General features: G+C 48.1%; 18 protein-coding genes, 1 long non-coding RNA gene, 1 other non-coding gene and 1 pseudogene across 44 annotated transcripts; 9 read left to right on the forward strand and 12 right to left on the reverse strand.

Annotated features, from left to right (window-relative positions):
- The first annotated feature begins 232 nt into the window (after positions 1-232).
- On the forward strand, positions 233-4695 carry MYL6B (myosin light chain 6B). The gene is made up of 8 exons (XM_028111001.2): positions 233-471; positions 1915-2137; positions 2858-2885; positions 3122-3265; positions 3496-3669; positions 4208-4285; positions 4437-4474; positions 4613-4695. Exons 2-7 carry the CDS (start codon positions 1961-1963, stop codon positions 4463-4465), a joined length of 630 nt encoding a protein of 209 aa, XP_027966802.2. The 5' UTR covers positions 233-471; positions 1915-1960; the 3' UTR covers positions 4466-4474; positions 4613-4695.
- A 313-nt stretch (positions 4696-5008) lies between these two features.
- MYL6 (myosin light chain 6) lies at positions 5009-8183 on the forward strand. Its single transcript, XM_028111003.2, has 6 exons — positions 5009-5091; positions 5341-5368; positions 6233-6376; positions 6604-6777; positions 6873-6950; positions 7993-8183. Exons 1-6 carry the CDS (start codon positions 5089-5091, stop codon positions 8019-8021), a joined length of 456 nt encoding a protein of 151 aa, XP_027966804.1. The 5' UTR covers positions 5009-5088; the 3' UTR covers positions 8022-8183.
- Positions 8184-9523: 1340 nt separating this feature from the next.
- Positions 9524-29833, reverse strand: SMARCC2 (SWI/SNF related BAF chromatin remodeling complex subunit C2). Of its 4 annotated transcripts, none has more exons than XM_028110840.2 (29): positions 29677-29833; positions 27489-27608; positions 26438-26523; positions 25904-25985; positions 25710-25802; positions 25040-25109; positions 24748-24817; positions 23951-24026; positions 23536-23667; positions 23320-23435; positions 22815-22939; positions 21524-21583; positions 21365-21402; positions 20944-21074; positions 20581-20652; positions 17838-17951; positions 17233-17386; positions 16454-16546; positions 16098-16214; positions 15943-16005; positions 15340-15598; positions 14936-15097; positions 14614-14678; positions 14306-14441; positions 14058-14224; positions 13334-13468; positions 11597-11978; positions 10874-11299; positions 9524-10328 (listed from the first exon to the last, which is right to left on the reverse strand). In XM_028110840.2, the coding sequence occupies exons 1-29, from the start codon at positions 29785-29787 to the stop codon at positions 10252-10254; spliced, it is 3732 nt and encodes a 1243-aa protein (XP_027966641.1). In that variant the 5' UTR covers positions 29788-29833; the 3' UTR covers positions 9524-10251. The 4 variants fall into 4 exon arrangements, with proteins under 4 accessions (XP_027966641.1, XP_027966640.1, XP_027966643.1 ...); XM_028110839.2 differs by having other exon boundaries at positions 16098-16217; XM_028110842.2 differs by lacking the exon at positions 16454-16546.
- Positions 29834-30721: 888 nt separating this feature from the next.
- TRNAS-CGA (transfer RNA serine (anticodon CGA)) lies at positions 30722-30803 on the forward strand. Its single transcript has one exon. It is a non-coding gene; the product is annotated as a tRNA-Ser (tRNA).
- A 9049-nt stretch (positions 30804-39852) lies between these two features.
- Positions 39853-72122, reverse strand: RNF41 (ring finger protein 41). 2 transcript variants are annotated; one of them, XM_028110948.2, is made up of 7 exons: positions 71958-72122; positions 69261-69445; positions 47567-47679; positions 43935-44206; positions 43073-43208; positions 42468-42571; positions 39853-41211 (listed from the first exon to the last, which is right to left on the reverse strand). In XM_028110948.2, exons 3-7 carry the CDS (start codon positions 47654-47656, stop codon positions 40860-40862), a joined length of 954 nt encoding a protein of 317 aa, XP_027966749.1. In that variant the 5' UTR covers positions 47657-47679; positions 69261-69445; positions 71958-72122; the 3' UTR covers positions 39853-40859. The 2 variants fall into 2 exon arrangements, with proteins under 2 accessions (XP_027966749.1, XP_027966750.1); XM_028110949.2 differs by lacking the exons at positions 69261-69445; positions 71958-72122 and adding an exon at positions 46469-46663 and having other exon boundaries at positions 47567-47654.
- Positions 72123-72234: 112 nt separating this feature from the next.
- On the forward strand, positions 72235-78116 carry NABP2 (nucleic acid binding protein 2). Of its 5 annotated transcripts, none has more exons than XM_028110972.2 (8): positions 72237-72851; positions 73968-74148; positions 74227-74328; positions 74682-74820; positions 74943-75014; positions 75190-75271; positions 75366-75429; positions 77581-78116. In XM_028110972.2, exons 3-8 carry the CDS (start codon positions 74250-74252, stop codon positions 77778-77780), a joined length of 636 nt encoding a protein of 211 aa, XP_027966773.1. In that variant the 5' UTR covers positions 72237-72851; positions 73968-74148; positions 74227-74249; the 3' UTR covers positions 77781-78116. The 5 variants fall into 5 exon arrangements, with proteins under 5 accessions (XP_027966776.1, XP_027966773.1, XP_027966774.1 ...); XM_028110973.2 differs by lacking the exon at positions 72237-72851 and adding an exon at positions 73726-73825; XM_028110975.2 differs by lacking the exon at positions 73968-74148 and having other exon boundaries at positions 72235-72851.
- Positions 78117-79512: 1396 nt separating this feature from the next.
- On the forward strand, positions 79513-84401 carry SLC39A5 (solute carrier family 39 member 5). Its single transcript, XM_028110846.2, has 10 exons — positions 79513-79814; positions 80531-80714; positions 81711-81873; positions 82045-82214; positions 82470-82613; positions 83008-83104; positions 83196-83366; positions 83503-83583; positions 83700-83890; positions 84150-84401. The coding sequence occupies exons 1-10, from the start codon at positions 79528-79530 to the stop codon at positions 84291-84293; spliced, it is 1632 nt and encodes a 543-aa protein (XP_027966647.1). The 5' UTR covers positions 79513-79527; the 3' UTR covers positions 84294-84401.
- Positions 84371-101867, reverse strand: ANKRD52 (ankyrin repeat domain 52). Of its 2 annotated transcripts, none has more exons than XM_088025231.1 (28): positions 101761-101867; positions 101353-101436; positions 100824-100866; positions 100507-100577; positions 99261-99461; positions 98624-98711; positions 98344-98486; positions 97852-98064; positions 97498-97576; positions 97081-97195; positions 96814-96896; positions 96588-96705; positions 96313-96381; positions 96032-96172; positions 95869-95949; positions 94205-94316; positions 93931-94002; positions 93442-93643; positions 93089-93176; positions 92895-93012; positions 92083-92302; positions 91791-91878; positions 91596-91679; positions 91338-91483; positions 91029-91111; positions 90738-90820; positions 90466-90557; positions 84371-89991 (listed from the first exon to the last, which is right to left on the reverse strand). In XM_088025231.1, the coding sequence occupies exons 1-28, from the start codon at positions 101785-101787 to the stop codon at positions 89741-89743; spliced, it is 3195 nt and encodes a 1064-aa protein (XP_087881357.1). In that variant the 5' UTR covers positions 101788-101867; the 3' UTR covers positions 84371-89740. The 2 variants fall into 2 exon arrangements, with proteins under 2 accessions (XP_087881357.1, XP_027966646.1); XM_028110845.2 differs by having other exon boundaries at positions 100788-100866.
- Positions 101868-107194: 5327 nt separating this feature from the next.
- On the forward strand, positions 107195-111051 carry COQ10A (coenzyme Q10A). Its single transcript, XM_028111033.2, has 5 exons — positions 107195-107550; positions 108106-108252; positions 109046-109238; positions 109855-109956; positions 110253-111051. The coding sequence occupies exons 1-5, from the start codon at positions 107417-107419 to the stop codon at positions 110418-110420; spliced, it is 744 nt and encodes a 247-aa protein (XP_027966834.1). The 5' UTR covers positions 107195-107416; the 3' UTR covers positions 110421-111051.
- Positions 111052-111798: 747 nt separating this feature from the next.
- Positions 111799-136819, reverse strand: CS (citrate synthase). The gene is made up of 11 exons (XM_028110735.2): positions 136611-136819; positions 123822-123872; positions 122520-122627; positions 121512-121577; positions 121022-121153; positions 120578-120766; positions 115042-115241; positions 114462-114591; positions 114242-114343; positions 113694-113903; positions 111799-113379 (listed from the first exon to the last, which is right to left on the reverse strand). Exons 1-11 carry the CDS (start codon positions 136650-136652, stop codon positions 113209-113211), a joined length of 1401 nt encoding a protein of 466 aa, XP_027966536.1. The 5' UTR covers positions 136653-136819; the 3' UTR covers positions 111799-113208.
- Positions 136820-142351: 5532 nt separating this feature from the next.
- On the reverse strand, positions 142352-145674 carry CNPY2 (canopy FGF signaling regulator 2). 2 transcript variants are annotated; one of them, XM_088025234.1, is made up of 6 exons: positions 145227-145674; positions 144472-144584; positions 144200-144315; positions 143137-143340; positions 142885-142981; positions 142352-142514 (listed from the first exon to the last, which is right to left on the reverse strand). In XM_088025234.1, exons 2-6 carry the CDS (start codon positions 144557-144559, stop codon positions 142471-142473), a joined length of 549 nt encoding a protein of 182 aa, XP_087881360.1. In that variant the 5' UTR covers positions 144560-144584; positions 145227-145674; the 3' UTR covers positions 142352-142470. The 2 variants fall into 2 exon arrangements, with proteins under 2 accessions (XP_087881360.1, XP_027966537.1); XM_028110736.2 differs by having other exon boundaries at positions 145170-145674.
- Positions 145675-146094: 420 nt separating this feature from the next.
- PAN2 (poly(A) specific ribonuclease subunit PAN2) lies at positions 146095-160276 on the reverse strand. 8 transcript variants are annotated; one of them, XM_028110731.2, is made up of 26 exons: positions 160132-160276; positions 159097-159492; positions 156098-156213; positions 155865-155985; positions 155625-155702; positions 154977-155244; positions 154239-154581; positions 153944-154040; positions 152785-152904; positions 152450-152569; positions 152039-152167; positions 151710-151909; positions 151466-151611; positions 151235-151341; positions 150950-151048; positions 150552-150625; positions 150299-150446; positions 149855-149998; positions 149659-149718; positions 149324-149414; positions 148371-148528; positions 148128-148271; positions 147816-147995; positions 147601-147694; positions 147122-147319; positions 146095-146801 (listed from the first exon to the last, which is right to left on the reverse strand). In XM_028110731.2, the coding sequence occupies exons 2-26, from the start codon at positions 159376-159378 to the stop codon at positions 146767-146769; spliced, it is 3552 nt and encodes a 1183-aa protein (XP_027966532.1). In that variant the 5' UTR covers positions 159379-159492; positions 160132-160276; the 3' UTR covers positions 146095-146766. The 8 variants fall into 8 exon arrangements, with proteins under 8 accessions (XP_027966532.1, XP_027966531.1, XP_027966534.1 ...); XM_028110730.2 differs by having other exon boundaries at positions 151466-151614; XM_028110733.2 differs by having other exon boundaries at positions 151710-151768; positions 156098-156267.
- Positions 160277-163635: 3359 nt separating this feature from the next.
- Positions 163636-165814, forward strand: IL23A (interleukin 23 subunit alpha). Its single transcript, XM_028110899.2, has 4 exons — positions 163636-164250; positions 164484-164585; positions 165121-165267; positions 165373-165814. The coding sequence occupies exons 1-4, from the start codon at positions 164080-164082 to the stop codon at positions 165583-165585; spliced, it is 633 nt and encodes a 210-aa protein (XP_027966700.1). The 5' UTR covers positions 163636-164079; the 3' UTR covers positions 165586-165814.
- A 1034-nt stretch (positions 165815-166848) lies between these two features.
- Positions 166849-182932, reverse strand: STAT2 (signal transducer and activator of transcription 2). Of its 3 annotated transcripts, none has more exons than XM_028110803.2 (24): positions 182734-182932; positions 180656-180870; positions 180348-180501; positions 179908-180003; positions 179635-179724; positions 179468-179543; positions 178939-179006; positions 178632-178780; positions 173663-173821; positions 173476-173568; positions 173157-173216; positions 172750-172770; positions 172470-172563; positions 172272-172319; positions 172108-172191; positions 171852-171950; positions 171614-171749; positions 171439-171491; positions 171218-171312; positions 170534-170670; positions 170188-170370; positions 169894-169951; positions 168545-168864; positions 166849-168259 (listed from the first exon to the last, which is right to left on the reverse strand). In XM_028110803.2, the coding sequence occupies exons 2-24, from the start codon at positions 180784-180786 to the stop codon at positions 168117-168119; spliced, it is 2547 nt and encodes an 848-aa protein (XP_027966604.1). In that variant the 5' UTR covers positions 180787-180870; positions 182734-182932; the 3' UTR covers positions 166849-168116. The 3 variants fall into 3 exon arrangements, with proteins under 3 accessions (XP_027966604.1, XP_027966602.1, XP_027966603.1); XM_028110801.2 differs by having other exon boundaries at positions 178939-179024; XM_028110802.2 differs by having other exon boundaries at positions 178939-179024; positions 182656-182745.
- Positions 182933-183045: 113 nt separating this feature from the next.
- Positions 183046-200877, forward strand: LOC114215034 (uncharacterized). Of its 2 annotated transcripts, none has more exons than XR_003610532.2 (7): positions 183046-183201; positions 192605-192815; positions 193402-196480; positions 196595-198200; positions 198364-198727; positions 198992-199264; positions 200595-200877. It is a non-coding gene; the product is annotated as an uncharacterized LOC114215034 (long non-coding RNA). The 2 variants fall into 2 exon arrangements; XR_015768703.1 differs by having other exon boundaries at positions 192721-192815.
- Positions 183405-192795, reverse strand: APOF (apolipoprotein F). Its single transcript, XM_028110724.2, has 2 exons — positions 192600-192795; positions 183405-184533 (listed from the first exon to the last, which is right to left on the reverse strand). The coding sequence occupies exon 2, from the start codon at positions 184514-184516 to the stop codon at positions 183719-183721; it is 798 nt and encodes a 265-aa protein (XP_027966525.2). The 5' UTR covers positions 184517-184533; positions 192600-192795; the 3' UTR covers positions 183405-183718.
- Positions 185450-192538, reverse strand: LOC148163774 (apolipoprotein F-like; annotated as a pseudogene).
- On the reverse strand, positions 193361-219128 carry TIMELESS (timeless circadian regulator). 4 transcript variants are annotated; one of them, XM_088025237.1, is made up of 29 exons: positions 219042-219128; positions 206306-206470; positions 206010-206163; positions 205772-205886; positions 205614-205676; positions 205223-205324; positions 204886-205041; positions 204511-204644; positions 204225-204312; positions 203009-203185; positions 202228-202445; positions 201890-201993; positions 201575-201744; positions 200009-200143; positions 199759-199793; positions 198938-199035; positions 198720-198846; positions 198408-198609; positions 197990-198135; positions 197303-197388; positions 197098-197212; positions 196925-197007; positions 196553-196695; positions 196165-196345; positions 196014-196082; positions 195759-195877; positions 194139-194385; positions 193931-194035; positions 193361-193794 (listed from the first exon to the last, which is right to left on the reverse strand). In XM_088025237.1, exons 2-29 carry the CDS (start codon positions 206400-206402, stop codon positions 193721-193723), a joined length of 3543 nt encoding a protein of 1180 aa, XP_087881363.1. In that variant the 5' UTR covers positions 206403-206470; positions 219042-219128; the 3' UTR covers positions 193361-193720. The 4 variants fall into 4 exon arrangements, with proteins under 4 accessions (XP_087881363.1, XP_087881362.1, XP_027966739.1 ...); XM_088025236.1 differs by having other exon boundaries at positions 194160-194385; positions 199759-199910; XM_028110938.2 differs by having other exon boundaries at positions 199759-199910.
- Positions 219129-220881: 1753 nt separating this feature from the next.
- On the reverse strand, positions 220882-224007 carry MIP (major intrinsic protein of lens fiber). The gene is made up of 4 exons (XM_028110994.2): positions 223648-224007; positions 222945-223109; positions 222427-222507; positions 220882-221067 (listed from the first exon to the last, which is right to left on the reverse strand). The coding sequence occupies exons 1-4, from the start codon at positions 224005-224007 to the stop codon at positions 220882-220884; spliced, it is 792 nt and encodes a 263-aa protein (XP_027966795.1).
- Positions 224008-236663: 12656 nt separating this feature from the next.
- SPRYD4 (SPRY domain containing 4) lies at positions 236664-238694 on the forward strand. The gene is made up of 2 exons (XM_028110995.2): positions 236664-236788; positions 237106-238694. The coding sequence occupies exons 1-2, from the start codon at positions 236704-236706 to the stop codon at positions 237642-237644; spliced, it is 624 nt and encodes a 207-aa protein (XP_027966796.1). The 5' UTR covers positions 236664-236703; the 3' UTR covers positions 237645-238694.
- A 486-nt stretch (positions 238695-239180) lies between these two features.
- Positions 239181-254283, reverse strand: GLS2 (glutaminase 2). Of its 2 annotated transcripts, none has more exons than XM_028110996.2 (18): positions 254102-254283; positions 247350-247449; positions 246805-246926; positions 246056-246185; positions 245413-245492; positions 245164-245327; positions 244887-244945; positions 243533-243565; positions 243201-243259; positions 242409-242475; positions 242206-242256; positions 241806-241982; positions 241022-241153; positions 240816-240908; positions 240561-240622; positions 239989-240065; positions 239477-239540; positions 239181-239337 (listed from the first exon to the last, which is right to left on the reverse strand). In XM_028110996.2, exons 1-18 carry the CDS (start codon positions 254281-254283, stop codon positions 239181-239183), a joined length of 1809 nt encoding a protein of 602 aa, XP_027966797.1. The 2 variants fall into 2 exon arrangements, with proteins under 2 accessions (XP_027966797.1, XP_087881748.1); XM_088025622.1 differs by having other exon boundaries at positions 240531-240622.
- Between the last annotated feature and the right edge of the window lie 19128 nt (positions 254284-273411).

Here is a 273411-nt window from a genome sequence, read left to right on the forward strand (position 1 = left end):
AGCTAAGCCGACCGCACCACTGTCTCCGGGGCAGTGAGCGCTTGCCACGGCGCCTTCCATCCGGCCGGCGGCAGCTTTGCCCTTCCCCCTGGTTCGGCGTTCTCCCACCAGCCGATCCCGGAACATACCCCAGCCCACGCTAAACGGGGAACGCACGGCTGGGCAAGGGAGACATCCGGGGGGGACCCCCCGCACGGTTTTAGGGTCAAGGGAGGGGACTGTAAATTGCTCATTGCCTTTTAGTTCCGGGACAAGAGGAGCGCCAAAACAGCCTGAGTCACCAACTACCGCCACCTGCCGGAAGCCACTGCTTGGGCGTCCTCTTCCAGCTAGAGAGCCGCGTTTCCCGTGAGCCCGCGGGCGCTCGAGGACTACGACTCCCGGCATGCTTCGAGGCCGCTGGAGTTAACCCTTCGGGGCCCGCAGCCTCCTCCCAGTGCCCCGCCTCCGCCCTTACCTGGACCCCGCAGGGTAAGTTTTTGGGAGCTGGGGAGGGACTCTTTCCTTTATTTAAGCTTGATTTAAGGTGTGCGTGCGTGCGTGCGTGTGCGCGCGCGCGTGTGTGTGTGATGTATTCTGGGAGGGTGGAATGATTCTGATTTTTCTAAAATGGGACAATGTTCAGTGATGAGATTCAGACGCATTTTTTGCAAGTGGGAGACAGATTCAGCTCTCTGAACTCCAGGGTCTAAGTGTAATCACTATTCTCTTCCTCAGAACGCTGCCTAAATCCTTTTCCTTCCTTATCCCTAGAGCAAAATAGCCAGCAACCTCTATCCTCTCCCAACCCACCTCTGACTTAGACCCTACCCTGGTGTCCCCATCAAGGTTTGGGACCTGGCACCAGTGTCAGGGTTTTTATTATTCTCTGGTTAGGGGTTAAGTACCCGGAGAGCCCATAGGACCTCGCACATCCTTTTTATTAGAGACTTTAGAATTTAGGCCCTTTGCCTCTCAGGGCCTGCCCTTCCCCTCAGGTGCCACCACAGAGTGAGTCCCTGCAAGTTCAGCAGGCATCCTGCCTTTGTCGGACTTGAATGACCGTGGGCTTGTGGAAAAGGGTTCCTTCCTTGGGAGTATGGGTGGTGGGTGTTAAACTTGATCCTTGCCCCCACCCTCACCCTTAATACAATACTGGGAACAGGAGACAATGGGGGATGTCACACTCCTCTTTCTGTTACTATTCTTTATCTGTATTGTGCACAATTCCAGCTCTGGGCTGGGAGGGAGGGAGGGCGACAGGGACTGTAAGATTTGGGGATTATTAGCCTGTGGGTCAACCACCCCTGCTTCTCAACCGTGGTCAGAGCGGAGTGGAGGACCTGCTTGTTTTTTTCACCTTTCACTGCTCCCAGACCCCACTGTTTTTTTAAGATTTTATTTTTGAGTAGTCTGCACACCCAATGTGGGGCCCGAACCCACAACCCGGAGAGATCAGGAGTTGCATGTTCTCCTGACTGAGCCAGCCAGGTGCCCCTCCCAGACCCCACTTTAACAATCCTACCTCACAAGGCCCCCCTCCCTGCCTCAGCCTTTAAGAATCTAAAGCTGCTAGGAAAGGGGCAACTCTGTGTCGGGGGTTGAGGCCTGAAGCACCTGGGTCCTCTTCTTTGCTTCACCCCCCTGTGTCAGTGTCTGTCACCAGCAAGCATCCTATCCTTACCCCGGACATTAACTCCCTCATTCTGGGCAGTCTCTGGCTTCCTTCCCCTGCCCCCAAAGGGGCCATTGTTCTGGCCAGCATTTGGGGCCGAGTGAACAGAAGAGAGAAGACCTTGGGGCAGGAGTCCTGAACCATAGGAGTCCAGGGCAGGCCAGCATATCTCTCCTCTATCTCACCCTCCCCACCGCCAACTGGCTCCCTGCCCCTGCCCCCGCCCCTTGACATCCCAGACTCCCTGGCTATTTAAACAGAGATGGGTGCCCCCATCGGCACACTGTCCTTTGGCCACCGGACATCATGCCTCCCAAGAAGGATGTTCCCATGAAGAAACCAGCAGGACCCTCTGTTGCCAAGCCTGCTGCCAAACCAGCAGCAGGGGCCCCTCCAGCCAAGACCAAGGCTGAGCCAGCTCCAGCTGCCCCCCCTGCCCCTCAGAAAACCCAGGAGCCCCCCATCGATCTCTCCAAAGTGGTGGTGAGTCCCGGGAGAGTGAGGAAAGAACTTGGAAGGGATGATACAGGGTGGGAAACAGCCTAGGGGATTTGGGGGTATCTAGAAGACAGGGAATCAGGGAGCACTGGACAGGTATTAGAGATTTCTCTTAGTCCCCCCCTTTGGAGGCATCCAGGCTTATGACTCTGCTGTTCTTTTTTGTTCTCGCCCTCTGACCTATAACGTGTGTGGGTACGTACACACATTCTCACTGACCCCCTGCTGGAGGCAGGGACCCGTGAGATGGGGAACATCTGGGTTCTGAGGACAGTTTCAAGGTGAAGAGAGGGCACTGGTGCCTGTTCCTGGCTGACAGTTCAATTCTAAAAGCCACAGCCCTGAACCCCAGGAGGGAAGGCTGAAGAGGACAGACTTGTTAGACAATCACAGCTGGGGGCCAGGGGTAAATTTAGCCTTTGTTCAGTCCCCAGTTATGTGAGGGATGCAGAGCTCAGGGCACTGGAGGGAGGGAAACAGGTGGCATGGGATTAACCCTGTTCCCAGGAAGCCCTCCCCCCCATAATTCCTCCTCTTGGGATTCTCCCAAGGTCCAGAGCTGGGAATGGGACTGAGGTAGCTGGGCTCCCCGCCTGGTCTCGTTGGGCCCCTCCCCAGAAGTGGCTGCCAGTTGGTTGGGAGGAGTGCTGGAGAGAGATTGAATGAGCCCTGTCATCCCTCCTCACCTGCTCTTTTCTTCCACAGATCGAGTTTAACAAGGACCAGCTGGAGGGTGAGGAGAAGCTGGTCCCTTAAGCTCCACCGTCTAGTCCCCAGCCCCCGGTCAGATCCTCTTTCTATTCCCCTGACCCCAGTCCCAACCTTGAAAACTTCCGTGCTAGTGGTCTCTGTGTCCCCTATTCTGCCCAGCTCTAGCACATAGTTTCTGAACCTCCATTCTGTCAGGGGTGGGGGAGGGGTGGTGATGGGAACCCCGAGTCCCAACCCTGACCTCTTCTTATACTTCAGAGTTCAAGGAGGCCTTTGAGCTGTTTGATCGAGTAGGGGATGGCAAGATCCTGTACGGTCAGTGTGGGGACGTGATGAGGGCCCTGGGCCAGAACCCCACCAACGCCGAGGTGCTCAGGGTCCTGGGGAACCCCAAGAGTGATGGTGAGGGGGACGCCTGGAACAGTGCGGGTTTTCGGGGTGGTGGTGGAACCGAGGAATGCTGGCAAGGTGACAAAGGATGCTGGGGTGGGTCTCAGGACTTCAAAAACTGTCAGACTCCGGGTAGAAAAACGAACTGAATGTTGAACAGGATGAAAGCCTTTGTGGTAGGGATGGGAGCTGGGAGCAAGGTGACTCTACAGTGACCTCTCCCTCTCCTTTCTAACCTCTAGAGCTGAAGTCCCGGCGTGTGGACTTTGAGACTTTCCTGCCCATGCTCCAGGCCGTAGCCAAAAACCGGGACCAAGGCACATATGAGGACTACCTGGAGGGGCTTCGGGTGTTTGACAAAGAGGGGAACGGCAAAGTCATGGGAGCAGAGCTCAGACATGTCCTCACCACCCTGGGTGAGGCAGGGACCAGACCTCCTGTGGGTTGGAGAGGAGGGAGTGGACCAAGAAGGTTAGCCAAGTAGGCAGAGCCAGGGAAGGATTATCGGCCCATAGGTCATGGGCAGGAGACTGAGAAAGTCAGAGCCATGGGGGGAGAATCTGAAGGGCTTCTTCCTGCAGGAGGTGAAGTGAGGGTACATGCAGATGCCTCCCGAAGGACAGAGGAAAGGGGATGAGGTGGAAAACCTGATGTTCTGTGGTGGAAGAGATGCTTGTGCTCCGTGATCTGGTAGCCCCTTAACCCTCTGGAATTCACTTTCCCTCTGTCAAAGCTTTCACCAGGTGCTAATGCAGATGAAACGGGAAGCAAGATGCAGGGACACATTCGAACTGTTACCATTACAAGGAGAGGATCCCTTTGGGGTTCTGTTGCTATGAGCAAGTTTCCAAGGGTGGGAGAAGAGAAGGTACCACCCAGAAGAGAAAGGCCTGGTTGGGGAGGAGGGAGGGAGGGAGGGAGGGCAGGGACTAAAATGCTATGTCTGGGGCTCAGGAGAGAAGATGACTGAAGAGGAGGTGGAGACTGTTCTGGCAGGACACGAGGACAGCAATGGCTGCATCAACTATGAAGGTGAGGGGCCGAGCGAGCAGAAGGGACGGGGAGGAGGGGAGGCAGAAGGCTCGCGGTGTGTGGGTGGGGACACCCCGGGGCCTGGATTGTCTAAAATCAGATGGATTATCGAAGGGCCTGCTTCTGAACCTCTCTTGCCTCCTCTCTGCAGCCTTCCTGAAGCACATCCTAAGCGTCTGAGCTCTCCAGGTAGGGCTCCCCACACCCCACCTGGAGGGGCAAGTTTCCTTTCCTTCCCGCAGCCAGGGCAGAAAAGCAGGGAAGTGCGTTTTCGTGTCCTGCTGCGCGCGAGCGACAGGCCTTGGCAGCTTTCGTCTTTTTCCACAGATGCGGCGGGGTCGGACACTGCCCCCCTTCCCCGGCAGGCGGAAGCACGTTCCTGCCACTAGGAGGCCAACTATTGTTTTAAAATAAAGAGACGGTTCCTCCCTAGGCGTCCGACTGTTGCTTTCTTCAGTCGTGGGACCGGGGGCGGCGGGAGGGCGGGCAGGGTGGGCTCTCCCCTCTCCCCAGACCGATATCGTCTGATCTTCCCGCTGCACGGAGGAGCAGCTTCCCCGCGCCCAGCTCGACCCGCTTCTGCGGTTTCCTACCCTCAAGGTAGGGCTATGCGGGAGGAAGCAGCAGCGGGCCCCGCCCACCTCATTACTAATGTAGCAATATTATCTGCATAAAGCCAGGCCTGGACTCCTATTGGCTGGATCAGCTGAGGGTGACGTCATTGGGACGTACTAAGGCTAGGGTTGGGCCGGGAACCGGAGCCATTACTGCAGGAAAAGGTCCCGCGGAGCGGAGCCGTCAAGATGGTGGGGCCCGGGACCTGGAACGATGAGCGGGATTTGGGGCGAGAGGCGGGAAATCGGGGGTAGGGGTTTGCAAAGGGAACCTGAGGGCCTGGAAGGTCGGGGGTGGGGTTGGAAAGTTTAGGAGTCCTGTCCTGTCGGGAAACGAGTCCCCAGCACGGAACAGGAGTTTGTGGTTCAGTTTGTGGGACTGGGATAGAAGCTTGGGGGATTGGGGTTCAGATGCTGACTGCTCCCCTCTTCTCTGAGCAGTGTGACTTCACCGAGGACCAGACTGCAGGTAAGTAATCTCTGACCCCTACTGAGGTCATGTTTAGGGAGAGGGACCCCCGCCTCTAGCACCCACCTCCTAACCCCAACCTGTCATCTCTTCAGCACCCCCAGGGAAGTACTTCCTGGATTCCCTTCTCCCTCTTTCTGGATCCTCCATTTTCTTTTCTCACTCTTTCTTCCTCCCTCCCCTTCCACTCTAGATCCGAGCCCCAAGCCCCGCGTGAGTTTTAGGTGGTGTGGGTATGTGAAACAACTTGGTCACCTAATGCCTGCTGTGTGTGCGGTGTGGGGAGGGTGTATTAAGTTGCCTGTGCTCCTGTCCTTTAATCAGCTTCTGCCTCTTTTCTCCTCCTGCGATAACAGCCCCCGCCCCAGCTTGGAATTGTTAAGATTGTAAAAAGCAGTGACCTGGAATTTTGAGGAAATGGGGACAGGGGGATTTGCTGAGGATACTTCATAGCTGTACCCTCTGAAGGTCTCTTTCTGTACAGGAGGGGTGGGAAGTGGCAGGCTGGGATGACCCCAGTCCCAGGCTGCTGCTCCCACTTCCTTATAAGGACAGGACCCAGACAGGGCGGTGGCAAATTCCTGCCCTGAGCCGAGTAGTGAGGAGGCTGGGCAGGCTTGCTGTAGGCAGAGGGGCCTGTGAATGGATGTGACCGTTCTGCCCAGGGGGGAGGAAGGCTGTGTCATTATGTGGGACACCTGTGTTGGGAGACAGGGACACTAGGCCCCTCTTAGTGGACTTGGGTGTACAGCGGTACAAATACCTGGTTGCCTCAGCATGATCAAAGTTGGGCAGAAGGGGTTGTGAGGGCGGGTATGGGTTAACCCCCAGCTGCTCAGTGCTGATGTGTATCTGAATCTTCAGAGTTCAAGGAGGCCTTTCAGCTGTTTGACCGGACAGGGGATGGCAAGATCCTGTACAGCCAGTGTGGGGATGTGATGAGGGCCCTGGGCCAGAACCCCACCAACGCCGAGGTGCTCAAGGTCCTGGGGAATCCCAAGAGCGATGGTGAGGGTCCTCACGAACAATTTCTCAGTGTGGTAATGGGCCTACAGTTGTTCAGCTGAGAGCTTCCCTTTATCTTCATAGACCAGAACTCAAGCAGGTTTGTCTCAACTAGCAAATCCCACAGATCTCTCCTGCTTTGAGTGGGAGCCACCTGCTCACTTGTGGTCCCTGTAATCTCCTCAGTCCTGAGAACCTGTGTGACTTTCCTTCCACCTCCTTTATGGCAGAGATGAATGTGAAGGTGCTGGACTTTGAACACTTCCTGCCCATGCTGCAGACTGTGGCCAAGAACAAGGACCAGGGCACCTACGAGGACTACGTCGAAGGCCTTCGGGTGTTTGACAAGGAAGGGAATGGCACGGTCATGGGTGCTGAAATCCGGCATGTTCTTGTCACCCTGGGTAAGGCTCTGCCCTTGCTCCTTGAGTGGAGATGCCACCTGATACACACCTGCCACCCAGTTCCCAAAATGCTTTTTTTTTCTTTCCCTCTGTAGGTGAGAAGATGACGGAGGAAGAAGTAGAGATGCTGGTGGCAGGGCACGAGGACAGCAATGGTTGTATCAACTATGAAGGTGAGGGATGAACTGGGGCTCTCCTGAAGCAAGTTGTGCAGGCAGGTCATGCCCGGCGTTTAGGCCTCTCCCTGTCCCTGGCTCCAAAAAGAGCCAGAAGGCAAGGAGCAGGGCCCAGCCCAGCCCAGGAGTGGGAGGCCATGGGAATAGGAAAGGAAGGGGTACTGTGTGTGGTGGTGGTGGTGGGGGGGAGTCAAATCAGGGAATGTCTGTTCCCCCACTGCCTGACACCTTCACCCCATGTCTGTGTCTGGTCTTCACCATGAATGTCTCTTCCTTCCTGCAGCATTTGTGAGGCATATCCTGTCGGGGTGACGGGCCCATGGGGCGGGTACGGCTCCTCCCAGCCTCCCCTTCTCTGGTTGCCCCCTCCCCAGTGTTTTTCTGCCCAAGCTCTGCCCTCTAGCCCTTGCCCTTCCCCTACTACCATCTGACTTCCTCCTGGCATGTTTCTGCATGGAGCTGACCGGGGAGGGCAGGGGAGGGGTTCCTCAAAGAGGAAGACAGCCTGGGGGTGTGGTACCTCCTTTTCTCCTAGAATGGGCTCTGAGGTTTTGCTTATAGGGCCTGGGGCGCTAGCGTCTGGGAACTCGCACCGGCCTGTCCCTGTCTTGCTTCAGGGTGCTCCTTTGGCCCTGGGGATAGGTGGTTGGCATAGGGGGGTTGGTTGCCTGCCCCATCGTGCTGCTATAGCTGATTAGTCCTTTCTTCTTCCTTCTGCTGGGCAGCTTGGAGGTACCCTAACCCAAACCTCTGTCTTCTCCTGCCAATGGCTGACAGTAGCTGTAGGTGTAGTTGAGAACTTCTCTGCCTCCTGCTGTGTTCTTGCTGCTCAGGGTGGGGTGGAGGAGCTAACAGCAGGTGGGAGGGGAGCTGGGGGCCGAGAGAACTGGGCAGACTCAAGGTGGCTCCTCTGCAAAGCCAAGGTTGGTTTCTGCGGGCACGCTCCTGTGCTACCCTTGTGGTCCTATGGTCTCCTGGCCCCTGGTGGACCCCTCCCTGCAGCCCTACTCCCTGGCTCACCCCTCTCTCTCATCCACAGAGCTCGTCCGTATGGTGCTGAATGGCTGAGGACGTTCCTGGTGCGCCTGAGCCCTGTGCCTTCCCCTGTGTGAGACTGCATGTAGCCCTGAAGGCGTCCTAGGTCCTCTTGTCACAGCACCTTTGCCAGCTCGTCTCTCTTGGATGATATTGCTGTCAGCATTCACCAAATAAACTTGCTCTTTGCCCTAAGCATGGTTCTGCTTTCCTTCGTGAGCAGGGTGAAGGGGGGGGAGGAGAGACCATCTAGGGTCAATAGACCAGGGGCTGGGAAAGCTGGGGGAAGGGCTTGTAGGATCCATCTTTGTGTCATTTAAGAAATGCTGGCCCCATTCATTGATGCTACTACAAAGGCTACCTCTTGGGGGATTAAGGAAGCCATACATCCCTGTAGGATCAGGGCTGACCGTCCTCGTTCTGTCTCTTACCCAGGAGGTCCTCCTAGCCCTCCGACTGGTTAAACCCAGCCCTCACCCTCCCAAGCACCGACACGGCCTTTGGTGGGGAAAGCCCAGGGAGTGTCTGATGGAGAGAAAGCCAGGCCGTATCAGCGCTGCCCGAGCCTGTCAGTCACTTCGGCAGGGCTAGGGGCCAATAATAACACAAGTACATGAGATGCCTGCCTTCTTCCCGCCTAATAAGGGAAGGAATGAAGCCCTTCTGCAAGGATAAATACACAAAATCTCCAGGTTGTGAGGATGTCCTTCCAAGTCTCAAACAGCTATTTCTGGAGCAGGTGAGAGCCTGTACCCGTGCACAGCCCGACATCTGTGCTGCTTGCAGCCCGTTGCGGAGAGAGGCCCAGTGTCTGCGTGCCCGTGGCAGCGAATGCCCCTGGGAAGGACTCTGGGAAGGCTGCCCCCAGCCCGAATCCCCCTGCCTGACAGCCATGGATCAGAGAACACAGAAGGCATTCACAAGATGGAACTGAAAGCAAATTAATTTATAAAAAAAAAAAAAAAAAAAGAAAGAAAGAAAAAAGGAAAAGAAAAGAAAAAAGAAAATTTACAGAAAACTTTTGAACGGAAGAAAGGTGCCAAGACGCAGAGGAAGAGAAACACGGGACGTGAGGAACAAAGGCCTGGTGGGAGGGGCCGGGAAGAACCGGTGGAGAGCCTGGAGTCCGGGCTGCCTTCACGTCAAGGACGAAGAAGGGAAAGGTGGTAGGGGAGGCAGTGGAATCCAGGAGCAGAGCCGAGCTGCAAGCTGGGGGTAGGCACTACCCTGGGTCTGGCACCCCTCCTCCACTGTCCCCAAATCCCAGGGAACCCCCAGCTACCAGTCAAGGTTCTGATGGTCTTAGTAGAAGAGGTTAGAGGGGTGACCCACCAAGTCATAAGAAGGAGGTGCTTAAGTGCTTTTTGAAAAATTCAGGTTTTTACAACTCCCCCTCCTCTCTAGCTCCCCTCTCCGTGTCTTCTAGGAGCCCAGGGACAGGGCCCAGGGAGGAGGGACAGGGCCCTTTTTTCCTCTATTACCTACCACAGGAATCCCCAAAATACGTTTCCCCACCAAATACACATACGCTGACATCAACTACGCAGGTGACTTTTAAAAACACAAAACTGACATTCAGGGGGAAAGGGGTCATTGGCTGAGCTGGGGTGGCCTAAAACAGCAACACTGAGGAGGCAGCAGGAGAGATTAGTAGGAATAAACTGGGGTTGGGGTGGCTGAGGGGGTTTGGGAGTTGATTCGGTCACTAACGAGGGACTGGAGGAGACAGATTTTGCACCCTATTCTATCCCCAGAGCTCTCCCAGAACCTTAATTCCCCTTTCCTGTCACCTCCCTCCTCCAAAAAATGTAAAAGTTGGATTTTTTTTTTTTTTTTTTTTTAGTGGGTGGAGGGAGCTCCAATGTGGCCTTCTTATATCTCTCTGCTTCCTTTAAAGGGCTTCGTTGTTTTTTTTTCCATCCATAAAAAATGCAGTAGTTTTGAGGGGGTGCACCTTTAAAAGTGGTTAATTAGAACCTTGTATAAACACCTTTCCCCAGCCCTTTCTTTGAGGGCAGCATCCCCATCCTATCCTCTCTCCCAGACATTAGAAACATCTTTTAAATGGAAGTCCTTGAATAATCCGATATAAAAATGCATGCCTCTGACAGGCATGGTGGGGGCTTTGGAGGGGCAGGAGGAGCTTTCCTTACGTAGTGATGAACTCTCCAGGCTGGGGAAGGGTCCCAGTGGTGGGGAGAGGGCTGTTCCTGGAACCTTGATCTCCATAGGGGGTGAGGGAGAGAGATGTCTGGCTGGCTCCTCACTGTGGAGGTGGCACAGGGGTGACTGTGCCTGGGCTCGGGGCCGTGGGGTCTGGAGGCAGGGGGGTACCTGGGTCTGTGGAGAAAAGGAAGAGGAATCAGCCAGGGTGAGCAGGAGAGGGATCCAGACGCAGGCCACCTCAGACAAACAGAACTGGGCATGGCATGCAATGGGTGGGTAGGTGACCGAGGTAGCCTTTCCCCAACGCCCTCTCCCACCTCACACTGGGAAAACCGAAATACCCCAAATCTTCCTGCCCCCAAGGGAACTCTAAACGGGGCATTGGAACGTGATGGGAACAAGCAAAGGGGGTGCCAATCATCATGCAAACGGGCAGCTGTTTTTCAAGTTTACAACTGAGATGCTGTGCCTTAGGACTCCTCCGTGACCCACCAGTGAAAGGCCCCAACGTCATCCCAGAGCTGGCAGCTGCCGGGTGGGGAATGGCGGAGGACAGCCAGAGAGGCCCTTCCCCCTGTGTTCTCATTTACCAGAGCGTTCAAAAAGGGTTGTGCAAGTTCTATTAGCTAAGCCCTTCCCCTACCTGCCCCCGCCCCCCGCCCGTCCCTCCGTGTGGACCCCTCTCCCTCCCCCTTCCTCCCCTCCAGGATGCTGCTCACCTGGCAGTGGGCTGGCACTGGGCAGGAGGTTGCCCTGAACAGCTGCCACAATGGCAGGGCTCTGGGCTGCGGCGGATCCGAGCCCCGGCCCGAGAGGCAAGGAAGATGGCATGGTGGTGGTCGCCGGCAGGTTAGGATGTAGAGGGTTCGCCATGGACACAGGCAGGTTAGGTGGGGGGAGAGTGCCCGGGGCAAACGGGAGATGGTGCTGATGCCCATGCAGGTTAGGAGGAGGGGGCAGGTTAATACTGATGGAGTCGGCTAGACTACCAAATGGGATGATGGATGGAGCGGGAGGAGGAGGAGGCGGCATGCCAAAAGGCAAACCCAAAGGAGCATTACCCGCCACGCCTGGGTGCCCGCTGCCTGGCACTGCCCCTGGCATCATTGCGGGAGGAGTTGGTTGGTTGGGGAACGGCGAGGGGCCTGGGAACAAAGAGCAGAGACCAAGAAGGTTAGAGGCAGAAAATCTCCCTGGCATAGTGAGGATGATGTGGCCACGCCTCAGCACCGCTTTTCCCGACCCGGGACTAAGTGGTACATCTTTGGAACAACACCTCAAAGATGTGGATGTGGGGAGGGAGCCCTGCTGACTCAGGGATGTCACAGAGGTGAGCCCATCTGTAGAAATCTCCAGTCCCGTCCTACATCCCTTTCGAGGGCAAATCGGAACGCTCACCCGGAGCCCCCTGGCCAGCAAGTGTTCCGGAAGCCATCACTTACCATGGGGTCCAGGGGGGGGTACCCCTGGTGGGACTGCCCCAGGCTGGGGGGCTCCAGCTGGTTGCTGCTGCTGTGGCCCCGCGGCTGACCCTGCCTGCCCAATCTGTTCAGAGGGGCCCAAGCTTCCGGGGGGAGCCCCACCGCCAGCGGGGGCAGGGGCGACGGAGGCTGGAGCCATAGCCAGGCTGTGAAGCGCGGGCGGCCCGGCAGTGCCCGCCGGTGGGACGGGCTGGGAGCCCGGCGGCAGGGCTGGCGGGGGCTGCTGCTGCTGCTGGTGCATCTGCTGGAAGTGCTGCTGCCGGGCCCTCATCTCCGCGTACTTCAGCTGCTCCATGTGGAAGGCTTGTCTGTCGGCCAGGAGCTGCTGCCTCTGATACTCCAGCTGCCGGAGCCAAGTGAGCATTGGTGCCCGTCAGCTGCATGCACGGGCCGCGCCCTGCTCCGCCCTCCGACCCACCCCACCTCTCGGTTGGGCAGCTCCCCACACCAAATGCCAATCTTGGGCTTGGGTGTCCCGGGCTCTGCCCTGTTCTTCCTCTACTATTCCCACCACTGCGTCTTCTGGTGCCCGCATGGCTTCTCACTGCGATGGGACTCATCCTAGTGGGAGCCCTTATTCGTTTCAGCTCCAAAGCTCTGACTCTGGCATTCTTTTCTTTCTTTCTTTTTAAGATTTTATTTGAGAGAGAGAGAGAGAGAGAGCACAAGCAGGGGGAGCGGCAGGCAGAGGGAGAAGCAGCCCCCCCACCCCCCAGCAGGGAGCCCGATGCGGGGCTCCATCCCAGGACCCTGGGACCACGACCTGAGCCGAAGGCAGATGCTCAACCCACTGAGCCACCCAGGTGCCCCTCTGTTATTATTTTTTTTTTTAAAAAGACTTAATTTATTCATTTGTCAGAAAGAGAAAGAGAACAAGCAGGGGGAGCGGCATGCCAGCAGAGGGAGAGGGAGAAGCAGGCTCCCCACTGAGCAGGGAGCCCGATGTGGGTCTCCATCCCAGGACCCTGGGACCATGACCTGAGCCAAAGGCAGACGCTTAACCAGCTGAGCCACCCAGGTGCCCCTATCATTATTTTCATTTGGAAAATGCTTCCAGTTCCTCTCGTCAACTCGTGTTCTTTTCTTCCCTCAAAATTGACTGAACATTCACCATTCTTAGGAAGCCATCCCAGATCAACTCTTTAGCCTCTGAGCTTTGCCTTTATTTTGTTATCTCTCAGGATTTATAATCTGAATTTGTCAGACACTTTAAGCATTCACTGTTTTTGATGCCTCCGTATGAATATTGGACGTCTCCAATTAAACCGTAGGTTCTGTTAGGATCCCTGTCTTATATATACCTTGCCCATCCCATCCCCTTTCCAAGTTCACCTCCTGGATCTGAAGCCCCTTCCCTCTCATCCCTTAAACCTACTCGATGGCTCAACAGATACTTATTTACTGAGAGTCTACAATGTGTCAAACACTGTTCAAGGACCTGGACATGAGGCAATGAAAAAACCGACCAGACTCTCTGCCCCAGGATGCCAACATTCTGTGGGACCTCAGGCTCCAGGCTTCACCTGTGGGCCACTGTGTCCCCAACCGCCCGGGGCAAGCTCCTACTGCCCCTCTATGCTGAAGCCGGGTCACTCTCAGGCTTCCTCCGCTGCTGCTGACCCCCATCCTAAACCCAGGCCTGGCTCGGTGTCAAAGTGTGGCCCCTGGCTCCACTGGCCCCCAGGGGGTGCTACTCACTGCCTCTCGCTCCCGGTCCATGATGGTCTCCAACTCTTCAAAGTGCCGGAGTTTGATCTCCAACTTTTTCATCTGGGTCTCCACCAGCAGGGCCACCAGCGATTTGATCTTTCTCTCCTCCACGGCGGCCAGGTGCTAGGGAAGGCGGGGAGGGCGGCATGTGAGCGGGAGGGCCCACCGGAGGCGGGCCAGGGACAGAGCACTAGAGAAGAGGCCAGCGGATTTCAAGAAAGAATTTGCTGTGGTCACAACCCACAGAGTAGCAAAGGCTTCATATTCTTAAAAGAACATGAAAAAGGGCGCCTGGGTGGCTCAGTCGTTAAGCGTCTGCCTTCGGCTCAGGTCATGATCCCAGGGTCCTGGGATCGAACCCCGCATCGGGCTCCCCGCTCAGCGGGAAGCCTGCTTCTCCCTCTCCCACTCCCCCTGCTTGGGTTCCCTCTCTCGCTGTGTCTCTCTCTGTCAAATAAATAAAATCTTTAAAAAAAAAAGAAAAGAACATGAAAAAAAAAAGAGTGGCAAAAGGTAAGACAAGGTCAAATAATTAGAGGATAAAAACAGGCCTAATGGTAAAAAGCTTTGAAGAGCTTAGAGATGACCAACTCTCCCTCTCAGATCAAACTGAGAAGGAAACAGGCCAGCATCATGGAAGTGAGCGTGGGAAGTGAGATCAGAGCAGGGGGCAGCGCCTTCCCTGGGGGTCTTCTGGGCCCTTGGCCCTCACCTTGGCCTTCACAGCGGCGGCGGCCAGGGCGGCAGCGGCGGCGGTGGACAGATTGCCCTCACCGATGTCCCGCTCCACCTTCGTCTTCCTCTCCCCCTCCGACTCCACCACGTCCTTCAGCACTTCCTCCTGCCCTTCCTTTGGCTCCTTCTCCTTGTCCGGGTCAACTGGGCCAGGAAGAAGGTGGGGTCAGGCCTGCCGACCACTTCTCTCCCCTAGACACCCAACCACCACGCTGGGAGGCTCACCTATGGGGTCCCCGTCGCTCTTCTCTGACTCCTTCTCGCTGTCACCTTGTTTCCCTCTCTCTTCGTCCTTCTTGGGGACCTCGCTGGTCTTCTCCTTTGTTTCTTCTTCGGCAGCCCCAACTCCTTCTCGGGGTTCCTGAGGTGCCCATGAAAGAAAAGTGGATAACATCAGGGCGGCTGCTCCTCACACAGAAGGCCAGGCTGGGAGGTGAACTTCCACCTCCTCCGTCGGAGGTACTCTGACTCCCCTCCCCACGCTCCCACACCTGGCACCTCCACCCTCCCAGGCCAGCTCAGTCCCGCTATACCTTGGGCTCCTTCTTCTCCTCTGTGGCCTGGCCCTCTGTCCGTGCCTCATCCGTCCCGCTCTCCTCTGGGCCCGGGGGGTGGGGGGGGGGCGGAGAAAATGGGAAATGTTTGATACAGAGTCTGTCTCTGTAAGGCTTTTTTCCAAAAGCCCGCTCTCCTAGCCAAAATCCTAGTGAGAGGGCTGGGAGGGGGCCTCGGTAGCAAAGGTAGAGTCCTGGGGACGATGAAAGCCCCACCCGTTCTCCCCGTGGGTCCCGTGCTGTGAAGACGAGGCGAGGCAGGGACTCCAAGGGGAGGCCTCGGGGCAGCTGGCAGCCTCACCGATCCGCTCAGGCTCATCAGAGGTGGTTCCTGCGATACCGCTGCTCTCCAGACCGAAGGCCGGGTCTGCCTTGCCCGTCACTTTGGCTGCCTCCTCCACTTTCCGGACGTGGGCCTCCACCAAGGCCGTGGGCACTTCCTCCTTCATCTTGGAGAACTCCTCTGCAAGATCCAGAGAGGACAAGGCTGGGGGCAGGGGCGGGCAGGCCGTTGCGGCTGTCCCTGTGAAAGCTGCTTTGGAAGCCCATCTCTTCATCTAGACCCGCGTGGAGCTCGACAGGTGCCTAAGCCCTGAGCTGGCACCAGCAGCAGACAGGGCCAGCAGGGCGGCCAAACGTGAGGGCCTTGCTAGGTCTGAGCAATCAGCCTTTCAAACCAAAGAGGCCAGGACCCCTCCACATTACCTAGGGCCGACTTCGCAGCAGCAGAGGCGACTCGAGGATCGACGACAGAGGCCAGGAAGGCAACAGTGCTCATAACAGGGTTGCCTGACTGACTGAAGGGGATAGGCTGGTAGGCCAGGGGGCCCAGGGAGGCCTCTGAGTCCTCCAGGTACGGGTCTTCAATGGGAAGACGAAGAAAATGCAAGATGCACTCATCCTGCGTGCGGCTTCCCACGTGCTCTGACACTTTGTTCCAGTCATCTTTGTACATTTCCAGTGCCTGGTGGTAGTGGTGGAGACACAACTTCCTTACTTAGCCACTTTCCTTGAAGGTCAACTCCCCCCATCCTACTAAGGGCAGCGGGCTTCAAAGCTCTCTGTGTTGTGGTATTTGTGGATTCTGCTGGGTCCCAGGGGGATCTCCAAGTAGCACTACGAGAGGATACGGAGTTAATGAAATGGCCCAAATGCCTGGCCTGGAGCTGTTCCCTGGGGCAGGTGCGGCGGGCATCAGGGAAGAGAGAGACTGGGGACAAGATCACGCTCTGCCCACTCACGAGTGTGGCCGGCACCCTGGCCACTTCTGTTTTCATAGAAAACTCTCCTTTTCCTTGCCCCAATTACCTCCAGGAGGAGCAGCGTCTCCTGTTCCGTCCACTCTCGAGTGGCACTGGCCGCAGCTTTACTCTGCAGGAGAAACAGGCGGGTCAGAGAGAGGAGCCCGTGATTTCTGAAGGGTGAAGGCGCTCCCCACCTGCAGTCAGCCCACACCTCCATACCTTGGCGGGGACGTTCTTCTTTGTGTACATGTCTGTGCGCAGGCCAAAGTTCTGCATGTCTGTCGGCTTCTCTTTGCCTTTGTCAGGGAAGTTGAGCATTTGCTGGGAAGCAGAGGTCTGCTATTTGTGGAGGGGAAAGAAGAGGTGAGGACAAGTGACCACAGGAGCCAGGGGCAGACAGAGAGAGAAAACAGACAGAAGGAGCTTCCTTCCCGAAGCCAGGGACACCCCTGGGGGTGGGGGGGACTTCCTCCCTCACTGCTGTAGCTCCTCGCTCTCACGTCTCTTCTCCCCGCGCAGGGGCCCCCCAATAAAGGGGCAAATAAGAAGCCCAGCGGGGTCTACACCCCACCTACCAGCTCTGGCTTGCCCTTAGCCGTCTCTGGCACCAGGTCATCCAGCTCTTTGCCCTTTCGCCCAGCCTTGGTATCAGCATCAACCTGGCGGCCCTGGGGGACAGAGCTTGGCGTCATGGAGGCTGGGCGGAAAATGACCAGGCCAAGGCCCTGGAGGCCTCAAGACCAAGTGCTGGGCGGCCCACAAGCTCTGGAGGCACTCATGCCACTGTTCCGTGTTCCCTTAATGATTAATTAGATCTGTAGTTGGCATGATCCCCATTTGTATTCACATCGAACTTTATAGGTTCCCTCAGGAGCTGGACAATTGGGTTCTAATCCTAGATTTGGTACTCTGTGACCCTGGGCAAGCCACATAATCTGTCTCCACTTAATTTTAGTAATGTATGGAATGAAAGAGGGGAAAAAATGGAAGTGACAATAATTATGAGGCAAAAATGAAAAAAATGTTGGAAACACGACAAAGTTCAAAAATTTCATGCAACTTAATTTTCCGCCATTTTTCTCTATCTGCTCCACACCCTACACTGGCCTGTCTGCTCCTCGAGGACAAGGAGCATCTCTTCTCCCTCAGCAAGTCCTCACAGTCTTAGGTGCAGAGGCTGAGAGAGGGTGCTAAACACACGGGGCTGCCTCCTGTAGCCCTTTGCATCCCATGGAAAAGGAAGAAGCCTCAAAACACTCCTGAACCATTACCCTAAAAAACCAGGAAAAGAAAAGTCCAAAGAAGCCCAGTTTTTCCCAGTGCACCCCCCCACCCCCACAGCCCCTCACCCTACCTGCGGGGTCTTGGGCTGCAGAGGCACCAGCCCTGATGGCGTGTCTGCCAAGACATGGAAGTGAGAGGTGGGCGGAGGCCCCATCGGGGTTGGTCGACTCTCTGCATCCACCTGGTAGTTAATAAGACCCCACTGTTCTAGGAAGGCATGGACCCTGGCAGGAGAGAGGTGGACACAGGGTCACATGGGGCTGCCAGAAAGGGGCAGAGGTGGGGGTGTAAAACTCCCTTCCCCCAGCCCTCTTCCCTGCCCATTCTACTCCCTGGCAAATCCCTAAATCCCAGTGACACCCAGGCCTCCGTCTCCAGTCAGGACCTCTCTCCATATCCGCCCACCTAGTAATCATCTCTTCTGGGAGAGCCAGGAAAATTGAACCAGGATCCTTCAACTACACGCGCACTCCTTTCTTCCACATGCCAGAGAACATCACTGCCATTCCCTCAAGTCTCACACATGCCCTGAACGTGAACTGTGCCTTTCTCTGGAAGTGTTTTTTTTTTTCCTGCTTGTTCCTCTATGCTCTTTGCTGGCAGCTCTCCTTCTGCCAAGAGACTTCTGTGGGCAGACATCCTTATGGACCGCCCTCCCCTCAGCTGCAAACCCACCTCATGATGGCACAGACATCACCAGCCAGGTTCCTGCGGCAGGCGGTGGAGGTGAGATACTCTTGGGGGTTCAGCCGGTACGTGTCAATCATGAAGTTTCGATAAGCCAGGTAGCTTAGGGGAGAGATGAATGAGAGGAAGAAAAATAAGTCCACTAAGGACTGAGGGGTAGGAAAGGTGATAAAAGAGGTGATGGTTCCTCCTGTGTGACAAAGAACAAAGTGGACTGTCTGCCTCAGTAAATACTGCAGGTCTACTACGTGCTAGATGCAACGGGTTCAACCGTTGCCACGTTTTCCTCGATGGCAGTTGTTCAGTTAAATGAATCATCTCAGGATGACTGGGTAGCTCAGTCGTTAAGCGTCTGCCTTTGGCTCAGGTCATGATCCCAGGGTCCTGGGATCGAGCCCCGCATCAGGCTCCCTGCTCCGCGGGAAGCCTGCTTCTCCCTCTCCCACTTCCCCTGCTTGTGTTCCCTCTCTCGCTGTGTCTCTCTCTGTCAAATAAATAAATAAAATCCTAAAAATAACATAAAAAATAAAATAAAATAAAATAAAATAAAATAATCATCTCCTTGGCTGTACTTGGGGAAGTTTCATCAAACTTTTGAACAAGCAATCAAAAAAGCAAGAAAAAGTGCCCTTATTTCCAAAGGCAGGTGTTAAGGGGAAGTCTATCCATGCATCCAACTAGTCAGCATGACGTGCTATATAAAGAATGTATGTTTTTGTTTTTTAAGTAAGCCCCACACTGGGTGTGGAGCTCACTGAAAAAAAATATATACACACACACACACATATATTTATATTTATTTATATTTTTTATTAAAGAGAGCGTGCACAGGGAAGGGACAGAGAGAGAGAGAATCTTATTTTTTTTAAAGATTTATTTGAGAGAGTGCGTGTGTGTGGGAGGAGGGGCAGAGGGAGAGAATCTCAAGCAGACTCCCCACTGAGCCCAGTGCAGGGCTTGATTCCAAGACTCATAAAGTCATGACCTGAGCCAAAATCACTAGTTGGATGCCTAACTGACTGAGCCACCTAGGTGCCCCAAGGGAGAGAGAGAATCTTAAGCAGCTCCATGCCCAGTGCAGAGCCTGATGCTGGGCTTGATCTCATGACCCGAAGATCATGACCTGAGCCAAAATCAAAAGTCGGACACTTAATTGACTGAGGCAACCAAGCGCCCCTAGAATACATATTTTGAAGGTGGAAAGCTCTAAGTTCAAATCCCAATTCTTCCATGATGGCCTCGGGCAAGTTACTTAAAGTTTTTGAACCACAGTCTCCTAATCTGTAAAGTGGGAGTGTCTGCGGAGGAATAGAAAGACCTGTAAAGACCTAGTACAGTGCCAGGTACATTTCAGCAGCTCAGCAAATGGTAGCTATTGGGTGGTATAGCATAAAGTTTGAGAACATGAGCCAGTCTAAAGGATTCAGATCCCGGTTTTTCTACTCACTGGCTGTGTGACCTTAATCAAGTGACTTAACCTCTCTGTATCTCAGTTTCCTAATCAGTAAACTGGAGAGGATAATAGGACCTACCTCTAAAGCCGATATGAAGATTAGTCAATACCTGTAAGACACTCAGGATAGTGCCTGGGAGATAGGAAGCTTTCAGTAACACAGGCAATTATCACTATTTACTATCTCACACCAAGAGAACAAAGTGTAGAACAATTCTAGATCCAGCCCTGCCTACAGACCAGGTTGAACTCCTGTCACCAGGTCATTTCTCCCTTTTCCTCTGGAGACAGCAAGCTTCTTCATACATACTGCTTTCCCCAGGAAGAAGAGGAGAGAACCATCGCAGGCTACAGGGAAAGAAACATGGTGAGAAGGCAAGACGGCCCCCAGAGAGGGGAAGCTGAGGAACAGCTGGGAAGCAAGCCCATTCAGTTCTCAGAGAGATCAACACTTTCTCACCCTTCTCATTATGACATTTATCCTGGAGCATCCCTAACCATAGAAGATTGCCAAGACTCATTCAAAGCCAAATAGGTTTGGCTTGAGGCAACACCTTGACGAAGATGAAGACTTCCAAGCCCCAAGCCTGCACTTTACACAATTCTCTCCAGAGGCTTCTCCATCCCTTAATTCAGAGTCTTGGATCTTCATAGTTCCTTCTATTGTCTTTTTTTTTTTTAAGATTTTATTTATTTATTTGACAGAGAGAGACACAGCGAGAGAGGGAACATAAGCAGGGGGAGTGAGAGAGGGAGAAGCAGGCTTCCCGCGGAGCAGGGAGCCCGATGTGGGGCTCGATCCCAGGACCTGGGATCAGGACCTGAGCTGAAGGCAGACGCTTAATGACTGAGCCACCCAGGCGCCCCCCTCCTCTTGTTTTTCTATTAAAACCTACTCTCAGGGACCAGCATGGTCATATACATTTTAGTCAAAGCTATTATGTATGCTGGGGATATCTGCGTTTTAGATATCTTAGTAATGATGGATTGGAAGGCTCTGGACTCTGTTGAAAGAAATGGAGGCATCAGAGAGGGACCCGTTTTGTACAGAAGACCATGCTTAATCCTGCCCCCCAGGCAATCCTAGAGAGCAGCTACTGTGGCCATGGTGCTGGGCTGGGGCTGCCCGTGGGCAGAGATCATGTCTTCTAAGAGTAGAACAGTGCCTGGCTCTTGGAAGGAACTCAAGAAATATTTGCTAAACAGAATATTGCTGGGTCAGGAAGGGTGATCAGGGACAGGAGGGAGAAAGAGAGTCGTGTGCTGAGGTTTCCTTACATTTCTGGAGTCTTGGACTTGTTCTTGCCGTTAAAGAACTCGGGGAGAGCCCTCCGCTCAATGGCATGAACACTGCAAGAAAAGACAGAATAGGTTCAGAAGGCACTGGTGGAGAGATGGGAGCCTCGGAAGGAAAAGCCTAGAAGGGAGGGAGGGAGAACAAAGCAGTTTTCCCTTCCTTGGGGAGAACTTCCCCCAGGGCACTAAGACTCAAAGAGACCAGGAACTCCCCTAAAACCGAAGTGTTCCCCAGTATACCCGGCTGATGAAGAAATAACTTATGTGGAGACAGGAAGAGGAACAGCTCGTTGGCCCCTGGAGGCAGGGAAATAGAGAAGCAGTGAGAAGCTGGAGCAACAATACCTATTATAGTCAAACCAGGCGGCGTAGCTGGGAATGATGATGTGGTGGGTCTGTTCAGTCACGTTGTCCTCATGTAGGTCTGGATTCTTCGTCTGCTCCCCCTTGTTCCCCGTACTGTTTTCATCTTCATCCTACAAGTATGGAGGCTGCTGGACACTCAGCACTCCCATTTTGCCCCTGGCAACCCTCTGCTTCTCCCACACCCCAGGAAAGTGGGAGCACTAAAAATGGGTATGGGAATGAACAGTTATAGGCCCTGGAACTTGGAAAGGGTCAGAGTTTTTGAGTTTTGAACAACAGCTAGAACTAGTCTAAGGTGGGAAAACTCCAGGCAGTGGAAAGCTCTGGGTAGAAGGAACTTAATAAGCACAACTCAGAATCCCATAGAGAGGCAGAGAGGGCCTCTCTAAACTGGCTCCACCTTGCCCGTGGTCTCCATGCTTTCATCTTCCTGTTCATCTGAAAGAGAGAGGCAGCAAAAGAGAAGGTTGGAGCCTCCTGAGGGGCAGCAGGACCCTACTCTCTGAAAAGCCCCGGCAGGCTAGGGAAGGCTGGCAGCGGAGCCTCCCCTCCTCCTTACCCAGGTCAGTCATGGTGCCTCCTTTGACTGGCGCGGACTCTGAATCCTTCTTAGTGTTGACTGCCAGGAGAGAGAGTCATTTTATCAGACAGGTTCTGCCCAAACCAAGCCCTTACCTCTCCACCGTTAACAATTCTAGAGATCTCATTCCCCCCAAAAACTTTCTCCATCGGATCACAAAAGGTGGTAACTCCCTCCAGGCACAGTCATTCTAGGCCTTGAAACTCACTTGCCACGCTCCCTTCTTCCACCGCCAAAAATTCATTTAACTTTTTTCCTATAAAGAAGCATCTTCTACTCTATGGACACTCATAAAGCATTCCTGTCTCTGACAGGCCCCTCTTATCTCCACCTATGTGTCTGTGAGCTCTTAATGGACGGAGACAGAGTCTGACCAAATCGCTCTGTAGAGGAGTGGTTGGATCTTCAACTTTATTTTATTTTATTTTTAAGATTTTATTTATTTATTCATGAGAGACAGAGAGAGAGAGAGGCAGAGGGAGAAGCAGGCTCCCAAGGAGCAGGGAGCCCGATGCGGGACTTGATCCCAGGACCCCAGGATCACGACCTGAGCCGAAGGCAGAAGCTTAACCATCTGAGCCACCCAGGCGCCCTTCAACTTTTTTTTTAAAGCAGAGGGCTTCCCTTAACTGAATCCGTACCCACCAGCTCAGGAGAAAACAGAAGAGAGCCGCTGTGCTCTCTGCTGTGGTTGCCAAGGGGCTGGAAGCCGGCCCTCCTCTCTCTCCGTGGCCCCCTCCCTGCCCCTGAAATACACTCTTGGATATTTGGAGCTCGTCTACGGAATACAGGCCATAGTCCACCTTTGCAGCTGCTCCGTTCTCTAACATTGCACAGCAATGGTCTCCAAAGTGGGGTTCTCACATGGGATACAAGAGATGGTCCACTGGAATTTAGGCAGAGAATTGCAGAACTTCTCTTTATATTGGTTTTTTTAATCTTATCCTTTACATCTCCCCCCTTTTAGGTAGTGTTTGCATGTGTTTTATAATGTTCCTAAAGTAACCGTATAGTAGCACATATACAGAACTCGTGCTTAAATACTTTACTGACAGGGTACCTGATCAAAAGCTGTCCAGGGACAACTACTGTCAGGCGCAAAGCCCAGGCCACGACTCTGATACGGATAAAGTCAGAAGACTGTCCGTGGTGATGAAAATAATTTTAATAACCAGCTAAATTGAAGGGAAAGATCCTCCAGACCTGAAGCGGGGTGAGGGAACTCAGCCCTGACAGAAGGTAGGTCCCAGGAGCTTGGTGTGGCCCATACCTGTTTTAGGCAACGTCACCTCCTCTACATTGGGGACTGGTGAAGGCTCATCCATGTCCTTTGTCAGGTCCTCTTGCTCCTCCTCTCTGTGGCCACGCTTCGACTTGGTGTAAGGTGTCGAGGGACTGGGAAGGAAAGGGAGTGAAAGATAACCCAGTCATCCTTGGACAAGGAGTCCCTGGAAGTTGAGATTTCAAGGGGAGCAAGCAAGAGAGAATCCCAAAGGTGGAGCGGAGCACACACAGAAACCAGTCACTACAGAGTATTGGGAAAGGCAAAGGCTTTCACTTGAAGATTTAGCTCCCTCTGAGTTCACTGGGGGCTGCAGCTAGAACTAACAACCGAGCAACTAGATTCGACCCTCATCCTCCCTCTCAGGACACCTGCAGGGACCTGGCCTACCCTGCTCAGGGCCAGGTGGCTATGGGGAGGCGTTTGTCCTTCCTGCCTTCACCATGGGGTGGAGAGAATGGCGAAGGTGGGGGCAGGGCAGGGGCTGGTATACCCTTTCTTAGCGTTTTTCTTCTTGGCTTCCGGGGTTGGTGAAGGAGAGGGGGAGCGCTTCCTCTTCTTATAGTTCCCCCCTTTCTTGTCCCGTCGATCTGAATCTGGGCTGTTCACCTGCAGGTTGGAGAGTTGGAACAAATGTCAGCCAACAAGCCCCACTGAAGACCTATCCCGAGACTTAGGCTAAGGGATCAGGGAAGAAAGGACTTTTCACCTCATCCGTCAGCGTCTTTGCTGAAATCTTCTTTCGGCGGGAGACGGGGCTTTTGTCATCATTTACCTCATAGTCTTCCTCGTTCATCCATTCATTGAAAGTGTCTGTGTCCAGAATCCACTTTGCGTGAACCTGAAGTACAAAGGCAGGCTGTGCTGGAGAGAAGCCTGAAAGCCACAGTTGTCTGGGTGCCCTTGACCGAAAAGCCCAAGGACACAAGAGCCCGTGTTTCACCTCCAAAGAGTGGTCTGGTCCCGGTACTTGTCTTTTTTAAAAAAATTTTCTAAGGAATATCTACACATAACGTGGGGCTCAAACTTACAACCCCAAGATCAAGAGTTGCACGCTCTACCAACTGAGCCCCCCAGGCGCCCCCTGGCATACTTTCTGGGGTCAGGGGACAAGAAATGCTCACCTTCCTAGGTTTCTCAGGAGTTGGAGCATCTTCCACAGATGCTTCAATTTCACTGGCTGGGATCCACGTGTCATAACTGCCACGGGAAATTGAGTGTGAAGTAGGACCAACAGGATGGAGTCACAGAAAAGTAAAGTGCATATCTGTCACCTTTTCCACTTATAAAAAGTATAGGGTTGTTGAGTTATTTTTTGGTATGACTATTTTTCCAATTAATATTGGGATTCCTTCCATTATAAAGTAATAAGAGCAACTCCAAAAAAAAAAAAAAAGGAAAGAGAGAAAAGAATAACCCCAACACAACTACTTGGTATATGTATTTTTCCCAGTAAATTTTTCCTGTATGATTTTGATTTTACATAATGGCAATGTCACTAGCTGTTATCTTATAATCATACTTTTTGCATTTAATATTTTTCTACAAATTATCCATGTGATTTCTTTTTTTTCCCCATGTTATTTCTATCAGTTCGATGGCTGCCTAATAGTCCACTGAGTAGATATACAAATTGCTGAAACATTTTCCCACTGTTAGACATTTAGACTGTTTCTAACATTTATCACAGATTATACCAGAATAACCATTTCACACATAAAGCCCCAATCTTTTTAGCCTAACCCTCAACGAGTAAGTCCAAACCTCTCCCAAGACAGAAAATTCTCATAATAGAGAAGGGGAGAACAAATGAACAGACCTAAAAATAACCCCAAAAGAGTGTCTGCTTGCTTTGCTAGATGTCCTAAGGCTTCTCAGTCTGGCTCCTATACTTAAACCTGCCCCAGGACCCTGTCCTCACCTGTCAGGATAGTAGCCCCAGTGCAGAAGAACCTGCTTATCCCGCTTCATGACTGGTCGTACCCATTCCTCTGGGGACAGAGACAGAACAAGGAGAGATATAAGCTAAAGGGATACACGGAAAGTAACTGTACGCAACTCGTGTTGCAGCCAAGGACCTGGAAATAGGAACGTAAGGCAGGAGGAGGGCTCAGGGCAGAGAGGAGGAGCCCAGGCACTGTGCGGGGGCTGAACAGTCCCCCACCCCTAGTCTAAGCCATCCACTGCAGAGGCCAGGGAAAGCCAGGTCTCACCTTCTTCCAGGTTCCCTGGGACAGGGTACACAACATGGGAGGCATTGTTCTTATCTTCAGTGACTGTCCCCTGGATGGCATGAGGAAAAGCAGGTGAACAGTCCCCTCTGAAGTACTCACGGGTGTAAATAAGCCAAAGGAAGATTTAACCACAGATCCGCCTTCCTAATCATATTTTGCTCAGAATGGTATTAAAGTTAGTTTGCATTCTTTAAACACACACCAGCTGAGACGTAGAGGCAAAGAGCTGGGAGAGTGCTAAGATGAAGAAAAACTAAAGAACTAAAAGTTGCTACAGATAATCCTCTGAAGAGATAATCTGCACATGGGAAATGTGAGGTTGACTGTATGTCCCTAGCAAGGGCATCTGCTGGTTATTATAGAGCTCCAGGGTAAAGGTTTTATTTCTCTGAAATCAGGCAATCTCTGGCTTTCCTAATTCTCAGGACAATGCAGTCTCTAGGAACAGTGATTCAAACCTGTCAAGACTGGGAAATGGGAGGAGCGAACCGAGAAAGAGACGCTCAAGGCTTTAACTCTAGTCTTTTTCCAAGTAGGGAGAGCACCTTTGCAATAGAAAACATGTCACCCAAAGGGATGCTTATTGTACTGAAAACATCAGGAAAAGAGACATGGAGTGTCCAAAACTTCTTCTGACCCACCCACTCACCTGGTGTCTCTTGATAATGTCCTTTAATTTCCCTAGCAGTTTGGGTTCAATTTCTGGGCACAGAAAAATGTTAGGTCGAGACAGGCAGTTATTCTGTGGGGAGAAGAAATAGATGGGATGAGATCATGGGGAAGGCGTGTTTTAGATTTTCACTGAGGGAAAGGAGATGGACGGGGAAGGTTCTTGACTATTACCTGCACCAAGGACTTCTCAATGGTCATGAACATTTCCACATTGCGGTCCATGCGTGATGGATTCTGGAAATCGTAACGCCGCCTTGAGAAGAGGCAACAATCTAGTGAGTGGTTTAGATCAGGTCTGAAGATGAGGTTAGGGTATATGACTTTTTAGCATGGGAAATCAGGAAGCAATGTTGCTCACAACTGTTGCCAAAATGGCCTGGGATCTGGGGTTCACTAATCTCAACTCCATGAATCATTTTGTACTTCATCCGAAAGGACAAATAAAAGTTGAGAGGCCAACCGAAGAATCCCCTTTCCCCTATAATACACATCGATGCACACATACATGCTCATTCACTCTTGGAGACTATTTTGGCTCTGACTCTCAGCCACTTTTCTGACCCAGCAAGTCAGGTCTACCGACCTAGCAAAGTAAGAGACTCACAAGAATGTCTACCTATGCTCTCCCACCCCCAGAAAGACCCAGGAAATCATAAAGGGGGAGTCCCCCTAAATGTAAGAAGCATAGAGAAGAAGGCATCTCACCATCCCTGGTCACTCTTGAATTTGTAGGCAGCTGCAAGTATGTGGCACAGGGAGCCTCCTGCTTTGAAATCTAAGAAACATTTGATCTACAAAATTGAGACAGGAAAGAAGTTATGTGAGAGTTACATCCTAAATTCTCTTATTAACAATCCTTTCACAAAACCCCATACTGAACTAATCTCTCTCTCAAAGCTGGAATTCTTTTTTTTTTTTTTTTTTTTTTTTTAAGATTTACCTATCTATTTGAGAGAGGGTGAGAGTGTGCAGGGGGAGAGGCAGAGGGAGACAGAGTCTTAAGCAGACTCCTCACTGAGCATGCAGCCTGACGCAGGGCTCAATCCCAGGACCCTGAGATCACAACCTGAGCCAAAATCAAGAGTTGGAGGCCCAATCGATTGAGCCCCCAAAGCTGGAATTCTTTAACTTCTATGCCACAGTATCACGTGGCCTGGAAGAAGCAGGGGAGAAAGAAACCAGTATTCACAAAGCCCCAATTTGTGCCACGTACTTACTGGGTTACCTCACTGACCATTACAGAAACCCTCTAAGGTAGAGATATTAATCCCATCTGGAGATGAAGGAACAGATACTCAAAAGGTTTAAATGGCTTGCCTAAGATCACAGAGATACCAAGTGGCAGGGCTAGGATTTGAACACAAGCCTATGTAAATTCAAATCTCGTACCCTTTTAACCGTGCCATGAGAGTTTCGTATAGGAGCTTAGACACTCTCAGATAACCTGTTGAATGCAGTTTTTTTTTTTAAAAGATTTTAAGCAACCTCTCCACCCAACGTGGGGCTCGAATTTGCAACCCCCAGATCAAGAGTCGCATGCTCCACGGACTCGGTCAGCCAGGCGCCCCTTGTTGCACAAAGTATTACAAGACAAAGAAAGGGAGTGGTAAATTGGGGACTAGGGCAAGCCAGTAATGCCCTGACCCGGGATGGGGATAATAGGCAATTACCCAAATCTCAAAAAGGATGAAATTTACAAAAACCCCACAACTCCCTCTCCAGTTTGGAGAATTCATCCCTTTGCTTTTGCACTCACCGGCAGTTTGGTGAGCGGTGCATTGCTGACATGTTTGCCAAAAACTTCTTCCTGAAACTGTAGCAACTGTACAACCAGGCTAGACAAGGACTTGTTGGTAGGTGGTTCAGCTTGGATATACTGGGGAAACAGAGGCAAAGGGAAGAAAAGTAGACCCCAGATAAATTGTCCACTATCTCCCTTACTTCTTCCCCGGGGACTCTGGAAGCATCTGGGGGAGAAAAAATACTGTCTTTTTCTCCCACATGTCTAGTTTCTATCAAGAAAGTGGCAGAAGGGAAGCCCTCTAAGCCCCTCACAGGAAGTTGAAATTCTGCTGACCCCCAACTGAGCCTGCCAGCATTGGGTGCTGGAGGCAAGTGGGGCTTCCTCGTCCTTCTCAGCTACACTCTGAAATCCGAGTTATAGGACCCTGATTTCTAGCCAACAGCACTGAGGGCAGTAAAATTCTGAAGGTTCATTAAGTTTAGGCAATGGAAGCAGTATCTTTGAGGCTCTAAGCAAGACAACAGTGTATTTCTTGGGGGTAACTTTGTGAAAGGTCAAGACTCTCCCTATAACGTAGCCTAATAAGAAAGGTGCAGGGAAGTGAGGCAAGGCAAAAAGACTGAGAGAGTAAGCTTGTGCATTCTGCTTCTGCTAGGAACTGGGCACAAATGTCTTTATAGGCTCTCCTAGATGGCAAGGACCGGCTACTACCCAACCCGGTGAGAGACTAAGAAAACATCTATCCTTTCTGAGGAAACTATCTGAGACAAGCAACCCTGGGCCTTCTTACACATTTCCACGTTATGCTACCTAGTATCCTAGGCTCCTGTTCTAATTTAAATCTGAGCCAGGAGGCTAACTTTCTCTTTACCTTTTGACCCCTGTTTCCTCAACCCTAATCACAGAGAAAAGTGCTCCTCTCAGTAGGAGATGTAAAGAGAGCCTTGAAGGAAAAGGTAAATGACAAAGAGCTAAGAACTTGAAAGCTGAATTTGAAAGCTCACAGGCTGTCAATCCCCCAGGGCCAGAGACTAAGCCCCTAGACTGATCTCGCTTCCAAAAGGTCAAAGGTGGAGGCCTGGGAACCAGAGCCTCACGCTGGGGTACAGGCAAACCACAGACCCAGCAGCTGTTTGTCAGGATTCTGACACTCAGAGAGACCTCCGAGATAGGGCCAGAACCAGGATCAGAGGGGTGCACTCCTAAACCACCCATCACACTTCTGACAGGCTGCAAAGCTGGGCAGGAAGAATTGGGGAGCTAAAGGAGAGCCAGAAAGAGAACCTCTAACTGGAGGTAGTGAAAAGGAAGAGGCACACCATCTCCATAGAAAACCCCCATGTATAGATGTTCCTTTCAACCAGGCCTAAAGACAAAGACAACACCAGGAAGAGGTTTGATAGAAAAGTCAGGTAAGGCTTTTTGAACCCTTTGTTCACTACCTTATTATAGCTCCAGTTACGGGCTGGGGGGCTGGAGATATAAAGCGTGTCTTAGCCTCTGAACCCCAAACCAAAGGCAATGCAAGGCCAGGTGGCCGGGTGACTTCATTGTGAAGCTGAGGAATGGTTTAAAAGGTCGCTGCCCAGGAACTGCTACAACCTGACTCCTAAGGGGTTTGTTGCCCCTTGGATGGAGGTGGGGGACGAGCGGTAGAGACAGGTGCGGGGGGGCTTCTTCAGGCTGATGAGCAGCCAAGGGCCTGCTCTGTGGCTGTTTACCCTCCTGCTTTCATCATCTCTCCGAACATACACAAAGCACTAGGGAGGCCTCAGCCCTGCCGGTACCTGGCTCCGTGGGGAGCTCTGGCGGGCACCGTGGCGGGCACGCTGGGGAAGGGGGGGGCATCGGGCACCCCGTCCACCCTCAGCCGCCTCTCCCGGAAAAGCCCGGAAGGCTCTGGCCCAGGGGAGGGTGGGCGGCTGGCACCGGGACCCGCCGGGCAGTGGAGAAAAACAAGGGGCAGAGGGCGCAGGAGGGAGGGCGGGGGCTGGAATCCCAGGCTGCGGGGGGCGGGGGGGGGGCGGTAAAAGAGGCTGGGGGAGGGGCGCGGGGCCGCCGGCGGGCGCACAGGGGCTGCTCCCGAGGCCGCGGGGGAGGGGCCGCGGGCCGCCCGAGGGTGGGCAGGATCCGGGGGGGGGCTGCGGGGCCGCGGTCCCTTTGTCCCGCCCCCGGCCCCCGCGCGGCCCTACCCGCTTACCTTCTTGTAGTTCTTGCCGAGCCAGAGCCTCACGTTGTCGAACTGGGTCACGGTGTCCGCGGCCTCGTAGTACTTCACGTTGGGGCCGCCGTCCTTCTTCCGCACCGCCATCTTCTCGGGCTCGGGCCCCGCCGCCGCCGCCCGCCCCGCTCAGCTCAGCTCCCGCCTCCTCCGCCTCCTCCTCCGCCCGCCTCCCGCCGCCTCCCGCCGCCGCGGCCGCCGCCTCCCGCTGCCTAGGCCGGCCCCGGCCCGCGCAGCGCCCCCTGCCGACCGGTCGGGCGCGGCGGCGGCCAAGCTCCCGGCGCGGGACCCACCCTGGCGGCCTCCCCGGCGGCGGCGGCGGCGGCGGCGGCGGCGGCGGCGGGAGCGTTGGAAAGGTGGCTGCTTCCTGGAGGGGGCGCCCACTCCCCTGAGATCGTTCTCTTCCAGACGCGAAGCCTTTCCTCCCTCTTTGCCTCTCAGCCCAGGGAGTGGGGTACCTCTCTAGCTTACCCCAAGCGGACGTCGGTATCTGGAAGAACCCCCAGCGCATAGCTCCGAGTGGTCCTTACCTTGCACATTCCCAACCCCACGGAGCCCTTAATCTCAAGGAACCCCAGACCCCTTTCCCCAGGAAGTTGCTTTCTTTCATCCATCCCCAGGGCTTCCCCGTTTCAACTCTTCCTGAGTCTCCCTCACTCCTAACACCTTGCGTCAGCACCCCCTCTCACTCCTTAACCCGAGGAGTCCTCAGCCGCCACCCTGGGGCCCAGCCCCTTCCCTCCAACTGATTCCTCTGCAGGCCCCGCCATCGCCTTCTAAATAGCTTTGCGCTCTTTGAGACCCCAATCGTGTCTGGGCGGGAGGACACTCCCCGCTCCCTCCCTGGGTCACCCGGCCCACCCGCCTGTTCCTTTGAGTGGCGTAGAGGCGAGGTAAGGGGCGGAGGGCGGGGGTCACAGGGTGTGTGTGTATGGGGTCGGGGCCGGCTTCCCATCGCTACACTCCCTCTGTGGTCGCAATGCGGACCCCTTCTGTAAGCGCGCGGCGAAACGTGGTTTTGGAAGTCACGGTGGCCGAGTGGTTAAGGCGTTGGACTCGAAATCCAATGGGGTTTCCCCGCACAGGTTCGAATCCTGTTCGTGACGGCTGCTTTTTTTCCCCCTCCTTCAGGGTACGTAAAGGCGACCCCCCGCGCACGTGTCTTTCGTGCACTTCCCTTTCTCAGAAATAGAAGCCGAGAGGTCTCACCTCTGGATTGGGAGGGATGGAGATGATCATGGGAAGCTTAATCGTGCACAGCTGTATTGGCTGCTAGGGTACAAGGCACTTTCCGAATTCTGTAACTTAGGTTTCTTAGAGCTTTGGCACACGTTTCATTCTTGGGGAAGGGAATGAATGGCAAAGGATTTGAAGAAGAGTTAGGTTTTGGGAAATTTGAATGCCTTTTGTGCCATAATAGTCAAAATTAGAGTTTCCAGGAAAAGAGGGCACCTCTGGATTTCATGACTGGAAGTGTGATTATAATTGAGACCCAGGAAAAGGCATTTCTCTCATCTGGATTTCTTTGAGGAGGCGCATCTCGGATATCACTGGGCTAGGAGGAAGTCGCCTGTTGAAACGTAAACACTACAGATCTAGCTGGAGCTTGAGTGTGGGGAGATAATACTTTTTACTGAATGCTCCTTATGTGCCAAGTACTGTTCTAAATTCTCCGTGTATTAATCAAGCTCGGGAATTAATTCTGTAACCTCTAACCCTCCTGTACTCACCTTATCTGGTTCTTCCTATCCCCCCAATTTCTGATCATGGGGAATATGTAGGATACTTGTTGAAGGTGTTCTTTTTGTATTTCATTTCTTGCACAGCATCATCTTCTCCAAGAAGGATCTCCTTCTTGGAGGCAGGGAGTTCAAGACTAATTCACAGAGCTTTCTACACAATTCTATTTTGCAGTTTCCTGCCTTCGTACCCTTTCTCGTGCTCTTCTGAGATCATCCTCAAGAGTGTCTGCTTCCCACCCCGGCACCCCCATCATTTATAACTCCCATCCTGCACATCCTTTTATCCTTCCTCTTGGAGGCTCTTGATTACTCCAGGTGGAACCCGTCATTTTACCACCACCATCGACTTGGTTGCATGCAAGACATCTCCTTTGACACCCCTCTGCAAGAATGAATTAAAATAAAAGTTATATTTATTCTGCTTCCTAAATAGATCTTAAATCTGTTCACGTTTCTCGGGGTGAGTGCAGGCTAGGCCGGCCACGTGCTGGAGTGATAGGAAAGTAGGCTGTGAGGACCACATGAGTTAATATATGTGAAGCTGCACTAAAGCATCCTGTTGTAGCTGGAGAACTTAAGCCCTCCCATGGCTGCTTTTTGTGTTTCATGACCTGGTCCCTTTTCACTCACCGTTCTTCCCTATTCACTACTTTCCAATCACTGACATTCTTTGGTATAGTATTTGTCTGTGTTCATGCTATTCCCATCCTCACCTTCTACTCAGCCTCCACATCAGTGTCGGTTCTCCTGGGAAGTCATCTCTAACCCTTTGCCACCCACCATACCCTAATCATGTTTTGTGAAGTCTTTCTTCCCCAGTAGAACATCAACTCTTAACACATATAAGCCACTCAATTAAAAAAAAAAATCTTTGTTGAGTACATGGATTTTTTTTTACGGTAGTTTTGTATATGTTTTAATCTTCACTCACTCTGGACTACTGGCTTATTAAGAGTTAGGACTGCGTATTTTGTTTTGGTATGTATTTCCTTTACTAGGCCTTTAAACACAGATGTGATCAAGTAGGTACTGAATGAACAGACTCTAACAAGGCTCAATACTCAGCTTCCTGCCAAGTGCCATTTTGCGCATGCTCTCAGATATGTGTCTGGCGAGGCAAGACCAAAATTGACCAGCAGAGGGCAACCAACAACTGTTGCGAAGGGAAGAAGGCATACAAATTCGAGCTTACAAAATGGAGGACCTGGACAGAAAAGCTAGCAAGAGGTTGTTCGGGACTCGGAGGTCCTACCTTTGGCTCTCAGAATGCTTCCCTTGTAACTGTCATAGATGAGAGGCCAAGGCTTCAAACCTTAATGTACAATAGATAATTTCGAATTTCTACCATCCCCACAGCCCACCTGAACTCCCCAATTCCTTCACCTTTCCTCTTCCATCTCAACAAATCCTCTATCCTTATACATTTCCTTGGGTTATATGATCAGGTACCCCCAGGCATTCCTTAGTTTCTGGTTCGGTATTTGACTTTGCTCATCTGCCCTAAAGCTACCTTCTCCACCTAGGCTTGTGATTCCACTCATTTCAACCTCCTAAGGAAACTTCCATTCACATCCTTAAATAACATGTTCAAATTCTATCCCACTGGATCAATCCGTTAAATCAGAACTAAACTACACCCCCACTTGACAATTCCAAATGATCACATTGTTTTCTACTTCCATTTTTTTTTTTTTTTAAGATTTTATTTGACAGAGAGAGACACAGCGAGAGAGGGAACACAAGTGGGGGAGAGGGATAAGCAGGCTTCCCGCGGAGCAGGGAGCCCGACTCGGGCTCTGTCCCAGGACCCTGGGATCATAACCCCAGCCAAAGTCAGACGCTCAACGACTGAGCTCCCCAGGCGCCCCTACTTCCATTTTTTTCTTTAGATTTTATTAAGTAATCTCTACACTCAACTCGGGACTCGAATTTACAACCCCAAGATCAAGAGTCCCACGCTCCACTGACTGAGCTAGCCAGGAGCCCATACTTCTATTTTTCGAATAAAATGTATACTCTCTGCCTCCAGCTTCACACTATCTTAATACCCTGTTGTAAAACCTTTGCTATGCTTGGAACCATTGATTTCTTACTGGACTTGAGAGACACTGTACTTGCGTTTTTCTCTTAGAATATTGTTTCTTCATCTCGTTTGTTTTCTCTCTCCTGTAGAATTCTGCCAAAGCTTCATTCTTTTCCCTCCTTGCAAGCCAAACTGTGGTCCTATACCTCCAGCTATCTATACATCACCTAAAATGCAAACAAAACTTCTCTGTTCCCAGAATGACATTCTTGACTTTTCCCATTTCTGTTAATACCATTCTTGCCATTCCATTGTTTCCAACCTTAAGAATTAATCTGGCATTTTTCTTTCTCCCATGCCTGACATTCATCAATCGTTGCTTCTTCCACCACATCATCTTATTTGTTACAATGGCCTTCCAGGTGCCCCAGTTTCACCATACTTAGAGCTCTGCAACACTGCTTTCATCATATTCCCCTGCCCAGGGACTTCAACACCGCATCTGATCACACACATGCTCCTCTGGTCAACATACTCTGCCTAAATCACCCATTTTTAAAAATCCTTAATTCTTTCCAGCAAGATACCCCCAATCTATTCAGGCTGAGTATGTCCATGTGACAGCTTAATTCCTTCTCTCATGCAGCTCCTTCACCTTATAACCGAATAGCTAATGCCACCCTATACTGATCTTTTCAGCGACAAATTCTTAGATCTTAACCAAAATTGCTTTTATGTGACTAAAAAGCTAATGTGGGGACATCTGACACACAAGAACTTATTGTCCCCTTCCAAGTTGCTGACTTGTTCCAAATTGTTAAGAGGTCTGGATCTCCATGGTTTATCCAGTAATCATTAGAGGACTTCAGCTGAAATTATCTCAACCTACACTTATCTCAGGAATGTGGTCATTGCGCAAAAACATTTCTGGGAACTCCTTCACGGCTAGTTTATGAGCCACATTTAAATGATTCATTACTTGTCAACTGTAAACTCAAAACACACACCATAATCCTACTATCATACAAAAAAAAAAAATCTTTCCTTCAAAATTACTTTAAAAAAAGCTGAGGCATTCGCCAACTTTATCATTCATCTATTTTTCAGATTTTGTTCCCGATTACTTCTGGAATTCCCCAAAGTCCCATTCTTAGCCTTCCTCCTATCCTTTTAGTGTTTGCATTCATTCTAGAATTTCTTGATCACCTTTGGGCAGATAACTCCCAAAGCCACAGCTTTAACCCTAACTTCTTGCTCTTAAGCTCCATATTCACGTTTCCACTTGCTGGCTAACTACCTTTATGTGGAAGCATTTTAACCCCAAAGTTCCCCACATGAGCTCATTACTTCACCCCTGAAACCTGCTCACCCTCTCCTCCTCCCTCTTCAGGTTAGTAATGACCCTATCTTTCATTCTCACAGACAAGAAATCTTAATCTGTGATTCATCTTTGGTTATGTGCCTCTTGTTGGGTGCAGTGGTTAGGAACTCAGGCTCTGAAATGACTTTCTGGGTTCAAATCCCAGTTCTAATCATTACCCATGTTAATTTTGTTGTCTATTTCCCCACATAGAAAATGGAGATGGCAATAGCGCCTTTTAATAAAGTTGTTGGGGGCGCCTGGGTGGCTCAGATGGTTAAGCGTCTGCCTTCGGCTCAGGTCATGATCCCAGAGTCCTGGGATCGAGTCCCGCATCGGGCTCCCTGCTCCTTGGGAGCCTGCTTCTCCCTCTGCCTCTCTCTCGCTCTCGCTCTCTGTCTCTCATGAATAAATAAATAAAATCTTAAAAAAAAATAAAGTTGTTGGGAAGTCGAAATGTTTGATACTTACAATAATGCCTGACTCAACAGTAAATACTCAACCCCTTTCCTCACTGCCAGTATCTGGACCTGTTCAGAACTCAGTTCAGTGATTCTTCTGAGAAGCATCTCACCATTGGTAGTAGGTAACTGACCTCTTTCCTCCTCATCGTCCCATTGTACTGAATCTTTATTAGCAATGTATTATTCTCTATTTCCCATTCCTTACTTAAGTGCATGTCACCTACTAAAATACAAATTCCTTTAAGGACTTGTTTCTTAAGTATTTGTGTATCCTAAATGCCTAACACCACATGTGACACAGGACAGGTAAGCTATAAATGTTGGCTGAGTGAATCTAGTCAGTTACTAAGGCTGGTCAATTTTCTTCCCTGATGTCTCTTGTTCTCTTTCCTACTCTTTCAAGCTCTAAACCTCTTGCATGAATTACAGCAAAGCTTATTTAATACTGCCACCAGAATCATGCTGGAAGTTACTCCTCTTGTCAAAAACTTACCTGTAAAATTAAAGTCAAAATCAAAATACCCTGCCATGTAGTCAAAGCCTCCCAGAATTGGCCCCCAAATGATTTTCTAGTCTTATCTTTCATTATTTCCTTCGACAAACTCAAATGCTCCAGATGACACTAGTCTCTTCTTTCTTCCACATATCCTTCACCTCCACTTGTTTTTATTCATGCTATGATCTAAACCTAAAGCAGAGGTTGCAAACTGATGAACCCTAGATTTTTGGGGGGCCACAAGTGTTTTTTTCTAATTGAGCCAACACCTAAAATTTGTGATACTTGGCCATAAGCACTAGGATGGCCGATGGTTCTTGGAAAGTAAGATTTGGCAATGTGGGGCCCCGGTTCTTGTGTGACAGCAACCGAGCTGAGCTACACTGCCGGCTGTCCCCTTCTCCCAGGACACGCAGCCAGCTTTTAAAAACGCTCTCGGGCGCCTGGGTGGCTCAGTTGGTTAAGCGACTGCCTTCAGCTCGGATCATGATCCCGGAGTCCCAGGATCGAGTCCCGCATTGGGCTCCCTGCTCAGCAGGGAGTCTGCTTCTCCCTCTGACCCTCTTCCCTCTCGTGCTTTCTATCTCTCATTCTCTCTCTCAAATAAAATCTTAAAAAAATAAAAAATAAAAATAAAAACCCTCTCAACAATCCCAAGTATAAATTAAGAAACCAGGCTAACGGTGGGACAACTGGACCTATCTCCTGATGTTACACAACATAAAGAACATCTCTCCTGTGATGTCTTCTATCCCCAGAACTGCTTAACGTGAATCTCTCAGACTCTAGATCTAATTGTTTAGTAAAAATAGGGGTAAAGGAAGTTAAGGGGCACTGTGAAGAAGCAATCAATCAAATCCAAAAGACCACTCTCCAGGACAACTGGCCCAATCTCTTCAACAGATCGCCGTTACAAAAAAAGTTGTTCCAGAAATCTAGATTAAGAGTATAAATGGGGCGCCTGGGTGGCTCAGTCAGTTAAGCATCGGAATATTGATTTCGGCTCAGGTCATGATCTCAGGGTCCTGAGATGGAGCCCCACATCAGGCTCCACGCTCAGCGCAGTCTGCTTGGGATTCTCCTCCCTCTGCCCCTCCCCCCCAACTTGCGCATACTCTCTCTCAATAAATAAAATCTTTTTTTAAAAAGTATAAAAGTAGGGCACCTGGGTGACTCAATTGGTTAAGTGTCTGCCTTTGGCTCAGGTCATGATCCCAGGGTCCTGGGATCGAGTCCCATATCAGGCTCTCTGCTCGATGGGGAGCCTGCTTCTCCCTCTCCTCCCCACTTGTGTGCTCTCTTGCTCTCTCTTTCTCAAATAAATAAAATCTTTTTTTAAAAAGTATAAAAGATAGTTAAGACACATAACCTAGTGTAATGCATGCTTCCTGGATTGGATCCAGGACTGGACAAAAATTAACGCTAAAAGTACTTTTCTTGGGCACCTGGGTGGCTCACTTGGTTAAGGGTCTGCCTTTGGCTCAGGTCATGATCTCAGGGTCCTGGGATCAAGCCCCATGTCGGGCTCCCTACTCAGCAGAGAGCCTGCTTCTCCTTCTCTCTCTGCCCCTCCCCCTGCTTGTGTGCTCTCTCTCTCAAATAAAGAAATTACTTTTCTTGAGACTACTGGACAAATGTGAATATAGATTAATTTTAAGCATTTGTTATGGTAGCAATGTAAAAAAATGTTCTGATTCTTCAAATTAGAATACTGAAGTAAAGAATCGAAACCAACCTTCATGCTTCCCCCACCCATTCTCCTGACCTTAAAAGTCTAGAATGGGTTGGCGAACTTTCAACAGAGCCAAGTAGCAAATATTTTAGGCTTTGTGGGTCATAGTTCTGTGGAAGTACTCCGCTCTGCTGCTGTAATCTAAAAGTAGCTACAGACAATACATAAGCAAACAGGCATGGCTGTGTTCCAGTAAAACATTTTTACAAAAGCAGGCGGCAGGATGCCAACTCTAATCCAGAACAAATACCATGTCTCCGAAACAAGTCCTTCCTGGTACCCATCAGAGTCAGTGCCTTTATCTTCCCTCTGCTCAAGTATTGCTTGTAGATCTACTTACCATATTGATTACGTCTTATTCTAGTATATATTTATCTCCCTTACGGAGTAAGTTCTTTCAAAGTACGTGCTGCCGTGCTGCACGACACCCATCCCCACCTGAGTTCCTTGCAGAATACAGCCAATGAATATTGTTCCCCAAAACCAAATCTACCCCAAAAGAAAGATTTGGCACCATTTGTGACATTCAAAAGAACAAGCAGCAGGTTCTGAAAGTAATTTTGAAGGAGCTTCAGGGAAAAAAAGAGCACTCCTGGTATCCCTAGATACTAGATACTATACCTGTTACCTCTGCCGCTCTGCAGTGTCATGTGTTCACCAGTATCTTAGAATCAGAGCTTGTGTGCACACAAGTGTAACAGACTCAGTGGGCCCAGGGATGTCCTTATGCCCTTTTGCTTTTTAGCCCCACTAGAGTATCTAGAGTGCTAATGGGTTTACACTAAGTGCATCATAAACACTCAACAAATTTTAAAAAGACACTACTGGGGGAAAAGATTTCCTTTTTCTCATGACCGAAGAGCAGGTGGCAGCAAATGCCTAGGTAAGGCTTTATCGAGATTTGACAACCAGAGCAGTAAAGTCATCCCACGCTCCCTTCCCCGTGTTTACTTTCTTGGTTAGGACACACTGGGCAATGGAATCCCAGATTCCAAAATGAAGGTGCTTGTGGGACAAGGGAGAAGGGTGCATGCATACCTTCTGTAGAAACGGCCCTAAAACTCCAGGAGCACTTAGGGAAGACATGGAATTTGGGGCAAAGGCAAACTCTGGAAAGAACACAGTTCAGATCACTGACGAGAACATGTTGGCTGCTACAGACCAGGAGACAGGAGGGAAGGTGGTAGGAGGGCACAAAGGGCAAAAAAGTGAGGTGCACACTCCCAGACAGACATCTTGCTAAAACAGAGGTTAGTTCTAAGACAAGGGTAGGTTATAAAGCAAAATAAGGGGAATCAGGGTGAGAGAAAGGCCAAAGCAGAGGAGAAAGCTTCACAAGAAAGGGAGTGATGTTGGATTAAGAACTGAGAGTTGAGTAAAAGGTTTATTATTAGTGCAGTCAACACCATGGAACAGCACATGTAACACAACCAGCAACCCGCAGAGACACTAGTGCAAAGGGGAGGGAAGACTTAACTGAGCTTCCTGGCTCCGTCTGAGGGTGACGACAGGAGGGTATAGGCCTTGGTAAGGCAGGCAGGGGCAGAGGGGAGTGGAAGAAATGTAGTAACCAGACTAAGTATAGCAGCGTTTTCAAATTCCTGAGCACAATGTCCTGGAGCTGGAACATAGGACTGTTCCCTACTCCCTTCAAGTTGTATCCTTCCACCCCATTCCCAGTGGAGCCATGACCCAACTCCCCAGACGCACAGCAAGCTGGCCTGGAATAAAACTCCAAAGAGAGAAGTAGCTGTTATATGGCCGTATCTCTTCAACCCCACTCACACCTGCCTATTGAAATAATCACACCCTCTATCCCTCCCCTTCTCTTATTCTACCAGCCACCCTAAAGATCAAGGAATGCCCGGGTAGCCGAAAATGGAGCTGAAGTCCTTAGAGGGCATGCGTGAGACCAGAACACAGCCTGTACTCAGAGACACAGAGACATCATGTCTCTCTCATCTTGCCTGGTGAAGCTAAGAATCCAAGTCTGGCTCTCCAAGGAAACCGGGGGTTGGGGGGTGGAAATGTCTTCAAAATTCATACTCTATAAATACAGAGTTTTACAAGAAGACCCGTGGAAGGGCTGGGAGCAAAGTTCTCCAGAGGGCACAGGCATGGATATTGGACTGTCGCATCCATCACTGGAATAGAGGAAGCGCCTCATCTCAGATGGGGTGATGGAGGGTTGGGGCAGACATAGGTTCAGCCGAGGACTCCCTTGGCCCTTCCTATATTAAAGCCAACAGTTGTGCTGCAAAGGAAAAATATAAAACAGATCCCCCATCCCTGTCCCACCCTACCCAGAATCCCCACAATAGGAACATCAAAAAGAAAGTTTTGAGCTTTGTTAATTTTTTTTTCTTTTTCCTTTCTTAAAAAAAAAAAAGTAAATAAATTAGATTGCCAACAATGTGGCTGGGCTGGAAAAGTGGGGTAGCCATAACCAGGCCATTCTAAAAAAAAAAAAAGTGGGGGGGAAGGAAATACAAACAATGGCCAAAGGAAGTTATCAAAATAACTAGTTACAATCACAGGGTTGGAGAGGGGTCTATGGAACTATTACGGCCCATGCCAGAGGCAGTGCCTACCTGATTATCAGCAAAAGCCAGAGAGCTGCTTCTTGCTGAGCACATCCACCCCAACAGACTAATCCCCTACCCCCAACCCTGTCATTCCCTAACTATGAGAAAACGTCGGAAAGCAGAACTCATCTGGAAAATTCCGGCATCCCAGCCTGCACACCTGCAGCAGCAGCAGGAACCTGCACCCGGGAGGTGGGCTGGACAGGGTATTGCTTGGCACAGAGGTCCTGTCTTCCCCTAAGGGCCATCAGTTCCTGGCCTCACTGCTTATTTCTAGGGTTTTGATCCCACCCTTACCATTTCTTCAGGATGTCTGCTCCCCAGAGCTGCCCTCGCATGTTGTTTAGTGTCAAAAGGCCTGCCTGCTCTGATTCCCTGGTTTTGGAGGAGGGGAACGATCAGATAGTCCTCACTCCGCCCTGATCCTCTAGAGAAAATGAGTTCTTTGTGCTTTCTAAAACTATCTAGAACCAGGGACCCTAGGCAGGAGAACAGATATAGAGGTGGGGGACTTTTCCCAAACTGACTGAAAACTTACAGACATCTTAGGGGAAGAAATTAGGCAAAAGGAAGGAATCTGGGTTTCCCACCTGAAAGGCTGAGCAAAGTGCCCTGGGCCCTTCAGTGCCAGAAGTGTAGGGAAACGTGCGGCCCACGTGTAGGCCACGGTTCTGTGGATAGTAGGGAGGACTCGGGAGCCAGCTGCTGGAGTGATGGGTTTTCTGGTCGCCATCTCTTCCTGCTAGCCCATCGAGAGCTCCTATATCTCTTCCACGCCATGCGCAAAGATCATGACAAGCCCTGGCTCCTGCACCATGTCATCGCCCATGTGCTGGTTCTCACAGGCCATCACGACCACAGCCTGCTTGCCAGGGATGCGCTTGGCCACGTAGTTCTCATAGTAGCGCCGGTTCATCTGTCTTGTCTCTAGGGTGGCCAGACCCTGGGGCCAGCTCCGCTCGTGGGCATTTTCAATCAGCTCGTTGACAATAGAGGCAGGACAGCCACTCTCCACCAGGGAGCGCTTGATTACAGCCTGGAGTACAGCATCTGGGGTCGAGATCATCCCTCCCCAGCGGGTCACTCTTGCGGGCTGCAGGGAGTTCACCCACCTGTGTGGAGGGGGTGGGAGACGGTCATTCCGGCTCATCCCCCTTCTCTGCACTGGCTTTTTCTCCTAATAGGAATGACCACCTGCTCTGTGCTCGGCTCAACCCTGATCTTCCATCTTCCTTTTTCCATCACTGGTTCAGAAACTCCAAATCTTCCCCTAGTTGGTCCCCTGAGTCACTACATGTTACTCACTCACCAGATTAAACTCTACAAGTGAAGAGTTTCTGTCATTTTTCTTAAAAATCCCAATACTTAGGGGCACCTGGGTGGCTCAGTCATTAAGTGTCTGCCTTCAGCTCAGGTCATGATCCCAGGGTCCTGGGATCGAGCCCCATATCGGGCTCCCTGCTCCGTGGGAAGCCTGTTTCTCTCTCTTCCACTCCCCCTGCTTGTGTTCCCTCTCTCGCTGTGTCTCTGTCAAAAAAAAAAAAAAAAAAATCCCAATACTTAGCACATACAGTGCCTGGCACGTACTAAGTGCTCAATAAATGTGTATTGGGGGCACCTGGGTGGCTCAGTCGTTAAGTGTCTGACTTCGGCTCAGGTCATGATCCCAGGGTCCTGGGATTAAGCCCCACATCGGGCTCCCTGCTCGCCAGGAAGCCTGCTTCTCCCTCTCCCACTCTCCCTGCTTGTGTTCCCTCACTCGCTGTCTCTCTGTCAAATAAATAAATAAATAAAATCTTAAAAAAAAAAAAGAAAACAAACAAACAAATGTGTATTGAATGGAGCAATGGTCCTCTACACTGCCCCACACAGCACTGTTTGCACGACATATATTGATTCACACTTAGAATTTGGTCTGTGAATTGTACAGGACTCCAGCACTGAAAGGGATTTTCAACTTTGCTTGTTTATGCTTGTTTATGCTGCACTTTAGATCACTCTCCTGGATTTGCATTCTCTTCTGGATTGTAAACTACCTGACGACAGGGGCAATATCTCTTTCTTCGTGGCCCTCCTAGCACTCCACAGCCTTTAATACAGGGCTCTGTCTGTGTGGGCACCACTTAAGTCTGGATGAACTGCGTCCTTGTGTAAGCTTTCCCCTCCATCCACCCCAAAGAATAAGAGATCCTATAGTGGGGCTGAAAATTATTCTCTTCTCTGTCCCTGTCCATCCCAACATCTGGAAACGGTGGCCCCAGCCCAGCCCTCTTATTACCCTCCTTCTGCCACTCCCCTGCTCCTCCTCCTCTAAGGGCTCGGTGCCAGGACGTGGCGCAAGTGACTCCACGTCCCGAGTGACACTCACTCTAGGATCTCGTTGTATTCAATTGTCTCCTCCAGGTTCTGAAGGTTGGGGTTGACACTGCGGATTGCACGCATGTATGCCTTTAGCAGCTGGATATCTCGCTTCTGTGGGCACAAAGAAGAATCACGGGTGATGGTTAGGGCAGACAACAAAGACAAAAGTTTGTCTAAGAATGAGGGCAACTGAGGCATCTGAGGAACACCCAGACCTGTAAGCTTCACAAAGATGGGGATGTGACAATCTCATTCGCAGCTGTATCCCTAGTGCTTAGCAGAGTACCCCCTTAGAGGAGGCAGTTAATAAATGTTAGGTGAACGAATGACATTGATGCAATGAAGGAAAGGGAGAAGAGCTCCAATGTGATTCCCCACCAAAGCCACAGGCAGAGTATCTACTCACCCAGGTGTGCGCGTGTGCACGCACACGCGTGCACACACACACACACACCTGCATGCTCACACTGGTGCTCCTTGCCCTCAGTTATCCGCATACATACACAGCATATACAAACACACACACGTGTAGTCACACGCAGTTACATATCTGTTCTACATCCTTATCTGCACATTAGGGACAGGTTCTCTCCCACGTTCTCCGGGGCCTACCTGCTCCGCCAGCTGGTGTTTGTGCTCAGCGGAGGTCTTCTCCAGCTCTGCAATGCGGGTCTGCTGCTGCTGCACCACGGAGCGCAGGTGCTTAATGCAGTTGTGGTTTGGCAGCTCATCTTTGGGCATCTCCAGGCTGCCACCCAGGGTGGGAAAAAACCAGAACAGGAGCATTCAATGGGACATGTGGGCAAAGGCAGAAAAATCGCTGAGAGGGCTTTCTCCTAGCCCAGATTTCAAATATTCGGGCCGCCCTCTTATTTATTCCCTTCATTTCCTTCCCCCTAGCTCTCCACTTCCCCCTGTACTCCTTTGCTCTCTCCTTTCTCTGGGCCTCCTTCCCTAAGACAGTGTTTTATCTACCACACGAGTCTCCTTTCCTCCTACAGATTCTGCCTGTGCATTCATTCCTTCTGAGAAGCCCCAGATTCACAGCCCTAGCGAGCAGTATTTAATCAAATACTTCACACCCCAAATAAAGAAAAAAAAAAAAAACAGGGAAAGAGGAAATATGAGAAGCTTAGAAATCAGAGCAGTCAATCTGACAAAGACAAAGGAGTACTGGGCTGACAAGGAAGAATAAAGGAAACCAGTCTGTAGTATTAGCACACAGACTGGGAATTGTTGCCTCCTCTCTTTTATTAAAGCAAGAGCAAAAAGCATCATGGAAGTGCAGTCTCGGGGCGGGGAGCCAGGGAGGCCAAGGACACTCCTGCGTACATTCCGAGGAGACCTCCTGAGCTGGTGAGCAGGGGATCCAGAGACGCGGGAGTGGGGATGGGGAGTGTGGGCAGCATGTGGGGCGGGTCATAAACTGGAAGGCCCTCATCTGTGCGGGGCAGAGGAAGGGAAGCAATCTCACCCGCAGCCCTGCTCACAGGTCACAGGCCGTTTGGGGTTGTGCTCGCAGTCGCTGAGGTGAGACATGAGGTTGTCAAGCCGGACAACAGCACTACAGCCAAACACAGCGTTGTCGCAGGCGATCTGCAGCTTTGACAACATGTTCCGCATGATCCGAGGTACTGGGCGCAGGTGAGCGACCGTCACAACGCTACGGTCCACCGGACACGTCTGCTGCTGAGAGAACCACTGGGTGATGCAGGCGTTGCAGAAAGCATGCTCACAATGAGGTGCCTAGAAGGAAAAGCAGGGCAAAGGGGTCACAAGAGAATTAGCAGGAGCTAAGAGCCTGAATACGGTAACTCCGCAAAGCCACTCAAGCCTCCAAGCAGCTTCCAGGACCAGAGGTCCCTGGGGTCACAGCTAAGTACAGATGCGCCATGGGCGAGGCATGGTGCAGGGACAGGCTTCAGATGGATTTCCTGTGCTCAGGATTCCAAATGGATTGTGACATAAGACAAACAAGTAAAAAGTTACATAATAGTAAGAGGTATAAATAATATTCCAGGACAATAGGAGAGATGACATAAGACAGCTGATTAATTGCCAACTGGATTGCATACACAATAAATGCCAAAGTCCAGAGGAGGACGAGATCCTTCTAGGCTAGGTCAGTCAGGGCAGGTATTTATGGAGAGGACAGAATTTGATACGGGTCTTGAAGGATGAGTAGAGAGGACACAGGGAAGAGATTTACTGGCAAAAATGCAATGTAGGAAAGCAAAGCAAAACAAAACAAAAGCCTGGAACTCCTGGTGAGAGGTTGAGAGTCCTCTCTGTAGGGGCCCAAGTTCCTATCTTACGAGGGTTGACCTGAGGCATTGCCTGCATCCTAATGGCAAGGTCTATCCTCCAAAACAGAGCCAATTCCTCATAGAATCACATTCTTTTCAGTTTCATAAAGATCCTATTTCAGCTTCCTTCCCTGATAACTCAGATAATCTCTGAAGTGAATCCCTCAAAGTGAGAGGAGTCCTGGGCTTCGGTGGAGACACCATCTGGCTTCTGGCATGGGACAAACAGTATGCACTTAGTAGTTGATGAATAAATGGCGTGCCATGTCCCAAACACTCTGCTAGGTGTTTAAGATACAAAAACAGGTTCTGCCTTCGAGATGCTCACAGATACCAAAGACTGGAAACACAGAAAGGCCTCATAAAGGAAGAAGTCATTTTCAGGGCACCTGGGTGGCTCAGTTGGTTAAATGTCTGCCTTCAGCTCAGGTCATGATCCCAGGGTCCAGGCATCGAGCCCCATGTAGGGCTCTCCGCTCAGCGGGGAGCCTGCTTCTCCCTCTCCCTCTGCCTGCCGCCCTTCCTTGTGCACTCTCTCTCTCCCTCTGTCAAATAAATAAATAAAATCTTTAAAAGAAAAAAAAAGTCATTCTCAATGTCACTAATCCAACTGTCAGTAGATTTTTTATTTTTCACTCAAAGACATATTTGAGTCTTTTCAAAATCTTTACAGATCTCAAAAAAAAAAAAAACCAACCCCTAAATTTGTCCACTTTTCCCCATCTGTCCTGCCACGAACCCAGTTCAAGCTATCATCTCTCACCTACATTATTAAGTACATCTTCCAGCTGGCCTCCCTACTTCTACCCCACCCCTTTAAAATTCAGTCTACCTTCATCAGCCAGAGTGATCATTTCAAAATGAAAACTAAATCTTATCACTCCCCTGCCTCAAACTTTACAATGGCTTCCCACCGTACTTAAAATAAATCCAAACTCCTACTCAGGACCTATAAAATTCTGCTGGATCTGGCCCTGTGCCTCCGACCTCTTCTCACCTCACACCACGCTCCCAGCACTGTGTTCAGGCTAGTCTGGCCTCCTTTCTGTTCTTTGTTTACATCCAGCTCACTCCTGCCTCAGGAGCTTTACTTTTGAGGCTTCTCTTTGACTGAAACGCTCTTCCACTCAATTTCAGCAGAACATCCCCATATTACTCAGATCTCGTTCCAACTGTCACCTCTCTCATGACCATCCCATCCAATCCTGCCACCCCTGCAAAAATATGCAGAATGTGCTACGTTCTGTGTAAGAAAAGTTGGACAAATAAACTACTACAAAGAGTTAACTATCGGGGAGGGGGGTGGGTTACATGGGCTGGGACAAGGATGGAGTAAGAGTTCTCACTGTATGCCTTTTTATACTGTTTTGATTTCTGAACCACATGAATTTATTGCCTATTCAAAACTTAAATAAATATGTAGGGGGGCGCCTGGCTGGCTCAGTCGGAGGAGTGTGCAACTCTATCTCAGGGTCGTGAGTTTGAGCCCCATATCGGGGGTAGAGATTACTTAAAAAAAAAAAAAAAAAAAAAGATGTAGGGAAATCAGCATTCCTAACAGGTGCCTTCTACCCTTGGGTATGTGTCTGGTAACCTGGCATCCTGAGGTCTGCCTGACCTGTTCTTCAGAAGGCAGAGGTGGGGGGTGGCTCCTGACTTGGACTGTCACGAACCCACATTGACTTCTCCACACGTGACTCACCTCAAATGACAGTGCCAGGGGAGGGAAGGAACTGACACAGCCCATGACCTCTTGACACCACCAGGAGAGCTTGCTCCACACCCAGCCCATCTGCTTCTAATGGCAGGTGGCTGCAAAGGCCTGGATAGGGGTTAGGTCCAGGGCTAGCTGCTGCTGGAATGCAGTCTGATTCAGTCAGCTCAGGCATCTGCGCTCCTTTGGATGGGTGAAAACTGGAGTAAGAATAAACTCAAAGGATCAAGAGGAGCCCCTGGGAGTTGTATAAGCAGTGAGTAGGGGAAGGGCCATGAGACCTTACTGACTAGTGTCCTGGTTTGGAAAATGGGATTAGGTCTAGCTAGCCAGGAGTGGCAGAGGATTAACTGGTATTTACAGAAGGCGAGCAGTAAGAACCACACAGGATGATGTCCATGAATACTGCTGCTAAGAATTCATCTCACTCCTTACACTTCCCTGTTAATCACGAGTTTCTCCTCATACTCGCCCCAGGAAGATAACAACTGACTGGTCTGGCAAGGCCTGTAGGGAAATGACCTATTGAAGGTGGCAGCTTTCATGTCAAAATGCAGAGTACAAGGCTGCATCAAAAACTGGTTTTTCTAATAAATCCCAGGAAGAAAGGGGGACAATACACAGAGTCCCCACTCCTTGTTTGTTAGTTGGTAAGCAGGCTGAAAAGGCCTGCAGGCAGACCGGCTGATTAAGTGAAACATTACATCATCACAGAGAGAGAACTTATCAGGAAAGTCTAAAAGTTCAATCGTAGCTAGGAATATGGAACCTAGTCAGAGCCCCTGCAGAGGAAAGGAAGTTCCTGAACTACTGTCCAAAGACAGAAAAAAGGTGACCATTTTACAGCAGAAAAATCTCAGCGCAACATCAGAAGAAAAACTGAAGCACAGGACTTCTGTGGCATCCACCTCTAGACAGACTCTGGAAGGCCCTATTCCTTTTGCAGCCACCACTGCTTCTCTGCACCAAACCTCTCATCTGTGTACATGTGTGGGGGAAGGGGAGCCAGAACACAGTGCCTTATATTTTCTATTAGCTCCACTGTCGTCTATGGCTCCCACCAAAACTGCCATCAGACCAACTCACCTGGACTGGCTCCTCCAAGACTCCACTGCAAATAGGACAGATAAGGTCTTCGTCAACATCCCCCTGGAAACGGGTTACATCATACCCCATGTCTCATCACTGAAACCCAGGTCCTGGAAGGAGCAAGAGGAAAAAAAAAACCCAGTTCAAAAGAAGCCACAAATACGTGCCAATCTGAACTCACTGCCAAGATCCACTCATTTGTTCAAAAAGTATTTATTTAGCGCCTACTACGTGCCAGTCATTTGGGGGGGGGGATCTGACTCAAGAAACTTAATTCTAACAGGAGAAGATACTACATAAGCATACATCTAAAATATGAAATGGGGGGGGGGCGCCTGGGTGGCTCAGTCATTAAGCGTCCTGCCTTCAGCTCAGGTCATGATCCCGGGGTCCTGGGATCGAGCCCTGCATCGGGCTCCCTGCTCAGCGGGAAGACTGCTTCTCCCTCGGCCTCTGCTGCTCCCCCTGCTTGTGTTCCCTCTCTCTGTCAAATAAATAAATAAATAAAATCCTTAAAAAATAAAAAAATAAAAATAAAATAAAGTATGAAATGGGGGTGCCTGGGTGGCTCAGTCAGTTAAGCACCTGCGTTCAGCTCAGGTCATGATATCAGGGTCCTGTGATCGAGCCCCATGTCGGACTCCCTGCTCAGTGGAGAGCCTGCTTCTCCCTCTTCCTCTGCTACTCCCCCTGCTTGTGCTCTCTCACTCGCTGTCGCTCTATCTCAAATAAATAAATAAGATCTTTAAAAAATAAAATAAAATATGAAATGATAAATGCCTTGACAGGGCATTAGGAGGGCAAAAGATGTGGATACCTAACCCAGGCTGAGAGGAGAGGGTGATTTTGACAAGTTTTACAGGAGTAGGTGCCATCAACAGGACAAGCAAGAGTAGCTGGGTGTTGGGGGTGGGGGGCAGGGTGGGGCATTATCTTTAGGGCTTTAGGCACCTGAAACCACACATTCAAAAGCCCAGAAGTAAGAGGACATATGATAGGTTCACGGAACTCTGAGTGGTTCAGAAAAAGGCTGATCTGAAGGATCCAAAGGAGGGAGTGTCTAGATACAAGGCTAGAGAGGCAAGCAAGGGTCAGGCCATGAGAAATCTTATGTAAGGAGTTTGGGCTTTACCCTGAAGGCTATGGGAAACCACTGAAAGACTTCAAAGGAACGATGCAATAAAAGTATTCTTCACTCTGTCAACAGGGGTGAGACTGGAGACAGGAAGAACGTGTAGGCAGGAGAGAGATAGTGATAGTCTGAACTTGGGTGGTAGTGATGGGGATAAAGAAGGGAGGTTCAGAGGAGCAAGGACTCAAAGAGCAGTGAGGCTGCCATGCCTCCTCTTCGGACTTTCTAAGGGTCAAACCCAAAGAAGTCGCTGAACAGTGACTGAAACCCTCCTGTGGATGTCCAACTGGTGGGCTAACTGGATCGAGGATGGGCACCTAATATGAGGGAGGCCACGCAAGAGACCAGCCATCAACTGTGATGTCCTAGAAAAGATGAGCTAAGTCAGATAGTTCTCAGGAATTTAGAATCACGGTGTCCGACTTAAAAGGGTAGAAAGAATGGAATGCAGAAAGACCTTGCTAGGTCAGTGCAAGCTAAAGTACAGCACTGGATTGAGTCAAAACCGATTGGATTCATCAGCTACTCTTCACTAGTTATGTGACCTTGGGCAGGCTACATAAACTTCCTAAGCCTGTTTATTTTTACTTAAATAGATAAAATGGGTATAAATAAAAATAGAAGTGACTTTCAGAGTTATCCACAAAGAGATTATGTATATAAAACATTTAGGGGTGCCTAGGGGGCTCAGTCAGTTGAGGGTCCAACTCGATTTCAGCTCAGGTCGTGGTCTTGGGGTCATGAGATCAAGCACTGTGTTGGGCTCCAAGCTCAGCAGGAAGTCTTCTCCTTCTCTCTCTCCCTTTGCCCCCACCCCCAGTACGTGTTCTCTCTAAAATATATAAATAAATCTTTTTTTTTAAAGATTTATTTATTTATTTATTTGAGAGAGAGAGAATGAGAGAGATAGAGAGCACAAGAGGGCAGAGGGTCAGAGGGAGAAGCAGACTCCCTGCCGAGCAGGGAGCCTGATGTGGGACTCGATCCCGGGACTCCAGGATCATGACCTGAGCCGAAGGCAGTCGCTTAACCAACTGAGCCACCCAGGCGCCCAATATATAAATAAATCTTAAAAAAACAAAACAAAACACATTTAACAAAGTGCCTACTGTCCCACAGTAGGCACTCAACACATGATAGTAATCATTATTTATATATATGTGTAATTTCTATTACTTGATTAAAAATTCCTTAAGAGCAGGGGCGCCTGGCTGGCTCAGTCAGTAGAGCATGCCACTTTTGATCTCAGGGTCATGAGTCTGAGCCCCACGCTGGGTGTAGAGATAACTTAAAATGAATAAATAAATTAAAACTTAAAAACAAACAAATAAAAATAAAAATTCCTTAAGACCAGAAACTTAGGTTCTGCATCCAATGTAGCACCAAGCACAGTTCCTTACAAATCAATAACACGTTTGGTGTGTTCAAATGCTTTCAGTAGAAGCTTCCAGCAGTGAGGGCATAGTGGACATCTCCTACTTCACCTATCTAATATCCCATTTTCTGTAAATAGCACCAGTTTTCCTTTAGGAACCATAGCCTGCTTCCTGTGGATATGTGACCCAACCCAGGACAGTGAGAGTGATGCCTGGCACTTCTATGGAGCTCCCAAGAGTGGCTCTTTCCCTTGGGGTTGCACAGCTGGTAGGATGAGGTATTGAGATCATTTCTGCCATTGAGGAGAGCCTGCTAATAGAATGAAGGAAATAATGAAGAAAGCAGAGCTGAGAGACAATTCAGATGAGATCATCTGAGGTCCTGGATTCAGCCATGCCTAAAGCCACAATCACCTTTTGAACATCAGTTACATGAGCCAACAAATTCTCTATTACGTGTAGGCTAGTTTGAGCTGGGTTTTTGTCTCTTTCAAATGAGAAAAATCCTGGAGTGCCTGGCTGGCTCAGTCGGTAGAGCATGCGACTGTTGATTTTGGGGTTGTGAGCTCGAGCCCCACAATGAGTGTGGAGATTACTTAAAGCTTATAAACAATCCCTCTGAAATTGTCACTGTAAACCACCTTGGCCAGACTGTCGCCTATAAAATGGGGTGGGGGGGTTACCTACCACATATGTGTCTCCCCTCAGACATCTGATCTGTTCCAAGACCAACATAATAGGAAAAAAAAATGGAAGCAAAGGATGTAATTCTCTTGAATCCATAAACAGTGATGGATTAGGGTGAGTACATGAACCGTGATATTGAAGACATAACACAATACAATGTAAAACCCAGAACTGAGGTTCCTGTGATTCTCCTTGTTACACCTCACTGAACTGAACGAGGATGGTGGTCAGAGAACAAGAGCAGCCCACAGTGTCTTCGTTCTGTGTACTGCAATTATTATTTTTTAAAAAGATTTTTATTTATTCATTTGTGAGAGAGAGACAGAGCACAAGCAGGGGGAGAGGCAGAGGGAGAGGGAGAGGGAGAAGCAGACGCCCCGCTGAGCTGGGAGCCCAACATGGGGCTTGATCCCAGACCCGAGCTGAAGGCAGACCCTTAGCCATTTGAGCCACCCAGGCGCCCCGTGTATACCTCAATTAGAGAGAGCTGCAGCCCACCCCATGACACTAGTCACCCAGCAGCCACACTACAGGGTTCATGCTCCTTTCTCTCTCATCCACATGGCTCCAGTGGGAGTTGCCTCGCTTGTACTTAGACCTCACCGTAAGCTACAACTGATTGGGCAAAGGGTTATCCTACCCAAGTGGGGCCAATGGATCCTATCCCTAAGAATTTATTTGAGCTGAACACCAAGAAAGTTAACTTGGTATTTCTCTGGCTGTCATGTGGACTGAGGAAGACAAAAATCTACAGATGGAAAGAAAAGCTTGGAACAGACACAGTGAGAAAGGCTTAGATAAGAGCTGGAAAGAGTCCTGAGGCTTCAAGCGCCTGGTTTGTTCCCAAAGCCTTCCTGTCTGTAGTTTCTGCGAAACACCTTAGTATCCTCTTTTAGCTTACCCTACTTTGAGCTGGGTTTCTCTACTTTACAACCAAAAGAATCCTGGCTTCTACAATAGTAAAGAAATAGCATATTAATATCAGAAGTCGGGCAGGGAAGGATAAATTAAGAGCAATGTTTTCCTTTAATCCTAAAACCTCGTTTTTAAAAGTTTAGCCAAAAAACCATACTGTAAAACAATCTACATAGTATTCATTTACTAGACATTTACTGAGTACTAGCTACACATCAATAAGCCTAATAAGGGTGCCTGGGTGGCTCAGTTGGTTAGGCGACTGCCTTCGGCTCAGGTCATGGTCCCGGAGTCCTGGGATCGAGTCCCACGTCGGTCTCCCGGCTCGGCAGGGAGCCTGCTTCTCCCTCTGACCTTCTCCCCTCTCATGCTGTTTCTCTCTCTCTCTCTCTCAAATAAATAAATAAAATTTTTTAAAAAAATAGGCCTAATAAAACCTAGTCCCGATGAGATTAAATGATGAGGAGAAAAGCACAAGGTAATAGAGGAACACAGAAGAGGGAGTTCTACCATCAAAAAGAATGAAATCTTGCCATTTGCAATGATGTGGATGGAAGCAGAGTGTATTATGCTAAGCAAAATAAGTCAATCAGAGAAAGACAATTATCATATGATTTCACTCACATGTGGACTTTAAGAAACCAAACAGATGAACATAGGGGAAGGGAAGGAAAAAGAAAGTAAGATAAAAACAGAGGCGGAGGCAAACCATAAGTAACTCTTAACTATAGAAAACAAACTGAAGGTTGCTGGAGGGAAGGCAGGTAGGAGGATGGGCTAACTGGGTGATGGGTATTAAGGAGGGCACTTGATGTGATGAGCACTGGGTGTTATATGTAAGTGATGAATCACTAAATTCTACTCCTGAAACCAATACTACACTATATGTTAACTAACTTGAATTTGAATTTAAAAAAGGAGCCGGCGGGGGGGCAGGGGGGCGCCTGGGTGGCTCAGTTGGTTAGGCGATTGGCTCAGGTCATGATCCTGGAGTCCCAGGATCAACTCCTGCATTGGGCTCCCTGCTCGGCAGGGTGCCTGCTTCTCCCTCTGACCCGCCCCCCTCTTGTGCTGTCTCTCTCTCTCTCTCTCAAAATAAATAAATAAAATCTTTTTTTTTCCATCTTTTTTTTTTTTAAGATTTTATTTATTTGACAGAGAGAGACAGTGAGAGCAGGAACACAAGCAGGGGGAGTGGGAGAGGGAGAAGCAGGCTTCCCGCTGAGCAGAGAGCCTGATGCGGGACTCGATCCCAGGATTCTGGGATCATGACCTGAGCTGAAGGCAGACGCTTAATGACTGAGCCACCCAGGCACCCTAAATAAATAAAATCTTAAAACAAAAAAGAGAGAGATCTAAATCAGACTGGGGATGATGGTCAGAAAGACTTCTCAGAAATGGCTCTCACAGTATGTTTAAAACAAGGGTTCACAGCTACAGCACTATAGTCATTTGGGCTAGAAAGTTCCTTGTTGTAGGGGGCCGGCCTGTGCACTGAAGAATGTTTAGCAGCATCCCTGGCCTCCCCCCAACTAGAAGTTGGTAGTAGTCCTCCAGTTTTGACACCCAAAATGTCTCCAGACATTGACATATATCCTCTGGGGGACAAAAATCACCCCTGGTTGAGAACCACTGTTTTAAAAAATGAGGAGTTTGGGCGCCTGGGTGGCTCAGTCAGTTGAGCGACTGCCTTCGGCTCAGGTCATGATCCTGGAGTCCCAGGATCGAGTCCCGCATCGGGCTCCCTGCTCGGCGGGGAGTCTGCCTCTCCCTCTGAACCTCTTCCCTCTCGTGCTCTCTATCTCTCATTCTCTCTCTCTCTCAAATAAATAAAATCTTAAAAAAAAATAAATAAAAATAAAAAATGAGGAGTTAGCATAATGGAGCAGGGCATGGGTCTTCTAGGGTAGATAAAATAGCATGAAGCAAGAAGCAAGAAGTCAGCTAAGGGTTTGTGCAGAGATATGCTGGAAGATGCACAGAGAGGCGGGCAGGAGCCAAGCACTGAAGGCCCTGGGACACTTCACTAGACTTGGAATTAACCTGAAAGCTAGGGGAGGACCTGAAGGATTTCCTTTGTTGACATACATTTATACCTTTTAATCTTTTCTTTTGGGCATCTGTGTGGCTCAGTTGCTAAGCATCTGCCTTCGGCTCAGGTCATAATCCCAGGGTGCTGGAATTGAGCCCCGCATCCGGCTCCCTGCTCAGTGGGGAGTCGGCTTCTCCCTCTCCCTCTGCCCCTCCCTGCCGCTTGTGCTCTTTCACTCTCTCAAATAAATAAACAAAATCTTAAAAAAAAAAAAATCTTTTATTTTGACAATTTCAGACTTTCAGAAAAGTTCCACAAATAGTAAAAAGATCCCATATGCCCTTCATCTAGATTCCCTAAATGTTAACATTTTACCACATTTTTTTATAATCCCTCTCTATATACATGAATAGATAAAAATTTTCTGAACTGCTTAAGAATAAATTATATACTGGATGCCTTTATCCCTAAATAACTTTACTGCGTACTTCCTAAAAAGAGTATTATCTGGGGTGCCTGAGTAGCTCAGTTAAGCATCTGCCTTCGGCTCTGGTGATCCCAGAGTCCTGGGATCAAGCCCACATCGGGCTCCTTGCTTAGTGGGGAGCCTGCTTCTCCCTCTGCTGCTCCCCCTGCTTGTGCTCGCTCTCTCCCCCCACCCTCTCTGTCAAATAAATAAAATCTTAAAAAAAAACTTCTTATATCATGATAGTAAAATTATAGAAATCAGGATATTAACATTGACATAATACTATTATTTACAAACCCTCTTCCAATTTTGCCACTTGTCCCAATAATCTCCTTTAACAAAAGAACATTCAAGACTACGTGCTGCGTTGAATTGCCAAGCTTCTTTAAACTTTTATTTTTTTTTAAAGATTTTTTTTTTATTTGAGAGAGCGTGCGCGTGCAAGCAGGGGAGAGGGGCAGAGGGAGAGAATCTCAAACAGACTCCCTGCTGAGCATGGAATCCCATGCAGGGCTCAATCTCATGACCCTGACCCTGGGATCATGACCTGAGCTGAAATCAAGAATCGGACACTCAACCGACTGAGCCACCCAGGTGCCCCTTTAAACTCTTTTAATCTGAAAAAATTACTAATGCTTTTGGGACTTTCATGACCTTGATTTTTCTTTTTTCTTTATTGTTTTAAAGATTTATCTATTTGACAGAAAGAGAGAGAGAGCACAAGCAGAGGGAGAAGCAGGCTCCCCACTGAGCCCAACACAGGGCTGGATCCCAGGACCCTGGGATCATAACCTTAGCCAAAAGCGGAGGCTCAACCGAGTAAGCCACCCAGGCGCCCCACCTTGGTATTTTTTAAGAATACAGGCTAGTATAATGAGAAGGTCTCTCAGTGTGGGTTTGCCTGATGTTTCCTCCTGATTAAATTCAGGTTTCAGGGTACCTGGGTAGCTCAGTTGGTTAAGCAACTGCCTTCGGCTCAGGTCATGATCCTGGGGTCCCAGGATCAAGTCCCACATTGGGCTCCCTGCTGAGCAGGGAGTCTGCTTCTCCCTCTGACCCTCCCCCTTCATGTGCTCTCTCTCAAATAAATAAATAAAATCTTTAAAAATAAATAAATAAATAAATAAATAAATTCAGGTTTCAACATGGGCAAAAATGCCATGGAAGTAATACAGTATTCTTAATATATCACATTAGGAGCACATGTTGATTTGCACCTTTCCTGGTGACACTGACTCTGATCCTTTGGTTAAGTGCTGCTGGCGAGCTTTCTCTACTATAGAGTTACTATTTTATTCCTTTGTAATTAATAAGAATCTTGTGAGGAGATTCTTTGAATCCTAAAGGATTAAGAAATTGACATGATAAAGAAATTGACATGATCAGTTTTCTGTTTTAGTCAGATAATTCTGGCAGCTGTCTAGAAAAAGTAGGGGATAGGGAAGATTAGAGAAAGTGAGACCTTTTCAGGACGTTATTGTAAAAATTGAGATCAAAAAAGTATAAAGGCATTTCAAATCAAGGCATTTAGGAGAAACAATCTAGGGGCGCCTGGGTGGCTCAGTCGTTAAGTGTCTGTCTTCAGCTCAGGTCATGGTCCCAGGGTCCTGGGATCGAGCCCTGCATCGGGCTCCCTGCTCAGCAGGAAGCCTGCTTCTCCCTCTCCCACTCCCCCTGCTTGTGTTCCCTCTCTCGCTGTCTCTGTCAAATAAATAAAAATCTTTAAAAAAAAAAAAAAAATAAGGGTGCCTGGGTGGCTCAGTTGGTTAGGCAACTGCCTTCGGCTCAGGTCATGATCCTGGAGTCCTGGGATTGAGTCCCACATCGGGCTCCCTGCTCAGCGGGGAGTCTGCTTCTCCCTCTGACCCTCCCCCCTCTCATGCTGTCTCTCATTCTCTCTCTCGCAAATAAAATAAAATCTTAAAAAGAAAAAAGAATAGAAAGAGAAAATGAGTGGGGGTGGGGGGTGCCTGGGTGGCTCAGTGGGTTGAGTGCCTGCCTTTGGCTCAGGTCATGATCCCAGGGTCCTGAGATCGAGTCCCACATCGGGCTCCCTGCTCAGGGGGGAGTCTGCTTCTCCCTCTCCCTCTCTCCTACTTGTGTTCTCTCTCTCTCTCAAATAAGTAAGTAAAATCTTTAAAAAGAAAAAATGAGGGTGGGTCTGAAGAATACAGAACCCTGGACAGCACTGATTCTTTGCTTTATTTCTTTTTTGTTTTTATTTTTTTAAAAGATTTTATTTATTTATTTGAGAAAGAGAGAGCACAAGCAGGGGGAGAGGCAGAGGGAAAGGAAGAAGCAGGCTGCCCACTGAGCAAGGATCCCGAAGTAGGGCTCGATCTCAGGACCCTGGGATCATGACCCGAGCCGAAGGCAGATGCTTAACCAGCTGAGCCTTTAAAGCCTTTGCTTTATTTCCTAGCCTTCCTTTTTTCACAAGTAATATATGACTATATTCTCATTTTAAAAGACTCAGAGAATGTGATTATTAGCCTTTCTTCCCACTTTCCTCTCCCCCATCCATTGCTTGGTATACACTCATTCTTCCAATTCACCTTCTTTGCTGTACATAGACTCATGTATGGACAAGACAGACAAGGTCCCTGCTCTCATGTAGTCTACATTCTAGTGATAAAAATTTCCAGGGGCACCTGGCTAGCTCAGTCGGTGGAGCATGTGACTCTTGATCTCAGGGTTTTGAGTTTAAGCTCCATGTTGGATATAGAGATTACTTAAAAATGTCTTTAAAAAAAAAATTTCCAGGGGCACCTGGGTGGCTTAGTCATTAAGCGTCTGTCTTTGGCTCAGGTCATGATCCCAGGGTCCTAGGATCGAGCCCCACATCGGGCTCCCTGTTCAGCGGGGAGTCTGCTTCTCCCTCTCCCACTCCCCCTGCTTGTGTTCCCTCTCTCGCTGTCAAAAAATAAAAATCTTTAAAAAAAATTTTTTTTCCAGGGGCACCTGGGTGGCACAGTCGGTTAAGTGTCTGACTCTTAGCTTGGGCTCAGGTCCTGATCTCAGGGTCTTGGGATGGAGACCCATGTCAGGCTCTGCACTCAACAAAGTCTGCTTGAGATTCTCTCTCCCTCTCCCTCTGCCCCTCTCACTCATGCTCTCTCTAAAAATAAATAAATAAATCTTAAAAAAAATTTTCCAATCTACCAGTCTAAACCTTGATTACAGTGTATTTGTCATTCGCCTCAGGACTTTAGTTTGCCTGGTTGCCATTTTCCCCCCTGAAACAAATCATGTTGCAATTAACATCCTGGTAACATGATTTTTTTTGGAACACAAAATCCAATCTCTCTCCTAGGACAGATACCTAGAGGAGGAACTGCTGGGTTTAATGGTGTGCCTACTATTTATTTTTCTAGATAATATACTTCTATACTATCCTCTGGAAAGGCATTTTCAATTTAGACACCACCAAGAGTGCATGAGAATACTTTAACAATGACATTTAAAAGGAAAGAAAAAAAAAAAAGAGCCTGTCAAAAAAACAAAAAAGACTGAGAGGGGCCGGGGTTGCTCGGCAGATTAAGCACCTGACTTTGGCTCAGGTCGTGATCTCCTGGTCCTGGGATCAAACTGGCTTCAGTTCTCTACTCAGCAGGGGGTCTGCTTGTCCCTCCACTTCCCTCCCACCCCTGCTCACCTGTGCGTGCTCTCTTTCTCATAGAAATAAACAGGTAGTTTCTTAAAAAAAAAAAAAGACTGAGAAAGATTGATGAGATGAGAGAAAATCCTGGACAGAAGAGGCTCATAAAAGTCAAGGGAGTTGGAGGAAGGGGACTTTTTGTTTAATGGGTACAGAGTTTCAGTTTTGTAAGATAAAAAAGTTCTGGAGATGTTTCACAACCATGTGAACATAACATTCTGAACTGTACATTCAAAAATGGTTAAGATGGCAAATGTTATGTTACGTGTTTTTACCACAATAAAAGAGTCAAGGAAGTGGAGTGCTTGGAGGAGGGGAGGGAAGTGTCAAAAGCTGCAGTCAAGTCTGATAAAAAAAACAAAAAAATGGCCAGGATGTGGGACCGGATACCAGGGCAGAGCGTGGCTGCCTGCAGCTGGGAGGCGCCCTGAAGAGCGGCTGTAGTGGAGCATGGAAGTGGACTCAGACCACACTGGTCCTAAGTGAAAGAGAACTACCCTGAGGAGGACAGGAGGCTGAGGAAGTGGGTTGTGTGGGGGTAGTTTCCTTCCAATAAGAAAGGCCTCAGGATGTTGATGTACAGAGACGAAAGGGCTAGTGAAGGGGGAGAGGTAAAGACAGGAGAGCATCTGGTCAGTGAGGCAGTGCTAGGCAGGAGATCTGGAATGATGTTAAACAGGAAGAGGGACACCTCTGAAGCAGGGAGGTAGAATGGTGCTAAAAGCAGTCCAGACAGGTTTTCAAAAATCATGTCAGTAAACCTTAAAAGAAAAAAAAAATCAGATGATTCCTTACTCATTTACATGACCAGGAAAAGTATATAGTTGAGTGATTATGGTAATGTAAGTACATTTGATGGAATAATGTATCTATTTTAAGTGATGCTTATGAGGAATACGCAGTAGAATAACAAAAGGTGAAAACAGAAGGACGCAAATTGAATACTGAGCTGTTTAAGAACATCATATATTTATAAATAATCCATACATAAAGAGACCAGAAAGAATGACCAAAATGTTACAAGTGGTTTTATTTGGGTGTAGGATAGGATGGTTTTTTTCTACTTTTAGTTACCAAAAACTTTAGTAGGTACACATTTTTTTAGAAGTCATAATTTAACTTTATTTTTTTTAATTTTATTTATTTATTTGAGAGAATGAGAGAGAGAGAGAGAGAGAGAGAGAGTTGGGTCAGAGGGAGAAGCAGACTCCCTGCCGAGCAGGGAGCCTGATGCGGGACTCAATCCCGGGGCTCCAGGATTAATGACCTGAGCCGAAGGCAGTCGCTTAACCAACTGAGCCACCCAGGCGCCCCATAATTCAACTTTAAACAGTCTTCCACATTATGAAAAAAATATATACTTTTTAAATTTAGAAATTACTCTAGAATAAAAAATACAGGAATGCTTTTACTTTTGAGGTACAGTAATAAAAGATGACAGAATTTGATCATACCTGGAAGTGTCTCCCATGGACCTGGTTTCTTACCCTTATGTTTTATGTTTGCCTTTAGAGTAAGAATGGACTATAAGAGACCGTGTGGTTTAACACCCAGGGCAGGAAAGGATTCTCCACAGCACCCGACAGTCGGTCACCCTGTGCTGAGACACTCCTGGGAAAGGTCAAGGGTGCAGCAAGAGCACAGATGAGAAATACCAACCTAGTCCAGACTCATTTCTCTCACAGCATTCTAGAATGCCCTTGTCCCTCTAAAACAGGGTACCCACAGCTCCACATGCAGACTGACCAATATGGACACAGTGAAACTATGACCACCTTTCCTCTCTACTTCAAGTAATGCAACCTAAGACTGGTTCGTCCATTCTGGATGATAGCTACTGCCACTCTGGATGATAGACCAGACCCACACATAGGGTTGGGAGAAAGAGGCGGGGAAGAGAAAAAGCCAAGAAGAGGAGCTATCTGAGGTGGCTTCTATAGGATAGCAAAAATATCCCCAAATATCCATAATTCATTTGTTCAACTGCTGACTTCATAATTTCTACCTCAGTTAAATAAACAAATTATAATTTGATATCTCTACAATAGCTATAACATTCATCAGAAGGGGGAAAAAAAAAGCATTGCTGCCTTTAACGCACCAGGTATGAGAAGACTGCCAAGATACACTGTTAAGAGAAAAAAACTAAGGTACACACAGTATATGTAAAGTATGCCACCATGAGTGAAAAAACCAACATGTATGTATTATATGCTTATGTATGCATGGAACTCCCCAGAAGGATACATAAGAAATTGCCAACAGTGCTTGCTGTTGAGAAGGGGTAACTAAGGAACAGGAATAGGAGGATCTATTTTAATTTCCTGAATTATCCCTTTGAACCTTTGTAAAAGATTTTCTTGGGGGGCCTGGCTGGCTCAGTTGGAAGAGCGGGAAACTCTTGATCTCGGGGTCATGAGTTCAAGCCCCATGCTGAATGTAGAGATTACTTAAATAAATAAACTTAAAAAAAAATTTCTTGTGTGTGTGTGTGTATATCTAATACTCAAATAAAGAAATATCTACAACTATCCTAAATCATGAAAGTAAAGTATTAAGGTTAAAACATGTCCAAAACATTCACTAAATGAATCATACACTATACATGCCTTATGTCATACATGACATACACACATAACCTGTCATATTCTTTTTTTTTTTAAGATTTTATTTATTTATTTGACAGGGAGGGGCAGAGGGAGAAGGAGAAGCTGACTCCCCACTGAGCAAGGAGCCCGATGCAGGGCTCCATCCCAGGACCCTGGGATCATGACCTGAGCCGAAGGCAGATGCTTAACCAACTGAGCCACCCAGATGCCCCATAAGAAAAAAGGTGCTCTTGCAAGAAAAAGCTGATCAAACTGAACCACAACAAAAGAAACAGTAAATGGCGGGGGGGGGGGGGGGGGGCATTGAGGATGGGTAAAATAGGCAAAGGGGATTAAAAGGTACAAACTTCTGGTTACAAAGTAAGTCACAGACTTCCAGTTATAAAGTAAATAAGTTATGGGGATATAAGTACAGATTAGGGAATATTGTCAACAGTACTGTAATAATGTTGCATGGTGTACCGTGGTGAGCACTGAGTAAAGAACCTATAGAATTGTCAAATCACTATGTTATACATATGAAAACATAACCAACTATACTTCACTAATAGAAAAATGTCTTACAAAGAATAACAATGGGGCACCTGGGTGGCTCAGTCAGTTAAGTGTCTGCTTTCGGCTCATGTCATGATCCCAGGGTCCTGAGATCCAGCCCCATGTCAGGCTCCGTGCTCAGCAGCAAGTCGGCTTCTCCTTCTCCCTCTGTCCCTCCCCCTACTTGTGCTCTCTTGCTCTCTCTCTCAAATAAATAAATCTTTTTAAAAAAAGAACAACAATAAGAAAAACAAAACTAAACAGTAAATCCCCCCAAAATATATACCCTTTATCTAGAAATCCTACTTCCAGGAACTTAGCCTAAGGAAATAACTACACGAGAGTGTAAAAACAATATACTAAGTTGTTTATCTAAGTGTTGTTCATAATAGCAAAAAAACTAGAAACACCACAAATATCCAGAATTCCTTTCATCCAAAAATGCAGTAACAGGAGACATTAATATGACTTAGATATATTTGTTTCTTATTAATAATTTAAGTTACTTATTTAAGTATACTTAACATTTATATAATAAAAAGACATTTATACATATTATATACACTATACTGCTATTTTTGTTAAAAAAGTGTATTTTATGGGATGCCTGGGTGGCTCAGCCAGTTAAACGTCCGCCTTCAGCTCAGGTCATGATCCCGGGGTCCCTGGGATCAAGTCACCCATCAGGCTCCTTGCTCGGCGGGAAGCCTGCTTCTCCCTCTGCTCTGCCTGCCGCTCCCCCTGCTTGTGCGCTTTCTCTCTGACAAATAAATAAAATCTTTAAAAAAATAAAGCATTTGTGTATACATTTATATTAAAGAGCTTCTAGAAGGATATAGAGAAGCTGTTTCTCAGTATTATTTCTAGTACTTTTTTTTAAGTTTTTTCTTTTTTTTTTAGGGATTTTTTTTATATATTTGACAGAGAGAGACACAACAAGAGAGGGAACACAAGCAGGGGGAGTAGGAGAGGGAGAAGCAGCAGGGAGCCCGATGCGGGGCTCGATCCCAGGACCCTGGGATCATGACCTGAGCCGAAGGCAGATGCCCCTAAGCTTTTATTTTTAAGTAATTTTAAGTAATCTCTACACCCAATGTGGGACTGGAACTCACAAACCCAAGATCAACAGTCACATGCTCCACCAACTGAGCCAGCCAGGCGCTCCTCCTTCTAGTACTTTTAACTTCACTCACAGTTTTGCTTTATTGTTTTTTTCCTACTTTTTCTATAATGATGTTTTAGTTATACAATTAAATAATAATGAGGGCACCTGGGTGGCTCAGTTGGTTAAGCGACTCAGGCCATGAATCCTGGAGTCCCAGGATCGAGTCCCCCATGGGGCTCCCTGCTCAGCAAGGAGTCTGCTTCTCCCTCTGACCCTCCCCCTTCTTGTGCTCTCTCTCTCTCATTCTCTCTCCCTCAAATAAATAAAATCTTAAAAAAAATAAATAATAATGAAGTAAAAACTAACAATAATGAAGTCAACACTTATAGAGCATTTCTATATGCTAGGCAATATTCAAAGCATTTCTTGTATATTAACTCATCTAATTCTTACAAGTCTTTAAGTTACTCTATGAGGTCAGTACTGTCATTATCCACATTTTACAGATGAGTAACAGATGCACAAAGGTTAAAAAGCTTGTCTAAAATCATACAGCTCACAAGTGGTGGAGCCAGATTCAAACCCAGGCAGACTGGCTGCAGAGCCCAAGCTTTTAACCACCATGCTAAACTGCCTCTCAATTTGAAAAAATGCAAGTTGCAAAATGCATTTTGTATGAATAGTATGGTTCCATTTTAATAAGAACAATTTTTTTTAAAGATTTATTTATTTTAGACAGCAGGAGAGAACGTGCACATGAGTGGGGGTGGCGGAGGGAGAGGGAGAGGGAGGAACAGACTCCCAGGTGAGCAGGGAGCCCAACATGGGGCTCAATCCCAGGACCCTGGGATCATGACCTGAGCTGAAGGCAGATGCTTAACCAACTGAACCACCCAGACACCCAAGAACAATGTAAAAACTAAAAATTAGGGGTGCCTGGGGGCACCTGGGTGGCTCAGTTGGTCAGGCATCCGACTCTTGATTTTGGCTCAGGTCATGATCTCTGGGTCATGGGATCGAGCCCTCATCAGGCTCTGCACTCAGTGCAGAATCTGCTTGTCCCCCACCCTCTCTCTGCTCCTTCCCCCCGGCCCCACCCAGACTGAATCTCTCTTTCTCAAATAAATACAATCTTTTTTTTTAAGATTTTATTTATTTATTTGAGAGAGAGAGAGCAAGCATGAGTGAGGGGCAGAGGGAGAGGGAGAAGCAGACTCCCCACTGAGCAAGGAGCCTGACATGGGGCTCAAGCCCAGGACCCTGAGATCATGACCTGAGCCAAAGGCAGATACTTAACTATCTGAGCCACTCAAGTGCCCCTAAATAAATAAAATCTTAAAAAAAAAAATTAGGGGTGCTTGGTTCAGAGATTACTTAAAAATAAAATCTTTATTTTATTTATTTATTTTTAAGATTTTTATTTATTTATTTGACAGAGAGAGACACAGCGAGAGAGGGAACACAAGCAGGGGGAGTGGGAGAAGGAAAAGCAGGCTTCCCGCGGAGCAGAGAGCCCGACGTGGGGCTCGATCCCAGGACCCTGAGATCACAACCCGAGTCGAAGGCAGATGCTCAACGACTGAGCCACCCAGGTGCCCCAAAAATAAAATCTTTAAAAGAAATAAATAAAAATTACTATGTGTATCGTATACATTTAAAAAAATTTAGACACTGGTGCACCTGGGTGGCTCAATCAGTTAAGCGGCTGCCTTCGGCTTAGGTCGTGATCCCAGGGTACTGGGATCGAGCCCCGAGTCTGGCTCCCTGTTTGGCGGTAAGCCTGCTTCTCCCGCTCCCTCTGCCCTACCCCCTGCTCGTGCTCTCTGCCTCTCTCCCTCGTTCTATCTCAAATAAATTTTTTAAAAAGTCTAGACACTAAAATTTTATTTTATTTTTGTTTAAAAAAAATTTTTTTTTTTATTTTAAATAGGCTCCACACCCAACATGGGGCTTGGAACTCATAACCCTGAGTTTAAGAGTTGCATGCTCTACCAGCTGAGCCAGCCAGGTGCCCCATTAAGATTTTACTTTTGATCAGGTTATATATTTCTGCAAGATTTGATTTTTTTTTAAGATTTTATTTATTTATTTGACAGAGAAAGACACAGCGAGAGAGGGAACACAAGCAGGGGGAGTGGGAGAGGGAGAAGCACACTTCCCGCTGAGCAGGGAGCCCAATGTGGGGCTTGATCCCAGGACCCTGGGATCATGACCTGAGCCGAAGGCAGACGCTTAACGACTGAGCCACCCAGGCGTCCCAAGATTTAATTTTTAAAAAAGATCCGTTATCCTTAGAGCAAAGGCAAAAACTGAAATAACATTTTCCTTTTATGGGGCAATATAGAAAGCAAGCTGAGAGTCTATACTGTGCTTCACTGTACTTTCATTTTATTTTATTTTACTTTATTTATTTTTTGTCAGAGAGAGAGCACAAGCAGGGGGAGCAGCGAGCAGAGGGAGAGCAGGCTCCCCCACTGAGCAAGGAGCCCAATGTGGGGCTCGATCCCAGGACCCTCGGATCATGAGCTAAGCCAAAGGCAGACGCCTAACCGACTGAGCCACCCAGGCATCCCTATATTTTATTTTTTTAAGTAATTTCTATACTCAACATGGGGCTCAAACTCATGATCAAGAGTCCCTACTCTACAGACTGAGCCAGCCAGGTGCCCCTGTACTTTCTTTTTTTAAAACTTAATTTTATTGGGGTGCCTGGGTGGCTCAGTTGGTTAGGCGTCTGCCTTCAGCTCAGGTCATGATCCCAGGGTCCTGGGATCGAGTCCCGCATCGGGCTTCCTGCTCAGCGGGAAGCCGGCTTCTTCCTCCTCAGCGGGAAGCCTGCTTCTTCCTCCTGCACTCCCCCCTGCTTGTGATCATGCTCTCGCTGTGTCTCTGTCAAATAAATAAATAAAATCTTAAAAAAAAAAATTTATTTTATTATTTATTTATTTGCACTTTCATTTCATTTTATTTTAAAGTAGATTCCACGTTGGGGTGCCTGGGTGGCTCAGTCGTTAAGCATCTGCCTTCGGCTCAGGTCATGATCCCAGGGTCCTGGGATTGAGCCCTGCATCGGGCTCCCTGCTCAGCAGGAAGCCTGCTTCTCCCTCTCCCACTCCCCCTGCTTGTGTTCCCTCTCTCACTGTCTCTCTGTCAAATAAATAAAATCTTAAAAAAAAAAAAAAGGAGGAATACAAATTCTGAAACTTATCTTAATGGGGTCTCAGATCTCATTTCCCAAAATAAATAGCAGAGAACTTGTCTCTGTTGGCAAAGGGATGGCCAAAGGGGGTGGGAAGCCACTAGTCAGGGTTAAGAGCTGTAAGGTTCCCACCATAAAGTCAGCATTTACAAAACTACAGAGATGATGGGCACTGTTCTTTCTAGTTTTTTTTATTAATTAATTAATTAATTAATTAACTTATTTATTTATAGTAATCTGTACACCCAGTGGGGGCCTCAAACTCACAACCCAGAGATTAAGAGTCACACGCTCCGGGGCGCCTGGGTGGCTCAGTTGGTTGGGCGACTGCCTTCGGCTCAGGTCATGATCCTGGAGAACCGGGATCGAGTCCTGCGTCAGGCTCCCTGCTCGGCGGGGAGTCTGCTTCTCCCTCTGACCCTCCCCCCTCTCATGTGCTCTCTCTCTCTCATTCTCGCTCTCTCAAATAAATAAATAAATACAATCTTTAAAAAATAAAAAAAAAGAGTCACACGCTCCAACCAAGCCAGCCAGGCACTCTGGCATTGTTCTTTCTAAATCAAAACCCTTTTTACCAGAGTAGAGATTCTCCTGTTTTATCCCCTCTTACACAACTGCATTCTTTCAGGGGTGCGGCCTCAAGAATTAAGGGGAAATTTAGATTTATATTCTGATGAGGGTATTCCCTATCTGTCATCTATGGGAAACAAATGTCATATACAACCTTGGAAGCCAGCTCTCTGGTTGGCCTTGTCCTACCCGTAGGCAGACTGTCAACCTGATGGGCTAGGCTCTTTGATTATTCCTTTGGCTCTCTGGGACTCTCAATACTGCCATGGGGCTGTCACAGGAGCAGGTTATCATTCCAAGGGCAATGCCTCACAAGAATTCAACTGCTCACTGCCCTGGGGGCAGAAGGTTTAATAAAACTGAAACCACAGGGACCTCAAGAGTCACAGTCAGTGACCATAACCAACAGAAGCACAGTTTCCTGGATATTCTCCTTGAGTTGTAGAATAGAAAAAAAAAGGCCTTCGAAGGTTTCACTCAAATTGGGGAGCTGAACTAAAGTAGCACTGAGGTGTCCCTTCGGGCTGTTCTGCCAACCTCCCTGATTTGAACATCCCAAACCCAACCTGAAGCTTGCATTTCCAGCCTTCTTTTCTGCAGGCCAGAACTCAACAGGTAATTATGTTATTTTCTTTACTGTTACACTGGGGTCTCTCTATATAGTTCTCATCACTATTATCATAAAATGCAAGAGCTTTCTCAGATCCCTTTCTATACTGTTTTAACTTGTTGTTGAAGTTGCTTTCTCTGGTTGACCCCTAGACAGAGCCAGGATTTCAAAACAGATTGTAAAAGAACCTGAACATTTATCCTCCTTTATTCAGGGTTTCTTGAACCCATGTACAGATGTGCAAACCATGCACCTTGTCTCTCTTTTTAAATTTTTAAATTTTAAAGATTTTATTTATTTGAGAGAGACAGTGAGAAACAGAGAGTATTGGGGTGCCTGGGTGGCTCAGTCGCTAAGCGTCTGCCTTCAGCTTAGGTCACGATCCCAGGGTCCTGGGATTGAGCCCCACGTGGGGCTCCCTACTCAGAGGAAAGCCTGCTTCGCTTCTCCCTCTCCCCCTCCCCCTGCTTGTGTTCCCTCTCTCGCTGTGTCTCTGTCAAATAAATAAATAAAATCTTAAAAAGAAAAAAAGAGAGAGTATGAGCGGGGGAAGGGGCAGAGGCAGAGGGAGAAGCAGACTTCCCACCGGGCAGGGAGCCTGATGCAGTGCTCAGTCCTATAACCTGCTCCAATGTAAGGAAACAGGTGACTTCTAGGAATTTCAGCATAGTGAAGAAATTAACTGGTGAAGGGTCTCACATTTCATTACAAATCTCCCAATGAAGGAATAGGTATGGAAAAAAAGAAAACATAGTTGGGAATCCAGAAACTTGAGACCCAGTTCTAGCTCTATTACCGACCAAATGTGTGACCTTGGGCAAGTAACCTAACTGCTCTGGGCCTCAGTTCCCTTACCACACAAGAAAAGAAGTATCTTGGACTACATACATTCTGAGGTACTCTACAAGTTGCAGGATTCTCAAATTCAGCATATAAAACAAAAATAGTTAAATTAGGGGGTAATTATGTTATAGAAGGTGCCCTGACTTTGCCACTAACTGACCTTGCTCTCTTTAGGCAACTCTCTCGACTTTTTAAGTGAAAGGAAGTGGTCTTGGGGCACCTGGGTGGGTGGCTCAGTCGGTTAAGCGTCTGCCTTTGGCTCAGGTCTGGGCCTGGGATCAAGCCCTGCATTGGGCTTCCAGCTCAGCAGGGAGCCTTCTCTCCCTCTCCCTCTGCCACGCCCCCTGCTTGTGCTTGCTCTCTCTCTCTCTGTTAAAGAAATAAATAAAATCTTTAAGAAAAATAAAGAAAAGAAGTGGTCTTTTTATTTAAGCAGTAGAGTCCTCAGACTGAAGTCACTCCTTCTCTTAGAAAAATAACTTCTGGGCGCCTGGGTGGCTCAGTTGGTTAAGCGACTGCCTTCAGCTCAGGTCATGATCCTGGAGTCCCAGGATCGAGTCCCACATCGGGCTTCCTGCTCAGCAGGGAGTCTGCTTCTCCCTCTGACCCTCCCCCCCTCATGCTCTCTCTCTCTCAAATAAATAAATAAAATCTTTAAAAAAAAAATAACTTCTGAGGAATTCAGTTTCTTTACACGAGATGAGGGGGTGGGATAGAATGCCACAAAGACTGTTTAATTCTAGAATGCCAGGATCCATGCTGGATTTACCACAGGGGATGGATGGATGGATGGATGGATTTATTTATTTATTTATTTATTTATTTATTTAGTAAGTAAGTAAGTAAGCAAGCAAGCAAGCAAGCAAGCTCTACACCCAGTATGGGGCTTGAACTCATGACCCTGAGATCAAGAGCCTCCTGAAATCAAGAGTCGTATGGTCTACTGACTGAGCCAGCCATGTGCCCCACCACAGGGGATTTTATTTATTTATTTTTTAAAGATTTTATTTATTTATTTAACAGAGAGACGCAGTGAGAGAGGGAACACAAGCAGGGGGAGAGGGAGAAGCAGGCTCCCCGCAGAGCAGGGAGCCTGATGTGGGGCTCGATCCCAGGACTCTGGGATCATGACCTGAGCCGAAGGCAGACGCTTAACGACTGAGCCACCCAGGCACCCCACCACAGGGGATTTTAAAATTAAAATTCTTTAGGGGGCATCTGGGTGGCTCATTGGTTAAGTGTCTGACTCTTGGTTTCAACTCAGGTCATGATCTCATGGTCGTGGGATTAAGCCCCACATCATCTGGCTCTGTACTGAGCTTTGCATGGAGCCTGCTTAGGATTCTCTCTCTCTCCCTCTGCCCCTCCCCGCTGGCTCATGCTCTCTCTCATAAAAATAAATAAATAAATACATAAAATTTTTAACGTTAAATTAAATTCTTTAGTACATTTTAATCGGTTCAATTTACAAAAGAATCCAAAGGGCACACAATTCCTCAAGAACTCATTTAACACTTGAAGTGAGGCCTATCAGGCCTAAAGGCCAGCAAGGACCTCCCACTTAGTCACCAACTGCAAGCACTATTTGTGTGGATGCCCCAAACCTCAACTTCATCGTCTACGCACAGCCCCTTTGCCAGTAGAGATGTGTAAAAGATATAGAAAACACAATCCTTGTCCTCAAACTAAGGTGTAGGCTTGAGCCCAATGAGTATACAAGACATAAAACACATAAAAAGACATAAAATTGACTGAGCAATTTACCAACAAGTAAAAGTTAATAGTTACTGTCATACATAAATATGCACAGAAGAACAGACTGATGTGGGTTAATCACAGAAAGCTTTATGCAGAAGAATCTTAAGAATCAGGTTTTCAAAAGCAGAGGGAATCCAGATAGGCTGAGAAGAGACCTGAAGCCTGGAATGGGATTCTGAATCAAGGCTCTTTACCTTCCAAGTGTTGGGGGGTAGGTTCCCTGTTCACAAGGCTCCAACCCCCTGAGGCCTCCACTCAGTGCCACTCAGGAGACGCTCCCAGTAACCCATCTTGTTGGCTATTGTCCGACTGAGTCTTCCTTCCTAGTGACAAGCTCCATCGCCAAGGGGATGGATGTGATGTCACAATCAGGAGCACTCTATTAATAGGAACAAGGAAGAAAAGGGTGAGTCAGGGGAACTACCTCCACCTGGCAGGGAGACTAGACAGACTTGGATCTGGCGGCTGGTTGGGGAGGATGAGGTGATTCCATTAAGGGCAACAGGTTTCAGGGCTAGGGCCACAGGACTGCCTTCTAAAGATCGAGATCACTGGCTAAGGAATCACATACACTCACAGTCCAGGAGATTCAAACACAGCTGAGAGAGGCAGAGAAAGGAACAAGGAAAAAGGTAAAGAAGAACACACATTTGAGGCAGAAAAAGATTCTCTTATTCAGTGCACACAACCACAAGCAATGTCAATGAGTCCAGATCTGTGGCTACACGATGCACAGATCAGTGCTAGCTTACATGCACAGTACGATGCTTTGATGTTTCCCAAAGGCTTTCACATAAATTACTGAAGTCATGTAAAAAGAATTCTAATCCTACCCTCCAACTGGAAAATATCTTCATAAGGAGAAGATACTCAAGAATTCTTGTACGAACAGGTGTGATTCTACTTCCCAAGTCAGAAAATATTCCTGAGGGGATCAGCCTTTAAAAAAAGGAGAAGAAAAAGAAGAAGAAGAAGAGAAGGAGGAGGCGGCGGCGTGGGCAGTGAAATGGGAAATCACTCCCGAGTGGGCGACTGGGAAGACTAGAGGTATGATTAGGCTGACTAGACTATCATTACTAAAAGAATGGGACCAAGTAAAGGGGGACAAGGCTTCAGATGAAGGGTGCTGTGGGATCTACTGAGTACTACACAGGAGACTATTAACTATTCAAACTCGTTTCGTCCCTATCACATGGCTATCAACAGATTAAGGGCTGTGTTACAAAGCAATATGATGAGGATAATTTTTACACATAAAACTGAGACCATTTCATCTTCTGAGTCCGGTACACATGCTCATTAGTTTCCTATGCTCACCAGCCACAACACGTTTAGTGTAATATTATTAAACTAACCAGAGAGATAAAGGTGCAATGTCAGACACACTTTCTCTTTGGAGGGTAGCGAGGAAGTTGTTTCTCCCTCATCCATAACACAGAGGAGAGTATAATGCTGTTTCCATTTTGACAACACCCTATTTCCCAACAGCCTGGCATATGCACCTGTATTTCATGAAATGCTTCCAGGAACCACTGTTGCTGGTTATGCTCAGTCTTCTAGTGACAAGCTCCAGACTCAGAATCTTGCCCATGCTGGGATGTTCCCTTAGCCAGAAGAAAACAGGATTTTTCAACTGAGAGGAGGACCAGGCGTCAGGAGACTTAGGTTCTGGTCCCAGCTCTGCCAACTGTAGGACTTTAAACAAGCCATGTATCTCTTCTGCAGTTTTCAATGTCTTCACCTGACAAGTAGGGAAGATACCTGCCTTTATCTATCTTATATGTTGCCCTGGAAAGTAAAAAACATAATAAATGTGCAAACATACTGAATACAGCTATGTTTCAGGTAAGATATTTGTAGTAATAAAATGCAAAATAAATTAAGAGTACTGAAGGCTAGTGAGGAAATGCTTGAAAGGAGCTTGCTCCTTTTCGATTACTAGGAACCAGGCCCAGACACAGTCAGGTGGACACAGAGAGTAGTAACATTATCACATCACTCAGATTCCCTACCACTAGTCTACCCCATTCCCATCTGGGGGAAAACTACCAAGCAGCAACCCTATCAGCTTCTTGCCCTACTGTCAGACTCTAAAACCACCTGTTTAGGAAGTGGTTAAACTATCACTATCACAGCCCAGTCCCCATGAACAGTGGCTCCTTCAACAGCCACAGATGCTATTACGGAGAATGAAGTCAGTTTCGGAAGGGGGAAGATGTCTGTCAGTCCCCCAGGCAAAACACTCTCACCTCTCTCAGCTTTCTGCTCCTTCTCCAGCCCCCTCCCTCCCCATTTCCCCAATTTCGCAGAGTTCTGGGTCGGGGAAGGCTTTCCGGTGTGTGAAGCCTGCGAAAAGGGCCCGGCTGCAACGCCAAGGAAGGGATGTAAGGAATGTGAGATTCCTTCAAGGAGGGGTGAGAGGGGGAGGGGGGAAAGGAATGGAGGAGGAAGACAAGGCTGCCAAAGACAAGGCACGGGAGAGGAGCCAAGCTATGGCGCTTCGAGGGCGGGGGTTCGGATTCCGCCGCCCCTGCCCAGGCTAGCCCCCAGAACGTTCCCTCCCTCCCCTCCCAGCCCGTCGTCACTGCCCATTTAAACACCACGTTGTAGCCCCAGGTCCCCTCCTCCCTGTCCTCCAGTCAGCCCAGACCCCCTCCCGCACTTAAGGCTCCCCTACTCCAACGCACCTCCCCAACAACCCACCTTCTAGCGCCCCTTTCTCACCTCCGGACCCCTCCCTATTCCTGCTCCCTTCCTCCATTTTCATCTTTACTCCTATCTCTTCTCCTGACCTCCAATATCTTGAACCCCCGCCCCAATCCCCATGGGACATCGGCCCTCCCGTCCCACACCCTTTTTTAGGTGGGAGTCGGCGCAGGCGCAGTACGCACCGCCCTGGAAGCGGTCTGGACTCTCCGTACCCCGGCCCGGCTGGAGCTGAGGCCGCAGCGGCCACGGGATAGCTCCGGTGCCGGGTCCCAGCCTATCCTGGGAGGGGAAGGGGAAGGGGAAGGCGAGGGAAGGTTCCAACCACTCGTCGCCTTGTGAGACGGGTCCCTTGCCCCGCCCACCGCTGCTACGCAACCCGGCGGAAGCTCGTCACCAAACTCCGCCTCTTTGTTTAACTCGGATCTAGACTAGAAGCCAAGAGCGACCAACGAGGAGGGAGGACGATTACCCGGGCTTCCTCTCTACACCGGAAATCTTTATGATCCCAACTAGGACCATATAGCCATTTGGGAGGGAGAACTCTGTTCTTCCCAGCGTGAGTGTAGGGGGCGGAGCCCGAGGCCGACTCCCCGGAGGGCTAGACTTGGCTTTAGACGGGGGTAGGAGTCCCGACTCCTAAGGTTGATGCAGCGAAGTGCGAGATCATTGCGAGGAGGCTGGCCTGCAGTGTGACCTGCCATCTCCTGTTTCCAGAGCGGTGGTCAGCATCCCGGAGCCTCCCGACCCTATGACTCATAGTCACGGGAGTGGATACTGTAGTCTACAGGGCGGCCACTGGGTGGAAAATGGGGGAGTGTCTAGCCGCAAAGCTTTGATCTAGGGTGCCCAACGGGTAGCTCGCCTCTCTCCTAGCGGCACTCCTGCTGTACCTACGTTGGCTCTCCGGACACTCCTTCAGAGTTCCCTGAAACATCTAAGGGGAGGGGAGATAAAATGTCCCTCTTCCTATGTTATGCTTTGATTTCCTTAGGGTACAGCACCGTAATTGGGGGTGTGGGCGGGAGAGAAGCTGGGATCCGAGGAAAGTCAAGGCGGAGCCTAAAGCGCTCCGGAAGGTAAGGAAATAATCAAGACGTTACAATTATATAACCTGTTAGGCTAATCTGATATTAAATACTATTTGTTATGGATATTCGCCAAACAAATGGTTGTGGTTTGTGTATATGTAACTGGTTTACACACATTACAGAGATAGAACCTTTTGTTGAGTTCCTAACAAGTCCCCAGGGGAACTAAAGGTTCGGGCCTCCTCTGTTAAATCCTCCGGGGGCGGGAGAGACCCTGGGATCTAGGGAGATAGATTGCATTAGGAAGACTTTCACACTCTGAGAGACTAATGCAAATGCTGTCCTCTGTGCCCTGGTTCCATTCTTCCAAAAAGGGTGAGTCGGCCTCTGGTGTGAAGGCTACTTTTTCCAAAACCCTGACGAAGCTGGGTAGTGCATTAAAGATGAGGACCCCAAATCAGGAATAAAGATAAGGGTTATAGCAGTGGGAAAAGAAGAAACTGTGCCTACCGCGTGCTAAGCACTGCTTTTTATATAACTTACGTTTTCTTGTCTGCAAAAGGGAATTACATATTTAAGAATTGTCGAGAAAATAAGTGAAGTGCTGAGCGTGTTTCAGACTTTTGTCCACCGTCTTCCAAAACCCCTGGTCCCTTTTACAGGGTCGCGTCTTAGGAATGAAATCTTGGAGCCTAGGTGTAGGCTCCCAGTCAAGTAAGGAAAATTGGGCCCGAGGCGCCCCCTGGCGGTCAATCTTTCTCGCAGCGCCAACCATCGGCGGGGCTCCTTTAATACTTAAAATCCGCCCCTTTCGCGGCGCGTGAATCTTGGGTCCCGATTGGCTGAGTGGGGGCCGGCGGCGGGGCGCGTCGGGACAGTGCTGATTGGTCGGAGGAGGCCAGCCGGAAACTTCCGGGAATGTCCGCACTCCCGCGTTCCACCGGGCGCATCCGGCGGCGGCGGGGCCTGTGGCTCCCCCTGCGGGCGGCTCTGCGGCGTGCGCTGTCCGGCCCGCTGGCTGGGTGGGTGGGTGGGTGGTGGGCTGTGGGTGGGGGAGGGGATGGACCGAGTCCTGGGTTGTCCGGATGAGGGTTCGGGAAGGTTTGGCGAGTGAGATTCCATTCCTTGGATCTGCATCAGTTTCCCTACCCCCGTCTCCGTCAGCTCCCCGACTTCGGGGCTTGAGATTGAAAGAGCATCCCGGGACGGGGCCTTCCAGCCCCGAAGCAGCCTATCCAGAGACCCTCAAATTCTGATCTTGAAGTTGGAGGCTCCTGGGGAAGTTCGTTTCTAACCTTTTAGAAGAATTAGAGGATTTGCGGCTGCCTGACCCCAGCCTAGAGTGGTAGGTAGGCCTTGGGAAGTGGAGTATGGGGGCGAAGACTCCAAGCCTTGAGCCTTCATTCCCTTTTCCCCCTTCTAGTGTAGTGCCGCGGCTCGGGCAGCATGACGACGGAGACCTTCGTGAAGGATATCAAGCCCGGGCTCAAGAATCTGAACCTCATCTTCATTGTGCTGGAGACAGGTGGCTATTCTGGGAGAGTGGGCCCCCTGCGCGGCTTCTCCCGGTTGGGGGAGGGGGTCGGAGGGGGAGAAGACCACCTCCGCGCTTAACTAGCTACAGGGGTGTGAGGGCGCACCCCAAGAAACTGTTCACACCCAATCTCTCCTAGACCCTGGCCTAGAGAGTTGTGGTCGAGTGTAGGGTAGATGGAACTCATCAGATCCAAGCCTCCAGCGCCACTCGGGCCTCTTTCCACTCAGGGCCCTCTCCATGGTGCTGTCCCTTCTCCCCCCCTCACCCCACCAGTATCTAGATCTCATCCCTCTGACCATTTCTTCCTCCCACCCGCCCCAACATTTATCTGTTCCCTCCAGGCCGAGTGACCAAGACAAAAGACGGGCACGAGGTTCGGACCTGCAAAGTGGCAGACAAAACAGGCAGCATCAATATCTCTGTCTGGGACGACGTGGGCAACCTGATCCAGCCTGGAGACATTATTCGGCTCACCAAAGGGTAATTCCTGGTTACTCCTGGTTATCCAAGGGCAGTAACCGCCAAGGAGGGTAGAGTTAAGAGTTAACAGCCCTTGTAACTCTTCTGAGTATTCTGAATCCTACTTTTTTGTGCCCCCACAGGTACGCTTCAGTGTTCAAAGGTTGTCTGACACTATACACTGGACGTGGGGGTGATCTTCAGAAGATTGGAGAGTAAGTGTCTTGGGGATGGGGATGTAGAAGCACCAGGCCAAGGGGGTAAGTTTAAGGTTTGCAAGGAGGCAGCATAAGGGTGCACAGTCTGTGTCTTGTATCTGGACCTTTCTGAGGCCTCCAGCAGTGGCCCAGAGCCTGGGTCTGAAGCTTTAGCCAATTTCTGCCCTTGCAGATTCTGTATGGTTTATTCTGAGGTTCCTAACTTCAGTGAGCCAAACCCAGAGTACAGCGCCCAGCAAGCACCCACCAAGACGGTGAGTCCCATGGCCTCGATGTGGGGAAGGAGGGCAGGTCAGGCCAAGAAGCATGGTGGGGAGCAACGTCTGAGTATTTAATTTGTGCCTTCAGTTGCAGAACGACAGCAGCCCTGCGGCTCCCCAGCCTACCACCGGAACCCCTGCCGTTTCTCCAGGTACACCTGTTCCCTTCCAGCCGCTGGTTCTAGCTCCCCTTCTCTCCCCAGCCTGGAAAGATGCATTGCCTTCATCCCAATTTCTCTTCTCTCAATGTATCCCCATCCACCCAGTTCTTCTCCCAGTTCTTTTGCAAGTCCTTGTGGGGGAAAGATTTAGGGACCTGTTTCGATCACTGATAGAGTTCTGGTATTCTTGTGCCACTACCACTCAAGGACACAAATGAGAACTGTCTCTCTGCAAAGATTGCACTCCTTCCTTCGAGCTTGTTTCTCTCTGCTGCTTCGGAGGGTCCTTGCCCTTTCAGTTCACTCCACGGTTCTGCTATGGATGGATAGGACTTAACATGGAGTCCACACTGTATAGCTTTAGAGCATCAAGTGGTTCCCTTTTAGGGTCATTATTCTTCTTGAAACTGAAGACCCTTCTTCTACACCTTGGACCTCACGATTATGATTCTTTCATCTCCTATACTTCAGGCCCCTGCTTTTTGATCTCTTGCTTTTGATTAGAATCACTCACCAACATCATCTCCTTCATCCCCTCGCTTTTCCTTAGGAACTGGGTTTTTACTGCTCTTTTTTTCCTTTTGGGTCCTCTCCCACCTGACCCTCGTACTCCCTGGGATTTGGCTGTCTCTTGCCTCTGATCCGTGCCTTAACGTTTCTCCCTGTGATACTAGGCTCCGGGCTGCTTCTGCCCTTCCTCAGTCTGTGTCTACACCCCCAGTTGCCATGGTTTTCAGAATTGTTTGTGTCAGAACCACCAGAGTCATGGGGGAACACATCATGAAATAACATTTAATTCCACCAGAAAAATCAGCATCCATGTTTTCTTCTCTTTTTTTTTTTTAATTTAAGATTTTATTTATTTATTTATTGGGGGGCAGGGGGAGAAAGCACAAGCAGGGGGAACGGCAGGCAGAGGGAGAAGCAGGCTCCCCGCTGAGCAAGGAGCCCGATGTGGGACTCGATCCCAGGACCCCGGGATCATGACCTGAGCTGAAGGCAGACACTTAACCGACTGACCCACCCAGGTGTCCCAACATCCATGTTTCAATGGAAAATATGACTTAGATATTTTCGGGTCTCCATAACTCTGTAATTTGTAAAAAGCATTTTAAATAAGGTACGTATAAGCCTGTTGGTCCCTCGTATTCATCTGCCAGATGTTTATTCACTTGGTTATCTGACAGGTACAAAGGCTTAACAAAAAACATGGATGGCAGGAAAACTTAACTTTCTATATACTCTCCTAACATTTTCTGTGAATTGAGGAAAAGGCATTATTTCTTCCTCTTGGCTACAGGTGTCTTAGTCTGGAGCAGCCGGGTATAAGCAGGGATGTGGTTGGAGAACCACTAGCCTATGACTTCTACACCAGTTAGGGTTCATAGTGCCCTCTGCATATGAGAGGCAGGCTTCTATCTTCACTTAGCAAGCATGTCTAGAGGAGGATTGCCAAGGAATAAAACACAGCACCTGCCTTTAGGAGCTGGTAGTCTATGAAGGAGATAGTCCTACATACGGTAACACTGTGGGAGTGGCAAGGTTAGTGATATGCACCGTTGTGGGCGCTCAGGGAGATCATTTCACACACCTGGCTCCCATCAAACATGTAAGCTACCCACAAAAATGTTTATTATTTGGGGGGTGTGAGTAATCATTGTTTTGCTCACTCTTACCTGGATTTTCCAAAATGAAAATGTGTGTATCATTGTGATACCCACCACCCTTTCCTTTTTTTAAGATCCTTCTTACATTTTAACACACAAATTTCGGGCCCTTCCCCTACTCATGCTTCTCCGGTTTTACAAAGACTTTTGATAAAGGGGCATTTTGTCAGAGGTCCTTGAGTAGAACTAAACAGCGAATTCTAGGTCTGATCTCTCTGATACAAAGCTGAATAAAAGAGAAAAATACCACACTAGGGCTCATGTAGCAACTTCCCAAATGATTGTTTGAGGCTTCTCTGGGGCTCCGTGCATACAACCTCCACTCCTCGCAATTGGTCCAGTTGGCAGGAATGTGCAGCTATGCTTGATGGAGACTGTGTTCCTCTTTGGGAGCGGGAGTGAGGCCTTGGGGCTGGACCTCTCTCCTACCTCAGTTCTCTAATTCCTGTGTTTCTTCCCCTTTTCCCACTGCTAGCCTCTGAGAACCAGAACGGGAATGGACTGAGTGCCCCACCAGGCCCTGGTGGTGGCCCGCATCCCCCTCACGCACCCTCGCATCCCCCCAGCACCCGAATTACCCGAAGCCAGCCCAACCATACACCTGCCGGCCCTCCGGGCCCGTCCAGCAACGCTGTCAGTAACGGCAAGGAAACCCGGAGGAACAGCAAGAGATAGCAAGACGTCCTTCCTCCCTTCCCGCCACCCACCATAGCCCCAGCATCTCCTAGGGCACACAGCCTTCTACTAGGCTGTTGGCTTTTGGGGGGGTGGGGGTGGGTAGGTAGTAGTATTTTAGCCACTAAATTTCACTGGAGGGGTGGTGAGCAGTGGCCTTATCCACCCTAAGCCCATACTCCCTGCCTTGCCCAGCTGAAGCTGCCTATCCCCTGGGATTCAAGGCCCTCTGCCCACCCTCCTTCCTCTTAGAAACAACAGTCACAGTCTGTTTCTAGTGTGTGTGATGTGGAAGTTGAATTGAATCCCTCCTTCCTAATAAACGTTAACACTCTGTACTGGACTCCTTTGCTTTTTGTGGGAAAATGAAGAGGTTAGCAGTCGGACATTTGGGAAAGTGGGCTATCCCTAGGAGGTGGAAGGAAAACAGGTTACAGGTCAAAGCAGGCCTGCCCCTTTAAGGTAGTTCCCTCCCCTGCCTCCTCCCTGCAGGTGACCCTTGCCCGCCTGCCTACCTACCCCCCCCCCACAGCTGGAACCAAGAAGGCTGTGTCCCCCTTCCTCTGGGCGTCCTTCCAGTCTCTGGCGGTCAGGTAACGACAACCTCAACCCCCCCGGACGATTGCCTGAATCAGACTGTGCTCCCCTGATCTTAAGCCAGGTCAGACATCTGAGGGGAGCCCAGATACTTCGTTCCTCTTTCCACCAGAGCTTCCCCTTTCTTGGCCACTGGTTCCCAGAGCTCTGGCTCTTACTCGGCTGGGACGAGGAGTTGCTAAGAACGGTTTCTTCCCCATACAGCTGGGCTTGCCACTTACCTGCCTCTTTACCCCCTTTCCAGCAGAGGGACCCCCGGATCCCACTTTCCCAGGGAATGTGGGGAATGGGGGTTGGAAATGAAGGAAGCCCAGTACCAGATGTAAGGTGGAGGGGGGGGTTGGTGAGAGGATATGCAGGGAAAGGCTAAAATGGTACCAACTGGGTCAGAGGGGTGAATTATTTAGAAGAAAAGACCAGGCTCAGGTTTTCCTTGGCCATGTGGCTTTTCCAGGGGCAGAGGGTGGCCCCTCCCTACTCAGGGGCCCAGCCAAGACTGACCTTTGACCCCCACCCCAGAGACCAGTGAACCATTAACTCCTCTCTGACGTGAGCCTTCCCACACTGGCCCCTCCCCTCCCTAACCCCGCCCCAAGGCAGGTGGGCTAGGAGTTGGGGGGTGTCCATCCCAGCCTTCTATCTGACGTGGCCTCCATTCCACCTGACTGCCTGGAGGCTGAGCCCTGCTCCCCTTTCCTGACTCAGGAGCGCCTTGGCGTCCACAGTAAGACCTGCCCAGAACCTGAAGCGACAGCTCCCAGACTGCCAGTGAGGGTGAGGCCCTGTGGTCTGAAGGGAGACTGAGAGGTGGGGCAGGATTGCGGGGTGAGGTTTTGGGGACAGGTGGGCAGTCAGCTCTGGGTCAGGTGAGGGAGGCATTCCGGGTCAAGGAAGGTGGTCCAGGAACTGGCAAATAAGAGGCTGCTCCAGAAGGAGGCGAGGGGGAGGGAGAAAGGAGGCTAGAATAGGGGCTGCTGCTAGGTTCAAGGTGGGATGGTCCAGGGAATGAGAATTCCCCGGGCCCGAGCTGGACAGCAGAGCAGAAGCCCAGGCCCTTCCTCCTTGTTCTTACAGGGCACATCCTCAGGATGCTCCAAGGGGAATAGAAGCCAGAACCAGAGCCTCTATCCCATTCCCCCCCCCCCCAGTAATGGGGTCCCCAGTGAGTCATCTGCTGGCTGGCTTTTGTGTGTGGATGACCTTGGGCTGGGTAGGGGGCTCAGCCCCCAACCTGGGCCCTGCTGAGCAGGAGCAGAACCATTACCTGGCCCAGCTGTTTGGCCTGTATGGGGAGAACGGGACACTGACTGCAGGGGGCCTAGCGCGGCTTCTCCACAGCCTGGGGCTAGGCCGAGTTCAGGCCCTCCGCCTGGGACACCACCACGGGCCTCCAGCTGGTCGAGCTGCAGCCCCAGCGGGAGACAATTCCACGCACAGGTACTGACCCTTCCCCCACCCCGAAAGGCCACATGCCCCACTCTTCTCAGGGCTTGCATCAGTCTCCAGTTGCCTAGCTCTGGCTTCCTAAAATCAGATTCCTGGAATTACAAATTTTTCAAAATCTGACTCCCTGTATTCCTTCACGGCCCCCTTTGCCTCTCTGCCTTTTAATTCTCCCCTCTTCCAAATCCCTGGGCCCTTCAACTCCTTGCTCTTAGTCCCAGTGCTCAATGTCTGTAGGCTGACTTGGCTCCCAATTTGTAGCACTTTTGGCTGTGCCCCCCCAAATTCTCTCACTGTCACACCACCCCCCCATTCCTAGACCCTCCTATAAATCGACAATTCTCAGATCCTCCTAGAACTGACATTCCACGGTTTCTGGGTCCCAGGAACTCCAGCTAGTGGCTGTTCCTTCCTTTCCCCCCAAAGCGCCCTAGGAGCCTCAAGGGGAGTGTCTTTCTTCTTTTTTAAAGATTTATTTATTTGAGAGAGAGCGTGCGTGAGCCAGCAGGGGGGGAGGGGCAGAGGGAGTCTTAAGCGGACTCCACGCTGAGCTCAGAGCCCGACTCAGGACTGGATCTCATGATCCTGAGATCATGACCTGTGCTGAAACCAAGAGTCCATTGCTTAACAGACTGCACCACCCAGGCGCCCCTCAAGGGGAGTTTCTTAAAGAACATGAGCCAGCTGACTTGCTATCCTATCCATTCCAGATCACAGGACCCCGAGCTGAGTGTGGATGTCTGGGCGGGACTGCCTTTGGGTCCCTCGGGGTGGGGTGACCCAGAGGAGCCAAAGGCCCCAGCATCACCCCATGGGCCAGCGCCCTCGGGCCTGGACCTGTTTCACAGGCTCCTGCTGCTGGACCATTCATTGGCTGACCATCTGAATGAGGATGTGAGTCTGATGATCTCTAGGTGCGGGGGAAGGACCATGGGATTTGGATGGCCTGAAATGTTTAAAGAGTAATTTATTTTTTTAAAAGATTTTATTGATTTATTAGAGAGAGAGCAGGAGCAGGAGGAGAGGGAGAAGCAGGCTTCCCGCTGAGCAGGGAGCCCGACACAGGCTCGATCCCAGGACCCTGGGATCATGCCCCGAGCTGAAGGCAGACACTTAACCGACTGAGCCACCCAGGCGCCCCTAAAGAGTAATTTAATACAGTTAATTTAAAAAACCCAGTCCAGGTGTGATCTTAGGGCATGTTATTCCAGTAGTGGAATACGGTTCCTCTGGGCTCAGCGCACATGAGCCCACCCCTAAATCTCCAAGACCTGGTTTAGGGACCACACTTGGCAAAGCAGAGAATCCAGAGAAACAGCCCACGGTAGGATTTAGGGCTGGCTGTCTGGAGAGGAAACCTGCAGGGAAAGGAAGGCTGTCTTCAGCCAGGAACTGGGCTTGTTCCATGTACACCAGAGGGCAGCAAAAGCTAACTCTGAAGCGGGCCTGGAGCGGGTGAGCACCCCTTCACAGGGGGCATTCAAGCCAAGGCTGGATGAACATGTGACAGGGCTGTTGCAAGGAAGGTTGGATGGCATTTCGAGTTCTTTCCCTTCTAAGATTCTGCAATGGAGGGCTCTAGTCCAACCAACTCCCTCACCAAATCGATGAAATCATCAGGGGCTTGAGAGGGAGGGAGATGGTGGCATTGTTTACTGGCCCCCAATCTGTATTGAATTGAATATCTGCACTGGATTGAATATTCACTAATAATTAACACACACTGATCATACAGAACTATCCCTAATCCCTGATGCACCTGCTGGGGCGAGCAAAGGGGACCCAGGAGAGAGACCCAGGAGTCCATGCAATGGAAGGACAGACATTAAAGATCTGAGTCACAGTTCTCAGCGATGCCCCAATGTATGACCTCCAACTCAACTCCCCTAGTGTCTGAATGGCTCCCAGCTGCTGGTCAATTTCGGCCTGAGCCCCGCTGCTCCTCTGACCCCTCATCAGTTTGCTCTGCTGTGTCCAGCCCTGCTTTATCAGATCGACAGCCGTGTCTGCATCCAGGCCGCAACCCCAGCTCCCCCAGGGGATCTTCTGTCTGGTCAGTGGGTGAGAGTGGGTGGCAGGGTGCCTTGAGTCCTGGTAGGGAGTGGGCCCTTAGCCAAACAAGGGGGTTCACTGGGGCCTCCCCTTGCAGTGTATCTCTGCCCCACCTTGCTTCCGAGGCCCTCCGGCCATCCCTAGCCTAACTTCAGTCCCTGGTTCTCCCCAGCCCTGGTTCATAGTGCCCTGGCAGTCCTGCTGCTCAGCCTCCCTTCTCCCCTCTCCCTGCTACTGCTGCGGCTCCTGGGACCACGTCTGTTGCGGCCCCTGTTGGGCTTCCTGGGGGCCCTGGCCGTGGGCACGCTTTGTGGGGACGCGCTGCTCCACCTGCTGCCACATGTACGTGAAGCCCCTTCCTCGCTCCGCCCGCCCCGCGGAGGTGGACAGCCTCCGTGTCCCCAAGGGATTCCCTCCCCCTTCCTGTCAGCCCCCACGCTGCACTCCCCAGCCCTGGCTGCAGCCCACAGCTGCCTTCTAGTCGAGAGCGAAGGAAGGCTTGCCGCCTCCCCCACAGGAGGGGGCTGTGGTCTGCGCGCGGGCTTCTGGGGTCTGCGCACGGGCTTCTGGGGTCTGCCCTGACCCCCTCTCTGGCAGGCACAAGGAGGGCAGCACGCTGGACCTAGCGGACCACCAGAGGAGGACCTGGGACCGGGACTGTCGGTACTCGGAGGTCTCTTCCTGCTCTTTGTGCTGGAGAACGTGCTAGGGCTTTTGCGGCGGCGCCGAGGGCCCAGGCCAGTGAGTGATACCCTTTTCTCCTCCTTCTGCCCAAACCAGAATTCTGGCCAAGAGCAGGGCCACACAAGCCAGGACGTGAGGCGCCCACAGTCTGCTCCTGGCTCGGGGGGCTCTGCCGTTTGCCTGAGGGGGCAGGACCCGACAACTAACAGGGAGTGGGTAGGGGGCTCCTCAGCATAGACCCAGGATTTCTGGCTGAAGGGCCTCCTCTCCCAAGTCCAAGTCAACAAGAAACAGGGAGGTGCCAACCCGGGAAGGGAGTGGAGAGGCCCCAAAACACCCCCAAGTGCTAGAGGTGAGCCCAGGTGTTCATTTCCCCAGCTGGGAGCCTGGCCTCTCCTTAGCCCCCGGCTCTGCTGCCTCCTCCACCAGGAGGGATACCCTCCCATTTCAGAGATGCTGCGGGCGAAAAAGAAAGGATCTCAGAGTACCGGCCCTGGACCTGGAGGATGGCAGTGGGACGGCCCTTCAGCCCCTACAAGCAGCTCCAGGTAAGCAGAGAAAATGAAGAGTAGGCTCCCTGCTCCCAGCTCTCCCCTGCAGCCACGGCAGCCACCAGCACTGTCCTTGTCCTTCCTGCAGACCCAGAAGCTCAGGGCCGCAGGGAGCAGGCCAGCCAGCCCCCACCAGCCCCAGCCCCCACTGGGCACCAAGGCCACAGTCACGGGCACCAGGGTGGCGGTGGCGCCAACATCACGTGGATGGTCCTCCTGGGAGACGGTCTGCACAACCTCACTGATGGGCTGGCCATAGGTGCGAGGGGAGCGGAAGGAGGAAGGCAGGGCCCAGGAGAGGGCTCCCAGGAAGTGGGGGAGAGGAGGAAGCGGCGGCCGTGCCCCTGGGGAGAGGTTTCCCCCAGACTGCCGACCTCCAACCCTGCCAACCCCAGGTGCTGCGTTCTCCAATGGCTTCTCCAGTGGCCTCAGCACCACCCTAGCAGTCTTCTGCCACGAGCTACCCCACGAACTGGGTAGGAACGGCAGAAATGGGGTGGGGTGGACTCCAGAAAGGAGAGGACTGGGAGGGGGGGGGCAGGAGGGGCAGCCCTGGCTCATACCCCCCCACCCTGTCCTCTCTTCCACACAGGTGACTTCGCAGTGCTGCTCCAGGCAGGGCTGCCCTTCCGGCGCTTGCTGCTGCTGAGCCTGGTGTCTGGAGCCCTGGGACTAGGGGGTGCAGCCCTGGGGGTGGGGCTCAGTTTGGGCCCTGTCCCCCTCACTCCCTGGGTGTTTGGGGTCACTGCTGGGGTCTTCCTCTATGTGGCCCTTGTGGACATGGTGAGAGGTGTGGGGCGCTGCGGAGAAAAGCAAGGGAAGTGGGGAGGTGGGTTCGGCGGGGAGGGAAGTACCAGTCTCTCCACTTCCACCCCCCCGGCCACCTGGAAGGGTGCTGGAGCCCAGGCCCGGGGGAGTCTGAGAAACAAGGGCCTGGAGGAGTTCGGAGGGGCTACTGGTACTTTCCGATGCCTCCCTCTTGTGCTTCAGGGCGGGGGGGCAGAAACAAGGCCAGGATCCTGACGTTCTTCCTTTCTTTCAGCTACCAGCCCTGCTTCGTCCTCCCGAGCCTCTCCCTACGCTCCATGTGCTTCTGCAGGGGCTGGGAATGCTGCTGGGGGGCAGCCTCATGCTCACCATAGCCCTGCTGGAGGAGCAGCTATGGCCCCCAGTCTCTGATGGCTGATGGGGGCCGGTGGAAAGGCGTCCAGGTTGCCCTTCCTTCCCCCCAACCACAGGAATGGAGGCGGGACACAGGGCCAGTAGGAGCAATAGGATTTTAATAAACAGAACCCATCCCAAAGCCATGACTACGACAGTTGTACTTGCACCAAAACAGCATAGAAAACCAGGATGTGGTGGGAGGAGGGCTCAAAGCAGGTGGGGGCGGGGGGAGAGGACATGAGCAGGGGCCTGGAGGGTGCAGGGTGCATCCATCTGCAGGGAGAGCATTGTGCTTTAGCCCAGGGAGGTGGGGGAAGGGTGGGGCAAATGCACTGCAAGGTCCCCACTTTTTCCTGCTGCCCTCAGCACCCTGGGGATACAGGCATCTGGGCAGATCTGCCCTTTATTGCTGCCCACCAGCATTAAACACCCCCGACCCCAACACTAGCACCACAGGCGGATCCGGGGCAGGGAGAAGGGCGGGAACGGGAAAATTGCTTAGAGAAAGATTCGACTAGAATCCAGTGAATTGTGCTCAGTTCTCTTTACTTCCTACAACCGAGTACATGGGTCACGGGGTGGAGGGTGCGACAGGACATGAAACATGCCCCTCGGTGCCCCCAACACACCCCTGCACACAGGATGGTGGTGTCTGCAGCATCACAGGTCATGCAGGGCACGGGGAAGGGGGGGTTCACACACACAGAGACGCCCACAGCGGGTACCAGAGAACACCCCTGAATATACACAGCTGTACACAGGGAACCCCCAGGTCCCCAACCCAACCCTCTCCCCTGTCTTGCCGTCCCCCAGGCCGGAGGAACTGTATTGCTTTGAGAGAGCCACCCTGGGGGCCGCTCTGCCAGGCACCCTCCCCTCCCCTCCCCCCACCCCCATTTTGGCACATCTGCAAGACACGCGGCAGCGAGAGTAGGCACCCTCCCTCCCAGGCTTCTGTGGCTTGGAGTTGAGGAAGGGGGTAGGAGACTTTGTCCTCCATCCTGCCCCTAGCCCTTCCCAAACCCCTACCAAACCCACTCCAGCCAGAACCCACCCCCACCCCCTGAAACACACACATACAAAGCTGAGCTATCCAGGAATACAGGGGAACAAGGAGATTGTCCAGGACAGGAGCGGAGCAGTCGGGAGAAAGGACTGGAAGCAGAGACCCCACCCTGGTGTGGGGGTAAGACTGGCACGACAGCTACTTTAGTGCAATTGGAGAGGGTGCCCAGAGTGAGGGGTGGGGATGGGAGGGGAAGGCTCGCCCCGACTTCCCTGGGCGGGGGGCAAAGCCAGGCTCCCCAGGGAAAGGGCCTAGCAGGAGCGAGCGAGGGCCAAGGGCAGATGCTCTCGTCACCCGCCACCCCCTGCCCTCCCAAATGCAGTGACAGTGTCCCCCTCACACCTACATGGGCAACAGCAGCCTCGGAGTCAGTACCTTCAAGTAATTCATAGAACAGACCCTCCCCACCCCAGCTTCCTCCCATCTCTGGGATTTGGTCGCTTCTCTAGGGTTGGGTCGGGGGAGGAGGGAGTTCCCAAGTCAGGCCCTTCCCTCTCCACCTCCCTCTTCCCAGACCACTGGGCTTGGTCCTCAAAGATTCCTTGCCTCCGCCCCTTGCCCACCTTGGGTCAAGGCCACGGAGGGCTGGAGCCACCACAATTCGAAGGGAAGGGGCTGCTTTGCTCCTTATCCCTCCTTCTTAAAAGGTAGGGTTCAAACTAGGCAGGATGGGGCCCCATACTGGTTTGCCCCAGGAGGAGGGCTTCTGGGCTAGGGTCTGTAAGGCTATTTTCCTTTGCGGTGGGAAGGGGAGGTGGGGATGAACACGGGGTGTGGGGAGAGGGGGAGAAATGGCGGAGAGGGATGGAGGAAGGGGCCTCCCTGCTGGAGCGCAGTCGCTGGAGTCATTCGGACGAAGAAACACTCCTGTGCATAAGATACAGAGCGGGCCTGCTCCCAGCCCCTCCAGCCAGGCCCCACCCTCACCTCTTGGGGTCCCTTCAAAGACCCCAGAGGAGGTTTCGGGAGTACAGCTGCAGAACCGTTCACTCTGGCCCCACGCCCCCCACCCCACCCCCAGCCTCTCCTCCCCTTCTAGGTCCGGGGAGTAAGAAGGTGCTCGGGTGGGCAGACAGCGGTGGAAACAGTATTGAGTTTTCCTTTGGTTACATATTGAAGGCAAAGGTGAGCTGGACTTACAGTCAAAACGGATAGGGATGAGGAAGGAAGAGGGGCCATGCTGGGGTTGGAGAGGGAGGCAGGCCCTCCTCAGCCCCTCCACCCCAAGGAACACATGTCTAAGTGGGGTGGCAGTCCCTCAGTCTCATCTCTCCCACCCCCCACAGCACCAAACAGAAGGAGAAGCCCCCTCCCCCAGGGGCTGCTCCCCACCCCAACCTGGGCTGTACATTCAGTGGTTTTCAGCAGTCCTATGGCTCAGGGGGCCACAGCGGGGGAGGTGGCCCATCAGTCTCAGTTGGACAGTGGCAGTGACCCGGGTCTGTTGGCCCATCCTGGGACCCACAGTTTGTGCCATTTGTTTTTCTGAAGGATAGTACACAACCCTACCAAAGCCACCGCCCAATCAGAAACGTCTCCCCAAAAATCAGAAACTAAAAACTGGCTCTTTTCAACTCGCCCTCTGATTCACAAGCCTGTTTCCCTGTCTCCTATGTAGCCCTCGCTCTGTCTCCTTTGCTGGGACCTGGGGCTGCTCCCAGGGTCCTCACGTAAAATAGGCCTTTTCTCAAAAGTGCTTATTACTTGAAGCAAGTGCTTTAGAGCTGCGGTGGGGAGAGGGGGAGGGAAGAGGGAGGGTGAAGGGAAGGTGTTTCCTCCCCACCCTACCCCCTGAAGTTTGGGGGGCATTCTGCCTGTTTTACTTCTCCACACCCGTTTAAGTCAAAGAGGTTTAAAAAAAAAAAAAATCTTAACATTAAAATAAATATGCAGTGGCCATGAGAATGGTCAAAACACTTCAAAAAACACTAGGGGCTGGGGAGCCCGGGGTGGGGTGTGGGATTTCCTTTGGCATAAGGAGAGGAGGCTGCTCGTCCTCCACGCCCCCTCACAGCCACACGAGGAGGGGCAGAGGACCCCCCGACCTGCCCCAGCACTGCTGACGGGGTGCTGAAGGGGCAGTGGGGGAAGAGGCAGCCACCAGAAATCTCATCTAGCAAAACAATGGGGCTCCTGACAAATACTCAGGTTCTTCCTGTCATCGCCAAACATTGATAAAGGAGAACACGACTGATACCCCGAGTCTTCTCTGGAGGACCCATCGCTCTGCTCCCCCTGCCCCCCGTCACCTAATTCCCAGCACCAAAATGAGAGGGAGGGGGTGGAATGGGAAGATTTCAGGAGAGCTGAAGTCAGGGGCAAGCTTTGCAGAACCAGCAGGGGTGGGGGCGGGGGGCTGCAGCCCTTAAGAGAGGTCACATTGATTGTCGTATAGGGGAGGACAGGGCGTGAAGGGAGGTGGGCAAGAGGGGTGTCACAAGGCCCTTTGGCTTTGAAAACAAACCTAAAAACTAAAAGCTGCACAATCCTTCTCACCAATAATGGTCATTTGGAAGCTTTGAAATGGTTTAGGAACTGAGGGTCGGGGGAAGCAAGACACAGAGAGAGGGGATAAAGAGAGACCACGACAAAAAAAATAAGGACTTGGGCAAACACCGCAGGCTTCAGGGAACCAGCATGAGGTATGGTTAAGGGTATCTGGCAGGGAGGGAGGGGTCCCTGGGATGCCCCCCCTCCCCTCAGCCCCTCCTTGGCGAAGGCGGCAAGACTTGCAGGGGACACAACTGAAAAGTGGGTGAGGTCGTGAACAAAGCAAGCGTGGGTGGGGGAAGGAGACTGAGGGCTCCCGGGGCGGGGGGGAACCCTGTACTGTGTAAACGAAGCCTGTCCAGTTCTCAGGGGACAATACTGATGGCAGCCAAACTGGGCAAGGATGCACTGTGGGGGTGGAGGGGGCATGACCTCTATTCAAGTTCTGTGTCTTGGCCCCTGGCTGAGGTATTGAGTGTGAGGAAAGGAACACTGGGCTATGGGAGTGGGTCCAACTGTCCAGGAGGCTTAGCTGGGAGATGGATGGACAGGGCATCGGAAGGGACCAGGGCCAAATTCAATGCTACATTTAGAGAGAAAACTGCCCCCTCCTCACTCTGGCCCAGTTTGGCTTTGGGGGATCTTCTCAGTGCAGCCCCTAGCTCAATCCCATCTCTCCCCGCGACCGGGAGGGCAGGGACCAAGCCTCAGCGTGTGTATTCATCACTCCCTAGGTCAGAGCTTCATCCTCACACTGGAGGGGAAGCTGGGGTCCCGAGTAGCCACGGTCCCTAGTCTGCCCTGCCCCTCCCACCATCTTTGGCTTCAGATCAGGAGTGACTGGGGGCAGTGGGTACTCTTGGACATAACGGACAGTGGGGGCACAGAGGAACTATGGGTTTGGGGGGGCACAGGAGGAAGAACATGGTCCTTCCCTCCCCACACATGCAAACACATGCCTGAAACACACAGGACATACTAGGGCTGTGGTTTTGAAATGGGCAGGAAATTAATTTGTTTCTTCCCCTAAAGGATAAAATGCTTACTTAAAAATTCATGACAAGCCTCAAAGTTAAGGGAGAGGGGAGCCAGGGAGGGAAAGGCCACAGGCTCTGCCCTCCCAAAAGAAGTTAAAAGAAAGAAGCAAGGTTAAAGTGCGTGGTTAGGGGGCCAGGCCAGCAGTGGAAGGGAGTCAGGGAGGAGAGCAGGCTGTGGGGGCAGAACCAGCCCTTGATTTGCATATGAGGAGCCAGGGGAGAGTGCAGGATTGGGGCCCAGGTACAGTAGTTGCTGCTTCAAGTGTTCTGCATTTGAACTTTAGGGGTGACGGGGTACAGAAGTGGGGGAAAAGCTCCAGGCCCCAGTGCTAAATACCCTCCCCCCTCATCCACTAGCTGCCCCTGAAGGGGGAGGGGGACACCCCCAGAGTGCTCACACAGTACCAGAAATTAAGGCTTCTCACTGCTGCGGGGATGGAGGGGCCAGCCGAGCAGGGAGGCAGTGATGGGTATGGAAGAAGAGGAGGGATCTGCCTGGCAATAGGGGCAGGGGGAGGGGGACACAGAGAGGAGAGGCAAAGGGAGGGGTGGGGAGAGTTGGCAGCAGAAAGGGGGAACTGAGAGATGGGGTAAAAGAGAGGGTAGCCAGGCATTTAGCAATCATTTGGGGACACTTGGCAGAAGGGGTTGCCCTGGGGGTGCCAAGGGCCTGGGGTGCTCCCTGTCGGTCCCAGACCCCTGCCAGGCCAGGATGGTGTGGCAAAGGGGTGAGCAGCTGCTCCCCAGTGCTTCCCCCCCTCCATCCCCCCCACCCAGTCGTGTTCTCCTTTAAAGTGCCCTAAATGTATAGACTTTTTCTAAATAAATAGAATAAGGTATCAAGCCACCGGCAGGGGAAGGGACACTGAAGAGGGGCTACTCCGAGTAGCAGCCGTCTAACCCAATGGCGCCGTGCCGCTCCTGGCTGTAGGGGCAGGAGGCCCCGTGGGGCAGGGCGCCACAGCCACCCACCGTCTTGGCTGCTGCAATGCCGCAGTTCTTGAGCAGGCTGAAGCTGAAAGGACTGACGGCGTCCTTGGGTGGGAAAGGCTTCATGGTGGAGAGGATCAAGGCCAGGCAGTCTGCCACATCTTTGTTGGGGGCGCAGGCCAGCGCTGGGGTGTGACCTGCAGGGCAGAGGGGGAGAACTGAGGCACGGGGTCCTGCATCCCCAGGTCCCTACCCACCTTCCCCCAGGCCCTGAGCTCTCATCTGAGGAGGGGAGCCGAGGCAGGCAAGCACCCAGCACCGTCAGAATTCAAGGATGATGAGGGCCCAGCGGGGCGGGCGGCGGGGGGTGGGGTGGGTGTGTGTGTGTGACAGGCAGACTGTCAGAGTGTGGGGTAAAGGGCGGAGCACAGGGGACACAGGATGGGAGGCTGAGGTGTGTGGGAGGTCTTCCTGAGGAGCCTGCTGGCTCCGGCTAGTTCTGTCAGACTGCCCTCAGAGACTCTAGCGTATTGGTATTGGGTCCCTGCTCTGAAGAGTTCCCCTGGGGAAAAAAAAAAACCCCAGTTTATAGCAAGGTTAAGAAGTCACCTCCTGAAGAATGTCCCTGACCCCAAACCCGGGAGAGGCGGGGGGCTCTGGACCCCACCCACCTTCTTCATCCACAGCCAGCACTGTGGCCCCACGACTCAGCAGGGCCTGCACCACAGAAGCTAGACCGTTCCGGGCAGCAATGTGGAGTGGCCTTGGAAGAAAGGAAAAAGGAGCGAGAAGTCAGCGGGGTACGCTGCCCTTCCACACCCAGCCGGAGTAGCACGAGTGCTGAACAAATACTCTGAGTTCCAGAGAACCCCTGGAAGGCAGGTGGCTCTTTCCTCACCCACCTGCCTCCCCCAGCCAGGAGCCCCCTTCCCCAGGCACTCACATCTGCAGCGCACTGTTGGTAGCATTGATAAGGCCAAGGTCTTGGGTTTCTGCCAGGATCATGAGGGCACATTTCTCATGGCCCTGAGGGAGAGGAACAGAGATGGAGTGGAAGCAGACAGGCTGCAGAGCGGGAGTTGGGGAAGAGGGTAGGGAGGTCAAAGAGCTGTACAGGCTGGACAATGCTGATGGCCACGCCAGTCCGCCCTCCAGCTGGGCAGCCACCCCACCCACCGCCCCCGTCAAGCCCTGCTCCTTGCGCGGTCCTCGCCACCACCGATCCAGATCATACCTTGCTACAAGCCAAGTGGAGGGCAGTGTTCTTGTTCTCATCCAGCACAGTAAGGTCTGCCTTCCCTCGATACAGCAGAAATTCTGCGAGAGAGAGGGGGTAGAGGACTAATGCCTGCCCTCCAGGGCAGCAATCCTCATGGCTGCTGGCCCTCCCGCCTGCGTACACTTTGCAGGCCATCTGCAGAGGATGAGCTGTCCAAAGACATGCCTCCTGCTTCCTGAGCCCCGCCACAGGCAGGGCTGCCCCATCCTGCAGAAACCCAAGGGGAGAGGGCAGTCCTCCCTCCCACGCACGGCCCCTACACACCCACAGCAGCGGTCTGGCCGTTCTCAGCCGCCGTCATGAGCGCGGTGCGGCCAGTGTGGTCCGTGGCGTTCACCTCGGCTTGATGCTGCAGCAGCATCCGGAGCCCAGATATGTTGTCCGCGAAGGCAGCGGCGTGAAGAGGGGTCCTGGGGAGGGGGAGCGGGGTGTCAGGGCAGAGTGAAAAGGGAAGGCTCGTTCGCCTGAGCAGAAAGAGGCCGGAGACAATCGAGGCCTCTCCCTAAGCCTTCCGCCACTCACCGTCCTTTGGCATCTCGGCTGTTCACAATCTTGGCACCCAGAGCTCCCAGCAGCATCTCTGTGGTGCTGTCCTGGTTATTAATTCTGGGGGAAGAGGAAGGGTCAGCAGGAAGGACGAGGGAAATGGAATGCCTGTCCCAAGCCCCGGTCACAGATAGACCCTCGGGCGGGGCTGAGGCGGAGGAAGGGACTTACACTGCACAGTGCAAAGGAGTGAAGGGGTTTCCCTCCAGGTATGAAAACGGGCTGTGTTCAAGTAACAACTCCAGACAATCTTCATGTCCTGAGCAGGAGAAAGCAAGAGCAGCGGGGGTGGAGAGGGACAATGACCACCTCTGTCCGGTGCCATCTCCGGACACTCCACTTCCAGATCCGGCTTAACCCGGGTCCCTTCCTCAAACCCACGGGGCCTCAGTCTCTGTTCTGCTCTGCCCTCCCCCACGCTGCACCCCCCACTCCCGTGCCCGCCAAGGCCCCAGGCCCGCACCAGTGTAGGAGGCCCAGTGCATGGGCGAGTATCCACTGTAATCCACGCCAGCATCCAGGGGGTCTGTGGAGAGGGCAGCCTGCAGCAGTGTCCGCAGCACAGCAGTGTGGCCGCAGGCGGAGGCCAGGTGAATGGGGGTGCGGCCCTTGAAGTCTCGGCACAGCACAAATGCGTCGTGGTCCAGCAGGGCGGCCAGGCAGTCCTCGCAGCCAGTCACTGCCTGTGGGTGACGCGATGGCGTGAGGGAGGGTGCAGGGCCACTCCCTGCCCAATGGCCAGTCGCTGGAGCTCCCCCCGGAATGAGAACCATTTCCAGGGTGCCCATCCTCGTCTTTACAACAACTCTAAGTGTTTAGGAATCAACGTCTCCTGCCTCCATCCTCTCTATGCCAACAGACAACCAGAATGGCAAAAGTTGATTCTATGGAGTAGGGGACAAATGGCAATGTCAAAGGACTAAGGGATCAAAGCATCCCCTGGGGATGAGGAGACAGCTTGAGGCCAGGTGATGGTGGAGAAGGCCTGAGACAGTGGCATCATTAGCCAGTGGGCCAGGATAAGGGTCTGGGTATCCTGGAGCAGGGTCTGGGTAGTGAGCATGTGGCTGTATGAGATTACAAAGCAAGGGAATCAGGGAGATCTGCTACAGATGTCAGGTACTCATCCTGGAGCAAACACAGTAAGGCCCAATAAGACCCTGGGCACAAAATACTGGCCCACCTGCTAGACAATCTGCTGTCCTACTGCTGATGGGTCCTGTGCTCCCATGTCCAGGCCTGTCTGTGAGCAGCCCCACCCAGGAAGTCACTCACCCCACGGTGGAGGGCAGTGCGGCCCCGGAGGTCAGCAGCATCAGCTGTGGATCCTTTCTCTAGCAGCAGATGGACACAATCCACGTGGCCATTCATGATGGCCAGCATCAGTGGGGTTCTACAGAGGGGGCAGGAGAAAGGTGAGGGCCCGCAGGGACAGTAAAAGCTGCATCCTGCCCCTGGCCCACACTCACTGTCCATAGGCATCCATGACATCTGTGATGTCAGCTCGTTCCCCACTGTCGATCAGCAAGTGCAGGGAATCAGTGTGGCCAGAGGCAGCTAGGAGAAAAGGGTCTGTGTCAGGGTACTGTCAAGGGGAAGGAGGCAGCCAGGTCAAGCATAAAGGACTCAAGGGTGATGACGGGAAGACCTGGGGGGGCAGGCCAAAGTCTTGGGCGATAGGAAGGCATGAATCAGGACGTGAAGTTTCCATTCTCCTCGCCCTGCTCCACTCCCAACCCTAACCCCATTCAGGAGGGATCTGGGACCAGTCTCCAAGGCTTGGTATGGCAAGGGGAGGGAAGAGCGTGATGGGCGTACTAACCAGCAGCGTGCAGGGGGGTCCACTTGCGTTTGCGCTCCTTGATGAGTGCAGAGGCGCCATGGGCCGTAAGTACCTCCACACACTCAGTAGAGCCTCGCTCAGTGGCCAGGAAGAGCGCGGTCCGGCCCTTGTGGTCCCTTACATCCAGATTCACCAGCGTCTCGGCCAGTGTCTTCAGGGCTTCACAGTGACCGTTGTAGGCCTGGAGGCGGGGTGGGGGGGCAGAAAACCAATGGGTACAGCTCGGGACACCGCCCCCACTCTGCTCTTGGGCCCAATGGGGAAACGCCAGCGGCAGTCCTCCCCAGGAGTTCTTGGGCCCCTCGGGCTCTCAACCTGCACCATGCCCACCCCTCCCTACACCACTGCTTGCTTGCCACATCCCCACAAGAAGGCAGAAGCCAGGACAGAGTCACAGTGCTCATGCCTGCGTGTGGGCCTGGGGCAGGTAGGGACAAGGAAGGCAGGGGGAAAGGACTGAGGACTCACAGCTAAGTGCAAAGGGCTGACTGGAATGGTGCTCTCCACATCCTCCAGGCAGTTAAAGGACATTTCTAAGAGCTGCAATGGACAGGAAAGTAGGGGCTGAGGGTTCTCAAACTCCTAAGATGTTATCCCCCATCCTTCCCCACAGTAATCCCCTAAGCTCCTGGAGCTAGAGACATCTGAGTCAACCACCCCTTGGTTTCAGAATCCACAAACACAAAGGTGACTGCATGCCCTGCCCCTGCTTCCTCTACTCCAGGCCAGATCCCACACATACCAGTTCGAGGTTCTGTCTGTTGCCGTAGGCGGCTGCATAGTGCACAGCTGTGTAGCCCTGCCTGTCCCGCAGGGAGGGGTCTGCACCGTTATCCAGTAAGAACTCCAGACAGCTGGGGGACAGGGGCAGACTGTGAGGCAGGGACAGGCCCAGCTGGGGAGGACCCGGTTGTGGGAAGATCAGAGGACAGGGGCAAGGGAGCCCCTCCAGGCCTCACTGGCCAACACCCATCCTCTGCTCTATGGAGGCTAACTCCTGCCCATTCGACCCCGGCTCCAGACCCACCACCTCCTTCACATCACCCCTGAACTGCTCTGGCTTCAATGCCTTCCTTTATCTTTGGAACACTCTCCTAGAGAACCTAGAGCACAATTACCAGTTATCAATCTGCTGATCAACATTTTCCACCCACCTCCAGACATGCTGACCCCTCCTACCTTCTCCTTCCAACCCATTTGAAGAAGTCCTACTCATCTCAAACTCGCTCCCAGCCTCCTCCCCTCTATGGGGCCTTCCCCAACCTTCCCTGAGGTGCCTCTTCCTCTGTACTCCCTTGGCACCCTTCTTAGTAGGGTCAGCCCAGAAGTACTAGCAGTAATAGTAATACTTAGCACTTACTACTTGTCAAGCATTGTTCTAAGCACTTCATGTGTATGAAACCATGAACTAAATGGTTTCATCTTATTCCTACCATGGTTAAGGAAATTGAGGCACAGAGAGGTTGTTATCAAAGGTCACACAGTTGAGTTTCTTTGATTGTAGTTATACTTTTTTTTTTTTTAAGATTCTGTTTATTTATTTGACAGAGAGAGACACAGCAAGAGCAGGGACACGAGCAAGGGCAGTGGGAGAGGGAGAAGCAGGCTTCCCGCCGAGCAGGGAGCCGGATGTGGGACCCGATCATGACCCGAGCCGAAGGCAGCCGTTTAACGACAGAGCCACCCAGGCGCCCTGTAATTATCCTTCTTTAAAAAAAAAATAATCCTTTCATTTCAGAACACCTGTAGATTTACAGAAAGACTGAAAATAGTCTAGAGTTCCCATGTACTCTGCACCATTCTCCGTGTTGTTAACATCTTATGTTAGAACGCATAAGTGCCCTTTCATTTACATTTCCCAACAGATTATGAATTTCATAGGGCAGAAATTTGGGGTAATTCATCTTTTTTTTTTTTTTTAGAGAGGAAAGGGGGAGGAGCAGTGGGAAAGGAAGAGAGAGATTCTCAAGTAGGCTCCAAGCCCAGCACGGAGCCCGATGTGGGGCTCGCTCTCGTGACCCTGAGATTCTGACCTGAGCCCCGAATTCACAAGTCAGATGCTTAACTGACTGAGTCACCCAGGCACCCCAAGGGTTAATTCATCTTTTATCTTCGGTACCTAGCACAGTACTTAGTACCTAGTAAGTAAATCCTCACTTAATCCTTACGGAATAGATAAATGATTTGGAGCATTTAGCTCTTCTGATTCCCTCAGGAAGACCATCCGTTCCCTGAGGAAGGAACTAGGTCTCATACTTCTGTTTTGACCCACAGTACTCGGTCTAGGACTAGGCCCCGAGGGCTCCAATCGCCCTGCCGGCGGGCCAGCTGCGGAGCCTCGGCAGCGAGGGCCAGGCCCGGAGCGCACACTGCTGGGAAAGCGCAGCCCGGGGCCAGGCTACTCACAAGAAGGCCTCCTTCCTGCGGGACTCCTTCAGTGGCTCGTCCTCTTCAGCGTCGTGGCTGGAAGGTGAGTGGGGTTCCGCTCTGGAGCACAGACAGTGAGGTCGGGGGAGGCCCAGGGGAGTGAGTGGGGCGGAGAAGGCAGAGTTGGGGGGGGGGCTCTCACCTCCTGTAGGTGTCAGAGGCAGCGGCGTAGTGCAGGGGAGAGCAGCCTTTGCAGTCGGCCTCGTTGACGCCCGCGCCCGCCGTCACCAGCGTGACCGCACACTGGTAGCTGCCGTTGGCGGCTGCATAGTGCAGCGCAGTCCTGCGGTGAAGGCGAGGAGCGTGGGTGGAAGAGCCGGGGCGCCCCGAAGCTGCTCTGTAATCCTCTCCCCGCTTAGTCCCCGCCATCGTCCGTCTCTCTTATCCGACCTTCCCCACGTCTACTCCTGCGTACTGACCCACCTTCCAAACTTGTCTCTCCTCCTCAAGTCAGCTCCACTGCTCAACAGCAAATTAAGACATTCAACGTTCCTATAAGGAAAGAGGATGAGGGTTGATAAAGCGAGAGCCTCAAGGAGAAGCCACAGGCACAGGGAGGGGCAGAGGAAGGATGGCGCCGGACAGCCCTTTCTGCTGTGACTGTTCTCACTGTGACAGGGGGACACACCTGGGCAGCAGAGGAGGGCCCAGACCCTTGGCCAGATCTCTTCTCAGCACCTGGGAGAGGGAGAACTTACCCTCCAGAAGCAGCAGCATGAAGACAGGTGCGGCCAAGGTTGTCAGGCGTGTTGATGTCAAACCCAGCGGAAAGCACGTGCTCATTGCTGAGTGAGGACACAATGCTGTACAGCTGACCTGCAGGGCCAGAATAGCCACAGATCCCGTCTGAGGGCCCTGAGCAGAGTGGGGAGAGGCCCCAACCCGCCTGCACACCTGCCCAACCCCCAACCAGTCAGCACATACCTGAGGAAAGAAGCTTACGACAACAGTCAGAGAATCCAAAGAGAACAGCTAAGTGCAGAGGGAACATGTCGTGAATGCCGCGCCTGGGGAGAAGTTGAGGCACTCAGTCCTTAGGTCCAGGAGAGACCAGTTATAGACCTCTTTTCTGTGCCCCCCACCCCCAGCCCAGGAGACAGCGAGGTTTTGCAAGCTTCCTTTCTGCAAGCTTCTTCGTGCCTCCACGTTTGACATGAGCAGCCTGTACAGACCCGAGGGGTCCCGACTCACCGGGCGGTATCCGCGCCATTGGTCATGAGGGTGCTGATGAGCAGCTCGTGTCCGTAGCGAGCAGCCACGTGCAGTGGCGTGTTCCCAAATTTGTCAGCACAATCGATCTCGCTGCCTGAGAGGGGAGGCACACGAACTCAGGCCAACCTTAGGCTCCAGACCACTCACACTAGCTACCATGGGAGTGCTTGTTATGTGTCATGCCCCAGGCTAAGCTTTCCACGTGTGTTATCTTGTTTGTAAGTCTTAGGGGATGGGCCAGGCAGACCAGGGCCATTTCCACAGGTGCCTTGCTCAGAGCTCTAGGTGCCCATCCTCACTGGAAGGTCGTGTGGGAAGTGGAATCAGGGCACAAAGGGGCTTCTAGGGATGAGTTCTCTGGGGGAGAAGAGAGCACAAAGTCTCCAGAGTCCATACCATTCTGGATGAGGATCTGGGAGCGGGTGAAACGACCATGGATGGCAGCCATGTGCAGAGGACTTTTCCCTTCCTTGCTCTGTTAAAATATGGCAAATTTTTTTTTTTCAGTGCAAGGCACTGAGAAGGCCCTGTTCCCCCTTCGAAAGGACACATCTCTGAGGATGGACTGGTCTTGGGGACATCTGCTCAGCCCACACTCTCCTGGGTCCCTGGCAAGGTCTGATCAACCCAGAAAGCAAATGGACAATTCCCCAGAGTTATCCAGAGGAGAAGATATGGTCAGGACCCCCAGGGCCGGGTTTCTCTCCCAGGACCCCCAGGGCCAGGCTGCAGCCTCATCCCTTTAGGCACCTGGTAGTTGACATCGGCCCCATTATTGACCAACAGCTCCAAGCAGAGAGCGCCGTTGGTGGAGACTGCAGCCACATGCAGTGGCGTGAAGCCCTTGTCATTCGGCTGGTTGACATTGGCTCCTGCATTCACCAGCTCAATAGCCACAGCATCCTGGCCCAGGTAGCAGGCGATGTGCAAAGCTGTGTTTCCAAAAGCGTTGGGCTCGTCGATCTGGATTTCCAGGGGTGCAGGGAGGGTGCAGGCATAGGGAGGTATCGGTTTAAATAAAATGGAAGCCAGCACAGATTCCCAGAATTCCAACAACCACCCGAGACACCTCAGGTTCCTGACTCAACAGACTGAGCCTATTCCCTATAGCCAGTGTTATTCACCACGTCTCACCGTATCCTGCCGACCTCCCCAAACCACTCCAACCATTCCAGCACGCTTCTGTCTCCACCCACAGACTCTGACCTCCACCTCCCTGCCCGTAGTGCCCGGCCCCCTGACCTCAGCCCCCATCCGGAGCAGGTACTTCACCACTTCAATCTGACCACTGGCAGCCGCTGTATGGAGTAGCCCGTAGCCTTTGCGGTCCTTGCAGCCGAGGTCCGCGCCCCGTGCCACCAGCAGTTTTAGGACCTCCAAATGCCCTAGGAAGAGCGAGAAGGCTCTCAAGGGGGTGGAGGGTGAACTAAGACCCCAAGCGCCTCTCTCCAAAGGCTGCAACCCCCATCCCTGCCTTAGAAATCCTGTCAAATTCTTCCTCTTTCCACGAACCCTTCCTCACCTAGAAAAGCTGCCCAGTGCAGAGGCTGCCGCTCCTTTTTGTCACAGACATTCAGGCTGGCTCCCTTGTTCAGGAGCAGGTTCACCGTCTGTATCAGGAGATGAAAGACACCTGTTCAGAGCCAGGTTCATGCTTTCAATGTACCTAAGGGCAGAAGCCTCAGTTCCTGAAAAGGCTGAGGCAGCCACATGTCTTTGTTCTTGAACAGAACAATCTGGAGAACTAGAGGGAACAGAGGAAGCAGAGAGTAAGAAGCAGATCCCATATAGATTTGTAAGTTTGAGGGAAACTCAAGGGAGTCTCTTCATATGATCTGGTGGTTCTTAAATTCTTTTGAAAAATCTTCTAACACGTTTGAAAAACATGGACACTCGCTTCAGAAAAAGGCAGGCACACAAACATTTTCCAGGCAACTTCAGACAGTTTACCTTGGACTTAAAGTCCAAGTCAAGAATTTCAATCTAACCCAACCATTCCCTTGGTGCTTGAGCCCAAGTGTCTATATAGTCATCCAGACCGCTGCTCCCCAGACCTGAGGGCCCAGAAGCAGAGGAAGGTGGGTGGGGTGGGGTGGGGTGGAGTGGGAAGGGAAGGAAGGCACAGGACTGGGCTGGGTATGGACTAGAGCAGTCCTCACCTCTAGATGCCCACTATGCACTGCGTGGTGCAGGGCACTGCGCCCACTCCTGTCAGCCACGTTGAGGCTACTCAACAGGGGTGCCAGAGCCTCAGCACACTTGGTGGCCCGGTTGGCGGCAGCCACGTGCAGTGGGGTCTGCCACAGCTTGTCCCGGGCATTCACATCTGCTGAATGTGCCAGCAGCAGTCCCAGCACCTTCTGTTATGGAGCAGGGGACAGGAGAGAAGACAGAGGGGAAGTAGGAGGTAAAACAAATAGTGGAGGGAAGAACCGGTCAGCATGGCACATGTAGCCCCATCCCCCCAAGCCCCCAGCACAGAGTCTCTTCTCATTTTTCCAACATACGTAGCCTCTCAATGCCTACTTCCCATCTTCTGGATCTTCTGAGAGTTTAAAATCTTGCCTACGTTGCTGAGGAAAGCATGGTCCCTTCCTCTTCTCCTCAAGCCACTTGGTATCACTCCCCAACCTCGACCCTGAAAATCTTCACCCACATATACAGCTCTGACCAAGCAAATCCACATATATAGAGGATCCCAATCCCTCACTACTTTTCACTAGGAAAAATACAGACTCCTGCTACCCTTAATACTCTCCTACAGTCCTTCCATAGGCAGCAAAATCACTTCCATTACCTCAGTAAGCAAACAGATGCTGGTTCCTCTCTAAAACTCAGGCTAAAAGGTCCATCCTAATCACAACCCACCCCATTCCCATTGGCCTTAGTCCCTCCCCCTGGTGGTTGGAGCCAGGGAACTGACCATGGAACCTAGAGAGACGTCTCCTTCCCCGCCTTCCCCCACCCCCCCCAGGGTTGATGAACCCAACTGATGAGGCATGTTTGACCTCTGTGTGTCAACTTTCATGCTGCTTGAGGGGCAGGGACGCAACAGATCACTACCCTCAATCCCTCCATCACAAGGTAAGAAATCTCAGTGCCCAGAGGGGGATCAGACTCCAAGGTGGCCCCCCAGGGACGGATGAGTCACTCAGGCCTGGCAGCAGGGCCCCCTGCAGTCTGCCAGCCCAGTGTTAAGCTCTCCCCTGACGTCACATCAGCTGGCAACACTCAGCCCCCCTTACCAGCCAGTTCTAGGGGTAGGAGGGAGGGGCCAAGGTCTAGTCTCCTGACCTAGGGGTAGACCAGCTTGTAAGCAGACAGCTGAGGCTCTCCCATCCTTAACTTCCACCTTTATCCAACTCATCCTCTTTGAAAGGGTGAAAGGACAGAGGAGGCCGGTACCTCATTTCGGGAAGCAGCAGCGCGATGAAGAGGGGTCAGCCACAGTGTGTCCTTAGCATTGACATTAGCACCTGTGGGGATATAATTTCCTCTTTTTGGTGGGAGGTGGACAGCAAGTGGGGAAGGAAGCCAGTAATCAGGCCAAGGAATACAGATAGAGATGAAGGCTCTCCCAGACCAAGTACCAGAGAACAATTCTTGGATATGAAAAAAAAAAGAAAAAAGGCTCTTCCCTCAGGTCCCCTCCCTAGGTGCCACACCTTCCAGCTCCCCACTTTCACCTGACATCAGTAGCAACTGGAGGATGGGGACATCACCTACGTAGGCAGCAGCATGCAATGGGGTCCGCCTCTCTTGGTCCTGGGGAAGGCAGAAAAGAGCAGCAGTTGTGGTGGAGGGTGAACTATCAAGGACCCCAGCCCAAGTCTTAGAGCTCCAGGCCTTTCCCCACCTCTTCCGATAGGTTCTGCAGCCTCCTAAATCCCTATCCTAGGTCAAAACAAGCACCGAGGGAGGGTGGAGTCGTGGAGTCAGGGAGTCAGGGAGTCGGGGTCAGGGCCAAGGGGCTGTGAGGCAGTCTCCTTCTTCCAGGAGGGGCGGGGGCGCTGCAGACACTGATGGTTCAGAAGAGAACACCGTTTCTGGGCATCCTCAGCTCCACTGGTCTATGCTTCAAGCCTGACCTGCTCTGCATCTCCAAATGTAGAGCAGGCGCCCATCCCTGGGCAGAAGGAGCTGCGGCCTCATCCGAGCCAAGGAGCCACGGAGCCGCCCCACTGGTTGGGAGGGGTCCAGAACACCAGGGCCCAGATTACTGGCTCCCCATCCTCCCTGATCCCAACTTACCAGTACATTGATGTTCTCCTTCTGTGAGAGGAGGGAACGCACTTCCTCCACATCTCGGCTAAAGATGGCCTGGACCAGGGGCGGCTGCAGGAAGAACCGGCGTTCAGAGAGCGGGCCGGAGCGGAACCAGGGGAGGGGGGCGAGGCGGGGGGGACACCTGGTTTGATGAGGGGCGTCGCTGGAGGGGCTCCGCTCTGGGGTCCTGGCTGCAGGGGACTCCCGCGGCATTTTGGCCGGTCGCCAGGCCCCCAAGGACACCGGCTCGGTTGAGGGGAGCACGGCGTGGGGCGGGGCGGGAGCCGCGGGAGCCCCGGGCTCGGGCCCAGCCTAGGCCTCACATCCCCGGGCTCGCGTGGCGGCGGCGCCGGACCCTGGAAGGAGGAAGCGGGCAAGGACAGGAGGGCTGACCTGGTCCGTGATGCTGAGGATCCCCATGGCCCGGCCCGGGCTCCGTCCGCATCGAGCTCCCGGCGGCGGCGGCGGCGGCTCCACCGGGGACACGGGGCGGCCCAGGCGGCGGCTGCGGCGGCGGCTGCGGGGAGAGCGCGGCCCCGCCTACCGGGGGGCGGGCGAGCGGGAGCCCGCAGCGCTCCCTGGCGGCGGTCCTGGGCCGGGCCGCGGGGCGCTTACCGCGCTGACGGCCCCGGGCCTGGCGCCCTCGGCCCCACCCTGGCGCCCGGAACGGCCCCGGCGCCCCCCACCTCGCGCGCTCGTTCCCCGGCTCCCCAAGCCGGCCGCGCTGTGCTCTCTGCTCCAGTCTGGAGGCTCGGAGGGGGGCGGTTTTCTCAAAAGACGCAAGCGGCAACTCGGGCCTTGGCCCCACGGCGCCTCCCACCACCCAGCCCACCACAATGCCTCCGCCGGAGCTAACTCCTCCCGTCTGCTATTACATACCCCCAAATCCGCCTCAGACTTGGGGGAACAGGGGCGTGGAGATCTGGGGGCTGCATGTGGCAATAGCGCCAGAGAGAAGGAAGACGCGTATCTCCACTGGCGGTGACATGAATTGGGTAGGAAGGAAATAGCGAAAGTGCTCAAACTGCTGAGAGAAATCCCGAAAAGGACTCCCCAGCGGCAGAAAATCCCCACAAAGAGGCTGGGACAGCAGGCAGCTGAAGAAGGCCTCCAAGGCCAGCACAAGGAGCCCTTCCCAAATTCCTAATTACTCCACTGCCAGCTTAAGGCAGTAGGGTGGCTACACTTTAAGAGGCTCAATGGCTTCTCCCCAGAAAAGGGTGGGGTGCTTTCCCTCCTCCATTGGCGAGGCCGGAGAGCAGCCAATCAGGCAAGATCTGGATGGAGGTCATCCCAGCCCAGAAAAGGAAAAGAGGGAAGAAAACTGGATGTTGAAAACTTGGTGCAATTTATATAAGGTGATTCAGGGTCCTGTTTAGAGCTCAGCAACTCAATATGAGTGTTCTAAGAGGGAGCACATTTAGAAGAAGTGTAGCAAGTTGGCCCCCTGTCAAGGCACAGATATAATAAAAGCTCTCCTTTGCTCTCTAACAATCTATGCCCTTCATTGCCTTTGGTATCTTGATTCCCACCAGAATAGATACACAAGACACTGATACCTGTGCTTTTTCCTGGAGAGAGAAACTGGGAACCAGGGAATGAGGAATGAGAGGGAAAAATACCTATCACTACATACCTTTAATAATTTTTTAACTTTTACCATATTGAAAATAAAATTTACAGTATTACTTAAAATTTAACCTCTTCCAAGGAGTCTTACCCTGGTTAATGGGTTCTTTCCCTTTTGTTAGGCTTCCCTAACCCTTACAAATTAGTTTACACGGTAGCAGTCAGTTTTATTTATTTTTTCAAATTTACTTATTTCACAGAGAGAGGCAGCGAGAGAGGGAACACAAGCAGGGGGAGCAGGAGAGGGAGAAGCAGGCTTCCCGCGGAGCAGGGAGCCCGATGCGGGGCTCCATCCCAGGACCCTGGGACCATGACCTGAGCTGAAAGCAGACACTTAATGACGGAGCCACCCAGGGGCTCCTGTTAGAAGTCAGTTTTAAATTGCACACCTTTGGGGCTTGTTTCACCTTACATCTTTGACATACAAGTGTCCAACATTTCAGAATAGATTTTAAACTCCTTCTTCGCCAATCTTCCAGCACAGGACTGTACATTGCTTTGGTTTTGTTTTCCTATGACAAAAGGATTTTGAGCCCTCCTACGGCAAAGGTATACATTATTCTTTGTAGCTCTCACAGAGCAGGAACAGGCATTTAACATTTGAGGAGGAGGAGGAAGATGAGGCTGAAGAAGTAGAAACTGAAGGTAGCTGGGGATCAGATGGGTATGGGTGTTGGGACATGTTGACTTGACTATTGGACCTTCCAGGAAGGGCTGAGCTAGGATATGGCCCAGAGGATGGGGAGGCGGGGCCTACATGGCCTTCATTGCCTGAAATAGCTCTTGGTAACCTGAGGAATTGGAGTCAGGGGTTGAGCTGGGGTCACGTGCCTGGTTCTGGCGTGGGAGTAGAGGTGAACAAGCAAAGGTTGCCAGCCGGGTTCTCTGGGCAGTTGGAAGAAGGAGGAAGGGCTAAAGAGTTATTTTTAATATTATTCAGAGCACAGAAAGAGGATTTCCCAGTAGGGAAAAAAAGGGATATGATGTAGGTAACACAGATAATTCCAAGGTTCAGGGAGATGCACAGGGGTGGGGGGATGGGGGAGTATTTAGGCTGGAAGTGGTCGCAAAGCCCTTCTATGAAGACCGTCCTGTGAGTCAACTACTGAATTCACATTTGGGTAACTCTACGCAAATACCTGCCTATTTTTAAGCCTCAGTTTTCATTCTTTTAACAAATGCTGATTGAGGACTCAACCATTATAGAATGCATGGTACAGCACTATACTAATTGGTATGGAAGTAGAAACTTAGAAGTAATAGTGTCTGTTTTTATGGAACTTAGAAGAACATACATATACATATCAAACAACTAGAGAATATAGGTTACATGCTATTTTACACGGCATTATGTGTTTGGGATAATGTTCAGGGATGGGTTCAGTCAAAAGAGGGTCTTCCTCGAGTAGATGTGTTTTGAGTTAGTACCTGAAGGAAGTTATTGATGTAGAATGACAGGGAAATGGCAGGAAATTGGTTGTTCAAGTACGAGGAATGAACTAGGAAAAGTTTAAATGGCAGTAATTAGCTAATCTAATTAGTAAGGGGACAACAAGCAAATTGGCTTGGCCAGCCTATTGTACCTTGGGGATTCTGCAGCAGTTAACTCGGTTAAGGCATAGTGTTAATGAGGTCACAGTTCAGTCATGTATTCCGGGTAATTTCTGTCTTTTATCCAGCCAGATCCTTTCTTCTCACTCTAAGCAGCTGTCTCACATGTGTAAGCCCTTAGTCAGAGGGAGTGGGTCTGGACAAGAAAGCAGAGTTGGAAAGAGTAAATCTGTCCCTCAAGGTCACATGCCCATCTGAGAGTGGCTCCAGATTACCATCTTTGAACCGGAAAGCGATACTGTATCCTGGTGGTGGGGGCAGGGGTGCTGAGGGAAAAAGAAGAAATGTTAGGAGAGAAAAAGAGGTAAGATCATTCCCCAATTTGGGGCTTCATGTATATATAATACAAATATAAAATAAGGATTAAAATGCCTTCCTTTTTAAAAAATTTTAAAAGATTTTAATTAATTAATTAATTAATTTATTTATTTATTTGTCAGAGAGAGAACGCAAGCACAAGCAGGGGGAGCGGCAGGCAGAGGGAGGAGCAGGCTCCCCGCTGAGCAAGGAGCCCGATGTGGGACTGGATCCCAGGAGGCTGGGATCAGGACCCAAGTGGAAGAAAGATGCTTAACCAACTGAGCTCCCCAGGCATTCACCAAAAATGCCTTCCTTAAAAATGTTGAATGCAAGGCAGAGTTCAAGGGAGGGCTCTTGCTCTTTGACATTCAAATAAAATAGGCTCAAAATTTAAAGCAATCCAGGTGCACCTGACTGGCTCAGTCAGTAGAGAATCTCAAGGTTGTGAATTCGAGCCCCATGTTGAGTGTAAGAGATTACTTTAAAAAATAATTTCTAAAAATATTTTATTTATTTATTTATCAGAGAGAGAGAGAGAGAGAGAGAGAGAGCGTGCACAAGCAGGGGCAACAACGGACAGAGGGAGAAGCAGGCTCCCCGCTGAGCAAGGAGCCCGATGCGGGACTCAGTCCCAGGACCTGAAGGCAGACGCTTAACCGACTGAGCCATCCAGGCATCCCTAAAAAATAAAATCTCAAAAAAAAAAAAAAATTAAATCGGCGGGCCTGGGTGGCTCAGTCGGTTAAGCGTCTGCCTTCAGCTCAGGTCATGATTCCAGAGTCACGGGATTAAGCCCCGTGTGAAGCTCCCTGTGGTGAGGAGTCTGCTTCTCCCTCTCCCTCTGCTCCTCCTCCCCCCACTCATGCTCTCACTCTCTCTCTCAAATAAATAAATAAAATCTTAAAAAATTAAATCAATCATATCCAATGGAAATCCCAAAATTAATGCCAATCTCAAGGAGGAGTGGGGAAATGGAGGATTTCTGTTTCCAGGGCCCCGTTTCTAGGGAAGCTGTTTCTCTTCTACACCAATTAGACCCCAAAGGCGACACAGTCTTGAATTACTTTATCCTCCTTCCCCTTCCACACATTACTGGGACAAAACTTTCCTGAGTGTGGAAATGAGACCACAGATTTAGAACAAAAGCAGAGGAAGGGCTCACACTATAATAGCATAAACATCTCTCAATGCAACAGCAGGCGCCACTGTTTGTTTTTGTTTTGTTTTGTTTTTAACATTTTGTTCAGGGACGCCTGGGTGGCTTAGTCGGTTAAGCATCTGCCTTGGGCTCCGGTCATGATCCCAGGGTCCTAGAATGGAGTCCAAGAATGGAAGCTCAGAGGGGAGCCACTTCTCCCTCCGCCTCTGCCTCTTTGTCTCTCATGAATGAAATAAAAATAAAATCTTAAATTTTTTCTTTATTTGAGAGATAGAAAGAGAGCACACACGGTGGGTGGGGGGGTGAGGGGGCGAGGGTAAGCTGAGCCCCGACTTCTGGAGGGGCTCTATCCCAGGACCCTGGGATCATGACCTAAACCGAAGGCAGACTCTTTACCGACTGAGCCACCCAGGCACCTGAGGCACCACCATTCTTAAAATGGCCTTCCTCTACTCCACTGAGAGAGAATTTCAATGACTTTGGTACCCATCTAGATCCATCTCTCTTTTTATTTTCCTATTGTTCTTCCCACTTTTATCAAGAGCATTATTCCCCCTACTTGTATCACGATGGAAAGCAGTACAGTGATATTTCTTTGCCTGGGTTCCTGCCCTCAGATCTCACCCTTCATCAAGTGCACACTTCCAGACAAAGACGGTTTTCTCCCCTAAAATTAAGCCTGATTCTTCCCTCTCCCCCACCCCTTCTTTCTATAAATATTAAAAGAGAAAACTATGCAAAGTCTTAGCCCAGAGCTTGGAAGATTAATTTCCTTTCTCAAAGATGTATAGTACTAGGCACTATAGAGGCTACAAAGATTAATAGAACTTCTAACTATGAACGAGGAAGAATATAAAAAGGCTCTAAAAGAGACGTTCAGAAGATCAACATATGTCTGCCGATGACACGCCCACGACACGCCTCTGTGCTTATGTATCAATTCCGTGACCACAGACTCGCCAAGTAGTTTGCCAGGCGTTTTCGTTCCTCCTGGACATCTCGGCAGCTTCTCACACGTTCACTCCTGCTCCCTTTCTCGCTAGAGGTGTGAGACTACAACTCCCGAAAGGCCGCGTTGTCCCCTTCCTTCCTCCCTCTCCCGGTTCCGAGCCATGGCAACGGCGTGACGTGGGGGTACTGGGAGCTGCGGGAGCAGCGGTCGCGGCTTCAGTTCTAGCCTACCCCGCCGCCCGGGCGGGAGGAGGGCGAGAGGAGCCGCAGCCCCGAGCCGCTCCTGTTCTCGGGGACCCTGAACCCGCCCGGCGGCCGCTTCCTGCCGCTTTTCCTCGGGAGTGAGGAGGGCGCAGCGGGTGTCAGAACCCAGAGGGCAAGGGAGGGTCGGTCCCGCGCATGGCCTCGGCGGGCGCACGGCGGCTCCCAGCCGGGACGTGCGCGGCGGCCCAGCGTTGCTGCGGCTTCGCGCTCCGCCCGGGCGCTCGCCCGGCTCCGCCCCCGGGCCCTCCGCGACCGCCGCGACCAATGAGGTGAGAGGGAGGTGCGAGCGTCTGCGTTGCTGGAAAGGGGGTCGCCCAGGGCCGCGAAATTCCACCGCGGAGGGTTGCAACTCTGGGGTGCGGGCGCGGCGTGTCGCGGCTGCGGTCTTACCTCCGGGTCTCGTGGTAGAGCTTTGGGGAATGCTTTTGCAAGTGATTCGCGAGGGGAAGTCCCCGGGGTGGGTGCCAAACCACTGCTAGCCCCTCTCGGGCGCCCTGGCAACGCCAGGCTTGGCAAGGACCCAGAGACTGTGATACTTTCCGAGAGTCCTGGCTTTTAACAGTATCGTAGCCCACACTCCAAGGCAACAGCCCCTCGCACGCACCCCACTTTTCCCCATCTCCTCCCCCGGCACTGTCCTCAACCGCCCTCGACCTTTCGCACTCGTGACTGCCTGGCCAGGGAGCCTGGCGGGCTGCAGCAGGTGCTGAGGGAAACGCTTGTACGGATGACCTTCCTCCGGGATGCACCACCCCGCTTTACCTGGAAATGGTTGAGGAATACAAAGAATCATGAGGTCCTCTCTCCTTTCCTTTTGTCCTTAGATTTCTGATGTCCTGCAGCCTTTTCTTGCCCCGGGCTGCCCAGGTCTTGGTGGCTGAGGTTGGCTTACCTCCCACGCGTTCCTTCATGGGCTTTGCTGCCCCTTTCACCAACAAGCGAAAAGCTTACTCTGAGCGTAGGATCATGGGGTGAGCATCCTCCCCTGTCCAGCATCCTTCCACATTCCCTTCCTCTCCAAACAAATGACTAAATCCAGGCTAGAGTGTAAGGGTAGCAATAGTGGGCAAGATTCATCCCTGGCCATCCCTCTCCCCAGCTATTATTATTGATCCTTTATCCTTCCCTGCCAGTCTTCCAACCTTAATTTCCCCCTTTTTGGTTGCCCTGCATGTGCATTAAGTGAACCGTGATTAGAATTGGACAATATAAGACAACAGGGTATTATTTCTTTGCTGACCTTTTAAATGTATTTGTGGGCAAGATATAATACTAACACTGAGCACTTGCTACTGCTAGTAGTTAGGCTATTTAAGTGTTTTAGGTAGGTGTTCTCATTTGATCCTCTCAACAGACCTATGAATCAAATACTATTATTAACTCTGATTTACAGATGAGAAAACGGAGGTACAGGTAATTTACTTAGGACTACATTGTTAGAAAGTTGTAGAGCTAGGATCTGAGTTCTTGTGTGATCACCAGTAAAACTGATAGCCTTTGTTCCCCTTAGATGTTCCCTCTCAGGATCAAAATAGATAGTAAATGCAAAAACGTTCTGTGAACTACAAAACATAACTTTAACATCATGGAAATTTCCGTGTTTGCTTTTGGGAAGTCATTCATCCAGGCTTCTTTGGGATCTCTAGTTCTTGAAGGCGAATAGTTTGTGGGCAAAGGCATGGGGGCGGGGAGGGCACCTAGGGCAAGGAGGAACCTGACCCAGCTGGCAGTTCCTTGGCCTTTCTCTGTGATTCCTTCCCTTAGGTACTCAATGCAGGAGATGTATGAAGTGGTGTCCAATGTCCAGGAGTATCGTGAGTTTGTGCCCTGGTGTAAGAAGTCCTTGGTGGTATCTAGCCGCAAAGGTCACCTGAAGGCCCAGTTAGAGGTTGGCTTTCCACCTATTGTGGAACGTTACACCTCTGCTGTTTCCATGGTCAAACCTCACATGGTCAAGGTGAGGCGCTGGGAGGGATTAATTAGCAAAGTTTTTGTATTCTCCAGCGTTTTTACTTTTAAAGGCTATTTTGGCCTTCTTTGTAATGATTTTACCTCCATGTGTGAAATACTTCCCTAATAAAACATTAGAAGGAAAGGAAAAACATTTTTCAATTTTTTCTTATACCGTTCTATACCTACTATAGTTTTTTTTTTTTTTAAGATTTTATTTATTTATTTGACAGAGAGACAGCGAGAGAGGGACACAAGCAGGGGGAGTGGGAGAGGGAGAAACAGGCTTCCCGCCGAGCAGGGAGCCCGATGTGGGGCTCAATCCCAGGACCCTGGGATCATGACCTGAGCCGAAGGCAGACGCTTAACGACTGAGCCACCCAGGCACCCGTTTGTTTTTTGGTTTTTTTAAAGATTTTATTCACTTATTTGAGAGAGCGCACAGAGCAAGAGTCAGAGAGCACAAGGAGGGCCAGGGGCAGAGGGAGAGGCAGATTCCCCGCTGAGCAGGGAGCCCGATGCAGGGCTCCATACCAGGACTCTGGGAGAATGACCTGAGTGGAAGGCAGATTAGGTTTTATCCCATTGTAATATTATTTAACTAACTGACTGCCCTCTTCTAGGCTGTTTGCACTGATGGTAAGCTCTTCAACCACTTAGAGACCATTTGGCGATTCAGCCCTGGTATTCCTGCCTACCCCCGAACTTGCACCGTGGACTTTTCGGTGAGTCAGGAGGCTGTGTAGCATAGAGCTACAAATGGGTTGAGGGTTGAGCAGAGGTACTATGGAAGTTAAGTATAGCTAGCACTTAGTATTTCCCAAGTCAATGACACTCTCCACAAGTCTGAGCTTACATCAGACTTGTACTCTGTGCTCAGTCTGAAGTAAGGGCTTTTGAGGGAATCTAAGGAACTGGAGGGGGAGGGGAAGAAAAGACATGGAATAGTAAGTATCCTTGTGTTTGGCCAGGGACGATCCAACATGGTCTTGAATAGTTTCTGTCTCTTACCTATTCCCAGATTTCCTTTGAATTTCGTTCTCTGCTGCACTCCCAGCTGGCCACCATGTTTTTTGACGAGGTTGTCAAGCAGAATGTCGCTGCCTTTGAGCGTCGGGCAGCTACCAAGTTTGGTCCAGAAACAGCCATCCCCCGTGAACTGATGTTCCATGAGGTGCACCAGACTTGAGGCAGGACTGTTCCCTGGCCTCTCTACTCTCCCTCCCAACCCAATTCTCTTATTTATTTCATTTGGCTCCTGCGCCAATCTAAGAGTCTGTGTTCATAATGATGTTCTCCCTCTCACTTCCCCAGAAATTGGGTTATAAGCTGGCTGGAAATGCGGGGTGGAAAGGCAGGAGGTTATGGAAAGGCTAGGAAATGGTCAGGCTCATCTTGAGAGTCCCACATGCCTGATGTCTGCAGCCTTCTTACAGTGAATTATAATCAGGACTGTTGGTTGTCTTTGGACCCTGTCAAGGTTCCTTATTAGTGTCTGACCAGGGGAAGACAGCAACTTTTCTAGGGACTGAATAAGCTGAGCTTTTTTCTCTGACAGAGGTATTGGGCGGTGGGTAACTGTTGCCTGCCTGAGATGCCTCAGGAAATGCCTGAGATCTGGCCCCAGCTTGAAATCCATATGACCTCACTTTAAGAATATTTCCATGCTGCCTGGTTAGTGGAGAGCAAGGAGCTGTTTTAACATCAGTGCCACAGGAGCAAGGAGAAAAAAAGCACTGAAGAGAACTGTACTCTTGGGTTGTACCTTTTTCTTCTACTTGGCTGAGTTTTTATAAAATTTCAATAAATTAATTGTGACAGTGTGAATTTGGCTTTTTTATACTGTGTCTTGGGGGAATGATGTGGATATAGCAGAGTAGAAGAAAGTCATGGCTTCCTTCCTCAGGGGAGTAAAGGTGCAAGGCCTCTTGGACATAGTGTCCCTGCTAACTATAGTAGCACATTCTACAAGCCAGGACCTAGTACCCACTCCCTTGCCTATTTATAGACTTTTTCAGAAGGTCAGTTGCAGCAGCAGTCTCAGGACAGAATAATCTGGCCTCACATCTACCATATAGCTGATGGTCTTAGGACCCCCTCTTTATTTTGAGGACTTCCTTGAAAGAGACTGCAAAGAAGAGGCGTTCCACGCAGTACTAGAGCCCTCTAGTGGCTCAGGTCCAGAGCTAGCTGTCCTCCTCTGTTTGTCCTTGGTATGGTTTGTTCTTTTCACCCAGTGGGCTGCATGCACCAGTTTCCTCGGATTAGTCACATAAGCAGTTGTGAGGTCTCAGCTATGGTCCTTGAGCGTTCTATCCTACAACAAAATTAGAAAGGATGGGGAGCTAAAGGTCAAGGACTTCTAACCCTGAGCAAAATCAGAACTCTCCTTTGGAAATTTCACAGGGACCATTTACCTTACTAGGGTAAATGAATGTCAAACCCACCTAAAGATAAAGGGATGTACAGGATAATTTAGAACCCACTTAGTCCAGGATCTTGCTAGCCAGATTCCTTGCTTTATAATAGAGATCCTCCCAGGCCTTATTTAATAGCAGGCTCAAGCGTTGTTAATAAAAACATTTATTTTGCATTTTATACAGAACAACCTGAAATCTGGATCATGACTTGACAGTTACCCAGGGGTTTACAATGTGTCCATCTCGGCGTGGTTCTAGGGATTAGGGATCCACACAAACACAGGCAGGAGTTGCAAGGGAGGAAGGGGGCACAGAAGGAGTGTATTTCAATCCTTTCTTAAAGAAAAGGCAGTAGAGCATTCTGAGTCACTGAAAACCTGTGCAAATGGGGCTTCTAAAAAACAAACACTGTACTGTGAGCTCTTGGGAAAGGGGCTGGATAAGGACCTTGATAAATAAAGGGATATTTCCTGGTAGCAGGGAAAGAGGAGGGAAGCCTACTATTTTTAATGTTCTCAGCCCCAGGACCTGATATTCAAAGGAAACCACAACCAATCTTAAATAATTTCCCTGCTCAGAAAGAAGTACCTATATCCCTGGAACCAGACTATGAAGATACCATGCTGGTCATTCCCAAGTCCTTATTCACTGGCCCATAGCATATTAAAATAAGGGGTGGGGGGAGTCAAGAGGGTAGTGGCTTGTGTTCCTCAGAAGTGAAAACTCAGTTCATGTTAAGCACTGATAAAGCCAAATGACTGGGAGGGACCACAGCTTAGACAGTGGCATATACAACCTGCTGAAAGAGGTCTCTAGTAAGGACCAAGAAGGGGAGGTCCAGAGCACCCTCAGCCTGAGGTGCAGCAGGTATAGAAAATCTGCAAGGAGGGGAGTATTAAAGTAGTGGGGAATTAGAACACTCCAGATCTTAATTTTCATGGGATAATTAAAAAAATAAATCAAATACTGGGTTGCTAGTCACAACAAATGCCATGGCCTTTATGGTCACCTGGTAGCATTACAAAAAAAAATGCCAAAGATTTCCAACTAACCACATAGGTCTTTGCTAGGAAGTGTCCATGTGCATGGGAGAGAGCAATGGGGCTTGATAACAGCTGACAATCCAACATGATTCCTATGGAAACAGAAGAGGCCAGAGTCCTGATTTGCTGGCCTATGGAGGGCTGGAGAGAAGAACCAAAAGTTCTGAAGTGACTGCAGATTCTCTGCAACAGCTTTGACCAAGGCAAAGGAAAGCCAGATTCTCACTCTAGAGATGGTGGGGGGCCCAAACCTAACCCATACCACATGCACTAGTCCTGGTCACCCTACAGTTGATGGGCAACTCACCAGGCAGGAGAAAGGAACTGGTTGGGGAAGAAGGGGTTACTTTTTATCTTTTAAGTCTTAATTTATATTTTAACCTCAAACTTATTATCAGTGCCTCAGATACAATTTAATCTTAAGTCTTAAAAAGCCCCCTGAAACAAAACAAAATTATACATTTTTTTAAAGCTCCCTCGCTTTCTGGTAGTTCGTTTCCCCCAGTCTTCAGTTTTACCCTGACTTAGAGTCCACAAACTTCATCAGACCATCCGTGCTCATGGACTTGGGCCTCTCTAGTGGGAAACCTAGGGCTCGGCTCCAGATGAGCTGTGCCAGCACACCCAGTGCCCGTGACACCCCAAACAGGACTGTGTAGTAATTCATCTCTGTCATGCCGTAGTACTGTAAGATAAAAGAGAAAAAAGTTTTGGTAAAGGCCCCAAGGTAATGGCATGCCCAAGTCCAGGATGACAGAAACCTTAACCGAGTCAGCCTTAAATGGAAATGACACTAGGAAAAGTACAGTAACTGGGATTCTGAAAAGAGGACACCCCTTTCCTCCTGCCTGCACCTGCCCTCCACCATAGGCAACTTTATCAAAAGGGTAAGGAAGGAGGCATGAGTCCTTGCTCTGACTAGGAAGTTGATTTTCTGCATGGCAGAGAACATTAGGGTTTGGCACAAATTAAAGGGAAAGCAGGGAAGGGAAGACTCACCTGGAGCAGCACTCCACTGTGAGCATCTACATTGGGCCAAGGATTCTTGGCCTTGCCCTGCTCTAATAGGACATTGGGCACAATCTTGTACAGCTGAGCAACCAGCTTAAACATGGAGTCATGAGGCAGGTGTTTCAGAGCAAACTCTCGCTGACAGGTATATCGTGGATCAGTCTTCCTTAGTACTGCATGGCCATAGCCTGGGACAACCTGCAAAGAGTGAGGGTAAAAAAGCCAGCTGTATTCTCAAGTTCTTTTTTTTTTTTTAAGATTTTATTTATTTATTTGACAGAAAAGAGACACAGTGAGAAAGGGAACACAAGCAGGGGGAGTGAGAGGGAGAAGCGGGCTCCCCGCTGAGCAGGGAGCCTGACACGGGGCTTGATCCCAGGACCCTGGGATCATGACCTGAGCCAAAGGCAGACGCTTGACGACTGAGCCACCCAGGTGCCCCCTTAGGGGGCCTCTTTCATTCTATTCTCAATTCTACCAAATTGCACAACCCTGGGTCTTGGCTTCCTTCCTACCTGCTAAACATTTCTGCTTACCCGTCCTGAGTTCAGTGTGTTCCAAATGTAGTCTCGTAACTTCTCATCTGACACATCTTTGCCAACTTCTTTCTGTAGTTGTGTCAACCAAACAAGTACTTCCTATGGGTACGGTTTGGGGAATAAGACAGTATCAACACATATGCCAAGAGAGTATGCCAAGATCAGAAGAAAAACAAGGGAGTAAGAAAAACATGGAGCAGGAAAAGAAGAGTCTTACCTGATTTGCCAAACCATGCAGGGGCCCTGCTAGCCCATTCATGGCTGCTGCAAAGGACAGGTAGGGGTCTGAAAGGGCACTGCCCACCAGGTGGCTGGTATGGGCACTTACATTGCCTCCCTCATGGTCACTGTGGGGGGAAATAAGAAGGGAGAAAAGCTCTGGTAAGAGATGTCCCAATCTCATTACCAGTCTTTGTTCACTAATCCACAGGGCTGGAGAGGTCACTGGTTGATGATGCCTGTGTGCCAAGCTCCCCGACTCTCACTCCAGCTTTAATAGCAATGGCCAGAAGAGGGAGCTCCTGGAAAGCTGAAAGATCACCTACTGTGAGCAACTAGTACCTCTCCTTAGCTTCTTAGAAGCATTACTTCGTTCTTAGTGTGGTTATGGTAATTTCCCTACACCTTTGGACTTCCTTTACTAGATTCCTTTCTTGCCTTGTGTGATCCCTTATGCCATGTTTCCATCTCCTATTGCCTACCACCTGTTCCCGGAAGATGAAAATGTTAAGGAGCTTTTCTTAAAATTTTCTACCAATCCAGGAATCTGGTGGCTATGGTTGCTGGGTCTAGCTTACCTGTGGATGGTGAGGTATAAGCGCATGAGCTCAGTGAACTGAGCATCGGTATAGCCTAACATGTTGGTGAAATTGTGGGACCAGTCCAGCTTAGAGTCAATGGCCCCAATACTGCTGCCCTCCCGGTAGAGATTCCGGTATATCTTTGCTGCAACACAAGGTAGCTTTGCGATCAGATCCATACAATCTTCGTAAATCAACTGATGAGAGGAGGAAAATGGAGAAAAAAAGAAAAGGATTTATCAACAAAAAAGAATTAGGCAAGGATGCTGTTTGTCCTCCATGGATTGGGCTATTTGGTTGATGGTTTTATGCTCAGTGGTTATATAAGGAGGCTAACAACAATAACTATTTAACTAAATAATTTTATGACCCAGGCTCTGCACTAAGTGATTCACACATATCTCATGTATCTTGTGTATATTAAAACATTATTTCTGGGGCACCTGGGTGGCTCAGTCGGTTAAGTGCCTTCAACTCAGGTCATGATCCCAGAGTCCTGGGATCAAGCCCTACATCGGGCTCCCTGCTCAGCACAGAGCTTGCTTCCCCCTCTCCCTCTGCTGCTCCCCCTGCTTGTGCTCTCTCTGTCAAATAAATGAATAAAATCTTTAAAAAAAATTATTTATTTATTGGGGGAGAGAATCTCAAGCAGACTCCCCACTGAGCATGGAATCCCATACAGGGGTCGATCTCACGAGACCCTGAGATCATGACACCTGAGCCAAAATCAAGAGTCAGATGCTTAACTGACTAAGCCACCCAGGTGCCCCCAAAGTCAGATTTTGAAGCCTTTTATGTTTAATCATGATCTTTCCCAGTACATGACTCAATGAATATGCTAAGACACTAGGTTTTAACAATTCTATGTTCCATCTTTCAAAGAAAATTCACCATATATGCCAAGGGTCAAACAGTGGCATTCAACTGTTAGTTAATAACAAAGGCTTCCATTTTTTAAGCATTTATTATATAACAGGCACTGTGATATGTTATTTGCATTTTTTTTTCTTTTCTCACAAGAGTTCTGTAAGGTAATATATCCCTCATTTTATAAATGAAGAAACTGGGGCTTGGCCAGGTCAAGTAACTTGCCCAAAGTTACCCACTCAGCTAATAAGCATCATGTAGCTTAAACAATTAACTCATGGACATTCTTGTTTCATCACACCCTTATTTTCTCTTCCCAAATTATTGAAGTGAATTCCAGACATTTTTCCCCCATATATAAATATTTAAGCATATATCTCTAAAAGATAAAGTCTATTGATAAATAAAAATCACAAAACCATTATCCCACAGGAAAAAAATCAAATCTTCAATATCATTAAGTATCTACTCAGTATTCAAATTTCCCTGATTATAAAGCCCTCCACCTCACTTGTTTGATTCAGGACTGAAAATAACCCACATTGCAATCATCTCATAGTCTCTGAAGTCTCTTTCAATCAATGTTAAGCTCCCTCTTGTTCTCTTTTAACTTTGCAATTTATTCGTGGAAAATTGGATCATTCATTCTGGAGAATTTCCCAGTTTAGATTTTGTGGGTTATATACCTGTGATATCATTTAATGCTTTCCTCTGTCTACTGCGTTTTCTATAAACTGAGAGATCTAAAGGCTTGAGTAGAGGGGCGCCTGGGTGGCTCAGTCGTTAAGCGTCTGCCTTCAGCTCAGGTCATGATCCCAGGGTCCTGGGATCGAGCCCCACATCAGGCTCCCTGCTCAGTGGGAAGCCTGCTTCTCCCTCTCCCATTCCCCTTGCTTGTGTTCCCTCTCTTGCTGTCTCTCTCTCTGTGAAATAAATAAATAAAATCTTTAACGAACAAATAAATAAATAAAGGCTTGAGTAGATTCAGGTTCAGTTTTTTTTTTTTTTTAAAGAAAGACTATCCAAAAGAGCACCCGGTGATATATGGAAGTATTGAACCACTATATTATAAGCTGAAACTAATATTAATTACACTGTATGTTAACTAACTGGAATTTAAACTTAAAGCAAAAAAGACTACCTGATAAATAGCACTGTTTTAAGTTCAAGCCCCACATTGGGTGTAGCGATTACTTAAAATCTTTTTAAAAAAGAGAGAAACATATAATCTAGTTGCCTGTGATATTAATAGCTTGCTCAACTCTTATCTTCTCAAAGGGATTTTAAGTTCCTTAGGGACCAGACAGGGTTTTGGTTTTGCTTTTTTTACAGTAACTTTAAAAAGTATCATTTAGTCAGTGAATTTTGTCAATGCTGCTGGATTCAATAAGAATACTGCCAAAATTAAAAAGCTACTTGAAGCAAGAAATAGCCTAACACCTGCAAATTCTCAGGAGATTACTTACATGACAATCATACTATTAACTATGCCTCCTTTATATCCCCCAATGAAGTAGGTTACTTCCAGAAGCCTGCATCAAGTATATGCAGTTCTAAGAGACCTGGGTTGATTAGAATAATGCCAGGACGAACAGGATCCTGGGCTAGACAAATTGTTATCTATGGAATATATACTAACTTGCAAAACTATTTGGAAAGTATGAATGGCCACATCAAAAAGAAAACACATAAAGGAGATTGTGTCAATTTCCACTACTGAGAATGAAGTTTATAAACCAACACGCATCAGACCAGGTATGACCATGTGGGATCCTTACCCTGCCTTTTGTCATGGTCAGTGCTGTAGAGTCAAGAAGAGAACAAAACAAAACAAAAACTGATAGAGAACTCCTGTTATTTCTTCTTTAATAAGCTAAGACTGAGGTGCTATTAGCTATTTGTACCAACACATTCTTCACTGATAAAGCCTTGGGAATAAAAAGACAATTAAGACATGCCAACATCACAACTATCTTGAATAAAGGTTACAAAACTGACTATAATCATTAACGTGAGCCACCATCTCTACGGCTAGTAAAATCCTGGGCCAGGTAGTTAGCTTTCAATCATAATTAAGGAGACACAGAAAAGAAGAAAGCTAGTATTAATTGTGAAGAGGCCCCGGAGTAAAGGAAACTCAAGTTTGAATCTGGTCTCTATCAATTTTTAGCTGCATGACCTTGGGCAAGCTACTTAACTTCTCTAATCCTCAGTTTTCCCATTCAGTAAAATGAGAATAACAAATAACATCTATCTCACAGAGTTGTTCTGAGGATTAAATCAGATGATTATAAAGCATTTAAGCATAATATCTGGCATGTTTTCAAGAGTTTTCAGGTGTTTGGATGATGATTTTATTATAAAAACTTCAAAATCTATGCATACCATTCATAGGCTTTACAAAAGTGGCATTATCAGCAAAAACCTGATCTGTCAGCTACTTAGCAAATTTTACTGAATTCAACATCTTAAGGCTATTTCACAGTTAAACAGCTGGTTGCATCACAGCAATCTCCTGGTCATGAGTGAAGTGAGGTCATTCAGCAGGAGCCCTAACTTTTTCAACTCAATAGATTATACTATTAATCTCTGTTATGGAAGAAATGTTGCATGCAGAAGATCATCCTCTTGAGGTATATGTAAAAAAAAAAAAAGTATGAATTGATGCTCTAAGTAAAAACTCAGGTCATACATAAACTCCTCAACATAAATTTTTTTTTAAAGATTTTATTTATTTATTTGACATAGAGAGAGCAAGAGCAGGAACACAAGCAGGGGGAGTGGGAGAGGGAGAAGCAGGCCTCCCACCAAGCAGGGAGCCCGATGCGGGGATCGATCCCAGGACCCCGGGATCATGACCTGAGCCGAAGGCAGACGCTTAAGTACTGAGCCACCCAGGTACCCCCTCAACATAAATTTTTAAACAGAAATAAGCAGCCTAATGATGTCATGCATTTCTACTTAAGTAGCCTATGGTTAAATTAACCAAGGCAGAGAACTAATAGAAATAGTGTCTGACTTTTGAGAAAGAAACAAGATGTAACAGCAAAAGAGCATGAAGCTCTACTAAAGCACTTACTGGTGCTAATATTTGTGCAGTGTGAACTTAGACACACATCCTAAGGCTGACAAATAACATCAGTACTGCTTATAAACACTCGCCAAAAGATCGGCAAAGTCCTGGAATATAACACATTCACCTCAAGACAACTGCACTCACATGACATCTCACGAAGAAATAATGGCAGAACAATCAATGACTATATGTTAAAACAAGATTCATTTTAACAATTCAATGAAGGACAGTATGAAGCAATGAAGCATGTTTGGATGCCCGGGAAGTATCTTATGGGCATCTACTGTAAAGCATGAAGAAGCTGTTTTCTCCCCCTCTCCTGACAGTCAAGACAACAGCATTGTAAGCAGTAACAGGCACATCTGAGTGGTCAATTTCTAAAAGACAGGTTTTAAAATAGGAGAACTGCTGATCTCAATTTAAACTTTTCTATTATGGTGACCCATACAAGTAACAATTGCTTGAATAGCATTTAAAAAAAGAAAATGGAAAGCGATACATTCAGATTATACAAACTTCTGAACCTGCTGATGTATGGCTTTATATATGCTTTAAGTGCTTGTGAATGTGTATATTTTCCATCATTCCTATACCTTCCTTCTCAATGCCAACCAGAATAATTTCAAACTCACTCTCCCTCTTCCCCCAACAGCAAACACAATTCTTTATACACAGTTGGCACTGAGTAAATATTGACCAAACAAATGAAGCAGGGTTTGCCAAAACCCCAAGAGGATTGCATCAGACCAGTGGGCCACGTGTGCTCTTCTGTGCCGTGCATCAAGTGAACTCTTTGGAGGCTTTCTCCTGGTCAAATCATCTAGTATACCTGCTTTGCAAAAAGGAACCATTCTGTTCCCATATTATCTGACTCCAAACAAGAAAAGAAAATGAGATGTCTTGCTGTAAACCCAGCCAGGTAACTTGTCCTCTACCCAGTGTTTGTGAGTCCCATGTGGGGCACTGGAAAGAGGATGGAAGGAATTATGTACTATGCACTGGGACAAGGCACAACAGTCTTCACATACTCCAACCAGTTCAAGGGTCACATTTCATTTTCAGAAAATAAAGCTCATTTGTGTGTGGATCCTACTTCCAGGATACTAACCCCATTTGGCTGATTGGCATTAGTTCTCCTAGGACTCTAGAACTCTAGAACTGCCTTAGCTGCCATTCACCTAACATCTCAAGGTTCTCCTTATTTGAAGAACAAGAAGGGACTTTTTGGGGTTAGGGTGAGACTACCCTGCAAAATCTTCCTCAGGGACCTTGCAGTTAAGCCACATAATTTCCAATGTCCCAAAAGCCCTGTGTAATACCTCTATTACAGCAAGATACTGAATTGTAATTTTTTACATGTATATCACCCTAACTAAACCAATAACCTTGGTGATAGAAAGCATGTTCCATTTATCTATGTAATCCCAAGGACTGAAAGAAAGCAAGCCTAAAATAAAATGTGTTTAATGAGCTTTTGGCATAACTCAGAGAAGTAGTTCTCCTAAAGATTCTACATTCCTTTTTCTTCCTTCACATGCAAGTCTGCTGTATCCTCATCACACATCAATCATTGCCATCAAAATTTCCTACCTCCCAGTACTTGGTTCGGTTGATACCCTCCGCGTATGCTCGGGCAAAGTTACTCTCACTGTTGAGGGCTGTAATGGCTGCACTGAGCTGAGACATGGGGTGTAGATTGGTGGGAAAGTTGTCCAGCATGGTGACCACATGGGAAGGTAGAGCTGCTCTCTTTGCCCACTCTTTTGAGAGCCAAGACACCTGTGGAGAGGGAGACATTGCTCACAACACTAGGCAAGGGAAACGAAAAGAAATAAAGACAGTGACATCTGAGTAAAGAAAATCCAAAAGAATTCAACCCAGGCCACTTATACAGCAGAACTCTGCTCTGATTCCTTGCCCTCACTACACATCCCTATAAACTACCACCCAGAGCCAGATCAGGATTAAGTATCTGAGATTAGAGAAAGGCAAAGAAGGGGAAGAATGAGAAGGGCTAATAACCTTCTGCTTTACCTGTTCCTCTGTTGGGATTTGTCCAGTTATCAGCAACCAAAATAAGCCCTCTGGCAGGGGTTCTTCACCCCCCTTAGCCTTGGGCAGCAGTTTCTGGCATTCAGGGATACTGTAGCCTCGGAAACGGATACCCTTGAGGGAGAAGAGTAAGAGGTGCAAATCTTAAATTTATCAGCCTGGATGTCACATAATTGACTAGTCTCATTCTTATCAGACCTTTCAACAAATTAGAATTTCTAAAGCTTAAAAAAAAGTTTTTTTAAAGCTTAAATCTTCACATAACTTAATTCTGTTTGGTACTTTTAGTTTTACTCGTTGATATATTGAAAAGGTAGACTTGTTCTTCAGTTATTCCATATGTACCTATTTTCCATCTTCCAAAACATGAAGGCAGATGCTTTGTTTTCCTTACCCTCACCAGTCTAATCCATGGTGTGCACAACAGTCAGTAAACTCCGTGATTATTAATGTTGACATGAGGGTCTCTTACCTCATCAGGATCAAGAACTGATGTTTCATATACTAATCCCTTCATGCCTCTCATGCCACCGTACATCTAAAGAAAAAGACAGGATGTAACCAGTAGTCAGAATAATTCAAGCTAGAGCTTGTTAGTGTTTCATGGGATCTGAGAGAGGAAATGTATTCTTTGACTTGCAAGACTTCATTTGTAGAAAGATTTCTGAGGAGTTAACTTAAAACTTTGCAAGGAAGACTGATAACATTGGAAATGAAAATTTTAAGTTGAAAATCGCTGTCTTTATTTAATGTGTCTGCCTCTGTTTGCTTGCTTTTCTTCTTGTATTTTATTTTTTCTTCTACCCACTCTTACCCCCTCATTCACACCAACCAAAGTCAACAGAATGGGATCTACAGAGGCGCCTGGGTGGCTCAGACGGTTAACCATTTGCCTTTGGCTCAGGTCATGATCCCAGAGTCCTGGGATCGAGCCCTATTTTGGGCTCTCTGCTCAGCAGGGAGCCTGTTTCTCCCTCTCCCTCTGCATGCCACTCCTCTGCTTGTGTTCTCCGTCAAATAAGTAAGTAAAAATCAAAAAAGAGGAAAAAAAAAAAGAATGGGATCTACAACAGGGAAAGGAAATAGAGACCAAAAGCTAAACACTGCTGTGGAATTATCATTTGAGCTGCTCAGACTCTTCAGGCTGGAGAAGAAGCCATCCTAAAACTGTTCTAGTCAGCCTGCTAGAGCTGTGGTGTAAATGGATGATCAGCACAGCATTAATTCTAACAGTCCTGGCCCCAAAAGCTGAGGGGTTGGGAAGAAGAATAGAAACTTCATTCATCCCTCCTATAGGTAAAATAGGTTAGGCTCAACTATTAAATTTACAAGAAAGAAGAGTCTAATTTTTAATGAACATAAGTGCCAACGTTTCCATGTATGGGACAGGATGCTTCTGAAGAGTCGGTGAAGAGAATGGTATTTTTGTGGAAGCACATTACAGAGCTACTTTTTCCAGCCCAAACCCCACAATCTTTACCATGTCCACAGTGATCTGGCCCACTACTGTCTTGCCATGTTGCTGCCTGAAGGTCTTTATTCTGGCCTGCTCCTTAGGTATCAGGTCGGCCAATATGTCTTTCAAATTCTAAAAAGAGAAGTAGAGAGGTTAAGTGATGGTCAAAATGTCGATTAGATTTTTCCTACAAAGTAGGTATGTTAAGACTGCCTTTTTTTTTTTTTTTAAGACTTTACTTATTTATTCATGAGAGACAGAGAGAGAGAGAGAGAGAGAGAGAGAGAGAGAGGCAGAGGGAGAAGCAGGCTCCCAAGGAGCAGGGAGCCCGATGCGGGACTCGATCCCAGGACTCCGGGATCACGACCCGAGCCGAAGGCAGACGCCCAACCATCTGAGCCACCCAGGCACGTTAAGACTGCTTTTTAAAATTTGGCTTTCTTGGGGCACCTGAGTGGCTCAGTCATTAAGCGTCTACCTTCGGCTCAAGTCATGATCCCAGGGTCCTGGGATTGAACCCCACATCGGGCTCCCTGCTTGGCAGGAAGCCTGCTTCTCCCTCTCCCCTGCTTGTGTTCCCTCTTTCTGCCAAATAAATAAATAAAATCTTAAAAAATAATAATAATAAATAAAATTTGGCTTTCTCTATCTGCCAGAGAAATTGGTCAACTACTCTGCACAGATGAGGGTAAAAGAATTAGGCAGAGAGGGAGGGGAATGGATTATTTATTAATATTATTATTATTATTAATAGGTACAAAGTTTCAATTTGGGAAGATAAAAAAGTTGGAGATGGATAGTGGTGACAGTTGTATAATGTGAATGTATTTACTGTCACCAAACTATACACGTTAAGATGGAAAATTTTATGTTATGCATATTTTACCACAACTTTAAAAATTAGGCAAAAATATTTGATACTCTCGGGGTGCCTGGGTGGCTCAGTCGTTAAGCGTCTGCCTTCAGCTCAGGTCATGATCCCAGGGTCCTGGGATCGAGCCCCGCATCGGGCTCCCTGCTCGGCGGGAAGCCTGCTTCTCCCTCTCCCACTCCCCCTGCTTGTGTTCCCTCTCTCGCTGTGTCTTTCTCTGTCAAATAAATAAATAAAATCTTTAAAAAATATATTTGATATTCCCATCTCACTACATTATTGAATTATTTCTTAAAAGAATAGTAATACTATTTTAATATTGATACAATGGACACCTCTCGGAGTTACTTAGGATAATGATGAGAGGCTAGCTGGTAACCAACCACTGCTCCCCACCCTACAATCCCAGGATCAAACTGCCTCAGTGATTCTCAGCCCTCTTTTCCAAACCTTACCGTAGGGGAAGCACTGGCATGCCGAGCAGCAAGAACTAGACAAGATGCATTCTGCAAAGAAAACAAAACCTTATTCAACAGTTACTCTTCCCTTCTATATATTAACAAGGAGTTACAGTGACTCATCCTCTTTGTCTCCACCTTAGCCTCCAAAGACAGTCTGACATAAAAAAGCTGTCGAAGGCCCTGAACAGCTTTGAAGGCATTCCCAGTCTGGAGGCAATAGCAGATTTAACTCTGTGTCTTGCATCCAAGAGCTTTAATAGCATTCCCTGAGGAGAGGCTCTATCCCATCATCTGGGTTTCAGGGCTGGGCTTTGTTAGGCACAGAAAAGGTCAGAAAGGCAGTTGTTAGAGTACCCAGACCATCCCCATCTAGCTGTAATAGTTCTGAGTGGCCCTTGGAAAAGCAAGTGAGGAAACCGATCAACTACTTAACCCTGCTGGTAAGATCTCTCCAGCACCTAGTCTTTTGGCAGCACTTCAACCTCTCCCGTCTAGGAGAGCCCACAGGCAGAGGCAGCCTTTCACCACACTACTTCAAAGGTTCCTGGAAAAAGCACAGAGAAGACAGAATACCTACAATGTAACAACTGAGAGACTACTCAACAACAGCATTGGGAAACTAGAAAACTGGAAAATTACCTTTCAAGGGCTGAGAGAAAATAATTATTAAGCTAAAGTTGTATAACCAGGTGAGGAAAAAGTCTTCACAAAGGGGGTGAAATAAAGACATTTCAGATAAACAAAAGCTGAGTTTATCACCAACACAACTGTACTAAAGGAATTTTTAAAGATATACTTCAGAACTATAAAGACAAGTTTGAGATTCAAGGCTATTCTTCACTACAAAGATGAATAGTGTAATTAGCCTATGTTTTCTATGTTTTCTATGTTTAGAGAGAAAAGCTACTTTCTATGAAAAGACTGCTGAGTTGCAACAGAAAGTTCAACACTGCCTTTGAACTTTTTGACTTTTGAACAAGTTTAACTTTTCTGCACAAGATTATTTTGAAGATAAAATGAGATAGTCAAAGTAAGCCTCATTTTTCTCACCTATAAAACTGGTGTTAAATACCCACCGCATATCTCACAGGTTGCCTTGTGATAAATTACAATGATGTGAAAGCACTCTGCAAACTAAAAAGATTACATATACACACAAACTAATCCAGGAGCAAGACCAAACCTTTCCTCTTTTTGCCAAAAGGCCAGATACACCTTTTCTTGTAACTACTGCATTGCTGTCTGATTGCACTGAAAATCCTTTGAAGCAGTACTGTATAAATTCCAAAACACTACATGCCTAAGGTGACAGTTCAGTAAGGCTGGAGATTTTTTAAAATTTCGTACTCCTTCTGCTGGGGCATCAGGGAGAACTGAAAAGGGAAGAGATACTTCAGAAAAGGTTTTTTTGTTGTTGTTTTTTATAGAAGGGGGAGGGGCAATGGGAGAGGGAGAGAGAATCTTGAGGTTCTGCGCCAAGCACAGAGTCAACTGGGGCTTGATCCCATGACCCTGAAATCATGACCTGATCCAAAATTAAGTGTGGAGACTGCTTGAGATTCTGTCTCTCCCTCTGTCCCCTCCCATCTCCCATGTGCACGCACACACACTCTCTCTAAAATAAATAAAATCTGGGGGCTCCTGGGTGGCTCAGTTGTTAAGCGTCTGCCTTTGGCTCAGGTCATGATCCCAGTGTCCTGGGATCGAGCCCCACATTCCCTCTCCCACTCTCCCTGCTTGTGTTCACTCTCTTGCTGTGTCTCTGTCAAATAAATAAAATCTTTAAAAAAATAAATAAAATAAATAAAATCTTTAAAAACTAAAAAGATTAAAAAAATTAAAAAAAAAAATCAATTCAGGGGCGCCTGGATGGCTCAGTCATTAAGCGTCTGCCTTCGGCTCCGGTCATGATCCCAGGGTCCTGGGATGGAGCCCCGCATCGGGCTCCCTGCTTGGCAGGGGGCCTGCTTCTCCCTCTCCCACTCCCCCTGCTTGTGTTCCCTCTCTCTCTCGCTGTGTCTCTCTCTGTCAAATAAATAAAACATTAAAAAAAAAATCAATTCAAAGCTAAATTCAGAAAGTACAAGGTAAGCTACTATGTCCTTAAAGCAAAGGGGTACTGCCTCTGCTTGTTAACCAGGACTGTCTTTAACTCCTTTCACTAACTTTCTAAAGAGTCTCTTCTGGCTCAATGAGGAACATTTGGGCAAAAGTAGGTAGCACAAACAGGCCTTTAGTCTCTTCACCCTACATGAGGCAAACGGGAACTTGACCTAGCACCTAAGAAATAATTTTACCTTTTCTTACTAGTCACCAAAAAGTGAACAAGAGAAAACAAGAGAATAAGCTCTATTCCATGCTCCATGATCCCACCAATCCCGTTACAGAAAGGCCACCTCCCAGAGACTACATCAGCCCCGCAGCAGACATTTAATTGTGGGTGGTTGGTTGTTGTGGCAGTTTGGTTTCTAAAAAGGCTATAGGGGAGCATATCATCTGAGAGAAGAAAGATGTCAAAAAGATGTTAAAATCTCTTCATAATGATCATTTTTCCACTTTTAAATCATCTTTAAGTTTCTATAATGGCAGGGGGACCCTGCTGGCTTAGTCAGAAGAGCATGCGACGCTTGATCTTGGGGTTGTGAGTTCAAGCCCCACGTTGGGTATAGAGATTACTTAAAAATAAAATCTTTTTTTTTAAAGATTTTATTTATTTATTTGACACAGAGAGACACAGGGAGAGAGGGAACACAAGGGGAGTGGGAGAGGGACAAGCAGACTCCCGGCTGAGCGCAGAGCCTGATGCAGGGCTCAATCCCAGGACCCTGGGATCATGACCTGAGCTGAAGGTAGACGCTTAACCACTGAGCCACCCAGGCGCCCCAAAGATAAAATCTTTAAAAAAAAAAAAAAAGTTTCTACAATGGCTGGCTGTAGTTTAAGGTTAAATCTTACAGGAAAAAAAAAATCTATCCAAGCTCAACAAAGAGTGAGTGTCCAGATCTTAATGAAGATGAAAATGGAGGGGCGCCTGGGTGGCTCGGGCATTAAGTGTCTGACTTCAGCTCAGGTCATGATCTCAGGGTCCTGGGACTGAGCCCCACATTGGACTCTGCGCTCAGCGGGGAGTCAGCTTGTCCCTCTCCCTCTGCCCCTCCCCCCTGCTCAGGCTCTCTCTCTCAAATAAAATCTTAAAAAAAAAAAAAAAGATGAAAATGGAATTCCCTCAGGTTGGAGGCCTTTCTTCCACAAATATGAACATAAAACAAAACAAAACAAATAGCTTCTTTCCTCGTTGTGAGAGGGAACTGCTAGAATTAATGAGCTGCCCTCTTCTTTTACTTCAAAATAAGACAAAACACAACCAAAAAGAGGAGAAATCAGAATGAAAAGGATGACTGAACAGCTAATAGGGATGTGAGACTGAGACATCACTTAGAGGAATCAGATGGGTCATAACTGCTGCTTTGTTATAATCATTTCTCAGATCTATTTACATGACTACTACTTTAAGAGCATGCATAGGAAGAGAAACTTAGAACTAAACTATCACCCCACTTCCGACGTCAGCGAAGTCTTCATTAATTTTGTACTGAGCATCTTTGCCATTTCATGAGAGGAGCCTCAGGAGTAACTTAGAGGGCTGATCTCAACTGTCCCTGATCTCCATCAGCAACACTTCTTAGCCAGATCTCCAATTTGCAAAGCAACACTAGTTTGTGGACAGCATAGCTAAGTAGCTATATGATAAAGCTAGTATATTCTGTTTCTACTGCTCTTGTTTGCCACTTATCACCTGTGTGATTCCAGCCAAGTCATTTAATGTTTCTATGCCTTGAAAATGGGAACAATAGTACCTATTTCAAAGGATTGCTGGGAGGATTAATTAAGTCAACACTTTCAAAGCACTTAAAATGACGTCTGGCCTAAAGCAAATACTTTGCATTTGCTATATAATAAATATATAAAATTAAACAGTATAGCCATTTTCTCATACCCTTCAGCATCAGGATTAGTCATATTTTTGGCTAACCCTGAAGCTTAAAAGATGACTGAAGAAATCAGAAGGATTTTATTTATTTATTTTTTTTTTAAGATTTTTTTTCTTTTTGACAGAGACAGACAGAGAGAGAGGGAACACAAGCGGGGGGAGTGGGAGAGGGAGAAGCAGGCTTCCCGCAGAGATGGGAGCCCAATGCGGGGCTCGATCCCAGAACCCTGGGATCATGACCTGAGCCGAAGGCAGACACTTAACCACTGAGCCACCCAGGTGCCCCATCAGAAGGATTTTAAAGGCAGCAATTCATTGATATAACCACTCGAAAGGGTAGAATAGGAAAAATTCAAGTTAGAACAATTTTACCTAATGATGTAGAAGACAGAGCACATAACTTGGAATTTGGAAAGGAAATCTGGGTTCTAGCCCCAGCTCCATCAGTAAATAAGACATCCAAAGCAAAACAACTAACTACAGCTGAACTCTTGAACAATACAGGAATTAGGGATGCAGGACCCCCCTCCCCCAATGCAGTCAAAAATCTGGATATAACTCTTGGCTCTCCCAAAACTTAACTACTAATAACCTATTGTTGACCAGAAGCTTTACTGATAACATTAAGTCTATTCATTCCTATCCTTGTATGTCATATATATTACATACTGTATTCTTACAAAAAAGCTAGAGAAAATGTTACTAAGAAAATCCTAAGGAAAATATATTTGCAGTACAGTAACATAAAAAACTCACATATAAGTGGACCAGTACAGTTCAAACTATGTTGCTCAAGGGTCAACTGTATTGTTTCCCTTTCCTTCTCCATGTTTAGGATAACACTCAAGCTACTTAGTTCCAAGTCTGGTAACTCTAATAAGGACATATGTAAAGGTATTCAAAAGCCTTGCTATTTAAAATATAACTGCCTAGCCAGCAGCATTCGCATTATTTGGAGCTTGTCAGAAATGCAGAATCCTGGGCCACACCTCAGACCTACTGCATTCAAATCTGCAGTTTAACAAGCTCACTAGCTTGTTTGAAGAATAAAGTTTGAGACACATACATGGTCTAAAGTGTTAAGCAAGGGAACAGAAGGATAGAATGTAGACCCTGGGATGTACAATTATTAAGAATCAAGTCTTAAGTCCAGATTCTGCCACTATCTTGCTCTGTTACCTTGGCTATATGAAATAACTTCTAAGTCTCAGGTTTCATATCTCTAAATAGATAATAATAAAGCCAACTTTGGGGTATAGACAAGTAGACTGCACAAAATATCTGCATGAAAGCATCTAGAACAGTGCCTTCTACGTAAGTGAGTTCAATAAATGTGTTTCTTAGAAAGTGTTGGCCTATTACCTACCATGTCAAGTGTCACTGCTCTCTCCTGGAGTTGGATTCCAGGAAAGAGGCAGTCAAGCCTGAGGAACGGGTGAACGGATAATTCCCTCTACTGGTAGAACAGGAAATAAAGCCCTGATTTCCGTTTTTAGGGCCTCCCAATCAAGAGGGGAGGCGTCTCAAGCAGAGGAAACAAATTTGACTACCCAGCAGAACATGGGACTAGAAGGAGATACTGGAGGACTATCATACCTAAGGCTATACAGCTCAGTTCACCTACCTCCTAGCTGCCAAAGAAACCTGCTGAATAGCTTTGTACAGTACGTTCAGACTACACACTCACTGATGGGACAGGCAGATTACAAACCTCTGAGTCATCCCTGAGATGACCCTGAGATCATTTCACCCACCAGCTCCTCCCCCTAACTCCCGAGGTGTGGCAAGTAAGCTTTTGCCTTCTGGTAGCATGCCACGTGTAGAGTCACCCTACTGGAACAGTAGCTGTCAGGTGAATCAGGGAGTTACCTCATTCAACAGGTCAGCTCCTTCAAGGGGAGAGATGGAGAGCTGCTTCCAAAGACAAAGGCCTGGCTCAACGTTTCTGACAGCTTGGGATTCTCTGCAGGGTGGGGGTGGGGGTATTACAATCACTAAGAGGCTCTTTCAAACCTCAAACGCTGCCATCCCTTGCAAGAACTCTCCTAATGAGTTTGCTATTATTGATGAAAGTGCACTGTAGTTCTCAAATGTGCTAGAAGAGAAAAATATAATTAAAAGAACCATTATCTTAAAGGGCCGAGAGAGGAAAAGGACTAATAGTACATGCAGGAAATTCTGCCATGCCAAAGATTTGCCTTGCCTATAATACTTAGGGCATTTTTGGAATAGGGTATTGGCCGAATCACCAAAAATCATCTGAAACTACTCCCTCTTCCCTAAAATTCTACGAACAAAAGAATCCTATGTGAATAAGCACTTAAAAAAGTGGTTCTTTCCTTCTTACTTCTCTTAGCCTATTATCATCATTGATCCACACCTAGGACCTATACTCCAAAGGGGAAAAGCCAAATTTTCTTTGATCTTCCATCCCAGGCACATTTAGAACATGTCCTGCAACATATCCAAGAGCTCGAATATTAAAAGCCTGAGAGAGATGCTCCTGATTTTAAGAGGCCTTGTCCTTCATCAAAAAAAGATCAGAGCTTGCCAAGCCAGCAGAACTGGCTTAGTTGATGAAGCAAACATAATGCACTAATAACTGGTAGGAAAAATCTTGTGTTGCAAAGGCTTCCAATGCAGAAGGAACAACTTGCATTAAGGGGAAAAGAACACGCATAAGACAAAGACTTCTCTCTCCCCAAAACCAGGTCAGAGAACTAAAAGCCTTTTAACATTGGTGTTTCACAATGGTGGTATTGGAAGCCGGCCTGCACCACGTGGTCAGGCCACTTAATAGCCTGAGCACAGTAATCTTCAGATTTCCTATTTTGACGCCCTCCATACTCATAGGAGTTTCCTTAATAATTCTACCTAATTGTCATTTTCTAACAGTCTTTTCTTCCCTAAAGATTCACTCCAAGGAAGACCACCAAAGACCTCAGAAAAGAATCAAGAGTCCTAATTTTCCTTTCAATAGAAATCCTTACAGTTCTTTAACAAGTATTTTCTGAATACCTACTTACTCTATACACATTACATGTACACTAGTGAATAAAGTATAAAGGATCTGCTGTCCTACTAGTTTTTGGGGAACTAGAAACTGCTCTCACTTCCACTAGGAGTACTTACAAGTTTTAGTGCCTAACACTTTGGTCCAGAAATTTACAAAAAACTTTTTTTTTTTTTTTTTTTAGTATTTATGAGAAAGAGAGCGCACAAGCAGGGGGAGTGGCAGGCAGAGAGAGAAGCAGGGCTCTTCGATGAGCAAGGAGCCTGATGCGGGACTCGATCCCAGGACTCTGGGATCATGACCCGAGTCGGACATGAACTGACTGAGCCATCCAGGTGTCCCAAGAAACTTTTTTTTTTTTTTAAGATTTTATTTATTTATTTGACAGAGAGAGAGGGAACACAAGCAGGGGGAGTGGAAGAGGGAGAAGCAGGCTTCCCGAGGAGCAGGGAGCCCGATGCGGGGCTCGATCCCAGGACCCTGAGATCTTGACCTGAGCCAAAGGCAGATGCTTAACAACTGAGCCACCCAGGCACCCCCCCAAGAAACTTTTCTAAAGGCATTTGAAAAAAAGGCCTAGGAAGACAAACCTAGAGAAAATAACCTAAATGAACTATTGCTTAGAACAGTCACTTGAAGTCCATTTTTAAAATAATCACTAAAAAAAAAAAAAACAAAACCCAAATACTCAAAAATTTCATATATACATTCAATAAAGTTGTGAATAAAAAGACCTACATGTAGCTTTACTGGCCCAACAGAAAGGGACCACCAGGCATCATCAGTCAACAGAAGTACTTGGAAAAAAAAAAGAAAAACAAGTTTCCTGGGGTGCCTGGGTGGCTCAGTTGGTTAAGTGTCTGCCTTCGGCTCAGGTCATGGTCCCGGGGTCCTGGGATGGTGTCCCATGTTGGACTCCTTGCTCAGAGGGGAGCTTGCTTCTCCCCTGCCTGCCATTCCCCCTGCTTGTGCTTGCTCTCTCCATCTTTCTGTTTCAAATAAATAAATAAATCTTAAAAAAAACAAAACAAGTTTCCAGGGGCACCTGGGTGGCTCAGTCGTTAAGCGTCTGCCTTCGGCTCAGGTCAGGATCCCAGGGTCCTGGGATCGAGCCCCGCGCATCGGGCTCCCTGCTCCATGGGAAGCCTGCTTCTCCCTCTCCCACTCCCCCTGCTTGTGTTCCCTCTCTTGTTGTGTCTCTCTCTGTCAAATAAATAAAATCTTTAAAAAACAAAAAACAAAACAAGTTTCCAGATCCCATCCCACCTTTGCTGAATCAGAATCTGAAGACAGGATTCATGAATGTGCAATGTGAACAAGCAACCCACATGATGATGCCCACTGTGAACTTACATTTTTTATTATTTATTATTTTTCATTTTTAAATATATATTTTTTAGATTTTTCAATGTATTTGAGAGAGGGACAGAGAGAGAGAGAGAGCATGAGCAGGATGAAGGGCAGAGGGAGAAGCAGACTCCCCGCTGAGCAGGGAGCCCAACGCAGGGCTCAATTCTGGGATCCCAGGATCATGACCTGAGCCCAAGGGAGACTCTCAACCAACTGAGCCACCCAGGTGCCCCTATTTATTATTTTTCATTTCTTTTTTTTAGGGGTGGACGGGCAGAAGGAGAGAGAGAGGGAGAGAATCTCAACCAGGCTCCATGCCCAGCACTGAGCCCAACTCGGGACTTAATCTCACAATTCTGAGATCATGACCTGAGCCAAAATCAAGAGTCAGATGCTTAAACAACTGAGCCACCCAGGCACCCCAAGAACTTTTCAAAATAACGTGTTAAAAGAAATACAGGGTGCCTGGGTGGCTCAGTTGGTTAAGCGACCGCCTTTGGCTCAGATCATGATCCTGGAGTCCCAGGATGGAGTCCCCCAACAGGCTCCCTGCTCAGCAGGGAGTCGGCTTCTCCCTCTGACCCTCCCCCCCTCATGTGTTCTCTCTCTCTGTCTCTCAAATAAATAAATAAAATCTTAAAGAAAGAAAGAAAGAAATACAGGGACCTAGGGGCACCTGGGTGGCTCAGTTGGTTGGGCGCCTGCCTTCAGCTCCAGTCATGATCCTGGAGTCCCTGATTGGGCCCCACATTGGGCTCTTTGCTCAGCGGGGAGTCTGCTTCTCCCTCTGCCCCTCACCCTGCTCTCTCAAGCTCTCTCTCTCAAATAAATAAAATCTTAAAAAGAAAGAAAGAAAGAAAAAGAAAGAAAGAAAGAAAGAAAGAAAGAAAGAAAGAAAGAAAGAAAAAGAAAGAAAGAGAAAGAAAGACAAGGACCTAAAGAATCTGGGCAGTTCAGGAGCACTGGCTCAGTCGAGGGCATGCGACTCTTGATCTTGGGGTCATGAGTTCAAGCCCCATGTTGGGTGCAGAGATTTCCTAAAAACAAAATCTTAAAAAAAAAAAAGGTGGGACGCCTGGGTGGCTCAGTAGGTTAAGCGTCTACCTTCGGCTCGGGTCATGATCCTGGAGTCCCGGGATCGAGTCCCACATGGGGCTCCCTGCTCAGCGGGGAGTCTGCTTCCCCCTCTTCCTCTGCCTGCCGCTTCCCCCTGCCTGTGCTCTCTCTCTGACAAATAAATAAAATCTTAAAAAAAAAAAGGAATTTGGGCAGTTGAGGGAAAAACTGAAAGTCAAATACTCAGAAAGACCTATTGCTAGCTTTGCTTCACTACTGTTTGAAATTTCATGCCCTACTCAACTCTTATCACCTAAAGCATTGAAACAGGGCAGAAAGGATTACGGTGTAGCTTTAGAGAGATCCACCACATCTGTCTTCCTGCCTTCTGCCCACTTGGTTTTTTTTTTTTTTTAAGATTTTATTTATTTATTTGAGAGAGAAAGAAACAGCGAGAGAGGAAACACAAGCAGGGAGAGTGGGAGAGGGTGAAGCAGGCTTCCTGCTGAGCAGGGAGCCCAATGCGGGGCTCGATCCCAGGACCCTGGGATCATGACCTGAGCCGAAGGCAGACGCTTAACTGACTGAGCCACCCAGGTGCCCCCGCCCACTTGGATTCTAAGAAAGGAATACCAGCCTTCCCTTCTAATGATCCACTTTAGCACTGCTCACCTCACTGCTTCCTCACACCCATGCATTCATCTGTTACCAATTTAAAGGCCACTAGGAAGGACAAATGCAGTCATCCCACTATTAGCACATGAGGAGGCTTTGCTTTCCATTTTTCATCTTTAGCCCACCTAGTAAGCAATGAGGAACTGACATCACTTTGGGTAGGCTGATAATCAAAGTGAAGGCACATAGATTTGGGCACTTGCCTCTAAAAGTTCTAGGCTATAAAGGGTGCCTGGCTGGCTCAGCTGGAAGAGCATGTGACTCTTGGAGTCGTGGGTTCAAGCCCTATGTTGGGTGTAGAGATTACCTGAATAAATAAACTTAAAAAAATGTTTAAAAAAATAAAAATAAAAGTTCTGGGCTGTAAGCCTAAGTAATATTGCACCGAAAAAACTGACTTAGTTTTGTTGAACCCAATTTCAGACTAGGATTTATAAAGATGTTCAGTGGTGTAGGTCTACTGTAAAGGAATTATGGGTATTCATTTAAATGTCCTGAAAGGTCTAGAAATAACATAAAAAAAAACACTTTTGGCAACTCTCAATGGTACAAGAAGTAACTAAGATTTGTTAAGTCACACTGGTGTTAATAGTCGAGAAGTGAATCGGTGGCCATACCCTAACTTCCAACCCGAACCCAGACCCAGATCACAAGTGAAAAGATAATACATCACAAAGCTAAGGCACCCACAACTGATACTAAGGCCACTGCTTAGTGTTAAGTTCATCAGGGTAAACAAGAAGTCAAATAATCTGGAGGCTCCGAATTCAACTCTCTCCAACTCAGGTGTTCATTAAATTACCTGAAAGTGGGTAAGGTGGAACAATACAACAATGACTGGCATTTGTGTCACCTAGCAAGGTTAAAAAAAAAAATCTCTTCTGAGAAAAGTGAAACTACATCTGACTTGAGAATCAAAGTGGTAGGGGTCAGTTTTCCCAAATCAGAAAGCTATTTTTGCCTTTTAAACCCTACCTTAATAGCAAAAGTAAAACTGAGTACCAGTTAAGCTGCAGGCTAATCTGGAAAATTTAGGCAGGTGCTAGCAATGAGGACAAACTGAGCAGGCTTCCTGGTATCCTGGTCATTCTACTTAGATCTCAGGAAATTTCCACTCCCGCGTTTCTTGGGCTTTGCTAGTTTTAAGGGTCAAAAGCCTTCAAATCACTTCCAAGTTACAGGTTTCTGGGATCCTCAGGTTCATTCCTGACAGTAAAGTAAACAAAACAATGATTCTACAATTATGAGGCACTGTCATCCCAAAAGCTTTCTGGGCTTCCCCAGAGGCTTAAAAGACAAAATAAATTCAAAGGGTAAATTCTAAAAGCTTTTTCAAATTCACTGAGGGTTAGATTATTCATCTGGTCCGGGTTAGGAGCTCTGGAATGAGCTAATTATAGTGTCCTGTCCCCTATTCTGCCAAAACACTATCTAGAACTTGCTTCATTTCCCAAGAGGCTTCCTTACCCTGTTCCCTGGCAGCAGAAGAAACAACAGTCAAGACAAGTGCCTCCCAAATGATCAGCCTCCACCTTGCTGCTGGGTACCTGGAAGAACCTGAGTGTAAATTCTACAGGCTTCACCTCATCTGCCAACCATGCAAGATAACACAGCAAAACCATCCTAAGATTTTCCTTTCCTTCAGGTGCCAGCAGCTTTAATCTGCAGAAGAGAAAGTATAAATTCTTTGCAGAAGTCAAGGTCACTTGTGGGACTGTCCCTGCCTGGAACAGAGGACTGGGACCCCCCCCAACACAGCAGTTTCTCTATTTAAAGAGCTAAGTTACCCAGAGACAAATGTCCTGGCAATTTTAAATTGAAAGCACCATTACTGCAACAAGATTCCTATGATCCAAAGGCAACAAAATTCAAGTAAATTAGGGCCTCAAAGAATGAGAGGACTCTCTCCTGGGTAGACTTAAGAGCAGTAGCTAAACCTAAGTGAGCAAGTACTAGGGTTGGTCATGTGACTTTGGCAGAACTGGCCTGCAGTTTGGAAGAACAACCTTTCTGGTTCTTTCTCCAATCATATTTGATAATCATGCAGAAGGTTTTACAGAGGGCTCCACCCCACCCAAGCTCCTCCTATATGAAGAGTAAGTGCAAGAGTCCCAAGGACAAAGAGGACCTGAGTCCCACTCCACCAGCAGGAACTGCTAAAGCTCGGTCACTAAAAGCTTCAAAAATTGGGTTGGTGAAATGGAAAAGGCAATTTAGGAACCAACAAGGCCTTCCCTACAAAGCATAAGCCGAAATTAGCCAGCGCTCCGGCTCTGGCCCTGGGACGGTGAGCACATCTACTCACCCCTGCCACTTCTCCTACCCCCCGCACCCCCTCCTCCAAACAGGCCTCTTCCGTAACTCCAATGGAACACAACACCTATGTTCTCCACTGGCAGCTCCTTCTTCCAGGGTTCTTCCACCCTAGACATGCGGGTGACAGTAGGGTCCGAGCTCTCCACCCGCCCAAGATCGCATGCCGGGGGCGGGCAGCGCTCTCTTCACCCACAGGGGCAGAAGGCCAGCGTAGCACATGGTCCTGAGAGTCCCACAGAGAGCTGGCGGCCAGCCAAGCGCAGGGCCCCTTTAAGGCTCACGGGGGTGCGTATGGGTATGGGAGGGAGACCCTGGCGCTGGAGGGCCTGCAGTCGCCTCGGCCCCACCCTGGGGCCGCGCGCTCCCTCCCAGAGTTGCTCACCTTGGCTCCGAAGAGCCGGGCGGCCGCAGTGAGTAAAGCCATGACGGGCGAACTCGGGGATCTGGTGGGGAGGGAAGGAGGGGAGAAAGCTGCGGCAGGAACGGGAGCCGCCGCCGCTGCACCAAAGGCCGCGCCGACGGGTGGACAAGGTTGAAAGGAGGTGGCTGAGGGACAGGGTAGACAAACCGGCGGCGGCGCCCAGCCCGGGGTCCTCAGTGAGGACCCGCCCACTGCCCGAACCGTTCCTGCCCCTCTCAGGGGACCCGCCTCGGGCTCGGCCATTGGTCCGGTGTATGTGGGGGCGGGACCTGAGCCGTTGACAGCAGTTGTGGAGGGCGGGATTGGATCGCCTGGGTTAGGCTAATTAAGGATGGGCGGATGGGGGGGACGTGTAGGTGACTAAATATGTGCCTGATAACTCAGTTAACTTCCTTCTTAGGCTTCCCTTCTCGCCCTTAACACATTTGCGGTTTGTTCTGCGGGGAATATGAGAGAAAAAGGTCCCAAGGACTCCGACCTTAGACGATCCTCGGAAACCAATCCCTTAATATACTATCACGGCTACTGATCTTTGCCAGCTCCTCCTACCCTGTTGGCACGCTTCCGGAATGAATGTCTTTGGTCAATGACTTAACGGCCATAGAGGTGACGTCATGTGTATGATGCCAGAGTTGCCTGCCTGGTGGTTGAGGTCACCAGAGGCCATGCTATTAAAGATACGAAGAGACCCCAATATGTGGAGATGGAAAGCAAAGGCAGGAGCCTGAATATCCAGTGCTCTTTATGGGCTGTCAGTTCGGCGTCCAGTGTCGGGAAATCTAAGTCTTACAAATGCCCCCTTAATATGAAGGCTTCCCAAGGGCTCCTGGCTGGCTCAGTCGGTGGAGCATGCCACTCTTGATATCGGGGTTGTAGGTTGGAGCCCCACCTTGGGTGTAGAGATTACTTAAAAAAATAAAATCATAAAAAACAAAACATAACAAAATGAAGGCTTCCAGCACAGGCCAGAACCTTTGGGTCCTGGGCATTAGTCTCACTGCCACTCCAGTCACATAACCCCAAGCAGCCAGCCCACCCCACATCTAGCCATAAGATCAAAAGCTGCAGACTAGCCCCACATCCAAAATCAGGCATTAAGCATCCTCTCCCTTTTTGTCACATCACTCCCACAGGGCCTCTGAACCCCTTCTCCTATGTGGCTGTCTTCTGTACACTTTTATCCTATGCTTCCCAGAGACCACTAAATGAACCACGGTACTAAAGTGATCTTCCATATCACTCTTGACTAACTCCTCTAGGTAGATAAGACCTTAGGACCTTTCTACCTCCTAAGAATATCATTGTCATTGACCTAGGGGCAGAGGAGAACTGATCCAAGGACCAGGGCACCTTATCTATAAACCCCAAGCCCCAAATGAACAGTCCCTGTATCTCTTCACATAGCAATAACAAGATTCAGAAGTCTCAGTACCATTTAAACCAGGTTTAGATAGATCTACCTTATAAAGAAACTAGTTTATAGCTTGGAGTTGGGGAAAGAGAAGGAGAACCACCATTTTCCCTTCCCAAGTTACCTTGTACCCAGCTTCACACCTACCAACCAATACTCCTTTGGCTTGGGGATCAGATAGGTAGGTCTTAGGAAAGAACTTCAAGAAGAGAAGCCAAGCAGAGCCCCAAAAGAACATTGACCTCAACTACCTTCTCGGTGACTTCAAAGCTCCACTGATCAATATTTGCTCCCAATTTAGCATCTCACAGAGGATTTCCTCCTAACCCTAGAATAGTCTGACCTGGTTTCTGCTCTCTGGTTAATTATCCACAGAAACTAACCAGCTGACCAGAGGCTTGAACTCCAGTGTCCCCAAAAGACAGGAGGCATTCTCAGGGTGAGGCTACCAAAGGGATAATAATAATAATTATTATTATTAGAGATTTTTTAAGTAATCTCTACACCCAGTGTGGGACTTGAACTCACAACCATGAGACCAAGAGTCGCATGCTTTACCTAGTGAACCAGCCAGGCGCCCCACAAAGAAATAATCATTGAGTGGCCATAAAGGTAACTTACTTTGGAGCTCTAATGATTAGAGGGAGGGTGGGAAACAGCAGTGCTCTAAGCCTCTTGACACCATGTCCTGGAGCCTAGGTTATGAAGGCTTTAAGGGCTTGTTTTGAGGTTGTTTAGTCCTGACACCCACTACTATAAAGCCAGCGGGAAAGCCCAGGGATCAGAAGGACTAAATGTCACCTCCCAGAAGCTTAGAATCTCTCTTTCTAAATGTGAATGGGACTTGGGGAGGAGAGAAGAAAGTTAAGGGGAGTATCGGCACGAATAAAGCAGCCAAATGAGCTTTAGGTCCAAATTCATCTAAGTGCCTGAGGGGGGGCAGTGGAGAGAAGGCTGATAACTGAGGTCATCTTGACCTTGGAAGGACCTCTTTAAAATGGACAGAGGCGATGGTGCCCCCTGGTGGCTAAGGGTAAGTGGGAAAATGTGGTCTAAAATTCAACTACCAACTTCAGTAAATCAAACTCCTGTATTTACTGGGTAATAGCTAAAATTTATTGAATACTTACAATTTCCAGGTATTATCTAAATGTGGTTCCCGCATTATCTTAATTAATCCTCAACAACTCTAAGGGATGTAGATAATAGGCAGGAAACCAAGGTTTAGATAAAGTATCCTGCTGAGGATCATGATACGTAATTGGCCAGAAGCTGCATATATTTTTTTTTAAGATTTTATTTATTTATTTGAGAAAGAGAGAATGAGAGACAGAGAGCACGAGAGGGAAGAGGGTCAGAGGGAGAAGCAGATTCCCCGCTGAGCAGGGAGCCTGATGTGGGACTTGATCCTAGGACTCCAGGATCATGACCTGAGCCGAAGGCAGTCGCTTAACCAACTGAGCTACCCAGGCGCCCCCAGAAGCTGTATCTTAACTACTAAACTGTACTGTTTATATGGTGATGACTGTGAATTATCAGCTGCAACTCTGAGTCATTGTTAACTGTCTCCCGGGCATGCCAGCTCAGTGTGTTCTATATTTTAAAATATTTTATAAAATAAGGAACTTATTCTTACTCATCTGTAAAACCTTTGTACATCCATACCGGAAATACATGATAAATCGTGACCCTCCCAAAATACATAAAGGTATGTAGCACCTAAAGTGACCAGGGGGTAGAATGGGTTTCTTATTACAATGAATAACCAGTCTGGAAGAAATAGCTGAAAGGAGGATATGATACCTTTTCACTATTATTAGAGTCAGAGGGCATGTGTTCAAACTTGAAGATAGTTTTCAAACAAATAAAAGTACTAGTGTAAACAGCCACTGGGGACTACATGGAGACTCCACTACAGGGAACAAGATGTAGCAGAAAGACCAGTGGCCTAGGGATAAGACGATCACTAAGACTTGACTCCCCAAGACACAACCTCTTTGAGCTTAGTTTCTTCATCTGTAAAATGGAGTAACATCTATTTCTTAGAATTGTAAAGATTAAATAAGGTGTATGGGCTTGTTATAGGAGTATTCACCATATATTAGTTCCTCTGCCCTTGCTATTCATCCCTGTCCTATATTTAAAGGAATCTTGTCCCTGCTCTGAATCCTTTTTAACAGCATAAAAACCCTCTAAAACTTATTTTTATTTAATTTTTTTCATTTTTAAAAGATTTTATTTATTTATTTGAGAGAAAGAGTGAGAGGGAGAGAGAGCGAGCACGAGCAGGGGGAGAGGGAGAAGCAGGCTCCCCACTGAGCAGGGAGCTAGATGCGGGATTTGACCCAGGACCCTGGGATCATGACCTGAGCGGAAGACAGATGCTTAATTGACTGAGCCACCCAAAGGACTAGATTTTCACATATTAAATTTTCTTGGTCACATCCAGATCTCATTTAACACTGTCTTTGAGAATGTTTCTTTAAGTTCTAACGTTTTACTGAAAACTCATTTAGAATACATCTAAAGCTTAAGGTGTAACCAGATATGCAAAGTTACTATTTGATCTACCAGATACTGGGCTAGAATCATTTGTTGTAGGGAGCCTCCAGAAGGGTTCAGATAAATTCGTAGATTCCTTGTAGTAACCTGTGTTATGAATAAAGAGATGTACAAACTATATCCTCCTAAACTTCTGAGGATCGAGTCAAGGACACTAATGTCCACTCTTCCCTATGTAGGACACACCCCTGTGTAGCAATGGCAAAGATCTTGGGCAAGAGAGTTCTTAACAGCTGTATCTTGACAAGACTAGTGAGGTGTATCACAAGTAATTTATTACCAACTAACAGTATTTTATTAAAACTTGTGAATAATTTGCTTTTTTGTACATTAAAACAATTTTGAGTTCCCTATAAGAGTACTCTCACGCTTCTGATAAGCTTTCTGATGGAAGAGTAAGTTTTTAGACACAAAGCAAGCAATGGACAGAATCCTAGGTATACTCACAGGGGTATGAAGCATGTGAACATTATTCATGTGCATCACAGAAGAAAAAATGGTTAGTAACAGCTGGTCTGGAAAATGGGCTTGACAGGATACAGCATTTCTTATGGCTGATGAGAGAAAAAGGAATTAACACTAGACCCTGAGTTTAGTTGTCAACTAATACCAGGATACTTGCTCTAAACTAGTTCATGTGTTAGATTTCATAGGGATTTGTGGTACAAGAAAGCTTCGTTGAACCTGTTCACTTTGTGTGCCAGGCTTAGTGCAAAGTATTAAGAGAAAAAAAGACTTAAAATGGAAGCTACTTTACAGCTATATTAGATCAGATTGACACTTGGGAACATTAGCTTATTGATCTAATTTTGCCACTACAGAACTTCAGGACCTGTGGTATCTCTGGACCTCAGTTTCATCTGTAAATGGGCAGAGGTGAACTACATGACCTCCAAGCTCTCTTTAGATTCTAAAACGCTTGATTTAAAAAGTCTTCAAAATGTTTATTCAGGTGTTCTTTCCCTGAGGCATTCCTGGGATAGAAATGTTCCATTCCAAACCCTGAGACAGACACACCTCTGGATCAGGGTGTTTAAGAAGCTCCTCAGAGAAGGCATCCTTTAGGTTTTCATCCCTATGCCCCAGGACAGAATCTCTACACATACAAAGTGGGGACAGACTTACAGTACAGAGTGACGGATGGAGATGATAAAGGTATACTTTAGTGTTGCAGTTGGCATCAAATCTAAAAGCTTAGGCCAGCAAGCAAGGGGCTTCATTAAGTAACATTCCTTACCTCATCTCCCCCTATCTGATAAAGCCCTTACTTTTCAGATGAGTTGATCATATCCATTTCCCCTTTCTGTCTGCTACTGCTGATCCCTCCATCTGGAAGGTCAGGGAGGGGAGAATAATGCATGTCCGTTATTTCAAGACCAAGCTCTGTCTTACTTTCTGTTTCATCAGTATAAATACAAGTAATTTCTAGAGTCCCATACTACCATACACTTACCTATGTTTCCTTGCTTAATCACAGAGGTTCCTCTTCTCTCCACAATTATACTCTAAACACATGGTACTGAGTAAGCACTGGTAAGTGCTTATCTAGTTTGTGAGTCCAGCAGGAATCTCAGATGGCAAAAGAATGAAAGCCTCAGACTCCTCCTACCTTCATGCTACACCATTTCCAAAGCTCCTCCTTCCCTTTCCTTTCCTATCCAGAATCCCCTATCTTTAAGCCTACCTGTAAGGGTTGATTCTGGGTATGAAAAGACAACACAGTTCATACTTTTGGTTTCACAATTTTTCAGTTCATTTCAGTAAAAACATAATATAAAAGGCATTGCCACCCTCTTCCCCTCCTGGGGGTGATCCATCAAGCCTGTCAGTCTGGGCCGCTCCAGTGGTTCACAGCTCATCATGTGATATGTGCAGGGCATGGTCACATAGATCTGCAAATAGCACATAACAGTTTGAAGGAAAATGCCACTCTCATACCGATATATGCCACTATTGAGAAAATAACCAAAACCAAACTGGCACACACCAACCACCAATTTTCAAAGCATATCCTTTTAAATGACAAAACATTCCCACTATCTTCTCACCTGTATCTCAAGTGAGAGAGCCACAAATTCTGAAAGCTGACAGGAAGAGAATGGAGAGGAAGAACCCAAGTCCCTAAGTCATAGGCAACAGAAACCAAGTCTTGAGCTAACATCAGAGGATGGGGGTTGGGGGCGGGAGGTAGAGGAACATGCTAGGGAATGTGCCGGGTTCCAAAGGGCTGTGAGGACAGGCAGTAAAGTGGGAGTAGTTTACCTGTTCGCTTACTACAAAGTTTGTCTTTAACATTGTCAGCCTCTCGTGAAAAGAATTCAATGAGTTCATCCTCATATTCCTCCACAATGCTCTCACACTGTCAAGCCAAGGGAGAAACGAGTGAGAGAGGGCAGCAAGAAACAGCCTTTTGCCTCCACCTCCAGAGAGGAGGATGTTAGCACAACTTGCCACTTGGGGTCTCCAATAACTCCCCGAAGTTTCAAAAACCAGCTACCCACTCCCAAAGCTCACCGCAAACTTGAGAGTACCACTGATGTCCGAATCAATCCGGATGCCCTGTAGGTCCAGTTCACTGGATTCTCCACTCCTGCCCACTACACGTACGTAGTTCTTGCGGTGGGTGGAAGGGTCAATCTGTTCCCCATACTCCTTCATCCGGTCACATACCTCCTCTAGCAGCTCTGTGAGGTGGGCCTCTGAGCGAGCATAAGGCACCTAGAAATGTCCTCAGCCTTGGGTCACATTCTTCTACGTCTGTACGTTAGTAATTTATATCCTTACTTTTCCTTCCAAATTTAGTTCAACCAACCTATTCTAAAAAGCCTTCCCGAATTAAAAACAGTACAATTTATCTGTAGAGTTCCAGAGTGCTTTCAAATATACGATCCTATTTTACTTCGCTATCCAATTCTAAGAAATATAACAAGTATCATTAGCTCTAAATTCTAGATAAACAGAGACCTCTTTGATTAATCCTAGTTAACTATGTGTTTTTTTCCTTTGAATTCCCTTAATTCTTATGCGTGTAAGCTAATGATTGTCTTTCTTTGTATTAAATGAGACTAATACCTGTCCTCAATAGGAGCATTAGAGTGGTAGTATAGGCTTTGAGGATAACAATTATTAAAGCATCTCACACCTATCATAGCCTTAACTTTTCTTTATATACTGCTCACCAGATACAGCTTGGTGTATTTGTGTCATGTTTTCAACTAAAACATAAGTTTTCTAAATACAAGGATAAGACCATCTCTTTCTTTTTTGAATGAATGTATGTATATGATTATGCCATAGTGAGGACATGAGTGACATGAATTAAGGATGTGGAGAAGGGGGCTGATCAGGGTTTGCTAACAACCACAGCAGAAATAAAGTCTTAAGGTTTGGGGCCAGGAAGCAAATGCACAGGGTAGAAGCCTGGAAGCCTCTTACAAATGAGAAAACCCAATCTTTTAGATACCTCTCTGGGTCGATGTTTTCTTCATTTCTATTAAACCAAGGTCCTTCTTAATTAGCTGAGTCCTCATTCAAAGTCCAAGTGAGCTACTTTATTTGGGGGAACAGTAACAGTTACCTCCACCACTGACTGGCTGCCATCTGGATTAATTCGGAAAGAGCCCATCTGAATGGTCTTCTTGGGATCCACCTGGGCAATTTCCCACTCTAGTTCATCCACCAGAGCTCTGCAAGCTGGTGTGAGGCGAGAGAGAGGAGGAGGGAGGAGGGGAGAAAGGAATCACCCAGGGATTTCCATTCCTCCATCTCCCAGGGCCTGGATCTCATGCTCTCCCAAGGCTCTGTCTCTTCCACCCTCCTTCTCTCACTTCTCTCTTTTTGTGCCCTTACCTCCACAGTGTAGATCCTGGCTCCTCCGGGCCCAGGCAGTTCCCAGCAGGGCCCCCAGAAGCAGGGCCAGACAACCCCAGCCTTTCATCTTTAGCGTAACGGGGTTGCTCCACCTGGGTTTGGGTTGGCATAAAACATAGGTGTGAGCAGCCGTCTCCATTACTCCCCACCCCCCCCACCAACCCCCATCCCTCGTCCCAAGGCCTACAAAGGCCTCACGGTGACTCTGGCTCTACTTTTCAGGAAATGGCCAGGACACAAAGGGACTCCTCTGTTCCCAGCACTTGAGGCCTCGGATTCCCCCCGGCGGTGAGTGAGAGCGCGAGCTAGGGACTTGGGGCTCAGCCCCAGACACTACGTCGACAGGTGAGGCCCCAGATGTCAGCGTCGGCTGCCCAGGGCTCACAGGGTTATGTGGCAGCTGCGGAACGGAGGCTGGCGAGTAAGCGAGGACGGCAGGCACAGAGGAGCTGCCGGCAAGGGAGGCAGCTGATTCAGGCCAGGAGGCAGCGAGGTGGTGGGCGAAGAAGAGCACTCAATAACTGGGGCCTATTTGGACGCACCACCTTAGATTACTGCATCCCCACCTCCAGCCTATAAGCTATTTCCCGTGCGGACCAGCCCTCTTTCTAAGAACGCCGCCATCGCCTCCGCTCCAGTCCATCCCCGACACTTGGTGTCACTCGCACCCGTCCCACCTCTGCTCCCAGGGCCGCCGCCGTGGCCCAGGCGCTCGAAGACGGCCGGACTCTCACTTTAGCTCCGGACCCTAGCACCTGGCTGCTGGGGAGCGGGGCTGTCCAGGCTTCTCCAGAGCGCTCCGGCACTTTCCAGGCACGGATGCCCCAGCGACTGCCTGACCCAGCTCCTCGCACTCTAAGCGGCTGCCCAAGCGGGGCTCCGATGCGCGGCGGTGCGAGCACCACACCGGAGACCGACCCCAAACCCGCCCCTCCAAACTCTCGCGCGAACAGGCAGCTCAGGAGCGGCTTCCAGGCAGCAAGGACCCCGGTGGATCGCAGAAGGACCCAGACTTGCGTGGCGAGCAGCTCCACGTGACCACCAGGGGTCAGCCGAAGAATAGAAGTGGCCTGAAGCAAGGACAGTGCGCGGCGTGACGTAAGGAGGCGGTCAGGCGCGCGCCGGCGCGCGTGTCAGTCTAGGTGGGCTAGGACCTTCCAAAAGTAAGGTGCACTGCTAGCGGGTGAGAAGCCCTGGTTTCAATAGTCAGGAAACTACATCTCCCAGGAAGCACCGCAGCACTACACAGATGCCGTGTAGTGTACCAGTATCGACAGGTCTCAAGGTAACCTGGAACCTGTAGTCTGTCAGCTTCCCGAACTTCCCTTTTACACTTAACGAGGAAACCATACGCTACGTCTTAAAAGAATCTGACCTTAGGGTACTAGGCGGCCATTGCAAAGACCTAACATTGTGGAGGAAAGACATAATTATATTCCTCCAACATCTTTAACCGTGGACTCCAGAGCTTCACCTTCATTTCTAGGTGGGAATTTGAAAGCTTTGTTTTTTTCCAGTTGTTAAAGCTAATACAAAGTAGAGGAGGGCTTAAGTCAGAGCATCCCACACTCCCAGGTCTCTAATGACATAGATGACAGCCAATAATATTTTTGTTTTTATTTTATAAAACATGCAGTTTAAAACAAAATTTTAAAAATAACAAAACTGGGACAGGAGAGTGGATGGAAGACAGAGGCTTCTCAGCTGTCAGCAGGAGTGAAGCCAGCAGCCAAGCTTCGTCTAGGACCCAAAGGCCCTTTTGGCAATGATGGTGTTGGCAACACTGGTTTGCTAGGGGCACCAATACTCTATGTCCTGGCCCCTCCAGGCATCCCTCAAGCAGTCAGAGACTTGAGCTGTCTTGAGCTGCTGTTGTAAGCCTGTCACTGTCCAGGACTTCAGTCCTTAGCCAACTAGGAACCGAGAGTACTGGTTGTAGGAGCGTTTTAGTTTTGTGTGGTTTGTTTTGTTTTTTGCCTGGATATTAATTACCCAGGATATTTTATCGAGATTACCAATTACTTTCCATGTGGGTCATTTCTAGACTCTGTTTCTGGCCTGCTATTTTGCAAAGGAGGAAAAAGGAATCTGGCTCCTCTTCCCTTTGCAACAACTCTGTTGCATTCCAGTTCTATTAATAGCACCATCTGTAGACCCTGAGGAGGTCCAATTCTGGAAGCAGACAAGGTGTAGCCAACTTGGGAAGCCATCTCCCAGTTCTGGGACCACAGAACACTGAAGGGAGAGGGGGTAGTTCGCTAGGAGAGGGTGAGGTCAGAGCGCCAACACTGAAGAGAAGACAGCTGCATCTGTCAGAGACAAAACCAAGAGCATTGACTCTTAAGGTGAGTGTAGAAAAAGCAAGAGAAAAGAGGGCAAACCTGCCCCAAACATTTTAGAACTGGGCAAAAGGTTAGAATCAATGGAGAGTTTCAGTAATAAAATCTATTTCACTGAATGTTGGGAAGATTAAGTGCTTTGTAAACTATTGAGTGCTTTACAAATACAAGGTAGGGGTGGTACTGTTGCTGACATCACCATGATCATTATTATTATCGTGGGTATAATCTTCATATACGCAATCAAAACCCACCCTGTCCAGTTTCCCTTGTCCCATCCCAGGTCTTACTCTTGGGACTTGTCTGGCCCTCAGGTTCAGGCACCTTCCAGTCCATCTTTCGGCCCTTCTCATAAAGACCCTTGAGCACTTTGTGGAAGGACTCAGGCTCGGTGCCATTTTTGCTTAGCTCCAGATATTTTCGGTAGAGCTGAAGGGCTGTGCGGGCATCCTCAATACTGTCATGGGTTTCCCCTTGAATCTTTAAGTCTAGGGGAATTAGAAGTGGGATAGTTTGGGACCTAGCAAAAGAAGGTAAGAACATGTCCCCTACTCACATCTCCCAACTCCCAATAAACAATAAAACACTTGACTGCCCCCAAGGGAAAAAGCCAAACACCATCCCTAGTGCAGAGGGATACTGAAGCTACTTAAATCCATCAGTAACTCTCACCACTAACTCAGGGTCCTCCCTACTACTATGACAACTACAACAGTTTTTCCCACTCTTACATGAGCACCACAAGGGCCTACAAGGTACACCAACTCACCTAGAAAGTACCAAGCAAGGAATCGCAGGGAAATCATTCGTTTTCGGGGCATGTGAAAGAGATAGACAGTGTCAAGGACTTGGTCCTTGGGCACCTGGCAGAGATAAAAGAGTGGGAGACTGAAGGCAGGCGATCTGTAATTTCCCATTCTCCAAAAGCATAACGTAAACCAAAGAGCCCAAATTCAAAGACTCTTAAAAGAGCCCTGCCCGAACCATGAGGTTGATGACCCGGAAGTCCTTCTGCAGACCATGACCCACAAACTTGACTCCAATGTCTATAAGAAAACGAAGCTTTAAGTAGGTAGACTTGAGAGTTGTGAGGTGCTTAGAGGAAATCTTGGCATCTAGGTCTCCTGGCTTTATCCCCGAATACTGAGTCAAGTAATCCACCACCTAGGCATAGAGAAAAGGGTAAGTCGTTTAGGAAGTGAGGTGCAGTGTCTCCCTCTACCACTCTTCCCTGGGTTCTAGAGCACTCTACATATGCACAAGGTCTGTCTCACTTGCACCTCCATATCCTAATACCTGCTCCTGGGTAGAGATGTAGTCATCAATGAAGGGAATGCCCTCATTGGGTCCCTGGCCCCGAACACAGGTGATCCTTGCTACTGACATCTGGCTTGGTTTGATGGTAGACTTAGTGCCATCACTGCGTAACTCTGCTTCCTCCTACGTGACAAGAGTTGACAAGGAAATCTGAGAACTGCTTACAACTCCTAGTATCTCCAGAGTTCTGTTCCAACACCACACCCTTTTGGACTTTGTTACCTCATTAAGGGTGACAAACTCAGCATCCAGGCCCACCAGGTCCCCAACCTGTGGCATCTCATTCAGCATCAGTGGAATAAAGGTAGTATGTGTTTTCCGCTGCTTCCGTGCTAGTGAGGCTTCAGCCAGCAGGACACTTGCCTCAATAGGGTTCTTGACTGGAAGGGAAAATCCAGAAGACAGATGGGTGGGGATAGGGAAGTAACCAGAGGAGGGAAACCCAGATGGCTGACCAGAGACTGGGTCTACACTGTGATCCCTCAATAATCAAAGCATGTGAGTAAAAAGATCATGTCTGATGAACAGATGGATGGAACAGATCAAATCAGAAAACTTATTAAGGAATATGTTAAGAAAAAAACCAAAAAAGCAGAGAGGAAAGAGTAAGACTTTAGCTTAAAAAAATCCATAAAGTGGGCGCCTGGGTGGCTCAGTTGTTAAGCGTCTGCCTTCAGCTCGGGTCATGGTCCCAGGGTCCTGGGGTTGAGTCCCGCATTGGGCTCCCTGCTCTGCAGAGAGCCTGCTTCTCCCTCTCCCGCTCCCCCTGCTTGTGTTCCCTCTCTCACTGTGTCTCTCTCTGTCAAATAAATAGATAGAATCTTAAAAAAAAAAAAAAAAAATCCATGAAGTTGCAGGGAAACTATGGTTTAAAGACACCAAAAAGGGCCTTAGTAAGGAGTTTGTCTCCAAAAGAAGAAGAAAGCTTCACTTGGGGAGAAGAATGATTAGACTCAAAATCATAACCTTAGCCATTCTGATTAGATTTCCCTCCATCATCTCTTCCCCACTACACCTCAGGATCTGCAGATTCTAAATTTAAGGCCTGATGAACAGGACTCTCTTTAGTATCCCTGGAAATATTAATACTGTTCCCTATCCTAATCTTAAGAAGATCTCTTCCTAAAGATCAATCTAAACTGCCCACACCCTTTGGTCTACTCTGTACCACTTACTGTTCAGGTTGTATTTGGAATTAAGATTCCTTTTGACGTAATATAGGATAGCAGGCACTTTCCAATTCATGTCAAACTGCACAGCTTCGTGCTGGAAAAGAAAAAGCACTTAATGGCCTCCATATATGCCCCTTTTTCTTTTTTCCATAGCCAGACAAAAGATAGAACTAGGTGCTATTTTTTAATTCTGCTAATGCTTTTTATTCTTAAGGATCCCTCCCTCCCTCCTTCCCTCCCTCCGGAATCTGCGAATCTGCGTGGCATTCTCTAGGACGAGGATGAGAGCGCTAGGAAAAGGGGAGATAAAAGGGAGAACGGAATGTGTTACAACTAACCTTATCAATAGGTTCAATAAGAAAGTCATTAAAGAGATACCACTGCTGGTGGGTAACACCCTGTGGAGATAGAGAAAAAGGACTGTCGCTAAAGTAACAGCTGGATCACTCTGGCTCAGACTCAAGACAGGGACAGACCCAGGACTCCACTGTGGCGACCACCAGGAGTGTCGCTGCCTTGTATAATCTCACTCACCTCCTTACGCTGGTGGTAGGTCTCTCCAACTTTGATGTGAGCCACCAGGCTGCCCCCTGTGCGTGAGTCCAGGATGTGTACCACAGTAGCCATCAGGTCATACACATAGACACCATGCTCCTCCTCTGCCCTGGCTGGGCCCCACTGTGAGGGGGGTACCCAGGCTGCTAAGCTAAGTTTAAGGGTGGGGAAGGATGGGGAATGGGGATAGAGGACAGGGAGTTGGGGGTTTGGGGAGGGGGGGACCAAGGTGGGTTATCTCCATCCTAGCCCATCTATGACTCTCAATACTGAACTGAGTCACTCTGGAAAAGCCCACAACGGGTAAATACTCAGCTTTATTCCCTACCTTTTCCCTATACTAAGTTCCATCTTCCCCTTGCCCTGCTTCTGTCCCAACCTTCTCTCCCTTATTCCCCTTTCTCTTCCCAGTTGTTCAACAACCTGTATCTCATCCCCATCAGTCCAATTGCAAACATCCAGCCCCTTGTTCTTGGTCATCTTCATGCGAATGGAGAAAGGAAGCCAGACATTCTTCAACTCCTCAATGGAGGAACACATCAGCATACCCTCTGGACTCCCTAGTTCTTTCCTATCAGGAAAAGAGAATTAGAAATTTGTTCTGAAATCTAGCCAGTGACAAGAGGAGCCACTGGGTAGCTCAATCCTTTGACTACTGCCTCAAGGCCGTACCTACCAATCAGCCAAAGCAAATTCCTTGTTCTTGGAGATTTCCCCACCATGCTTCTTTATTGCCATCTTGAAGGCAACCTGAACACAAAAGAAAAAACTATCTGATTCCCAGGGTGTGTGGCTGGCTCAGTTGGTTAAATGTCCAACTCTTGGTTTTGGCTCAGGTCATGATCTCAGGGTCATGGGATCGAGCCCCAAGTCAGGCTCTGCACTCAGCACAGAGTCCGTTTGTCCCTCTCCCTCTGCTCCTCCCCCCTGTGCACTCTCTCCCTCAAATGGATAAAATAAAATCTTAAAAAAAAAAAACCTGATTCCCCAGGAGCATTAATCATAAATGGAGCACAGAAGGGAGAGAAACCTAAAAAGCACACTTAAAGCCCTGCTTCCAGACTTGGTCCTTACCTCAGCCTGCATTCTCCAGAAATCAGCTTCTTTCAAGCTGTTCACCTCACAGTTGATGACGAGAATATCTGGCAGATGGCGGATGTTGCGGGTCTGAATCTGAGAGAACAAAACAAGGAATGGCAGGGAGCCTACAGGAAAGAACCCTGGATGGGAACAGTAAAACCTGGATCTGCACTTTCAAACTGAGGTTCTTCCCACTCTCTACAGACCCCTAGATGGCAGTGCTGACACAGTTAGCCCCAGATGAGACCACAGCCAGGTCCCCAACGCAGGAGGACTCACCGTGGGCTGGTACTTTTCACAGTTGTCACACCAGGCCTGTGTATTCTGCTCCAGGCAGATGCTTCGCTTCAGCACCTGAGCAAAGTCACAGTTCTTCCCGGTTTTATCTGAGGGGAAACTGGATGCTTCACTCTCCGCTCTCCCTTCGGCCCACTGTTAGCCCCCCAACACCCTCTCCTTGATGTTACGGGACATCTGGGGGAGCCTTCCCAACCCAGCCACAGGGTATACCGCTGGTGCCTCCCTCGGGGTACGAGAGCGTGAAGAGCAGGGTGGATGAGGCCCGCACGGTCTCACTGCCACAGCGGCAGAGGCTGCAGTTCTCCATCTCACAGCTGAACAGCTGCCCGATGACTGAGTCCCCCGATGAGCAAAAGCTGCTAAGAGTGGGGAAGGCAATGCATGCACATGGAGGCAGTTAGGAGACCCCTGAGGTCACAGGGGGGCCTTCACCGTTCACAGCCCCATTTCATACCTGCCTCCAGCACCTCGATAAGCCTGGGGTACTTCCAGCTCCTGCATGTCCTGATGCAGCTGAGTGAGAATGAAGCGATTCCACCTCTGAATAAGCCTGGCCAGATTGCCTTTGCCTGAGGCCTCATCTGAGTCAGCCAGGATCAGACCAAGGGCTGACGCCTCAGGGATGGTGCGGAATGCCCGAAGAAAATTACTGCCCTGGAATCCAGGAAGTGTGTTGGTAAAACGGGGGAAAATTTTCTCTTTTGTGGCCGTCTGCACAGCAATGTCCCTGCCTACCGTCCACCTCCCTTCCCCTTTTATGGTTTCAGGTCTCCAGACACTGACCTGACAAGGGTCACCCCGAGAGAGATCCAACATGTGGAAGAGGAAGCCCAGCTCACAAGCCAGGCAGAACTCCTTCTGGCAAAGATGGTTCTGGATTAGACAGCGAACAGGCTCCAGGAAGTACAGCACCTGGGGGGCGGGAGAGCAAGAGAACTGAGGCAGGCCACCGGTACGGGGAGGAAGAGGGACAGGAAGGTTAAGTGAGCTGGCGAAGAATACAAAGCAGCAGGCCACTGAAGGATGGAGTGCACAGAGGAGACTTGAAGGCTGTGGAGCAAGAAAGAATAGTGGCAGAGGCCATGGTAAAGTGGGCTTGGTCGGAGAGGCCTGGAGAAAGAGTAGTGGGTGTGGGGCCGCGGAGACGGAGAAAGGCAGTAGGCCTGGTCAAGTCACCGGCGGAGCCACCCTTACCTGGATCATGCAGTTGCAGTAGGCATTGGGGATGTGGGGCTCTAATCCAGCAAACAGGGTCTTATTGTAGTGTTTGAAGTCAAAGTCCTCCAACCCTAGCTTGGAGTATTTGATGGTTACCTGAGGCAGAAACATTCCGAGCAAGATGAAGATATCCTCAGGGTCCCCTAGATCTTCCGAGAAGTCAGAACTTTCCCCAGAACCTCCCTCCCGAGTCCAGGTGGTAGGTGAAGGCATCTCGACTGAGTCCTTCAGTCCTTTCTCGTATGACCCCCTTGTCCCAGGGAACCTTTCCCCAAGTCCCAGAGGGCTCCTTCCTTGGTGTCCCCCAGCACCTTGCGGTACTTCTTCGAGACCATGTGCAGATGTGGCTCCTCTTCCCGTCCTATCGGTGACTCAGTGACCTGGCTGAAGCTGTCAAATTCACTGTCTGACTCCTTGAGTCGGTAAGGAATCTAGAATTTTTAAGAAGAGGTAATTGTGTTGGCTGTCATAATCACCTTTCGTGTCTGTCCCCCCACCTTGATCCCAACACTGAACACTTGATTTCCTGGGGTTTTCAGCAGCCACTGCTTCCTTTTTCTTCCCACTGCCACCCCCCCACCTCGTTACAGCTGGATGATGATGGCTTCCACGCCAGGCTCTGCACATTCACTCTGTCCAGCATCACACTACCAGACTCTCCCCAAATGCCTAGTTCAGTGCATCACTTCTCCCACTATACGCTTGGTATTCAGGCTTCACAACTGGGCCCTTTCCGACCTTAACGTCTTGCGAGTTCCCAAAACCAACCACCGCCCCCATCAGACATGCCTTTTGCAGTTATGCTTTCTGAGACCTTTGCTAACACTGACCTCTCATCTTGAACGTGCTCCCATGTTACTTTCTACTTACTCATCTTTCACCTTTCCAGCTCAATATCCACTTTTGTCAGTATGTCTTCCCTGACCACTCTGGCCCAGAGTAACACTTTCCCTCCAAACAGCCCTGGTACTGAATGCCTGCGACATTACTTCAGCATTTCACGAGAGAACATACATAATTTGTTACAGACAGGTCTAACCTTTACCAACCAAATACTAAATTTTTTTTTTTAAGATTTTATTTATTTATTTGAGAGAGAGAGAGACACAGTGAGAGAGGGAACACAAGCAGGGGGAGTGGGAGAGAGAGAAGCAGGCTTCCCGCCGAGCAGGGAGCCCGACGCAGGGCTCGATCCCAGGACCCTGGGATCATGACCTGAGCCGAAGGCAGATGCTTAACGACTGAGCCACCCAGGCGCCCCCAAATACTAAACCTCTTAACAGCTACCTTCTATCTTCTGTGTCTCTGAATCCTCCCTAACACCTAGCATGGTACCTTCAATTCAGTAGGCCTCAAAAGACCTTTACTGACTGACTAAAAGCAAAAACTGCTGAGGACTAGTAAAGAAACAAGACAGGAGAAATGCCAGGGGGCTGGGGTGGGGGCTGACCTTCTCTCCTCTCAACATACCTGATTGCGCAACCGGGTGCGGGGGTTGGGCGCGTAGCCAATGAAGCCCACCTTCTTCATGGTGCGAAGAATCTCTGCATCCACAGGGGGTGCTCGCCTGGAATGTAGTATAGTTCTAAGGCTTGAAGGTTGTGCTGTCTGCCCATCATATCCCCAACCCCCAAGGAGCCAGAAAAAAAGAAGATACTGAGGGCAGACGAAAATCAGGAAAGAAGATTACTACAGGGCTTGCTGAGAATCCTGGTATCTTGGTCCTTTCTCCCTCCCTCCTTTTGGCCCAGATGTGAGGTACAACCTGGGAGCTGGAGCGGAGTTGGCAGCAGGCCAATCAGAGAGAAGTGTGTCAGTGGTGAGCGGGACAGGGATGAGGGAAAGTGGCAGCAGGTCCTGGCTCCAGTCCAGAGGAGGCAGCGAGTCCACGAGACAGGGCAGAGCAAACTCGGTCTCACGGGAGTAAGGGTTGAAGGAAGGCTCAGGGGAATCAGTCCAGAGGTGCACACAGCCCTCAGAATCCCCAAAGGCCAGGGCCTGCTTGCTGGCCGATACATCAAATGTCATTAGCAGAGGCCCCACAGGATTCACATGAAAGATATCCGCTGGGTTGGCCAGGCCTGTGGGCTCACAAAACTGGCACTGCCCTAGAAGAGAGGAGGAAGCTCAATGAACCCTGAAAGTTGAAAGAGGGCCGTCCTCTTATGCCCTAGTATCAAGGAAAGATGGGGCCTAAGTTCATGCCTAGAGATACAAAGAATACCATCTGATGCCTTCCCATAAACCACAGGCAAGTCTGCTACCCCGTAGAGGCCGTTCTAAAGTTGTTTCACCTGCTCCGCCTTTATCTTGTTCTACGTTCTTCACACTCGGGGAGAAAATAAAAGTCTTAATCTCTGACCAAACCTAAGCGTGACCATGAGAGCCCACTGAAAGGTTACTATTTCCTCCAACAAAGAGGTTCCTGGGAGTACAGTCCTTCTGGTACCTAGTTCTCCTTCACTCATCAACGCCTCCCACCCCTCCCTGCATTCCTTCCTACCTGACTGGGAGATGATAGCAAGTCGAGAAGTATAGGTAGGGATGAAGCGCAAGAAGGCAGGATCCACGTGTACTTGTAGTGGTGTGATGGCACGCATCATGCGAAGATCATACACCTTGAGGAAACGGTCACAGGCCAGGCCGGTGAGGCGGCTGGAGAAGCCACAGGCGGCCAGCAGGTTGCCATGCACATCAAAATCTGACAGACTCCCTGAGAAAGCATCGAACTCATGCTCCACCTTAAAAGTACGGAGGTCTCGCAGGGAAATCTGAAGAAGAGATGACTCGGTTATCCTCCAGTACTGTCATCGGGAAAAGTACCTGCCACCTACCTCACCCCGTGAGGCCCCTGCCCAAAGAACTAAGGCTCTAGGATATGGGCAATTAAAGCACAGAAAAGGCAGAAGGAGAAGCCCAGAGCTGGAAGGGACCCCAAAGAGAACTCTTGTTTACTCTTTGGCCTGGAAGGTAACTAGTTACAACAGAAACCATCAGGCTGAAAGATAATCTAGTATGTCGTGGCTGAGGAGGAACTCTGTTTACTCCTCCCATCCCCCCACTACAGCCCCAGCACTGAGGGAAAGGAAGAGCCCAAACACATGTCTGATGAAACAGGGCCTTGTGGTAGGAGGAAACAGAACCGAGCCACCTTGCCAGATGTGTGGCCACAGAAGAAAAAGCGATTTGTCTGTCTCATAATAGTGACTCCCGGCGTCTCGACTGCATACTGGGAAGGAAAGCAGGAAAAACCAGTGAGAATCATTCTTCCCACAGACCAAAGGAACAGAAAGGTTGCACATACACTTAGTCATGTTCCCAGCCCAGGTATATCCCCAGGCCCCCGAAAGTCTCAGACCCTGCCTGGGTCTTTCCTGCCCCAGGCTTGTACCTTCTGAGTCTCCTGGACAGTGTTAAGGTCAATCTCCAGTATGTGGTTCTGCAGCCCACCAACAAGGAGAGTGCTGCCGTCAGTCAGCAGGAGACTGTGCATATCCTCACTCTCATCTAGCCTGTGGCGGAGAGAAAAGGCTAAGGGACCAGCCCTCAAAAGCTTCCAATCCTTTAGCCTTCCCATTCGAGGAGGGACCCTCTTTCCCAGTCCAGAGCTGAGAAGCTACTTACAGGTAATCAAATATAATGAGGCCCCCACGAGCCATATACTTGAGGTTGTTCTTGGTGAGAAAAAGAATACCATTTTCCAGGCTCTGGATCTGTCGAATGTCATCACTGCCATTGACCTGAAAGGATGAGTAACGCTCCAAGGCTGGGCCAAAAAATGAAGTAGCATGGCCCTGTGGGGGAGGGGGGGGAGATGAGACACACCCTGAATGGAGGGGCCAGATACAGGTCTGGGACTGGATGGATGTTGTTCAGCTTTCCTCCATTCTTGCTTGGCCTTTCTGGTTAGCAGCCCCTAAGGCATAAGCCCAGGGACCAATCTAAATGATAAGGACATTGATCATACTATCTATGTTCATTTAATGCTTTACAAAGTACTTTTGTAAAATCTACCTCATTTTATCCTCACAATGACCCTGCTGAATAGGTAATGGCTCAGTTGGTTAGAACAGTTTCAGGTCAGGGACATGGGTCCTTCCATCCTCCACAGGCTTTCTTATGTTCCACAGTCAAGTCTTAATCTCTACCAGCATCTGGGAAATGTGTACTGTGGGTCACAGGCTGGAATAGAGAGAACGTGAAACTCATTCCACCCTTGGCTCCTATGACATCATTCACTACTGGTTTCTCTCCTGACTCTTAGCTCATACCTTGTCCTTACACGCTTCCCTTCAGACCACTCTTGAAACATGGCTATTCCCAGTCCACTAGTTTCTTACTAGTCTTCCAAACTGATGGATCCTAACTCCCTTCCCTAGCCCACACCACTGCCTCAAGCTTCAGACTTATACATCCAAATACCTACTAAACATCTTTTAGATATTCCATGAGAACCCCAAACTCATTACATTCCAAATTAAATTCATCATTTTTACCTTATCTCAGTTAACTATATTCCCTATGGTACCACGACCTATGTAATGGATTAAGTCACTGGTAGTCAACTTAAGTCCTGTTTACGTCCTAATATTTCCCAAATCTGGGGCCCCTGGGTAGCTCAGTTGTTAAGCGTCTGCCTTCAGTTCAGGTCATGATCCCGGGGTCCTGGGATCCAGCCCCGCATCGGGCTCCCTGCTCAGCGGGAAGCCTGCTTCTCCCTCTCCCACTCCCCCTGCTTGTGTTCCCTCTCTCGCTGTGTCTCTGTCAAATAAATAAATAAAATCTTAAAAAAAAAAAAAAATAAGGGGCGCCTGGGTGGCTCAGTCGTTAGGTATTTGCCTTCAGCTCAGGTCATTCCTGGGATCGAGCCCCACGTCGGGCTCCCTGCTCAGTAGGAAGCCTGCTTCTCCCTCTCCCACCCCCCTTGCTTGTGTTCCCTCTCTTGCTGTGTCTGTCAAATAAATAAAATCTTAAAAATAAATAAAAAAATAAATCTTTAAAAATATATACAAATATATATTTCCCAAATCTGTTCTCATGTATACATCTCTACAGTGCTTCGTTCAGGCCTTCATATTCTATGTGAACTGCTACAATAACCTGCAAACTGATCTCATGGAGTCCTGCCCTGTCCCCCTTAAATCAAACTCTCTACTTCTACCTCAGCACTCTAAGATACAAACCTAACCTTATCATTCTGGATAAAAATCTTCAGTAGTGTGAAGGATCAAGTCCAGGCTCTTTTAACACAGCATATGAGGTTTTTCTAGAATGTTCTCCCCCCACCCCCACCCCACCCCCCGGATATCTACATGGCTTCCTTTCTCCCTTCTAGAGGACTTAGAAAGGATAGTGCGGACTGTATCCAGGTATCCACTCAAATATGGCTTTATCTGAGAGACCTTTCCCTGACCAACTATCTAAAACAGTAACATCTCCCACCCTTCATTACCTCAACCCCCTTACTCCATTTTATTTTCCTTAAAGATACTAAACAACACTTAATATAAATGTATTTTTGTTGACTTCTTAAATGTTCATTCTAAACCTAGACCACACGGCAAGGTCTGGCACTTAGTAGGTGCTCAAAAAACACTAGTTGAATGAAGTCATGTCTATCTCTTCAGCTTTATCTCCCAGTGCAGTAAACCCTCATTACTTAAAGTTCCTGCACTCTGCAATCCACTGTATAGTATCTTGGAAATCTTTATCTTGTTGCTTAGGCCAAGACAGCATTTCCCCCTCTTCTTCACCTGACTCCTACTCACCTCTCAAAAACTCACTTTAGGTGTCACTTCTTTCTGGAGGCCCTCTGACCCCTCTCCACTCAGTACATGTTTTCATACTGGCACTCAGTAGTTTATATCTTAAGTTCGTAATCAGTAAGTGAAACAGTTTAGTTTCTTCTGAAGTATCATGAAGTTATCTGCTTATGTATCGTTTTTTCCTCATTGTTCTATAGATTCCTCGAGGGCAAGGATTATGTTTCAGCTTTATTCCCTGGGCCTAGCATAGCAGTAAATACTGCATACTGAAATGAATGTATTACCAAAAAAGCTCATTCCTTCTAATGAGAAAAGCACAATTCATGCTCTATGGAAGGTAAATTAGTAAACCAAGGATAAGGTGTTATTTCCTACAAAATCTTGGGCTCCCTAGCATATTGGCAATATAAATACACATTTTAAAAAAATTAACATTGATAACTGCTCTCACAGAGATTAAAATCAGCCAGAGAAGACAAAATGATTCTGTGTAAGGTAAGTAGAAACACGTGTTAAACATTCTATAATTAAAAAAATGGTAAAAAGAGGAGGGGCATTAGAGACTGGATTTGGACACTACAGACTAACTGATGGATATAGTTATCAAGATTAATCAAAGCTTGGAAGGAGCAAATAGTGGTAGAAAGAGGACTTCTGAAAAAGAACGCCTATGTAACTTCTCCCTGGATCCTATGGCTCCTTCCACTCCCCTCCTCCTGACTTGACTTAGGGACCCAACTAACTCTCATCACCTCAACTCAGTTCTGGCTCCCAGTAAAGCAGCTGCCCTTGGGCTAAAACCAGATAAAAGACCTCCAACATCTCCGTTCATCCCTTACAAAGGGGTACAGTTCTTACCCCGTGGCTTCCCACCCACAGCATCTCCTCGTGCAAGTCAAAGTGGGAGACGGAGACAGGCACACCCACTTCGGCCACCACACTGTGCAATTCAGAGTAGACACCTTCCATTATGTGCACTGACTCCTGGACAGGAAGAGCCTCCAAGGCCACCCCCTCCGGGTCCAGCTCCACATTCTGTAGCAGACTTGGGTTCAGGTGGGCATCCAGGACAGGGTCCAGGGCAGAATGCATGGCTGGGGCATATTCTGCCAGTCCAGGGTCCAGACCCTCGAAGTTCATGATGACGATGGCAGATTAGACCCTTGTCACACCCTCCCTTGCAACAGGTCCTTAACAGGCCTGACTCAACCTTCAGCAGAACAGCACCAGTGGGCCTAGAATGGACATCCTGGCCTGCAAAGGGAAAGAGGTAGCTGAGTCAGTGGCAGGCCGAGGTACCTGTATTTAGTGTGTTCTCGATTATCTGGGCGGGAGGGAGATGAGGCAGGCAGATGTGAGAATGTCAGGTAGGGGATGAAGCAGGCAGGAAGGGGATGGGCAGTGGGGGTAAAGGTGGAAGTCATGTCCCTTTTTCTCCTCTAGGCCCTCTGTACTCCCCACCACCCCACTATCTAACCTAATGACTTCCTTTCCATCTCCCTTCAGGCCTGCTCACTTGCCTGGTTCACCCCACAACCATCAGTGGAAGGAGCAGCAACTGCGGGACAGGAGTTAGACAGAGGGGCTAAGGTGCTTGCTTCCCAAAATTAGGGACGAGGGGTACGGGGTTGGGAGGTGAGAACGAAAGAAGTCAGTTTCCCAGAATCCTCTGCAACGTTACCCAGGATTCTCCAGGGAAAAATAAGAATGTCCAGTTACCCACAATTGGGGCAGGGGTGGGGGGACATTATGAAAATGGCTAGTTACCCACAATTCTCTAGGGGAACCAGAGAAATCAATTACCCAGAATTCTTCCCCGGCAGCGGGGAGGGGAGGGATTAGGGCAGGGGTCAGATGTGTTTCTTGGGATGCTTATGGGGATTGGGTCATTACCAAGATTTCTCCATGGCGGATATTTTGGAGCGCGTGGAATTAAAACGAGTAGGGGAGAGAAAGCGCCGTCACCTCCGCGGGAAATTCCAGTTTCCCCAATTCTCCCCCGCGCCTGATGCTCAACCAAACCCTACGGCGGAAAGGACGTCGCCCTCCCAGTCGGAGCTTCCAATCAGGAAGGGTGTGGGGCTCACCTAAGCCAATCAGAAGGAGCCAGGTACAGACGGCTCCGCGAGAAGACGCGTGACGTAAGGGCTGGGCAAAAACAAAGTTACGGGCCGCCGGTCGGGACAAACGGCGTCAGACTCTGGCCGGCCGTATTTGGTGTGAAACGTAACCCCTTCTCTTTTAAGCTTTCTTTGAACAAAACTATGAGAACTCGCTGAGACTCGAGAAACTCGAGAAACTCGAACTTCCATACTCCCTATAACTTTAGAAACTCTAGAATAAGGGACGCCCAAGGTAAAGTACTAGGAATCGACTGCTGGGTATTCCCAGCCTGGTCCAGTCCACCCCCTCTGTCCGCTGGGCTTTTGTGAGGCTGGTCCAGTCCACCCCCTCTGTCCGCTGGGCTTTTGTGAGCTACTCCGCCACTTCTCACCCTGTTGCCCCCGAAACTCGCCGGCATTTCCTATCATTTCCAGGCATGGGAGAGAAAAAAGGAAGCGGGAGCCAGGTTCTTAACACGGCCCAACTAGCCGCGTCTTCTACGATTCTGTAGGTATCCATCTGAAACTCCCATCTGTGATGATCCCCTCCCCACCTGCCCCATGATAATCCCGGGGAGCAAGACCCCTCAGCTATCAAATTCCCCAAGCTGTTGAAGCAGGACGTTCTCCCTCAGAGGGGGATGAGCACGGCAAATTGGGACATTTGCTTACCCCAAACTCTTACAGATTTAGCATCAACAGTTAGTTTTAGGGATTCTTGGGGTCTGATTCTGAGCTTGAACTGCTGTGGAATGGGACCAGGTTGTGAGATGTCTCCACGGCACTTTAGCTCAATTTCTAAAGGCCACACAGAGGGCCTCTTGATGGAAGGAACTTCTCACCGAGGATAGAGTTAAAGCATTTCTCTCTCAATAAAGGCTGCTAAATATACTGTAATAAAAGGACTCCAGGGGTGCCTGGGTGGCTCAGTCAGTAAAGCATCTGCCTTTGGTTCAGGTCATAATTGCCCCACATCGGGCTCCCTACTCAGCGGGGAGCCTGCTTCTCCCTCTCCCTCTGCCCATCCCCCACTCATGCTCCCTCTCACTCACTCCCTCAAATAAAAAAAAAAATTTTTTTTAAGATTTCATTTATTTGAGAGAGAGAGAGAGAGCACAAGCAGGGCAGAGAGGGAGAGGCAGAGACAGAGGGGGAAGCAGGCTCCCAGCTGAGCGGGGAACCGTGGGGCTGGATCCCGGGACCCAGGGATCATGACCTGAGCCGAAGGCAGACTCCCAAAGGACTGAGCCACCTAGGTCCCCCTAAATAAAAATCTTTTAAAAAAGAAAAGGACTCCATAGACTTCCAGGATTCACAGGGGTCCTAGAATCAGTCAGAAGTCAAAGATGGAGAGAAAAACACCTTAATTCAGAGGGTCTCTCAAACTGATCTGACTTCACAGGTCCCTAGATTTAAAATCTTGGGAAAAGATGAGTGCTGAGAGACCTAGACAGTTTGTACACTTTGAGAAATTTCCATATTGAGGTCTCAGTTTGAGAAAGACTTCACAGACCTATGAGAATTGCAGGGCCCCCGATACTCAGAGATACCTGGACTAACTGAGCTACTTTATAAAGACACTTTGTGTCTCCTCACAGTGTCCAGTGTAATAGAATGATTGAGAATGCAGGATCTGAAAGGAGATTGTCTGCCCTGGGATTCTGGCTAGTCAGCTCCGTGATCGTCGGTCAATTACTTATCTCTGTTTCTTCATCTGTAATATAGGGATAATAATAGTACCTACCTCACTGGGTGCTGTGAGAGTTAAATGGGTTAATGCATAAAAAGTGCTTAGACCAAGTACTTGGCATAAAGTGAGAGCTGCCTATATATTAGCCATCATTATTAACTCCCTAGGGGAACTTCAACTGGATTTGGAGCCTGGGCATCCAACTGGAAAGGCCTGCCTAGGAGTGTCTTGTGAATGTGATTTGCATAACGGTTGAGTCCCTGCTGACGTCAAGGGGTCACTGGAGCTCCGGGTCAGATCTAGTCCTGGAAGTAGTTCCTGCCACAGAACAGTCCCACAATCACCCCACCAACCTTGCTTCCTACCCAACTCTCAAAGCACCAGGAAGTGAAACAAAGCAGCAGAGCCCCGTGCCTCCAACTCCCCCTTGTCTCTGTCACCCCATCCCCCAGGAGTCTACTTCCTCCTTCTTTTACCTTTCATCTCCTATCCTTTAGGCCTCCCAGAATGGGGCCAGAGGTGGGAATAACACAGGAGACATTAAACACAGTGAGGTGAGCTTCCCCTCCTCCCTCCCACCCCCATTTCCTTATTCCATTTGTGTCTACCATATGTAGAGAGAGGCAAACCATTTCCCACTCAAACTGAGATAACCTGTCCTGATGCTGGGAATGTTCTATCCAAAGGATAGATTTACAACAGAGTCCTAATATTTGAATCAAAATTTCATTGGGCGGTTTTGAATAGTTCTAAGGGGAGGGAGACTTCTGTCAAGGGTAACTTTCTCAGAGAAGGGTCAACCTCTTGGGGAGGCTTTCAGGACCATCTGTGTGGTCAGCCATGTCCTCATTCTGACGTCCAAATTGTTCTGGGGACCCTCCACTGGGGTTGGGGCAGTCCCATATTTGGACCACCCCCCACTCCCACGCCCAACCTCACATTCTCAGCTGTTTCACTGGATGTTGCATCAGGGAGGGTGATGAAATCAGTGTCAGCGGATTTTACCCATGGATGCAACAGGCTGAAGGACTGGCTAGGGTCATTGACACGGCACACCTTCAACTCCCCAGAACTCCTGGACTTCCTAGCTGTGGGATGGGGGCTGGGTGCTGGGATATATATTCTATATCTAAATTTGACTCCTAGCCCTCGCTTATACTGATATCCCAAAAGAACCATCACCTGAACCCCACAGATCCTATGAAACTTTCGGCCACTGAGGCTGAGGAATCACATGGTTCTTAGCTACAACTCTCCCTCCAAGAGCCCTCCTAGCCTCCACAGTGAGGCCTGAAGGGGGAGCAGTAATACCTTATATGGTTTTATATAGCTTCTCAGTTCACAAAGTGCTGTCGAGGTCCCTCTTTTCCAGTGAAAATTACTGTTCCCAAGGGAGAGAGAGAAGCCCCCTGCTTCTTAGATAGAGGGCACCAGGTGGGAACCAAACTTCATTCCAAACTGGGCCCGCTATTCTATTGGGAAATAAATGAATGCTTCCGTTTTTGTTTTTTCCTCAGGCAGGAGGTAAGGAAATTAGATGCTGGGGGGAAAGATCTAGCTTTGAGAAGCAAAAAGATGAGGGAAAGGTTAAACAGGAAGCAACTTGAGACTAGATTCATTTAAATATTCATTCCTCCTACCCCCCACCCCCTCCACAGCCATTGCGATTCATGAAGAGCATTACACATATGCCCCATCCCAGGCCTCCAGCCACAGCAACCACACATCTCATTTCCCTTGGAGCTGAGGCTGCCTACCTGGGCTCCCCACGGAGGGGGATGATGCAGGGAGGGGAATCCCACCTGCTGTGAGTCACCTGCTGGTATAAAGGGCGGGCCTTACAATGCAGGGACCTTAAAAAGAGACTCAGAGACAAGGGGAGAAAAATAGCAGGAAGCAGCTCAGAAACTCAGTGAACAACAGAAGGAACCAAATCAGAGACACACAGAACGGAGAGCATCAGGCTCAGAAGAAAGGGAAGTGGGTAGAGATTCCACAAGGACCGGTGCGAGGCACAGAGCCAGCCAGATTTGCGAAGCAGGCAACGAGATGCTGGGGAGCAGGGCTGTGATGCTTCTGCTTCTGCTGCTGCAGCTGCCCCGGCTGGCTCAGGCCCGGGCTGTGCCTGAGGACCGTCGCCCTGCCTGGGCTCGGGGCCAACAGCTCTCACAGAAGCTCTGCACGCTGGCCTGGAGTGCACATCCTCCGATGGGACATGTGGTAAGTAACAGGCTCTGGCACCAAACAGGAGCCTATCCAAGCTCTCCGAGGCTGCAGTGGAAGACTCTGTGGCTTTGGATGGAAGCTGGAGGGTCGAAGGTCATCACATCACAGAGTAAGAGAGGACATGGGGGAATGCGGTTCCTGGGAGAGTCGTGGGCCTGAGGGTCCTAGTGGAGTCTGAAAGCACTTCTCTCATCTCTTCACTCTTCCCACCCCCTCCTCCATTCCAGGACCTCCCAAGAGAAGAGGGAGATGGCGAGACCACAAATGAGGTCCCCCGCATCCAGTGTGGGGATGGCTGTGATCCCCAAGGACTCAGAGACAACAGTCAGGTAGTAAGATGAGGCTGGACCTCCAGGAAGAGGGGACTAAGACATCGTGGGGTGTCGTGGTGAACTGGGAGAACTTCTATCTGTCCTTGTCCGTTCAGCCTGCTATACCAAATACCACAGACCAGGTGGCTTACAAACATCAAAAATAATTTAGTTCTCACAGCTCTGGAGGCTGGAAGTCAGAGACCAGGGCGCTAGCACGGTCAGGTGAGGGCCTTCTTCCAGACTCCAGACTTCTCGTTGTATCTTCATACAACAGAAGGGCCTTGGGAGTTCCGTGGGTCTCTTTTAGAAGAGTACTAACTGCGTTCAAGAGGGCCCCACCCTCATGACTTCATCGCCTCGTGAAAGCCCTTCCTCCTAATACCATTATATTGGGGGGTTAGAATTCAACATCTGAATTTTGTGGGGACACAAACATTCAGCCCATAGCAGTGTCTAAGAATGGCAAAGAACTGGGTGGGTCTTTGGTGAAGGGAGTAGGAGGAAGGGATCTGTTTCCTTTCACCGCTTTCTTTCCCCCCACCCCCACCAGTTCTGCTTACAAAGGATCCACCGGGGCCTGGTTTTTTATGAGAAGCTGCTGGGCTCAGACATTTTCACAGGGGAGCCTTCGCTACTCCCCGATGGCCCTGCGGGCCAGCTTCACGCCTCCCTCCTGGGCCTTAGGCAACTCTTGCAGGTATGAACCAGGGGCCTGGAGAATGGGGGCTTGCAGGTAGCAGAGACGAGGACTGGAGGGTGAAGGATCTAGAGTTCTCTCTGATCGTGTCCTGTGTCCTTTCAGCCTGAGGGGCCCCACTGGGAGACTGAGCAAACTCCAAGCCCCAGTCCCAGCCAGCCATGGCAGCGTCTCCTTCTCCGCTTCAAGATCCTTCGCAGCCTTCAGGCCTTTCTGGCTGTAGCTGCCCGGGTCTTTGCCCACGGAGCAGCAACCCTGAGCCCCTCAGGCCAACGGCCTACGGATGGCACCCAGATCTCCTTGGCTCAACAGGGCTAAAATGAACCAGCCCAAGCGCCTGTGAGCCAACAAGTTAATTAGTCCATTAATTCTAATGAGACTTGCGTATGTTGAAAATTCCCAATACTGACTAACTTATGCTGCTGACCTAGGACAAAGTTGGGTATTTATTAAATAGGAAGGGAAAACTTGAGATTATTTATCCTCAGGGCAGCAGCTTGGGGAGGATTATTTATTATATTTATTCTGAATTATGTACTTTTTTCAATAAAGACTTATTTATATGGATATCTGAGTCTGTTTCTAGGCTTGGCTGGGAAAAGGAAAAACAGGGCCAAAGGACTATAGCATGCCTCCTTCCACGCTGCAGGGCTCCAGTGGAGAGGGCTATATCCTCATGACCTTCTTGTGTATCCATAGACTAACTGGGATCTTTTTGGTCTGGATCCCCATATAGCTGAGCAAGCTGAATGGGATTACCAAGGGTTAAGATTAGGAAGTTGGGCCCCTAAATGTGACTGCTTTTGCCGCCTGACCCCGTGCCTCCTCGGCCTCTTGGCCAAGAGTGTATTTGGCCAAAGACAGGAGTCCGAATCACTGCAGGATCGGAAGTCAGAGCTGTTTTGAGCAGGAAGGGCATTCCAGGATGAGAGTGGTAAATCCCCCAAATTAAGATGGGATTCTCCCCGAATAGACACCTGTGAGCCCCATCAGAGGGTCTGACTACCCAAGGGGAGGCCAACTACCTGTGAAACAAAGAGAAGGGGAAGGCTACTGTGGTCACTCCCCTTCCTTTGCTCCATAGCCACATTAGAAACACATGAGCTTTGGAGTCAAACTGACCCAGGCTTGTATCTTGGCTTTGTCACCAACCAGCTAAGTGACAATGGGCTAGTTATAGAACCGCTCACCATACCCCTCAACTCATAGGTGGTTCTCAGCGCCGCTCCCCCCCTCCCCCGGAAGAATCTAAAGGGACAGGAAAAGCTGTTCTAAACAGTAGGGTGAGAAGAAAAACATTACAAGAGGGTGCCTACTGGGGTGGCTGGAAGACAGGTCATGATTTGCTGACCTCGATCCTACGTGGCCTGCTGGTGTCTCCAAAGATTATTAGCCTTTGTGAGCAGAGAAGTAAAGAAGTTCAGGGAGGAAACACTTCTAGGTCAGTACAAAGTTTATTAGCCACTTCTGCTCAGAAGGGCCTCCTTCTGAACAGGACTATTCTTCTAACATACCAGCCAGAAAACAGCCGTACGTACAGGGCCTCACTTTCAGGCCATCTCAAGTTATACTAGAAACACATTTTTATTTTTTTTTATTTATTTACTTATTTATTTATTAAAGATTTTATTTGTTTATTTGACAGACAGAGGCACACTGAGAGAGGGAACACAAGCAGAGGGGAGCGGGAGAGGGAGAATCAGGCTTCCTGCCGAGCAGGGAGCCTGATGTGGGGCTCGATCCCAGGACCCCAGGACCATGACCTGAGCCGAAGGCACACGCTTAACGACTGAGCCACCCAGGCGCCCCTAGAAACACCTTTTAGCGCAATGGCAGTTGTCCTGGTGTTCCCTGGGGATGAGTAACGTGTGAGGTTGTCTGGAGCCCCATGATAAACATTCAAGGCTCTAAGTTCCGGGAACCTGGTTTTTGAACCAGGTCCACACCCAAGGAATAGAAACTCTTTCAGATAAGCAATATATGGTACAAAAGAATGAATGGTTATCTTAATAGAGGAATATCTAAGACCCAGGGCTTCTCTTTGTCTGTAAAAACACCAAATTCTAATACTATAAAAAGCAATCCCTAAATTCCCAGCCACCCTACCATCCCTGGCCTCCAAGAGTGATTCGTCTCCTAAGCATTGAGGAAGTGGAGACTAGACAGAGTAAATTATTGTGCAAAGCTTCACAGGCATATTAGATTGGCAGGATCATTTTAGGGGAAGGAATGGGTGTGGCCAGCTCGGCGGGGCAGGGGAGGAGACTGGTAAGCAGAGGAGGTTTATCTCCTATTCCCTTCTTCTGAGGGGAGCCTCACATGGTGGGCTGAAGCAGAAAGCTCTCAGTCTCTGCAGGAAACAAAGGAATTTAGGACTTTAATCAGGAGTGAGGGGAAGAAGGAAGGAAAAGGTTTTATCCTAGACATGAAAGAACCAGAAGAGAGAAATGGAATCCTATCACGTTTCTGTTCCCTACCGATGGCCAATGCTAGTGGGCACCACCACGTTAGCTTTACCAACTATTCAAATGTTGACATCCTCCCATACTAGAAAGAAGCCACTCCAAGTGCCTGAGCCCTCTAAGTACCGCCTAATTGTGCTGGCCTACCCTCAGAACTCCTATACCTCCCCAAAGAGCAGCTGGCCTCAAAGATCCCAGTTAGAGCCACGGCTAACATCTATTCTGATCCATTGGTGCCCATTCCTTACCCATAGTCTGCCTTTACTTCCCACTCCCAAACCCAGAGTTAACCAGCTCAGAATGGGTTTTCCATCCTTGGAGAGCAACATCATGATGTGGGGGCTAGGAAGGACAAAAGATACAGGGAGAACAGAGGAAATGTCGCTCCTAGTAGTCAGAAGGAATCAAGGGCCCTTCCATGTAGAAATGGCTGGGGTGGAAGACATAAGCCTCGTCCACGGTGTTCTGTCCAGCAAACAGTGGGTCACCATTTGTCATGATTTCTTCAATCTTCATACTGTTTCTGAAGACTAAGGTAGTCCAAAGAAAGAAATCAGGCCCTGATCTTAGGTAAGGAGTTCCCAGCCCAGCAGGGAAAATGAGGGAGGATGGCAGCAGAGGCCTGAACAAGGCCTGAGGAGGCACTCAGGTCGGGGAAGGAGGAGGCATGTACATTTTCTAATAAAAGGAATCACAAAGAAATGAGCCTCCCTCCAATGAGGAGCTTAGGGCTCAGCGTTTTCTATAATGGGTAAGGGAGGGCAGTTGGGAAAGGGAATGTGTCCTCTCTTCCCCAACCCCAGCTCACCACTTACTTTCCATTTCCCCAGTGTTCAAGTGTCTCAGGTCATCTGGCAGTTCTTGCTCTGGCACTGCTGGTGATTCAGGGTCTAGAATAGGCTCCAGCTTCAGCTCTGATGCCACGTTTGGCTCTGACGCTCTTTGTACCACATCTGGTGCGGGCTCCACCAGGGGCTCCAGCACAGGCCCCAGGTCCAGCCCCACCTCCAGCAGTGGCTCTAACTCCAGGCCTGGCTCTAGATCTAGCAATGGCGCCAGGCCCGACTCCAGCTCAAGTGACTCCGCTTCCGGCTCCAGCTTAAGGTCCGGCAGTTGCTGCAGCTCATCTACCTGTCTGGATACCACAATACAAAGGGGCCAGGCTTGGCTGTTTAGGTGAAGTGGGGAATGGCTGAGCAAGCAGAGACTATCTCTCTAGGCTAAGAAGGCAACGGAGCGGGGGCGCCTGGGTGGCTCAGTCTGTTAAGCATCTGACTCGATTTTGGCTCAGGTCATGATCTCAGGGTTGGGAGATCGAGCCCCGAGTCAGGTTCCACGCTCAGTGCAGCAGAGCCTGCTTGAGATTCTCTCTCTGCCTCTCCCTCTACCCACCTGCCCCCACTCACTCACTCTCTCTCTAAAATAAATAAATAAATCTTAAAAAACAAAACAAAACAAAAGGCAACAGAGCAACAGAGCAGAGGCCTTAAGAGCACAGGCTTTGAAATCAGGCTTGCCAGAGTTTGAATCCTATCATTTATTAGATGGGTGATCTTCAGCTTTCTGAGCCTCGGATTTATCATCGATAAAATGGGAACACCGCCCCCTAATAACACTTGAGAGGCCGTAGGATGGTTAAAAGAAGGATCCTTTATTAGCCATGTGCCTTAGGCATGCCACGTCACCACGCTAAACCTCAGGTTCTTCGGCTACACAGAGTCATACCCAAGTCTGCCTCACGGGACTATTACGGAGATTCGATAAATAAGAAACTAAACACAAACATTTAGCCCCATACCTGCCATATAATAAACTTTCATTAAATGTGGCTGTCATCACCTACTTGGATGGGTTCTCAAAAGAATTCAATAAAATGAAAAAAAAAATCTGTTCTTAAAAAAATATCTAGTACCATGCTTCAAGTAGATGCCCATGAACGGCAGTGATTATGACGATTATTAGCAGGAAAGCCCTGTAGAAACAACCTAAGGATGGCAGCAGAACACTAGAGAGGAAAGAGGCTAGCAGAACAAGAAAAAAAAACCTAGAGGCTGGAGAGTATGGGTCAGTAGGAGAGAAGGCCAGCAAGGTGAACTAAGCAGGTTTGGGTCACTAAATCAGCCAGCAAGGGTTAGGGAGGATGGGTGAAAAATGCATCTCTCACCTGTTAGAGACCACGATGAGCTTATGTTTCAGGTATTTCCTCCGTTCCTGGAGATTAACTGTGGGGCACACACGCAGGAGGACAGGGAGGTCAGGGGGCTGGACGCATAGCCCCAGGACCCCTCGTGCAAATGGTCCTGATAATCATGTCTCCCTGCTAACTAGCAGCGTCCCAGGCACAAATCCTTTCACGTCTCTGGCTATCAGTTTTTCCATGTCTGGAAGAAAGGTGTTGGATCTGTAGATGCCTGAGTATCCCTGCCACCTTCCAGTGACGTATGTCAATGATTCTCACCTTTCTCCTGGTAGTAGCGCCCGAAAGCCTCATCCCGGGGGATCCGGGGGTAGAGGAAGCGCAGTGGGTTCTCGGGGATGTTCTCTTCAGTGAGCAGCTGGTAGTGGCGAATGATTTTGGTCAGTGGGAGAGACTGCAGCACGTCCTTGGTGAAGGGCTGCACAGAGTAGATGAGCACCCTGTCTGTAGAAGGGAACAGGCGGGCCTGAAGGGGCGGCTGGGGCGTCCCGCCCTGGCTGTCCAGCCCCAAGCCTGCTGAGAGATTCAGGACAGAGCCAGGGAAGGCCAGGGCTGGCCAAGGGGCAGAGAGGACAGGCTGTGGGCACGCTGGGGCAGAGCAGCTGACCGTCATCCTGGTGTTCCACCCAGGAGCAGGTAATGCCTCCTTCCGATGTTTCACTGAAGCGCAGGAGAAAGGTGCCGGAGATGGTCTTCTTCAGGAGCTTGCGCTCCTGGCTCCGGCTCACAAAGCCCATGATGCGTCTGAAACACAGAAAAGCTGCCGTGAGGCCAACCTGCCTCCCTGCTCTCCCGCTCTCCTTGTCCGGGGAGAGAGGTGCTGGCTTCTGGCCCTCGCTCTCAGCCAAGTCACTTCAGCTTACTGACAGTATCCACCTTCCAGGGTTGGAAGAGGTGCGAGGCTTCCGCGAGGTCACGTAGATGAAAAGCACCTCGTAAAAGGTAAAGTGCTGTACAAATGAGCAGGCAGTGTTGTGGGAAGAGGTAGGCTTGTATTCAGACAGGACTATACGCATTGGGTGAATTCTCTAACTTCTCTGCGGCTCAGCGTGGTTGTAAGGATTACATGAGAGAATTCATAAAGAGCACCCAGCAGCCTCCGGGGCACAACAGATGCTAGACGCGCGCTGCCTAGGACTATTTTCGCAAATGGGAGGGGGTGTGACCTTGCAACCTTGCACCAGTGTTTGCTCTCTCCCTTTGTGCCGCATGAGGGCGCCCGGAGTCCGCTCTCAAGCCCAGAAAGGCAGAAAGGGAGGGATGGGGAGAGGGAGGCTGACCAAGGCCTTACCCATCATTCCAGAGATCCTTCAGGTGGTCATGTACCAGCTCCAGAATTTTGTCTAACCACGTCCAGAATGGTAGCTTGCCAGGAGGGCTCTCTCGCTGTAGGAGGCACAGGAAGGCAGGAAGAGACGTGGAGGTGCCCGCAGTGAGCAGAAGGAGTAAGGCAGGGAAGGACTAGTGTTTGCAGAGGGGCTAGATCTAGCCGCACAGGACGCAGGGAGTTACCTTAGTGAAGTCGGCCCAGGATAACAATGCACCCTCCGTCGTAGAGTTCTGCCCTATGGGCAGACAGACAGTTCAGATAATGGAAGGAAGCAAGGCTAGGGTCCCTGGAACAGAAAGGACGGAGGGCTGGGCAAACAACAGCCAGGGAAAGGCTGAGAGAAAAGGAGGTCTGTACCAAACAGCTTGTTCCTCAGCATGCTCAGCTGGTCTGGGTCAAGGCCTCGGCCCACATAGGAGGAGAACTGCCAGCTGAGAGCAGGGCCCAGCAAGCTCCAGGGAGCCTTGGGGGGGCTGGAGAAGAACTGCTGATTCTGCAAGGGTAGGAAGCGGGCAGAATGGCTCAGAAGGCGCGCCCTCCTACCAAGCTTCCACACCCCTCCTGGCCTTCCCTCACCGTTGGCCCCACCTCCTACCTGGGGGTTTGAGCTAAGCAGATTGAACCAAAGAGCCGAGGCCCAGGCAATGGAGACTTGGTTCATGTTAGAAATAATCACCACAGGGAGGGTGTCCGTCTGAAGAGGAAACAGGAGTCAGAAGGGGACGTGATGTCTCTAGCTCTGACAGGGCCAAGGGGGAGAATTTCCCACGCTGAGAGGCTTCTATTTAACCCCTCCTTAATGCCCTCGGCCAAATCTGCTTCATCTCTCCCTGCCCTCCATTTTCACTCACTTTCAGCTCCTGCTTCAGACCCTGGTAGGTGTATTTGACTGTAATACTGATGATGTGCAGTTCCTCTGTCACACCCAGCATTCCCTAGGACAGCCGAAGACACAACAGTCAGAGGGCCCTGTGGCAAGTTCCTCCCATCCCCCGATCCTCTGTCCAGGCCTCACCTTATTGCAGCCCTTTCCTGAACCACCTGAACGTTGCTCCACCAGAGTCTGTGAGTTGAGAGAAGGAGAGTAAAATGCCCGAGCGGGGACTCCAGGGTGCCTGGTATCCCCTATTTTGCCTCAAGACTTCCCAAGGCCTGGAAACTTCCCTTTGCCTGTTCCATTGCACCAGAAGCTTAAGCTACTAGTCCTTCTTACCAGGTAGCCGAAGTCCCAAATTAAGCCCTGACTCTGCCCCTTCTCAGGGGTCAAAGTTTTCTGGTTTGAGGTTAGAATGTTGAACTTCCGGAAGCTATTCCAGGAGGAAGAAGATATATGGAGAACAGGAGCAGAGTTACTCTACAAACTCAGCAGAAAAACAACAAAAATTCCACTTCATGTCAGACCTCCCCTTCTCCCTTCGTCTGTACCCCAACCAAATAAACCTCCCCCTCGTCTGTGCCCCCATGTGGTTGTGCAATCCTTGTCAGACACCTACCTTTGTGATGGAGGAGGAGTCCTGAAAAGAAACAAACAAACAAAAAATCACCGGGACGCAAAACAGTGTAGGAGTTAGGAATTTAGTCTTTAGGATCAGACAGACCCAGGTTCAAACCCAGATCTGCGCTCACTAGCCATGTGGCCTTGCACAAGAGACACGATCTCTCTGGGCTTGTTTCTTCATTTGAATGATAATACCTAATTCATGGGGTTCCTATGACAAATGAGGACTTGACAAGCTGCATGTCCTAGAGTGCTCAACAAAAGCGAGGAGTTCTTATTTCTGAGGTAGGAATCGAGGGGGTAAGAACACAGCCCCAGGGCCTTATGGTGAAGAATGCGTGTCTCCTCAGCCCCAGCAGCCCATGTCCTGGCTGCCCCATGGTCCCACGTGCCCCAACTTACCTGTCAATGGAGACTTCTGCAGTCAGTGACTCATTGCCTTCCTGGAGTCTCACCAGCAGCCTAGGGGGAGGGGAGGTGGATAGGGGAAAGCAGTCAGCCTCAATCTCCTGGATAGATGAAGAAGAGGAAAAGGAAGAAGAAGAAGAAAAGGAAGGAGGAGGCGGGGGAGGGGGAGGAGACAAAGGAGACGAAGACAAAGAAGAATGTGGATGGAGGAGAAAAGAGAGAAGACAAGAGCAGAAATATCTGTAAAGCGAGAAAGCAAACAGTGGTACTGGGGCTGGAAAAAAGCAGCAGGAATGAGTTCTGAAATGCCAACCTTGTTTGGACAGTGAACTTGCTGCCAGTCTTGAGGATGAGGGGTCGATGGGGAGTTTGGGGCATGCAGGGCTGGGTTTCTACCACAAAGCCTCTGTGGAGAGAACACACAGCTCGGTCTCTGTAAGAATGGCTCCTCGTGCTCTTTCCTTCTGCCCTCCCGGGAGGTCCCACCCTGGCCTCTGGACCTTTGGAGCAGGTGCTGTAGCAACTCCGTGACCTGGGCCTTCCGCAGGTCCACCCCTTTGGTCAGAGGGTCATCCTGATAGCTAACCAGGCGACTCAATCCCTTCAGCTCCTGCAACAGCTGGCGCAGGTGAAACAACAGCTTGGCTCCAGCTGTGAACCTGGGTGATAGGATTCCAGAGAGAGAGAGAACTGATGAGTTTCCTGGTGCCCCCAGACAGGCTCCAGAAGCTCCCCTTTAACTATGTGGAGAGGTAGAAACTGATTGGGATGAAAAAAGAACCCAGGAAGCATATGAGAGATTATGCAACATGATTCATAACCCAAGAAATAAAAATCAGGGCCACTTTCACATATAAAACTGGTGAAAGATTTATTTCTGGGACACCTGGGTGGCTAAATTGGTTGAGCATCTGCCTTCAGCTCTGGTCATGATCCCAGGGTCCTGGGATCGAGTCCCACATCGGGCTCCCTGCTCAGTGGAGAGCCTGCTTCTCCCTCTGTCTGCCGCTCCCCGTGCTTGTGCTCTCTCTGTCAAATAAATACATAAAATCTTTAAAAATTTATTTGACAGAGAGAGTGACAGCGAGAGAGGGAACACAAGGAGCTATAAGTTCAAGCCCCACACTGGGTGTAGAGATTACTTAAAAATAAAATCTTTAAAACAGATGTATAGATGTATATTTATGTATATGCATAGGGAAAATCTAAAAAAATGTATTTAAAAGCCCTAACAATGAGTACCCCTGCATGATAAGGTTATGCAGATGGGTGGTTTTTACTTTCTTTTCTTTTAAATTGTCTGAATATTTTTTCCAATTGGGACACGTTATATTTATAATCAGAAAAATCAAAGCTCTTTTTTTTTTAAGATTTTATTTATTTGACAGAGAGAGAGACACAGCGAGAGGGAACACAAGCAGGGGGAGTGGGAGAGGGAGAAGCAGGCTTCCCGCTGAGCAGGGAGCCCGAGCGGGGCTCGATCCCAGGACCCTGGGATCATGACCTGAGCCGAAGGCAGACGCCTAACGACTGAGCCACCCAGGCGCCCTGCTCTTTTTTTTTTTTTAAAGATTTTATTTATTTATTCATGAGAGACAGAGAGAGAGAGGCAGAGGCAGAGGGAGAAGCAGGCTCCCAAGGAGCAGGGAACCCGATGCGGGACTCGATCCCAGGACGCTGGGATCATGACCTGAGCTGAAGGCAGACGCCTAACGACTGAGCCACCCAGGCACCCTGCTCTTTTTTTAAAAAAGGTTTTACTCATTTTATTTATTTATTTATTTAAAAGATTTTTTTTTATTTATTCATCTGAGACACAGAGATACAGAGAGAGAGAGAGGAGAGAGCCTGAGCAGGGAGAGAGGCAGAGGGAGAAGGAGAAGCAGGCTCCTCGCTGAGCCAGGAGCCCGATGTGGGGCTCGATCCCACAACCCCAGGATCATGACCTGAGCCGAAGGCAGACACTTAACCATCTGAGCCACCCAGGTGCCCCTACTTATTTATTTTAGAGAGACAGAGGGAGAGTGGAGGTGGGGAGGAGAAAAGGGGGAGGGAGAAGAAGGGGGAAAGAATCTCAAGCAGACTCCACACTGAGTGGGGAGCCCCATACAGGGTTCAATCTCATGAGCCTAAGACCATGACCTGCCCCAAACCAAGAGTTGGAGGTTTAAATGACTGACTTTCACTCAGGTCATGATCTCAGGGTCCTGGGATTGAGCCCCATGTTGGGCTCTACGCTCAGTGGGGAGTCTGCTTCTCGCTCTCTCCCTCTGCCCCTCCCCCCCACCCCATACTCTCTCTCTCAAATAAATACATACATAAAATCTTTAAAAACAAAACAAACAATGAAACAAAGGATCAACACGATAACAATAACACCACCAAAAAGAACAGGTATGTCCTTTAACCCAGGAATACCACTTCTGGGGATTTATATTACAGAAATAATTAGGAATGTAAATAAAGATGTAGCTAAGAGGATATTTACTGCAGCACTGTTTAAAATAGCAAGAAATCGGGGCACCCAGATGGCTCAGGTGGAGGAGCATACAACTCTTGATCTCAGGGTTGTGAGTTTGAGCCCCACACTGGGTGTAGGGGTTGTTTAAATAAATAAATAAACTTAAAAAAAAATCCTTTCCCATCTTGCAAGATGGTGGGTGAAAAAGATGAGAAGCCGGATGCTAAGGAGAAGAAACCTGGAGCCAAGAAGGCTGATGCTGGTGGCAAGATAAGAAGGGTAACCTCCAGGCTAAAACGCCAAAGAAAGGAAAGCCCCACTGCAGCCAAAACCCTGTCCTAGTCGGAGGAATTGGCAGATATTTCCCATCGGCTATGTATTCCAGAAAGGCCATGTACAACAGGAAGCATTCAGCAGCTAAATCCAGAGTTGAAAAAGGAGAAGTTTCTTGCTACTGTCACAAAACCAGTTGGTGGTGACAAGAATGGTGGAACCTGAGTGGTTAAACTTCACAAAATGTCTAGGTATTATCCTACTGAAGATGTGGCTTGAAAGCTGTTGAGCCACGGCAAAAAAACCCTTTCCATCAGCATGTGAGAAAACTGCAAGCCAGTGTCACTCCTGGCACATTTTTTTTTAAGATTTTATTTATTTGAGCAAGAGAGAAAGAGAACATGAGCAGGGGGAAGGGTACAGGGAGAAGAAGAAGGAGAAGCAGACTCCGTGCTGAGCAGGGAACCCCATTCAGGGGTTGATCCCAGGACCCCGAGATCATGATCTGAGCAGAAGGCAGACACTTAACTGACTGAGCCATGGAGGCGCCCCTCCTGGCCCCATGTGATCATCCTCACTGGGCTCCACAGAGGCAAGGGGGTGGTTTTCCTAAAGCATTTGAGCAGTGGCTTGCTACTTGTGACTGGCCCTCTGGCCCTCAATCGAGTTCCTCCATGAAGAACACACCAGAAATCTGTCCTTGCCACCTCCACCAAAATTGCTATCAGGAGTGTGAAAATTCCCAACATCTTACTCATCAGTAAGCACTGATGCTTACTTCAAGAAGAAGTTGCATAAACCCAGACACCAGGAAGGTGAGATCTTCAAAAGGGAAAAAAAATGTGAGATTATGGAGCAGCACAAGGTTGATCAGAAAGGGATGCCTGGGTGGCTCAGTTGGTTAAGCGTCTGCCTTTGGCTCGGGTCATGATCCCAGGGTCCTGGGATCGAGCCCCACATCGGCCTCCCTGCTCAGCGGGAAGCCTGCTTCTCCCTCTCCCTCTGCTGTTCCCCCTGTTTGTGTGCTCCCTCTCTCTGTCAAATAAATAAATAAAATCTTAAAAAATAAAAAAAAAATAGTAATTCTGTACACTAAGCCCTATATACCTGTTTTCAACTTACATGAACATTGTTGTGATTCATTCTTAATAGTTTACTTTTTATTTATTTTTAAGATTTTATTTATTTATTCGACAGAGGGGCGGGGGAGAGAGCACAAGCAGGGGGAGTGGCAGAGGGAGAGGGAGAAGCAGGCTCCCGGCTGCGCAGGGAGCCCAATGTGGGACTCGATCCCAGGACCCTGGGATCATGACCCAAGCGAAGGCAGACGCTTAACCAACTGAGTCACTCAGGTGCCCCAATAGTTTACTTTTTAAAATATTATTTATTTACTTTTTTAAAAAGTAAACTCTACCCCCAATATGGGGCTTGAACTCATAACCCCAAGATTAAGAGTCACATGCTCTACCAACTGAGCCAGCCAGGCACCCCCATTTTTAATAAATTATAATGAATTTTCTCAGTAGAAAATATTTAAAACAGTAGGTATTCTAAGTACATTGAAAGGCATACTATTTTTTCCACATCACAAAAAAATTAATATAAAAGAGCTTACTAAAAAAAATAGCAAGAAATTAAAAAACAACCTAAATGTCCAAAAATAGGAGTTCATTAACTAAATTATGTTACCTCCATACAGGGAACTATAAGGCAACCATTAAAAATAACATGGGTATGGGGCACCTGGGTGGCTCAGTTCGTTAAGCATCTGATTCTTGATCTCAGCTCAGGTCTCGATCTCAGGGTTATGAGTTCAAGCCTCACGTTGGATTCCATGCTGGGCATGGAGTCTACTTAAACAAACAAACCCAAAAACATGGGTAGGGGTGTCTGGCTAGCTCAGGTGGTAGAGCATGGGACTCTTGATCTCAGGGTGGTAGGTTCGAGCCCCACGGTGGTACAGAGTTTACTTAATAAATAAATAAAATCTTAAAAAAAAAATCAGCCTGTCTTATTTAAAAAAAAAATAACATGGGTAAATACTGTAATACACTGCTAAGTTAAAAAGCAAAAACCACAGTTCTCAAAATAGTACAAAAATATGATTCAATTTTTGTATTACAGTAGCTACATCTGGGTAGTAAGATAATAACAGGTAATGGTCATTCTTTTTTTTTGACATTATAGTCATTACAGTTAAAAAAAAAAAAAGTAGAGGGGTACCTGGGTAGCTCAGCTGGTAAAGCGGCTGGCTTGTGATCTCGGCTCAGACTGTGATCTCAGGGTCCTGGGATCGAGCCCTACACTGGGCTCCACAGTCAGTAGAGAATCTGCTTAAGGATTCTCTCTCTCCCTCTCCCTCAGTCCCTCCTTCCCTCCCTTGCCCTGCTCGCATTCGCGCGCTCTCTCTCTCTCTAAAGTAAATAAATTAATCTTAAAAAAAAAAGTAAAAAATATATTTCCTGGGTGATTAAAAAGGAAGGAGAAACCACCTTGTGGATTAATCCATTCCTTTCACCAAAGCAAAGACTGGGCTCTGGGTTCCCTGCATGGTCACTGTGGTCACACCAGGGAGCTGGGATCATTTTGGCGAGCAGAGAGTAAGGACAGCAGTAGCTCTTGCCTAGATAGGCAATTCATTACATGAATGAGGACATTCCTTACAATTCACCATTTACAATTTACAAAGCACAGCAGGGTGGCTGGGACAAGGGCAGGCGGGAGGTGCCTCTCACCACTTCTCCAACTGTTCCAACCCCCCATCTGCAGGGGCTCCAATGCAGGCTTTCTGCTGCTGGACTTTCCATTCCTCCAACTTGGGCAGCAGTAGCTCAACGAGGGTTGTTAATTGGCCTAGCAATGCTTTGGTGGCATCCAGCACCTCCTACGAAAGACATAAAGTGGTGAGCACTTCTCACCATCACCCTCCACCACCCAACTGGGGAGGAAGAGACAAAGAAGCCAAGGCTAAGAGGCCAGGGCTCCCACATCCCTCATTTGCCCCCACTCCCTGCTTGCCCACTTCCTCTGTCTGCCTCCCACCTTTCTCCTTTTGTCCAGTTCATTGAGAGTCTCCTGCAGAAGTTGCCGCTGTCTCATCTGATGGGGGTCTAAAGAGAGTGTGTTCACTGGATGGTAGGAGCAGGAGTGAGACAGAGGTTCAGACCTAGGGCTCCTTCCCCTCTCCATCCTGACCAGGACCTCAGTCAGAGTCAGGTGGGGGAATTCTGAAGGGAGAAGAAGGGGAACCAAGCAAAGCAGAGGCACCTCTGGGCCCTCGGGCGAATTCTGAATGGTCATGCTGGAACTAAAAGCCCACTCGATCTGCTAAGCAGTTTTCCATGTATCTCCCCCAACATCCCCCAACTGTCCCTCAGCCACACCTCCAGCCCAACCTCCACAACATCCGCCGGCCCTTGTATTTTGCCTGGCAGAGAGACTGGAGCCAGTGTGGTGTACTAGCCAGCAGAAGATTATTGCTTCCTGGGGCTTTTCACTTCCCCTTTCTTCCACCCTTGGCCTCCCAGCAGGCACCTGTCTTCCCCCACCCCTCGGTGTGCTTCCTTCCTACCTTGGGCCTGGATCTTATATCGGAAGCAGAAGACATCCTGCTGGTCTTTCAGTTGGCAAATGGATTTCACCAGCTTCTGTAGAGGGGATAAGACCCAGATGAGGCTGCTTCTGTGGGAGGCAGCAGGCTGAGTCTCACCCACCCCGACTCTTGCCACATCCACTAACCTCCATCATAGCCTTTAATTCCAGGATCCGGGATTCGATCTCATGCTGCTGGCTCTCTACGGGTGCTTCGAGGGCTGGCTCTCCTTGCTCCTGAAATAAGAGACTCTGAGTACATTTCAATTCTGACCTTTCATCCCTGAAATCCAGGCCTGCAATTATATCACAGGATGTGGTGGGGGGAGGGGATCTTGTTGTGAGACAAACTTCCTGAATCCTTTCCACGGTCACTCTCTACTCCAGGAGCGTTCAAAAATCACTACAAATTGTTCTTACCAACTGAGCCCTCTGAGCCTGGATCAGAATTCTTTTTTCTTCCAGAAGGAGATTAAAGATCATCTCAGCCAATTGGGTCGGGCCCTGGGGAAAGGCCTGCGGTAGGAAGATAAAAATTGACTGAACTCAACTGTCTTCAATGATCTAGCCCTCCACACCTTCCCCACCAGTGACCCCAGGACTTCCCCCTTCAGGGTCCCCAGCTCTTCCCCTCTTCACCACTGGTACCCTAAAACCTAGCCTCTTCCCAACAGGGTCAGCTAGACTTTGCCTTTCTCTCTGCCAGTGATCTCCCAAGTCCAGACCTCATCCTCCCTTGCCCCAGATCTGCCCCCACCCCTTCACATCTCCAGGTCCTGTTCCATACCCTAAACCATACTCCTCTACACTCAGTCCCCTTTCTATTCAGCTTTTCGGCTGTCCCTGGCTCCTCCAAGTACCTGAATGTCCCGAGAGAATTTTCGCAAGTTGTGCTGTAGTAACAAGCGCTCAGGGTCCTGGTTGCAGCGGCCACACTCGTTGTTCAGTTGGTCCAAGAAGTGGAAGAACAGCACGGTAGCCTTGGAATCATCATTGCCCAGCGCAGCCTCCTGCCTGGGGACCGGGAACAATAAGGATTAGTATCTCTGCAGGGCTGCTGCTGTCTTTCGAGGCCTTCTAACCCCTTCCTGCCCTTGGTATCTCCAGGATCCTGGGGGCTCAGAAGAAACTACTTTCCTCATTCCACCCAACTTCCTGAGGCACTCACCAGTTCTGATCTTCAATCCAGACAGCTAAGTACTGTCGGATGTCCATCGGCAGGAGGCAGTTTGAGTACAGCTGGTGCAACTGGTCCTGAAACGGGTTGTTGAGATTCTGCAACATCTCCCACTGCGCCATTTGGGGTCTGAGTCTGAAGGATGCTGGTTCCCAACCGGAAATTTTGCTGGATTAAATCATCCACAGTTTCATGACTGCCTATCACTACAATACAAATTTTTAATTATACAGGTAAGAAAAAAATGCACACATACACACACACAATTACAGCTACATTGACCCCACTCCCAATTTTGGTCCCTTCCCCTTCTCTTCATAGGTAACCAGTATTATCAGTTTGGTTCGTATTCTTCCAGGTAGTACTAGTTAAGAGCTCCAGTATGTGGGCCTTTTGTATTAATAATTTCCAAACACACACCAAGTAGAGTGAATAGTACAAGAATCATCCATGTACCCATCTCATCATCAGCTTCACTAAACAATATTTCCACCATCTTTATTTCATCTATCACCCTCAATGAATTTATTTTAGATTTATTTGCTTGTATTTGTATTCACTTATGCTGGAGCATTTCAAGATCATAAATGGGTCATAACTATTTATTTCAGCATGATCCCTGCTGGCCCCAAAGCTTTATCAAGGACCGAAACCTCTTTAGAGATAGGTATACCTTATAATCTGCTTTCCATATAGTAAGGAGGAACTCCATTCCAGATATTTAAATACCGCACAAGGGGTCACTCAATCCCTAAGACTGTGATACTTTTTTTTTTTTAAAGATTTTATTTACTTATTTCAGAAAGAGAGAATGAGGCGGGGAGAGGGTCAGAGGGAGAAGCAGACTCCGGGCCTCGATCCTGGGACTCCAGGATCATGACCTGAGCCAAAGGCAGTCGCTTAACCAACTGAGCCACCCAGGCACCCATGACTGTGATACTTTTAAGACCTCTATCAACCTCTGATTCTTCATGTAGATTATCAACTTTGTGAAAAACCCGGAAATTTCTTCTTTTATTCCCCCCCCCACCCCGCCCCACTGCGGCAGGGTTGGGCAAAGAAAGCACAGATGTTTGCTTGTTTTTTTCACTGTGAAATTTCATCAAAACTGGTTTTTGTGTTACTAAGTAGGCTGGGCTAAGAATCTTTCTTTCTCTCTTTCCCTGCCCCCTGCCATCTGTCTTTGTAGAAAAATCAAAACTTATTCTTGCTGCAGCCTGAACCTAACAGAAAAGACTATTTACATACATTTGTGGTCTTAAAAAGGTCACATGATCTTATTACAAATGAAAGAAAAATGTCTGGGGTGGGCGAGATTCTCTTCCACCAGTATGAATAATCATGAGATGCTTTTCTACCGCTTTGAAGTAGAAACACAGGGAGGAAAGGACTGGTCAGGAGCTCCTATTTTTCATTTTAATCCTCTTACTAGTGCTTGGCTTTTTAAACTATGCACCTGTACAGCTTTAAAAAAACAAGTGGAGGGGCGCCTGGGTGGCTCAGTCGTTAAGCGTCTGCCTTCGGCTCAGGTCATGATCCCAGGGTCCTAGAATCGAGCCCCGCATCAGGCTCCCTGCTCCGCCGGAAGCCTGCTTCTCCCTCTCCCACTCCCCCTGCTTGTGTTCCCTCTCTCGCTGTGTCTCTGTCAAATAAATAAATAAAATCTTAAAAAAAAACCCCAAACAACCCACAAATGGAGAGGCCCCACTTCTCAAGGAACGAATCTCGGCTAGTATTAAAAGAGCAAGATGGCAAGAACAACGAAGGAAGTGAAATCTTATCTACCTTTAGACATCGTTTTTTTGGTGAGGATTAAAATTAAGACTAAGACCGGAAGGTAAAAGCATTGGCTAACGGTATCGGAGGCTGCCGGGGAGTTTGGGAAGATGTTTGTTAGGGTTGGAGAGCTGGGCTGGATGGGGAGATTCGGTTATGCAGCAGCAGACAGCTATTTCAACCTGGGGAGGAAGTTTTATCACTACCGGGCGTACCTCCGGGGCCTGCCGCCTTTTCCGGGTAGGAACTCACGCCTGCACTCAGACCCCCGCGTGCCCCCTCTGGGCCCGTACCTGGTAGGGGTCTCAATCCCCGCTCTCTCCAGCGGCTCAGGGCAAGGCTTCCGGCCGCAAAGCCCGAGCGCCCGCGCCCGCGCTCCGCCCTCGGCTTCAACCAGTCCCTCGGATCCGCCCCCTTGTAGCTCTCCGTCTGGAGCGGACGGCTGAACTCGGGAGCTCGCCATTCGCTGCCTGGCAACCCCGACGCTAGCTGCCATTCAGCCAAACTTTCCCAAGTCATTGGTGCCGCCACAACTGCCCCCCCCGCGGGGCGGGACAAGAGGAGCCGAAACCACACACCCCCAGCTCCAGCGATTGGTGGGATAGCTCAACTACGCCCCGCCCCGCCCCGTGTCCGCGGAGGGAGGAGTCCGATTAATGGAACAGCCCGGGGCTATAACAGCTGATTTCCGAGAACCCTTGCGGAAGGAGAGAAACCGAGACTGGCCGTGGACGCTGCAGGCTCTAAGAGCTCCATGAGAGGTGGGACCGGAATTTCGACACTTCGGGATAGGAAGGGACGAGCTGTAGTCATAAATATTTATTGATGGTACCTTGCTAAGAACTTGAGGTTCATTGTATCGTTTTTAATTGCCACAAAACCCATGCAGATGAAAATGATTATCACTACTTTAGAGGTTTTAAGAAACTGAGCTTGGAGTAAAAGTGATTACTGGTCAGTGATCACTGAGGCTCTTACAAGTGGAGCCTGGATTCAAATCTAAATCCTCGGGCTCCAAACCCCAAACTTTAAAATTCCTGCATTTTACAGCACTTCCTTCCTCCTTGATAACAAACCAGAGATTGGGATTTTGAACATACACATATTACCGCTTGTCAAAATATTAGATTTATTGATTCTGTGATCACCACCTTTTATATCCCAAGACTGCCATTCCCAGGATCTAAGTCATAGCCATTATATATGCCCTGAACTAATCAGGGAGGTGAACTAACACCAAAGGGCCATGGTAGTTGTTTCTTCCACGTCACTCACATCTTAGGTGCCCCCCCAGTCCTCCATGCTGATCTCTGGCAGAGCGGTGTTTGCCTCTTTCCCATAGTAATACTGGATCAACTGTTCAATACCAGCCTTCACCGCAGGTTTAAGTGCAGCGCTGATTACTAGTCCTGTGGGTCCCCCAGACAATCCTGCCATGGTCATCAGAAGGTCATAACCCATATCTATGACCCCATCTTGGCCTCGTTCCTTGGCCTTGTCTGAACAGTTCAGAGCAAAATAATACAAAGCTGTGCCGAGATTGTAGTAGGTTCCCACTCCTGGAAACAACCTGACTATATTGTGCACACCGTGCTCCTGCTCCGGCTCACAGTCATTGGTAGGGAGGGAGCGTCGGGTCCTTTCTGGGCCTGGTTGCTCCCTGGCCAACAGCTGTAGAGCAGAGGCCAGGGCATCCACTGAAGCGACCCTCCCTGTGCTTCTGCTTTTCTGGAGCTCTTGAAGATGTTGGATGAGTTTCTGGGTAGCTTTTACACCCCCCTGGTGGTACAGTTGAAGTTGCAGGGCCCAGACATCAGCCTGGCAACCAGCTTTCTCCAGGGCTATCACCAGTGGCAAGGCTACCAGGAACTTGGGTAGAGGAGCCATGTGGATGAAGCCAGGCAGGGACTTTGGGAGCAGAATCTGGCAGGACAAGGGGTCTGAGGAAGGTGGCCAGGATCTCAAGGATGAGGGAATATTTGTCTGGTTTCCATATGAAATGACATCCACAGGGTGCAGCAGGAGGTAGCAAAAAAGCAGCTCAACTTGTATCGTGATGAATCTGAGGTCACACATGTCTGAAACAGAATACACTGGAGAGGGGACAAACCAGAAACATAACAAACCATTTCCTTAAGGGCTGTGGTCTGAAAGGAGCCCATGACTCAGGGCACACCTCCATCTATCATCTCCAAACTTCTGTTATTTTTAGGTAAAGGCCCAAGAATCAGGAAATGCAGCCCAATTGTTCCCACTTGGCCTTCCCCATCTTCAAGTCACCAGAGACCTCCTCTGCTTGATTTCCACCCATTTATACGGGGCCCCAAATTACCATAAAGTTCATGTGAGGAGCAAGACTGTCTTGATAGGTTTGGTTGCTCAATCCAGTTCTGCCCACTTCTCTGCCCCATGAAGAAAGGAGATATTTGCTTTCCCCCATAATCAGTAAGAGATGCAATCTCTGCAAATATTTGTCCGTTTGTATTGGCTGCCCAAACCTTGTCCCCTTGTCACACATTGACCTCAACACCTAAGACTCTGTTCTTTGGCATTTCTGACACGTCCCTGTCACTTTTCCACTCTAGCTCATGCTATGAGCTGGGAGACCCAGAGTCAGGAGAGATTAGATATCTATGATTCTCTCTTATTGTATTTCTTTTCAGTTTAAGAATTAAATTAGTGAGCTACAGCATCTAGTTGGGGGATTTAGTACAGGGTGGATGAATGAGAAAAAGGTTAAATTACCTCTCATGCTTAATTACATGCACGGTATATAATAACTGAAAGAAAAGGAAAAAAAAGCAAAATGGAATAATAACTAGGGGCCGGGAAATACTAAGGGGAGAGGGTCAAGCCTAACACCAGTCACATGTGTGTTTTAGCACTGGCATGAAATAAAGTACAACTGTCCTGAGTGGTCTTACACGTTTCTTTCTTTTTTTTTTTTTAATATTTATTTGAGAGAGAGAGAACACAGGAACAGGGGAGAGGGAGAAGCAGACTCCCCGCTGAGCAAGGAGCCCAAAGTAGGACTTGATCCCAGGACCCTGGGATCACTACCTGAGCCAAAGGCAGACGCTTAACCGACTGAGCCACCCAGGCGCCCCTGGTCTTTTATGTTTCTAACTACTTACTATGTCCCATCCTTAAACATAGTGCTGAGAAAAGATCCTTGTTGCCTAGGTGGCATTGAATATCTGAAGTAAGCCTAGACAAATTCCTAAATGAACTTCTTAAAGCACTCCCAAATAACTGTGGAACTTTTGATAAATTATATTGTCATCATCCGTAGACACTGAGAGGTTCTTAACTTGGAGGGTGCTTCAGCTTTTTGCCTAATTCTTCCTCACACTCCCAACACGCATTCCTGCAGCTCTAGGGGATATTGACAGCAACATCTTTGAACTGTGCCACCAGCAACATGGCAGATAGCTGGTAGATCAATCACACCAATGTGTGTATTAGCCACCAGCAATACATTCCTCAGGGTAAATAGCTGAGTGGTAGGTTCATCCAAGCTTCCCCGCAGGCCCTCCCAGATCCCTCAGAGTGACCTTAGTATTGCCAATGCTTTCCTCCTCATTGTGTTCTCCTCTCATGGAGAAGAGTTTCAGTGATGTCCTTTCCTCCCATCCTAACAAGCTGAAGCTGAGAATGTGGGCCTCAGTTGGGCAACCAGCCTTCTCCAGGGCCACCCCCAGAGCCAAGTTGGATAGGTAGTCAGGCAGAGGGGCTAAGGAGGAGGCAGTGTGCAAGAGATCTGGGCAGGTCTTGGGATCTGGGAGAGGGAGCTGGCTGGAGAGTGTGTTCAGAGGATGGCCAGTTTTTGTGAAAGATGGCTGGAAGTTCAGGGCCCCTTTCTGGCATTTCTTGGAAAGACAGCCAATGGGAACAGCAAAACACAGCAAAGGCGCACCTGGCTGGCCCAGTCGGTAGAGCATGAGACTCTTGATCTCGGGGTTTTAAGTTCAAGCCCTATGTTAGCTGTAGATATTACTTAAAAAAATAAAATCTAAAAAAACAAAAAGACACAGCAAAGGAGCAGCACAGCCTAGATCATGGTGGGTCAGCAGGAACAGCTCACAGGAAACAGGAAAGAAGTAGTGGTTGGGGTGGGAAGTGGGGAAAGCCTTGGGCCAAAGAGACACCAAGACTAGTCAAATCTAGGAAGTGGTTCTACCCTTGGAAACTTCAGGTAGCCTGGACATAGCTTCACCCCCACCCTTACAAGCTGTGGGCAGTTCTCACCTGCTCCAGAAGGAAACAAGCCAGAGGAACAAGATGGTCCACACACGTCCCTTCCTCGGTGCTTCTCTAATCTGAATGACAGCTTCCTAGGGCTCACCTTCTCTACACCCCAGCAAAAAAAAGTTGGCCCTTCTGAAAACAGTGAAGGACATAATATTCACAAATATTTATCCACCTCTTCCTGGCTCAGGCTTCTCCCCCTCACCTTTGCCCCATGCTGACAAAAGGGCCATTGCCCTTTGTGGCTACCGTTTTTCCTGCCTCATATCCCTATCACCCTAAGGATTTCTCTAGATCTAAACCTAGATCAGGAAAAATTCCTCAGTCTCTTCTGGGGAAGCGGGGAGGCAAAAGGCAGGGATGCCAATGATTTCTGGGCAGGAGACCCTGAAACAGTTCTTATTCAATGGACTTACCAGGAAGAAAAATGAGAAAATAGACCCTACTGGCAAGTCAGATCAAATCAGAGCAACTTTTGTTTTTATCTTGTTATACCAGCGCAATACCCTAATTAAACACATTTATTACCCTGAAAGTACCTCTTTCTAAGCCTGTATCAGTGTAGGAATTGATCTTCATTTCTTATTTCTAGGGGTCTAGATGAGAAACTGTAGTCTGGAAAATAGAGAATGATGGCATATGGTGCCTCCTAAAAACTGGTACAGAAATCCCATCATTTTGCCATACAGGTTCCACGCTGGTGCTATAACCTATCTCTGGCAGACGGCCAAAGGCATTAGGCTAATGAACAAATCCCAGATTCCTTCTATCTTACTCACTCCTCTCAGTCCCAGGAGGGGCCCTAAGGAGCAAAAAGAAATCGGGGGGGAAAGTTTTCTAGAACAAGAGGAGTAAGTCTTCAGGGAGCTACTGGGACACAATCCTAAAATTGAGAGAGGGAAGAATTGGATCTAGATGCATCCAACACTGCTGCCTGAAATTCCTGGACTCTAAAACCACAGAGCACCTCAAGGCTCTGCTCCTTTTGTACAGCTCAGGGAAGTTTTTGGACCCTGTTAGATTTTCCCATATCTGACTTGAGTTGGCCATCAATAACTGGGCCTATCCTCACATCCAGTTTGTTGGCATCAGCATCACCATCCCCCTCCATGTGAAAATGGCTTTTGGTTGAAATTCCTCCAATTTCCAACACTAGTGCCTTGGGAGTGACAGGGGAGAGACAAAAGAATTGTAAACATGGTAGGGGGAGGAAAAGTGGTGATGAGTTTGTCTCCAGGACCAAGGAGAAAAATGATAGAAGGATGATGGCAAAAGCAGATTCCTTTTACTCTTTAAAAAAAAAAAAGATTTTATTTGTTTGAGAGAGCGAGCGAGAGAGAGCACAAGCAGGGGGAGTGGCAGAGGGAGAGGGAGAAGCAGGCTCCCCCGCTGAGCTGGGAGCCCGAAGTGGGGCTCGATCCCAGGACCCTGGAATCATGACCTGAGCCGAAGGCAGACTTTTTTTTTTTTTTTAAAGACTTTATTTATTCATTCATGAGAGACAGAGGGATAGAGAGAGAGAGAAGCAGAGGGAGAAGCAGGCTCCCAAGGAGCAGGGAGCCCGATGCGGGACTCGATCCCAGGACCCTGGGATCATGACCTGAGCCGAAGGCAGACGCTTAACCATCTGAGCCACCCAGGCGCCCAGGCTTTTTTTTTAAGATTTTATTTGAGAGAGTGAGAGAGAGAGAGAGAACACACACAGGGGGAGCAGCAGGCAGAGGGAGATGGAGAAGCAGGCTCCCTGCTGAGCAGGGACTCTGGTATCATGACCGGAGCCGAAGGCAGACACCCAACCGACTGAGCCACCCAGGCGTCCCAGTAGTTTATTTTGTAGAGTAATTTTAGGTTTATAGGAAAATTGAGCATTAAATACTGTCCCCAAATATTAAAATATTTCCAGTATTAACATCTTAATTAGTGTGGTACATTTGCTACAATTTATTATATTAAAACTATTTGTTATGTATTATTATTACCTCAGCCCCTAGTTTACATTAGGGTTTAATTCTTTGCATTCTATACTTCTATGGTTTTAGGAAACACATAATGTCATACATCTACTTTTATGGTACCATACAGAGTACTTTTCACTGCCCTAAAAATCTTGGGTGCTGTTTTAGCTACCATTCCCTATCAGCCTGGTCTCCTCTGAAATAGGAGGCATCAAAGTTAACTCCATCAGCCCCCTAGAGCATAGTGGCTGGTACATACGTACTCAACAGACAGCAGTCCTGCTCTTCTCCCATAGGGACACCAGGGCTCCTCTCCTTCTGCTGGCTTACAGCAGGCCCCCAGGGCTTGGGCTTAGCACTCCTCATCAGGCCCTTGCTCTCCAGAGACCTCAGATTCCAGCTTTGGCTGAAGCTTTCCTCTGAGCGACTTAAAGAATCATCTAACTTGGGGTGCCTGACTGGCTCAGTTGGTAGAGCACGTGACTCTTGATCTCGAGGTTGTATAAGTTCAAGGCCCATGTTGGGTGTAGAGTTACTTAAAAGTAAAATCTCAAAAAAAAAAAAAAAAAGAATCCTCTTTCTTGGGCTTCAGCTTGTTTGGATTCCACAGGAAGCTTTCCTATGGCATCAAAGAAGTTGAAAATAGCAGCAAAGTGAAAGAACCAGCCTCTAGATCAGCACGTTGTTAGTATTAACAGCTACTTTGTGCTTAATACTGCACCGGTGTAGGTCTGCAAGTGCTGGGACCCTTATTAATATTGCTTTATTCACCTCCCTATGCCTAGTCTTTAGTAATCACTCCCAATTAACACCCAAAGCCCAGAATGGCGACCATACAGGAGGCACTGAAAACATGTATTAATTGGATATAGTAACAAATGCACCTTTGGGACCTAAAGGTGAGTAAGACAATTCTTTCAAGGAGCTCACAGTCTAATGGGAAAAGGAACAAACCAGATGAAACACTGTAAGATTGGCAATTTATCAGGGGAATGAACAAATCCCAGCTAGAAAAGTGATTGCTTGTGGTTTGAGGTTCCAAGAGTGACAAAGACTGCGTCACAAAGACTGCGTCACAAAAGCAAGCCTATCTGAGCTGATGAGATAGGAGTTGGATAGAGCCCACCAGCACAGGGGCTGTCATAATCGACAGTTTGGTGGCAGGAAAAGGCCTGCTCTGTGAGGGTGATTCAAAATAGTCTGAGGGGCTGGGGCACATGGCTGGCTCCGTCAGTAGAGAATTCAGCTCTTAATTTCAGGGTTGTAAGTTTGATCCTCACATTGGTGTACGGATTACTTAAAATAATAATAATAAAATCTTAAAAAAAAAAAAAGTTGGGGGAGGGCAACAGTGTAAAATAAGGCAGTTGAAGCTGCAAAGACTTGCCGAGATGAGGCGTGCTATTCTGGATCCAGACTCTGTCCCGAAAGAGATGAGAGACCATCAGGCGCCTGGGTGGCTCAGTTGGTTAAGTGACTGCCTTTGGCTCAGGTCATGACCTTGGAGTCCCGGGATCGAGTCCCACATTGGGCTCCCTGCTCAGCAGGGAGTCTGCTTCTCCCTCTGACTCTCCTCCCTTTCATGCTGTCTCTCATTCTCTCTCTCTCAAATAAATAAAATCTTTAAAAAAGAAATGGGAGACCATCAAATGCTCTTGAGCAGGACAATGACATGATCAGAACCACATTTTAAAAGGGATTCTGCAGGTAGAATGGAACAAGAATGAAAGGGAAGAGGAGACTGGGACGAGGAATCTTAGAGGGTCAGATACTGTAGGAGTCAAGGTCAGAAATGAGGAGCAGTGTACTCCGGGGGTAGAACCAATGTAAGATGTGATTCTCTTAAGCTCCTTTGTAAAGCCTTTTTTTTTTTTTTTTTTAAGATTTTATTTATTTATTTGACAGATAGACACAGCGAGAGAGGGAACACAAGCAGGGGGAGTGGGAGAGGGAGAAGCAGGCTTTCCGCTGAGCAAGAAGCCCAATGAGGGGCTCGATCCCAGGACCCTGGGATCATGACCTGAGCTGAAGGCAGACGCTTAACGACTGAGCCACCCAGGTGCCCCAGTGTATTGAATAAGTCCACTGTTGGGACTTACTGCTCAGAAAAAAAGATTGCTTTCAAAATATTACTGCTCATTGACAATGCACCTGGTCACCCAAGAGCTCTGATGGAGATGTTCAATGAGATTAATGTGGTTTTTATGCCTGCTAACACAACATAACTCTGCAGCCCATGGATCAAGGAGTGATTTTGGCTTTCAAGTCTTATTATTTGAGAAATATATTTTGTAGGGCTCCCATAGATAGTGATTCCTCTGATGGATCTGAGCCAAGTAAATTGAAAATCTTTTGGAATGGAATCACCATGCTAGATGCCATCAAGAACATTCTTGGGGCACCTGGGTGGCTCAGTTGGTTAAGTGTCTGCCCTCAGCTCTGGTCATGATCCCAGGGTGCTGGGATTGAGCCCCACATCGGGCTCCCTGCTCAGTGGAGAGCATGCTTCTCCCTCTCAACTGCTCCTCCTGCTTGTGTGCTCTCGCTCTATCAAATAAACAAAATCTTAAAAAAAAAAATAAACCTTAAAGAGAACATTCGTGATTCAGGGCACTTGGGTAGCTCAGTTGGTTGAGTGTCCGACTCTTGATTTTGGCTCAGGTCCTGATCTCAGGGTCGTGAGACTCCAGGCCCACGTGGAGCCCGGCATCGGGCTCTGGGCTTGGCACGGAATCTTTTTCCCCCTCTCCCTCCGCTTGCACTCTCTCTCCCTCAAATACGTAAATCTTAAAAAAAGAAAAGAATATTCATGATTATGGGAAGAGGGTAAAATATCAACATAAATAGGAGCTTGGGAGAAGTTGACTCCAACTCTCAAGTACGACTTTGAGGGGTTCAAGACTTCAATGAAGGAAGTCACTGCAGATGTGGTGGAAATAGCAAGAGAACTAGAATAAGAAGCGGAGCCTGAAGATGAGTTGTTGCAATCTCATGATAAAACTTTCCTGGATGAGTAGTTGCTTCTTATGGATGAGCAAAGAAGGTGGTTTCTTGAGATGGAATTGACTCCCGGTAAAGATGCTGTGAAGATTATTGAAATGACAGCAAAGAAGTTAGAATACTACATAAACTTAGTTGATAAAGCAGTAGCAGGGTTTGAGAGGATTGACTCCAATTGTGAAAGAAGTTCTACTGTGGGTAAAATACTACTGAGCAGCATCACATGCTACGGAGAAATCATTCATGAAAGGAAGAGTCAATCAATGCACCAAACTTGTGTTATTTTAAGAAATTGCCACAATGGGGGTGCCTGGGTGGCTCAGTCGGTTGGGCGTCTGACTCTTGGTTTGGGCTCAGGACATGATCCCGGGGTCCTGGGATTGAGCCCCACATCGGGCTCCCTGCTCAGCCGGGAGTCTACTTCTCCCTCTGCCCCTCCCCCAACTCATGCTAGCTCTATCTAATAAATAAATAAAATCTTTTTCTTAAAAATTCAAAACTATGGGATAAATAAATGGAAAAGGACAGCAATACCTCTGTACCCAAGTAAATGGTCTACACTTGATAAGAGAAACTGGTAGAAGAAATTGGGGCTGAAAGTTTCAAAGATGGCTGACAGGTCAGGGCCCCTTTCCAGGCATTTCTTGGAAAGACAGCCAATGGGGACAGCAAGACACAGCAGAGGAACAGGCACAGCCCTGCTGAAAAGCAGCAGTGCTCAGGCTGGCAAGTGGGGAAAGGCTGGGCATAAAGATCTACCAAGACCGCTCTGAGCTGGGAAGGGTCTCAGGCCTTGGAAACTTCAATTGCCCCGGAGAGAGCTTCACCTCTACCTTTAGGGGCTGTGGGAGGGAAAAAAACACCAAGTTGGAGGAACAAGAGAGTCCAAATGCATCCTTTACCTAGGGTTCTCCCTGATCTGAATGCTTATTTCCTGAATCTTTCCTTCACCCTACCTTAGCCAGAAACACAGGGAGCCAGAAAGCTGCCGGTTTCCAAGAATTGGGAAGGACATGACATTTGTCATCTTTATCCATCTCTTTCTTGCCCGGACTTTATCCTCCACTCTGCCCCAAGGTGGCGAACTGGCTTTTGCTCCTTTGTGGCTCCAGCTTCTTCCTGCCGCGTACACTTGTCACCCCGAAGATTTATCCTAGACAAAGGATCGGGAGGTGAGAATGTTTTCGTGTCTTCTGTAGGGAAGGCAGGAGAAAAGGGACAGGAGATGGTTTCTTTTAACCCGAAGAGGTCAAAGTTCTTCTTCCGAGAACATAGCAAGTGGAAGGCTGGGGTCCTTAGACAGACTGGCATGTCATATCAACGTTGGCAACTTTCAATTTAATTAGACACGTTTAATACCAAACACATTCATCATCTAGCAAGTACTGCATCCCAACCCTACCTCAACTGCAGGAATTAGGTTCAAAAGGTGTCTAGGGGTTGATCACAGGAAAGAAACAAGGCTGGGAGCTTCTGGTGTCTTTTAAAAATGGTACAACACCCCCATCCGTCATGTCACAAAGCTCCTCATCTGGTGCTGTGACCCACCTCTAGCAGAAAGCCAAAAGGGGTCCAAGGTGCCTTCTATCTGTTGCTCACTTCTCCCATTTGATAAAGGGCGCTACTAACCCATGGATCCTAGAAGAGGAGAAGTAAGTCCCCAGAGAGCTACTGAGGCATTCTGCTAAAACTGGGAGAAGCAAGGAGTGACTGCAGAGAAATCCAACAGCTGTTGCCTTTTATTTATTTATTTGACAGAGAGAGACACAGCAAAAGAGGGAACACAAGCAGAGGGAGTGGGAGAGGGAGAAGCAGGCTTCCCGCGGAGCAGGGAGCCCGATGCGGGGCTCGATCCCAGGACCCTGGGATCATGACCCGAGCCGAAGGCAGACTCTTAACGACTGAGCCTGACACTGCCCCTCCCTGAACTTCCTGAACCGCAGATCCACGGGGAAGCCCAGGACTCTACTGCTTCTGTCTGGTAAGAGGAGTCTCTGGGTCCCGTGTGACCCTCTGAACTCTGACTTAAATTCCCCACCTAAAAATCGTCTACCCCTTCCCCGAAGCTTCTAGGTCTTCAGTCGCTCTCATCTTCATCCTCAATCTGGAACCGTTTCTTCTTTTGGATTTCTGGAGCTCTCAACTCTGGGGCTAGGGGAATGACAGGGGTGAGAAGAGAGAGTATCTAAATATGTTAAGGGGGAAGTGGAGGAGTGGCGTTGATCTTCAGGACTGAGAAGAGTGCCAGAAGTCAGAAGAAAAAGCAGACCCCCGTCCGACTCCCTACCTTTGCTCCTGCCCTCGTCTTCATCCTGTTCCTCATCACTGTCTAGCAGTTGTCGCTTCCTGGGTGCCATTTTCAGCTGTTCTTTCTTGCCAGCAGCCCCTTCCCCTGAAATGACCATAAGAGGCATGGAATTAGGGAGCTGGGCCCTCATATTCTCAAAATACCCTATCAGCCCTCTCGATCAACATGGCTGGCCCATAGTAAGTACCCAAGAGGTAAGTGGTCTGACCCCCTGGGGACACCAGGCCGGCTTTCTTTTTTCGGGCTAGCAGGAGGGCCCTTAGGGCCTGTGTACGGTGCTCCTTTTGGTGCTCCTCTTCAGAGCCTTGCTCTCTGGGGACTTTAGGTTCTGGTTCTGGCTGAAGTTCTTCCTCCTCCTCTGGCTGACTCAAAGAAGCCGCTACCTTCCGGAGCTGGGTAGGACTCAGCTTAGCTGGAATTCTCCAGAAGGTTTCCTACAGAAGCAAAGAAGTTGAAAATGGGAGTAACAGGAAAGGAGCAGACTCTAGTTCACCAGATCTTGATGTTATTCATTGAATAAATATGATCCCACATTGGTGAAGATCCACAAAGGTTGTAAATTCTTTTTTTTTAACTTTTTTTTTTTTAAAGATTTTGTTTATTTATTTGAGAGAGAGAGAATGAGAGACAGAGAGCACGAGACGGAAGATGGTCAGAGGGAGAAGCAGACTGCCTGCCGAGCAGGGAGCCCGATGTGGGACTCGATCCTGGGACTCCAGGATCATGACCTGAGCCGAAGGCAGTCGCTTAACCAACTGAGCCACCCAGGCGCCCAAGGCTGTAAATTCTTATTGCTTATTTATCCAATATATGCACAGTGCCTGATACATCCAAAGGTTCCCAGGAAATTCAGTTGGTTTTTTTTTTTTTTAAAGATTTTATTTATTCATTTGACAGAGGAAGACACAGCGAGAGAGGGAACACAAGCAGGGGGAGTGGGAGAGGGAGAAGCAGGCTTCCCGTCGAGCAGAAAGCCCGATGTGGGGCTTGATCCCAGGACCCTGGGATCATGACCCGAGCCGAAGGCAGACACTTAACAACTGAGCCACCCAGGCACCCCGGAAATTCAGTTGTTAATTAAATAAATCAATGAATGGATATCAGGGATCTAAAGGTGAATCAGATAAGATCCCTGCTTTCAAGAAACCCACAATCTAGTGGAAGAAAGAACCAACATACTGTAACATCACAGGATTGGGGCTACATCGAGGGAATGAGCAAATCTCAGCTACCAAAGTTACTACTTTCACTTCAGAGGTTGAAGGAGTGATAGGGACACTTCTCTGAGGAGGGGACAACTGAACTGACTCTTGAAGGCTGAGTGGAGGTTCATCAGGAAGATGGGTGACAGGTGAGTGTCACCTTGTATGTGCGGTCGGAGCCATCCAGTGGAGGGACTGGCACGATCAGCTGTCTGGAGGTATGGAAAGTCGTCCAGGATGACGATGGTGAAAGGGAGGTGTGTGGGTGGCGTGGCCGTGAGGCTGTAAAGGCTGGCCAAGGCCAGGCATGCCACTCAGAGGCTGTGGACTCTGTCCCACCAACAGTGGGGAACCACCCAGTGCTGTGGACAGGGGAGTGATATACTCAAAACCCTACTTTAGAAAGATAACTTGGGGGGCAGCACGGAAGGTGGGGTAGGGGATGGGGAGACCAGAGAACATGAACAGGGTGGGTGCTGTAGGAGCCTCCGTCAGAGGTGACCAGAAAGGAAGTCAGAGATGGCAACTGCAATGAGGAGGAAGACATGTACTGTAAAGTAGCAGCAACACACCGCCGTGGCTGAAAGTGGAACCGGGGTATTTACCTGCCCAGAGGCAGGAGGCCGAACCCCAAGCTTGCGCAATAGCTGTTGAAACTGCTCATTTTCCATCGCTTCTTCATTTTCTTCCGTCAGCGGCACCAAAGGCACTGCCTGGGAGCAGCCTAGGACAGGGTCAATGGTCATGTGGTGAAGACCAGAAGCCAGAACTGGTGGTCCACCCCATGGCCAGCACCCCACGGGCACGTGTCCAGCAGCCTCTGCTACCGCAGCCCTGGAAACCGCCATTTATCCGCTCACCCTCCTCTTCTCGATTGTCCGCTGCTCGAATCAGACAGCTCTGGAGCCACAGAAGGGGAGCAGAGAAGCCTATGGGAGGGAGGGAAACTTACCACGGGCTCCTATTGCCAACCCCTCCACCTGCGACATCTCTCCCGACCCAAGTCCTCACCTTCCTGGGACAAGCTTTGCCCAAGGGTCTCAGTTGAAAGGCCTGAGCTACCCTCGGCTTGTTCTGCTTCTGAAGCCTCCTCCTCCTTCCCGTCCTCCTTGCCACTCTCTGCCTCTGGCCCGTTTTCTCCTTCTTCCAGATCTTCCTGGCAAAAATTTCTCCGGAACTCCTCTCCGTTAGGCTAAAATTCAGTGGGGTGGGAAATGAAAAAAGGGGACAAGATGAGGAACAGCGTGGAGTCCTCTGGTTCCTGACACCACCCCTGGAAACTGGGGGGACCTAGCCAGAAAGAGCCTAAGGCAGGAAAACCATCCAGGTGAGCTACCTGTGAGGAGCGCTTCGGGGGTGGGGTGGAGGGCAGCCTGCAGAGCCAGTGAAAGACTGTTACCAAGCCTGAGGGTGTCAACTTCTTGCGGCGTTTCTTATACAGCTCCCGCCGCTCAGCCACCAGTCCCAGAGCCAGCAGCTTCTCCACTATTCGGGCCCGTGAGCGTTTGGCCGTGATATTCTTCATGATATGGCCCAGCACGTCTACAAAGAGGGCAAGTGTAAATACGAGAGCAACAGGGGGGAAGGGAATAGTGAAGGAGAGCAGAGGCCTCTAGAAAGAGGCTAATTCAATTCACTCACAAATGACACCACAAATATAATAAAGGGAAGGAAGGGATGGGATAAGCCTTCCTCGGAAACAGGAGGCAGGGGCAAGACACGCCCAGCTTGGCTCTCATCTCAGCGGCTCGGAAGCCCCGCCATCACTTACCATCTGAGTCCCGGAACTCCTCAAACAGCCGCTGCAGCTCTAGCTCCTGATCTTCCGTCCACAGTACAATATGGGTTCCTTTCCTGCTTAAGGACGCGTCAGTGGAAGAGGGGGCCCAGGGAGCAAATGGAGGACTCCCTATCTCAATGCCCTCCAGAGCATGTGCCTCTTACCTTTGGAAGTCCTTGACGCTGTCAGCCAGGCCCAGCCGTACCAGATGGTGGATGACCTGCTTGCGTGTTCGAGGGGTTTTCAGGCGGGCCAAGATCATGTCCACCACATCCTGACCTAAGGGGGAGGGGGAGTGAGGCAGTAAAGGGGGTCCTGGAGCTCAGGCTGCCCACTTCAGAAATCTTCAGATCTCAAGGGCTCATATACCTTCCACATCCCTATGGGCAAGGTACAATTCCTGAAGCTGGGCCTCCTCCTCTGGGCTCCACATAGGGGGTTTGCGACTGGAGGACCTAAATGGGGAAAGGAGAAAGGGAGCACGTAGGATGTTGGCCCCAAGAGAGGAGACCAAAGGCCCTCTCTGGTCAGCTCTAAAAGGAACAAGAAGGGCAACGCAGGTAACTCAGACGAGCCAGCTAGCGGAGGCCTAAGGTGTGCTTCCTTTCCCTCATTCTCCTTCCACTTACGACTGCAAAAGTCAAACGAAGAAACTTTCTGGGTTGGGCCTTTGGAAGTTGACACAGCAAGGGCTGAGCGGATTATGGGAAAAGGAGAAGGGCTGAGCTACAGGGAAAGAGGGCAACCATTTCCATGAATCCTCATTTTCCCAGCACATTTTGGGATGGGGCACATACGGACTCTAAGGGGCCACCCCACTGCCAACTGACCGCCCCCCACGAAGGCAGGTGAAGGAAGGAAACCGGAGTAGACAGGAGACTTAGGATCCAGTCCCACTACCTCTCTCGGGTGATCTCAGGGAAAACATTTCACCTTGGGGGCTTGTTTTCTTACCTATGAAAGGGAAAGAAAGACTAGCTGATCTGCAAGCTCCTCCAGCTTTGACACTGACTGTGTCACCCACTACTGCCCATCCGTCCCCATCTTCAAGCTCACCCGCCGTCCAGAGAGCCATAGCCCTCGGCCATCTCTCGAACCACAGCTGTGTTCTTCCAAAACAGCAGCTCCACAAAGGCTTTCTGGTTGACTGCAGCCAACGCAAAGAACTTGCCCAGGATGTACTTGGCGAAAGTCACGAGCTCCTGCAGGCGAGGGAGGCTGCTGTGCGACCTCTGGCCTAAATGTACACATCAACCAGGCCCTCTAGGTACTTTCTGCCTGTTTCCGGCTGCCCCTCCTCACTCAGACTCTCCTAGCTGCCCCGAGCTCCCTCAACCTGCCTGCCTGCTTCCTCACCGTTCTGTCACCTCTCAGCCCTCGGCACCGCTCAGCACCCTTTGTCTCCTGAACACTATCCTTTGTGACCCTAGGACTCGCTACGCCTCTCGATGCCCGCGGCTTGCTGTGTCCTCACTTTGTAGGCCCCGGCGGCCGGGTCGCTGAGCAGCCGGTTGAAGAGGCAGAAGAGTGAGAGCTGGAAAAGCAGGCCCTCCATCCTGAGGTCGTGGGCCAGGCGGTGCAGCAGCTTGACCACGCAGCGGTTGGTGTGGGCGCTGTTCTGTCCATAGCTCCGCAGCAGTAGCACGCAGGCTCGCACAACAGCTGAGCTTGCAAAACTGCGCCAGGACAGGAGGGAGCAAGGGTGTCAGCACATGGAGGACGCCGCTCACCCTCCCCGCTCTACAGTCTCCACCCTGGGCCCGACTGCGACTGCTCGGCCGCGCACCGTTTCAGGTAGTCCAGGAAATTAAATTCTTTCTCTGACACTTGGACCGCTTGCAACTCCTCCTCCTCCTCCTCCTCCTCCTCCTCCTCCTCTTCCTCTGGCCCCCGTTCCTCTGGCCCCTGCTGCCCTATAGAAAAAGTGAGGACTACTGAGTCTCTGCGAGGCTGGTTCTAGAGGAGAGCTGGAAGGAAGGGGGTGTGAAGGACACGGAGACTCACGGGGAAGCGGGGCGCAGAAGATCTGTTTCAGCAGCTGGATCTCTTCCTCTGCAGAAATGTCTTGAGGGCCAAACACGTCTCCTTCTGGCCACACCTCCCTGAAGCACGGAGAGAAAAAAGACCTTAGCCAGGGGGAATCTGAGTTATAATTTGAGGTGGGCAAAGGAGTTTGGACTCATCTCTCATCTGTCAGCCAGGAAGAGAATGCAAACCGTTACCTCAAAGATGAAACAAAGACTCTAGGGAAATCCTCCCTCATCAGCCACACTGCACACCGCAGGAACAAAATGCAAACAATCGAAGTGTCTCACACTTGGTTGAACAAAGGTACGTTTCACATTGCCATTAACAATTATGGCACTATATCTCATGAGACACGATGCTCATGATACACTGAGAAGTAAAAAAGATACTATAAAACAGGATTTACAATATTTCATTGTTGTAAAAAAAAGTTGTGTATGTCTATACATAACACGGAGGGAAAAAAGAAAGATGACTCATCAAAATGTTAAAGATGATTGATTACCTTTAGCCGGTAGAATTATTTGTATTTTTTCCCCCAATTAACGGTGCTTTCTGATAGTTCTCAAAAATAAAAGAAAAACGAACAACCCAACCCCCAATATGCCAATCGAAACCTGCCCAGGACTCAGTGCTCAGTACAGAGCCCCTGTGCTTCTCATGGGACTTCTCTCTTTGGAAGACAAAGAAACCTGGACCACCAGGGAAAACCTCCCTCTGCCCCCAAAAGCCCAGGAGCTGGATCCAGGAGGACGGCGATGCGGGGGCGGGGGGGGGGGGTGCCGCAGGGCTCTTACCGGGCAGACCTAAGAAGGGCCAGGGCCTGTGGGCCCTGGCCAGCCAGAAGACAGTCTTGGATCCGCACCACGGCTTCTGCCCGCTGCTCTTCCACAGACACCTCTGAAGCCGCATCAAAGGGAACCACGGAGTCCAAACTGAGCTCTGGACCCTAGAGTGGGATTAAGGCTATGGGAACAGAGGAGGGAAACCCAGACAGCCCACCAGCGCACTACCCACGGGAAAGGGAGGGCGTCTGCAGCTACCTACCTGGGCACAGCACTGTAGCTGCTCGGCCAGGGATGGCCACACAGCCTCTAGTGCCCCTGCACCAGAGGGGACATCACCAGAAGCAACAGGCCGATCTAGGACCTTCTTTTTCTTCTTTCTCTTCTTTCGTTTGTTCTTTGGAGAAAGAACTGTTGTTAGGGTGGCTGGAAATCTAAGAGGACATTTTCCCATCAACACCTCCATTCATTCATTAGAGGCCTGAATTAATTAATTTGACAGTCACAGAGTGACCACTGTGTGCTATTCATAAACAATAGGGAAGCAAGAGTGAGCGGTCTATTTCCCTGCCCTTGAGGAGCACACAGTCCAGTGGAGGGGACAGGTAACATATTACAGTATGGGGAAGAACGAGAATATGGCTGGGCATAAAATGCTATGGCAAAACACAGGAATAGTACTTGACTTATTTCTTGCGGTCAGGGATTTCCCCAAAGCAGTGATATCTTAAGCAAAAGTTTACAGAATGAACAGATTGGCTATGAGGATATGAAATTTGATATGAAAAGGCTTTGTAAAATGCAAAGCACTGTGTACACATAACCTGTATTTTTTTTCTCCTGAAAAGCTGGAAAATGAGTCAGCACCCTACCCCTGCTCCCCCACATCAAGGCTGTGAACCAGTTTGGGGCACAGGCAAATAGGATGGATTAGGAGGCCCTTGACGTTCACGCTCTATTCAAGAAACTCATAACACACCAAAGGTTAGCAGCATGAGCTTCGGAGCCCAACAGATCTGGATTTAAGTACTGACACTAGGCATGAGCAAGACCTCAAACAAGCTGCTTCACCACTGTGTGCACGGGTCCTAGCACTACCATGAGGATGACATGAAAACAAACTGAGGGTTGCTGGAGTGGAGGGGGTGGGAGGGATGGGGTGGCTGGGTGATGGACATTGGGAAGGTATGTACTATGGTGAGCGCTGTAAATTGTGTAAGACTGATGAATCACAGACCTGCACCCCTGAAACAAATAATACATTATATGTTAATAAAAAAAAAAAATTAAAAAAAAAAAAAGAGTCACATACTCCACCGACTGAGCCAGGCAGGTGCCCCTTGTCCAAGACTTTTTAGTTTTTTATTTCATTTCAGGCTTATATTACAATCCCATCTTTAGAGATCTGGGGACTGACATGAGCAGCTTGAGTTATCCTAACAATTACTAATATAGGATGAGATTCTAGACCTCCTGGCTTTTAACTTAGGGCTCCTTCCATCTCACTACAGTGCTTATGAAGTATAACCAGAAAGGATCACAACATAATTACTAACTCTAAAATTATGAATCCCCAGAGTTTATATGCTTTGCACCTAATCGGTGTTTCGTAAATGTTTCCTGAATGAATTAGGATATTTATGTTACACTGGAGATTAATTTAATGAAAGAAGGAAACTATAGTAGACTCACAACAGCAACACCAACAAACTCCTTGCCCTCCTTAGTTCAGAGTAGTTCTAACAGGTCAGCTCAAGCTGCAGAAATGTGAGGAGAGTTCCCTGTTTCCCACCTTTCCCTACGGCTCTTTCCACATCCCAGGGTTTACCTGCACCACCAGGTTCCCACGGCTCCGACAGAACCGCTCCAACATCTTGAGGAAGAGGTGGGTGGTTTCCACCAGGTCACGAAGGAAAGAGCGTGGCTGGCATCTCTCATCAAACTTTCGAAAGAGTGCCAGGAAGAGTTCTCGGTACTCCATCACATAGAAAATGTTGTCTAGGAATGAGGAAGAGAAAGGAATGGAAGGACTGGTCTGGAAACTTTGGGAAAGGGAGAGATGGATGAAGTTAGGGCTGGAAAGAGTGAGATTGTGGTCAAGAGATGGGAAAGGCCAGGATTAGAGACCAGGCCAGGGCCTCACTCTTGATGATGCGGCTGCTCTCCCTCACAGCCTCATCCGGGGACATGTCCATCTCATTCACTGTGGCCAACAGCTCCTGATAGGCCTTCAGGGCCAGGTGCATTCTGTGAGACAAGACAGAGAAAAAATGGAGGACAAACGGGCTTGTGCAAACAGTACCACCCCTACCCCTTCCAAAAAATGGTGCCATCAAAAACTGTGACCCAGCCGGTCCTTGCTCCCCAGCCTGACCACCTTAATCCTGAAACAGGAAAGAAAAGTACCACCCAGAATTCAGGCACTCAGATTGCTAGCCTGGCCAAGATGCCCACTCTGACCCCAATTCTCATCCCACTCACCGCCGTGCCCAGGATGCGGCTTCCTTGCGGTCAGTCAGCATCATCTCATAGTAGTTGGTGAGGTTCTGTTCAATGAAGTGGAAGGTACGGACACTGAGGGTCTCAGAAACCAGGCCTGGCCGGAAGGAGGCAGCTCGGTTGAAGGCCATGAAGAAAGCCAAGGCCCACATGTAGTAGGTCTCATCATGCGGCTGAGCCTTCTCCCGCAGTAGGTGATCCTAATGCCCAGGAAAAAAAGATCACCCCATGACCCCAGGGCTTCCAACTTTCTCCTTGTCCTATAGGATGATGGGACAGAGCCTGGATACCACTGTAACAATATTCTAGGATTCAGAATTTCCAGCCCTCTCTTGTTCTCCCCAGGTCTCTCCCCTTCCTCTGGGGACTTTCTCTAAGCCTTTTTTTTTTTAAGATTTTATTTATTTACTTGTCAGAGAGTGAGAGAGCACAAGCAGGGGGAGTGGCAGGCAGAGTGAGAAGCAGGCTCCCCGCTGAACAAGGAGCCCGACTTGGAACTCGATCCCAGGACCCTGGGATCATGACCCGAGCCGAAGGCAGATGCTTATAACTGAGCTGTCTAGGCGTCCCTCTCTAAGCCTTTTTAAAATAGTCCCAATAACGCAACGCCTCCCAACATCCCCACCATCTCTCAAGGGTGCCCTATACCCTGCCCGCCTACTAGTCCACACTCCGGGGGCAGCCTCCCATATCCTCCCCAGTTGCCCTTCTTACCCACCACTGGCCCCATTACCACTCTATTCCATCTTTCCCAGGCTCTCACCTTCACCGAGCCCATGAGCCGATTATAACAGTTCTCCAGGAACTCAGAGCAGAAGTCTCTGAGGAAGAGTCTCACATTGAGGGCAGAGCGGCGCTGAACAGATAGCTCCTGGGCAGCCTGGCGACGTTTAGGCACCCTTCGGGGCTGCTTTCCCAAATCTGAACTGTAGTTTTGGAGCTGGGAGTGTGGGTTGGGGGGTCAGAATTACCCCTCACCACCACCCTCCCCCTGCAGCTCTCTCCACATCCCTAGTGCTACAGTTTCCTCAGAAAAAACTCTTAGACGGTTCTCTCCCTCTGGCACTAAGTATATAGATAAATACAATAATGCCGGAGGCTCTATTTCTCCTATTGTCTCCAACTTTCTTTTTATTTTTTTTTAAGATTTTATTTCTTTATTTTTTGACAGAGACAGACTGAGAGAGGGAACACAAGCAGGGGGAGTGGGAGAGGGAGAGGGAGAAGCAGGCTTTCCGCTGAGCAGGGAGCCTGATGCGGGGCTTGATCCCAGGACACCGGGAACATAACCTGAGCCGAAGGCAGACGCTTAACGACTGAGCCACCCAGGGGCACCCCTCTTTCTATTTTTTAAGATTTTTTTCTTTCTTTCTTAAATATTTGAGAGAGAGAGAGAGAGAACGAGCCCATGCGCACGAAGAGGGGAAGGAGCAGAGGGAGAGGGACAAGCCAGATGCAGGACTAAATCCCAGGACCCCGGGATTATGACCCGAGCTGAAGGCAGACGCTTAACCAACTGAGCCACCCAGGTGCCCCCCCCCCTTTTTGAGATGAGAGAGAGTGTGCGAGAGCACACACGCACACACGAGCAGGAAGGAAGGTCAGAGGGCAGGGGAGAAGCAGACTCCCCACTGAGCAGGGAACCCAATGAAGGGCCTGATCCCAGGACTCTGAGATGATGACCTGAGCCGAAGGCAAATGTTTAACCGACTGAACCACCCAGGTGCTCCCGTCTCCAACTTTCTAAGCCCGAGAACAAAGACGCTTTACGTCCAGAGATGCTTGCTTACCTTTCTTTTTTTCTATTTTACGATTTATCTTTAAGTAATCTCTACACCCAACATGGGGCTCGAACTCACAACCCTGAGATCAAGGGTTGCATGTGCCACCGACTGAGGCAGCCAGGCACCCCCCTGCTTACCTTCCTTAGGCATCCTCAACTCCACAATGTTCCCAGCCCAAATGGGGAGCGTACTCACATTGTGGAGACCTTTGTGAAAGATGAGGTCCCTCTCCCCAATGGACTTCAAGCCCTGGACAATGTAGGAGCCCCCAAATCGAGAATGCCTGCAGTACAAAAAATAGTCCAGGGTGATTCCTCAATTCTCTGGAAGCTTTATCCCCATTCTCTCTCATCAGCACATCAGAGCATATCATGACTGCAAAATGTTATCTGGTCCCCACTGTGTTAGCCTTTGGCCCAAGCCCTCAGCATTCCATACGGAAGGGATGCGAACAGAGGCAGGGCACCTCCCTGCCACTCACCTGCTGCCTCGCTGAAGGGCTCGAGTCTTCTTTTCTGCCATCTCTCGCTGGCGCAACACCTCCAGTTCTGCCACATCTGTGCTCCGCTCCTGCACTAAGCGTCCCTGTCCTACCCCTGCCAGCTGTTCAGGGTTCTAGATTTGGAACAAAGAGCAAGAGTCAGAAGGACGGCCATTCCTTGCTCTAGGTTCAGTCCTAGTGGGAACAGAGAGGGTGAATGAACCAGGACTGCTGAAAGTACCCCCTACTCAAGACATGGCTACTCTGTCACCCATCTGCTCCCAGGTAATTCAGCCACTATTTCAAGAGTAATTCTGGCTACACAGTAGAAAAGTACATGGGTGAAGGGACTAGGGAAATAAGCCAGGTTCTCACCTGGTCACGAAACATGAGGGAGACAATCTCTAGCACATGCAGGCTCCACTGTTGCTCAGCAGGCGAGCTGGCCAGAAAGAGAAGCAGGTCATCCAGGCCAGTGAGGTGAATTGCCCAGAGAAGCTGGTCATGGACACTGGCGTCATCGTCGATCCTCTGAGCAGTGAGTGATAAGGGGAGGAAGAGAGGTCATTCACTTCCACTGCCCTGCCTTGAGGTTCTCCAACTCATTCCTTGACCAAGGATCCCCCCCTGACTTGCCAGAGGGCAGAAAAGCAAAAAAGCGCAGCTCAACCCGACCAAGCATAAGAAAGCAGACAACCCAAGGCCCTCTCACCTTCTCCTGATCAAGGTCAGTTGGAACATGGAGAATATTTCTGACCAGCAGCAGGATCCGTTCAATCAGCAAGTTGTCTTCCTCCTGCCGTTCCTCCCAGCCCTAGTCAGAAGGACAGTTAGAGGAAGAGACTCCCTGTGGAAGGCAGGCGGCATCTACCCTGGCTAGAGGACAGAGGCCCAGAGGAGAACCAGGATTAGGAAGGAAGAAAAGAGTTCAAGAAGTCCTGAGGCGGCCAGAGACAATGGATGGGGCTATGTATTGCAAGGACTGGGACCACATCTCCAAACTCCACTGTCCTGACAATGACCAACCAGCCTGGCGCTCTGCCCAGAGGAGGAGCAAGGCACCAACAGTCCCTCGGGATCCTGGCAGGTGCACCCTCACTCACCAGCTGCAGCAGCTCATATAAAGTTTCACTGAGGACTCCAAAAGCTTTCTCACTGGCAAAGGCCTATAAAATAGGGGAATGGACCTTAAGTGGCACCCACCCTCTCCTTCCCTACTGCCCCCAACTTCTGCCCCGGGGATTCTGAAGGAAAACCTCACCTCTTTGTAGGCCTGCAAGTATGCCAGCACCTGCAGAAAATGGTGCCGGAAGCTAGGCTCCTTGGGCACACTGCCAAAACAGAGCAAGGCTGGTTGTGTCAAGTTCACCATCAGCCTGGGGAGACCATGAAGGAGGGAGACGTTGTTCAGTTTCCTCACCAGTGTCAAACGCTGAAATCTATCGGCTCAAACACCAAGGGCTGGTGCACGGTAAAAGTTAAAATGCTGGGGAATCAACCTGATAACAGCATCAAAAAGAGGCTTGTCCTGGCGGTGTTGGGTAAGGATGGGTAGAAGGTCACTCTGCAGGATTTGCGCTGCCCCCAGCTGCTGCCGCACATTGCGAGTGTCATCCTCGTGCCTCAAGTAGCGGATCAAATCCTTCACACTCTCTTCAGGGACAGAAAAAACACAAGGAACCCTAGAAGAAGCTCCACCCCGGCCCACAGGCTAGTCATACCCGTGACTTGAGAAATTCTACAGACCGCCTCAATTCAAGCAAGTTTTTACCTGTTTCCTCAAAAAGGCACTCACCTAAGCAATCTGGTTCCTTGTGGTAAGTGTCTCCCTCTAAGTACCCAAGGGCACTACATGTGGCTAGAAGTTCACAATTCATCATGTGTAAGTCCATACACCAGTGAACCAGCCAAGAGAGACTGATATAAGGTAGGTGGAGACAGGACACAGAAATGATGAGGCCTGCAGAGACAGGGAAAGATAACACATGGAGGGGCCTCTCCATGCAAGGGAGAGGGGGACAGAACAGGACCCTAATGCTCAGAGTATTCCAGCCAAGGTCCTCAAATGCTTCGCTTTTGTCAAAAGTACCAAAAGTGCTATTCCTAGTACCAGGGAAAGCTTAAATTAAGGCTTCTACCTAATCAAAACCAGGGAGACTCCAAGCCTAAGAATTAAGCACCTGCTCCATATTCTAACTTGGATCTAAAACTATGGAAACAGTCTGTTTCAGAGTCAAGATAATGCATGGAAAGAAAGGTTGGTTAGAGAAAGGCATCAGCTCTGAGACTTTCACCCTCAGAGAGCTCCGTAGCCTTCTGGAAGGGGGTAATGGGTTTCCTGCTCCTTTAAGGCCCCTCCACCTTCCACAGCCCCTCCACATACCATGTTACAGCTCTATGTACCACAAGGGCTAAGAAACCCAGCTTGGACCATACAGTGATTCTACTTAGGATCTGACATTCCTAGGAGTCCGGAGGCTTCTGAGGCACTGGGCATGCAGAGAGGAAGTTCCTTCACTCTCCACCCCAAAGTTACTCTTAAATTTTGGGGTTCTTAGTAGAAGCTAGTGTCTAACAGAATGGGTGAGAAGAATTAAAGAGGAACCAGTTACACTCCCCATCATTCTCCCCAGAAGAACCATCTTCCTTTTCTGAGGCTTGTCCCTTTTGACTAAGATCCCTAAACCCTCATCAGATAATCAGGTAGATGGAGATCCTGAATCTTTTTTTTTTATTAAAGATTTTTATTTGTTTATTTGACAGAAAGAGAGACAGCGAGAGGGAACACAAGCAGGGAGAGTGTGAGAGGGAGAAGCAGGCTTCCTGCTGAGCAGTGAGCCCGATGTGGGGATCGATCCCAGGACCCTGGGATCATGACCTGAGCCAAAGGCAGGCTTAATGACCGAGCCGCCCAGGCGCCCCAGGAGATCCTGAATCTTGGATGTTTCAGAACATGACCCTAATAACACAGACACATACAAACACGTTGCATTCACTAACCTGTTCCTGTGGAAAACTGGGAATGTCTGTCAATCTTGGCCCCTTAGTTATTCAGCTACACTGCTCTCAGCCCTTGGCAGCTTCCTCTGAAAAGACCTTTCCCTGTCCCATAGCTACCTCTAGCCCCTGACTCCACCCCTGTTCCCCAAGAGTAAATGGGCAGTGTCCAAAGGATTAAGGTTTAATGCCTGATGTTATCTCCTTGCATTTATGTAATTGGTCTACTTCTCTAGGCTACCTGCTATCCTTCTACCCTCACCCAGTGCTAATCTACTTTCCGAATGCTCAGCCCAGCAAGAGTGAGCCTGTAAAACACCGAAGGACCAGAAGTCTAAAGGGAGACTTCTCTTCAGTGCCCTGTCTCATGGGACCTGTAGCCCCTCAGACCTGGACTCCAGTGTGGTAGGTGCAGTGTGTGGGATCTCTGATTCTCCCCTTAGACACATCCAGCTTTTTCAGATAGATCACTGGTGTGTTTATGGGCGTACGCGCACACACACACACACACACCCCCCCCAGACTGAAGGGCTTCCCTGTCTGCTCTCTCCAAGTGGCAGCCTAGGAAGCTGACAAAAATGGTCTCTAAAGATGCTGAGTCAGCACATCCTCCTCAAAGTAAGACCCAGCATCACACTCTGGTACTGAAAGGTGTGACAGGATAAAGTTTTCTTTTTTTTCTTTTTTTTAAAGATTTATTTATTTATTTGAGAGAGCGAGAATGAGAGAGAGTACATGAGAGGGGGTTGGGTCAGAGGGAGAAGCAGGCTCCCCGCCGAGCAGGAAGCCCGATGTGGGACTCCATCCTGGAACTCCGGGATCATGACCCGAGCCGAAGGCAGTCGCCCAACAAACTGAGCCACCCAGGCGCCCAGGATAAAGTTTTCTAACAACAGAGACAAAGCCATGGCTGGGAGGCTCTAAGACAAACAACCTCATACACTCCCAGCTCCCCTTCCCCTATCATTTGTAGTTTGTAGACCAATGCTATGTAAAGATTCAATTTGTAAAAGTGGCCCCAGCAGAGTACTCAGACATCTGCTTTCAAAACGTCACTTTATCTGAAAGGCAAAAATAACGAGGTAGTAACAGCTACCTGTTACCTGGCTACCAAACTAAGAGGGGGAGGGGAAAGGAGATGGGAAAGGAGTGGTCCTTGCAGACTTGAGAAGGGAAGAGGTTATGTTAAGAGACCCAGGACTTCAGATTCTAATCCCCTGGAGTTTTATGGTCCCCCCCCCCCCCCCCGACCTGCAGTTTTGACAAAACCAGAGAGCAACAGGCAAAGCAGAGGAAGAAATGGGTCAGATGACCTATTGTAAAGCTCTCAGGTCATGAAGCAAGCTAGCAATCTTGGGCCTATTCATTAGAACTGGAATCAAACAGCTCTCACAGGTGTTTCAGCCATTCCAGGTGGAAACGTGCTATTAAAAAATCATCCAGGGACAGAAAAAGAGTTCACTCTTTTCATTCATTTAACTAGAAGCTACTCACTTTGTCTGTCTGGTCTCATCTTCCTCTCCTAGACTACTTATAATCTGATTGGCTTATGATTTCCAAATGCACTCAATTTCTTTCATTTGAGAATCATTCAGTAAAAACTAACACAAAGAATAGGACAATGGTCGGGCGCCTGGGTGGCTCAGTCGGTTAAGCGGCTGCCTTCGGCTCGGGTCATGATCCCGGAGTCCTGGGATCGAGCCCCACATCGGGCTACCTCCTCGGCAGGGAGCCTGCTTCTCCCTCTCCCTCTGCTTGCCACTCCACTTGCTTGTGCTCTCCCTCTCTCTCTCTCTCAAATAAATAAATAAAATCTTTAAAAAAAAAGATAAAAAAAAAAAAAAGAATAGGACAATGGTCACAAGGTGGGGTCAGGGTCCTGGCTTCCCTGCCTCCTTCTCCATTCTTCACCAAGGCAGTCACAGAAAAGATGCTGCGGCAGCCATGGAGGTGACCGCTCAGAGATTTCTCATCAAGAACGAGCTTGTTGGGGTGCCTGGGTGGCTCAGTTGGTTGAGCATCTGCCTTCGGCTCAGGTCATGATCCAATGGTTCTGGGATTGAGTCCTACATTGGGCTCCCTGCTCAGTGGGGAGCCTGCTTCTCCCTCTGCCTGCCGTTCCCCCTGCTTGTGCTCTCTCTCTGACAAATAAATAAAATCTTAAAAAAAAAAAAAAGAGCTTGTCATTCAGCTGCAAAGAATGTGGCTCACTGACAGTAACTCCAGGACCCACCCTGGCACTGTGCTTCCTGGGCACCCCCTCGGAAAATGATAAGCACAGGGGTCCTTGGTCCTAGCCATTTCTGTCCAACAAGGACTCCTCTACCAGTCAAGCCTTGCTTCTGAGTTTCTCACTGGCTCGGCTGAGACCTGGCAGATCAGCCCTGTGGGCTGAGCCTCTTGCTGCTCCCAAACTCGCTCCCTTCTTGGTCTATCACAAGCACTCCTCTCTTCACTCAGTGCCGGCTCCCTGGAGGACCTGAACTGACAGATACCTACCCCACTTCCATTATATGGTTATTGTATTGTGAGAATCCAGTTAAGTTATATCACAGCACGTTGTAAGCGCAGATGGATAATACAAGGTTAAAATAAAAATCAGTGGTTCCCATGCTTCATGATTTCACGTACCAGTATATATCCCCCCAAACTGGAGAAGCCATCTTTTTTTTTTTAATATTTCAACTTTTTTTTTTAAAGATTTTATTTATTTATTTGAGAGAGAGAATGAGAGATAGCACGAGAGGGAAGAGGGTCAGAGGGAGAAGCAGACCCCCCGCTGAGCAGGGAGCCCGATGCGGGACTCGATCCAGGGACGCCAGGATCATGACCTGAGCCGAAGGCAGTCGCCTAACCAACTGAGCCACCCAGGCGCCCCTGGAGAAGCCATCTTGACTGGTAAGGATATTAAAGATAGGGATATTAATGGGGCGCCTGGGTGGCTTGGTCGTTAAGTGTCTGCCTTTGGCTCAGGTCATGATCCCGGGGTCCTGGGATCGAGCCCCGCATCGGGCTCCCTGCTCTGCGGGAAGCCTGCTTCTCTCTCCCCCACTCCCCCTGCTTGTGTTTCCTCTCTTGCTGTGTCTGTCAAATAAATAAATAAAATCTTAAAAAAAAAAAGATAGGGGTATTAAAAATAAAAACAAACACTTTTTTAAAACCCCACTAACAGGGGCACCTGGGTGGCTCAGTCGTTAAGCGTCTGCCTTCAGCTCAGGTCATGATCCCAGGGTCCTGGGATCAAGCCCCGCACCGGGCTCCCTGCTCGGCGGGAAGCCTGCTTCTCCTTCTCCCACTCCCCCTGCTTCTGTTCCCTCTCTCATTGTGTCTCTCTCTGTCAAATAAATAAATAAAATCTTAAAAAAATATTAAAAGTCGGGGGACCTGGGTGGCTCAGTTAAGCGGCTGCCTTCGGCTCAGGTCGTGATCCCAAGGTCCTGGGATTGAGCCCCACATCGGGCTCCTTGCTCAGCAGGGAGCCTGCTTCTCCCCTGCCTGCTGTTCCCCCTGCTTGTGCTTGCTCTCTGTCTCTCTCGTTCTGTGTCAAATAAATTAATAAAAAATATTTAAAAAAATATTAAAAGTCATAAACCAGCCCAACAAAAGGAAAGCTCCCTGAGGGCAATGTTTCATTTTACTGTTTAGTGCTGTACTCCTCAATGCCTAGAACATGCCTATAGTGAGCATGTACTACATATTTGCTGAATGAATTAATTTTGAATTAACGGATTGTCCTGGGTCATAACCTCTGAACCAGTGAGCCCATTTTGGAGATTATAACCCAAGAAAGCAATTCAAAAAAGAGAGGAAATCACTTACACAAAAACAAATATAATACCTCTTCCGAGTACATTTAGTTTATAAAATGCTTTCATAGCTTTATTACACTTTGAACCTCACAACAGTTGTACCTGATAGATACAATCATTTCCATTTTACAGATGAAGAAACAGAGGCTCAGAGAGAATGAACACTTCAGGAAGATGTTTATAGATGAGTTGACTTTTTTTTTAAGGATTTTATTTATTTATTTGACAGAGAAAGAGATAGTGAGAGCAGGAACACAAGCAGGGGGAGTGGGAAAGGGAGAAGCAGGCTTCCTGCCGAGCAGGGAGCCCGATGTGGGACTCGATCCCAGGACCCTGGGACTATGACCTAAGCTGAAGGCAGACGTTTAACGACTGAGCCACCCAGACGCCCTATAGATGAGTTATCTTTAATGGTAAAGGCTTGGAAACAAGCCAAATATCCCACGCCTGAGAAACAGCTAGGAAAACTTGAGAATATCAATAAATAATATGTCCTATAAAAACTAACTGCACACTAAAATTCAAAAGCTTACATTAAAAAAGGGCACATAGGGGCGCCTGGGTGGCTCAGTCAGTTAAGGGGCCGACTCTTTGATTTTGGCTCAGGTCATGATCTTGGGGTCTTGGGGTCTTGGGTCTGAGCCCTGTGTCAGGCTGCCTGCTCAGTGGGGAGTCTGCTTGAGATTCTCTCTCTCCCTCTGCCCCTCCCCTGCCTCCTGCTCACTCACTTTCTCTCTCTCAAATCTTAAAAAAATAAAAATAAAAAAGGGCACATAAAGTAGAAAGTTCACAATAACAACTCATAAAAATGTGAATGATTTGAAGCAGAAGAGGGATCTTGGAAATTAATAATAAAGATACATCTTGTAGGGGGCACCTGGGTGGCTCAGTCGTTAAGCGTCTGCCTTCGGCTCAGGTCATGATCCCAGTGTCCTGGGCTTGAGCCCCAAAGTCGGGCTCCCTGCTCAGCGGGAGACCTGCTTCTCCCTCTCCCACTCCCCCTGCTTGTGTTCCCTCTCTCGCTGTCTCTCTCCATCAAATAAATAAATAAAATCTTAAAAAAAAAAAAGATACATCTTGTATTTAAAAATAAAGGTATTCAGGGGTGCCTGGGTGGCTCAGTAGCTTAAGTATCTGCCTTCAGCTCAGGTCATGATTCTGGGTTCCTGGGATCCAGCCCGAGTGGGGCTCCCTGCTCAGCAGGGGGTCTGCTTCTCCCTCTCCCTCTGCCCCTCCCCCTGCTCATGAGTGTGCATCACTTTCTCTTTCAAATGAATGAATAAATAAAAATCTCAAAAAAAAAGTTAATTCTGATGCACAGACAAGACAGTGGGGTCTCACTGCAGTAACCTCCAATAAATCTTTTCCTCCTGCACAGAGGGAAAAGGAGAAACCACATGTGCTATTTCCAGGCATGGGACAGAATAAATGCAAGTCTGTAATTTCTCTTTGTTTTAATAAAAGCATTTTATTACACTTCCTGGATTTTCTGCTTTGAAAGCGATTCCCCCCCATGCTGCCTCTTTCACTCACAACAGAGGCAAAACAGGAAAACCAGCCATTCTGGCTTGCCAAAGAACCAACTGAAAAGAAAGAAATTCTTTTTTTTCATCAATAAACTCCTGGATAGGTTTCTGGGTTTTTTTTATGTTTGTTTTGTGAAATGCAGTGGTTTCCAAACGTCTGGATTTCATAGGTGGGTCTTTACTTTTTTGTTCCTTACTTTAGGATGACTAACATAAGGTTGCCAACATTACATTTTGTAACTTAAGGAAGGACACTTACACATACACACCCCTCACATATTGCTGACTACAAAATGGTTCAGCTGCTATGGAATAGTTAGGCAATTCCTCAAAATGTTAAACACAGAGTTATTCTAAGACCCAGCAATTCCACTCTTAGTTATTTATCTGAGAGAAATAAAAAGTAGTCCACACAGAAACATGTACGTGAATGTTCATAGCAACATTATTTATAACAGTCACAATGTGGGAAAAAACCCAAATGTCCATCAACTGATGAACAGATAAACAAAAAGTGGTATATCTATACAATGGAATATTTGACAATGAAAAGGAACAAAGTGCTGATACGTGCTACAATATGGATGAAACTTGAGAACATTATTTTCAGTGAAAGAAGACAAATACAAAAGGTTACATACTGTATGATTCCATTTATATGCAATGTCCAGAATAGGCAAACCCATATAGACACAAAGTAGATTAGTGGTTGCCAGGGCCTGGGAGAAGGAGAGGTAGAATACTGCTAGCAGGTACATATAGGGTATCTTTGGGGGACGGGTTGAAAATACTCTAATGTTAGTGCTAATGGTCATACAACTCTGGGGACTGCACCCTTTAAAAGGGTGAATTTTATGGTCTGCACTGTAAATTATATCTCAATAAAGCTGTTACAAAAAAATCCCACGCAATTACTATATATTCTATTTTCCATTTAAACATAAAAAACAAAAAAACTAAGAACAAAATCTCAGGATAAAATACAGTCCATTAAATTTGATAACTAGAATTTATGAAAAAACTAATTATATTTTACTTTCACAGTTCATCATAGACAGATGGGAACTTTGTCAAACATCTTAGACTCAGCAGACATTTAAAGGGATGTTAGTTACTTTTCCCACTCAACTAACTACCAGGTGGTTCAAACGAAGCAATATTCCTCTGAAATTAATACTTGTAGGCCTCAAAATGCAAGAACCAAATAAAAACAAAGGAGAAAATATTAAATACACTTGCTATTGGAAATAGAAAATTAACTCACTTCTTGAAAACAAAATAAAGCCAAACAAAAAACTCCGCCCCAAACCAACTCTAAGAACCAGCTTTGAGAATCACTAGTATGAAAAGAATGACATTTGGCATTTGGATTCCAGTTCTGTCCAATACTAAATTGGTGATCTTGAGTTTGTGGCTTAACCTAAACTTCAGTTTCCTTGTCAGTATACTGAGAAGAAGTTTAAATGAGATCATGCATGGAAAGCAGTGCTACTCAAAGCATGGTATGTGGACCACTGCTGGTCCACAAACTGCTGGTCTGCATTAAGTATAGACACGAAGCATAAGCATTTAGAACATCTTACAGCAAGGTAAGAGTTAATGTTTGTTGAATCTAATAATTTTTTAAAAGATTTATCTATTTGAGAGAGAGAGCGATCAGGGACAGGCAGAGGGAGAGTCCAACGCGGGGCTCAATCCCAAGACCCCGAGATCACGACCCAAGCTGAAACCAAGAGTCAGCTGCTCAACCAACTGCGCCACCCAGGAGCCCCTTGAACCTAGTAATTTTAAAAACTCTATATTCTGTATCTTTTCTTCATGTTATTTTTCTACTAATTTAATTTAGTTCAGGCCCTGCGTATCTCTAGCTTAGATTATTCAACTGCTTCCTAACCTCTTTCCCTGCCTTAGTTAAGTCTATCCATAATATGGTTACCAGATTTGACCATATAACCACCCTACCTAAAACCGTTCAATGGATACATAAAAAACTTCGTGATTATCTCTGGGGAGAATGGGGGTGTCTGGGGTAGGAGAAACATTTATCTCATTTGTCTTTCACTTTAGTACTATCTTAATTGTTTATCATTAGTAATTACATAGTTCCAGTGTTTTACCAAAGTGTTTTAAAAAAAAGTACTTTATATGTCAATTATAACTCAGTAAACGTGGTGGGGGGGAAGAAAGAAAGAAAGAAAAGTACTGATTTGTAACACCTTGGTGCGGGGGGGAACCTACCTGGTCCTTTACCAAGATAGTTTGAGAAGCACTGATACCAGGCACTTCACTGAATGCTGAGCACAAAGTAAGAAATCTCAAAATGTAAATTTCCTCTCTGCCTACTGGACTCTATGATCAGTCACTAAATGCTTATGATGAGCCCCCAAAGCAAAGAAAAGATAAATGTTGCACAGGTGCTAAAGAAATTTAAGAAATATAGTTGCAGAAATAAAACCCACCTAATAGAAAAGAAGTAAGGTAAAAGACAATCAGTATAAGCTCTAATTAAGTGATACTGAAAAAAATATTTTGACAAACTAGGGTTCTTTCCAGGTGAAAGTGGTCAAGGAGGTTTGGTCAGAGGACGTGTGACTAGATCGGGGCCTTTGAAGGCTCCATAGTGTTCACGCAGCTGAAAGGAGGTGGGGCGTTTAGGCAGAGAACTACCAGAGCAAGAGCAGAGGGGGAAACAATTTGGGTAGCTGAAACTAAGAGGGCAGCAGAAGAAAGGAGGGGTTGGAACTGATTTTATGGGACAACCTTGTCTTTGTCTACCGATTCAAGGATTTAAACAAAAACCAAGAAGTCATTGAAGATTTTTGAGCTGAAAAACAAAATGATCAAACTGGGGTCACACAAGCAGTACCACATAACCTGCTATTGTATCACTACATATCACTCTCTGTGAGGTGTCAATCTTTTTCCTTTCATTGCATTCAACCCTGCAAAAGATCCCAACCTCAGATCAGTCCAACCATCCACTTTCTAGACTCTTGAACTTAAATCCTGACTTAGATTTGCTGAAGAAAACCAAACCCTGCAGAATGATACACAACTACTGTGTAGTCTCCAACCTGAGCAGGGCCCTCAGCCTGGCCCAGCCAATCTTTTTCAGTGTTCCTGGCCCACTTCCTCTTCTCTTTCCCAAGGACGAACTGTTTCTAGCTTTCACGGTTATCCTCAAGCCCCTCTACTCCACTGCTTCTCAGACCTTTCAGCCGGTGTCTCTGCCCCCTTCCTCTGAGGAACAACTAAGGTCAGTCATCAGACAAGGAAGAACTCTTTCAACTTTCTCCACCCAAGCCTAAAAACATACATATTTCAAATGCCCACCCAGACTTCTCTGCTTATAATCTAAGCCCTCCATTTGTGATCTATCAATCACTTCCTGTCCCCTAGTTGGTTGTTCCTCATTTCTTTTTTTTTTTAAGATTTTATTTTTTTTTAAGTAATCTTTACACCCAACGTGGGACTCGAACTCCCCACCCTGAGATCAAGAGTCACATGCCCTACCGACTGAGCCAGCCAGGTGCCCCAGTTGTCCCTCATTTCTCATTTGTTTCCAATCTTCTCTTTGTATCAGCCCATATAAGTTGCTCAAAGCTCTTCCATCTCAGGGAGGAAAAAACCCAACATAAAACAAAATCTTTCTTTGATGCCATATTGGCTTCTCCTTCTCAAGCACAGATGTCCATAGGCCTTCATCTTCGGTTCCCTTCCTGTCTTATTCTACACAGCCTCCTTGGGCAAACTCATCCATTCCCATGTCTTCAGCTACTATCTCTGAGTCATTAGCCAGCAAATCTGTACTCTTGCCATACTGAGCTCCAATGGTGTCAATCTCACATTCCACTACCGAACAGCATTCTCCATCTTTATGTTTCATTGATACCTCACGTTAAACATGTCCAAAATGGAGTATCTTCCCCCTAAATTTGTCTCTACTTCTATTTTGGATCTCTTTAAGGACTGACACTATCTATGTAGTCATTCACATAGAAAGCTAGGTGTCATCCTAGATACCTCAAGTCATTAACTCAGGCTAATTCTACTTCCTTAAGCTCTCCTATCCAACCCCTATAAATCCCCATTGCTACTGCCTTTGTTCAGACCCTGAATATCTCTAGCTTAGGTTACTCAACCACCTCCTAACCTCCTTTTCTGCTTCCAGCATTGTTCCCTTAAATCTATTCACAAAATGGTTACTAGATTTGGCCATATAACTACCTGCTTGAAACCCTTCAACGGACACATAAGAAACTTCATGGTGATTGTCTCTGGGGAGAATGGGGAGGGAGCTACAATAGGAGGAAATATTTACTTTTCACTTTAGTACTATCTGAATCATTTACTACGGCATGCACTACAAAACTAAAGTTTCAGCAGCTTCAAATGCCTACAATACAAGGTCCTTCATAATCTCCCTGCTGGTTACCTTTAAGCTGCTCTCTCAAGTTACTCTTCTGTCCTGAATGCCCCACAGTCTATCCTTTCATCTTTTAAGACTCTGCCCAAATGGTACTTCCTCCCAACTTTTCCATCCCGGAAGGGACCTCTTTCTCCTTTATGTTTACTTTGTGCCGTAAATATACTTCCATCATGGCATCTACAGATCATGTTATATGTCATATTTAAACAGATTGTTTGAAATGTCTGTCTCCCTCCCTTAGCCTTAGATTCCCTGAGGGCATAAAGTAGTTCTTACTCATCTCTGAATTTTCAGTCTAGTTACAGAATCTGAACTTGCAGAGGGTGGGGCCTGGATTAGAGTGCTTTGAAAATGCTCATCTGGTGATTCTAACTCACTATCCTGTTAACAACTGATTTAAATTATAAACTCCTTGAGATCAGGAATCATTGTAACCAGCACAATGTGAATGATCAAAAAAGGTTTCTAAACTGAAACTGAAGCAGACAAGTCCTGAAACTGAGGGAGGAAAGGTTGGAGCTGGAGATATGGAGGCATCAGAATACAAGAAGGTGTGTGAAACTGTGGCAGTAAATAAGCTTACTCAAGGGAGTACAATGTGAGAGGACTTAGGAAGCCAGGCCAGACTCCTTTGTCACCCAGTAACTCCAGAGGACTCATTTACATGTGTTTTTCCATCCAGACTGTGAGTTCCTTAAGGTCAGCAACTCTGTCCTATTCATCTCTGTTCACCTGTCACTGAGCACAGTGCACAATACCTGTTAGGAGCTTAGGAACTTTTTACTGGTATCAGTGACACTGATAATAGAAGGAGGAACAATACTTCAGAACACAAAGGAAGAAGTGACTACTTTGGCCAGGGAGGTGGGGGCTGGAAATAGAGGTTTTCAGAGGGACAAGTGAGCTCAGTCCTGAAAGAGAAGTTCATTTGGCAGAGAAGTGGCCAGAACTTCAAGCAGAGGGAACAGCAGGAGCGTAGGTACCAAGGCTGAAAGAACACAACGCAGACACACCCCTTCCAAGTGGCTGGGATTCGAGGGCATGACACGGGAAAAACGTTAGGGAGCTTTAGAAAATGAGGCTGAGAGGATCAGACTGTGAAGGGCCATGGACGCCACCTAAGGATTTAAACCTGACTGTGGGTGGCCAAAGAGGAATTTTAAATTTAATCTGAAATGACCAAACTGACTTTTTAACTAGTGGCAGTACGAAGGGCAGAGTAAAGAACTGAGACCCAAGGGAAGGAGCTTAATTAGCAGCTGCCAGTCCAGCTAACAAACCCAAGCAAGGGCTGTATCCTCAAGCCTGACACCCGAGAGAAAGGAGGGAAGGGAATGAGAAATCCATTCTATAAAAACCCAAGATTTAAGTCAAACGAATTCCGAATTCCGACTCCTGCTTGGGCCACCAAGCTGCACTTGTTTCTTCGTGTTTGAACTGGATGGAAAGTTCCAAAGTGGAAATGCCCGGGAACTTTCTGTTCCTACCTTAGGGGTTCCAAGGCACTTCCCATCACAGCCCCACCCCTGCGCGAGGACCACCTGTACAAAGAAGCGCGGGGACAAAGCAGGAGCTTCTCAGGCGAAAGCGGAATGCCGCGGCTCCTACTCGGGACTCCGGGTGGAGAATTGCGCGTGCGCATCTATCGCGCAAGCCCCGCCCCCTGCCTTGAAAGCCAGTGGCGGGAAACCGGGCTCAGCGCCTCTCGACAGTGCCCCCGCGCCTCCGAAAGGACGCTGTCCCCTAGAGCCCTCTCTCCCACACACTCACCCGCTCCCCGCCGGTCCTCAGGATCCCTGCGGAGCCAGCAGCCCTCACGCGCCGCGCCGCAGCCTTTCCCGCCACCCGACCCGGCGGGACTAGTACCCGCCTGCGTGCGGAGTGGGGCGGGGCGAGCCGGGCCGGTCCATGTAACTCCAAGCGAGCGGGGCGGTGGTGGAGGTGGTGGTGAGGAAGTGAGGAAAAGGGAAACGAGAACAAGTACTGTTTTATCTGAGTCGATCCCCTATGTTGAGCTAAGAACCACAGCGATACGAATTTTCTGCTAACTTAAGAAAATAGGGATCAAAATCCGATTAGGGGTAAATTTACAAACATTCTTCCCCTTCTTCTAGTCAAGTGGATTTTTCCAAAGTCTCAAAGGTTAGTTAGAAAAATTAGGCTTTATTTGGGAGGAAGTGGAGAGTTAAGCTACGGCCTAGAGGGGTCTTTTGCGGGCGGGGTGTCTTTCATGCTAGAGGTATAGGTTTAAAAGCTTGAGAAGCGTGCAGGCTCCTAAAAGGAAGAGAACAACAATAAATATTCATTGGTAAGTTGAGGATCTCCTCTGGACTCTGCTGAGATTGAGTGTATTTTGCCGATGACAAAAGAAGATAGGGCTCAGACGAATAATTATCTCCTGAATTATTAATCATTTGAATAGAAGGAATCCGTTTCTGGGATATGAAGGGAGTTAGAAGAGATTTGCTGAAGATGAAAGGACACATGAGAGAAAAGTGAAAGGACGCACACAAAAAGAGGAAAATAAAGAAGTCTATAAAACTAGGGGTAAAAGCAGAGAGATACCATTTGAAGAGTGTTTTGATCTGCTCTAACTAAATTAAAACTCCGAGGGTCAAAGCCTCTGCCTCCTACGGCCCCCCCACCCCTACCTCTGCATTTGCTCCAGGCATTAGATTTCCTGTTTTGACCTTAGGGAGCTCTTCTTTGGCTTAAGTACCAGCTGCCTGGAAGCCCCTCTGGGGACGTCTGGCAGAACCGCTAAACTACTTAAATTTTCTAGATTCTAGGCTCACCCTACCCCTTGTTTAGGTTGGGAGCTCACTGGCCCAGGGCCTCCAAAGAGATCCATCATACCAGAATGAACACAAAACCCAGCTGGTGGATGTAGACAAGTTTATGTGGCTATACAGAACAGTCAAACCCCAGTGTTCACTTTTCTCAGAGCTACTTCCCCACCCAAGTCCCTGGGGCAAGCATCCCTGAGATAAGTAGGCTACACTCTCCGGTTAACTTCCCCAAATTTTTTTGGTACAATTGCAGCCTGATCTGGGGCTCATACCTCCATTTTCTCTCTCCCTGCCCCCAGCCCCTTCTCCTAATCCTTGGAATGCCTTGTCTCCATCTGCCTCCTGTGAGGAGTACTCCCTGCTTCCCTGCTCCCGCATAAACCTAGGGCCCTAATAAACTTGACTGGCAGCAGGGTGAAGGCCAGAAGCTTAAAGGTCTTGGTTCCCTGTGCTCACCACACTGGGTTGGGAAAGGAAGGTATAGGGTGACACCTTTTTTCCCTTCCCTACCTCTCCTGCTGTGCCCCAAAACTCAGACACAGCCACATTCACTCACATTCATACCATTCATACGCACAATCATGCACACACAGCGGCGAAGAGAGGTGGGATGGGGAGAAAGGGAAGGGAAGTTTGCACAAACCAGCTCATGAATGCAACTTGAAAGATTTCACACAGCAAAAGGCAAAAAAAACACACACATAAATTAAAAAATAAAGAAGTACATGTCCCTCCCCCAGTCTCTTTCTTCATCCAGGGGCTGGCTCAGCCCCTCCGAGTAAACCCAGAAGCTTCCTACTCCCTCTAGCCAACTGGAGCTTTCACAGGGCCTGGGTCTTCAGTTCAACAGGTTCCCCAGTGCTCTCCGGTTGTCCATTGGAGTCACTGGGCCTGGCACCCTTGAGAATAGACAGTCTCTCAGAAACACTCTTGAGCCGGGGGAAGAGGAGAAAGTCGTAGAGGAGACTGCCTAGTCCCCCTCCAATGATTGGGCCCACCCAGTATACCTGTAGGAAAAGGAGAGGAATAATCAGACTTGGGGAAGGGATCAAGAGCAAGGCTTCTCTTTTCCCAACCCTATGGGTAGAAAACAGACATCTGTACTTGGCATATACAACTGGGCACTATTTAAGCAGAAACCAGTGTTTGTTTGTTTTTAAATTCTAAACTGCTCTACTGCCTGTACCTCGAAACCTACCATTTCTTTTGTGACTCACCAAATTAGTCCTTTATCCCACATATATATTCTATTTCTTATCAGTTTTCACTAGTTTATAGATTGCTTTGAAAAAAATGTTTGAATTGTGGTAAAACATACACATAAAATTTACCACCTTAACCAATTCTAAGTGTAGAGTACAGATTATATGTTAAGTATATCATATTGTTGTGCAACAAATCTCCAGAACTCCTTCATCTTGCCAACCTGAATCTCTATACCCATTAAATAACAGCTGCCCATTGCCCCCTCTCCTGAACCCCCATCAAGTACCCTTTTGCTTTGTTTCAATGAATTTGACTACTCCAGATACTTCACATAAGTGGAGTTATACAGTATTTGTCATTTGGTGACTGGTGTATTTCATGCAGCATAATGTCCTCAAGGTTCATCCAAGTTGTAGCCTGTGACAGGACTTACCTTCTTTGTAAGGCTGAATACTATTCCAGTGCATGTAGAGACTACATTTTGCTTATCCACTCACTTGTGAGGGACACTTGGGTTGCTTTCACCTTTTGGCTATTGTGAGTAATGCTGCCATGAAAATAGGCTTACAGCTTTGAAAATTTTTTTAAAATTATTTCTGTATATTTGGCTGGCATATGGCCAAACAACACAAACATAGCCAATTTTTATTGAGGTCTTAGTCCATACCAGATTCTGTGCTAAATATTTCACACATATAATGTTCACACTTATTTCTCCTAACACCCCCATTTTATGGCAAGGAAACTGGGGTGCAGAATGACAGAGTCATTTGCCGTGGTCACACACAAGGCCAATAATGTGCTAGAACTGGGATGAGGCACAGGCCCATCTGTACTCATATACATTCTGAGCTCTGAGAGTAGAAGGTTTTGACTCCCTGTTCAGTTGTCTATCCTCAAAGTGCTCGGTTTAGAATCCTGTGGATACTTAGTAAAAATCCCCGACCAACCAGTGAAGGAATAATATGAGCAAGAGCCTCTCTTTCTAGCAAAATAATGAATCCTGTTCACACAGGCATGCCAAACTCTGACAGTCCCTTTAGCTGGGTGCTAGTAAAGCAGTTAACACATCCAGATGGAAAGCAGGAACCACACATGGAGCCTGCAGCCCACACCCACACAGGAAGGCTTCAGGATCTTGCCCCTCTCCCCTCACTCACCCAGTGGTTGGTGAAGTTTCTGGTGAGAATGGCAGGAGCAAAGGAGCGGGCAGGGTTCATGCCTGCACCAGTATAATACATCTGCAAAAGACACAGTCATAACTGAGACACTTTCCCCTCCTCTACCTCAGCTTCTCTCCCTACAACCCACATACCCCTGAGGGCTAGCACCTTGCCTCAGCCAGCAGCAAGTAGGGAAGGACAAACTGCATGGGGGCTCCACAGTGGAGGAAAGGCACTGATGCCTTATCTGGGGTCAGACTATGGATCCATAGACAAAGCCCGCATCTACCCATGATGCATACATTTCCACTTTGGGGTCAAGAAGGACCAGATACAGAGGTTACAGAAGAGAGGACTAGAACAGTGTTGAATCCTCTTGTTGCCAACTGAAACAGAGTGAGGTGGACTATGTTCATGTTTGACAGTGAGCTGGGCAGAAAGAAACGTCAAAAGTTGCGAAAGGGCGAGGGGCCCTAGAATCCTTAAACAAGAAGTTTCTCCCCTTTCCTGCTTACCCCAAAGAGGTGCCCCAGGGTGAGGGAGAAGCCAACAGCCAGGGCTACAGATCCCAGGCGGCCATTCCGCCTCTCGTCGTATGTGGCAAAGATGCAGAGCACAAACTGGAGCGTCAGGAAGATCTCCACCATGGTGGCCTGGCCCACACTCACCCCAGGGTGCAACTGGGCAAAGGAAGAAGAAAGGAGGCAGCTCGTTAGCGTTGCCACAATGTTACCTCCTCAAGGCTTCCCACACAGCAACCCCCTTATGGCCATCAGTTCCCAGGAGAGGGAGGATACAACCCCCTTCATAGTAATTGTATTTGTTTCTTAATTTCTCCTAATACTACTCCTTTGTGGTAGAAAGAATTGTACCCCCATATGCAGATGAGGAAGCTGAGGCCCCAGGCCCCGTCAGGTAAAATAAATTTCCTCAAGAAACTGCAAGGAGTTGGAAGGAAAGCTGAAACCAGAACTCGGGTCTCTTGAGTCAGTCCAGGCCTTTATGCCTTCCTTACTCCTCCAAACTACCTTTGACACATGCGCGTGCGCGCGCGCACACACACGCGCACACACACACACACACACACGCACACGCACACGCACACGCACAGACACACAGACACACACAATGTCCCAGACCCCTGAGGAGCTGATCGGCCTCCACCACACGGGGAGTCAGGGTACCAGGTTCCTCCAGCCCCACTTAGCTGACCATTACCGTATTTAGTGCTAGGTTTCCTCGGACGGCAGGCGGGGTGACACTATACAGCACGGCAGCCCCAGCCACAGCTCCCAGGAGTTGGGCTGCCATATAGCAGAAGGCACGGAGCAGAGACATCTGGGAACCCACAAGGAAGGCGAAAGTGACTGCAGGATTGACATGGGCTCCACTGATGTGGCCCACAGCCTGCACCAGTGTAGCCAGGGCCAGGCCAAAGGCCAGAGCCACCTGCAGGACATGCAGGGGTCCGGGGGCCCAACGCAGTGAGGCCCCCAGTCCGAAAAAGACATAGAAGAGGGTGGCAAAGAACTCAGCAAATATGGCCCTCCAGAAGGAGGCTGACCGCAGTTCCCACATGGCAGGGGGGATGGGCACAATGCTTGGGTCCCTGATACCCCCCTGGCCGTTCTGGGTGGACAGTCCCCTTTATAGAGGACTCTTAATCCCTGGGAGGGGCAGGCTGAAGTGGCTGGCCCAGCCTCTTAACCCCTTCACAGCTGCAGAGGGCTGGGCCCACTCTTACGCATCTGATAAAGCTGCTGGATTTTCCCCTCCCTCTTCCATGGGAGAAGAGCCATGGGTGTTAGTTAGGGTGGGTGTTGGGGTCAGGGCTAGACAGCCTCTGAGAGAAAAGGACCAAGAACAGGGGGACTGTAAAAAGTCTGTTTTTCTCTTTGTGTCAGAGTTGGGGATCATGATCCTGATTGACATCTATATTAGAACACTCCTCAACTCTGCTTGGAAGATCAGTCAAACTGAGTTCACTTCATAGGGTATGAGACTGTGCTCCTGGGGGCCTTCATTCTCCTCTGAGTCGGCCAGGGGTAAGGGTGGGGGTGGGGGGGTCAGGGGTGGGGTCCAGCAGGGAAGTTGGATAACTGAAGAGAATTCTTTAGTTCTCTGGGATTAAAGGACCTTTTGCCATTGGTTGGTTTGGTCTGGAATCTGTGGACCCTGCAGCTCTGTGACAGAATAGTTCTGCTGTGTCTGGTTTTCTCCAAGCCCAGGTTCCCTACCCCCAATCCATGCCGGCACCTCCCTTTCCAAACCCTCAGCCTGGCCTTGTAAACCACAGAGACAGGAGGAAGAACCTATCTGCCATGGATAGGTTGGGCGTGGAGCTGGGGGACTGGGGAGGAGAAAAGGGCTTAGTAGCTAAATTTCAGAATCAGCTTAAACTTCATCTTTTCTAACTCACAAAGTCCTAGCAGTAAGTACTGAAAAGAAAGAAACGGAGTCATAGCTATGGAACAATGGGAGGGTCTAATGCCTCCTAATATGGTCCTAATCAGGACCCTGGGGGCTTAAATCTTGATCCCTAAAGAAAAGCCTCAGGATAGGGGTGTCTGGAGAAGCAGGCTGGGCAAGGAGAGAGCAGAGGACAAAATGGGGTAAGAGAGTGTGGGGAAAGAGGTGCAGTTGTGCTCAGGCTTGATGAGGGACTTGGGACCTAGAGGTGGGGGCTTTGTGGTGGTACAGAAGGCCGAATGGGACACACTGGTAGGTTCTACCATTTCTACACCATGGCAAGTCATACAGGTCAGAAGCTTTTCCCATGAAGCACCAAAGGAGAACAAAAATTTAAAGTAAAGTTCTGCAATATTGGTCCCCAGCATTGGTCCCATCCAGTACACCCGTGGGGAGAGAGGAGGAACACAGATTAGGGCCTATGTGCCTCTCTTCCTCCAATATCCAGCTTGGGAATGGATAGGAACAGTTACAGCCAAGGCAGAGAGCCCATCTAACCCACGCACATGTAGAAAGTGGCTGAGAACAGGTCAAAGGGCACCCAAGGATATTGGAGCTCCCAATTTTACAGAAGAGAAACAATCCATTAGAGATCCTTGGAATCTCTTGGGTTTTAGAAGCCCTACCAATCTCCTCACTTTAGGCCCTGTAACCCTTGTTGCATCTCATCCAAAGATGCTCCCAGGTCCCAGTCACCTCTGTTGACCCTAGGGAGTATGTAGGGTTCATGCTGTTTCTGGGAAAGGAGCCCGGGACAGGACAGAGGGTAGTACATCATAGTGTTAAGAGCAGAGACTCTGGCAACAGATACTTTGGTTCAGATGTGGATGAGAATACAAAGTGACAGAACTAGTTAAGACTGCTAGTGGGAGTATAAATTGGGATTATCAATTTTTTTTAAAAGATTTTATTTATTTGACAGAGAGAGACACAGCAAGAGAGGGAACACAAGCAGGGGAAGTGGGAGAGGGAGAAGCAGGCTTCCCGCCAAGCAGGGAGCCCGACGCAGAACTTGATGAGGGACTTGGGACCTAGAGGTGGGGGCTCTGCGGTGGTAGACCCTGGGATCATGACCTGAGCCGAAGGCAGACGCTTAACAAATGAGCCACCCAGGCGCCCCTGGATTATCACTTTGGAACACAGTATATAGCACCATCTTATAACAAACATACTTTCTTTTTTTTTAAGATTTTATTTATTTATTTGAGAGACAAAGAGAGAGCATGAGCAGGGGGAGGGGCAGAGGGAGAAGCAGACTCCCCGCTGAGCAAGGAGCCCAAGGTGCGGTTTGATCTCAGGACTCCAGGATCATGACCTGAGCCAAAGGCAGCTGATTAACCAAATGAGCCACCCGGGCGCCCACAAATATACTTTCTGACCCAGGAATTTCACTTCTCATTTATATACCCAAGAGAAACTCTCTTTCTTTCTAAGGGAAGGAGAAAGAGAGGGGAGGGAGAGGGGTAGAGGGAAAGGGAGAGAGAATCCTAAGCAGGCTCCACACCTGGTCAAATGCTTAACTGACTGAGCCACCCAGGCACCCCCCCCAAAAGAAGCTTTTCTATACCTACACCAGGAGACATGTACAAGAATGTTGAGAGCAGCACTGTTCGCAATAGCAAAAACTTGAAGCAACCCAAATACCCATTGGTAGAAAAATGGATGTATAGACACTGATATATGTGTCTGTCTGTATATATACATATATTTCACACAATGGAAAATTATTCGGCAGTCAAAATGAGTGAACCTGGGGTACCTGGGTGGCTCAGTCAGTTAAACGTCTGACTCTTGATCTCAGCTTAGGTCTCCATCTCAGGGTTGCAAGTTCAAGCCCTGCCTTGGGCTCCATGCTGGGCGTGGAGACTACTTAAAAAAAAAAAAAAAGAGTGAACCACCACAGTGATACTCAATAATAGGGAGGAATTTTAGCAATAAAATATCAAGTAAAAAAAAAAAGTCCCAGAAGATTATACATGGCATGATAACATTTTTATAAAGTTAAAAAAAAATCGGGGTGCCTACTTGGCTCAGTTGGTAGAGCATGCAACCCTTAATCTCAGGGTTATGAGTTTGAGTCCCACGTTGGGTGTAGAGATTACTTTAAAAAAAAATCTTAAAAATATGCTTTTCAGAACACATACAGATAGGATGAAACTACACAAAAAAGAAAACAAAAAATGATGAACACAGGATTCAGGATGGTGTTTACCTCAGGCGGGGGCAGCAAGGGGATGAAGTGGAATATTTGTAGATTTCTGTGATTTTCAAGGTTCCAGTTTTTCTGTTACATGGTTGGTTAATGATCATGCTTAATTGAGGTGCCTACATGGCTTAGTTGGTGGAGCATATGGCTGTTGATCTCTGGGTGTGAGTTCAAGCCCTCCACCGGGTACAGAGATTACTTAAAAAACAAAATGATGTGGGGTACCTGTGTCGAGCCCCACAACTGAGCCACGCAGGCGTCCCTAAGTAAATCTTTAAAACAAAACAAAATGATGCTTAGTTTGCTATTAAAAAAAAAACAGGGCGCCTGGGTGGCTCAGTTGGTTAAGCGACTGCCTTTGGCTCAGGTCATGATCCCGGGGTCCTGGGATCGAGTCCCACATCGGGCTCCCAGCTCAGCGGGGAGCCTGCTTCTCCCTCTGACTCTCTCCCCTCTCATGCTGTTTCTCTCTTGCTCGCTCTCTAATAAATAAATAAAATCTTTAAAAAAAATAAATAAATGAAAAATAAAAATAAAAAAAAACAAACCCCAACGAATTAGGGGTGCCTGGGTGGCTTAGTTGGTTACACCTCCAACTCTGATTTCAGTTCAGGTCATGATCTCAGGGTCCTGGGATCAAGCCCCAAGTCAGGCTCTGCACTCAGCATCGAGTCTGCTTGGGATTCTCTCTCCCAGCTCCCTCTGTCCTGCCCCCACCCCACACCCCACAAGCTTGCACTAGCGTGCGCCTAGCATACACTGTCTGTCTCTCACAAATAAATAAATAAATCTTAAAAAAAAAATTAGGGGAGGGGCACCTGGGTGGCTCAGTCTTTGGGCATCTGCCTTTGGCTCAGGTCATGATCCCAGGGTCCTGGGATCGAGCCCCGCATCGGGCTCCCTGCTCGGCAGGAAGCCTGCTTCTCCCTCTCCCAGTCCCCCTGCTTGTGTTCCCTCTCTCGCTGTGTCTCTGTCAAATAAATAAATAAAATCTTAAAAAAAAAATTAGGGGAATCCATATATAGGCCAATGAGGAGGGGATGTCATAAACGAAGGAATTTCCCATGTACTTGAAATCCATAACAAACAACAGAAACAACAAAAATCCTGGCTAAAGTTATCCCCACTAGATATAAATTCCAGAAGGGCAGGGATGTGTCTGATTTGTTCACCACTGCAAACCCCAAGCTTAACACACAGTAGACAAAAAATAAATCTTTGTTGAATAAATTAACATAAGCTCTCTGAGCCTCAGTTTCTTCTGGATCAAATAACATAATGTAAGTAAAGGCTTAATATACTGCCTGGTACAGAATAAAGCACTTAATAAAATAAATAGGAGCGATTTGATGAAGGTTTTATTAACAGCAAAAGCTTATCCCTAACCACCAACTCTACAATCTCTTGTAATAAGGAACAGAAGGGCAAAGTGCAGCTAATTTGGTGCTCTTGTAGACATCAAATAAAATTATTAGATTTCCTTATTTGAAGCTATCAACTTTTTTTTAAACTTTCTTTTTTCTTTTTTTAAAGTAATCTCTATGCCCAATGAAGGGCTCAAACTCATGACCTGAAATCAAGAGTTGCACGCTACACCAACTGAGCCAGCTAGGCACCCAAATTTCTTCTCTTTATTCCTCACCAAACATTGACAAGAATCTCATGGAGAACTGAACCCTGGCCCCATTTCCTTTCACATTGGCCACATAGCTGAATGCCAAACTTCCAAACTCAATATAAACTCTCAAAAACTCACTTGAGTTTTTGCATAGATTTACATATAACTGATAGTCATTGTTTTCCATTAGCCTAGCCTCTTTATTTAATTTCTTTAAAGAATGACTTATTTGAGGGGTGCGTGGGTGGCTCAGTCGTTAAGAGTCTGCCTTCGGCTCGGGTCATGATCCCAGGGTCCTGGGATCGAGCCCCGCATCGGGCTCCCTGCTCCGCAGGAAGCCTGCTTCTCCCTCTCCCACTTCCCCTGCTTGTGTTCCCTCTCTCGCTGTGTCTCTTTCTGTCAAATAAATAAATAAAATCTTAAAAAAAAAAAAAGAATGACTTATCTGAGAGAGACAGAGAATGCATACACAAGGGGAGAGGGAGAAGCAGGTTCCCCGCTGAGCAGGGAGCCTGACATGGGGCTGAATCCCAGGACCCTGGGATCAAGACCTGAGCCAAAGGCAGATGCTTAACTGACTGAGCCTCCCAGGTGCCCCAGCCCAGCCTCTTTTTTTTCAAAGATTTTATTTATTTGACAGAGAGAGACACAGCAAGAGAGGGAACACAAGTAGAGGGACAGGGAGAAGCAGGCTTCCCGCCGAGCAGGGAGCCCGATGCGGGGCTCGATCCTAGGACCCTGGGATCATGACCTGAGCCGAAGGCAGACGCCCAACGACTGAGCCACCCAGGCATCCCCTAGCCTAGCCTCTTTAAAGGGGGGAAAAAAGCACTGTATCTCCCTTGAAGAGTGGAACCCCATCTTCCCCAAGCCCCTGCTTGGTATGGGCTGGGTTCTTAACAATGCCAGTTCTCCAGCAGTCACTGAGCAACCCGCTGTTGGGCTGCCTGGGCTACCTGCTTCCAGTCACTGCTGGTGAGCCACAGCAAACGTGGTGAGTACATGCTGGATAGTGGAGAAAAACTCCACCCCCAGAGCTTGGCCTGTGACTCTTCCTGCTCACCTGGATCTGACCAGAGATGCTAGGGCCAGGATGGGAGGACACAAACAACCCCCCACTGCTCCCCAGGCCCCACCACCTATCTACCAAGGAAGCTTTAAGCAAAGGATCTGCAGCACGTTACCCAAATTCTTGAGTTGCTGAGCCTGACTCATTGGCTTATTTGCACCATACTGAAGGTAGCTGAATGAGAGGATGCACAGAGCAGGGGTGCCCCCTCTTTTGTCCATTCCTTAAAGTCCTATCAGCCATCTGTCCTCATTACCTACCTGGTGTCACCCTACTGAGGAAGGGGGCTGCTGCTTACCTGGATGAGTAGCTGGGATGCAGCCACCTGGGGCAGTGCTAGATAGAGGACCTAGGCCAGGATGGCTGCTGTGCTCTGGGCAAGGACATAGGACACCCCCTGGAGGGGGTCAAGCCAGTGGGCACAGCGCAGTGCCAGAGTGAGGGCAGGATTTGTCTGGGCCCCACTGATCTCATCAAATATCTATGCCAGGCTCACCACCACCAGCTCTTCAGGCAAGAGCTGAGGGACTGTGCCCGGCACAGAGCTCCCACTGGGGCACGAGGCCCTAAGGACAGCCCCTCCAAAGACCAGGATGCCTAGGCCTTCAGCCAGCACATCTCTCCCAAACCATTGGCTCTATAGGTCCTGGGGGAGAGGTAAGGGAGGGGAAGGCAAGATCAGGCTGGCTGGCTGGGCTGGCAGTGTCTTCTCCCCACTGGTCTCCTACCTCTGTCTCCCTCTCCCTCTCTCTGTTCCCCTCCCCCTCAACAAACTCTCCCAACTAGGACTCAGCCTCTTCATCCTGCACCTACTGCCCCCCAAGCGCCTGTTATGAGAAGATGAGAGAAGGACTGAAGGGCAGAATAAGGGAGTAGTCAGAGAATAAGCTCCCACTTGCTTTGACTGGGATTTAACAGTGGAGAAGAGGAAAAGTCTATTTCAATAGAAGGAAGGAGTCTATAGAAAAAGATGGTGGTTTCCCCTGCAGAGATGCTAGGGCCAGGGTGGAAGGACACAAACATCCCTCCACTGCAGGAATCTCATTTCCCAGATCACCATTTTGCCAGTCTGGTTCAGAGTCTCTGTCAAGTGTCCTGCTCCAGTTTGGAGACTGCTTTTCTAGGTCTAGGTGAGTGGAGTCGGGATGAGGAGCAAGTGTTTCAGGTGCTTTCTCTGAAGGAGGTAGCCAGAGAGGGGAGAGCTCCACTCCTGTGATTAGAGAACATTTTGTGCTCTTCCTTCAGCCAATAGAGAGGAACCTCATCCCTCAATCTGCCACCCCTACACAGTCAGTGCTCCCCCCAGGGGAGTCTTAGACTTTTATACTCACGCCTAAACATTCAGTATCCCCAACCTTGGCCATTCTCTCTCCTACCAATCTCTTCCTCTTTAGCCCTCCAACCCAGACCACCAAGGGAAGGGCAAGAGCTTATAATGGCTTCTGTCTACCAGAGGTGCTCACAGTGAAAGCAGAGACTCATCCTTCCACTTCCTAATCATCTTTACAAACCTGGGTTTCAGAAGCCAGAGAAGTAAAGAAGAAAGCTAACGTGAGGATCTGGAAGACAATGAGAATTCCAGGGAAGGCAAGGAAGGATATTTCCATTCCTCATTAGAAACAGAGCAAGCCAGTGAGAAGGCACCAATGCTGAATTGGCAACTGGACCATTGGAATCTGTAAAGGAAAGTTCCTTTGAGGAATTGCCTGAGAGTGCAGGGGATTCCTGGGGTCTAATACTCCTGGGATTACCCAGGACACACCCCAACTCATCTTTGTCTTCTTTTCTGGTTAGCTTGTTCACTTTTTTTGTTTTTTTCTGGCTATCACTCTACTTCATTGTTGTATTTGAGGTTATTTTCAGGGGTTGCCAAAATTTTAAATTCTAGATTCTCCCCCTTTCTTTCTTCTGGGCTTGAGTAAGCATACAAACATTTTTGAATTGTTTTTTCTACTAAGAACTATGGAAGTGGAGAAAAGAGGAAAAGGGATTTGTAAAATAACAAACTTGGAGTAGTTACAAAGTTACTTCAAGTATTAACCGCTTGTAGTAGTGATCATCCCGGAGTCTCATCTGTCTCTACACTAGACTGAGTTACCTCTTGATTACTAATAATCAGCTTCTAAACTCTTTATATTTCTGGGGCTCGGGATCCTAAATTTACTATACCCCCTTCAATAAAGAAGGCTCCATTTCTCAGTCTCTGATAGGTGCCATAGGAAGCATAATCCATAGTATTAGGGAGCAAGTTCATCTATAAATCTCAGGGAATCTGCAGGCAGAGCTATTTGTCTTGTCTCATTTCTCCACAGTGGGTCTCATGTGATTACCATAGCCACCTCTGATGTTATCCAGGACCAGCTTACTAACTCTCTGAAGCTACTCCACAGCCAGCCCATATCATCAAGACCTAAAGAATAACCTAGATCTGAGTTCCATAAAAATATCTAACTTGCTGATCTTACAGGATTGTATGAGGATCAAATGAGATATACCCAGGCAATATACACATGTTAAGTTAGCTGCCTTCAAATGTAAATGAAGTGATTCATGAACTAACCAGATATAAACATAATTTATGATTATCAAGTATTGAACATCCTCTCTGGCAATTACAATATATGGTGAATCGAGATATGGTCCTGAGGGGCTGGGTGAACATCCATCTCTGCATCCACCACGTGGAATCTCTATCCTAGCCCCATATTCAGAATGCCAGATCAGCATGTAACCCAGCTCCATTGTGTGGACAGTTTCATAGGACAAAGGCCCTAGCATAGCACAAGCCAGCCTAGCAGCCCCTTTGGCTAGCTCCTGAGGGCCCCCTTTCTCTCTCTTTCTCTGGTTTGCTTTGCTGACTGCTGACTCCCTGGCAAAGTCCAGAACAATCACCAAGCTCTGAGTGCATCATCCCTCTCGCATCTATAGTTAAGGGCTCCAATTAGCACTTGGATCAGGTGAGGACCCCTACATGTTAGAAATGGGGTAATCTAAGAAATAGAGTGAAAACAGACTGACCCATCCTGTACTTGCCTCCTTCTCCCCTGCTCTTCCTAGGGAGTCGGTTATAACCCCAAGCCAGACAAATCAATGTTTACTATGGTTAGAACCTGTTCTGAGTACTTAACAGTATATGTGTTATCTCAGATACTGGTTTTCACTAGGACTGTACCATCAGTTTATTCCCTACCTATTCAGTTGACAGCCTCTCCTTGGATGACTTCGCCTAATTCCACTCTCCCTCAAATTTATATCCACATATTTACAGAACATTTTCACCTGCGTGTCCCGTAGACATCTCAAGTACAGCCTGTCTGAAACAGAATGAATTATCTTCCCCCATTAAAACATGCTTTTCCTGGGGCGCCTGGGTGGCTCAGTCGTTAAGCATCTGCCTTCGGCTCAGGTCATGATCCCAGGGTCCTGGGATCCAGCCCCGCATCGGGCTCCCTTCTCAGTGGGAACCTGCTTCTCCCTCTCCCACTCCCCTGCTTGTGTTTCTGTTCTTGCTCTCTCTCTCTCTGTCAAATAAATAAAAATAAAAATCTAAAAAAAAAACAAAAAAATCCCACATGCTTTTCCTTTTATATCCCCTCATTAAATCAGAAACCTATGAATCAGCGTTGACTCCTTTCCCCAACCTCTCACTCCCACATAACCTGTCACCAAAACTCTCATCAATTCTACCTCTCAGATGGCTTAACCCATACCATCTCTCACCTGAGGACTCTAGTGGCTTCAGACCCCATTTGACCCTGTTTGTGCTCTCATTCCCTCCAATTCATTCTCCATGTTGCTGTCAGTTTTATCTTTATATAAGTGCCTGTAAGGGAACCTGGGTGGCTCAGTTGGTTAAGCATCTAACTTCAGCTCAGGTCATGATCTTGGGGAGTCTGCTTTTCCCTCCCCTCTGCCCCTCCCCCCACTCATATTCTCCCTCTCAAATAAATAAAATCTTTAATAAAAGTACCTGTAATTTGTCACCTCCTTGTGTCCCTTCAACAGTTCCTAAACGCCTGAAAGACATTCTTACTACGAATACATGACTATTCATAATTCAGCCTCAACTTTTCCAACCTTCTCCATATCTCCCCAGCATGAGGCCCTGACAATTTTGTGCTTCTTGTGGCTCCCAAATACCTCATTCTATTTCTACCCAGTGCTTTAGCAGAAGTTGTTCCCTATACCTTGAATGTCTTTTCCCCTTTTGTCTGTCAAGGGAAACTCTATCACTTCTTAATTATTATGCACGGGAATGTTAAGAGTTAATTATTTTAAGACGAAACCAGAGAGGGAGACAAACCATAAGAGACTCTTAATCTCAGGAAACAAACAGGGTTGCTGGAGTGGAGGGGGTGGGAGGGATGGGGTGGTTGGGTGATGGACATTGGGGAGGGTATGTGCTATGGTGAGCGCTGTGAATTGTTCAAGACTGATGAATCACAGGCCTGTACCCCTGAAATAAATAATATACGTTAATAAAAAAATTAAAAAGAATTAATTACTTGTATATTAGCAACAAGGTAGGTAAATCATCTGAATGATGAAGGTGTGTTTATTAGGTGGATGGTCAGTCTGCGAAAGTAAAATAATACAAGAGATGACAGGCAAAAATCTATTTCCTGAGTGGGAATAAAGTAATAGAAGTGTGTCTAAGTGACAGTGTGAGGAACGTGCAGTGATTGCTTTAGCTCTCACATCTAGGACGGAACCTAAGGAGAAAAACTACAGAAACAGAACCCAGGAACTTTCCTCTCATTACCACTAAGATGCAAAGGATTGACAGAGCAGAACTTTTCTGAAGGAAATCTGTCCTCCACGCCTTTGCTCCTGTACTTAACGAGGAATAGAAACGTCTCTTCTCACACATTAGGCAGGTCGTAAAGGCTGGACCACGCTGACCCCTGGTGGAGAATGAGCCAGCCACTGCACTCCAAGAACATGGGCACAAAACTTTCTCCCTTCATGCTCATTCATTAATTAATTCAAAAACAACAGTACAGGGCATCCGAGTGGCTCAGTTGTTAAGCGTATGCCTTCAGCTCAGGTCCTGATCTCAGGGTCCTGGGATTGAGTCCCACATCGGGCTCCCTGCTCAGTACCCTCTCCCCATCCCCTACCCCGTGTTCCCTCTCGCTATGTCTCTCTGTGTCAAATAAATAAAATCTTAAAAACAAAAACAACAGTACGTTTACTCTGTACTAAGGCCCTAGGGCACAGAGAACAAAGGACTTAATCCCCATTCCTAAGAATTCTTAAGAACCCATTCTTTTTTTTTTTTAAAGATTTTATTTATTTATTTGAGAGAGAAAATGAGAGAGAGAGAGAGAGCATGAGAGGGGGGAGGGTCAGAGGGAGAAGCACACTCCCCGCTGAGCAGGGAGCCCAATGCGGGACTCGATCCCAGGACTCCAGGATCATGACCTGAGCCGAAGGCAGTCGCTCAACCAACTGAGCCCCCCAGGCGCCCCAAGAACCCGTTCTTAATTCCTATTCTTAAGAACCTAACGGGTGAGGGGCACCTGGGTGGCTCACTCGGTTCTGGGTCAGCCTTTGGCTCAGGTCATGATCTCAGGATCCTGGGATTGAGCCCGCATGGGGCTCCCTGCTCAGGGGGAGTCGCCTTCTCCCTCTGCCCCTCCCCCCACTCATGCTCTCTCTCTCTCTCTCTCTCTCTCTCTGTCTCTCTCTCTCTCTCTCAAATAAATAAAATCTCAAAACAAAAAACACCTAATACGTGAGATACGGAGTTGCCTCTTTAAATGTTCCCTTCTCGCAGCACTGGGGAGAATGAGGAGTGGAGTTAGAAGGCTAATGCAATAGTCCAGGGGAGAAATAATGTGATTGGGGTTCAAGGACAATCAGATATGTGAAATGAGGGAGACAAAGAAGTCAAGGACTTCCAGGTTTCTGGCCTGGGCAGCTGGTTGTTTATGGGTTGCAGTTCACAGAAGTCAGGGAACCTACGCAGAGGAGGAAGCTTGTGTAGGAAGACAAAGTAAGTTTTAGAACAAAGTAAGTTTTAGACATGTTAAGTTTGAGGTGACTGGCTGGCAGGGTGAGTGGGGGGGAGGGAACATCCAGGTTGGAATGTCTAATAGGATGTTGGATATACAAATCTGCAAATCAGCGAAGAAATACATGGTAGAGATTTTGAGTCCTCCGATAACCCTGAAAATACAAAGCCAACATTTACAGTATTTACACATTATTATTTATTCAAACAACCTGTCCCTTAACCTAGTGGTTGCTATTTGTCAAGTTGTATTCTAGGTTATTCTCTCATTTAATTTTTACCAAGGTCTAAAGGTTATTTTTTGTTTTACAAATGAAAACACTAAGCCTCGGAGAAGTTAAGTGATTTGCCCAAAGTCACACAGTGGAGCCGGGTTCGAATTTGGTTGTTGCTTAATTCTAAAATCTATACTTTTGATATCTTGTTACACCATCTTTTTTATTTTTTAAAGATTTTATTTATTTATTTGTGAGAGAGAGAATTAAAGAGAGAGAGAGAGAGAGAGCACATGAGAGGGGGAAGGGTCAGAGGGAGGAGACTCCCTGCTGAGCAGGGAGCCCGATGCGGGACTCGATCCTGAGACTCCAGGATCATGACTTGAGCCGAAAGCAGCCGCTTAACCAACTGAGCCACCCAGGTGCCCCTACACCATCTTTTTTAAAGGTCCTACTTCGTAAAAACGTGAGCAGTAGTCCCCTCAGGAAAAAAACTATACCAACCACGGGCTGACCTAGAGCAGAACTCACTAAAATGGCGGCTCCCCTACCGGGCACTGGCTCTCTTACGTCATCATACTGCGCGGCGGCCACGCGCGCACCACGTCGGAAAGGAGCAGGAAGGCAGATGGCGAGGTCTCAGGCGGGGGGGGGGCGTGCCCTGTTCATCCCTGGCGCAAGATGGCGCTGCCTTTTATACGCTCGCTCTGTCTGTGCCGCTGGGGAGTCAAACGATTGGGGGTTGCCGCAGCCGAAGCCCGCAGAGGTAAGATTATTTCCTTTTACTCTCTTTTATGTCCAAGATGGTTTCCGTTATTCCCGGGAGCCCTCTTGGGTCATTTCCCCTCCCGACCTGCGTTTGTCTTCCCAAACATGGGGCACGATCCTTTTTTTTTTTTTATCCCGAGCCGTCTCCAGTCCGAAGGCCCATATTAAAGTGTCGCACTCTTGCCCGCATGACATTCTGACTCTTTCCCGTGTACTCGTGAACTCATGACTGCCTTTCAGATTGTAATATGTATGTATCACTAGATCTAGGGTTCTAACCCCCGTCATCATTACATCTCTTTGCTCTGCTCGCAGCCATCAGCTTCAAACTGGAAGAAAAAACCGCCCACAGCAGCCTGGCGCTCTTCAAAGGTGACACAGGTGTCAAATATGGCATAGTGGGATTGGAGCCCACGAAGTTGGCCCTGAATGTGGAGCGCTTCCGGGAGTGGGCAGTGGTGCTGGCAGACACAGCGGTCACCAGTGGCAGGCACTACTGGGAGGTGACAGTGAAACGTTCCCACCAGTTCCGGATAGGAGTGGCAGATGTGGACATGTCCCGGGATAGTTGCATCGGTGTGGACGATCGTTCCTGGGTGTTCACCTATGCCCAGCGCAAGTGGCACACCATGTTGGCCAACGAAAAAGCCCCTCTTGACGGCATCGGGCAGCCAGAGAAGGTGGGGCTACTGCTGGAGTACGAGGCCCAGAAGCTGAGCCTGGTGGATGTGAGCAGGGTCGCTGTGGTCCACACGCTACAGACAGATTTCCGAGGTCCAGTGGTACCTGCCTTTGCCCTTTGGGATGGAGAGCTGCTGACCCACTCAGGGCTTGAGGTGCCTGAAGGCCTCTAGTATGACCCTCCCTGGACTCCCTAATCATGCTCTTGGCCATTCTCCTCTGAAAGTGTCTGAAACCTTTTAATTTTGCCACCAAGCAATCTCTAATTCTCGAAATGCAGTGTCGGGTTCTCTGTGCAATATCTAAGTCTTCTTCCTCTCCCATACTGTGTGAAAGCTGGGCATACAGCCACCCTTTCCCTCCCTCAAACTACTGCCAGTTTCCTAAGCTATCATGAGTGTACTTTGCCTGACTGGCTTCCTTCAGTCCCTCTGCCTCCCTGTGCCCGGACCTTTCTCAGACTGCATTCAGTCCTGGGGTATTAGCTTTCAACTTTGTTTGAATTATTCATCACTGTGATACCTCCACCTCCCTTTGCCCCCATGTAATTTTTTTCCCCCCTGGGACTCTATAGGATCTCTCCAGAGTAAATCCTTTCTACCTCTGGCTGGAGGAGTGGTGCAGTGACTTGGCCCTTTCTCTCTATAGCACATAGAGTCTGGGCTCTGGCTCCCTCAGGAAGTGCTTTACTGTGTCTGAATGAAACAGAGCCCTCCTTCCCCAGTACCTCAGTGCCAGACTTTCAGCCTCACACTGCTACAGCTATCACCACCCAGAGTCCATCTGCCTTAATCTGCACACCTCTGACATTTGGTCAATCTGTTATAATCACTGGGCCAGTTACAACCATGCCCAAAGAAGACAAGATACTTTTGCCACAGCTGGAACTTCCAGAGCGAGGAGGGAGGCCTGAGGTCTTGCACAATCCATTTTTGGGCCTGCTCAGTCCCAAACCCTCACGCATTACTGCCCTGGTCCCCTACCCAATCTGACCTCTGGCAGCAGAATACAGTTAACCTATAGTAATATTTAGGGTTGAGGAAAACGTGGTGGGATGAGTATGTATGTGAAATAGGTATTCTCAGGCTCTGTCTGACCTTGTGGTTCCCTCTTATTCTACCCTTATGATGGCAAGGCAGCTAGATACCCCTAGGGGAGAGGGAGAAGGACTGGGTTTAACAAAAATAATAATTTGTATAATTAAAGTTTATTTGAGCACAAAATACTTTCTCTGTCTATAAAATTAGCAGTTGCAGCAGTACTTTCCAGCCAACGAGGGTAGACCTGTCCAGACTATTAAAGCCTCGTGCGTGGCTGTCCCACTTCCTTTGTGGATATATACCTGTGCATGGTGGCTAGGGCCCCTTTACCAGAGTATCTCTGTCTCTCACTCATGATGGTTTCTTTAGCGAGAGGGAGAGGGGACCTGGGTGAAGACCTGGGATGATTTTGAGTGGGCCAAACCATTAGGCTGTACCTCGAAGAAGCTCACTGTCTCCATGGATTGCTCTACTGCATGTGTCCACCAAGGCACTTCTCTATACTCTGCCAAGGGAATGGGGTATTTTCACTCTCACAGAAAGCAGTGGCCTAAGTCTTGGTCCCCACTGAAGCAGTGTGGCTCTCCATAGCATGTTTGGTGGTTATGGATTGAGCGTGTGGCCAGCTCGTGCTTTTCCTCGAGCAGGGACCGTGTGCATGTCCCATGCTCACACCATGCTCTCTAAGTTCTCTTTGGACAGGGCCTCAGCCGCTGCCTCGGCCTGAGTCTCCGATGGTGTGTAGGAGTCCTGGTAATCCTGAAGCAGTTTCACCACCTCCAGGTGGTTGAACTGCACAGCATCATCCAGGGGAATGTTGCCCCACCTAAAAGGAACGAAGACGGTGACTGGGCAAAGAAGACATCCCCAGTGCTATGGTTATATACATGACTGTGGTGGCTGGAGGGCAGTGGTAGAGAAGCTGCTGCCCAAGCCCCACCCCCTTTTAGCTTAATCTTACTCACCTGTCCTTGACAAAAGGATTCACTTTGCAAGCTTCAATCAGGAATTTAACAACTTCGATGTGTCCTAGGAATATGAGCAGAAGGAACATGAGATGGTACACATCCTCAACCTTTTGGTGTTAACATTAGTACAGACCTTGGCAGCTGGAGTCTGAACCAAGAGGGGAGGGGGAAAGGCTTCTTCCCATTTTGCTCCCTGTGGCACCCAATAGTAGTTGGCCTGCAAACTGCAGGGCATCCGGACAAAACTAGTTGCAGCCCCTGTAACCTTAAGGGCATATACAATAGGGAGTACTCTTGGTAGAAGAGTACTTGGTAGAAAGGAAAGGATCTTGGGGGGTGCCTGGCTGGCTTAGTCCGTAGAGCATGCAACTCTTGATCTCAGGGTTGTGAGTTCGAGTCCCACGTTGGGAGTAGAGTTTACTTTAAAAAAAAAAAGCACAAAATATTTTAAAAAAGGAAAAAGAAAGGGTCTTAAGATCTGTTTCCCCTTTTATTTAACCTTCAGATACCTTCAGCTGCAGCAACATGCAGGGCTGTGCGGGAGTCATAGTCTTTCTGTTCCATGTCCATAGCTGACAAGGCAAACCTGAGGGTAGTGGAAAGCAGCTGGAGTTACCCAGATCAGCCTAGAATCACTAGTGTCTTTTCTGAAGTGGGGTTCCAGACTGGATAGGTTCCAGAAAAAGTAAAACAGAGCTTGCTAAGATCTGCAGACCCTGCATAATCATGTTCTATACCCAGATGAGACTTATTCCCAAATCAGACAGGGGTGTGATGTTTCTAGAAACATCACCGCCTACCCGTGGTAGGCACCGTGGTAGGTGCCCAGTTGGTGATCTGCTTGAGGCAGGGTCCTTACTTACCTCCTAGGACTCTGCTCTTAACACCCCGGTTAATCATAACATGGCTGCCATTATTTAAATTCTTATCACAAGGCAGTCACTGTACTTAAAATAATCTCATTTAAATGCAGTCTGTATCCATTCTATCTGGCTCTAAAGCTGAAGCACTTAACTATTTTGCTGTGTTGACTCCTAATGAGATCTCTGACCAGGAGTATTTTACTGTGTTTATTTGGTACCTTCGAAGGGCTGAGACATCTCCACTATAGGCAGCAAATAACAGGTTCACCACAGTCTTGTTCTGGAAAACAAAGACCCACCTGAGATTAACTGTGACTTTGAGCTCGCCCATGCCCAGCTCTGCCCTGTGATCCTTCTCCAAAGATGGTTAGCCAAGGGTATTGCTAAAGCATTAATGGAATGTTCTATTCTGAAATATTCTTTTTTTTTTCCTATTCTGAATATTCTTACAAGCCACCTGGGGTTTTCCTTACCCGAACTTCTCCCCCTTCACGCCGTGGGTCTAATTTGCGAGCACAGTGCCTCAGGTTGTCGTAGTTGTGGAAATTGAAGAGAGATACCAGCTTCTAGAATTGTAAACCAAACAGATTGTTTACTTACTCCCTGTACTTAGTAGGAGCTCAAAGTTGTTTCATTTACTCATTTAAAACCATTAAGACCTTTATGCAAAGTAACTCACCTGGCAGAAGCTGATGCCCCTATGGCTGTTGCCTAGCTTGTCCAGCGGAGGTGACAGACACATCATTCCCATTACGTTGGGTACCACTAGGAGGATGGCTCCTGACACAGCTGACTTGGCCGGCAGGCCCACCTTGGGGATAAAGTTGAGACTGAGGATGAGCTAGAGGTGCCCTCAAGTCTGGATTAATAAGTTAGTCCATCCCCAATGGACCAACTTTGCCCAGGCAAAGTCATGTCCATCTCAACCTCCTGGCTTGTTACTTAGCTTCTTACCCCTCTCCTGTTCTGTCCCCCTTAAACTCATGGCTTCAGTAAGTAAGTAATACTTGCTGAGGGTCTATGCTGTGCCTGATGCTGCCCTAGAACTAGGACGGTCTCTTTTGACTTCATCCCGGTGGTAGGAGATAGACGATCAAGAGATAAAAAGAATCACAGCTTATGAGAAAACGCGGGAGGAAAGAAGCAGGATGCTGTGATAGAGAATGCAGTGCGGGGGGCCTACCAGAGGCAGGATGGTCAGTAAAGCCTCTGAGGAAGTGACTCTACACTGAGGCCTAGAGGAGAAGCGCCAGGAACATGCAGGGTGGCAGAAGTGGGGTTCAGAAGCTGCAACATCACGTATTGATGTGTTTGAGGGACTCAGTGTGTTTGACAAACACTCCTAAGGACTCTCAGCCTAACTGCCAGGCTGGAAGTTAGTGAAGGGGAGGCAGGAAGAAGCCTGTCCTCACTTTTTGGCTCTGGACCAGTGGCAAACGGACGGCAGGGCCAGAAGCACTCACATGGAAGGCAAACTGGCCTGAGAAGTCGTACATGCCGCAGGAGTGCATGAGGCTGAGGGTGTTGCGCACTGCTTCAGCGCTCAGTACACTCTCTCCTGTGATGGGGCAGATCCCGCCATTGGCCAGGGTGGCTGCCATGACACTGCCCGACTCACAGGTCACCTCCACGGAGCACAGCTATGGAGACAAGGCAGAGGTGAGAGTGCAGTGTGGATCATGAGCACTGTGTTCTTGGGAGCAGAGCCACGTTCTTGGCATCCTGATCTTTCAAAAAGTTCCCCTGGTGTTTCTGAAGGACACCAGAACCCCTGGAGGAGGAGCATCCCTCTTGTGGATCAGAGCAAGGATGGCAGTCTGTCCTGTTCCCTTGGCCCTGAGCTGAACAGCAGTGTTTGCTCACCTGGAAATAGAGATCAAGAGCAGCCATCATGTCCACCCCCTTAGGAAAGCACTGTAAGGAAGAAGAAGGGAGAGCATTTCTTTTCAGGCCATCATCAGACCCTGTCACACTGCCAGGATCTCAGCCGAAGTCCCCAACCCCATGTGCCCTGCTACCAGCTGCAGAATTCCCAGGGACTTTCTCTACCAGCCTTTCCCAGTTACCTTCTTTTCCTTTAGATAATAGCCGATGGCATAATTCCGATCCCCTGTTTCCTTCTCTGACTGGAATCTGAAGCAAACACCCAATTTAGTACTTGACATTTGAGGGGTGGGTTTAAGGAGAAGGGGAAAAAACACCTCCTCTAAGAGAGACAGAACTAGATCACACATGTCAAACTAACTTCTCACGGTAATCCTGGAGGAAACTTCTGACCCTGAGCAAGCACTGGCCATAGCTTTATTGTAAAGTGTAAAAAAGAAACCCCCAAACCCCAAATTGTCTAGTCATCTAGTTTGGAAAAACTGATGAAGTTTTTGGCTTTGGGAGGCTTGGCAAAAAAGGGCTTAGGGATAAAGCCTCATACTGCCTCTCTAAGTACTAAATAGAAATGGAACAAATTCTTTTACAAAGTAAACAAATGTCAATGAATGGGTTCAGAGGAAGCTGGGTGGCCAAAACTCCCCTGCATTTCTTCCTCTTTTTTTTTTTTAAAGATTTTATTTATTTTTATTTGACACAGAGACAGAGATATTGAGAGAGAGAGCATAAGCAGGGGGAGCGGCAGGCAGGCAGAGGGAGAGGGAGAAGCAGGCTTCCCGCCGAGCAGGGAGCCCGATGTGGGGCTCGATCCCAGGACCCTGGGATCATGACCTGAGCCGAAGGCAGCCGCCTAACCGACTGAGCCACCCAGGCGCCCTGCATTTCTTCCTCTTAAGATTCTATCATCCCCCTTCTCTATCACACATGCACCTATCCCACAATGTATTCAGCCAATCCTGCAAACGGGGCCTTACGTGGCATTGCTGAAACCCATGTATTCGTTCCCAGCCATTTTGTTCAGATACTGTAACACCTAAAAGAGAAAAAGCGGCATGAAAGGCATCACGTGGGTGAGGACCCCTACTCAACACATACTAGCCTGTCTAACCCTTCTGAACCCCTAAGTCCTTATCCCAGCAGGGACACAGGAGGCTGAGGCCACTGATTCCCACGCCCCTGGAAATAAGGCTTCTAGTATGGGCTGGTGCACTATCAAAGTGGGGTTAGAGTCAGGCACTGGGGCAGCTGGAGGGGACAACATGCCGTGGAGAAAAGCAGCCTGGGGCTGAGTAGCAAGGGAACTTACAAAATCAAACTTCTCTGCTTTGTTACAGTCCATCTGCAAAGAGAGAAAGAAAGAGAGGGAGGGAGGGGGGGGAGAGGGAGAGAGAGAGAGAGAGAGAGAGAGAGATAGAGAGAGATCAGCATTCCAAGCCTAGGATGATGACAGGGGAGTGTCAGGAGGACTTAGTGGAGTTTAATGTCTTACGCTGGTTTTGCTACTGGGAATATTTTACATTTTACAATGACTTTTTTTTTACAACTGAGATTTTTTTTTGTATGCCTGCATATCTAGTGATCTTAAAAACCACACCATTTAGATTTTATTACCAAGTAATGAGTACAGATAACTTCACCCCATCCGTGAGTCTTACCCATCGGAGTCTCACTTCCAATTCCATTCTCAATCCCAGCCCTCATCGCTGACTCTCACTTCCATTCTCCTGATTCCACTCCTGTCCCCGAGCCCCACTCCTATTCCTGATCCCCAACCTCACCCCTTACAGCCCCGGCTGGAGCCATACTCTATCGTATCCCTGACTCCTAGAGCCGTCTCCAACTAGACTGACAGGAATGGGATGAGAGGTGTGTTGCATATAATATTGTGACATCAATATATTGATAACTGAAGTAAAACTGAAGATTTTAGCTGAGAGTCAGGCCCAGTAAGTCCTGCTTAGATGGGAATAGGATGAGGCAGGTGCGGGTTACAGGGCTGTAGACAGAGCTATCCCAGGGCAAGGGGAGAGCCTGAGCCTGGTCTCCCACCCCACCCCCACCACACCCCATTGCTTCCTACACATGTCAACCATAGTGTCAACACCATAGGGACTCTGACACCTGAGTCCCTAGGGGGAGGGTTCCTAACACCACCTTCCTCAGGAGGGGTTGTGATTGGCTCTGGAGTGTTGCTGCCCACACTGTTCTCAGGTTCTTGCTCAAGCCCTGGGAGACCTACAGCCGACAGGCCAGCCTGATACCCTTGCTCAAGGCCAACTCACAGTTTCAGGTGACGTGAATAGCTGCCCTGGCCTGGCCATTCACCCTTCTTTCTGTGTCCCTTACCCAGAAGTGGCCAATCAGTGCCCAATAGTCCTGTCCTCCCCCTGTATCTGGCATGTGGCCCTCGGTCCTAGGCAGGGGTCAAGACCTGCTCACTTCTCTAAGGGCCAGGAAGCTCTGTGCTCCAGACTCATGGGTGGGGGCAGAGGTACAGTTCCTTTTACTCCTATCTTCAACATAGGTGGGTCCTTGCTGTGCCCTCACTGCCTCCTGGGGACCCTCAAGTCAACCCCCTGAAGAGCTGGGTAGATATGAGGAATATAGGAACAAGGGAGTTTAGAGAACAGTACCTACCAGAAGGCTAGGATGGCACTGACCTTGATCAGGGAGCTCACGACAATGGCACCAGCATTGACCATGGGGTTATGGGGGATTCCTGGGGAAAGACAAACCACCCAGTCTTATTAGCTGCTGCGCAAAACCTCCTTTACAGTCCACCCACTCTGCAGGCTAGACAAGAAAGATTTCTTTGCCAGGGAGGATGAAATGACAGAGCTAATCAGGAAGGGCAGGGAAACAAACAGGGCGGCAGGGATAGGTGGGAATAAGAAGGGGGGCATCTATGAGTCTGGTCTGAGCTCTGGTGGTGCTCACCTTCCTCATTGAGGGAGAGCTTGTTGTAGCGTAAGCCACTGGGCTCCTTGCCCACAAACTTGTGCACGTAGTCAGTGCCTAGGGTGCTGATGGAGATGGCATAGGTGAGGGGCTTCACACAGGACTGCAGGCAGAAGGGAATCTTTGTGTGGCCCACGGAGTGCCTGGAGGCAGACAGTGCCATGAAAGGGGTCAGCCTATGTTCTGCACCTGTGCCCTGCCTCCCCTTCCTCTCACCCAGCACCTCACCGCTGACCATCCACGGTGCACAGGGAGACGCCCCATAGGTCTGGATTGGACTTGGCCAGCTGAGGGATATAGGCCGCCACCTGGGCACGAGTGGGGACAGAAAACAGACAGAATAGAGATATGGATGTAGAGAGGGGGAACAGAGCTGAGGTTCAGGGTCAGGAGAATCTTTTAGATAAAAGTGAAAATTCTGTCTTTTGCAGGGCAACAGGGTTCCCTCCTGCCTGTTGTTCCCAGGGACACCCAAGCCTTAAGTCCAAGAAGGCCTTATCTTTCTGTAGCCCTATTCCTATAGAGACGGCAGTAAAGCCTATGGAAGGTAAAAAGAGAAGAATTCTGGGGTCAGCTTCCCTTTTGGGGTCTTGGGCTTAATTACTCTATAGGTCTCTTTCAAAGTTCTCTTGAAAAAAAGAAAAAAAAAGTTCTATTGAATCCTTTATGCTAATTGTCCCCTTTGTAACTTTGGATTCCCTCATCGGCTCCAGAAATTACATGTATAGAAATACATAAAGCCCTTGTCCCCATTTTTAGAGGTTCTGTTTCTCATCTCTCAATCATGGATTCCCAGCCCCAGGAAATTTCCAAGAAGCAAGGTATATCTGGCCCAGAGCCCTTGCCCCTCCCCTAGTCCCCTTGCCCTCACTTTGCCTCCAGTGAGCTCTTTGGCATCCTCAAAGATGCGATCCACATGGCTCGTGAACTCCTCAAAATCAGGAATGACAAACTTCTTTCGGAATGCCTGGGTCAGGAGCACAATGTTGCTGCTCACACACCTGGATCCCAGACACGATTGGGTTAGGGGGCTGGAGAGATGCAGCTGTGACTCACTCCGGAGCCATCGAAGTTGGGAATAAGGAAAGTGTGACTGGTCATTAGGTTTGGGACCAACAGCTGTATGACCTTTGGCATGTCACTTTATCTTTCTGGGTCTCAAGTTTCTTTTGCCTCTAAAATGAGGGATTGTAATGATGTGGAAAGATAGCTCAAGACACAGTGTCTTGGGATATGAGAAAAAAATAAATACCCAAATAATATGTGTAGTGGGTCACCTTAATATTTTAAAAATCCTAAATCATATAAGTATATTTATATATATTCCTATATGTACATAAATGTATAGGACATTATCTAGAAGATACCCACTAATTTGTTAACAATGTTTACCTCTGGGAAAAGGGACTGGGGTTGGGGAGACAGGAAAAGGCGAACATGTATTTCTTTATTGTTTGCACTTTTATAATGAGTATATGAACATTCATATGTTACTTGTATAATAAATAAGTAACACAGTGAGGGGCTGGACTATCCAATCCCCAAGAGCCCTCCCTGCTGTTATAGTCTATGTCCACAGAACAGCTTTGAGAATGGTGCCCTTGATTCTGGGGCCCTCACTTTTGGAAGAGATCGCGGTCCAAGAGGCCACCACTGCTGGACTCTCGAACCATGCGGCGCATCTGGCTCATGCAGTCCCGGAGCCGGGGATCTGAGGTCTGCAGTCCAGTGGCCTTCAGTGCCTTTAGGGGAAAGAAGAAGCCTGGTAAGGTCAACTACAAGGAAATTCTTTCCCAATGGATAACAATGAGCTCAACCCCAGCTACCACAACAGGTGGAACAAATAGGTTTGCAGACTAGGAAAGGAGGGAATGGTGCAGCTTTGAAGGCTAATAAGGGTTTCCTGCCCTTTTTCAGCAAGGCAGCTGGTTTCTGAACCCCTTGGGGCAAAGTCTCAAACCAAGAATATAGGTTGAATCAGAGGGTTTAATCTTTCCAGCCTGGAGCAGAGATGGGATTGCCTTAGGAGCCTAGATATCTACTGCCATCTGCGATTTGCACCCTCATGAATCAACCTATTAGCAGCCCTACACTTGTCCTGCCCTCCTTTTCCTGCTTTGCAGAGATCCTGAGGGCTCAGCGTTCTGAGCAGATAGAGAACTTACAGTAGTGAACTTGTGGATAGGGATTCGTTCCTGTCCTTCGGCAATAGTGTAGAAGAGCAGATCACCCAGACGGGATAGCATGCCACTCTCTGAGGAGTCACTGTGGGCAGAGATAGGGAAGGAGGATAGGAACGTGAGCACTGCTCCCTGCTTCTCCTAGAACATGGCCTTATAAATACGTAGGTGTCCCTGGGGTGCCTGGGTGGCTCAGTTGGTTATGTGTCTGCCCTCGGCTCAGGTCATGAGGTCTTGAGGTCGGGCTCCCTGCTGAGCAGGGAGCTTGCTTCTCCCTCTGCCCCTCCCCCCACTCTTATTCTCTCCCTCACTCGCTCTGTCTGAAACAAATAAAATCTTTAAAACAAACAAACAAACAAACAAACAAATAAAGGTAGGTGGGTGTCCTCACTCTACCTTACTCAGCCCTCCTGCCTGAATCATCTGATCTCTCCCAGACCTCCAACTTTCACATCTTTTCTGGGAAGTCTTAAATCTTACTCTCTAGCTTTTTTTTTTTTTTTTAAGATTTTATTTATTTATTTGACAGAGGGAGAGAGAGCGAGAGAGCATGAGCAAGGGGAGGGGCAGAGGGAGAAGCAGGCTCCCTGCTCAGCAAGGAACCCGATGCGGGACTCGATCCCAGCACCCCGGGATCATGACCTGAGCCAAAGGCAGACGCTCAACCGACTGAGCCACCCAGGGGCCCTCTCTAGCTTTCTTTTGTTCCTAATCTTCAGACCTTTATTTCTAGCTGCCTTCTAGACGCTTCCATTTCTAGATGTCTCATAGGCACCGCCAACTCAAAATGTCCAAACCTGACATTATCTCGCCTCCCTCCCTCTGCTCCTCCTCCTGTGCTCCTCATTTGGGTTAATAGTGGTATCATTCACCCAGGTGCCAAGCTGGAAACATGGAAGCATTTGGAAAATTCCCATGCCTTACATCCATGTTCAGTTGGTTCCCCACATTATGGTAACTACCATAATGTCTCTCAAATCCACTCTCAAATCTCTCAAATCCACCCTCTTTTATTCCCCTGTGCCAGCATGGTATAGTAGAAAGAACCAGAATTTGCCCCTTAAAAGCTATGTGACCTTAATAGGGTTATTTAATCTTGCTGAACCTACTTCCTCATCTGTAAAATAAGGGTAATAATGTCCATTTTACATGGGTGAAGTAGGCTTAATTAACATAACATTTTGTGAAAAAGTCTTTCACAAAGTAAATGCTCAGTAAATCATGCTTCTTTATCATCAGTCCACATTGTCTGTTCCCTAACTGCTACTATACTCCTTTGACTTCCAACCCATCTTCCACAATGTGCCAGTTCTTTCTAAAACTCAAATATCATTTCTCTACTCAAAAACCTTTGATAGCTCCCCAGTGCCTACAAAATAAGTTCTTATTTCTTGGTATGGCATTTAAGGCTCTTGAAAACCTGCCAACAGGGGCACCTGGGTGGTTCAGTTGGTTAAGCATTGGACTCTTGGTTTTGGTTCAGGTTGTGATCTCATGAGTCATGGGATTGAGCCCCGAGTCAAGCCCTGAGTTGGGCTCCATGCTTAGCGGGGAGTCTTCTTCTTCTTCTTCTTTTTTTTAAGATTTTATTTATTTATTTGACAGAGAGAGACAGAGCGAGAGAGGGAACACAAGCAGGGGGTGTAGGGGAGGGAGAAGCAGGCTTCCCCGCGGAGCAGGGAGCCCGACGTGAAGCTCGATCCCAGGACCCTGGGATCACGACCTGAGCCGAAGGCAGACGCCTAACGACTGAGCCACCCAGGCGCCCCTGCGGGGAGTCTTCTTGAAGAGTCTCTCCCTCTGCCCCTTCCCTGACATGTACATGCTATCTCTAAAATAAGTAACTCTTAAAAACAAAACAAAACAAAACAAAACAAAAAAAACCCCCACCCTGCCAACCTTCCTTTCCTATTCTCCACTGTGCCCTGACACTCCAGTTATGCCAGATAATAGGTATGCGTACAAATGGGCCAGGCATTGTCAGGCTTCCTGGCCTTTGCTTATGCTGCAGCTTCTGTAAGGAATGACGTTTTTCTCCTTCAGTTGGGACAGTCCTGCTCATCCTTCAAGGTCCAGGTCAAATGTACTAATTCTGTAAAGGCTTTCTCAAACCTTCCAATATTGTTCATGCTGTTGGTATGACACAACCCACCCTCTTACTGACAGAAGAATCTCCCTTGCTCCACTGTTAGGTCTTTGTGGGTTTTTTTTTTTTAGAGTCTACATTATTTTTCTAAATTAGAAGTACATTGCAAAATCGAAACAGATATGATATTTTGGGTTATAGATTAAATTCAGAATAAAAAGATGACAAAATTTCTTTTTTTTTTAAGATTTTATTTTTAAGTAATCTCCACACTCAATATGGGGCTCGAACTCATGATACAGAGATCAAGAGTTGCATGCTCCACTGACTGAGCCAGCCAGGTGCCCCAAGATATAAAAATTTCTTTTTCTTTTTTTAAGATATAAAGATTTCTAATTCCAATTCTTCCGTTTTTGTTTCGTTTTGTTTTGTTTTGTTTGACAGAGAGAGACACAGCGAGAGAGGAACACAAGCAGGGGGAGTGGGAGAGGGAGAAGCAGGCTTCCCGCAGAACAGGGAGCCCAATGCCTGGCTCGATCCCAGGACCCTGGGATCATGACCTGAGCCGAAGGCAGACGCTTAATGACTGAGCCACCCAGGCGCCCCTTCTAACGTTTTTTTTAAGGCTGTATTTCCCACACCCCCATCCATTTTGCCCATTCTCCCACCCCCTCCTTCTTTATCCATCTTTATATATCTATATATATACATCCCTCTATAAATCTTTGTCTTCCTGGGATGCCTGGGTGGCTCAGTCGGTTAAGCGTCTACCTTCAGCTCAGGTCATGATCCCAGGGTTCTTGGATCAAGTCCCGCATCGGGCTCCTTGCTCATCAGGGAGCCTGCTTCTCCCTCTCCCACTCCCCCCACTTGTCCTCTCTCTCTCTCTCTGACAAATAAATACAATCTTTAAAAAAAAAAATCTTTGTCTTCCTAACATTGAGCAAAGTTGCTAGCACATAGTGGGTCTTCAATAAAGAATTACCAAGTTACATTTCTAGGAAGGTTCCTATTTCCCAAAGTATCTCTTTTGCTGGCTTATAGCACTTAAAATTCCAGGTACTGAAGACTTCTTGGTTTTCATGAGTTCTGCTATTAATATGCTAACAGATTTAGAGGACATATTTTTTCAGATCATTCCAAATATGGCAGGTATTTGAGATTAAGACCTTTTAAAACTCCTTGACCCAACAATGTAACTTCCAGGTATTTATCCTGTAAGTGTACTTACACACCTGCAAAGTTACATATTCACATTTATTGCATTGTTAGTAAGACTGGAAACAACCTAAATGTGCATCAACAGGGAACTCGTTAGGTAAAGTATGGTTTATTCATGTAATGAAATATTATGCAGTATAAAAAGTGAAATGAGAGCGTTCTTTAAGTACTGATATGGAATGATCTCTAAAGATGTCATATTAACTAAAATAAGCAAGCTGTAGAACAACGTTCACAGTATAGTACTATTTATGTTAAAAGGAAAAAAATATATTTGCCTCTTCAGGCACAAAAGATTTCCGGAAGGATATATAAGAAAGCTATTTAAGAAAAAAGAAAGGGCGCCTGGGTGGCTCAGTTGGTTAAGCGACTGCCTTCGGCTCAGGTCATGATCCTGGAGTCCCGGGATCGAGTCCCGCATCGGGCTCCCTGCTCAGCGGGGAGTCTGCTTCTCCCTCTGACCCTCTTCCCTCTCATGCTCTCTATCTCTCATTCTCTCTCTCAAATAAATGAATAAAATCTTTAAAAAAAATAAAAGAAAAAGAAAAAAGAAAGAAACTTGTAAGCCTGATTTACCTTCCTCTAGGGTGATGAAGCAGGTGCTGGGCAAAAGGAGTGGGAGGGATACTGCCCACTATATATCTTTTTGCATATTTTGAATTTTGAACGATATGAATATGTATACATTATATATTGAATATGGTATATGTGAATATGGACATACTATCTATTGAAACAATGCATTAAAAAATAAAAAGTCTCTCAAAAAGCTTGGCATGGACCAGGCATGTATGTATTAAGGGCCAGGAGGAATACCAAGAGAGGGGAATTTCTTTTTCTGAGGAAATCCAATTGTCACAATGAGGCTAGTGCCTATAGGGAGGACAGGATTCATGTGGTGATAGAAGAAGGATGGAAAAAGCTATCTGAGGAATAACTCAAAAAGGCAATTAGGTGGGAACACTTTAGGACAGGACTCTGTGCCTGGAAGCTGAAGGAAGACAGGGAATAATGCCATACCACTGAGGTATCACAAGCCTTAAGAAAACTGCATTACTCCCCCCCACACACACAAAAAAAGAAAACTGCATACCCTTTGGCCCAGATATGGATTGATCTACAATATAATGCTGAGGGAGGGAAAGAGCAAGGTGCAGAACAATGTGTATAGCATGATACCATTTTTATAAAAAAGAACGGGAGATAATATCAACATGTATTTGCTGATACATGCATAAAATATCTCTAGAAGTTTACGTAAGATATCAGTGACAGATGTCTCTGGGAAGCAAAATTTCCCAGGAATTTACTCTAAGAAATAATTGAACAGCTGCACAAGAATATGCAGTAACCAGACTGAAGATTGGTTAAATAAATTATGATGCCTCATACAATGTAATCTTAAAATGGCTAAAGAGCAGTCGTCATTAAGGGGCGCCTGGGTGGCTCAGTTGGTTAAGCGTCTGCCTTGGGCTCAGGTCATGATCCCAGGGTCCCGGGATGGAGCCCCGCATTGGGCTCCCTGTTCAGTGGGGAGCCTGCTTCTCCCTCTCCCTCTGCCCCTACCTCTGCTCCTTCTCTCTCTCTCTCTCTCAAATAAATAAAGCCTTAAAAAAAAGGAGCAGCCATTAAAATGACAATATCACACACACATATTCAATATTAAAAGCTGTTCATAAACGAAAAAGATAGGTTACCAAAGAATATGAATACGATGATCCTATTTTTGTCAAATTTTATACATACACATATAGGGTATATATCACGATATTAACTGGTTACCTCTATTATTGGGATCTTTATTTTCTTCTTGATACTCTGTTTTTTTTAATAATCAGAAATAAGAAAGATAAATATTAAAAAACAAAAAAGAACCTGAATAACAGGGCATTTTCTCTTTTCTGCTTTCCTTTCTCCCCTCAAATACAAGAACCCCTCCCCATCATGGTATCACACCCCCAGAGCCCATGCTCTGCCAGTGCTTTGAAGTCCTTCTGCCTACAGGAACACCAGACCAAGGCCCTTACCAAGAATTCCCTGGGAGCACTGTCGGTCAGAAGCAGGAGGATCAAGGTTCCCCAAAACACTTCCATCACCTGACTCCATTGGATAAGGAAGTGTTGTGTGGAAGGAATCAGGGATACTGTTTGCTCCCCATCCCACAGAAAGTTTCAAGGTCAGGGAGGTTAAGGCTTTGCTCTATCCTACCATCTCTCTGGGAAAAGTTGGAGTAGAGAGTAGAATGGGAGAGAGAGGGCTTATTCTTTAAAGTTTGAATGTTCCGTGTTTCCTTGAGAAGAGGCTGATAGATATCTATAGCCTAAAAATTAATAAGTAAATCATACTTTAATGGTCTGTTACCTGTCAGGCTCCAGTGGTGGTGAGACAGTGAGGGCTGTGTCTGTCTGGCTACTTTACAATGTGCATGTCTTTCTGAATGTCACTGGTACATGTCAATGACAGGGAGATGGTCCATTTTCTGTTCCTGCTATAATAGGGCAGGGGCTACTTGGGCAGTGTCTACGTTGGCTTCTGAAAAGGACAAAATTTCCTGCTCAGCTCCGTCTGCATTTCGGAGAAAAGATGCTCAGCCACCCAGTATTCCTGGGTGGTGGAAGAGAGAGGTGCAGCCGCAGCCTCTGGGGCAGAATAATAGCCCAAGGGAAGCAAACCCTTTATTATTATTATTATTATTATTTATTTATTTATTTATTTATTTAAGAGAACCCTTTAAATCAGGGAGCTTGAGCAGCACAAACAACGGCTCTGACTGGTTCTGGTTTGGGAAATCTGCGTCTTATGATTTTTTCCCCATTACGACTTTCCTCATTCAACAACCAATTGGAAACTACCCTTATTCTACAGATTTGAGAGCCCTGACAACGCACACATCCAACACATAAGGAAACGACACACGCACATACCTGCGCACTAATACACGCGCATCACACATTACACGCCGAGGACATGCCGAAACACAAGACACACCATACAGCTGTACAGACCCAAGTACACCAGGACTCGAGACAGGAGGTTGTTCCCTACCCACTCATCCCCTAAAATACACCCGTGTACCTAGGAGGAGAGGGAGGGTGAGGCCGCGCGGTGCGCACACGGCCCTGCACTCAGACACGTGCACCAAGCAACACTCCGCGCCCCTCTGCGTTCCCAGTTAAGTACGCACCTTGGACAGGCACCATCCCGAGGACCGACCTGCCCAAACGCCCTCCCGGGCAGACTGCATGTTACCGCCCGAGCGCGGCGGACCCAAAGCCCCAAATCTAAAGGAAAAGGCATCGCAGGCTAGTGAGCGAGGAGAACAGAGGGGAGATGAGATGCGCTCTCGGAGGTAAGGGGACTCGGGAGCCGGCGAGAACGACAGTAGGAGTGCGAGGGAGCCTGTCCCCTGCCCCTGTCCCACAAGCCTTACTGATCCTGGTGCTGCGGCTGGTGGCTGTGCGGCGTCTCCCTGCCCAGCGCCGCGGCCTCACTGAGGTGGTGCCGGACGCCCCCGCCAAGGAGAGGGCTCCGGCTCAGGTGACCCCAGCCTCCCAGCCAGCAGTGACTGCCGGCCCCGCTCAGCGCATTCTGCAGAGCCCTCATAGAGCGCATCCCCCCAGCACGCCTCCGGCTCGGCCCGAGCGCCCGAGGAGTCTGAGCGTTGGTTGGAGGGAGGGGCGGAGGAATCGCGAACGCCGCAAGGTGGGGAGAGCTGGGTGTTGGAGTGCGGCGCCTAGGATGTGGAGGGAAGGGGAGGGGCTCAGTGGGTGGGGTTGGAGCAGCGGGAGGGGCCGGTCCCTAAATGTCTCGGACCACTGCGAGATGCTCTCAATCCCCCCCTAGACAGGGGATACGCGAAGAGTGGATAGGAGAGAAAATGGGGCGGCGGGCGCTTAGTGGGTGATAAAAAAAGGGGGGGCGGTGCCCGAAGTTGGGATTGACAACACCCAGGTCCAATCATCGGGGAAGCAAAGACCTTGGGGGCGGAGAAAAGATGAGGCTACCCAATGAGAGCAAGGCGGTGGGCCGTCCGCGAAAGCCCTGCGAATTCCTCCGTGCCCTGGCACCTTGCGGCGGCCTTGCGTGTGGACGTTGAGGGCGGGAAAGCCGAGGCTTGGCGCTTTGCGAAGACTGGCGAGCTCCTGGAGGACGCGGCGGCGTTAGAACGATGGAGCTGTCAGAGAGAGGGGGGAGCGCTACCTCTCTACACTCGGATAAGAGTGAGCCCTTTTTAAGAGGCCACCTAAGTGACCTTCAACGTTCGAAGGCCAGAACCGAACACAGTAACCCGCCGCGTAGAGCGGCATGGAGGTCAAATGAACGCCTAGTCTCCGGCACGCGGTATTGGTGAGTGAGGAGTCAGATGGCCGGAAAATAGCACGACCAGAAACAGCCCCTGGGCTTTTGAGAGAGGTCCGGAGGCGGTTGAAAAGGTCACCCTGGTGGTTACTAGGTTGCCTGGGTTTTCGTTTTAGGACTTGGTGTTCTTGACTGGGCCCTTACACATTTTATATACCTTTTTTCTTTTTTTAAAGATTTTATTTATTTATTTGACAGAAAGAGGCACAGCGAGAGAGAGAACACAAGCAGGGGGAGTGGGAGAGGGAGAAGCAGGCGTCCCGCTGAGCAGGGAGCCCGATCCCCAGGACCCTGGGATCATGACCTGAGCCGAAGGCAAACGCTTAATGACTGAGCCACCCAGGCGCCCCCATTTTGTATACCTTTAAGTGCTCCCCAAATTTTCTTTTAATTGCTTGCCCCTGTATTCCTCAGGGGAAAGAGTTTTGAAAACTAAGCACATTCAGTAATTTTATCATTTGCAACTAGGAAAACATTCATCTGTATCTTCACAGTGCGTAACACAGCATCTTTAATAGAAACTATGTAACTGTTAGCTATCATCTAGGCTTATGGTGGATTTTATATAGTTTATCGCTCCCACTTACCAGACACTTAAAAGTAGTTATTATTAGTCCCATTTGGCAGATGAGGAAACTGACTCAGAAATAGCACTTATTTGAATAAGGTAACCCAGTTGTAATTTAATACCAGAGCCAGGAATCAGACTCAAGTCTCTGACTACAAGTCTTTCTCCATCATGAGGCTCTTCCCAAAATTAACCGTTGAATTGAATTATCCCAGGAAATGACCCCATCTCTAAAGGAAGCATTTTATTTGGAAGCATTACGGTACAGTACTGGGACTTGTCTAGAGGCTGGCTGTATCACAAACTATCTCTTTTCTTTTTTAATTTTAAGTAATCTCTACACCCAACATGGGGCTCGAACATACACCCTGAGATCGATTTGCACACTCTACCATCACTTTTCATTTGGTGATTAAAATGAGCATCAAGGGTACCTGTGGGAGAATAAATATCAAAACCCTACTCCGGTGTGTTTTGTAGAAAGGCAGTTCTCCTTTGCCTTGGTTAGGATTAGAGAGTTTATTTGGTTTGAAACCAGATAGAGTGACCTTGCTTTTGTTTTTGTTTGTTTTTCCCTCCAGCAGTCATTCCGTATCTGCCCTATCTCTTCTATTGGGACTCTCTCTAATTCAGGAACTCTAGCTTGCCCTCGGCTGCCTCCCGTGTGGCTTTGCCCAGGACTTTAAGAAAAAAAGAAAGTTCTGGTAGGCATGCCTGGGTGGCTCAGTCGGTTAAGTGGCTGCCTTCAGCTCAGGTCATGATCCCAGGGTCCTGGAGTGGAGTCCAGCGTGGGCTTCCTGCTCAGCAAGGTGTGTGCTTCTCCCTCTCCCTTTGCCCCTCCCCTTGCTTGTGCTCCCCGCCCCCAATAAATAAATAAATAAAATCTTTTTTTTTTTTTAAAGAGTTCTGGTAGTATAAACTCAAACCAGCATTAGTTTTTCCAAATATAATAAAGCTAATCTTATCCTTTTTTCACAGGAATGTAATTTCTCTGAAGCTTTTTAAGCTGTCGAGAGAGATACCATATGTTAGGGATTTCTAAACATTACCTAGAAGTTATTTTCTTCCTTTTATTTTCTACCCCTGCTTTTATGAATTAGCCTTAATTATAATCAGTAATGAGGTCCTCAGTCTTCTTCCCAGTTCTCTATGATTAGAGGAACTGGCTGGGCAGTGAAGAAAATCTCCCTGTAGAAGGGGAGGTTCTTTGCATAGAGAACTAGCTTCCAGCTGCCCTTTGACCTTTGGAGTGATTCTTTTTCCACTATAATATTGCTAAATTTTCATGAGGATGGAGCATGAACTAGTGACTTGGGAGGCCCACAGAACAGTGTAAAGTATAGGATATTCAAGAAAAACATGTTTGTCATCCCAGGTGGTTAAAGCTTGGCAGTGTCAGATCCTTTGTTTCTGATTTGAAAAAGACCCATCTAGTTAAATCTGTGCAAAAGTATTAGCCAACTGTGACATGGCCAGCTAGAAATGAGGCTTTTCATAATGTGGAAGAAATCCTCTGTCATGTCTAATAGTAGGTTTTTAGGTCAGTCCCTGGTTGTGCCAGAGTTTTGTGGTGTATAGAGGGAGGATTGGTCTTGATGATTTTGAACCTTAGAAAAGCTAAATCCTCCGTGGTACAAAATTGGAAACTTGATGTTTGTGTTTGGGGAATGTTTGTTATGTTTAACATAACAAACATTGTTTAGAGATTCTAAACAATGTTTAGAGATTCTCATTTGTTCTATTCTTTTGATTGTAGCTAGGATGTTAATTAGTGCAAGTGAAAGATTTCACATAAGTTTTGTGTTTTTTTTTTAAGATTTTATTTATTTATTTGACAGAGAGAGAGAAAGCACAATCAGGGGGAGCAGCAGGGAGAGGGAGAAGCAGGCTCTCTGCTCACCAGGGAGCCCGACGCAGGGCTCAATCCCAGGACCCTGAGATCATGACCTGAGCCAAAGGCAGATGCTCAATGACTGAGCCACCCAGGTACCCCAGTTTTTTTTTCCATAAATCTTTGTTCTGCTAATGTTATTATTGGTGCACATGCCTTCTTGCTTTAGTTTTTCCATTTGCAAAAGATAATCTTGTATTTTACTGGTTAAAATATAAGTCATGGGGGCTCTGATGTAGTCATCTTCCATTCATTCAGTGAATATTTGTTCATTCACCTATCGTGTGCCAGGCCTTTTGTTTAAGCAAAAACAAACAAAACCAGTTTCTGACTACTGGAAGAAATGAGAAAGCAGTGTTTGAGGCGCCTGGGTGGCTCAGTCAGTTGGCGGTCTGACTCTTGATTTCGGCTCGGGTCGTGATCTCAGTGTGGTGGGATCAAACTCTGGGTTGGGCTCCGGCTCAGGGTGGAATCTGCTTGTCCCTCTCCCTCTGGTCTTCCCCCCACGCCCATCACATGCTTGCTCGCTCTCGACTAAATAAATAAATAAATAAAATCTTAGAAAAAAGAAAACAGTGTTTAAAATTCCCGGTGAAAAATGCTGAGATGAAGAGATGCAGAAGGAAGTATAAAGAAGGGGCACTATCCAGGGTCAGGGTAAAGGGTAGCTGAGATAAAGAGAAAGGGACCTTAAGAAATGTTGGGTGATGGGAGCCAACTCTTAAAGGATGAGAAGTGTGCATGGAGATGAGAAAGGTGTTCCAGACAGAGCTCTGCAGTAACGAACATAGTATGAGAGAAACATTTGAGGGACCCTAGATCAATTGGTGGGAGTGAAAGTTTGGTTGGGTGTGAGAATGTGTGGATCAGTGAAGCACAGCATGTAGGTGGGGGCCTCACTAAAAGAGTATTAAAAGAGTATTTTATTTTTTTGAGTAGATTCCATGCCCAACATGGAACTTGAAGGGTCTCATGCTCTATCAACTGAGCCCGCCAGGACCCCTGCATTACAAAGAGTTTTAAACACTATGATAAAATTATTTAATCCTAAAGGCAACTCCTAGTCAATCTTCTTTAAGATTCTCTACTTCACTTGAGCTCACCACCTCATTGCTTCACAAAGAAGCCCTCAGTTTCCTGCCATTACACTCATACCCCATATCTATTCCTCCAGATACTATTAAGAGGAATCCTTCCACTACTCTCAGGTTAATCTCTCCGCTTAGGTTTGCTGTATTTTTCAACTTCTTTCATTGTAATGAATATCATCTTTGACCATTTAAATGTTCGAGTCTTTGCCATCTTAAGAAACAATCACTAAATATATTTGACTCTGTGTTTAATTAAAATCTATTTCAGTTAAGCAGCTTTATGCAATTCAGGTTTTCCATCAGTATTGCTTTATTCTTTTTTTTTAAGATTTTATTTATTTGAGAGAGAGAGAATGAGAGAGAGAGAGCACGAGAGGGAAGAGGGTCAGAGGGAGAAGCAGACTCCCTGCTGAGCAGGGAGCCCGATGTGGGACTCGATCCCTGGACTCCAGGATCATGATCTGAGCCGAAGGCAGTCGCTTAACCAACTGAGCCACCCAGGCGCCCGCTTTATTCTTTTTTTAAAAAATTGAGATAAATTGATATATTTTGCCTCTTATCTGTATTCCTTCACCAAGGTTTTTGAAAAAGTCATTATTACATTTACCACTTCTTTTCTCATTCTGTCCTTGATAGTGGTGAAACTAAGCTGCTGCTGCTGTTGTGTTGCTTTGGGTTCATGGGCTTTAAGGGATTCACTGGAGTTGAAAGTTTAAATAACACTAATCAAGGCCACTAAATATGTTAATACATTTAACAGTTGCTAAGTCATCATTAGTAAGCACATGTATTTGAACAGGATTTAGATTCTGACTAGACTAGCACTCTGGTGCCTGGTGCACATGTTTTAACTTGATATTAGACCTTCATGGAGTAAATGAAATTCATATAAGTTCAGTTGTATCTATGATCTATCCCAGGGTATGTTCCTAATTCCCGTTTAGTTTAATAATTAAAAAACTAAATTTTATAGGACTTAAAAAATATACACATGAGCATGTAAAAAAAATCACAATATATCACCACACTGGTCAAATTTACAATGCCTAATACACATTTTCTCTGTTTTGCCAAATAATCTCTCCTGTTAGAGGAGAAAAATTGTAGAAAACTGGTTTCTTTGATGGCCATAAGAATAGACTATAGCAAGGGCGCCTGGGTGTCTCAGTTGTTAAGCGTCTGCCTTCGGCTCAGGTCATGATCCCGGGGTCCTGGGATCAAGTCCCACATCGGGCTCCCTGCTCAGCAGTAAGCCTGCTTCTCCTCTCCCACTCCCCCTGCTTGTGTTCCTGCTCTCGCTGTGTCTCTCTGTCAAATAAATAAATAAAATCTAAAAAAAAAAAAAAAAAAATAGACTATAGCAAGTCTGAATCATTATGTTAAGAGAATGTAGATTTTGCCAGGGTCCCTAAAAAAGATTTAAAAAAACTCTTAATACACTAATGCTAATTTGAAAGAATTTGAAACAGCAAAAAGAAAAAACCTTTTGTGAGTGGTTGTGGTTGGTAACATTTCAATACTTGTTTTTTTTTAACCTAAAGAACATGAAAGATGTTTTCAGAATCTTGTGTTACCATACAGTAAACAAAACCATTTTCTAAAAAACTTAAGTAAAATTATTTTAACCACATTCATCTACTTAACACTCCATAAACCATTATTTCTCAAGATTTTAGGTAATTTGAAAATTTTACATCATCCACTTTTGCCTGTCAGTTTGCTAAAAGCCGCTGTTATAACTCTCTTATTTGGGGAAGTTTTTAGAGAAAACAATTCTATTTTACTCTTTTTCAAGTTTTTATTTAAATTCCAGTTAGTTAACATACAGTGTGATATTAGTTTCAGGTGTAGAGTTTAGTGACATCACTTAAAACATCCCATGCTCATCTCAACAAATGCCCTCCTTACTCTCCATCGGCTATTTAACCCATCCCCCTTCTACCTCCCCTAGATAAAGCAATTTTAGATTATCAGGTAATATGTATAGTAACTACCACTTAGGTAAGAGATCTTCAAGGGTAAGGATATTTACTCGCTTATTTGCATTTATTATTCCAGTTTAGTTCAATTTATTTATTTATTTTTTTTTAAATTTTATTTATTTATTTGAGAGAGAGAAAGAGAGAGACAGAGCACATGAGAGTGGGGAGGGTCAGAGGGAGAAGCAGACTCCCTGCTGAGCAGGGAGCCCGATGCGGGACTCTATCCCGGGACTCCAGGATCATGACCTGACCGAAGGCAGTCGCTTAGCCAGCTGAGCCACCCAGGCGCCCAGTTTAGTTCAATTTAATTTGGATGAAAAGTCACAGAAGAAGTACAGAAGATGCCAAATAATCATGAAATGTATCATTATGAAAATGATTATTAACAAAATTGCTGTTTTGTAAGAATTATTAAACACAGAAATTGGAAAAAATAATACATATATATTTTTCTGTCATAGTTACTGACAATAGTGGTACTTGATTTAAAATTGTTCTTAAGTACAAGTTTTGTTTTGCACAATTCTCATGTATTTATAGCAGAATTAAAATGATTTAAAAACTAGGAAACTACAAAAGAAAAAAACCCTAGGAAACTCTGTAGGATCACAGTGCTTAACAGAATTTTTATTATTGAGCATAGCAGCTCAAGCAGTGGGAAAATATAGGTCGTAAAACTTATCAATTAAAATTCATTGCTGGGACTATTTTACAATTTTATTTACTCATCTGAATTTCGGTTCAAAATTTAGAAGGTACAAAAGGGCATATAGTGAAGTTATCCTCCTGTCTGTTCCTAGCTACCTGCTTTCCCCAGAAGCAAATGTTGTTATCAGTTGTCTGTGTATCTTTCCTCTATATGTTTTATCCATATCTAAGTAATTATATTTTTTCCTCTTTTACACAAATGGTAGCATCCTATAAACACTTTTGTATTTTTCCTTTAAAAAATTTTTTTACTGTACATCTTGGAGAACCTTCCAAATCACTATATCACGTTCTTCCTTTTATGGCTATGTGGTATTCGATTATCTGGGTGTATAATTATTATTTTAAAAGTCCCCTATTGGTGAATATTTGTGTCATTTTCCATCTTTTGTTATTATGAGTGACCATATTTCCTAGTTTACTTGGGACAGTCTCAGCTATGCCAGTTGCTGTAGCTTAAATATTAATAGTACCCTCTTTCTCTTATAAAAGTGTCCCAATTTCAGGGCACCTGGGTGGCTCAGTTTGTTAGGCATCTGCCTTCAGCTCAGGTCTGATCCCAGGGCTCTCTGCTCAGCGGGGAGCCTGCTTCTCCCTCTCCCTCTGCCTGCCTGTCTGCCTACTTGTGATCTCTCTCTCTGTCAAATAAATAAATAAAGGGCGCCTGGGTGGCTCAGTTGGTTAAGCGACTGCCTTCGGCTCAGGTCATGATCCTGGAGTCCCTGGATCGAGTCCCACATCAGGCTCCCTGCTCAGCAGGGAGTCTGCTTCACCCTCTGCCCCTCCCCCCCATGTACTCGCTCTCATTCTCTCTCTCTCAAATAAATAAATGAATAAAATGTTAAAATAAATAAATAAATAAATAAATAAATAAATAAATAAAATCTTAAAAAAAAAGTGTCCCAATTTGGACAATGTTTTATGGTTACCCTATGTATTACAGTATTGCAGGGATTAATACTAAATATCTTGTCATTCTGCAGGTTTGCAAATAGAACTGTAGGATAAATTCCTAGAATTAGAATTGCTGAGTCAAAAGGTATATACATTTGTAATTTTGATGTTGCCAAATTGCTTCCATATCGGTCATACCATTTTATAGTCTCACAGGCAGTGTAGAAGAGTGCTTATTTTTCTGCCCTCATCGCAGGAGATTATCACTTTTGTAATGTTTCCCATTCTGATAGGTATAAAGTCATTTCTAAGTGTTTGTTTTTATCTTAACTTTTTTATAATTATGAGGTTGAACATCTTTTTGTAAGTTTAAGAATTGTTTTTTTAATGAATTATTCATAAAATTTCCCATTTTCTGTTGGGTATTAGAATTTTGATATTGATTTATAGGAACTCTTAACATATTTTGGAAATTAGCCTTGTATAAGATGAGTTGCATACATTTCCTCTCCTCGTCCTGGTTTATCATTTGATTTTTGGTTTTCCTTTTGTGGTTTTTACCATGTAGGAATTATCTTTTTTTCCCCTTTTTCCTTTTTTTAAAAAAAATATTTATGTAATCTCTACACCCAGCATGGGGCTTTAACTCATGACCCCAAGATCAAGAGTCACACGCTCTCCGACTGAGCGAGCCAGATGCCCCATATGTTGTATTTTTATATAACCCACTAATGATTTCCCAACTTTAATATAACATAAAATACAGTAAAAAAAAATGTATGGGGGAAAAAACAAATGAGAGATGAGGATACTTAGTAAATGTAGTTTGCTCTAACTATGGGACAATTATTATTTTTATTTTATTTATTTAAGTAATCTCTATAAACGTGGGGCTCGAACTCACAACCCCAAGATCAAGAGTTGCCTGTTAAAAAAAAAAAGTTGCATGCTCTCCCAACTGAGCCAGCCAGTTGCCCTAAACTATGGGGAAAATGAAAAGAAAAAGAATAGCTTGGGGCGCCTGGGTGGCTCAGTCAATTAAGCGTCTGACTTCGGCTCAGGTAATGATCTCAGGGTCCTGGGATTGAGCCCTGAGTTGGGCTCCTCCCTTGGAGGGGAGTCTGCTTGTTCCTCTCCCTCTCCCTTTGCTCCTCCCCACGCTCATGCTCTCTCTCTCTCTCTCTCTCTCTCTCTCTCTCAAATAAACAAATAAAATCTTAAAAAATAGCTAGAGGAGAACCTAGATTTCAGGGACGGGGCTTTTGTTTATTTTCCTTGTATGTGTGCTTTTATCTTTTAAAAAAAATTATCAGTAAGCTGGGGAAGATAGCCAGTACGATAAAAAGGTTGAAGATAGATGAATATTACATGTTAAGAATATAGGGAGAAATAGGTAGAAAACTTGAGAATGGTAAATATTTAGAATAACTATTGTGGAGGCTAAGAGAAAACTCTAACTAGAGTCTTGTAGGAGTGTTGGAAAATACTAAGAGTCTGCCAAGATTAGAAGTTTTGTAGTTTAAACATTTATACAGAAAATAAATACAAATAGTTTTTTTTTTAAAGATTTTATTTATTTATTTGAGAGAGAGAGAGAGAATGAGAGATAGAAAGCACGAGAGGGAAGAGGGTCAGAGGGAGAAGCAGACTCCCTGCTGAGCAGGGAGCCCGATGTGGGACTCGATCCTGGGACTCCAGGATCATGACCTGAGCCGAAGGCAGTCGCGTAACCAACTGAGCCACCCAGGCGCCCAATACAAATAGTTTTATGTGGGAGTGCTATGAAACATTCAAAGAACAGATAATCCCAACTTTACGCACTTTGTTCCAAGAAATTAGAAAAAAGGGAAATTTCACAACTTGTTTTGTTAAATTAGCATAACTTTTTTGTTGTTGTTGTTACCTCTACCCCCAGTATGGGGTTAGAATTTATGACCCCAAGATCAAGAGTTGCATGTTCTACCGAGTGAGCCAGCCAGGTACCCTTACATTAGTATCACTTTAAAACCCAAATCACACGACAATATGAGAAAAAAAAACCAAAGATATAAATGTGAAAGTCATAAAACATATTTATGACCAAGTAGAATATATCCGAAGGATGCTAGAATGGTTTAACATTGGAAAATATGCATAATTAACAACATCAACAGATTAAGAGAGAACCTATTTGATCCTCCTGGTCATTGCAGAAAAAGTATCTGATAAAATTAAATGTCTGTTCATCTCCAAAGCTCTTAGCAAACTAGACAAGAAAAGGAACATCATCATAAACCTGATAAAAGTTTATCAGGGAGGTTCCTGGCTGGCTCAGTCTGTACAGCATGGGACTCTTGATATTGTATTGGTGAATTCAAGCCACATCTTGGGTGTAGAGCTTACTTTAAAAAAAAGAAAAGTTTATCAGGGAACAGGGCCAATATCGCAATTTCTGTTAACTATTTTATTAGACGTCTTATTGTCCAATAAGAAAAAGAAATGGTATAAGGATTATAAGAAACAAAATTGTCATTCACAAATGATATTTATTAGGAAAATCCAAGTGAATCTACAGGTAAATTGTTGGGGCTAAAAAGAGAATTCAGGGGCACCTGGCTGGCTCAGTCTGTGGAGGCTGTGACTTGATCTCAGGGTTGTGAGTTTGAGCCCCACACTGGGTGTAGAGATTACTTAAAAATCTTTTTTTTTAAGATTTTACTTATTTATTTGAAAGAGAAAGTGAGCGAGAGAGTGAGAAGGAGCAGGGGTAGGGGCAGAGGGAGATGGAGAGGCAGACTCCCCACTGAGCAGGGAACCCAACATGGGGCTCGATCCTGGGACTCCAGGATCATGACCTGAGCCAAAGGCAGACACTTAACCAACTGCACCCAGGCACCCGAAAAATAAAATCTTTATTTATTTTTTATATATTTTTAAAGATTTTTATTTATTTATTTGACAGAGAGAGACACAGCGAGAGAGGGAACACAAGCAGGGGGAGTGGGAGAGGGAGAAGCAGACTCCCCACTGAGCAGGGAGCCCGATGCGGGGCTCGATCCCAGGAACCTGGGATCACGACCTGAGCCAAAGGCATACGCTTAATGACTGAGCCACTCAGGCGCCCCCGAAAAATAAAATCTTTAAAAAAAAGAGAGAGGGCGCCTGGGTGGCTCAGTTGGCTAAGCATCTGCCTTCAGCTCAGGTCATGATCCTGGAATCCCGGGATGGAGTCCTGCATCGGACTCCCTGCTCAGCGGGGAGTCTGCTTCTCCCTCTGACCTTCCCCCCTCTCATGTACTCTCTCATTCTCTCTCTCAAATAAATGAATAAAATCTTTAAAAAAAAATAAAATAAAAATAAAAAAAAGAGAGAGACTTCGACAAGATTGCTAGGTAAAAGATCAGTATCCAAAATTTAGTAGTGTTCCTATGCTGAATAATTATGCCTATTTTTTAAAAACTACATTTATGATAGCATTACAAATTGAAAAGTGCATATGAATAAACCTAATATAGGGTGTATAAGAATTTTATAGAGAGATTATTAAATTGAAAGGTATACCATATATTGCAAACTCTAGTCTGGCTACCATGATCCCTGACTCCTGATATTCATGCCTTTGTGTAAAGCCCCTCCTCTTGAGTATAAATGGGACCTGTGATTTCCTCCTCACAAATAGAACGTGGCAGAGGTAACTGTGTCTTGTTGGCTATAAAGAAGCAAGCAACCATGTTGTGAGCTGCCCTCAGGAGAGGGTCACATGGCAAGGAACTGAAGGCAGCTCCCAGCCAACATTCAGTAAGAAATGAAGACCCTCAGACCAACAGCCTACAAGGAACTGAATGCTGCCAAAAATCAAGTCACAGAAGTGGATTCTTCCCAACTTGTGCCTCATGTGAGAGATGAGCCTTGGACAGCACTTTGATTGCAGCCCAGCTAAGCCATGCTCAGACCCATAGAAACTGTGAGATAATAAAAATGTGTTGTTTTGCACCCCGAAGTTTGCAGTAATATTGTTATATAGCAATAGATAACTGATACACCGCTTTCAGTGGAGGAAAACATTCAGTATCAAAAAGGTGGAAACCGGGGCGCCTGGGTGGCTCAGTCGTTAAGCATCTGTCTGCAGCTCGGGTCGTGATCCCACTGGGATCGAGCCCCACATCAGGCTCTTCGCTCAGTGGGAGGCCTGCTTCTCCCTCTCCCACTCCCCCTGCTTGTGTTCCCTCTCCCACTGTGTTTCTGTCAAATAAATAAAAAAAAAAGGTGGACACTGTCTCCAGAGTAATTGATAAATTTAACACAATTCCAGTCAAAATCTCAACAGTTTTGCAAAGAATGTGTAAGAAACCGAAAAATAAATAAATAAAATCTTAAAAAAAGATTATTTGAGAGAGAGTGTGTGCATGCACAGGGGGCTGGGTGTGTGTGTGGGGGCGGGGGGAGGGCGACAGAGGGAGATAGAATCTCAGGCAGCCTCCCCACTGAGCGCTGAGTGCAGAGGCCATCGTGGGGCTGGATCCCACCACCCTGAGATATGACCTGAGCTGAAATCAAGAGTTGGATTCTCAGGGGCGCCTCAGTGGCTCAGATGGTAAGTGTCTGCCTTCAGCTCAGGTTGTGATCGCAGTGTCTTGGGATCAAGCCCCACGTCAGGCTCCCAGCTCAGCAGGGAGTCTGCTTCTCCCTCTGCCTCTCTCCCCTGCTCATGCTCTCTCTCTTGCTCTCAAATGAATAAGTAAAATTAAAAAAAAAAAAAAAGAGTTGGATGCTCAACCGAGCTACCCAGGCGCCCCAGGCCAGTTTTACTTCTTCCTTTCCAATCTGGATGTCTTTTTTTTTTTTTTTTTTAAGATTTTATTTATTTATTTGATGGAGAGAGACACAGCGAGAGCAGGAACACAAGCAGGGGAGTGGGAGAGGGAAAAGCAGGCTTCCCGCTGAGCAGGGAGCCCGATGTGGGGCTCGATCCCAGGACCCTGGGATCATGACCTGAGCCGAAGGGAGACGCTTAACGACTGAGTCACCCAGGTGCCCCACAATCTAATTTTTTTTTAAGTAATTTCTATACCAGTTGTGGGGCTGGAACTCACCCTGAGATCAAGAGTTGCATGCTCTTAACTGACTGATCCAGCCAGGCAAGGCACCCCAAACTTTTTTTTCAAGATTTATTTATTTTTAGAGCAAGAGCATACGCACAAGGGGTGGGGAGAGAGGGACAGAGGGAAAGAATCTCAGGCAGATTCCCTGCTAAGTGGGGAGCCTGATGTGGGGCTCGATCTTCCAACCCCAAGATCATGACCTGAGCTGAAATCAAGAGTCAGACACTCAACCAACTGAGCCACCCTGGTGCCCCCAAACATTTTTTTAAGTAATCTTCATGCTCAATGTGGGGCTCCAATTCATGACCCTGAGATCAAGAGTGGCATACCCTACCAACTGAGCCAGCCAGGCGCCCCTAATTTTAGCATATTTATATGTTCAGTGTATTTTAATAAGTTGATATGTGAGTCTACATTAGCGTATAAAGAAAGAGATTTGCCATTAGCCATCTAAACTTTAGTGAGTTGGCTCAGATTTTCAAGGTGCAGGTTATTAGATTTGTAGTAAGCAATAAGATGGGTTTGTTGAGACAACTACCGGGGTGCCTGGGTGGGTCAGTCGGTTGAGTGTCTGCCTTGGGCTGAGGTTGTGATCCTGGGGTCCTGGGATCGAGCCCTGTGTCGGACTGCCTGCTCAGCAGAGAGCCTGCTTCTCCCCCTGCCTCTGATCCTCCTCCCTGCTTGTACTCTCTCTCTCTCTGACAAATAAATAAATAAAATCTTTTTTTTTAAAGATTTTATTTATTTATTTGAGAGAGAGAATGAGAGAGAGAGAGCATGAGAGGGGAGAGGGTCAGAGAGAGAAGCAGACTCCCCGCCGAGCAGGGAGCCCGATGCGGGACCCGATCCCGGGACTCCAGGATCATGACCTGAGCCGAAGGCAGTTGCTTAACCAACTGAGCCACCCAGGCGCCCAAAATAAATAAAATCTTTAAAAAAGACAACTACCATTGTAAAAAATATGCAATTTGAAGATAAAAAGATGAATTTGTGGTACTCAGTGTAGTGTAGTGTAAATATCAGATATGGATAAAAAAAATACATCTTGGGGCGCCTGGGTGGCTCAGTCGTTAAGCGATTGCCTTCGGCTCAGGTCATGATCCCAGGGTCCTGCGATAGAGCCCCGCATCGGGCTCCCTGCTCCGTGGGAAGCCTGCTTTTCCCTCTCCCACTCCCCCGCTTGTGTTCCCTCTCTCACTGTGTCTCTCTCTGTCAAATAAATAAAATCTTAAAAAAAAAAATACATTTTGTACTTGTAAAATGCTTCATAATCAATAAAAGTACTTTTATAATCATTATCCAGTTTCACTGTCATAATAATTCCTGAGAGATACTATGCCTGTTTTGTAGAAGGGGAAACTGATGTTTTATTTTATTTACTTTATTTTTATTTTTATTTTTTTAAAGATTTTATTTATTTGACAGAGAGAGACACAGAGAGGGAGCTCAAGCGGGGGGGAGTGGGAGAGGGAGAATCAGGCTTCCTGCTGAGCAGGGAGGCTGATGTGGGGTTCCATCCCAGGACCCTAGGATCATTACCTGAGCCGAAGGCAGACGCTCAACGACTGAGCCACCCAGGTGCCCCGAAACTGATGTTTTAAAAGATTGAGATTTCAGGGTGCCTGGCTGACTCAGGACATGCGACTTTTGTCTCAGGGTTGTAAGTTTGAGCCCCACATTGGGTGTAGAGATTACTTAAAAATAAAATCTTAAAAAAAAATTGGTGTCTTCCAGCTTAACACAGAAAATGGTAGAGCTGGGTTTAAATTTCAAACTTCTGATCTACCTATACCTATGGACAAATTCTATCCTTTGTTTTCCCTGTATTTGCTAAAGGTTGCATGACCTATATTATCCATGAGGCGGCAGTGTTTTCTTAATATTCATTGGGAATTCACTTTCCACTGGACATACTTAAATGGAAGTGAAAATTGTATTCTTTCAGCTAATTCTTGATCATAAATTATGTTTGGGTGTTAGAGATAAAAAGGTTAGTAAAGTGGGTGGCTGCTTCCTAGGAGCTCACAATCTAGGGGCAAGAAATGGGACAGTCCAGATTTAAAAGTCTACTGAAATTTTGTACAAAATGCCATAGGAATACAAAATTTTCTTTTTAAGATTTTATTTATTTGACAGAGAGAGAGAGGGGGAGAGAGCACAAGCAGGGGGAGTGGCAGGCAGAGGCAGAGGGAGAAGCAGGCTCCCTGCAGAGCAGGGAGCTGGATGTGGGACTTGATCCCAGGACTCTGGGATCATGACCTGAGCCGAAGGCTGACCTTAACCAACTGAGCCACCCAGGCACCCCAGGAATACAAATTTATGGTAGACCTTTAGAGTGTCTTTTAATTTTTAAAAAAAATTTTTTTAAAAAAAGATTTTATTTATTTATTTGAGAGACAGTGAGTGAGTGAGAAAGAGACCACACAAGCAGGGGGAGAGGAAGAAGCAGGCTCCCCTGCTGAGCAGGGAGCCTGATGGGAGGCTCGATCCAAGGACCCTGGGATCACAACCCCAGTGGAAGGCAGATGCTTAACCGACTGAGTCACCCAGGCACCCCTTGAGTAGGCCTTTTTTTTTTTTCCTTTAAAGATTTTATGTAGGGCGCCTGGGTGGCTCAGTTGGTTAAGCGACTGCCTTCGGCTCAGGTCATGATCCCGGGGTCCTGGGATCAAGTCCCACATCGGGCTCCCGGCTGAGCCGGGAGCCTGCTTCTCCCTCTGACCCTTTCCCCTCTCATGCTGTTTCTCTCTCTCTTTCTCAAATAAATAAATAAAGTCTTTTAAAAAAAAAGATTTTATTTATTTATTTGACAGAGACAAAGCGAGAGAAGGAACACAAGCAGGGAGAGTGGAGAGGGAGAAGCAGGCCTCCCGCTGAGCAGGGAGCCCGATGCCGGACTCGATCCCAGGACCCTGGGATCATGACCCAAGCCGAAGGCAGACGCTTAAAGACTGAGCCACCCAGGTGCCCCTTGAGTTGTCTTTTTAATGCAATAATGGGGTTATAGTTTCATCTAGCACACAGAGGAGAGACGTAAGTAAATTCAAGCTTACTGCATAATGACACAAAATGAACAATAAAAGGAAATCAATGTATATTGTAAATATAAAGTAAAAAGCTCCTAGATATCCTAACTTGCTATTCCATCACTGTCAACACTATTTTCAGCATTTTTAATGAGTACTGTCTTTTCACATGTAAATTTAATGTTCAAGATACTCGCATTCATTCTTGGAACAAATATGTTTTAATTTTATTTTTTATTTTTATTTTTTTTTAAAGATTTTATTTATTTATTAGAGAGAGAGAGAATGAGAGATAGAGAGCAGGAGAGAGAAGAGGGTCAGAGGGAGAAGCAGACCTCCCGCTGAGCAGGGAGCCCGATGTGGGACTCGATCCCGGGACTCCAGGATCATGATCTGAGCCGAAGGCAGTCGCTTAACTGACTGAGCCACCCAGGTGCCCCCAAATATGTTTTAATTTTAAATTAGCCAGATAGAGGTGCTTGGGTGGCTCAGTTGGTTAAGCCTCCGACTTCCGCTGAGGTCATGATCTTGGGGTCCTGAGACTGAGCCCTGCAATGTTGGGCTTCCCCGCTCAGTGGTGAGTCTGCTTCTCTCTCTTCCTCTGCCCCTCTTCTGCTTTCTCTTTCTCAAATAGATAAAATCTTAAAAAAATAAATTAGGCAGATATTGTTAAATGCTAGGGATATAGTAGTCTACACAAAATAGTCCCAGTCCCTGTCCTCATCCATCTTAATGCTTCTGGTAAAGCCTCCAAGTGACTAGTGGCCTTATAAATAATGTAGATTGATATTTTAGGAACTATTTTTTATATTCAAATCTTTTTTTTTAATTTTTTTTAAAGATTTTATTTATTTATCTGACAGACAGCGAGAGAGGGAGCACAAGCAGGGGGAGTGGGAGAGGGAGAAGCAGGCTTCCTGCAGAGCAGGGAGCCCGATGCGGGGCTCAATCCCAGGACCCTGGGATCATGACCTGAGCCGAAGGCAGACGCTTAACGACCGGGCCACCCAGGCGTCCCTATATTCAAATCTTATGTTTCATCTGAGTTTCAGGATATGGTACAAGTTATCCCCAGAAGGAAAGCAGAATTCAAGCAAATTACCTTCTAAATATATAGTAAATCAGACCTTAGGTAGAATCTCAAACACTTAATTAGCAGTACTTCCCAACAACTGTAGGGTTTTTCTTAATTATTAAGCTTTGTGTGTGTTTTTTTTTAAAGATTTTATTTATTTGACCTAGAGAGCACAAGCAGAGGGAGAGAGAGGGAGAAGCAGGCTCCCTGCTGAGCAAGGAGCCCGATGTGAGACTCGATCCCAGGATCCTGGGATCATGACCCGGGCCGAAGGCAGCCACTTAACCGACTGAGCCGCCCAGGTGTCCCATTAAGCTTTGTGTTTTAATTCCAGTGTAGTTAACATACAGTGTTATAAAAAAAATACAGTGTTCTATTAGTTTCAGGTGTACAATATAGTGATTGTACAATTCTTATACATTACTCAGCACTCATCATGATAAGTATATTCTTTAATCCACATCACCTGTTTCTCTCCTGCCCTCCCTCCACCTCCACCTCCCCTCTGGTAGCCATCAGTTTGTTCTCTATAGTTAAGAGTCTGATTTTGGTTTCTCTCTCTCTCTCCTTTTTTTTTTTTTTACTTTGCTCCTTTATTTCTTAAATTCCACATATGAATGAAATCATATGGTATTTGTCTTTCTCTGACTGATTTATTTCACTTAACATTATACTCCCTAGCTCTATCCATGTCATTGCAGATGGCAAAATTTCATTCTTTTTATGGCTGAGTAATATTTCATTGTATATACATATACCACATCTTCTCTTTATCCATTTATCAATCTATGGACACTTGGGGCTGCTTCCATAATTTGGCTGTTGTGAATAACGGTGCTATAAACAGGGGTACATGCATCCCTTTGAATTAGTGTTTTTGTATTTTGGGGGTAAATACCCAGTAGTGTGATTAGTGGATTGTCGGGTAGTTCTATTTTTAACTTTTTGAGTAAGATCCATACTCTTTTCCACAGTGGCTGTACCAGTTTGCATTCCCACCAACAGTGCATGAGGGTCCCAATTCTCCACATCCTCGTAAACACTTATTTCTTGAGTTTTTTATTTTAGCCATTCTGACAGGTGTAAGGTGATATCTCAGTGTGATTTTGATTTGCATTTCCCTAATGATGAGTGATATTGAGCATCTTTTCATGTGTCTGTCCAACAGCTGTAGTTTTCTACAGATCTTGTTTCCATTATAAGTTTATTCCTAGAAATATTGTCCATTATGCAATTTAATAATAGGCCAAAATATTGTTCATCACTGCTACTTGAGATAAAGAGCTGGTTTGAGGGGTACCTGGGTGGCTTATTCGTTAGTGTCTGCCTTTGGTTCGGGTCATGATCCTGGGGTCCTGGGATCAAGCCCCGCATCGGGCTCACTGCTCAGCAGGAAGCCTGCTTCTCTCTCTCCCACTCCCCCTGCTTGTGTTCCCTCTCTTGCTGTGTCTCTCTCTGTCAAATAAAGAAATAAAATCTTAAAAAAAAAAAAGCTGGTTTGAGGAGAATAGTTGAAGTTTCACCTCTGGAATTCTAGGATTATTCCTTTGTTACTTCTGACCCCAAAATATATATTTATCAGAATTTTTATTTTATTTTATTTTTTAAATTTTAAAAAATATTTTATTTATTTATTTGACAGAGAGAGACACAGCGAGAGAGGGAACACAAACAGGGGGAGTGGGAGAGGGAGAAGCAGGCTTCCCGTGGAGCAGGGAACCCAATGCGGGGCTCGATCCCCGGACCCTGGGATCATGACCTGAGTCGAAGGCAGACGCTCAACGACTGAGCCACCCAGGTGCCCCTTATTTTTATTTTTTAATTAAAAAAAATTTTTTTAAAGTAGGCTCCACACCCATGTGGGTGCCTGAATTCATGACCCTGAAATCCAGAGTCTCATGCTCCACAGACTGAGTCATCCAGGGACCCCTATCAGAATTTTTAACTTTATAGGCAAATCAGATTGGTATGGAGGGGGGTTTGAATTGAGAGACAGAAAGTCTGGATTCTGGTGTCAGTTATGCCATTATTTGACTGCCATGACCTTTTAGCAAGTGAGTTAACC

The sequence above is a fragment of the Eumetopias jubatus genome, unplaced genomic scaffold, assembly GCF_037043125.1.
Source record: "Eumetopias jubatus isolate StellerSeaLion01/CBP00866 unplaced genomic scaffold, mEumJub1_p1.0 scaffold_8, whole genome shotgun sequence".
Classification (NCBI taxonomy): Eukaryota; Metazoa; Chordata; class Mammalia; order Carnivora; family Otariidae; genus Eumetopias; species Eumetopias jubatus.

What these genes read in the sequence shown, in the direction of transcription:
- MYL6B (XM_028111001.2), top strand. Translation starts at nt 1,961, where the DNA reads ATGCCTCCCAAGAAGGATGTTCCCATGAAGAAACCAGCAGGACCCTCT. An exon ending in GGGGAACCCCAAGAGTGATG is followed by an intron (nt 3,266 to 3,495) that starts GTGAGGGGGACG and finishes TCTAACCTCTAG; the next exon opens with AGCTGAAGTCCCGGCGTGTG. An exon ending in ACATGTCCTCACCACCCTGG is followed by an intron (nt 3,670 to 4,207) that starts GTGAGGCAGGGA and finishes TCTGGGGCTCAG; the next exon opens with GAGAGAAGATGACTGAAGAG.
- MYL6 (XM_028111003.2), top strand. An exon ending in GGGGAATCCCAAGAGCGATG is followed by an intron (nt 6,377 to 6,603) that starts GTGAGGGTCCTC and finishes CCTTTATGGCAG; the next exon opens with AGATGAATGTGAAGGTGCTG. An exon ending in GCATGTTCTTGTCACCCTGG is followed by an intron (nt 6,778 to 6,872) that starts GTAAGGCTCTGC and finishes TTCCCTCTGTAG; the next exon opens with GTGAGAAGATGACGGAGGAA.
- SMARCC2 (XM_028110839.2), bottom strand. Translation starts at nt 29,787, where the DNA reads ATGGCGGTGCGGAAGAAGGACGGCGGCCCCAACGTGAAGTACTACGAG. An exon ending in GCATGGAGACCACGGGCAAG is followed by an intron (nt 21,075 to 21,364) that starts GTGGAGCCAGTT and finishes CCATACTTGTAG; the next exon opens with GATGAAGATGAAAACAGTAC. An exon ending in AGGAGAAGAAGGAGCCCAAG is followed by an intron (nt 14,442 to 14,613) that starts GTATAGCGGGAC and finishes TGGGCACCTCAG; the next exon opens with GAACCCCGAGAAGGAGTTGG.
- RNF41 (XM_028110948.2), bottom strand. Translation starts at nt 47,656, where the DNA reads ATGGGGTATGATGTAACCCGTTTCCAGGGGGATGTTGACGAAGACCTT. An exon ending in TCTTGGAGGAGCCAGTCCAG is followed by an intron (nt 44,207 to 47,566) that starts GTGAGTTGGTCT and finishes TTTTCCTTCTAG; the next exon opens with GCACCTCATTGTGAGCATGC. An exon ending in AACACCAGCTGGCGGAGCAG is followed by an intron (nt 42,572 to 43,072) that starts GTAGGCCCCGGA and finishes TTGTGCCCACAG; the next exon opens with AAGCGAGATATCCAGCTGCT.
- NABP2 (XM_028110975.2), top strand. Translation starts at nt 74,250, where the DNA reads ATGACGACGGAGACCTTCGTGAAGGATATCAAGCCCGGGCTCAAGAAT. An exon ending in GATCTTCAGAAGATTGGAGA is followed by an intron (nt 75,015 to 75,189) that starts GTAAGTGTCTTG and finishes CTGCCCTTGCAG; the next exon opens with ATTCTGTATGGTTTATTCTG. An exon ending in AACCCCTGCCGTTTCTCCAG is followed by an intron (nt 75,430 to 77,580) that starts GTACACCTGTTC and finishes TCCCACTGCTAG; the next exon opens with CCTCTGAGAACCAGAACGGG.
- SLC39A5 (XM_028110846.2), top strand. Translation starts at nt 79,528, where the DNA reads ATGGGGTCCCCAGTGAGTCATCTGCTGGCTGGCTTTTGTGTGTGGATG. An exon ending in GGAGACAATTCCACGCACAG is followed by an intron (nt 79,815 to 80,530) that starts GTACTGACCCTT and finishes TATCCATTCCAG; the next exon opens with ATCACAGGACCCCGAGCTGA. An exon ending in CGAGCTACCCCACGAACTGG is followed by an intron (nt 83,584 to 83,699) that starts GTAGGAACGGCA and finishes TCTTCCACACAG; the next exon opens with GTGACTTCGCAGTGCTGCTC.
- ANKRD52 (XM_028110845.2), bottom strand. Translation starts at nt 101,787, where the DNA reads ATGGGGATCCTCAGCATCACGGACCAG. An exon ending in TCCTCAGCATCACGGACCAG is followed by an intron (nt 101,437 to 101,760) that starts GTCAGCCCTCCT and finishes TTCTTCCTGCAG; the next exon opens with CCGCCCCTGGTCCAGGCCAT. An exon ending in CCAGATCCTCATCCAGAATG is followed by an intron (nt 97,196 to 97,497) that starts GTATGGACTCTG and finishes CTCCCCTCTCAG; the next exon opens with GCAGCGAGATCGATTGTGCT.
- COQ10A (XM_028111033.2), top strand. Translation starts at nt 107,417, where the DNA reads ATGGCCTCGGCGGGCGCACGGCGGCTCCCAGCCGGGACGTGCGCGGCG. An exon ending in TCTGAGCGTAGGATCATGGG is followed by an intron (nt 108,253 to 109,045) that starts GTGAGCATCCTC and finishes TCCTTCCCTTAG; the next exon opens with GTACTCAATGCAGGAGATGT. An exon ending in CTTGCACCGTGGACTTTTCG is followed by an intron (nt 109,957 to 110,252) that starts GTGAGTCAGGAG and finishes ACCTATTCCCAG; the next exon opens with ATTTCCTTTGAATTTCGTTC.
- CS (XM_028110735.2), bottom strand. Translation starts at nt 136,652, where the DNA reads ATGGCTTTACTCACTGCGGCCGCCCGGCTCTTCGGAGCCAAG. An exon ending in CAGTTCTTGATCCTGATGAG is followed by an intron (nt 121,154 to 121,511) that starts GTAAGAGACCCT and finishes TTCTCCCTCAAG; the next exon opens with GGTATCCGTTTCCGAGGCTA. An exon ending in ACACACTGAACTCAGGACGG is followed by an intron (nt 113,904 to 114,241) that starts GTAAGCAGAAAT and finishes CACTCTTTGCAG; the next exon opens with GTTGTCCCAGGCTATGGCCA.
- CNPY2 (XM_088025234.1), bottom strand. Translation starts at nt 144,559, where the DNA reads ATGAAAGGCTGGGGTTGTCTGGCCCTGCTTCTGGGGGCCCTGCTGGGA. An exon ending in GTGGTACTCTCAAGTTTGCG is followed by an intron (nt 142,982 to 143,136) that starts GTGAGCTTTGGG and finishes TTGGCTTGACAG; the next exon opens with TGTGAGAGCATTGTGGAGGA. An exon ending in ACTTTGTAGTAAGCGAACAG is followed by an intron (nt 142,515 to 142,884) that starts GTAAACTACTCC and finishes TGCTATTTGCAG; the next exon opens with ATCTATGTGACCATGCCCTG.
- PAN2 (XM_028110728.2), bottom strand. Translation starts at nt 159,378, where the DNA reads ATGAACTTCGAGGGTCTGGACCCTGGACTGGCAGAATATGCCCCAGCC. An exon ending in GTGAAAAGTACCAGCCCACG is followed by an intron (nt 151,049 to 151,234) that starts GTGAGTCCTCCT and finishes TTGTTCTCTCAG; the next exon opens with ATTCAGACCCGCAACATCCG. An exon ending in TCCGGGTCATCAACCTCATG is followed by an intron (nt 147,695 to 147,815) that starts GTTCGGGCAGGG and finishes TATCTCTGCCAG; the next exon opens with GTGCCCAAGGACCAAGTCCT.
- IL23A (XM_028110899.2), top strand. Translation starts at nt 164,080, where the DNA reads ATGCTGGGGAGCAGGGCTGTGATGCTTCTGCTTCTGCTGCTGCAGCTG. An exon ending in ATCCTCCGATGGGACATGTG is followed by an intron (nt 164,251 to 164,483) that starts GTAAGTAACAGG and finishes CCTCCATTCCAG; the next exon opens with GACCTCCCAAGAGAAGAGGG. An exon ending in GCCTTAGGCAACTCTTGCAG is followed by an intron (nt 165,268 to 165,372) that starts GTATGAACCAGG and finishes GTGTCCTTTCAG; the next exon opens with CCTGAGGGGCCCCACTGGGA.
- STAT2 (XM_028110801.2), bottom strand. Translation starts at nt 180,786, where the DNA reads ATGGCGCAGTGGGAGATGTTGCAGAATCTCAACAACCCGTTTCAGGAC. An exon ending in ATATAAGATCCAGGCCCAAG is followed by an intron (nt 179,025 to 179,467) that starts GTAGGAAGGAAG and finishes CCTACCATCCAG; the next exon opens with TGAACACACTCTCTTTAGAC. An exon ending in CCTGGGCCGACTTCACTAAG is followed by an intron (nt 171,313 to 171,438) that starts GTAACTCCCTGC and finishes TGCCTCCTACAG; the next exon opens with CGAGAGAGCCCTCCTGGCAA.
- APOF (XM_028110724.2), bottom strand. Translation starts at nt 184,516, where the DNA reads ATGTGTGACCTCAGATTCATCACGATACAAGTTGAGCTGCTTTTTTGC.
- TIMELESS (XM_028110938.2), bottom strand. Translation starts at nt 206,402, where the DNA reads ATGGACTTACACATGATGAATTGTGAACTTCTAGCCACATGTAGTGCC. An exon ending in GAGCAGCCGCATCATCAAGA is followed by an intron (nt 201,745 to 201,889) that starts GTGAGGCCCTGG and finishes CCTCATTCCTAG; the next exon opens with ACAACATTTTCTATGTGATG. An exon ending in GGCCTCCTGCCTCTGGGCAG is followed by an intron (nt 194,386 to 195,758) that starts GTAAATACCCCG and finishes TTGCTTCTGTAG; the next exon opens with GAAACCTTCTGGAGAATTCC.
- MIP (XM_028110994.2), bottom strand. Translation starts at nt 224,007, where the DNA reads ATGTGGGAACTGCGGTCAGCCTCCTTCTGGAGGGCCATATTTGCTGAG. An exon ending in CCCTGGGGCACCTCTTTGGG is followed by an intron (nt 222,508 to 222,944) that starts GTAAGCAGGAAA and finishes TGTCTTTTGCAG; the next exon opens with ATGTATTATACTGGTGCAGG. An exon ending in GAAACTTCACCAACCACTGG is followed by an intron (nt 221,068 to 222,426) that starts GTGAGTGAGGGG and finishes CTTTTCCTACAG; the next exon opens with GTATACTGGGTGGGCCCAAT.
- SPRYD4 (XM_028110995.2), top strand. Translation starts at nt 236,704, where the DNA reads ATGGCGCTGCCTTTTATACGCTCGCTCTGTCTGTGCCGCTGGGGAGTC. An exon ending in CGCAGCCGAAGCCCGCAGAG is followed by an intron (nt 236,789 to 237,105) that starts GTAAGATTATTT and finishes CTCTGCTCGCAG; the next exon opens with CCATCAGCTTCAAACTGGAA.
- GLS2 (XM_088025622.1), bottom strand. Translation starts at nt 254,283, where the DNA reads ATGCGCTCTATGAGGGCTCTGCAGAATGCGCTGAGCGGGGCCGGCAGT. An exon ending in GACCGCGATCTCTTCCAAAA is followed by an intron (nt 246,186 to 246,804) that starts GTGAGGGCCCCA and finishes TCTGGGATCCAG; the next exon opens with GTGTGTGAGCAGCAACATTG. An exon ending in GGGGCATCAGCTTCTGCCAG is followed by an intron (nt 240,909 to 241,021) that starts GTGAGTTACTTT and finishes TTACAATTCTAG; the next exon opens with AAGCTGGTATCTCTCTTCAA.